The 288358-nt window shown below is 46.0% G+C and overlaps 1 protein-coding gene across 1 annotated transcript; it reads right to left on the bottom strand.

The window, feature by feature from the left end:
• Positions 1-82889: 82889 nt before the first annotated feature.
• Positions 82890-222987, bottom strand: SYDE1 (synapse defective Rho GTPase activating protein 1). The gene is made up of 8 exons (XM_078682195.1): positions 222730-222987; positions 135460-136479; positions 132224-132997; positions 129870-130093; positions 125197-125323; positions 124168-124343; positions 113048-113279; positions 82890-88635 (listed from the first exon to the last, which is right to left on the bottom strand). Exons 1-8 carry the CDS (start codon positions 222815-222817, stop codon positions 88169-88171), a joined length of 3108 nt encoding a protein of 1035 aa, XP_078538321.1. The 5' UTR covers positions 222818-222987; the 3' UTR covers positions 82890-88168.
• Positions 222988-288358: the final 65371 nt, after the last annotated feature.

Raw genomic sequence — 288358 nt, 5'->3', positions numbered from 1 at the left:
CACTAGCAGCATTTGATTTACAGGCCCTGGGCACCATGGTGCACTGTAATAGGGTCTGACAAGTAAATCATGGAGTCACTAATCAATACATCAATTTATCATAGAGAGCATATGCACTTTAGCACTGATCAGCAGTGGTAAAATGCCCAGAGTCATAAAACAGCTAACAACAGCTCAGGAAAAAATACAGGAGGAAGGCAAAAAAGTTCAGGGATGACCCAGCAAAAAGGGCCAAGTCCAAAAAGACTGAATGGCAACTTTATACGCTTTAGAAAACAATTGAAAACAAATCTCTTTCCCTAAATTTCCAAGTCTATTCTAACTCCAGCTAGGACTGTCCGCATTGGGAAGCTCACTTGAGTAGCAATGTGCTATACAAAACAGGTGAATAGAATAGAAAGTCTTACTGCTACAGAAGCAGCAGTCTCCACTTCATTTGCTTTCGAGAACGTTGCAAGTCTGCAGGATTCACACTTTGAAGACCAGATTACTGCAACAGCTAGAAAGACAACCATGTTGTCATTGCAGAGTCTGCTCTAATCAAAGAAAGAGGCAGGAGACTCATTACTGTCCCCAGTGCCCATCTCAGCAAGGTCTATGTTTTCCAACTTGCTTTATATTGCACCTTTCAACTAAGGGTGGACGGCAAACTCTGCTCCGCCGGCGGAGTTTGCTGTGTTTTTGCTACTCAGCACTTCGCTCAAAGTGTGAATTTAGGCAGAAACTCCGCCTTTCGCTGTGTAGCAGAGCTTTACCGCCCACCAAGCCTCAAGGCACCTGAATTGTCCCATTTTGTGAAGCTCTAAAAGGCGGGCAGTTACACCGGGGCCCGCCCTGGCTCCCGGCTGCCAGGAGCAGCCTCGAAGCTCCCCCCCTGGCGTTAAACTAGGAGTTTTCACTTTCACAAGAAAGCGCCAGCAAAAGAAGAGAAGACAAGACTAGAGTAGTAGAGATCGGCCAGATCGCCTTCCCAATGCTACCCCATGGCGAATCGATTCAATCAAGATTCGACAAAAAGTGAAGCAGGGCTGCCCCTCCTATGTGCTGAAGAGAGCTGGACAGATCCACTCTCTCACCCTTATGCTGCTGATGAAGCAAACAACGATAAAGCCAAGGCACATCAGGAGAAGAGCAGCCGAAGGACCTGTGGGAACGGACTACGTGATCATCCACTGGTCGATGTTTTGGTCCTCACAGCTGCTCAGTGCCGAAAAGACAATCTAGAAAGTGAGTGTATTTTTGGTAATTATTAATTTATTGAGGCTGCGTGTGAGCAAGCGAGCACGCTTGCCAAGGAGCGAGGAGAGATAGAATTGTTCTGGCACATTTTGTTGCATTGCCTTTTTGAACAAGACACTTGAAATCCCTAACTTTCCAAAGCTGCTCAGTGGCAGATCAATCAGGGGAAGCCAGACACTAGCCGTTCACTTAGGAATCTGTGGTGTTGAAGTCAGGGACACAGGAGACGTGGTAGCTGAATTTGTCGTTTATTGCAGTCATAGGCTAATACAGCGACACAAGAGAGCACCAGGTTTCAACTGGCGAATATACCAACATTCTAAAACAGTCCTAGAACCCTCATGACAGAAAGTTCTATCTACAGGTGCCAGAGAGGCACAGCACAGAACATTACATTATCCTCTTTTCTATAAACAGAAGAGGAAGAATTCAGGGAAGAAAAGAAAAGAGAGAAAATCGAGAAAGAGGGAGCAAAGGAAGAAGAAGAAAAGAACAGGAAAAGAAAAGAAAGAAACGAAGACAGCAAAGAGAGTAAAGGAACAACTGGAACAAGCAGCTAGAGTTGAGTGAAGAGTGAAACAACTACCTAAATCTGGCAGGAACTCTTGGAACTCTTGAGCTCCTGCGAAGTGCAGAACTTCCACCATCTTCATTATTAACATCGTTAGAACACATGGCATCATGGCGAGAATCAGGTTCACTGACATTGACTTTCACAACTTTACTGACATTCCACCAGTGATTGTTGTTAACACGAACAGCATTGCCGCAAACCTTATCGACAACTAAGGACTCAGAAAATGTACTCCTACCCTTGGTGACGTGAACAGGGCTCTTGATACGCACAATATCTCCAGCACAGATACTATGTGGCACAGTCCTATTCCTTTCATCAAAATAGGCTTTCTGTTTTGCTTGAACCTTCATAACATTGTCCCTTACAAACCCATCTATCCCGTCCATGACATTCAACTTAACCCATTTCGATATCCACCCTGGACAAATTTTTGTGGAGGGTTTTCTCCCTCTTAGAAGTTCGAAAGGAGACACACCAGTGGACGAATGAGCAGTAGTGCGATAAAACCATAACATGGAGCGAACGGCATTTTCAAGCACACACTTGCAGGCGATGGCCCATTGCACACAATTGTTCAACACACGATTCATTCTCTCCACAAGCCCATTGGCCTGAGGATGATAAAGGGAACTCTTCTTATGTGAGACGCCACCTTGTACAAGAAAAGACTCAAATTCAGAACTCACAAACTGCACCCCATTATCCGTCATGACGACAGAAGGAAACCCTTCCCTAAGGAAAACATCTTTAAGAAAAGAAATGACATTGGCTGAGGAAGGCTCACTGATAAAACGAATCTCTGGCCATTTAGAATAGTAGTCAATGGCAACAATGGCAAAACGCGAAGAAGAGGGTAAAAGATTGAAAGGACCAACTAAGTCAACACCAATCTTTTCCCATGCTCTCTCGGGAAGCATAATAGGTTCCAAAGGGGGTATTCTGGGTTTGTAACCCTTGTCAGACGATCTACAGATAACACAACCATCCACTAGAGCATCCACAGACACATCCATAAGTGGCCACCAAAACACATCTCGTAGTCTCCGTTTGGTGAATGTTTTTCCCAGATGGCCTTCATGCACCCCATCAACAAGACGTCTCCTTAAACTCTCGGGAGGAATGAGCCTGCCACCCCGCATAAGGATCCCATCTTCAACCGTGAGCTCATCAGCCACCTTAACAAAAGTCTGGAATTGCCCAGAGACATTTTTCTCTTTAGGCCAACCTTTTTTTAAGAAACTTAGGACCTGAACAAGTACCTCGTCCTTCAACAACTCCCTTCTCCATTCTGCCTCATTGACAGCACACATCCCCTCAAGATCCAGAGCAGCAACAAAGCAGTCTTCTTGATCATCATCCCTTTCATCATCGGAATCATGAACAGAAATAGGGAATCGTGAAAAATAGTCCGCCCTGACATTCTTCGAACCTGGCAAATAGACCACATCAAAATTGTACTGGAGTAGCTTGGTTGACAACCTCGCAATGCGCGGGGTATGCTCTTTGATCTTTTCGCCAGACAAAATAGAAACTAAGGGATTATGATCAGTGCGTATAACAAAGTGACTACCCCAAAGAAAAGAGTTGAATTTCCTAACCGCCCACCAACAGGCTAAAAGCTCTTTCTCTATCACAGAAAAATTCACTTCAGCACCACGCAACACCCTTGAAGCATACGCAATAGTGTTGTCAACCTGACCACTCTTCTGAGTGAGCACGGCTCCAAGACCAAATCCACTAGCATCTACAGTTACCACACACTCCTTATTTGGATCAAACGCTTTGAGAACACTGTCACTCACCAATTGAGACTTGATCCACATGAAGATTTCTTGGCAGTTCTTATCCCAAACAAAAGGTACATTTTTTTTAGCATACTGGTAAGTGGGTGAACTTTTGACGCATAATCCTTGATAAACCTGGAATAGAACTCACTGAGCCCTATGAAGGACTTCAAACCTGCCTTGTCGACTGGAGGAGATGCATCCACAATTGCCTTTACCAAACCTGGACGTGGCTCTACCCCATTGTGTGAAACAACATGGCCAAGAAATTCCATCTTTTCTCTAAGGAAAACACACTTTTCTCGCTTGAGAACAATGCCCTTGTTTTGCATTATTTCCAAAACTTGATTCAAAGAACCATTATGATCCTCAATGTTTTGGCCAAAAATCAAGACATCATCCTGGAAAACAATTACTCCAGGAGTATCTTTAAACATTTGACTCATCAGCCTTTGGAAGACAGCTGCCGCCGACGCAAGGCCGATCGGCATTCTGCAATACTGGAAACTGCCAAATGGAGAGACAAATGCAGTCAAATGTTTAGAGGACTCACTCAACACAACCTGATGGTACGTGGAAGCTAGGTCTAGCTTAGTGAACCATTTTGCACCTCTGGTGAGGGATAGCAAATCTGTAATTTTTGGCAAAGGGTGTGAGTCAATCCAGATGTTTTTGTTTAAACTGCGCAAATCCACACAGACGCGCAAATCACCATTCCTTTTCCTGGCGACAACAAGAGGGGACAACCACAAGGATGACTCAATCGGTTCAATGATCCCCTTCTTGCATAGCTCAATAAGTTCGGTCTCAAGACTATCCCTTACACTAAAAGGGACGCTTCTGACTTTATGTTTGATGGGGATAGCCTCATCTTTAACCTTGATCTCATGACTAAAGTCCTTAATCCTCACCAGTCCCTTTCCAAAAACAGTGGGAAATTTGCGAGACAGACTCTTAACATAGTCATCAACAGCAAGACTCGCAATAAAATTGTCGGGTTCAGCTAATCCAACTTGCTCTTTTGCCCCAGGTCTCAGGATTAATCCGAACAAACCTCCATGAAACCACCCCAAGATGTTCAACCCTTTGATTGCGACATAAATTTTCCCAAAAATTCTCCTGCCCCTGAACTGTAAAACATCCTCAAAATAACCAAGCAGAGCTATTCTACGTCCTTCAAAAGAAACAGGAGCTCTATCAGGAGGTTCAAGTTTCTTTCCAGGCCATGTTTCCTCAAACAATTCCTGGGTGATCATGGTTACTCTTGCCCCTGAATCTACCAGCAGGGAAACTACTTTCTCACCTACACCAAATTTTTCGTAGGGATCAACACAATCAGAAGGGTCACCAACAATGACTCCATCTTCACGCACAGCTACAACCATCACCTTTGTTTCACTTTTGTCAATATCACCCAAGTCTGGATTTTCACGTACCACTACAACCATATCTCTGAGATCGTCTTGGATGCTGTTAACTGGACTTGTACCCATACTTGTATTGTCCAGCATATCCGAAACATTTCCTACTCCATTTACATTGCCTAGACCTTGTGGCTTACTGACAACAATGGAATTACCCTGTCTAGTATTCTGACAAATTTTGGCAAAATGACCATATTTTCCACAATTACGACAAACAGAACTCCTAGCAGGACAAAATTTGTTATTCTTGTTGTGTGAGGGATTCCCACATCTATAACAAATGTCATTTCTAGGAAACAGATTTCTTTCAGAACGTTGAAAATTGGGAACATTGCTCCTCTCGAAGCGTTGTTGTCCAGGAGCTGATCTGTTGTCTCTGTTCTCCTTAGTCCTCACCACGGAAACCCCTTCATCATTCTTCTTCTCGAGTTCCTTAACTTCTTTTTTAGATAACTCGATACTTTTAGCAGTGCGGATAGTCTCTTCGAGAGTAGGATTTCCTAAGGTAAGCAACTTCTGCTGTATCGACTTGTCAGTACATTTGCATATGTATTGGTCTCTGATTAGTTGCTCTCTGAAGCCCTCAAATTCGCATTCCGCGCTCACATAGGTCTCAACGTCTTCCCCAGGCAGCTGTTCTCTTTTGAAGAATTTATGTCTGATTACAACAAGACTTGGTTTGATGTCAAATCTTAACTCCAGTCTCATCCTCGTTTCGACATATTCATCCACATCTTCTTCTGCGTTATTCCTTACTAAAGGGGGTAAATGTTTAAAAAATCTCTCGGCCTTCGAAACCCAATGAATGTAATAATAAAAATGTCTTCCTTTCTGCGCGATATCTTGACGCGCCAATCGCCCCTAAATAGGTTTCAAATGCGTCAAACCACTTCCTCCAAGCAATGGGTGGATTACCCGGTGTCTCAAGAAAAGGTGGAGGAGGAGAAACTGATTGCATGGTGTACTAGAGACTTGTACCAAATTGCGTGAATTTATCCCAAATAAACGTTGTGTCGCTGTGTTGAATAAAGATTTGGGATTAACACAAAGTTTGTCACTGCATAAACAAGGAAGAAATGTGTTAGTTTATCACTGTATGTAGAAGGAAGAATTGTTCTCTCTTTCTAAAGGTGCTTGGACTTTAAACCCTTCCTTAATTCCTTTAGATTGACGTGTTCTTCCCTTGTGATTACATACCACCCTCTTGAAAATGGCTTCTAAGGAAAAGGAAAACGTTGCTGTGGTAACGTTGTCAATGACGTGCTAGTCGTTGCTGTGGTAACGTTAACTTTACAACGCGCTGCCAGCTAATGCGTGCACACAACAGAGAGTCTTTTTTTTTTCTTTAATGCGATACACACAAAATGGCCGACTCTGACGTCACAGGCGTGTAGCAGCGTTGCCAACCATACGCGAGTCCGTGACTGCCAACCACGCGGCTAATTCCCATTCATTGCGCAGTACCGGAACAGACAGAAAGTCGCTTTTAGAAAATAAACTTCGCGTTATGCGCGCAGCGGACTTATCTCGATAGAAGCGCTCCTCATCCCACGCGAAGAAAAGGATCTGCGCAGCTCCGATGGGGAATCAGCTGTTCGGCACCTTCCTTGTTATATTCAGCTGACAGGTACGAGGCGATTTATGTGGTTTCTCGTCCGCAGATCGTCGCCATGAATTTTGTGGTGTTGAAGTCAGGGACACAGGAGACGTGGTAGCTGAATTTGTCGTTTATTGCAGTCATAGGCTAATACAGCGACACAAGAGAGCACCAGGTTTCAACTGGCGAAAATACCAACATTCTAAAACAGTCCTAGAACCCTCATGACAGAAAGTTCTATCTACAGGTGCCAGAGAGGCACAGCACAGAACATTACAGAATCACTTTGAGCTTGTTGCCTTTTTTTCTTTGTTCAATCAATCACCACTTACTTTAGCATGTTTAGTAAGGGGCCGATTCTGATTTCGGCAGGAAGGGCTCCGAACCATGTTCGGAGCCCTTCCGACCGAATCGCTCACTGCCGGCTGGATTCCTTTCGACTGAGCCCATCGGAATGGCACGGTCGGAAAGGAATCCGGCTCGGATTTCCAGATTTCAGACGACAGGTAGCCTGTCCGCAGTCCGGAAATCCTCCAGTACTCCCCCGGTCGCCTCTTTACGACCGAGGGAGTACGATGGCAATTTTTCACTGCCTTTTCATTGAATTAGAATAAAGTAGATCTTTTTTTAGAGTAACGCAATGTTGTATCGAGAACATTTCTCCAATCGACCTCCCCATTTGTATCAGTTTTTTTCAGAAGTACTAATCTGTCAGAAATGCATGTATGCCTGCTCCCCCTTGCCTCTGTTAGTGTTAACTCGGAAAACAAACCAAACACCTATGCTTAGCATTTGCCACGCCTATCAGGCAGGCTCCCGTGACGTGCTCAACAACAAGATGCAGCAGAAACTCATTCGCTCTCCTTCTTCGCACCTTCGCACCTTCTCACCTCGTCACGAGCACAGGAGAGAAGTGGGCAGGCCCAGGCTCATCCATCACAGGGGCGCTCTCTGTGGAGGGTGCAGGTTACTTTGGAGCCACCAAATCGCAGATATTTTAAGCTCTTGATTGCGGTACTGATTGCATGTCATCTTCCAGAGTGCAAACCACAGGCATCAGTTCATTACATTCCAGGACCCCATTTATTCACGCTAGGTTCGCTTGACAGGAGGTACTGCCCTTTTGTAAAGCATGTACCTTTCTGTTGTGCGTGCAAAGCATATGGTGAGCCGAACTCCGTGGAATCTCACAGAGTTTTTATGTAACTCCGTGGAATTCCATGTGGTAAAACTCCGCGAGCTACGCCCACCCCTACTTTCAACAGTGAGGTATTGGAAAATTGACTGAGGTGGAGCTGTCGTAGCACACAGCTTAGAATTGCTGCGCATAGATACATACCTTCTATGGGCCACTACTTCACTATGCAAGCAGTCGTACAAATTGTTTTCCTCTACTTGAGAAAATCATTGCCTTGCTTATGGGCTGCTTCACACCTTTATCTGCTGTCAGAATGTGGTAGGTGTTCTGTTCACCGTATGACACATGCATTACAGTGACCACACTGTACATAACGGTGGATGGAACATAAGCCAAGTTGTCATGGACTACCCTGTGTGGCAAAACACAAACTCTTTAGTAGTGTTTGAAGTGCTCTTTAGGGAACGTAGGCAGTCTTCCCCAGCATGTTTGCCTTAGCTTCAAAGATAGATATGCTCACTCAGTTTGAGGAAATGGGGCCTTGAAAGACAGTCTCAATACCCTCAACTTGCATCCACAAAGTGGAAGGAGTTTGATTTAGCACAGTGAGTGTGCTAAAGGCACATGAAAGGCATATTTTCTTGGGTTTTCTTGGCAAGCATACAGGATTAGGCATGACTTTGAAGGGGACAGAGACAAGAACAGGTAAGAAAAGCTTAGGCTTGGTGTGCTTTCACAGGAAGATTGCATATTTCGAAGGCATAAAGTCAAGGTAGTAGAGATACACATGCCATCACTTCATCTTCACCAAATGACTCAGTCCCATTGGTGCTGCACTCACCTGATACTCAGTTAGCCCCTCACTCAACTAAGTAGAGAACGCAGCAGCCAGTCTCCTCCTCAACCTCCCACTAGGCACACACTCTGCACCTAAAAGAACTTCACCATCCACAGCCCTCTTCAAACTCCTTACCCACACATTTAAAGCAATACACAACACCGGCCCAGCATACCTCAAAACGGCCTCAGATTTCAAAAATCTTCCAGACAACTTTGCTCAGCGGGACTCATACTTGCATACATTGCATGCATGCGTAGCACCAAAACAGGCAGTGGCGACTTCTTCTACCTTGCCCTGAAAGGCTGGAATAACCTGCCCCTACACATCTGCGCCACCTCTAAAAGTATTGCAATCTGCACAAAGCTGAAGACTCGGCTCTGTAAACTAGGTGAATCCTTAGATAATCTCTCACTGCACCTGCATCAGCAGCAGGATATCCTTCCAGGCCATAGTGCACGTTACACAAGATCGTAACATTACAGAGAACTCATTACAGAGAAGTCTGCGCCCAACGCTGTACATATGGGTCAAATATTTGTCCTGCTTGCCATGTTCATCCTTCATCAGAACATAGTAGATGTTCACTTTGCCGAATAACAAGTTCATTACAGTCACAGCACTGCATTTAACAGTTGACAGGACATATGTCACATCCTACCCTGTGAGACAAAAATTTACATTCTTCTTAGTTTAAAATGTACTCTTTAGGGAACTTAGGATGGTCTTTCCCATCATGTTTACCTTAGATATGTTCACTCAGTTTGAGGAATGTGGGCTTTGAAAGGCAATCCTGGACAACCCCAAATTGCAATAACAAACTGGAAGGAGCTGGATTTAGCTCAGTGAGCGCGCTAAAGGTGCAAGAAGACCCGTCTTCCTCATCCTCATGTGATGTCATGGGAGTCATTAGTAAAGGTTCACTGGGCACGCATTCTGTAATGCTCAGTAAGTCAATGGAGGTTCGTACTTGACAGCTAGTAAAATCGTAGTTGGACTTTCTTTTCATTTGTGAACATTATGGAAGCACCAACCGCCGACATGTCTGGACATATGTGTTTATGGAGCATTGCTTGTGGTGTGCTTGTATGCATACTGTTGGATGACTGGGTGAGAGGTTGCTTTGATTGCCTATTCCGACCTGTGGCCTATGAATGTGATTTGCCCTTAAAAGGTGGAGGTATGTTGAAGTGAGTGCACTGATGTATTGGACTGGGCTCAGGGCTGGCAGCATGAAAGTCTTTTGTGCAGACTTGAATGGCGTGCAAATGGACCATAAAGCAGTCGGTGCCTAGACGTGGCTTAATGGCTTACATTTAGTAGCCTTGGTTTCAATATTCAGATACTGTGATTAGTATTTTTTCTTTGAAGCTGGAATTTCTGGAGGTGCCAAAACCAGCCAGTATAAGTGGTGGATTGACTCCAAAAACTTTGCGCCAGATTTAAATCTGTGGTGGTAGGGATAATCCATCGCAAAAGTGACAGAGTATCCTTACTGCCAAAATAAATGGTCCTCCCGCTCGATTTTCATGTGGGCAATATATCATTTTGAATAAAGTATTTGTAGCGTTTATCCTCATAGAGAAGGGCAGCTGTATTATGATGTTCTGAACATCATAATCCAGTTGCCCTACTCTATGAGGATAAATGCTACAAATACTTTATTCGAAATGGTTCCTTAACAAATAAGATCGAACACTATTGTTTAGATATATTGTAAGTACCTAAACCTGGTGAGTTCTGAATGATTATCCAGAGCAGTATCCTTTTCCCTAGGTAAATAATATTCAGCAATAGAAATAAGTAATGTCTGCTTAGTTATAGCTTGACTTTTATTACCTCAGAGACTGAGTAGTCTTCGGGAAGCACTGACCATATCCATATCAATCTTGTGATATTCAAAAGTCCTCCAGAATCAGGTATTTAGCAGGAAGCCATTGATATTTAACTTCAGAATATGCCGACTTTTGCAAGCTAATAAGGGATAGATATAATTATTATTTTCTATCATTGTCTTGCCATATGCCATTACAGATATCATAGAACCTGTTTGACGCCTTCTGTAACGAAGAAGTATCAGCTACTTCCGGTCCTAATTACAGACCACGATTCTGTTCTAAGAATATAGGTATATAACGTGAGGTCATCATTTAGATTACGACTAACAATCTAATGGGGATATAAATGGTTATCAAGAATGGTAAGATATATATTGCACAATAGATCTGCCTCTTATCGATTTCCTGAATATACTAATAGTCTTTGGAGCAAGTTTACTCTTTTTGGACTATTTCTTGTGCACAGGTAATTGAATTTAACTTTTTATCTTTTTCTTCAAGGAGTTATAAAGGTGTATTTACTCCCTTGTTCTTTCTTCCCTTCTTTTCCCTACAAATACTCTTAGGGTGTTAGCTTCAGAGTATAAACAAAATGTGCTCTTATATGTAACATTGTTATGAATCTCCCAAAAAGAATACATGTTTCTATGTTAATAAAGGCACAGATATTAAAGTGATAGAAGCATTTAGTGCTGATTTGTATATCAGGATCGAATGATCAGGCCTCTGGTGCTGTTTAGCTTCTTATTTTGTTTATTCTGCACTTCATTATAGAGAAATTTGAGACGCTTCTCCCTGACGAAGGCTTAAACGCCGAAATGTGCGTAGTGATTCTTTAACGACCGCTAGCCTTTGAATTGTTTGACAACATAACAACTCCTTCTCTTGGTTTGAAAATGGAATATATATATTTTTTTATGTATAGCACTGTAATGTTTTGTCTGTGAAAAACAATTTGAGTATTTTGTACATATGTGTTTGTATTTATAAAATACAGTATTCTATCATTTGTGTATAAAAATAATTATCAAAATGTTTTAAAAGATATATATAAATAAAAAAACATGAACTGAAAAATATTGACTTACAAAAATAAAGAAATACAATTTTGCATCAAAAAGGAATTGTTTCTATTCATATGTACATGGTTATTTGATGTGTATTGTTTTCACATAGATCCAGGCCTGGTACACTGTATTAATTTGTTATTATATATCTTGCGGATAGCTCTTTGTCTTGCGCCTTATGATATTTTTCCCTACAGCTAGCAAGATACATTGTTTTCAGTAGGGCTCCCTTTTTTTAAAATTGGGAAACAAGGGAGAGCCAGGGCAAATAGAATGGGACATGGGTCCCATCTGGCTTCCCTCTAGCAACACTACTAATGTGGCACCAGGTGCTGCCACAAGTGGGTGTGTCAGCGCTACAACAGAAGTTCACATCAGACACCCTAGACACCCTACAGACAAAGGCATACTCAACGGACACTAACACAATAATGAATTAAAGCTGCTGCTTCACACCCATTCAGTTAACTCAAAGGGCTATAGATCACTGACCAAAAGAGGCAAAAGAGAATTCTGGTGCGTAGGAGTGCGGGAGAGTAGTGCCGCTGTGGTAGTGTGAGTAAATTTGAAAAACAAAAAACTGTGACAGTTCTCAAACATAGAAGTAAGACTACAAATTCACATTGACCAATGGCTCAGATTACTTCAAACATTCCATCCATCACTTTTTTGTATACTTGAGTGGGACACCGTAATTCCCATGGGTATACCAAGACGTAGGTCCCATGCTCCCTGTGCTATTGGAACCAAGCTTTACCTGACTGATGAGACCCAACTAGGGCAAAACAGGTCTTGTGTTTCTTGTGCTCTGGCTCAGGGAGGACTTGGCCAGAGAGTTCAGTCTGGACTCTTCCAATTGGAGCAGGGTCAAGACTGATTATGACTGGATGTATGACATCACAACGCAACTTTCACTCCGCACTACCATTACAAGGCAGATTTTACAACGCAAGTCGTTAACGACTTGCGTTGGGGGGGCGCTGGATAGTGGAATCGTTTAATTGATTGAATTATCTATTCCAACTCCAGTCCCCGTGGATAGTAGGGAAGGTGTTGGATAGAAAATTAAACTATTCCCTATCTTACAGCACCCTCCAGCGCAAGTCGTTGTAACGACTTGCGTTGTAATAGCTGCGTCATAATGGTAGTGCGGAGTGAAAGTTGCGTTGTAAAGGATGTTCCTCATTATGACTTGGGTCAATCTGTGGTGGCATGGTGTGCAAAATAACGATGGACAAGGATGTGGCCCTAAGTAATTACCAGTGACTCAGATTAATTCAAACATTCATGCATCACTTTGTTGTGCACTCCAATTTAGGGAAGAGCTGAAGACTGACCTCTCTACACCATGATGCAGTAACAGTCCACAAACCAGCTATCCTTCCTATCACAGGATCACTGTGTATTTGCCTTTGACCCTGTACAGCACTACCCTACCTTTCAGCTAGGTTTGTGCTCTTATAAGTACCACATAAATAGTTTTAGCCAGAACTGGGCCAAACTTTTCTACCCATTGTGACTAACCTAACAAATTTAAATTCATGTTTGTAGATTTACTCGCATGTAAATTTACTCTTACACTTTGTATTAACTCTATTACTTTTGACTAATATTTATTTTTGTTTATTCATCATTAAACACTGCTAAAATTAACTATCTAATTAATTTTAATTAATTTAATTTGCTTACAAAAAATAAATGACATTTATTGTTAAATTATAAAAAAAAGTGTATTAAAGCAATTGTAATAAAATATTTTTTATTATTTATATATATCTTTTAAAAGTTAAAATAAGTTAAGTTCTTTTAAGATTATTCACTACACGATTTCACTTTAAGTTCCTGTCTATATTACTTCTATTAAAGGGTGTTGCATTTCCAGTGGTAGAACCTGTGTGGTTCTGGGCTAACTCTGGGTCTGAGCTAGAATACATTTACGTTTGTGACGCTTCCGGCTATAGTAACTACAGAAGTGCATTTTGTGACTGACAGTGGCTTAGCCATTTGTAGGTGGGTGATTGTCCCTCCTTAAACCTCTCCCTAACACTCCTGCAACCACTCCTACTCCTCTGTATACCACTCCCATTTTGTAATGAGTATTCCCATTTTCAGCTGCTGCCCTGTCCCTCTCACATTTACTACAAAAGATATAGGCTAATGTGGGCAGAGAAAAAATAGGAGAGAAGGAGGTTTCAGCACGTAGGTTTGTGAATAGCATTTTGCAGTACAGGAGTAGTACTACTAAACGTACTACGAAGTTCAGTTTGTGAAAAGCTCCTATGATTTGATTTTCTTGCTAATATCAGCACCATGAAAGTTGTTTACGGCAAAGTTACTTCAACAAAGTCAGAAGATTAATGCTCAATGGAAGTTGCTTCCTGTGATTTCATTATCTATTATGTCACATCATATGAAAATTAGAGGGACCTCTAATGTTCCACTTCTACTCTAGCCTCATAATTCCTAGAACTTGCCATGAGCACTAACAGAGCGTGCCCCTCTCCGTACAGGCTATCTTATGGGTCTTCAGCATTCACATCTTCCATCCATAGGGGTATTCTTAATAATGCAGCTCTCCTCTCAGCCTGGCATGGCAGCCTACCCCCTAAAGACATTCCTAGTAACTGCAGGTTTCTTTCCCTTAATCGTCCACAAACTTCTCTAAAATGCAGGACAGGTCAATCAATCAATCAATCAATCACTACATTTCTAAAGCGCGCTACATACCCGTGAGGGTCTCACGGTGCTGGGGAGGGGGGGGGGGGTATTACTGATCGAAGAGCCAGGTCTTGAGAAGTCTTCTGAAGGCCAGCAGGTCCTAAGTCTGTCGTAGGCTGGTGGGAAGAGTGTTCCATGTCTTGGCGGCGAGGTAGGAGAAGGATCTGCCGCCGGAGGTGGATTTCCGGATACGAGGAACTGTGGCAAGGGCGAGGTTGGCTGAGCGGAGGCTTCGGGTGGGGGTGTGGAAGCTGAGTCGGTTGTTGAGGTATGTAGGTCCGGTGTTGTGTAGGGCTTTGTGTGCGTGGATGAGGAGTTTGAAGGTGATCCTCTTGTTGACGGGGAGCCAGTGCAGGCTTCTCAGGTGGGGTGTGATGTGGCTGAGTCGGGGGACGTTGAGGATCAGTCGTGTCGAGGCGTTCTGGATTCGTTGTAGTCATCTCAGGAGCTTGGTTGTTGCTCCTGAGTAGAGGGTGTTCCCGTAGTCGAGTCTGCTGTTGACGAGGGCCTGGGTGACGGGTTTTTTTTGTGTCGGGGGGGATCCATTTGAAGATCCTGCGGAGCATTCGAGGGTGTTGAAGCAGGACGCGGAGACGGCGCTGACTTGCCTGGTCATGGAGAGGGTGGAGTCGAGGATGACCCCCAGGTTGCGTGCGTGGTCTGTGGGTTCCGGGGCTGTGCCTAGCGATGTGGGCCACCAAGAGTCGTCCCAGGGCGATGGGGTGGGTCAGAGATTGAGGACCTCCATTTTGTCTGAATTCAGCTTCAGTCTACTGTCCTTCATCCAGTCGGCTACGGCCTTCATTCCTCTGTGGTGGTTGGCTTTGGGAATGTAGGGGTTTTCGGTGAGGGATATGATCAGCTGGGTGTCTTCGGCGTAGGAGATGATGTTGAGGTTGTGTTGTCGTGCGACGTGGGCGAGCGGTGCCATGTAGATATTGAATAGAGTCGGGCTGAGGGAGGATCCCTGTGGGACGCCGCAGATGATCTCAGTGGTTTTTGAGCAGAAGGGTGGGAGGCGGATGCTCTGGGTCCTGCCGGAGAGGAAGGATGTGGTCCAGGCCAGGGCCTTCTCTTGGATTTCGGCGTCATGGAGGTGTGCTGATAGGGTTTGGTGGCAGACTGTGTCAAAGGCTGCTGATAGGTCCAGGAGGATGAGGGCGGCTGTTTCTCCTTTGTCCATCAGGATCCTGATGTCGTCAGTGGCGGCGATGAGGGCGGTCTCGGTGCTGTGGTTGCTGCGAAAACCGGATTGGGTAGGGTCCAGGATGTTGTTGTCTTCAAGGTAGCGAGTTAGCTGTTTGTTGACAATCTTCTCTGTCACTTTTGCCGGGAACGGGAGCAGGGAGATGGGCTGGATGTTCTTGAGGTCTTTGGGGTCCACCTTGGGCTTCTTCAGGAGGGCGATGATCTCGGCGTGCTTCCAGCTTTCCGGAAAGGTTGCTGTCTCGAAGGAGCTGTTGATTGTTTTCCGGAGGTGGGGTGCGATGGTTGTGCTGGCTTTGTTGAAGACGTGGTGAGGGCAGGGGTCGGATGGGGATCCGGAGTGGATGGAGTTCATGGTTTTGATGGTGTCTTCGTCGCTGACGTGGGACCAGGCAGTCAAGATGGTGGCCAGGGAGTCGCACAGGTCCTGTGATGGTGGGATGTCGTTGGTGTTGAAGCTGGGGTTGGAGAGTTCCTTCACGATGCTGAAGAGCTCTTTGGTGTTGTGTGCGTTGTTGTCTAAGTGGTCCTTGAAGGCGGTCCTGATGAGTTGGTGGTGTCTGCGGGTGGCGCTTTTGTGGGTTGTGTGGCTGTCTGGTGTGCGGTCGTGGAGCCATTTCTTCTCTAGCTTCCGACAGGTGCGCTTGCCCATATTTGCCATTGGCTTGTGTCATTGTCTGCCCTAAAGGCTGGCTTCTGATTCGTCAATAGGCTTGTTAGCCCCTTCTTATAACCCCTCCTCTTCAGTTGTCACCTCCCATGGCGACTGGCCCCATTACTTCCGTTGTTACATGGTACGTGTTATTTAGACTGAGAACTATTTTCTTTAATGAGGTTCTCCTACTGCTGGCACAACATGCTTTGGAGCCTTCTTTACTCCCCCACCCTCTGTTGTCATACCTTCTTTAACCCCCGCCCTCCCTCCGGTTGTCCATGCCTTCTACTGCCGCCCGCCGGCCCTCCCGTTGTTCGTGCCTTCTCCCCCGTCCACCCTCCCGTTGTCTGTGCCTTCTCCCTCCCGCCTGCCCGCCCTCCCATTGTCCCTACTTTCTGTTGTCATGCCTTCTTTACCCCCCCGCCCTCCCTCCCGTTGTCCATTTCTTCTACCCCCGCCCGCTGGCCCTCCCGTTGTTCGTGCCTTCTCCCCCGTCCGCCCTCCTGTTGTCTGTGCCTTCTCCCTCCCGCCTGCCCACCCTCCCATTGTCCGTGCCTTCTCCCCGCCCACCCGCCCACCCATTATCCGTGCCTTCAACGCCCCCACCCGCCATCCCGTTGTCCGTGCCTTCTCCCCCGCCCGCCCTCCCTCCCCTTGTCCATAATGCCTACCATTTGCAATGTAATAGGTCTTGCATAAATGCGAGTTATTTGCATTGCAAATGCTCATTTCTCTAGCCTCCTCTCTCTCCAGTAGTTCCTGCTTTCCCTGCATTTTCTCTTGTCTGCTCCATTTCCTCAGCAGTTCCTTCTCCTTCGTTTGGGCCTGCTTTTGCTTCTTTTGCTATTCATGCTTTCCCTCTTTCCCTGAGCTTGCATCTCTTTACCTAAGTCATATTGCTCTCCCTGCTTCTCTCGTATCTATCTCTCTTTCATAAGTAAATCACTTTCTTCCAGCTACTTATCACATGCCGCTCTTTCCTCAACGGCCTCTCCTTCCATGTGTTCTTGTGTTCCTTCAGAAGCTCATCTTCTCTCCACTTCTCCTGCGTTTGCTTCATTTTCCTTTCAGTCTCTGCTCTCCCCTTTTTTCTCTTTGTCTGCTTTTCTTCCTTCACCGGTCCATGTTCTCCTGCTCACCTGTCTCTAATTCTATTTTTATGTATTCTCGCCCCACTGCCTTGTCTGCTCTTCTTCCTCAACAATTTTTCTTCTCTCTGCTTCTCCTCTATCATGCACTCTCTTTAGTTGATGTTCCTGCTCCTCCAGCACATTGTGGCCCAGATTACTATGATTTTGCATCAGTATTGTGTGATTTTTGTGGCACAGCCCCACGCAAAAACATTCTTGGCATTTACTAAGCCGCACAAAGCCACTTTGAGTGGTTTAGTAAATACAAAGCAACCTTGAGCTATTTTACATCGGCCAGGCGTTACATCGGTGGAGCATAGGCGTTCTGATGCATCCACTCATGTATTTTGACACAAAACCAGATTTATATAGACTTGTAGACTTCTAACCTAGCTCTGCCCCAGAATGGTACTCCTTCCCGATAGAGGCATAACAACATAGACATCTTCCTTTCTGCTCATTACTTCCTCTTTCCATATGTGTTGCATTCTGCAGCACACATGAAAAGAAGAATATGCCTCTAAGGACTGATTCTCTGCTGGATGGTGTCCCTTCTTGCATAAAAAAAATCCCGCCTGTAACACAGGCATTCTTACACTGTGGGGCAAGAGTGCCTGCATTGGTGCTAGGAAGCACACAGTACACCAGCGCAAGGAGAGAGCAGAAATTTTGTAAATATAGAGCCTTTCTACTCTCTCCTTTTCATGCAGCAGAGCAAGTTCCCCTGCTGCACCGCGTTGCGTGAAATAATAGTAAATGTGCCACAGTGTGTCTGTGGGATGATTGTCAAACATTTTGCTCTCGGCTTGCATCACAAAAGTGATTATGTTTTTTTCCTGATTCAAGTTCCAGTTCAAAACTTTTTTTGCACTGGAAAATACCCAAAAGTAAGGCAAAGCAGCGCGGAACACTGCTTTGCATTACTTTGCATCAAGAGGGGGTTACATGGGTGCTACATACGCGTTGCCATGCACCCACCCATGCTTTTTGACGTTAAACCTATATACTAACATTAGTAGATAGGGTTTAGTGCCAAAAATTCACTCAGCTGAAAAGCAGGCGTTAAAAGGAGAAATGTTTTCATTTCTCCTTTCTTTTCGACTTTACATGTGTGCTGCACTGAACAGCACACTTACAACGCAGGAAAATCTTTTTCACTTGTCTAGTCATGAGTCTACCTGAGTCTATGGTAGACTCAGGCTCACACCTAGCACTATGGTGCTCAGGTGCGCACCTGTCGCACAGCAGCTGAAATCAGCGCCAGCACCGGGGCAGGAGAGGAGAGAGCCATATCGCTGTGAATATGGTTCTCTTCTGCTCTCTTCCTGTCATGCAACGCAGCACTGCATTTTTGGCTGCTGCACTGGGTTCTGTAACACCTTTGAGAATCTTGGCCTACATCTCTTACTCACCAGTGACCAGCCCCCTCTATCTCACCTTCTTCTTCATCTGTCCCTCTCTTTTCTCACCGCACACCGCTCTCCCAGCTTGCCTTCCTTCATCATTTTATGTTCTGAGCAGTTCCTTTTACCTCTACACTCGTCTGCTCTCCTTTCTTCAGCAATTCACCGGTGCTCTCTGAGCTTAACGTGCACTGTCCCTCACTTCCTTCCACAGTTCATGTCCTCCCACCTCCCCTTATGCCTGCTAGTCTTCCCTCAGCAGCTAGTGATCTCCCTTCATATCCTGTCTCTCTACCTTCCCTCTACGTTCCTACAGTCCACATTTCTTTGTCTACTCCCCCTTCGTACTTCAACATTCTCTCTCCTTCTTCATCAGCCCAACCTTTTCCTGAACATTCCCTGCTATCCTTTCTTTTCACTGTCCACCCCATACCCCTCAGCGTTCACTGCACCTCCAGCCCCACCTGTGTCTGCTCTTCCCTAAAATTAGCCGCCCCACTTCTCCTGCAACTCCTTCTTTTCTCGCAGTGGTCCCTGCTCCCTCTGTTACTCGCTCCCCTCTGTCATTAGCAGCCCTTCCCCGCCATGCATTGGTTCTGGCTGCGTTTCTCTCTCCAGGTTGTATTCTGCCCTTCTACAGGACAGGGCAATGACGCCATCGCGCAATTTCTACCGCATTCGGAGGGAGGCGCTAGTGGGGCTCACCTGGTTTCCGGTGAGGTTTTTTCTTCTTCTTGGGCCTCTTTAACTCGAACCCATGGCAGTTGATGTAAAGCTTTACGGGCTCCATGGGCGCCATGCAGACAGCCTCTCGACTTCCAGCCCCGAGTTCTCTCAGCAGACACCGCGCCGTTCACGGAATATAAAGTTTCCCTCTTCTGCTTTCTCCGAGTTTAACCTCATCTTCTTTCTATGCTGCCGGGGTTTCGCAAAAATTAACCACAGTCCGGGGGTGGAATTGCTGCGCGGGATTTTAGGTGTTAATATTGTTTTCTTAAGCATATGTTACAAAAATTCGTTTCCAAAACATGTCTTAATATACCTTCATTTTTCTATTTAATCTATTACCGTTCATCTTTTGTTTTAATTTTCAGTAAATTCAATTTTATAGTTTTATGCCTTGCTTTATGTACCGCTTTTGGCCGCCATAAGTGTGGCAGGGTATGCTCAGACTTTGCCACTGGATTAAAGCAAGCCGGGCTGAAGACGGCTGGAATGCCAGAAACCGGTCCTCGGAAGCTTGTTTCCGGTCCAGGGAAGACATGGCTTGGCAGTTCGGGCTGGACTGTTCCCATGAGGCACAGGGTCAGACTGATTTGCATATAGCCATGTCTGAACTGGGGTGGCAGAGTGGGCTAAAGAACGGTGATGGATTAAACCCAGATCAATTGACTGGGTGCGAGTGTTTGATTGATTCAGATGCTCCGTCCATCACCACCCCCTTTTGTATTGCATTATGGTTAGGTATAATTTAATTCGATTTTATTGTAGTATGTCTTGGTTATATATGTATTTATATATATTCACTGAAAAAACAAAGGTTAAAGTGACATTATAGGTAGGTGAAAAGGTCAGTTGCAAAAAACATTTGAACCTAAAAAAAAAACAGAATGTTCGCCAGTGACAGTTAATTGTTAACAATAACTTGTGCTGTCACTTTGCACAGTGTTGTCATCAATGAAGTAATTTCAGATGTCGTCAGTGAAATGATCAATGATGTCTTAGACTTTGTCATGAGTGATGTAATATGTGAGGGGATAAGCTGTGCATGGTGAGGACACAAGTTGCAGTTACTTGAAATAATTATAACTGGTGAATTTCAGTTTTTTTGTAGTTTCAAACATTATCTTGTAACTGACATTTTCACGTAATTTCATGTAACTATAACATCACTTTAATCTTAGTCTTTTTTCAGTGAATTTCTAAGCTTTTTAATATAAAGTGAGATCATATTACCATGGCTAATTATAACTTCACTATTAAACATTGTTTTTTTCAGTGAATTTCTAGAGGTTTTATTTTAACATAAAGTTAAATTCCCTCCATCAGTCCGAACACTGAAGTGCACTTGTTTTAGGCAAATGTGTGTGTGATCTGGCAAAATGCTATTACTCACAATACAAGTTAGCTAATGATTAAAGTGGGCTGGTCCATTGCACCATATTGTAAGTTGTGGTGGGCAGAAGGAAAATGTGAATGATAGTTGAACAGACAAATGGATAAAGAGGGGTGACACAAAGCTCCTCTATCTATGCATGTGTGTATGCATTTTTTATTAATGATTTTTTTTTATTACATGAGTCTTCCAAGTCAGCTATATCTGTCTCTCAGCAAAGCTAATGAAGGTAAATAGGACTTCTGGGCGCACTTTAGAAAATGAGTTATTTATGTGTTACAAGTGTGTAATTAAAGAGGCCATCAAATGTAGAGAAAACAATAAAGTTCTGTTTATCCAGTCATGCATCGTTATTGATCACCACAGCATTGCAGAGCATTTCTTTGATGATGTTTGTTTGGGTTTTGAGACCTATTGTGATATAATTCACCAGATAGCCCCTTTAACTTGCCATTCCCAGTACCGGTGAATTGATTAAATCCACTTCTAATAATATAGTGAGATGCTAAGTAGTATCCTCTAAGTGTTCAGCTGTTTACAACATCTTAGTATTTTATGACAGCTAGTGTGTACTTTACTTGTGAAATACACTGGGGTCCAGATCACAAAATACTTCTTGGTGGTATCTTACTTAGTACTTAGTGCAAACACATTTTACCACCCTAGCTTGTAACTTGGATTGGTGGTGATTTTATTGTGTGACAAGAGTGCTTGAACTTGTTTAAACAGACAGACTGCAGCTGAGGTACATCAGCAGCAAATCCTCAACACACACCTCATTACAACACCACAATAGCACACATCAATACAAGATTAGCACAGGCCAAGAAAACTCAACAACCCACCATAATAAAAAAAAAGGCACAGCATACCAACAAAACTAAGCTATAACCCGCAAAATCTACAACACAAAACTCAACAATAAAACAACACAATGCCAATTTGAGAACACAAAAAAATGACTCATTACAGCAGCACAACACAACAAATAACAGAGTATTGCCATAACAATACAACAAAACCATTATTTTTATTTTTTGTTTATTGTGTTAGCTTGTGATGTTATGTTTTTGTTGTATATTTCAGTTTGGGTTGGGATCCCTTGGATACTTGGTTGGGACTTTAACAATGTGTTGGATACCACATTGGACATGTCCGTTCCTCCTCTTCCACAGGCTACAACTGCGCTCAACAGTAATAAACCATCTAGTTGGCTGCATCAGTGGTCCTTGGAAGATCTATGGCAAACTTGCTACAGGGGTATACGAGTATAATTCTTTTTCTCCCCCCTACAATCTGCATACTCGCCTTTTGCACTGATTCTATAGGTTCTATTTTTACGCACACAAAGTACCGGTGCAGGGCCATCTCCAATCATAATCCCCTGGTCGCAGAACTTCGATCGAGCACGCCACGTCCCCCCCATTCCCTCATGGGGGTTTCAACCTTCACTGCTGGAGGATCAGGTGCTCCGCACAATGGTCCACAACACCATAACCAATTATTTTCATCATAATACTAACACACCCTACATCTGAGCAATTGAGTTGGGTGGATTTAAAGTCACAATTAGAGGGCAGTGTGTCTCAGTGGTTGTGGGTGTTCGGGGGAGCTGGAATTGGAGCTACGCATGACTGAAGGGTCCATGATAGGGTTAGAAAATAGAGCAGTTCAGCAGGCGAACCAGCAATAGTCTCTTTTTGCAGGTTACGCAAAACAGGCTGACATGTCTGACAGACTGTGTACTTTAATTTTGCTGCGCACTCAGTAAAAACGCACAAAGAGGTGGACAACCTGGGGCCCTCCTCGCATGGATAATTAAGTAGAAAATGCCTCGCGATCTCATTTCATCAATCCGACTTCCCCAAGATAGATACGTGCACACTCAGGTTGAAATTCATAATGTGTTTGCCAAACACTACTCTGCCCTATGTGCCGCACAGCCACCCCCACTGGTTCTAAAGGACGCTAGCCTTCTTGTCTGATAACCCCTTGATCAAATTAGCTGGGAAAAGAACTGCAACCTGGGTCTTCCTATTACCACTACAAAAATAATAGAAGCTATTCTGTCATTGGCAACCAAAAAAACTCCAGGCCCTGATGGGTTCCTACTGCTGTTCTATAGTACCTTCTCAGCACTTTTTGTCCCATTGTTGGTACAAGTAAAGGAGCCAGCGCTGGAGGGGGGTAGCCTCCCTGTATCTCTGTGTGAGGCAATGCTCATTTCAATCCCAAAGTTAGGCAGAGACAATTCGGGTCTCTCCTCCTACTGACCCATGACTATCCTGAACACAGACTATGAGATCCTTAGTAAGATCTTGGTAGAAGGTTTGCTGCCACTTATTCTGCAACTAGTCCATTCAGACCAAAATGGCTTTGTAGTAGGAGCACATCACTTAACATAAGAAGGCTTTTTCAAATCATGGAGGCTAGCGTAGTGCCATGGCTGTTAGCAGCCTGCAGGATCCTTGGTCTTGAAAAGGCCTTGTATTCCCTGAGCTGGGCCTACCTGTTTCAACTGTTGGAGCGCTATGGTCTGAACAAGTGATTTATCAACATGGTGAGCCTTCTATACACAGACCGTCGATGCGAGTTCTCACTGGCAAATTAGTATCAGAGGCATTAGGAGTACACAGGGGTACTTATCAGGGCTGCCCAGTGCTCTTCTTTCTAGTTCTCGCGGTGATGGAGCCACTAGCTATTAACCTACAGCAAGATGACTCTTGTTGGGGCATACCACGTGGCGACAGGATTCACTCCATCTCTCTATACACAGTCGACATCTTGCTTTACATCTGAGGTGTATCGGAGGAGCATCAATCAATCAGGGAATTGTGAAGCGTGCTACTCGCCCGTGAGGGCCTCAAGGCGTGGGGGTGCAGCTCCGGGCCAGCCTGACAGCATTACGGATGTGCTCAGTACCTTTGTTGAAATCTCGGGCATTAGAGTCAACTGGCGTAAATCTACCCTTTTCCCCCTTAGGCAAGATGCAGAGGAAGCCAAGATTGATATGTGTGGCAGCAAGCTTTAATGGCAATACAATGCATATATCATTGTGAGAGTGACATGCTGGATCAGATCAGGGGCATCGATCCGCAGCTAGACTGCATTCTGGAAAACACATTTCCCTCGCTGTTACAGGCAGAATAGCCTTTGCGTGGTGCTCCCATGTTTATTCTAATAATTGTTAAAACCTACCCGTGAAGCACACTGTTACTTTCGCCCATGAATTACACTACTTGCTGGGAGATCTGATCTGGGGTAATGGCAGACGCAAGGTGGTGCTATCCAACCAAATGGCGCTTGCCTATGGATGAGGGTGTGCTGAGAGGTCCTAATTTCAATCATTACTACCTAGAGATGCAGCTGCAGTTGGTTAGCCACTGGTTCATGATCGCCATTTTGAAGACATTGCTTCAGTGCAGCCCCCATTTAGCCTGGAACATCACCTGCTTTTCTTTCACCCGTTGAGCACCCTGCCCTGCCCATCTCTTCACCTTCTTGAAGTCAGTGGTGTAACAATCGCCCCCCCAGCCCCTGCGGTGCGGGGGCTGTGGTCCCTGACTTCAGAGAGCCCCCTCAGTAAATTTAGCTGCCTAGTGCCAATGCAGGCATCCTTGCACCATAGTGCAAGGTTGTCTGCGTTCCAGGGGAAGATTGTTTATGTGCAGGAAGGTGTCCCTTCCTGCACATAAACAATCTTTGAATGGCGTTTTGCAACTTCTATGTGTGCTGCTTAATGCAGCACACATAGACGTACCAAAATGTAATTTTGTAGGAAGGGGACATCTTCCTCCACATAAACAATCAATGGTGTTTTGCTGTTTCCTTGTGTGCTGCACACTACAGCACACATGGAAACAGCAAAAACGAGGAGGAATTAAGCATTTCTCCTCATTGCGCAAGGGTAAGACAAGGTTTTCCCTATTCTTAATTTTGGCGCTGCTCCATATTTACGCCACCCTTGTAAATATGGGGCAGCGTCAAAATCAATGGGTGTTTGACATCACTCACCTAAGAAAAGGTTCAGGACTTTCCTTCCCATAAAATAATAGGCAGTTTGCAAAGTATTATCACAAAGTTTGTTACAGACATCTCGTGTGTAGCTTCTTGATTTATAAGCCTCCAGTCTGATAGTCATCGAACACAGTTTAACCGTCTAAAGTTAAATGTTTCATTGCATAAATAACTATGCTAAAGTAGAGAAACATCAACTTGCTAAATCTATGTTCAATAATATACTTCATCAACAGGAACAAGTATTACTGTTTTAAAATGTACAACTATTGTATTCAAGCATTATGTGAACCATGGTGAGAAAATAGGAAGTGACAGGAAGTGAAAACAGGAAGTGAAATAATACCCATTGCCCTCCTCTTCACTCTTAAGTATAGCATGAAAGGGTGCCTTATTTACAAGGCAGCGTTAAGCCACCTTAAGGCAAAGCCCCTATCGCCACCACAACATCCAAAAACGTGACGTGGCAGCGACAGGGGCTTGTATATATGCCCCCGAGTTCCAACTCATTGCCCAGACGTGTAAATATGCTAGCACCTCTGACCTCTCTCACAGACTGCCCCTTTCCCCCGGCCATGGCTAGTGCAGCGCAAATCAGGGTCAAATTTTAAATAATATGGTTCAAGCTTTTCTCCTGACCACCACTTACAGGGTCAAGCCCGTTCCAGCACTGGCTTCTTCAGGTAAATCGCCTAAAGTGACGTATCTTTGCCACCATATTTTGAGTCAGGAGCGATTTCATCATTACAAGTCAAATGCTATTAATAGTTTTAAGTTCAGACAGTGATGGGAGTTTGAAATAGTTTAAAAGTTTTATTTCTCATAAAGAGATTTATAAGTATCTTTATTCTGTTTATTCAAATTAGTCAATAAAATCAAGTCCGTTTACAGAGAGCTCATCAAAAAGAATGGTTAGAACAAATAATGTTTTAAGCACGTTCCATTAAGGACCAATATCCCTATTCTAAATAACCGCATCAGAATTTAAAGTTAGAAGTACTCTTGAAGAGTTCAAGTTGAAATGGAAAAGAGTGAGGTTTGAGAGAGCATAAAGCTCAAAATCTAATTAAAGCAGCAGAACTTCCCACGAAATGTAGTTTATGAAACTCAGCCAATGTCAGCAATACGAACAACAGTTGCAGGAGTAATCTGTAAAAATCAAGCACCAAAAGTAAAGTAAGGAATATACAGAAGCAGCAGTAGCCACAGCTGTCAGCAAGGATCGAGTGGAAATGGGTCTGGATCTCGGCTTCTAAAGTGAAGAGTGTAAAAGTGTGGACAAGCTAAGAACATGCACTAGTATAAAAAGGTAAAAAAAAAAAATTGTAGACGTTGTAGCAGGCTTTTCCTTCTTTGTATCAAATCCGGTGACATCACTCACCTAAGAACAGGTTCAGGACTTTCCTTCCCATGAAATAACAGGCAGCTTGCAAAGTATTATCACAAAGTTTGTTACAGACATCTCGTGTGTAGCTTCTTGATTTATAAGCCTCCAGTCTGATAGTAATCGAACACAGTTTAACCGTCTAAAGTTAAATGTTTCATTGCATAAATAACTATGCTAAAGTAGAGAAACATCAACTTGCTAAATCTTATGTTCAATAATGTACTTCATCAACAGGAACAAGTATTACTGTTTTAAAATGTACAACTATTGTATTCAAGCATTATGTGAACCATGGTGAGAAAATAGGAAGTGACAGGAAGTGAAATAATATGTTGCTTAGTAAAATAATACATTTGTTTAAACAGAACATTTTGCAGTTATGATGAACATTTCTAAGCATGTCACATAAGGTTCAAGTTTCTAAATTGTAGTGTGCATATTTCAGTAATATTGAGCTCTCTTTTAGTTAAAAAACCTTGGGGCAAATTTACAAGCCCATAGCGACAACTTTACACCGCCATTGTGTCACTTCTGTGACGCAGCAGCGTCGTAAACAATGCGCCACGATGCGACATCTATACAACCTGACGCATCTAGGGAGACGTGTCACGTTGTAAAGCCTTGCGCTACATTATACCTGCGTCAGGTATAATGTATGCAGTGTGGGTGTTCTGCGCAAGGGAGCCTCGTAAAAGTGACACATTTCACGGAGTCACTTTTACGACGCTACTTCGTCAAAATGTTGCGCCTGCTGGAAGCAAGCATAAGGAGTGATGCGGCATGATGGGAATAGGCATTCCTGACCATTGCTGGAGTTGTGTCGTGCTTACAACCTGGCTCCAGCAATGCGCTGCCTTTCCGCCAAAAGATGCGTCACGCATCTGACTATCCTTGCGCCACAGTGCACCGCATTGTAAATGCGACGCATCCATGGTGGCACAAGACTTATTTTCCATCACACAATTTAGATGATGCATCTCTGCTAATATGCAGAGATGCACCAGTTCTTTTAAATCTGCCCCCTTGTATTTAAGCATTTCTGCAGCCTATACTAACAACTATGGCTGCCTGCCTAGTGCAGCTTGCACATTTCAAATGTGTGTCATTTCCATCTCACTTTTAAGTACTAAGTTACTCATTTCACATTTTAGCAGTCATTTTAAATAATTTTCATCTTAATTTAATTATCCTTTTGACCATCCTCTACTGGTAGGGTAATACAATGTGGAGATCCTTACTTCCACCTTCTCCCTATCACTACCATCTTGCATGATTTCGTACATCTAACTATTAGAGTCGGCATCCATTCCTTTGTACGCCCCAATGCCTGGAATATCACTGATACGCTTCTATACACTACGATGTGGAAATCTACTTGTATCTGCATCTGGGCCCCATGGTAATTTTGTTGTGTAACCTGCTTTTCATGTTCTAAGATAGTTGCTAAGTTCTCACAATTGTATTATCGTTCCTGCTTTTCCACTGAGCAAAACAACGGACCTGTGGTACTTAGCCGACATACTTGTCTGATGACGTATTTAAAAAATCATTGTTTCTGTAAAGTGGCAATGATGCAATCACACTGACACTAGCCAAATGTAGGTGATATGCTATACATTGGATGGAAACTTGTCGAAAACCAAATAAAGAAATGTTTAAAAAAAAGTACATCATATCTTTGTGCCTTTTTCGGCGCTAACCATATATAAAATCATTCCCAAACCTGAGTAGATTTTGGGACCAACCCTAGAGCTATTCATACTCTCAATTGCAAAAACTCATCACTGTCCACAGCAGTCTTGATAGTGCATGTTATTGTTCCTCATCACTATCATCATTGCAGGGAATCTTGCCCCCAACCGTCTCCCAGCTCCCCCACCAGGGCTTCACAGAAGATCTGAAAAGGTGAGAAATTGAACCACGGTATCTGGATATCCTTGGAATCCAATAAGCGACTTAAGGTTTTTTCTTTAGTCCTACTGTGATAGGCTAGAAATGTTCTTAAGTAAACCTTTGTAGTTCTAACTCTTTCTCACTGACTACTTCAAGAGGCCTGCCCCTCATCTGCTTCCAAGCTTGCAAGCTTTTTCCCACCTGCGCCCACCTCATTCAACCTCTAGCTCAGTCAATCCCTTTGCTGACTGACAATCCTGAAACTCTAAAGGAGATAGAGACTGGATTTAAAAATTCGGTACTAGGCCATATAGCCAACTTAATCCCCCTTGCATCACCCTCACTTTAGTTTGGATTACTCCAGTATCTTGATTTGAGGATATTATTATTTATATGGTATGAGGAACTCAGGGCAGTTTATTCATCCTGTAGATGTGCCCCTGGGCCTAATTCAAACATTACTTCCCTATATGCCCCCTTCCCCCAGGCTAGAAGGAGCCTATTTACTACATCTCCTTGTGTGGAAGGAGCATCTACACTGCTTGGAAACCTGTTGATGATCAATTGCAACTCTTCGCCAATCTGCTCTCACTTTTCAAACTGGATGTTTCTTCAGATCCTCTGCCTATGACAATCACCAACAAAGGACTTTTGGGGTTGAGATAAGAGATTTATTGAGCCTCTAATCTGTCTTTCACTAATTAAAAAAAAAAAGGCTCACTGGACAGGTAGTTTCATAACTCATCTTGATTTTAGGCGGCTTAGTCAGCCATCTTTATCCACAGGTTCCAACTCAAGGTTGCCCCTACCATTGGCGGAACTCCTCTTTCCACCCTGTGGGTCACCCTTGTGGAAGAAGGCCTTATTAGATTTGTATGCGTGCCCTTCAAAATGAAGGCAGAGCTCTTAACCATCTGTACAGACACACAACTGCCTTTACCTCCATGATGATGGGGACCCTTATTTACTCTGGGAACCTTTCTAAGATTATATCGGTTTCTCATGAGCAGTGTCCAGTAAGGCACCATGATGTTATTCTAATAATGTGCCTTCCCATTTATTTCTTCTGCTTCTACTTATCCCCACAGTGCAAAGTCCATTTCCTCAATTCCTACCTGCTACTGGAGTCCACATGGCAGGTCCACTTGGCTTCCCTAATTCCTGCTAAATGGGCAGCAGATGCTGTCCCTATCTTAGTCTTGCTGTGCATTTGAGCGAGTGAACACACTACAGATCAGACCCCCAGAATTATAAATACTCTGCTGAAGCTGTCACAGTTGGCAGGCAGACTCTTTCAGAATAATTCTTCAGCAGACAGTCTATTCTAATGCCCGGCGGAATGTCAAGGAGTGTAACACAGACCACTGCTGCCCAGTAGCACAAGGGAGCCCCACCCTTCAGAGAGCACCGTAGTCAGATCAAGGTCAATAAATATCTCTACGATATGGGAGTTTCAGGGCCCCCTCAATGCATTTTGTGTTTGCTCACTGGGAATCTCGCTACGCCTTCGCAGCTGAAGTGCCAGACACAAATTACTATTCCTGCTCCAGACTTTGGTGAGCCACTCTTGGCAGCCAGAAAACCCATGAGGGCCAGGGTGGAAAGATATATCAGATATAAGAATAAGGGAGGGACCTATATCAAGCCTTGGGATGGTTGGGATGAGCTCATTGATGCTCTGATAAGTTAGACACCCAGGGAAGGGCCTCCAGATGGGTAAGAGGAATAGTAATCATTGAGGAGTCACACTGTTCAACGAGACAACCACCACAGTGCTTGCTACCAGCCCTCAAGTTCTTCCCTAGAGAAACAAAGGAGGGACCACAGTTTGATCAAAACAGCTGTCAGGGACAATATGGGCAAATTCATTGTGCAGCTGGACCTAAATTTAGAATCCTTTACCTTCTTTTCCCAAACCATTTACAGAAAGGAGTTAAAGCCAGAGATGGTTGTTGTGGAAGGGTGGTTGAAAGAGCGAGAACTCCCAACGTTAACAGTGATTGATCAGGTGCACTGGAGCAGCACATCACCAACCAAGAAAATTAATTAAAGGCTGAAGATAGCTAAATCTGTGTGCTGGGTGAATTGCCGCCAACGATATATAATTTGATATTTGATCAGCATCACATTTAGCTGCTTTGCTATACTTTATCTGGAGGTACCATCTCTTCCTTAGATCCCGATAGGAGGCAATTCTATATTTGTTATAGACACTCATGGAAAATGCAATAAAGTGCTAAATATATAAGCATGTTTCACCCCATAGCTCTGACCATGAGATTGTTTATGAGAGTGTTGGCAGTTAATTTAAGTGAGTTAACTTTTATGCTTGTCCACGTAGATCTGAAGGTTTTAGCCTCCAATGGCGCCTAACTGACTTGTCATTGATAGCCACAATAGCTAGTGCCAATAATGTTGCCTTAGCAATATATATGGACAATGTAGCTGAACCATTCCATCAGGTCAATTGAATCGACCTTTGTAAACCGGTTCAGAAATTCGGCTTTGGAGCTAACTTTATAATGGAGATACCAACCTGCTAAGCCAATCCAAAAGGAATAGTACACGTAAATCTGAATCTCTCACAAGAGATCTATATTGAGCAGGGAAGAGGGATACACATTGTCTTCTCTGCTTTTCAATATATATTTGGAAGCACTAGCACCAAAATTAAAAAGACTTGCAAGGGATTGAACCGTTTGAATAAAGAAGATACATCAGGAAGCTCGCCCTGTATGTGGATGACTTGCTAGTTTTCAAGTCACGACCTGAGAAAAGAATCTTCGTTTTGGAACAGATCATCTGTAAATTGGCTGAGACATCTGGTAGAAATTAAACAAAGAAAATCAGAGACAACGCTCAGGAACATAGTATAACAATCGCCTATGATCAAAACTAAGATCATGCATCTTGTCCGGATGAAGGTACCTGAAATACATAAGTTGGCTCAAGAGATTATAAGCAAAGTAGTGTAGAGGTCAAGTCTTTTATGAAGAAATGGGAAGGCCTTCCTCTGACTCAAATTGGCTGTATCAATGTAGTGAAAATGGCCATCCTCCAAAAATATATGTTTTTCAATAGTATACCATTGCAGTCTATGATCAATGGCCTTGTGTGGGGTGGGAAGGGGCACAGACTAACTTGGAAGAAGCTCACTAGATCAAGGATGAAGAGAAGCTGGCCTTCCCTAACTTTCAAATATATTTTTGTGAAGCTCAGATGAAGCAGATCAAGTCATTCTTAGCTTAAAGGGGCAAAGTTAAGCTAGACCATTGGCTCTAAGGAATGGTGACCACTGGGTCATGGAGTAGATAGGTCTATAAATGTTAATTCATACAAATTTATTTGGATTTCTCAATACTGTTTGAGTCCATCAAGGTGGGATTTGCCTACCTTGACGAGGAAAGGACAGCAATGATGAAGCATTCTACGGAAAAGTTTGGGTGAGGTGTCCTCTTCCAATACCTTTTGATTCCTCAGATAGGTGAAGAGACATCCAATCAAGGTCTCTGTTACTTTTGATTTTAGGGAGGCTGTGCATAGGTTTGATTCTTCTCTCTCTCTCTTTCGTGCGAAAGAGCAGATATATTGACTCACACACTATTATAATAAAAAACATCAGCCATAAAAAACCTGTTCACAACTCCACTGCTTAATAGCTGTATCTAATGATACTGGGTCCCTAGTGATGGCAAAGAAACTCCATCTTACTTGTGGTACACAGCAGGTACTGATCAAGTGCTGAGAGCTCGAACCCCAGTACCCTATGACATGCATAGGCATGATAATAGTCCTAGACCATCCTTTGGTCCACCATGGAACTATGAAGGAGCTTGAAGACACCCATAAGTATGAGGCTGGGCTGGATCAAGTCAATGTGCTGGGGATAAATGAGATGTTCACCATCACTAGCTATGTGGAAGTGCATGAGCCTTTGAACAGAGTCCTAGCCCCATAAACACACGTAGTTGGATCCTGACTGACTCCAGCATTGTAGAGTGTACCAAGTCCACCTTTGCACTTAGGGATTGCTCTATAAAGATCAGTCAACAAGATCCTAGCCCTGTTAAAAACTATAGAACACATTCTGGTCCTACAAAGGTTGCACTATGGTCACTGAAGTGCATTCAATAACAAGAGTAGCCTGTGGATTAGACCATTCACTATGTATTTATTTATGGTGTTTACAGAATTCAAGTTAATGATTTCAAGGATCTGGTTCCAAACTCTGGGAGATAAACAAGAGAATGTCTGGTTTTTGATGTTTGGATCTCCGGAAGACAGGCTTTGCCTCTTGTAGTTTATCCTTCCAGTAGGGAGGAAGTCTGGAGTGCAGAGTCTTGTGTGCTGTACAGGCTAATTTAAAGTTGTGTGTTTCCAGCAGTAATTAGTGACATTATTTTAGTTTTGGGGTTATGGGAATAGATTTATTTTTTTTACATTGGAAACTAGCTGTGCTGTGATGTGCAGGGTGCCTTTATGTAGCACAGCTGTGCTTTGCGGATGCCAGATCCTAAAGCGTTTACACCATTGAGTTAGAAAAGCACCAAGGCTTGGACTGCTGACATTAAGTCTGTACAAGGGTTGGTGGGCTTTATTTTCTTAAAAAGGTTCTGCTGAGGTGATGTGTTTTCACCATTACCTGGACACACTCATTCAGGTTGAGGTTTGGATCAATGGTGAAGGAAAGACATTTGCCAAAAGGAGTGGAGGAGAGACATGCCAAGTGGTGAGAGGATCTTGAGGCATTTTGCACTTTTTGGGAGAATATGAGTAAATAGGGAAAATTCCTGTCTTGCTGGAGTTCAGTTTCGGAGCGAAGACAGAAATCTACTCAATTGTCTAAACAACAACAATTAGAACCACAGCTCCATTAAGCTGCCTCCCCTAAGGTATTAACTGGACCACTGTCCCACAAAGTCCAGTGGATCCTACACTAACTGTGTAAAGACCTGTGGAAGACAATGAGGCCCCGTACAAGCCACTCTGCTAACCTGAGGGATGCGTCCCCAAGTCAGTAATGCTTATTTTAAGGGGTCCAGAAGGAAGAACTAACACACACTTTTTTACTTACAAAAGCTATGTGCTGCAGATTTCAAATTCCCAAAAATGTTCTCAATCAATAAAATAGGTAAAAACAATAGAAAAGTAGTAATTTCTAAGTTGTGCATGAGACTTTGCATGCATTGTTGCTTTCAAGACATTTGGTCAGCTTACAGGGCTTAGAGACCTCCCGGTGGTTACCATTGGTTAGCTTCATCATCATTCATTTCCCTGCTTCTCATTGGTCTGTATGTGCCAACTTAGCTTCCTCTTTGTGGGTTTGTCCCTCCCCTGCAGCTTGGCCGATGTCCTTCTTCCTTGTTCAATGGTGTGTCCTTCTTTGGTTTCCGTTTTGGAGGTACTTTTTAAAAATAAAATGCGTTGCTTGCCCCGTCATGCTAACGTGCCCCATTGTCATTGCGTACCCCCTGTTATTGCTTTCCCTGCCCTACTTTCATTTTGTTTCTGTTGCCCAGTCCTTCACACGCCTCCAACGCATTGTGTTGCTTCTCCCATCTCTCCCACCCTATGCTGCTTCTCCCCTCCCTCGGTCTGTGGTGTTCATTGCTCCCTCCCGCCCTCCTCCAACTTCCCTTCGTGTTGCTTGCCCCTCTATCTCACCTCTTGCTGTCTGTCGTCTTGATGCATTATAATATAAATCTGAAAAAAGTCCCTGTTTTGCCGTGAAATTAAGAGAACCTGCATCCACAAATTAATGCGGAAGGACTCACAAACCCTTCAATGCCATAACCACACATGTAATAACTCACAATAATAGAAGACATGAAATCAAATAACAGTTGAAACGATATTTAGAATATTGTACAATTTATTATACATTCATAAAAACATTCCTTTTTGTGTCATGTAAAACAATTAAATATGTGCAAATACACATGAGTTGTAAAAAAGTTGTTGACGCAGCGTTTCGGTGTTATGCTACGACCTTCATCAGGACAATATTCTTGTATGGAGAGAGAGTTAATACTCGAATCCTAGTATTCAATTTAGGAATTCTTCTTGAGTATTTTGTGTCACCTTCTTAAAAAATTGCGCAGTGTCCCTGGATAGAGTAAAACATCTTAGAGAATCTGTATCTTGTGGTTAGTCCAGGGGTTACCCTCTCTTTAATTAATGCTGGACCCGAACCCCTTCTTAATTGGTAGTATACTTTTTTGTTTCCTGGGTAATGAAAGAACCTTATTTGTTCAAAAAAATCTTCTAGAATCAAGGGAGCCACCGATTATTTGTAGATAGTCTGAAGGTATCCCGCTATATTGAAAAAAATGTGGCCAAGAAACAGCGCATGGCTGGATGCTTTGACGCCTGTTTATTCCGTCACGCGCTATGGGTGGTTGGCGCAACCTTTTTTCAATTTCTTCAAGAACTGATTTCATTAATTATCAAGCTCTTTTATGTATATAACGGCCACCCTGCTCCTCTTGTATCTCCTTGTTTCGGAATATATTGGCTCCCTTGATTCTAGAACATTTTTTTGAACAAATAAGGTACTTTCATTACCCAGGAAACAAAAAATTATACTACCAATTAAGAAGGGGTTCGGGTCCAGCATTAATTAAAGAGAGGGTAACCCCTGGACTAACCACAAGATACAGATTCTCTAAGATGTTTTACTCTATCCAGGGACACTGTGCCATTTTTAGGTCGAGCTCTAGCGCATGTGTAGCATGCGTGTCTAGCTCGGTACCTGTTGTATTCAGTTTCTTGGGAATCTGAGACAGCGTTCGGCTACGCGCCTCTGCTGTCTCAGATTTGTCCTCGTGAACGCGCTTTTGTACCTGGCTGCTGGCAGCTTGCTGGAGACAGCTTGAGTGCTTTCGGTTTCGGAGTGCGTGTCTGCTGAAAACTTAAGGCATGTTTAAAAGACACAGCACACATACACGCAGGCAGGCACACACAGGCACAACACACGCAGGCACATACAAGCGCACCCCCCCCCGCAGGGCTTACATACACACACAAACGCGCACACACACACTCCCAACCCCACTCACCGGGCACACACAGGGCTTCCATCACTGGGGGGGCGGGCACCGTCAATGTGCCCCGACGCCCCCCCCCACCGGCTCCTCTTGTCCTGTTCCTCCGTGTCCAGACTCCGCAGCCCGCTCCGTTGTTTCTCCGCCCCTTCAGGACAGTTTGTGCGTGTCACACCTCTCCTTTCTCCCGACCGGAAATCCTATTTGCGTGTCAGGCCTCGTTTTCACCACGCATTTTTTTTTTTTGTTGCTGGCTTGTTTAAAACTGCGCTTTGTCTTTAATATGACGCACTTGCGCCTTTTCTTTCTTTTCTTGTGCACTCTCAAGTTCGTAATGGTACTATACTGACTGCGTCGGGTTTGAGGCTCGGAAATTAGATTGTGAAATCCTTTTATTCACGTTTTCCCTTCCTACTCAGATTTTCATTTCCAATCTCTGGGTCCTGCTTTCCGTTTCCTTTCTGCTCCTAGATATGCAGAGACAGGGTTTGCCTCGAGGGCTGATGTCACCGCCGTCTCCGGAAACGAAACTGAACTGTCCCGCAACAGTGTATATAATATCAGCAGTCGTTCTGCGCACTTGGTATTGCGGTCCTCGGCATGGGTAAGAAGAGACCTTCGGGGAGCGGTGCGCTGGCAGCGGGCGCGCTTTCCAATCTGCCCTCCTCATCTCTGTGGTTCTATTCGGCTGGGGAATGCCAGCTGAGCCGGTGTCCCCTGGAGTTCAGTGGTATTCGTCAGGTGAGCTGCAGCCTGCGCCATGTGGCTGTGGTGCTGAGCGATGGCAGAGTGGCCCTGTGCGCCACACAAAAGGCTGGAGCACTTCTGACTGGAAAACGGAGTGAGTGGCTGATGGCTAACAATATATGTATTTTTTATATGAAACGAAAACTTAAAACATCTTCTGTCTGGGAGTTCCATACACTTTGGCGATTTTAGAACGTTGAATTTTTAGAGGGGCTTGCCATATCTTTACATTCACTAAAAGTGTTTTTTTTTACTTCTGGCGTTAGCCAATATCTTCTGATGTTACTAAAATTATATACGTAATATACTTACAGGAGTTTCCGGCCAGCTCTCTCCATTCAACGGTCTGTTGTTGTGTCATTCACATATTTTTTTTGCTTGGTTTTGGAAACGCAGTTTAATCCATTTGAGCCATATGTATGTTGTCACTGGTTAGGGAATGAACTGCTTTTTGGTGAGACATGTGCGATGTTTGTGCTATTCACATCAAACGTGTTCTATACTTGCTTTAGGCGATCGGCCTTAACCTGTTGGTTTCTTTTGCTCTGTAGCCTTCATCCATTGATGTGCGATATTGTCAAACTCCTCTTGTGTTGATTGGCTGGAGTATTTAATTATCCGTTTTGTGCCTTGTTTTTCTTATGCCCCCTGCCCCCTCTATTCCCTCCCTATTGCCGTCATCTCTTCCCCTCCGTGCTTTTCGCTACCCAACCTGCAAAAGCCCCTCATTCCTCCTTCCCTGGCGCTTTTTCCCATGTACCTTGCTCTTTCTCCAGCCAGTCACAGCCCTTATTCCTTCCCTCCATCACTCCTTATTTCCCCTTGTTTCCTCCTTATTCTACCTCCCTTCTCTCCCACAAGCTTCTCATTAGTGCCTCTGAGCCATGGTATATACTTTTCGACTTACAAATACAAGGCTGTGTATACTGAAGGCTCCCTTGCTTCAACGCACACCTCTTTGTTTCTATATCTTATGAAAGACACCCTCACACACCCCCTCACACACCCTCTCACCCCCTCACCCCCTCACACCGTCACCCTCACACACCCTCAACCTCACCCCCCTCACCCCTCACAACCCCACACCCTCACACCCTCACCCTCACACCCCCCTCCCCCTCCCCCTCATCCACCCCCTCACACACCCCCTCACCCTCACACACACCCTCACCCTCACACACACCCTCACCCACACACACCCTCACCCTCACACACAGCCTCACACACACCCTCGCCCTCACACACCCTCTCACCCTCACACAGCCCCTCACCCTCACACACCCCCTCACCCTCACACACACCCTCACCCTCACACACCCTCACACCCCCTCACCCTCACACCCCCTCACCCTCACACCTACTCACCCTCAATCCCCCTCACCCGCTCACCCACCCTCACCCTCACATCCCCTCACCCCCACACCCTCACCCCTGTTGCCCTCAACCCTGTCACCCTCACCCTCCCTCACATACCCCCCTCACCCCACCCCCCCTCACCCCCACCCCCCTCACCCTCACACCCCCTCACCCTCACCCACGTTCACACACCCTCCTTCACGTTCACACACCCTCCCTCACCCTCACACACCCTTACACCCTTACCCTCACATCCCCTCACCCTCACACCCCCTCACCCTCACATCCCCTCGCCATCACACCCCCTCACCATCACACCATCACACCCCCTCACCATCACACCCCCTCACCATCACACACCCTCACCATCACACACCCTCACCATCACACCCACTCCCTCACGCCCCCTCACCCTCACACCCCCTCACCCTCACAACCCCCTCACCCTCACAACCCCCTCACCCTCACAACCCCCTCACCCTCACACACCCTCACAACCCCTCACCCTCACCCTCACACACCCTCACCCCCCCACACCCTCACTCACCCTCAACAGCATAGCATAACAAAACATAGCATAGCATAACAAAACACAGCATAGCATAACAAAAAAGCATAGGATAGCAAAAAATAGCATAGCATAATAAAACAAAGCATAGGATAGCAAAACAAAACATAACATAGCATAACAAAACACAGCATAGCATAGCATAACAAATCAAAACAGGATAGCAAAACATAGCATAGCATAACAAAACATAGGATTGCAAAACAAAACATAGCATAGCATACAGCATCAATCAACACACCACAGCATCACTCAGGGGCACTCCAACATCACTATGCGCTACCACAGCATCACTGAACGCCACAGCATCACTCGTTCGCCATCACATCACTCAGCGCCACCAAAGCATCAATCTGTGCAACCATTCAACAAAAACTGGTTCAAATATGTTCTCTCAATGTTTGAAGCTTTATTACAAATGTAACAAAAAGATGTTAATATTTCACTTCAGTTCTTGGATTTTCGTCACAATAAAATACACTGAACATAATCTTCACAAAGGTTATTTACAAAAGTTTAAGCTATTGCCATTATAAATTGCAATAACTTTTATTTAAGTCTTAATTATTTAAAAAAAGTAAAAGACATTGTTATTTGTAATACTAATACATCTAAGTCACGTAAATACAACACATATTGCATTACAAATGCTATAGGTGTCATATTTGCAAAAGTTATAACTATTGGTATTGTAAATGACGAAACTATTAATTTCGCTATTTAAAAAAAAACATAAATAAAAAATGTGTCAATTACAATACCAATAGCTCAAACCTTTCTAATGCGAGACCTATTGTATTGCAAATGCTTGTTTAAAAAGGTGACACAAAATACTCAAGAAGAATTCCTAAATTGAATACTAGGATTCGAGTATTAACTCTCTCTCCATACAAGAATCTTGTCCTGATGAAGGTCGTATCATAACACCGAAACGCTGCGTCGACAACTTTTTTACAACTCATGTGTATTTGCACATTTTTAATTGTTTTACATGACACAAAAAGGATTGTTTTTATGAATGTATAATAAATTGTACAATTTTCTAAATATCGTTTCAACTGTTATTTGATTTCATTTCCTCTATTATTGTGAGTTATTACATGTGTGGTTATGGCATTGAAGGGTTTGTGAGTCCTTCCGCATTAATTTGTGGATGCAGGTTCTCTTAATTTCACGGCAAAACAGGGACTTTTTTCAGATTTATATTTCATTACTCCTTGTCCCTTATTGGATTTGTAAGGAGACCTCCCTATTCTTTTAACATTTGTCGTCTTGATGCCCCATCGCCCTGAGGTCCGTCTTCCTAGACCCCTTCTGAAATTCCTCGGGTTGCTTGCCTTCTCCCGCTCTCCATCTGCTATCTCTGTTGCGCCAGTCGTGTAATAGAACTTTTTTTCATAACTTTATTTGATTCTTTTCTATTTTATTTAACCAGAGGCACCCTGCCGTGTTGTGGCTTGCACCCTACTGCCCCAAGGTGCTTGTCCCGCCTGTCAAAAAACATTGACAAAGCCAAATAGCTCCACTTATGTGAGAGCTATTTGACTCCGTCCACGTAGCCATGTTGTACAGCAGCATGGCTGCTGTGCTGCATGATTGAATGTAAAAAAATATAGCTATGACATGGCCAGCACAGACTACTTTTAACTTTCAGCCATGCTGCATAAAAGTCAATAGATCTGGCAAAGGCACGACGTTTTAGCCATGCCAATGCTTGTTAGATGTGTACCCACACTCTATAAACAGATTGTTGTGCCCAGAGTTGACATGTTATAATGAAGGAGAAGGTAAAAAAATGTTTCCCTACAAGGATACAATTCCATTCTGGCACAGTACACAACTTGAATGCAAGGACAAGCCATGTTTATACAATTTATAAGATGTCTGAATGAAACATGAGTGGGGTCTAGGAGCTTAGCTGAGCCACTCAAACCTTTTAGTGTGTATAACTCCTTTAAGCATCAACCAGCGAAACAGACAAATCAAAAACAAGGTACCCACACCTGGTCAGGAGAGAGAGAGAAGCAGGAGCTGATGTTTAGAGAAAGGAGCAGAAAGAGGATAACAATGCTTAATGTGAGCTAGTAATTGTTGGTGGTGAGCACCAGCACTAATATGTGGGGGCAGGACATTAAACTTTGACCCAAAGGAAGAGAGAGAAGGGAAGGGAAATTAGAAGGTAGTGAAAGTTAGGAAATTAGTGACAAATGGAGAAAGCAGAGATGAAAATGGATCTGCAATCAGTAGATAAAAAACAGGAAGAGCAGGGTGGAAGAGGAAAGGATCATTAGGTGGAATCAAGACTAAGGGCCTCATTTACAAAGAATTTGTGTAGGGTAGCGCACAAGTCAATTTGCTGTGCTGCCCTACAGCAATTCGAAAGGGTATGAATGCACCGTATTAACAAGATACGGTTGTTAGACCTGTCTGGATTTTTTGCGTAGTCCCTCCTCATTATTATTTATTTTGTCCCCTTTTTGCCCCTCATACCCTTAATAATTTTTGTGTCTACTACTTTTTATAGGTATTGGTCAAGGGGATAGGTGTTCTTTTTCCCCTCATAATCTTTCACCTCGGGCCCAGAGGCCTGTTCTGACAGGGAAAGTTGGAACCACAAAATGGTGGCTACCAACTGCCCTAACTGCCAAGCCCAGAACTTGCCCATAGACCAGTATAGGGCATTCCAGAACCTTCTGGTCCATTCTGGACCACTGAGGGGCAGCCTATATAAGGCGGAATGCGGGGCAGCCATTTTGTCTACCTGTGAGAGTCAGCTGGAGGACAGGCTGTAGCTAAGGGTGGGAAAAGGTTAGACATAGGGTTGACCTCCTGGACTGGGAAGCTGCCTTACTGATCCACCACACTACTCCCCTTTTGGTTACTTGTCCTGACCCCGCTGTTGAGGGATACTGGAGACCCTGGGCGCCTAGCTTGCCCCTTGTCTAAATTATACAGGGGAAGTCTTAAGGAGAAGGAGACTGCAGTGCTGCGGTGTGCAGTCCTCTGCCCAGCATAAAGATTCCAGTGAGACTGTTGCAGTAAAGAATCTCCAACGGAAAGGGGCTTATCCTGGTGCCCCCCCCTTGTTCAGCTTGTTATTCAAGTTCTGCCCGACTGCTGGAATCGCGCCCCCCTGGTGCCATAACCCCCCGTGTCCCTCCTCCTACCTGTGACACCGAGGGCTGGGGGAGCGGAGGCAGCGGGACAACGAGCTCTTCTGCTTCTGGATCGGCGTGATAGTGCTGAGGGAGCAGAGGCGGTGAGACAACTAGCCGTTCTGTTCCTGAGTCGGTGCGAGGCGAGCGGCGCCGATTTGGAACTGCAGTTGGAAGCCCTGAGGTGAGGAGCGGGCCAGGAGAAACCCCTGTCGACTTCCAAGTGGGCGGAGAAGGAGGGCAGCGCCGTTCAAACAGCGCGGTCTCAGGCGGTGAGACACTCGCTTTCCGCGCATGCCCAGTTGAGCCGCCGGGCTCTGTGAGGCGGAGCCGGATCGACGGAGGAAAAGGTAGTGGCGCTCATCTGCGCCAGTCCGTCCCCACAGCGCTAACCCCAGGAAGTGTGGAAGCGAGTCTTAAGGCTCTGACAGCGGGTTCCGGGTGAAAGAGATCCCGTCCTCGAACCTCCCTGCGCTAGCCTCGAGAACAGAAAGCCGATTGGGCGGGAGAGGAACACTTCGGTATCTGCCAGCCTGGACTGCTTTGGAGCCGCCTGATTGTGCCCAACACGTGGAGACTTGGGGAGTAACGCCTCCCTGGCACAGTAAGGAGTGTATGGGGCAGGTGGGAAGAGTGAGCCGTTAGGGCCTAATCTCCTCCAGTCATTTCAATGGAGAAGGGTCCTTGAGAGATCTGTCTGTGAGGGAGAGGAGGGGCGCTAGAGCCGGTGTAAGCAGATCAAACACCCTGACTGTCTTCCTCACCTGTGATTTAGGAAGTGGGAAGGAAATTGAGGAAGCTACCCCTAGTAAGTGCTGGCTCAGGGAAAAGAAAGCTATTGTAATAGGACCTGAGAGAAGGAGCACGTGCCAAAGTGGTGCTGAGAGTTCTGGTCAATTAAAAAGAGGTATAAGCCCCTCATTAAGGCGGCTGAGTCATTTGTAAACATCTGGTTTAACTGAAACCTCTCATTGAATGTGCACCTTGTTGATGGGTAGTGGTGTTGAGGAGTAAAGTCTAGAGCACCTCACTAAGGTATAATCTAATTAATACTGGAGTCTGATTAAATGTTCTATGGATGTTGAAAATTAATGCAAGTTAACAGTGCTGAAAATATTGTTGTTGCTGATTTCATGACAACTGCATGTATTGAGTTGTGATTTTTCTAAGCACATATGAGTAATACTATTTCTCCTGACAAAATGTATAATACTAAATTGTGAGTACAAAGAGAACAAAGAATATTTTTATAAACCAGCTCATATTTTTACATACATTGGTGTAGTGTCATTTTTGTGTGCTATTGCGTGGTTTTACTATTGGGTGGTTTGCAACCTTCACACTCGTGCCTCTAGAATTGCATGTCTTACCCCTAGGCCAGGCTACCCTAGGTGACCTGGCATCTCAGGTTCTAACAACGGTGCATTCCTGTCCTGTCAGCCGGCGCACAATTTGCAGCCGAGCGCCAACGCAGGCCCCCTTTCATCATGGTGCAGAGGTCTCTGTGTTGTTGGCATGATTGTTTTTGGGAAGGAAGGGCTACCTTCCAGCACAAAAACAATCACGAGGCATTTTCCTCGTTCTGTGTGTGCTGCAGCATGCATTTCTCCTCGTTACGCCTGCTCTGGGGAGGCGTAAGTTTTTGGCGAGGCCCCAGGTTTATGTGATGTTGTAAATCTGGGGCAGTGTCAAATTTCATGGGTGTTGAGTGGGAACACCCATGGCAACACCCATGGAGCGCCTCCTTGACCTAGAGTAAGGCAAGGCAGAGCTTTACGCTGCCTTGCCTTACTCCATTACTATGAGGCCATGCAAAACCATGCAGGGTGGCTTTGCATCGCTTCATAGACATGATTGCAACGCCTGCGTCACCGATAAGTCATGGAAAGTGACGCTCCAGTGGCGCAGGCCTCTTGTAAAGAAGGCCTAGGTATTCTACAACTCCAGCACTCGCAATGTTGAATGCAGGCTCTTAGCAAAAGCTTTGAGTCTCTGTACTTATGTTTTTACCGATTAGGCACTAGGAAAGAAGGGGAGCTATCTTAGATTATTTAGTAGTAGCACCAAAAAAAGCAGCCAAGGAGATAAGAATCTGCTGAGGAAATAAAGGGGCAAGGACAGAAGCAAACACTGCGAGGAAACAGTCAGTTGGAAATCTTAGCAGTGCCGTACTGGCCTTTTTTCCCCAGCAGGCATTTCTCCATTGGGGGAGAGTATTGGCTGGTTTGGAGGAGGAGTAGTGATGGAGGTGTTTTGAAGTTATTGGGGGCTGATTTTTAAAAGTCACTACCTCAGGTTTCCAACCCCCCAGGGCTTTTATCAGCGGGCACGGTGGGTTAAAGAGGGAGCAAGAGAATGAATAGATAGAGAATTGATGGAAAGGAGGAGGAAGAGAGTGGTGATGGTTTGAACAATTTTTAGGTCTCGCCTACGGAACGCAGCACATGCGCTGCATCGCCTTGGTGAGACGTTATTGTTATGGCTTTTGGTAGCGAAGGGAGACAAACCATGTGCGCGCGCGGTTATCCGATAGGCACGCGCATGGCGTCTCCTCTCCGGGCTCACACGCTCTCGCCGTGCGCTTGTTCTGCTGAGGCAGCACTTTCAGCACAATGTGTGCCTGCCGGGACAGGACATGTACACGCACGTCCGCTTTGGCCGTGCTTGTTATAAACCTACATTAAGATACTTCACTATAGCATCTGTCTGTAGTTAAAATATCATGTGATCATTGTTCGTGTCTTCAAGCAGCAAGTCTCTACATTTAGTTTGGTCATTCCAAATCGTAACGCTTGTTGGAAATCTCTGACCGCACCTGCTTTCAGCTCTCATAGGTGAAACCTGTCCTTGACCACTGCGAGTGATGTCAAAATCTTTCACCATGCTTGTACGGTAAATATAGGGCTATAGGCCATAATCCCTAATTTATATTGAAATAAGGGGTTCGATATAGTATGCACGATTTAACAGATCCAGCATAAAAGCACACACACCGATTAGCCATATTTCCTAGTTAGGCGACTATCATGTTAGATTGAAAATGCCAGTGAGGAATATTGGTAGTACACCGATGACTTCATGAGGCGAGTGAATGCTGGAGGTGGCCAAAATACAAAATTTAAACCAATTTATGTACACATTGGCACTTTAAGTAAATACTACTTATATGTAACAATGTTGATTAATTGGTGTTGGGGTGTGTGTGTGTGTGTGTATGTGGTCAGAAAACAATTAAGATGGATGTGCCCTAGGAGCCTAGCCAGCGAGCGTGATGGTTGCCTTTTAGCTCGGCTCCGTCGGCCCTCCGGCTAACCCCGACTATCCTGCATCTTATCCTGTGCTGAGACGATACATCATTACAGAAATTGAAATATTGCGATTTGTTTCAACTCACCGTTCTGTCCGGAAACCTCTGTGTGCTGTGGATCCGCGGCTGTACCCTCGAGAAGATTGAGGCCTCCGGGAGATCGAGACCGGGACCTCGCCTGCGGGATCCGACCGGCGCTGCTGAGATTGCAGGCCCCGGTCGAGAGAGTGAACCGCCGGTGAGAGCCGTTGTGCGTGTGCCCCGGTGATCCTGTACCGGCCCCGCTTTGCAGACCGTGCGGCTGGAGGGGAGCGAGGTGTGTTGGGGGCTGACTGTGTGAAGGGGTCCCTTCGCCTTGTCCTGCCTGGCGGCCCCGGGCCTCCGCGCTCGGCTCTCGCTCGTGGGACCTGTCGCGGATGGCAGGAGGCCCCCCCACTGCCGAACATCTACCCTTTCTGTGCCAGTGAGGCCATTGTTGGGATCCCTCCGGAGATCTGTAAAGCCCTACATTTGTGGACTGCTTTGGGGGCCGCGGTGGAGTGCGGGGCGGCGAAACTCACAAGATGGCTACCGATATCGTAGGGAGTGTTTCGCCTTGCACCGACGACCTTTGCTGGCCGTGCTGCACGGGGGCCTGGGCATGTGCTCGCGAGCCCTCGCTCGGTAATATCCTGGATGCCTTGAGGTCTTTGTATGCCGTCTTGGCCCCCGGTGCCTCTACTGACTCACTGCGGTCCGCCGCCATTTTGGGCCGACGCTCCTTCATGCACCCTTCCCGTCAGGCTGCCCCCATTGCTCTTCCCCCTCCGGCTGCTCCGAGGGTTGGTACCGCTGCTCTGCGGTTGCTGTGTGTACCGGTGGCTCTTGATTCTCCTGTTTTTCAATATCCGGAACTCGAGGACTTAAAAGTGACGAGGAGGCCTGCTTCTTCCTGGGGGACTGGCAACAGTGGTGAACGGTGGTTTGCCTCCACAACGATAACTTCGCGCTTCAATCCTGGAGGGGTACTTTCGCATTGTCAAATTGCGAGACTGAACTCCTGCTCATCTTTGCCTGCGCTGCTGTCGCTGCTGCAATTGACTTGTCTCATTGATCTCCTGTATTCCATTAGTTTGTTTAATGTCTCTCGACTACGCCATTGTTGTGCTGCTCGTTGGCACTATGATCAAACTGTACTGGGTGGCCCGCTCCAAACAGTCCTTTATTGGGTTGGTTCTGTGGTTCGGAAAGGCTGGGGGTGAGATACACAATATTGACAGTCTGATGGTCTACACTTCCGTGGCGCTTGGATTGCGTTCTTGATATTGTGAGACGTATACACTGTTTCCCCCCCGTTTCCCCCCCCGTGGATACCTGACATATGTGATGGTGTTGCATTGACCTTATCGTTTAATATTTGCTGGTTGGGGGAGGGTCGCAGCCGGGCGTGTTTGTTCGTATCTCTTGGCTCCTCCCTCTCACTCTCATTTTACTTTATCTTTCGTTATATTTCTTATTCTTCTCTTTTTCTCTCTCTTCTATATTTCGGGTTTAGATACTGGGCGACAGGCACGCTGCTAGGGGGGTAGGCCGTAGCCAACTGCAGGGGTGCGGGGTGGGGAGGGGGGATTATTTTTCCTCTTTTGTTTCTATGGCCCTTTTTCTTCGCTCTATTGGTTTTCCTTTTGCTTTTTCTTTTTCCGCGTCTGGGATCAGTTCATTGTGTTGATCTTTGAGCTCTCATTGCTTTGTCGTACGTTATGCCTGAGCTGTTGTTGCACTGTAGATAAGACCTGGGCGGGCTTCTAATTAGTATTCATAGTGATTGTATGCATGTATATCCTGACTCTTTGATAATGTACTCATGCTTTAATTGTGGTTCTCTTACATTTTGTAAGAATTCTTGTCTGGCCCGCCCGTTCTATGGCTATCTTTTACGGCTCAGCACCTGGTCCCCACCTTTCTTTAGATTATATTGCAGCTTTTTATGTTTTTGATTTCATCCTGCTTACGATAAAATTAAACCTTATTTATCCTGTAATGTACTCGTTATATGCCATGATGTCCTGACTTTGATTTGCTGCCGTGCCCCTGGGATGTTCGGCTGAATAGCAGTGTTCACTTTTACGTCAATAAAGGTTTTAAAAAAAAAAAAAAAAAAAGATGGATGTGCCGCACCTTCCTGAAGTAGTACTTATTTATATATTCAAAGATTGCCTTTTACATAAGTCTGCATGCTCCACCCAAGTTAATAACTGGCCTTTCATCAGGACATTAGTAAAATACAACATAGAACTGGTGCCTAAACACCATTCCTTTTTCAATGCATAAACAGATGATGGCTCTGAGGAAAATACAAGTGGTCCATGGATCTATAATTTGTAAGAGTGGTGCCACACCCCAGGTAATTTGTTTCATTCATGTCTCGTGGTAATTCCCATGATTATTAACAAGTGTCACTTTGGCTTGAATCCAGTGTATTTCTCAGATGGAGGGCTTACTCAGGCCTAGTAATAGATTTGGCGCTTGTTCTGTCCAATACATTCACAGCTAATGTCTGCTACATAAGAACTAGAAAAGTCCTTATGCCACCTTATATGTAATATCCTCCCATGTTGCCACAAGCAATGCAACCTTGTTCCCCACTCTGCATTGGAGCCTGCCACTCTGCATTGATTCCTGCAACTGGCTGTGTGCCCCATCCAATATTTTTTCAGCATGTTTCTCAGGAAAAAGTAGCTCTCCGGATTTAACGTGCTCTCCAAAGAGGACGCGTTTCAGCTTCACTGAAGCTTTTCTAAAGAGGAGTGTGCCCAGCGTCATTAGAAATTAAATTAAATCAAATCGTAAGCAATAAAAACCGACTACCCATGGCGTGAGTAGTATTGTTAGTATCAAATTCCAGACGAGCATAATTACATAATTCATAACTCCGTTAATAAAATATATTCGCACATTCAAAATGGTTCACAATATCCCAAAGTCACTCGCTCATAGACATGGAAAAAAGATTGACAAAAACTGCTGATGTACGTCAATAAGTAAAACTGTATTAGGGCTAATAGTTTAACTGTATGAGAACACTAAAATAGAAATCAGAATCCTTTCAGTGCGATTTCAAAGTAGTCAAACAGTTCGTTGTGTTACAAACTGCAGTTCGTGAACCCAGTGAGATCCCGGGATATGGTGTTAACTAAATCTTCCATAATGTCGTTTTGGTAGAACAAGTACCTGTAAAACCTGTGTGGCAAATTCCATGTATGCCATTTATTAGTTGTTGAGGGAGGGGTGGGGCAAGTCGTTATCCTATTGGCTATTAAAATCTATATTCATATTGTATGTGTTTTTTGGTCCTCACCAGAACACCTCATTTTTTTTTTTTTTTTGATTTCTGTAATTTTTTATTGTATATAAAAAAATATATATTTTTGTTTAAAGTCTCTTGCACAAAAATCCTCTTGGAATTTCAAGGTAAAATAATGATGGGTTGTTCTCATTATAACCCAATTATCTCCTGATTAAAACAAATTTGGTCATTGCATTTTGGTAGCCTGTATATTCTAGGTTTGCTTCTGCAGTTTTCCATCAACAATTTTGATATCGACATATCTTTTTTTGTATCTTATTAAATTCATCTTGTTCAATCACGCTGGGCTGTTTTTTAAAAGCTATTTCTTCCCAGCTGTCCCATGATAAAATGGACGAGTTCTAACTTCTTTAGTGTATGTTGTGAGGAATACAGCAGAAGCAGTCCTAGAGCTATTATTATTTTGCTGGATCTGTATGCCAAGACCGTAAGTTGTTGAGGGTGATCCATGTAGTTGAAAAGGCTGGGACACCCGTTCAGAGATACCAGCATGCACTTCACCGTGCAACTTAAGCATAGCAATGTAGAAAAAAGAATTGGCTTTCCTTTATCGTTCCGTGACTTAATAAAAAGAGTTTTTCTGAAAGACTGAAAGAAATAGTCAGTCTTTTAAGATTAATGTCTGGTCTTTGTAAATCGCAGGAGTCCAGGCTTCTGTGAGCTAACCAAAAAAGCTAAGGAGTGCAGGATAGAGCCCCCTGCCCCCCATCCCGCTTCTTCTTGTCTTTTAGATTTTGGTTTAGGGTGCTCGACCATTTTTACCTTGGTTGTTTTAAATGGGTACTTATGTGTTTTAAAGGACAGAGTAGATTGATTCCAGGAGACTTTTTTAGAAGCCAAATGAACAAGCATTTGTAATGCAATAGGTCTCGCATTTGCGAGAGTTTGAGCTATTGGCATTGTAAATGACAATGCCTTTTATTTATGCGCTTGAAAAGCTGCAAGCTGTGCGTGAACAAGCAATTTGTACTTATAGTCCTTGCTTGTGAGACGCAAAGCTGGCAGTCTCTTTTACTGACAGCCTTGCTTCTCGTAAGCAAGGACTATACGTACAAAGTGCGTGTTTATGCACCGCTTGGAGGTTTTCAAAACAAATGAATAAAAGGCATTGTCATTTGTAATGCGAATAGCTCTAACTCTCGCAAATGCGAGACCTATTGCATTGCAAATGCTTGTTGCAAGGCATTTCCTTGACTCCAAAACCAGCCCCTGAATCTGTGTAAGAACAGTTCCTGGGAGCAATTCCTCGTGCCATCTCCCCTGTGACACTTCTCCTGTCCAGCTTGCCCACAGACCACTACCCTCTGCTGCCTGTCTATCTGCTGCCCTCTGTTAGTGCATCCTCTGCTAGTTCCTTGCTCTGTTTTGCCTTTTCTGCTTGTTTTTGTGCCCTCTGTTTTGCCCTACTCTGCTCTGCTTATTTTTCTGCCCTCTGTTTTGCCTTTGCTGCTCATTTTCTGCCCTCTGTCTGGCCTTTCTGCTCATTTTTCTGCCCTGTTTTACCCTCTTCTTCCATTTTGCCTTTCTGCTTGTTTTTCTGCCTTTTTTCTTCTAGTTTTTCTGCCCTCTGTTTGACCTTTTCAGCTCGCTCATTTTTCTGCCCAATGTTTTGCCTTTTTCTGCTCGTTCCTTCCCTCTTCCCGCTGTTTCCTCAAGACCTGGCTTTTTAATGGAGACCTCATACCCCAGCGCCCAGATACGCCCAAGGGTGACAGTACCGTGCACTACAAATTGTAAACTGGGTAATGTCCGTTGGTCAGGCTTGCATTTTGAGTCTTGTCTAAAATTAGCCTTCAGAGTACTTTCAAAATGTAGAATTTGTGCATGCATTGCAGTACAAGCACTCAATAGAAGGTGGAATGATGCACCAAACAGCCAATAGCAGTAGAGGGAAAAAGTCTTCTGGACGGAGTCAAAGCCCACTCTAAGTATTGGTAACAATAAGCCTATCTATTTATTTTAAAGAAATGGTAACAATATGGCATCCTACAAATGTAATTTGAAGCCAGACCTAAAAAGAAAAAAAAAATGAGGGGAAAGAATTGCTGAAGGGGTCAATAGGGCACAGAGATTGGCGAAGGATGGAGCTGATGCAAAAAAAAAAAAAGATGATTTCAAAGTATTTGGCAGACTGATAAAAAAAATAGTCATTCCCTTGGCAGGAAAAGTCAGGAAGTTAAGTATGCAGATAAATCTAAACTGAAACCTCGAACTCTCTCAAAGGAGAACTGCTATTGTATTTTTGAGTCAGCATGATAGAGCATCCTTGACAACCACAGGAAGATTGCAACATCCCAAATGCTACCACCTCCCCCACCAGCCCCAGAGACAGAAGGTTCTGTTTTTAGAATCTGGGACCTTGGTTGGTCTTGACATTATACTTTTGCACTTCTTCAAAACATGGAAATATTTTAAATAAACCTGTGAAATAAAGAGCTACAATTTCACGAGTTAAGAATGTTCTGCCTATTCATGAAGGCATTTTGAAGTACGCAAAGTTGTATTACAGCTATGGGACTCTTTGACGTACTCTTAGATCACTTCGTGAATAGGTCTCAAAACCTTTAAAATGGGAATATTCAGGAAATTATAATTTACAATTAATACAAATAGGAAGCACTGTGCCCTTTTTGGCCTTTTTCTAATAGGTAGTTGGAAATTTGTAGGCAGTCACAAAGACATGTAAGAGCACTTAAAAGGGTACTCCTATGGTACTAGTTCCCGTAATCATAAATTCTTTTGTGAGCCAGCCCGTGGTGTATGTTGGCTGCTAAGAGTGGAGAGGTTTGTGTGTGCATGAGTAAAAGCAGGTGTGGATTTTTCTTGGTATGTGATGATTAATCAAAAGTCTATTCATTCAACATAGGTGTGTGTTAAGGGCACAGGGACAAATGGATAAGCAAAGTCAGACCAGCAAACATGTTTAAACCCCATATTGCAGAAACTTGCAACTAGAATGGGGCCGTGTTGGCTTTCATTGTCTGTTCATGGTTGCCCATCCAACTCTGAATGCAGCTTGACAGAACTCTTTAAATGCATATTTTTTCCACAAAACCTACACTCAGACTTTTTGTCCTGCTTCCTGTTTTTTGCGTGAAATTCCTAAAGAGTAGATAAAACACATTCAGTTGGTGAGAAAAAACATTCAAGCTCTCACAACCGTAATATCACAGATCATGAAGCCAGATACAGTAACAATAGCTAAATAAAACTGATTAATGATTATAGATTATATGCATGCACACCAATGTGTACTTTATATGACTAAAAGCGACTTGGTCGTGAGTCAATATAATAGTTAAAAAGTAAAAGCAATAACGTGAAATGAAATGAAAATAGATTTGTAGAGCGCAACTAAACCCGAAGGCATCAAGGCGCTTAAGATGGAAAACTGTTTGTTCAGAAGAGGAGTGGGAGCGGGTTATTGGTAAGCTTCCTGAAAGAGCCAGGTCTTAAGTGCTTTGCGAAAAAGGGCATGGGAAGCAAGCCCCTTGAGGTCATCAGGGAGGGTGTTCCAGAGTCTGGGGGCGAGAGCTCGGAAGGCCCTTTCGCCCCATCTGGCCTTGGAGACTCGAGGAACAACGAGCAGATTTTTGCTGGAAGAGCGAAGTGCTCTGCCCGGGACATAAGGGGACACAAGTGACCGAATGTCTTCGGGCCCAGTGCCATTCAAGGCACAGTGCGTAAGGCAGAGGGCCTTAAAGTTTATCCTAGCCTGCATGGGGAGCCAGTGCAGGTTCTTCCTAATGGCCGAACCCGAAGAGTGTTTCGGGGCATCCATAACAAACCGGGCCGCTGTGTTTTGCACAATCTGAAGGCGTTGGACCAAGCCGATGTTGATGCCTAGATAGAGTGCATTGCATTAGTCCCGCCTGGAGGCTATAAGAGCCACTGGGACCTGTTTGCGGGCTTCAAAGGAGAGGTAGTGGGTGATTTTTCTTAAAATCCTCAGAGCACCACAGCAGGTGGAGACTGTCCTGCTCACCTGTTTCTCGAGGGAAAGAGTGGTGTCCAGGATAACACCCAAATTACGGGCGGAGGAAGAAGGCGTGGGGCAGATGCCAAGGGCAGGGGGCCACCAGTCCATTGACCAGGTCTCATGTTTGGCTCCAAAGATGCGGACCTCGGTTTTTTCCCCATTTAATTTAAGGAAGTTCTTGACCATCCAGTCAGCGACCGCCTCCATAGAGTTTTTAAAGTTAAGAGCTGTAATATCCACAGATTGTGTTATGGAGACCATGATCTGTGTGTCGTCGGCATAGGAAAGAACTTCAAGGCCAAAGGACCTTACAAACCTGGCGAGTGGGCCCACATAAATGTTAGAAAGCGTAGGGCTCAAAGAGGAGTCCTGGGGGATCCCACACTTCACAGGCTTGATTGGTGAGATGAAGTCGCCAAGCTTTACCCTTTGCTGCCGTTGGTCAAGGAAGGATGTGAGGAGGCTGAGTGCGGGGCCATCTACACCCATCCTGCTAAGGCGGCTAGCAAGGATAGATGGAGAAAGGGCATCAAAAGCCGCCGTTAAGTCAAGCAGCACCAGTAGAGTCGTTTGGCCCCTATCAACCTTGGCCCGAATGCTGTCGACAACAACAGTGAGTGCTGACTCGGTGCTGTGTGCCCTTCGGAGGCCATGCTGAGAGGGGTCTAAAGAACTGGAACTGTCGAGGAAGGCACTCAAGTGGTGGTTAAGGTGTGCCTCCAGGAGCTTAGCGGGGGCAGGGAGAAGGGAGATTTTTTTAAAGTCCCCGGATCCAGTGTGGACCCTTGAAGTACACTTTTGCCAAAGGTAGTGGAATCAAGGGATCAGTGTGTGTGTGTGTGTGTGTGTGTGTGTATATATATATATATATTCACTGAAAAAACCATAGGTTATAGACCATATATAGTTAGGAATTAGCATTTAAAAAACCTTATTTTACTCACACAAAACCATTGAAATTCCATATATAGTTAGTAGTACTAACTATATATCGCGCACCCGCAATCCACTGCTGATGATGTCACATATTACATCATTCATGACATGGTCAGTGACATCACTGATGACATCACTGATGACATCTCAAATGACATCACTGATGACATCACTGATTACATCTCATTTGACATCAATGACCACATCACTGATGATATCATTCATGTGACAATACAATGCATCTCCTCACATTTTAATATAACCTCTGTTACACCCAGTGTTAAATACAGAGTATAATTTTTGAAACCATTGACACACCAATACTAGTTACTACATACGCACTCACTGATTCCTACGTCTACACACACATTCACTCATTCACCCATACAATCATTCATACATACAATCACTCATCTTTACAACACTATCATATGCACTCATACACCTATACAGACACTCACACTCTGCCACTCATCCATGGAGTTACTCACACACCTAGTCAGTCCTGTAAAGAATCAATCACACTTCCATTTTCTAATCTATACAGTTAAACATAGAGCACCTTACGTTTTCAACCATATACTAACACATACTTACTCTCTTATACAATCATTGATACAAGTACACATTGATCTGCACAGAGTCACACACCTCCCAGCCAGCCACACACACACTCAGTCTCCCATGCAAATACTTGGGCAATCAATCAATAACCCATATAGTTACTCATATAGCTACTGATCAACACATGTAGCAGTTTACAGAACAACAGACATAATGATGCACAAATTAAGACAGTTTAGTCACTAACCCATGCACTCAGTGAGACACATTTAATCACTCACTCATACATTCAGTCATGCACCTACTAAATCCTTCGTCCAGACACTTATACATCTACTCATTCTTCAATATGTAAAACATATTTAAACTTTACAGAAACACACAGTCACTGGATGATGTCATCAGTGATGTCATCAGTGATGTCATTTGAGATGTCATCAGTGATGTCACTGACCATGTCATGAATGATGTAATATGTGACATGATCAGCAGTGGATTGCGGGTGCGCGATATATAGTTAGTACTACTAACTATATATGGAATTTCAATGGTTTTGTGTGAGTAAAATAAGGTTTTTTAAATGCTAATTCCTAACTATATATGGTCTATAACCTATGTTTTTTTCAGTGAATATATATATATATATATATATATATATATATATATATATATATATATATATATATAACATTTCTATGGCAAAATGAAACCCCTTATTTTGTTCCTTTTCAAATTAAATGTATTAAGTGTTACCACTTTATTCCAATCAAGATGACTTCAGGTGTGCCATACTTTTGTCATAAGTAAGACTGTTAGCGTTCTAGTTGTTCTTTAAAACACTCTGGGACATTCTGTCACTGGGCTATAGTTGGGCTACATCTGGCTGATATTTGGGCTACATTTGTTTTTTTTTGTCTCTGGCGGCCATCTTTGGGCTACATTGGGCTTCATTGGGCTTCATTGGGCTTCATTGGGCTTCATTGGGCTACATTGGGCTACATTTGGGCTCCAACATATATATAGCCCAATGTAGCCCAATATATATTTTTCAAAGTTAATTTTCGTGCAAACCACTGGAGCATATATCTTGAGACATAGCAAAGGCACATCGAGCTACCAGTCCCTACAATTTTGCCAAGTTTCGTGGAAATCCATTCAGCCGTTCGAGCTAAAAGTGAGTCCAACCGCCCTATGGAAAACTCAATGTTAAAAACACGTTTTGGGACCCCCCTTTTTTCTCTGCCCCCGCTTGACGAAACCCCCCCAAATTTTCAGGGGCTGCTCAGAAACAAAATGTTCAATTTTCCAGAAAATTTCAGCCAATTCCGTCCTCAAACGCCAAAGTTATTCAACATAGAATTTTCAAAAATCCCATAGGAAAAAAATCCTAACTATATATACCTACTGGCGACCGCCAGTAGGTAATATATATATATATATATACAATGATTAATTCAATCTACCAGTGTATGTGTCTAGAAGTTAACATGTATATGTGTATGTTGATGTGTGTGTGCCGGTTTAAGGTTAAACTCAGCTGGGGTGGCTATAAACCGGCAGCAACAAATCACAGAAATCAAGATTACTCCAAAAATTATTTTACAGGTGTAGACAGCGGCTCTATCCTTACTATCAAAGTTTGATGCCTGTATTCTACCCACACCTCTATTAGGGATTTGTGTATTATTATTTTTTTTAGCAACAATGAGAGGACTGCTTTTCCAGAAGCTGCATGGGACACCTTCAAGGCATATTATCGGAGTGTTTCTATCCCTCATTCTGTTCGGGAAATAAAATCTCAAGAAGGGTAAGTACTAAACACATGTCCAAAACTTTAGGCATTGGTCAAGGTTGTTAACCAGGGATCTGTCAGAGAATATTATGAGAGAGTTAAATAGATTATAGGTAATATCCAGTTTACTATGATTGCACAAGGAAACAGTGAGTAAAAACACAAAAGGTTCAAAAGTTATTGGAGAAAGAAAAGAAAATTGTCAAGTTGTTGGCATTGAAAACCAAATATAGAAATTCGTAGAACCAAATTAATAATATACTCAACATGGAGACAGGGATGGTGGTAGAAGAATAATTCAAGATAAACACAGCATTGTATCAATGTTATCAAAAACAATACACTGAAACATTAACCCCCCCTCCAAAACCCCTAAATGTTAGTCTGTTATTAGCAGCAAGTATGCATAAAAATTATCAGATTATCAATTATCTTTAGTTGCAGCTATCACCGAAGATGAAGTCAGGAGAGTTATTTCACAGCTGCCCAGCTCCAGGGTTCCCTTACACAATGGTATCCCTACTGAAGTTTGTAGGTTCTTTAAAGATTAGCTAGATTTGAAGGTGACCAATTTGTATAACCATATTTCATAGTCCGGTAACCCGCTCAAAACTTTCCAGTCATGGAGCCTTGTTTTGCTCGCACACCAAATAAATATTCAGAACTTTTGTGGTTCAGACCACCCAATTACACTATTAAATATGGATTATAAAATTCTAATCAAAGTCTGCCCTTTAAGATTGGCTGACGTTATCCCTGATCTTCGACACCGCTAACCCTCCAGGGATAAAGCCTGTCTGATTGGGATGTATAACACAAACTACCTTATGGAAACTATAGATTACTACAATGTTGATTCTGTTCTACTACTATCCTCCTCCGTGCTGAAAATGTGTTCCAAATTGTGAACTGGGAATTCCTAAGAGTTTTCTTGGAGGGAAATAAACAGCTCACCAGGTTTATAATGTGTTTTGAGGCAGCAACCACCAGAGTATATGTTAATGGTAATAGAATGGGAACAGTGATGCCAAGGATGTCTCATGTCACCTCTTCTTTACTATCTTTTTCGAACCATTGGACTCCAATGTACCCGCCCAAGAGAATATTCATGCAAGTCTCAATGTTTTAGTCCAACTAAGATATGTTTATATGAGGTTAATATTGCACCCGTTATCAATAAAAGATACATTCCTGAGTCTCCAAGGTTACTGTTTAAACAAGAAGACTGAAACAATTATGATTCATACAAATGGGGAGGTATCACCATTGAACTAAGATGCCACGAGCACTAAATATGTTAGATATTTGGGGGTGATGGTTACTTCAAAGATAAATACAATTAATCAAATTGTTGGATAGAAAATAAATAAGCTTTTCAGAGGTGGGGTTTACTCTATCAATAGCTGGGCATATTACCATTATCAAAATGATTCCCCAGTTCTAGTGTTTATGCCTGTTCCAAGCACTCCATGCCTTCAGAATCAGAGATTCTTTTTAAAAACCTAATGAATTGATAGATTCATTTGGGTGGGCCAAACTCCTTCGATTTCTAGACTGAAATTATGTACTAAAACATGACTACATTGTCACAGTTTTACAGGTATTGCGCAGGATGGTAATCCTAGAATTAAATCAACAGTTCTCTAACATTTGTAGCACAATTGGTCAGTGACCAAGGAATTTCTGGATATGCACCTAGATTTTAAAACTCAAAATACTGAAAATAGAATACATTTTCTATACTATGAATAATATGTCAGAATTATTATTTGTGGCTCTGGAAACTCAACCCTAATAGAGAACTAAGAGGCCTTGTTTCATAGTGAAATTTTAATTATCGCAGAAATCTCACCATGCATTCTCAACACTTGGAGATGAAGGGGATTAAAAATGTTGGTCAGCTAGATCATTTACATATGATGAAGCCATTTCAGAGATCGAATTTGGGCTAAGTTTTAGAAGTAATTTTTCACTGACTTCATGGGTGAGAAGGTATAAAAAAAGGTATAAAGGTAGATCACCCTGGAAATATGAGAATGTATTTCTTCAATGGAACAGTAAAGTTCATTATGTTTGAAAATAATAAGAGTATGTATAAAAATTCATCAAGACCATTCCTTGAAAGATCTGAACCAGATGTGACTCTCACTTGTAAGAAGACATCTTATTACGAATGGGCACAAATTAACCAACTAATACACACTGTCAGTTCCAACTAATGTAGGGTTCTATATATCTCTGTATAACAAATAGATGATGTACCCACATGACTGCATACATTTTCTAGCAAATACTAAAATGGTAGAAGTTGCCGCTGTATTACAGAGTTAGGGAATTAGGGACATATATGTTTCTGTTATGGAGATCTATTATATTAAAAAATAGCTAAGTGTGGCTGGAGTATTCAACCTAACCCTTGCATCTCTATGCTTGGTCAGTAACTTAGAGCGTTCTTCCTAGACCAATAAAAAAAGTCTTATAGCTCGCTCTTTGATCGCACAAAACTAGTGGTCTATGGAAACTTCATCACTAGCTGCCAGGCATAACAAATTGAAATAATAAATATCACGAGGAAAGAGCAGCTATTTTACAAGCGCAGAAGACAACGTTGACGTAGATTCGAGGATTATTAGACCTTAACATATCAGAATAAAGTTTAATGGAAAAATAATTTATTGTTAATAGACCTGTAAAATGAGAATGCAACTGATGTATGACTTGTTGAATCAAAATGATTAGCCACTTTAGCACACTGCCATCTTTGTGCTGTGCTTAAATAACGTATGTTATTAATATCTCAATAAAAATTAAAAACAATCGCAGACCCAGACTGAGCAAGGCAAATTGAACAATATTTTCTCAGAACGAACCACAGAAAAATACATTTTTTCTGTGTAGGCAGACTAAGCTGCTCTAAATTTTGGTGTGCACCGTGCACAATACATTTTAAAACTGTACACAATATTCAGTTTGCCAGAAAAAGTTAGGGCATGTGTAGCCACCCTTCCCCCGTTTGTTGCAATAGTTACAGCTCCCAGCAGCAGATTTCCAAGATGGTGCCTGCTCCCCCGTTAGCTATTGTCTCATCATTTCAGCTTTCTTGATTTTGCAGCTCATACATGCAGATTTACCCTGTCAGTTTGGATCCAACAGAGATGCTACTTGTGCACGCACTTCACCCTAAAGAGTGTGCCCTTGTTTGTTGCAGTTGTTCGAACCCCCAGCCATGGATTTCCAAGGAGGCACCCTCTCACAAGCGTGCTTCTGCTTATTTCTGTGTCCCAGATGTTTCAGCTCATGACCATGGATGTCTACAATCGGTTATAACCCCAATGAGATGCCACTTGTGTGAGTGCTACACACCCAACACACATCAATTATTGACAATTCACAGGTATGCTGGCATTCATGTCCCTCTTTAACTAATATGGGTTATCTTTAATTCCTTGTGGCCCACATGGAGAATTGGTTTACTGTTGGCTACTGGCCTGGGTTGTATTCTGTCACTTCAGGACCCGCTCATTTTTGTACTTTTGATCCATCTAGGCACCATACCTTGTCATTATTATAAGGATTTCTTTTAGTATTTATAAAGTCCACTTTTCTATTTATTTTATCTCCGCATACAGGTCATTATTTAGTGGCATACGCATTGAAAATTGTGCATTTCGTTTGATTCTTGTATGACTTCGATTAGGTTATCATAAAGCCGACGTTTCCATGGCTTTGATGCCCATTGTGAATGTTATGTTTCAGACTCTTGTATATTTGATAGCAGCTGCTCTCCTGGGCTGCATCTTTTAATTATTGTTAATAATGATGCACTAAGAACATAGAGATCTAAGATTACTAGATTACATCATTTAAGGTAAACTACTACTGGAAGATACTTGGTACCCGATTGGTAACTCAGATTTGATTTGGTATACGGTTTTATGCAGGAGTGTGTTCTGTTTTTGTAGATGAGTATAGTGTTGCTCTTTTCCGTTTGTGTTTCATGGTCATGTCAGTCCCAGATTAAATATGGTCCCTGATGACAAGCATTTCCTTTGTGCAATTAGGACTAGCATGAAGGTAATGGCTGAAACAAAGGAATTTGTCATATAATTACTGCTAATCTATATATTGTGTTAAGTTAGCGTGGGCTTATTAAATGTTTAAACGCCATTTTTCCTTTTGCTGCGTCTGCACACGACACTTACTTGTTGATTTAGCTTTCAACCTACAAGAGCGTTGTGATTTACATGAGAATAATATGTTATTGCTCTGATATCAGCTTTGCTTAGTAAACTATGTCTGTACAGTGAGTGCTGAAGCCTAAAAGATAACTCGACACAATTGTTGTGAAGTCTGATCTCCGCACCTTCATAGACATAACATAAGTGCAGCTCCTGCCAAATCCTGGCTTTAGGCGGGTTTTATATTGCTTTGCATATTGAGAGATTAGAGTCCTTGTCTTTTTCTGTGGCAGAGGCCACCGCTGCAACGTGGCTTATCCACGGTTTGATAACATTACCTTTTGCTTTGTATAAATTTACAAATTGTATGCGATATGTTGCCATAGGTCGATATGAACCATTAGGTAGTGCGTTTCTCCATGAAGTCTGGTCCCTTCCTTTTACTTATAGATGTTTGAAAGACGGCCAGGAGGTTTATCTGAATGGGGAGGAGTGTACAGAAACACCAGATCACTCATTAATGTGTAGGCACATACAATTGCACGGTTCTTGTAACCAGGACCGGCCGAACTTAGCCTGTGTTTTAAAAGGGACTCCAGTTCCTGCAATCACCCCGACTTTTACCTTGCTGGGAAACGGAAGTTATTTACTTTTAAATAATGAAGATTGTTGCGGGTTAATTAAAGGTGTTGCTTATGTGGTAACGGTAACTGAGCGTGTCGTTTGCTGCAAAAATGTGCTGTACCCACCCACGCATGGGAACGGGGATGTTTCCATCTGGCCGCGCATCCCAACCTTGAAAGCGGAGTTCAATGGCATGAGCAGAATAAGAGCTCTATTGTCCCAAAAAGAAGTGGCCTTGAGTTCGGCTCGAGAATCATTGGTGCTTCACATAGCTAACACCCGTACAGAGGTTCAAGTCCTTTTAAATACTGATTTACCGTTGCATTTCAGCGAACTGGTTCATTCTATCTTTAACGCTTCCTCAACGACGGGGCTGGCGTACTTTTTTAAAATAGTTAGCAGTGGTCTCGTGACTTCATTTGAGAAAATATTTGGAGTCATTCCTGCTTTCTTCCATTCCATTTTTTCAAGTCTGTTTGGTGGATTCCCGGTTTTACTGGCATTAGCGGCAGGCGTCCTGGTAATTACTTGTTTCCTTAAATATGGATGCCCTTCGTGTGCTAGAAGCCGCGCAACCCCTCCAGGCACTGTTTCGCAACAGGATGCTTGAATATTATGGCACACTGCCGCTTGCGACTTTAAGCACGGCGTTTGGATTATCGTTTCGATTTTCCTATTTCACCTGTGTCCAGCCTGTATTTCATTGCCTGAGCTGTGACTTTGACTGGGCCATTGATTTGTGTCTCTGCAGGACGGTTTCTCCTGACGTCGATTTTAATCAGCTGATGTGTCCCGTCGTGGCTCACGAGTTGGTTTGTTCTGGCAATAGGATTATGGCCTTGGCATTGATGGATGGACTAATGGGTCCTTGGAACATACTCGCAGCAGCGCAAGATTTCTTGGCACAGAGCTTTCTTGAAAACCCACCGAGTTGTCCTCTGATGGTGATACAGGCTCCGGTCCTGGACGAGCACGTATGTTCTTTCCCACTTTTGAATTGGATGGCTGAACTGTTTTCGGATGAAGACGGTGATTTCATGTTGGAGGCTGTTGCTGCATATTTTGCATATTCGGTCTTACCATAAAAACTTTCTTGGTTTCTGATCATGACACCTTTTTCTTTGCATTTTTTCACCTCCCAGACCTATTGACTTGAGTGCTGATGAACACAGTATTGACATTTTGAATTAGTTCATGGAATTTTTTTCCATCACTTTTTAAATTATAACATTGCTCATCGTTCTTGAACTCTGTTTTCATGAAGAGGCCCTTATCTTATCTTATCTTATCTTATCTTATCTTATCCGTGCTCAGATCATGGGGGGGTGTCATATAGTTACTGCTTATCTATATATTGTGTTAAGTTAGCGTGGGCTTATTAAATGTTTAAACGCCATTTTTCCTTTTGCTGCTTCTGCACACGACACTTACTTGTTGATTTAGCTTTCAACCTACAAGAGCGTTGTGATTTACATGAGAATAATATGTTATTGCTCTGATATCAGCTTTGCTTAGTAAACTATGTCTGTACAGTGAGTGCTAAAGCCTAAAAGATAACTCGACACAATTGTTGTGAAGTCTGATCTCCGCACCTTCATAGACATAACATAAGTGCAGCTCCTGCCAAATCCTGGCTTTAGGCGGGTTTTATATTGCTTTGCTTAGAGCACACATACACACTTGATGCGGTTCGCATGCAGAGAGAGCTGGTGGAAGCAGATGTGATCTCTTCATACTAGGATCTTGAGGTATGGGCCGCCCTGCTAAAACCCAAAGAGACCTTCTTAGATATTAATATAATATGCTAGTTAGGGAGGGTGAGAAATAGGTGTTGTTAACCCTTATTCGTTACAGCATGTTAACATGCTGTCACCTTTTGCTTTCTATGGACTAGTAACTATGCTGATAACTTTGCTTCTGATAATATGTTTCCTTGTATTATCTAAGATACTGCGTTTGAGAAAACGGCATTAGTAAATAAATATTTAAAATGTGCACGTGTCCTCATTTACTCCACGTTCTGGTTTGAAATGATTGTATAACGAAAGAGTGTTCATGTGTTCCACGTGACCTGAGGTATTGTAAGTTCATGTTCTGGTTTGTCTAAACATTGGGAGTTTGTTACGACCAATGAGACACTGTAGCTAGCCTGGTAAGGGGTTTTGGGTACTGAGGTGAGTTTTGGGTCACCCTAATTCACCGAGGTTCCAAATCTCTATGCACAGTTCTGTGGGAGAACAGAACCCCTGCGACATGGCGCCCAACCGTTGGTGGTCTTATATCATGACACTCAAGTAGTATATCATCAAACCCTAACCCCTTCACTTTCGTTTCCGGAAACGGTGGTGTCGGAGAAACCTACCTATTTTTGAAATAGGTCTTTTCAAGCTTGAATCTTTCTAAAACGGTTTCCTTGAATTACTACCCAGTTGTGCTACAAAGTTTACTTTGTTTTTCTACGTTCCTGTGTAATCATGGCCCAGCCTGTGGACATCCCGCAGCATAGTCGCATTGCGGTGCGCAACCATTTACGGAATTTCCTGGTCCCATTGGAAGGCTTGGCTGTGGTTTTGGTAGTGAGTGCGGATGCAGCTTACCCATACAAACTGTTTTATTCGTGGGTGACGTTTCCGGCTGTGGACGCTAATTCTGGTGTGTTCCACAACTACACTGCCTCACCTGTACCGAATGAATATACTCCGTACAGGGCACTGGAAATACCTATTGATCATTGGCAGCATCGAGTTTGGTTTGGTGGCGCCCTACCCCATTCGTTAACCGCTCTGAGGTTAGGTCCTTTGTCCATTCCAGGCGCAAATTGGCCTGTTTTGGCTGGATTTACTCCTCATCCTCAATGCGGCAATTGTACCCTAGCGGAGGTACGTCGGCTACATGAAGTTTCCGTTGCCGTGATTCGTGCATTAGTGCAATACATAGGTCGTCATCTCCCGGGTGGACCCCCGGGGGGGCCGGCTCTTCCAGCTGAACATGGCGGATTGAAGCTCAATCCGGTTATGGTCAATGCAGTGTTTGGTAAGCGACCAGATGATAAGGATGACTTTCCTTTTTGGCTTGCCGAGAAATTTGACCAACTGGAAGCAGTATTTCCTAACACGACTCCTGGTGAAAAACATAGAATCTTGACGATTAGTTTACCTAAAGATTTAGCTCCCGAACTTGTTGACTGTGAGAGCTGGGGGAGGACTTTTGCGGCTGTTTATACGAGGTGTTTCGGCACCCCGTCTATGGCTGTACTGCCTATGATCATTAAACATGTTCAGGACGATCACGGACCGGAAGCAGCGGTTGAATTGGGTATGCGCCTGTGTGGCTCCTTTGAAATAGTTTGCGATCTCGTACTTGCTAATGTCAAGGGGGAAGCTGTGAACTTTCAGGTGTTTAACGCGTTGGCAGCTCTTCCCGATGCCGAAAAGCCCCGCCAGTTAGCGAGAATTGTAGTGGCTGCTTATAAAACAGTGGGTCGCACAAGTAAGGGTCTAAAATATTTTTCTGACAAAGAGAAAAAACAACCGCAGGGGCAGTCTGCTCAGGCAGATGTCCAGCCCAAGTCCAAAAAACAAAATTGGCCAAAGAAACAGAATCAGGGGAAGCAGAGACAGCAGACCCAAGAATCTTATCCTGCGGCTCAAGTGCCTGCGCCGACTGAGAGAGTTTATGTCTTGCGCGACCGCGCGACGATTAAATCACCTGATCGATTTCAGGTTTCTGATCAACGCTCTCCTCGTTCCTTTCAGGACTCATCGGCTCCGAAGACCGGTGGTGGAGGAGGCGGAAGAGGAAGGGGTGGTCAGCAAGGACGCGGCCAACCCCACCAGACAGACGGCACAGGGAAGCAGGAGGACTCTACGCCGAAGAGACCACAGTTTGCGAAAAAGAAAGTCGCAGCATTAAAAGCGCATCGATATGCCACAGATAGTGAGAACACGGCTTCGGAATCTGACGTGGGCTCTGACCTTGCTGGACAGCGCGGCGGAGATTACCATAGTGAGAGAGGCCCTGCGTCCACTACTGAGGGTGACAGCGACTGATGTGTACGTTGTGGTAGAAACCGCCGATACACGACTTGCTCCCCCGATAGACTTTATGAAATTGTCCTGTTAATAGAAGGTGACATACAACGTATCATCAAAGGGGTATTTTGGGAAAATCTTTCATCTACGTATGACATTTTGCTTTCGGAGGCTGACTGGCCCCCACCTTTTGTGCTCGCGGCGCCGCGAGGGGAGGAGGTAATCCTCCCGAGTTTCGCGAACACTGTCTCGAAAGAGCATGCGCAGCATTTTGCAGAAGAGTGGACTAGGGCTCTAGCACCGGCTCTGTACCGCAACCAATGTGGTTGGGATAAATTGTCCCCATGCCACGAGATTCCATTGCGGTCTCAGCCGCAGCCTCAACCTCAATATCCCATTCGACGTGAAGCCAAGGCTTTCGTCGCGGAAATCCTTGAACAATTGGAATATCAGGGAGTTATTGAAACATGTGTGTCACCGATGAATAATCCTCTTTTTACTGTGACCAAGCCTGACGGATCGTATCGTTTGGTATTGGATTACCGGCATTTGAACTCGCATTGCCGTAACTGTGCAGTACAGAATACTCACGGCTCTGCCCTAGTGGATAGTCTAGTGCGTAAGCGTTTTAAAACGACGCTTGACATTTCCAACGGTTTCTATGCCCACAGATTGGATAGCTTTAGCTCCCAATGGACCAGTTTTACATGCGCTGGGGTCCAAAAACAATTCCGGCGTCTCCCAATGGGCTATAAGAATAGTCCTGGTATTTTTGCCGCCCGCATAGTCTCTCTTTTGGAGAGGATCGACCCAGATGCTTGCTCGTATGTGGATGACATCTATCTCACAGACGACGAAATTTGGGAGCATCTGTGTCATGTAAATTCGATTATTTGTAACTTTGCAGACATGGGTTACAAATTTAACTTTGCAAAATCGCACATTGCTGAGTACACAGTGTTGTCCTGGGCTATGAGCTCAACAATGAAGGTAGAGGTTTGGCTCCTCACTTCTTGGAGAAATGCGCTCATTTGCGCTCTCCTACAACCCTGAAAAAATTAGTCTTTACTGGGCTTTTTGAATTTCGGGAGGACATACATTCCGGAATACGCCCAGCGTATCAAGCCTTTGTATGCTTTGATACAACCATCTTTTTCCAAATCATGCTGGGTGCCTGAGCACTCAGCCATCTTGCAATCCTTGCAGGCTGATCTGCTCGCTTCTAAATTCTTACTGACTCGTGATAACCACACCAACCTGGTGATAAGAATAATTCCAGGGACAGTGGGTTTCACGTACCTCACTTTTAATGAAGGAGACACAGTACCTATTGCTTACAAGTCACACTTGTACACTTCGGCTGAAATGCGGTTTCCCACTGTGAAAAAGGTTTTAACAGCTGTGCAGATGGCGATTCTTAAGGAACGAGCTCTGTCATAGGGGAAACGCATGTTGGTTGTTACACCCTGTCCTCATTTAGAGGCAGTCACGAAAGCCAGTGTACCAAATTCAAAAGCTTTGCACCCTCGGTGGATTCAATGGGCTGCGTCCTTGACGTCCACGGATGTCACGTTTATTTTTGACGCCTCGTTACAGTCGCAAGAGTACTTGCAGTATGAATTCTTTCATCCTGCTCCTCTAGCTATGCAACCTTTGGAGGACTTCCATTGCATCATTTACACTGATCTTTTCGGCGCAGGTTGCGCATGGCTCTAAACACGCCTACGTTTCCGCATGCGCCATTGTGGTCGGTGCCATGGTGAACAATGAGTTCCAGTCCAATGCAGTACACACGCAGCCTCTAGGGGACTGCACCGCACAATTGGCAGAGCTTCGTGCTCTCTTTCTAGCGTTGGAGTACGCTGATCCTAGTGTGACTACTCTTATTGTGAGTGATTCTTACTACTGTGTACAGTCTTACAATGAAAACTTGTTCTTTTGCATTCAGAATGATTTTCGTGATTCCAAGGGTAGCACAATAAAACACAAGATGATCTGGGTTCGAGTGGCAGAGCTAAAAGCTACATTACCACTCGTTTTTGTAATTCATACTCTTGGCCATCAGCGTGTAGGAGTCCACGCTGTCGGTAACTCGCTTGCTGATGAAGCGGCGAAATCAGCGGTGTCTACATACTTAGTTGCAGCAGTTACTCGGTCCAAAAGTAAGATTGATGATGACATCTTGGCGGCTGTTGCTGCCACTGAGAAGGGAGGTAAACATCCTACGGGGTTCCCTTCAAAGTACACATACCACTTAAGTCCCGAAAAGGTTCCTTTTGTGAAAATTCCTGATGTTGGAGAACGTTTGATTCCCAACTCGGATCGCAGGGCTGACTTGATTACAGCGGCGCATGAAGGTGTGGCGCCTGCGCATGCGGGCGTCTCGGCCAATGTAACTCAATTACAACAACGTTTCTGGTGGCGGGGACTGTACAAACAGACGCGAGATTATGTCCTTCAATGTGACATTTGCCAGCAGATTAAACCTTCGACTGCTGCGCGTCCGCCACAGACACAGTTGTACATTTCTAATAAACCGCTAGGTTGTGTTTATTTAGATCACTGCGGTCCTTTTTCCTCTGATACTGCGTATAAGTACATCTTAGTCGCAGTGGATTCATGCACACGCTTTGTATGGGTCTGGCCCCATCGCAGCGCTGATTCACGGACTGTCATTAGAGATTTGCGTGTCTTTGTAAGGATTTTTGCCTGTGGTACCTTCCATTCGGATCAGGGTCCGGCTTTCGCCTCTAAGGCGTATAAGGATGCCATGACTTCGATGGGGGTCCAAGTCAAGTTTTCGTCTCCCTACAGACCTGAGGGTAATAGTGTAGTGGAGCAAATGAACCGTGATTTAAAGCAATCTTTGACAGCTCGAGTTATAGGCACTGGCAGAAACTGGCTGGCCCACCTCAATGGCATGCAGCGTGCTCTTAATAATCTCCCTAGAAGGTCTCTGGGTGGGTGGACCCCGTACGAAATGCTCTTTGGCATCAAGATGTACGTCCCTGACCTTGACGGTCTAGACTGCGTGGCTCGTGCCACAACCTTTGACGTAGATGAACATTGCAATGTTTTACAGGATCTACAAAAGACCAGAGACAGTCTTGCGAAGGAACATTTGCCCTCCACATCGGCTGGCTATCCCAAGTTGGAGAACTGGTTCGAGACAAGATCGATAACAAGAAAGAATTTGGTCCTTCCTATCGAGCTCCGGTTCCAGTCCTTGGAGTGAAGGGCACAAGAACAGTCATTTTACCACCACTTCCTGGTCGTAAGGAAAACAGGTTTATCTCAATTGACAATGTCAAGATACACAGAGTGGCCGATTCTTCTTAGCATGACACCGGCAGTCTCCTGTCCTTCCATTGTGAGAAATTCAGTTTTGGCCACTGCTTCCAATCCGGAAACTGAGGTGGCCATCGAATTGCCTGCTATTTCCAGTCCTTTATTAAGTACTTTGCCAGGTGCTGACCAAGATGAAATTGACTACACTTACCCCACTAACTTATCCATGCCTGACCTGCAAGCACGTTTGGCCACAGAATCCAGATTTTCATTTGACACTGTTTCCAATGCCTCGAAAAGACCCTCACGTTTTGCAGTTTATGCCAGCTTATTTAAAAAACATTTTTTGATTCCCCCTTGGACATATATTTGTTTGGTGCTTTTTTCAATTTACCTTTTTATGTCAATTGGGTTTGTGTTTTATTTTTTCCGGATTATAAATGGACACTATGTCGAGGAAAGAACATGCATTCGACATCTCAATGAAACTTTGGACCCCCTTTCCACATCGCATTCTGCACACAGACTGAAAAGAGACTTGACATTTGTTAACATCACTGCTTGGCCTGTCCTTGATGGGATAGTGTGGGATGCCGTTAGATTTCAAATTCATGGCCCTACTGAGGTTGTTAATGTCCCTAATGTACTCAGGGTAAACATGGGGGATGTAGTGAAACAAAACATACGTTCTGATGATTGGGATGTTCAGGCCGTAGAATCTTTGTTTTCTGATTTGAAATACTATGCTGCCTTTGATGCTGAGGATTTGTACTTAGAATCTGCTAATTATGGTGATTTGTTTTGCTTTCAACATTTTGGCAATCACTTCTTACATAAAACGACTTCCAGAAGGAATACTGTAAATTATACGCAATGGGAGCATTGCCCCGCTCCTAAACAAGGCAGTTCAAGTACTTTTTTGAAAAAGTACACTTATTTTACTGACTTCAATCAGTCTAATCCCGAGTCCTTTTATTTCAAAATGACACAGAAGCCTATGTCCAATGTTAGACTTACCGATACCAAATTATTGTACTCGAAGTCCTTTCTTGATCAGCTGGCTATTGGTGGCTATGAATTGTGGAAGGAAACTATTGACCTAAAATCTGTTTGGGGTTCTAAAAGCTGGCAGGTAAAAGGCACTGAGGCTTTGCACCGTGCTTGTCTCATCCCGAATCAAATGTTTTTGAATTCCTCTATTTCACAGACAACATGCTTTGGATTGGCTACTTCTAACAAATTAAATTCTCCAACCATCCCAGAGTTAGAAGAATATTCTGGCTGGAGTAATTATACTCAGTTTTCGATTAGGGACTTACAGACCCTATTGCTGAATTCATCCTTTAACATATCCAGTATGGATCCAAAAGGTTGGCTGATGTGGCACAGAAGTGCTGATTCATGCCAGCACCGTTTTCTGGGTTTGTCTGATGGCTTTACACAGGTCAGACCTGATCCACGTTTTGAATCTGAACATTCTGTCACGACTTACTCAGTGGGCAAATTATGTCAAAATTGGCTGAAACATTCTAAATTGTCTGCAGTAAAATTACATCTTGCAAAGCTAACTGATGATGTAGATTTAAATGATTTCATAAAAGGCCCGGCTAGTGGTAGATCAAAGAGGTGGATATATGCTGTTTACAATGAAATCTGGGAAACATCACAGATTGAGGCGGCGACACGCCTTAGAGCTATAGATCAAGCTAATCTGGAAAAAGTGCTTGCAGTAGTAGACAATAGTATTAACATGCTTTCTTCCCGCATTTACACGTTAGATATTATTGTGTTTTCTGTAGTGGATATTGTGCAGGATGAAGTGTCTGTATTGTACCATGGTCAAAATCAATTGCGTTCCATCATGCAATTTGCATGGACCCTTCAAACACTTAAATCTGGCAAGGTGCCATGGACCTACATGAATGTCTCCTCTCTCTTTGCCCCCTTTAATTTAACTGACAAGCAGCGCTTGCTTTCCATGCGAGATGCTTCCTTTTCTATGTTACATATTGAGAGATTAGAGTCCTTGTCTTTTTCTGTGGCAGAGGCCACCGCTGCAACGTGGCTTATCCACGGTTTGATAACATTACCTTTTGCTTTGTATAAATTTACAAATTGTATGCGATATGTTGCCATAGGTCGATATGAACCATTAGGTAGTGCGTTTCTCCATGAAGTCTGGTCCCTTCCTTTTACTTATAGATGTTTGAAAGACGGCCAGGAGGTTTATCTGAATGGGGAGGAGTGTACAGAAACACCAGATCACTCATTAATGTGTAGGCACATACAATTGCACGGTTCTTGTAACCAGGACCGGCCGAACTTAGCCTGTGTTTTAAAAGGGACTCCAGTTCCTGCAATCACCCCGACTTTTACCTTGCTGGGAAACGGAAGTTATTTACTTTTAAATAATGAAGATTGTTGCGGGTTAATTAAAGGTGTTGCTTATGTGGTAACGGTAACTGAGCGTGTCGTTTGCTGCAAAAATGTGCTGTACCCACCCACGCATGGGAACGGGGATGTTTCCATCTGGCCGCGCATCCCAACCTTGAAAGCGGAGTTCAATGGCATGAGCAGAATAAGAGCTCTATTGTCCCAAAAAGAAGTGGCCTTGAGTTCGGCTCGAGAATCATTGGTGCTTCACATAGCTAACACCCGTACAGAGGTTCAAGTCCTTTTAAATACTGATTTACCGTTGCATTTCAGCGAACTGGTTCATTCTATCTTTAACGCTTCCTCGACGACGGGGCTGGCGTACTTTTTTAAAATAGTTAGCAGTGGTCTCGTGACTTCATTTGAGAAAATATTTGGAGTCATTCCTGCTTTCTTCCATTCCATTTTTTCAAGTCTGTTTGGTGGATTCCCGGTTTTACTGGCATTAGCGGCAGGCGTCCTGGTAATTTCTTGTTTCCTTAAATATGGATGCCCTTCGTGTGCTAGAAGCCGCGCAACCCCTCCAGGCACTGTTTCGCAACAGGATGCTTGAATATTATGGCACACTGCCGCTTGCGACTTTAAGCACGGCGTTTGGATTATCGTTTCGATTTTCCTATTTCACCTGTGTCCAGCCTGTATTTCATTGCCTGAGCTGTGACTTTGACTAGGCCATTGATTTGTGTCTCTGCAGGACGGTTTCTCCTGACGTCGATTTTAATCAGCTGATGTGTCCCGTCGTGGCTCACGAGTTGGTTTGTTCTGGCGATAGGATTATGGCCTTGGCATTGATGGATGGACTAATGGGTCCTTGGAACATACTCGCAGCAGCGCAAGATTTCTTGGCACAGAGCTTTCTTGAAAACCCACCGAGTTGTCCTCTGATGGTGATACAGGCTCCGGTCCTGGACGAGCACGTATGTTCTTTCCCACTTTTGAATTGGATGGCTGAACTGTTTTCGGATGAAGACGGTGATTTCATGTTGGAGGCTGTTGCTGCATATTTTGCATATTCGGTCTTACCATAAAAACTTTCTTGGTTTCTGATCATGACACCTTTTTCTTTGCATTTTTTCACCTCCCAGACCTATTGACTTGAGTGCTGATGAACACAGTATTGACATTTTGAATTAGTTCATGGAATTTTTTTCCATCACTTTTTAAATTATAACATTGCTCATCGTTCTTGAACTCTGTTTTCATGAAGAGGCCCTTATCTTATCTTATCTTATCTTATCCGTGCTCAGATCATGGGGGGGTGTCATATAGTTACTGCTTATCTATATATTGTGTTAAGTTAGCGTGGGCTTATTAAATGTTTAAACGCCATTTTTCCTTTTGCTGCTTCTGCACACGACACTTACTTGTTGATTTAGCTTTCAACCTACAAGAGCGTTGTGATTTACATGAGAATAATATGTTATTGCTCTGATATCAGCTTTGCTTAGTAAACTATGTCTGTACAGTGAGTGCTAAAGCCTAAAAGATAACTCGACACAATTGTTGTGAAGTCTGATCTCCGCACCTTCATAGACATAACATAAGTGCAGCTCCTGCCAAATCCTGGCTTTAGGCGGGTTTTATATTGCTTTGCTTAGAGCACACATACACACTTGATGCGGTTCGCATGCAGAGAGAGCTGGTGGAAGCAGATGTGATCTCTTCATACTAGGATCTTGAGGTATGGGCCCGCCCTGCTAAAACCCAAAGAGACCTTCTTAGATATTAATATAATATGCTAGTTAGGGAGGGTGAGAAATAGGTGTTGTTAACCCTTATTCGTTACAGCATGTTAACATGCTGTCACCTTTTGCTTTCTATGGACTAGTAACTATGCTGATAACTTTGCTTCTGATAATATGTTTCCTTGTATTATCTAAGATACTGCGTTTGAGAAAACGGCATTAGTAAATAAATATTTAAAATGTGCACGTGTCCTCATTTACTCCACGTTCTGGTTTGAAATGATTGTATAACGAAAGAGTGTTCATGTGTTCCACGTGACCTGAGGTATTGTAAGTTCATGTTCTGGTTTGTCTAAACATTGGGAGTTTGTTATGACCAATGAGACACTGTAGCTAGCCTGGTAAGGGGTTTTGGGTACTGAGGTGAGTTTTGGGTCACCCTAATTCACCGAGGTTCCAAATCTCTATGCACAGTTCTGTGGGAGAACGGAAACCCTGCGACAAATTAAAGTAGAAATCCCAAGAAATAAAGGACTGCTTTTTAAACAGGCTATTGGATAGAATAAAAGAAAGACAAAAATATTAGTAAAATGCACGATAAAACATTTAGGCCAATGCATTGGGCTCTTCACAAGCAGCAAGCCTAATTAATCTGCATGGAACTTCTGATACCAGGTCTGGGCTTAACGTGCTGACCGGCAAATATTGTGTATATTTATCAATTGGTATCAAAGTTATTAAATGGAAACTCTTCTTTCCCACCCCCAATAGATCGACACAAAACTTTATGTACAAACAGTTAGATAAAGGTATTCAATGTCCATCAGATTTTTTGCCTATCTGTAAAATGATGCAACATTTATAAGAACATTTAAAAAAGTTTCGATTTAACAACATCTATATATTTACATAGATGCTTTAAATTCACAAGCATCATTTTTAGGCTGTTGCCCTCACTATTGTCTTGAACAATATTCATATTGCATTATCTATTTCCTATCTTTATTTCTTCCAGGAAAAAAATTGCAAATTTCATTGTGGTGGTAAAAATGTAGGTTGTTCTCCAACTAATCACATCTCTCTAAAAATTCAAATTTGATTGACCAAATTAATGTTGTAACAGAGTAGATAGTTCTATAATTTATTATTTTGAAGATCACACATCTTTTGCAATGCTACTATTGTAAAAGATACTGAAGTATCTTATACCAGGCGACAAAAGGGTCTAGTCTAAGTAAGGTTCTAGTTTCAGGAGAGGTTTGTTATAGGAGCTAGGATGGAAAACACATCTTTTTTGACTCCCTGTTTAGCTCCCCTGGATGTATCTGCAAGAAACCGAATACGCCAAAACCGTGGTGAAGTGCGTTTTGTGTGCACCAAATTTCATTCAGATCTGTCAAATGATGCCAAAGCGAGTAGTAAAGCCAAAAAAGTGTTTTTAACGCAAAGTGAAACTAAATTATAATAACATTAAAAACAATCAGTCAAAAGTGTGTTATGGTTATAATTTACAACTGAAATTCAAAAGTTATGTAAGCAATGCAATCATAAGTCAATGCACTGCTCAGGAGTGTCTTCACAAATGCCACTTTGGCTACAATGATTCTGGGAGCATGTGCCAGATTGGAGCATCAGAGCCAGATCAGAGTGTGGATGCAGGTACATTATTTATTTATTTTGTAGTCTGTCCCTGGTTCCACACACCCCACCCCGTCACTTTGTGCATATACACGCTGCCACTGACTGTCATAGTTCTGAAGAGCTACAGGTGGGTGGGTATGTTTTTTTTTTTTTGTCCTCATCCCACCTTGGCACGTACAAATGAACACTCGCAACCCCTATCCATCCTGGGCGCCCAGGGTTGAAGTTCTTGCTGTACCCAGAGCCGACCCGGCTACCCCTTTATACTGGGGCCAGGTGTAATCATTAGACATATTCAGGATTTGTTACCAGCCTCATTTCCATAGCCCACTCCATCAGAGGTTGCCATACCATGCTATTCCTATTGTGTGGTGCACCCGGTTGTAAACGTGCACTTCTGAGTACGGATTGAAGCCAATTTTCATGCAAGGGAGGGGTAGCATCCTTCCAAACCTTACATATTTCCCTGCATGCAATAAGAATTAGAGTGAAAAATAAAGCCACCTGTGTCCCCCTTAGCCCATCAATAAGATCAGTGTGCAAACCATAAAAAACCCTTACAACATTGAGACTAAGTTTCATCTTAAAAACGCTCTCCAATGTCCTCTCAATAATGGCCCAGAAGGGGCCAATCATAGGGCAGTCATAAAACACATGGATATCGTCAGCCTCTGGCATATCACATCTGGGGCACACAGGAGGTGGACTGACAAATTTTGCAATTTTTTGGGGAGTGTAATAGAGCCTATTTATAACATAATAGTGGTTCTTTTTGAGGGAAGCAGATTTGACAAATCTATATAAATATTGAAGAGATAAATTGTACAGGTCAGCAGAGGGGGCCTCCAGGACAGAGAGTCTCCAAACAAGATATGACGATGGAGCTAGCATTTCATCCGCCTCAATCAGTTCCCTATACAAAAGTCCCACTTCCTTCTTCCTGTGACTCGGGGCCTGGAGCGCCAACTCAATGTTCCAATTTCCACCAATGTTGTCTTTCTCAGCGGAATACCACGAACAGAGTTGGATATATTTAAATCTTGAGAGAGAATCCCCAATCCTAGACCGCAAGATCTCCCAAGGAAGTACCCCCTCAGATGATACTAGATCTGACCAGACTGCTATTCCCGCTCTCCTAACTGATAGAGACAGGCTATCCTGGAGACATAGCGGTGTACCTGGGGAATCCCATATAGGGGCAAGACCCGAATAATATTTTATACCCCAGCATCCCTTAACTCTGTTCCAAAGTATCAAGGCAGATTTTAATACCTTTAGGCGAACCATTTTGTAAAATCTTGGTGCACCAAATGTATACAAAAATCCAGGGCCGCCCCCTTCCTGATCTAACATCGTATTCAAAATCTGCCCCCAGTGAGAATTGTCCGGGCTAGTTAAAAGGGTTCGGACATTTTTTAGCTGAAAGGCAAAGGCATACCACACAACATCCGGGAGTGCCACCCCCCCTTTATCAGTCTTCTTTTCAGTTTTTTCCAAGACATCCGGGCGTTCTTATTTGCCCAGATAAAACTGCCTATCATCCCCTGGATCTTTCTTAAGATTTTATTATGGAATGTTAAGGGTATTGTGTTGAATAGATAGGTCAGTTTGGGCAAGATGACCATTTTGACCAGGTTGACGCGACCATATATTGTTAACGGAAGATTTTGCCATCTCGAAAATAGGTGATCAATATCTTTAGCCACCTTTTTCAGATCTACTTTCGCTATGTTGTTACGGTCTGGTGTAATTAATATGCCTAAGTACCTAAACTGGCTACTTTGGGCTCTCTCCCCCTGGTCCACTCCCCAGCACATTATTTCTGTTTTTGTGCTGTTTATCAAATAACCAGAATATCGACCATAATCTGCCATAATCTCCTCGACTCTGGGGAAGACCTCTGCCGGGTTGCTGGTATAAACCAATTGGTCATCTAGCAACAGTAGTCCTTTATTCTGAAAGGTGTGATTTGATCATCTAACCTCAATGCTTGTGCCAGAGGCTCGATATAGAGATCGAACAAGAGGGGCGAGAGGGGACACCCCTGCCTTGTTCCCCTCTTGATACTAAAGCGTGGTGACAGAGAGCCGTTCAATAAAATCGCCGCCGAAGCACCCTAATAGCATCCTCTTATGGTTTGAATAAAGGTCGCTCCGAACCCCATAGTGGTGAGAACATCTGAGAGAAATCCCCAGTTGCCACGGTCGAAAGCCTTCGCCGCGTCATAAGCTGCCACCGCTAATGGCTCCGACCGTGCCACCGCAAGATCGATGTTTCCGATCAGCTGTAAAGTTAGCTCGTGGATATATCTCCCGGGGATGAAACCCTTCTGGTCCGGGTTAATCAGGAGCGGGACCAGCTTGGCCAATCTCCCTGCCAAAACACTAGTGAAGATCTTATAGTCTGCGTTCAGCAGGGAGATTGGTCTATAAGAGTATGCCCTAAGGGGGTCCTTCCCCGGTTTTAAGATTAACACGATAGTAGATTCTTTCCAAGACGGTGGAATTCTGCCTTGAGGACTATAGATGTAATTAAATAGCTCACATAGTTTTGGTAACATAAGGTCCTGGAGTGTTTTATAGACTTCGCCTGGGAGAGCATCAGGCCCTGCTGCTTTATTATTTTTGATTTTTTTATATGTAGTTTTATTTCTTCTTCTGTAAAGCGGCTACTAAGCATATTGCAACCGCCCTCTGCTAGGCCTGGGAGAGCCTTACTTTCCAGCCACCGTAGAGTGGTAACGGAACCTGGAGAGGCCTCTTCTTGATATAATTCCGAGAAGAGGGAGAAAAACATTTTTCCATATCTTCCTGATGGCAAGCTATAGTTCCCTGCTCATCGATTATTAACCTATTGACATTGTTCCTAACCCGATCTGCTCTTATCTTTCCTGCCAATACTGCCCCGGCCCTCTCACCAAACTCGTAGTTTTCCATTGAATATTCAGCCCACTGAGCCTTAACTTTCTGGTCTAGTAAACCTCGATATTCTAGGCGTAGACATTCTATTTCAGCCAAGACTTGTAACAAGACATCCTCTTGGGCGTCTAATCTCCGAGTTTCCAAGGATGAGATTTTCTCTTCTATCGTCCTAAATTTAGCCGCCTCTTTCCTATTACTGAGGCTAGTTAGGCTAAGAAACTGACCTCGGATGTGAGCCTTATAGGCGTCCCAAACAAATTCAAGCGGGGCTGAGCCTATATTACCCAAAAAAAAGTTAGTGGAAGAAACGCCAACCGCTGTGACAGTGGCCTGATCGATCAAAACTGCCCTTTTTAAGGTCCATCTTTGAGTTGTTGAGATCCTAGCCCTTCCTATGTTGATTGAAAAGGAAATGGGGGCATGATCGGACAAAATGCTAGGTAGAATTTTAATATCTAGCAAGGCCTCTAAACATACTCTATCCATCAAGATGTAATCCAGTCTTGAAGCATGCCCATGTTTTTTACTAAAGTATGTAAAACCTGGCACTGAGCCATTCTTAGCTCTCCAGGTATCGATTAAGCCAAGTTCGTGTATCATATTAGTCATGGCACGGCGAGATCTCGGAGTGGTGACTGCCCGATGGTAATTAGAACGGTCTTGCCGTGGATCAAGAAGTATATTGAAGTCACCCCCAATAATCATTGGGGAGCGCACTTCAGCCAGGTTGAACTGTACCTTCTGCAGGCAGGCTGGATCGTCTATATTTGGCCCATAATAAGAGACAACAGCCATGACGTTTCCACTAAAATCAGCCTGTGCTTGAACCCATCTTCCTGACTAGTCTGATGCAAATGACCTTATAGAGCCTCCAAAACCAGCCTTAATTAGAATTCCTACACCCTTATTTGCCGTCGACTGCTCAGAGCAGCAGAAGGCTCCAATCTATCTGAGTTTTCCAAAGACCTCTTTACTCTGGCAAGAGCTCAAGTGAGTTTCCTGAAGTAGAACTACTTTTGCCGTAGATTGCTCTAGATATTTAAAAATCATCCTGCGTCTCCTTATACAGCGAAGGCCATTAACACTCCATGATATAAAATCCAAACTATTGTGGGTCATAAAGTAATCTACAACTCCTCCCTCCTGCCTCAATGCAGATATGGCCTTCTACACAATGCTGTTTAATTTGGGGTTCTTGTGAGTGTCTAAAAGATGAGAACATGTTTTTTTTCTTTTTCCCCCCTGCACCCTTCCCCCCCCCCCCCTTTGCAACCCCCAACCCTCTCCACCTCCCTGGGGAACCCTCCTTTCCTTCCTGAGCATTCCGCTCTTAGACGGATCCCCCCCATCCCGTGCATGTTTTGTGAAATAATGTGTAAAAACTAAAATATGTATATTCCAGTTATCCGTAGCGGTTGTTACCTAGTCAGTATGTAGCACACTTTGTATCTGACTGTTAGTTGCCCTGCTAAATTCTCCACATGATTCTGTAACTATATCTCTCAACCCTTTCCTGTGGCCCAGACTACCTGCATCCCTTCTCTGTTCGCCCCTTTATTATCTGCTCCTATTTTTTCGATCAAGCTGTCTGCTTCCTCCACATGTCGGATGATATGCATGTGGTTGTTCCACATCACCCGGAGTGAAGCAGGAAATTTCAGCTGAGCACGCGCCCCCAGAGTATTAAAAATTGCCAGTCTCTTACCCATTTCCCATTGCCTTAATGCTGTAATATGTGAGACATCAGAACGAATTGTAAAGGAAAATGGCGTGGAAAAGGACACTGATTTTATGGAACCTGCTTTAAGTGCCAGCGACAAAATCCTTTCCTTAATGGCGTAGGTGAGAAAGTTGACCAAGATTTTTCTTGGACGTTCTTTCCCTGTATTTCGCCTATAGGGATCACGATGAACTCTCTGGATGTCGGCCAGTAGTTCTTGGTCTGAATCGGGGGAATCTTTCAAGACTGTCGTTTTGAGCACTGCGACAATAAATGCCTTAATGTCATTCCCTTCAAGGTCCTCGGGGACATTCAGGATTCTTAAATTATTTTTCCTCGAATGGTTTTCGAGTCTTTCAAGATCATCTCTCATCTCCCGGTTCTGCTGGACCAGTTTATCGATGTTAACTACAGATGTAGTAAGGGCTTCTTTGATCTTAGGCATTTCCGCTTCTAGGGCATCCGTCCTTATTGAAACTTCTTCCACTTTTTGAGCCAGTGCCTCACAGGAGGCCTGGATGGCCGTCTGATTAGCCTCTGATGTAGTGAACCGTCTCCCTATGTCATCTCTTAGTCCCAACAGAATATCTGCCAGAGTTTGTGGGATGGATGGTGTAGATATTATAATGTCCTGGGAGGCACTATTAGGGACTTCCTCTTTTTGTCTAGATATTTCCTCCACTTGCTCTGTATCTTGGATATCCAAAGCCGAGAAGCTATTGGAGAGTTCCACTGCCGTATGCACCATTTCCAGCATATTGATTGTGGGGGGTGGGGACGACTGTGGAGATGGACAAGACTGAGTTGGTGTAGGTGTAGATGAAGAATTTACATTAGCTATCTCCTCTGTAGGAACCCCCCCAGGTAGCTTCTGTATCTTCAATTATTGGACTCGTTGTAGCCTTCACCGCAGCCATCTCTTTTGTTCTACTTGATTCACTGGCAGAGAGAACCTTGTAATAGGATTTCAGTGATGGAGTTACTCTCAATACAGCTGGTGGCCCGCCTTTTGTCTTTTTCTTGCTCTTCCCTTTCCCTGGCGGTGTGTCTGATCCGCTGTGATCTCCTTTCCCCTTCACCTTCCTTTTCAGTGGTATAGCTTTGATAAGGGTCACCGGGGGGGAAATTGATGGTTTGCAGAGACCTGGCACTATATTAGAGGCCCGGTTGCGGAGAGTATACCTGCCGACCGGGGGGAGAATCTTGGATACCACTGGCCCTGGCTTATCTAAATTATCTGGAGGGGGGCCAGGATATAGGCAGGCAGTATCTTGATTGTTTATCTCCATTCAATGCTCCCACACCCCACCTCTGTTGGAGATTACTGAATGATAGGTGAACACTGTGGGGATGTAGGACGCAGTATCTGAAACGCCACTACAAACATCTCCTACTGCTGCTCTGCCCTCCTGGCCAAGATCTGTATCGCTAAACAGTGCAGAGATCTCCAAGATAAAGGTAACAGAATCGTGGTAGCACCCCCCGCTTCTTAAGAGGCACCTAGCAACATGTACTTTGCCAGGGGGTGGGCTTGCTGTGCCCAATGAGTAAGTTATCCTCCGGCCTATTTTTTGATACGGCCTCCCCAGATTACTCCTCCAGGATTTAACAGCGCCCAGTTCCCGGAACCAGGCAGGCTCTAAGGGCGTGCTGCCCCCTCTCGTCACCATCCGCCTATAGTAGCTTCCACTAACCAATGTGAATGTCGACCTGTTTCGCCTTACACGAGCCCTCTGCTCGTGGACACTGCGTGAGAAAAAAAACAAAAACGGCGTTCGAACTCAGAAATGTTACTAGAGGCTCCAGGCACCGCACTTCCCGGCCCCCCTGACTATAACTATAGAGTCAGCTCCGCTGCCGATTATCGACTACCAGCTAGAGGCTGTCAGGAGGCTGCATAGAGTTAGGGTCCAGGTCCGGGAGGGGCAGAGAAAGGAAGAGAGAAGAAGCCCCCGTACACACACACCCCCGATCCTCTGGTGTTGAGCAAACTTCTAAAGGCGTCCAAATATCTCGGGCAGATGAGCCTCCCTTAAAAGCTCGACCCCTCGATTAAAGGGTTGATAAGCTGCCGCTGCAGCCGCAACAGCGCTTCCTACCTCGAGGCGCCGATCGATAACGGGGTGAAGAATTACCCGCTCCTGTTTAGTGTGTCCACATATCAGCTCCGGATTCCAGGTGACTGTCTGGCCGATATAGTGTCTCCGCTACGGAAAAAGCATCAGAAACCGCTAGCCCGCGAGCGAGCTGGCAGAGTGAAGCACCATACAAAGAATGGGAGGAGCCCCGTCACGGCCGTTAGCTTCCGGCCGTCATGTCCCCCCCAAAGGCTGCTTCCGGTGGGTGGGTATGTTAAGAAGATTGTGGTTCACTATCAAGACACTTTAGAAAACGTAAGCTGTGTCTCTCTTTAGACATGATGAAACGTGGATAATTGTTTTATCTTATTCTCATACTCGGACATCCAAAATATTGTAGCTGGACTATATTTGGGGCTATTATTTTATAAACAAACGTGGTGGGACTGGTCATAGACTGTCATTAGGTCTGATCAATGTATTTACACTTCAGCAGGCATAGTCTTACTTCTTTCAGTTGTTCTAGAATGGATGTAATAAAAGAGGCGCTCTTGTGATTTGGCACCCTATGATGACCCCTGACTACAATCATTTTAACTGACTTTAGTGTGTTATTTTAGCCTAGCCTTAATGTAGGATGGTCCTGCATATGTCTGCTTCTCTTCTGTCTTATAATCTTGCTGTCTTTTAGTGAGAGCTGTCATGGAGTAGAACAGTGCATTTATATTATAAGTGCTTACTATTGACTTTGACATGGTCTCATGTCTGACTTTGCCTTGCTCCTGCCTACACAGCAGTGCTTGCGATTCATATTCAAGGTCTTTTCTGCTCCTCACTTGTTTTTCGCACCTCACTGACCAGAGTGAACTGGATATTATCTGTGGAATGTACAAACTCTGTCTCAGAGTCAAAATACAGAGGCTTGGCCGGCCACTGTTTTGGCCTTGACGCAGACTGGTACAGCCTGCTTGTTTTTTTCCAATGAGAAAGGGGCAGGGTCTTCTATAAACTTTCCCTCATGTTGAATAATGATACTTAAGCTAGAAGCTTTCGTAGGTCAGGTGGAAGTTCATCACAGAATAGATGTATTGCTGTGGATTGGTGATCGAATTTTTAATCCTGACTCATACTCCTACCTGGGCTGTGAAAGGGCTTCCCCAGCTTAAGAGCAGACAAGGATGTTTCAGAATCAGTCAGTGAGGTGTTCCTAACCACTCTCTCCCGCTCTCTCATATATATATTTTCTACTCTCTGCTACCTGTACATATTGCATTTTATTCCAATTGCTTATTGTAGGTAATTGGCATTAGAGAATATGCAATTACAAATATATTTGGCTTACCGTTTTGAACCTTGCATTAATAAACTTAACGTGTGTTATATTCCATACATTTGGATTGGTTTATTTACCTCGCCTTAAGTGAGTGTTGTGACTTACCTCTGTCTTAAGGGAGTGTTGGGGTTTTGGGTGTGGCTTGATGGTGAGCAGCCACATTCATTACAATGGAATATGGGTAATTAATTGAGTCGGTGGCAGAATAAATTGAGGAACAAGAGAATATAAGGAAAAATTGTTCCACATGAAAATTCCAAATGAATAAGATACCAAGTTGACTATTTTATAGTATTTAAACGCTCTAGGTGAACAGTGACCAAAGTTCAGCTGAGATGGCTCTATAATGACATGCAAGTAATCATATGGGAGAAACTGGTCTTTTTTCTTTTTTTTTACAAGTTGGCTGCTTAATCAGGGCTGTAAGAGTTGCAGAAAAGATTGGGAAATTGGCTAAATAATAAGAATTACAGAAATATTGATATTTTAGATAATGATCTAATATGGAATTGCAGAAAGATGTCTTTTTTAGATAATGATCTAATATTTCCAATAGTGATGTCATAATGGCACCTAGCACACAGAGGATAGGCTAACATGTACCTTTTAGGTGTACCAGAATCAACAGAGCACTTTATATCATAGCATTTGGCCACGTTTAAACTAGCTTCAGTAGGAAAAGTCTAAAGCAGTTTATGACATTTCTAAGAGTATGCCTATTGCCCCATCTGATTTAGTTTCCTGTTCGCATTTGTAAAACAGGGATTAAAAGCTAATAAATGACTAGGTGAAGGGAATTCTGTTCATGTTTAATGTGTTAATAGTATTTCATATTATGAATCTATAATTCATATTCTGCAACTTTCCATGTAGTATGCTATGTATTGTGAGGGTGAGCAGTGGCTCAAATGCAATTGAGAATTGCATTATTAAATTAATCTTAAAATGTCTTGCATCTAGGAATAAAACTTGAATGATAGTGTGACTGGAGGCCAAAGATATTTTTGATTTTGATTCGTGTTTTCTTCTTCTATTCATCTCTGTTTTAATCTGAATAGCTCTTTGAGGTCTGTAAATAAATATTGATTTCTCAATAATCTCCAGTAGATCTAATCTGTTTGGGAGTTTAGGTACGCTAGATTTTCAGCTATGCCAATACAAGGAGATGATGGACAGAGAGCTGAAACTTTTCAAACACTCACCCCCCCCCCCCAATCACAGATCTCAGTTCAATCCATCATCGTTCTTACGCTCACTTCACAACCCCAGGTCAAACCCAGCCATATACAAATCCGTCTTGACCCTGTTCCTCATGGGAACAGTCCAGACCCAACTGCCAAGCCAAGTCTTCCCTGGACCGGAAACAAGCATCCTGGGACCCGTTTAAGGGTAACACCCCTCATCAGCCAGGCTAGTACCAGGGTGAATGTATGACATTGTTCAGCATTCTGTCCATCAATTGTTTTTTTACATTTGTCACCACAAGTGGGACGGATATGCCCAGACGTGGGTCCCGTGGTCTCCATGCCACTGGAGTCAATCTAGCCTGGCTGATGAGGGCTGTAACCCCGAAACCGGTCCTAGGATGCTTTTTTCAAGTACAAGGAGGACCTGGCTTGGCAGTTCGGGCTGGACTTTTCCCATGGGGAACAAGGTCAAGACTGATTTGCATATGGCTGGGTCTAAACTGGAATGGCATGGGGAGCAAAAAAACAATGGATTTAGGCCCAGGTCTCTGTACTGGGGTTAATGTATGACATTGTTCAGTATTCTGTCCATCAATTGTTCTTTTTACAGATTTCCAGCTATGGCGTGCTTAGCAGGAGTGAAAAGTGTGGCCTGGAAGACCTGTGCAATATGACCCTGCCACTCTTGAGGCTTCGAGAGGCAAGTCACAAGCACCCTAGAGCACCCAGTTCCCAAAGATTTGAGAGTGAAGTGAGAGCTCATATACGACAAGAACAATGAAGATTCACCAGCTAATGCCATCTAAAGGAGCACACGGTTTGTTGTTTTCATTACACTATACGTGTACAAGTACCACATGTCGCACAGGTAGAAATTATACTGTCCTAGGAAACATCAGGACTATGCACTGTGAGGTGGAACATTAAACCTAGGAACAAGACACAGTCACTTTTTCGGATATCTTATTTCTCTTTATTGCTCATGGTGTAAAATACTGAGAATATTATGGTGAGTGGTGAAAGGGTGACTACAATGAAGCCACCGCGCTCCAAATCTGTACCTTATAGACTTTCACTTTAGAAATTCACAAATCCCCAAAAATAAGGTATCTTCATAGCATCTTAAATACACAAAAATGAGCACAATTACATAATGACCATGTGCTTTGTATACTGAACACTGTGCATTTTTAAAGGGTGAATATGCAAAAATAAACCTATGAACTTCGGGTGGCCCGATTTATGTTATGGGCCACGAGTTATTGAACATATATGCATAACAGTACAAAGAAATATAACTGAACAAAATATTAAAACATATAACTTAAAAATACTTTAAGGTATGGCCATAATACTTTTCAGGTCACCTTTTCAAATGCAGCCAACAAAGTGTCCCCTTGCTGCAGGAAAATGGCAGGTGAACTCTATCGCCGAACTGTGCACAAAGCAAGAGTGATTCACATTTTAAACAGTCCCAACATGTTGTTGGAAATCTGTGATCCCATAGTACCAAAAATAGGCTTAAACTGCTCCTATTAAAAGTTGTGGTGGGTGACAATGTCATCTGAGGGCAGGTAGGCAGACGTGGAGTACAAATAAAGAGAAGGTTAGAAGTTGGTTCTTCCCTGACATTAGATGGGATATTGGGAGACCCAGGTGTAGAAAAGGAACAGGGGTGTGACACACAGTGGGGGTTACACACAGGTACCAGGGCTGCAGATCAGGAACATGTGTGTCAGGTTCCAATGGCCTCACTTTTATATATATAGATTAACACACAGTTTCCAGAATATGCTACTGGGATGCAGCACGTTCTGGTAGATCTGAATGTATAGAGGCCAGAGGAGGTCACATTTTCAATAAATGCAATGACACAAAAGAAAAGTATGTTCCTCAAATTGCAAAAATTCTTCGAAAAGCCATGCCTGTGGGTTTCCAGAATTTTGCATGGCTACATGTCCACTGGAATTATGGGAAGTTAGAGGAATACATTATGAAGCAGAGATGACCAAGTCATGCGGCAGGAAAAGGCAAATTATGTGTCCTAATGAGGTGCCATGTGGCAATATTATTTTGTCATTTCCACACATGTTAATACCGTTTGGACACAGGTTGCACTTCAATGGTAGTGGGTGGACACTGGAATACATTAATCAGCAAATAAAAGGTAACCAGTCTACTTCTGCAAAGGATCTGCCTCTGTGCAGCACCATGTAGTTCTTTTTTAACATAACTTTTGATCCATTTCAGCTAGAAAGTCATTGTTTTGTTTATATATGCAAATTATGCAGTAGATTGTTCATTATGTGGTGAGGGTGTGAATCTATCATTATGTGTAAAACCCTGGCCAGCAGAATCATAATTTCAGTGGCACTAGGCATGAGAATATGTAACAGATATTCTTTCCTACCATTAAACAGTTATTTTGTGGCAGATGTAATAATACCCGAGTTTTGCAATCTACTCCGCTTTTAATTGTTGCAAGTATTGCAAGCTATCCTCCACTTTCAGTATTCCTTGTTGTTTTTTTACCTTGAGCCTGCTTGCGTTGCACATTAAATTTGAAACGTGTTTTGAAGTATTTGGAGGATTTGTAATTTCTGGTCTTGGTGCATTGCATCGTCGCTATTGCAATGATTTACAGGCTACACTTCATGTTTCCAACTGATGTCACTTCCTGTTTCCAGAGTTGAACTTGCTTCACAAAACAAGACCTACATGATTACAAAAGAGTCAGAACACATAGCTTTTGTGATGTGGAACTTAAGGCAGAAGCTAAACATTAATAGAAACTATACATAGTTTTTAAAGGGGTACAGCCCCTTTATAGCAGAGTGCCCCAACCGAGTGGCCTCTGAGCAATAAATAGCCACCGTCTATGCCAGTTGTGTGTTATATACTGGAGTTAGTTTGAATTTTACCCATCACTGGGCCCAAACTATTCTGATTAATGGAAACATACCAGAGAGGTCAATATCACCCAAAGAAGGTAGAAACCGGTGCAACTTAAATTATCAAAGCTAGCCGTGGATATCGATTTGGCAAAGGCATGGCACTGGTTCACGCAGCTCACAACATCCCAATTAGAAAGCTCAACTATCAGCATAAAAGCCGTCAAGATTCAGTTTTTTTTTCTTCAACCTGAAGAAATCCTAGCCAGAAAATAAATTCCAGTTGTCTAGAATATAGAGGACTAGAATCCCAGAGCCACAAGTAAAGCTGGAGCTTCCGAAGACCGCGAGATGCGATGACTTGGGTGTGCTTGATAGTCTCACAGTGCTGTTCAGAATGGCTGCATTCTGCACGTCCTAGCATATAGACCCAGCTGACAACTGTTAGGAGCTATTTTCAGAAATCCTGAAGATGTTGTCTGCCACCAATGCCACAGACTGGGGAGATAGGAGCTCTAATCAAGACTTCAACCCTTGACCACAAATAGCAATCCTGTGGAAATCACAATCTGCTCGTGTTTCAAGTCCTGCTGTTGCCTAACCCGCAAGTGCTTAAAGACTATGCGACCTGCAGGTATAAAGCACTAATAAAGACCTAGAGAACGCCAGCCTAACAACGACAAGAAGTAAAATCACCAAGAGATGCTCTCCTATAACCCTTTTGTGATGGATCAAAAAAGAACATTTCGGCTCTTAGCGTCAAAGTACTCAGTTGCCTTGGTGTGTCAACTCGCATGTGTAGAATCCCCTCTATCACCATAGAAGTACTATGCACCACACTGACGAAATTAGTCATTGCGGCAACAGCAGATTGCGGTCGCGATGGTGAAAACAAGAAGTACATGCACGGCGGGGCAGTAAGGAATTCGGGACTTATAACACTGTTTGGTATACTAAGCTTGTTAGGGGGACCCTGCATGAAAGAACCACAGCTACAATGGGTAGCACTGCCCCTAAAGGTGCAATATTTATAATACTGTGACGGTATATTTACTTGCTTAAAGTTCAAGTGCTCTGCTTCCTCTGGCAGAGGACATTCTGTATATTTACAATGCGGTCATTTTTCTTAGTATATACATTTTATATAGGTGGGGGTATGTGCGTATATGTGTGTATAATACAAGCCATCTGTCGTCTCATAGATAGTGGGACAGCACCACTGATGTGGTTACGTGTTGCCCAGTCTAAAAATACGCAGGTGCTTTGTGACTTTTATGGGACACTGAGAACAATAGAAAGGGAGCAGCATTAGTTCTGTAAAACTTCTTTAGGGTGAGAGAATGCATCACAGTCCTCCCACAATCTATGGTTGCCCGGTACAGAGCTGTGTACGCAGCAGCGCCTTGGATTAACATTACGGTACTAAGAAATTGTCAAACATGAGTAAGGGAAACAGTTTCCCACAGTTTAAGCAACATCTGTGGTGTAGGCGTAGTTCCCCTCATGACTCCAGGATGAAATACAAGCTAAAGAGTTAATGCCTCTGAAAGGTTCCTCATGAGAGTAAGATGAAATGGGGTGTGGTGGGGTCAGGTGGGTAGGTCTTTGATTGTTTTGCTCTGTGAGAGGATACTTCCTACCACAGTGGCCCCCACTGAATAAGAAGCATCAACTTTAAACAAATGTGTGGATGATTTTCCATCAGGGAGTCTTCTGGAGCTGGCACTTATGCCCACCCCAACCTTCTACTTAAACACACCTGTGCTGACGACACAAGGACCCATCGGACAGGTTAGAAAGCGATTCTAAATGGGTATCTTAAACAATCCTTCAGACACCACAACTAAATTGCTACTGAGCCTACCCGAGGTTAAAATGAGAAAAGGTATTTGGTCAACTTTCATAGGGCATCAGATATCCTTCTAGGTGTAGCCCTGATCCTGACTTTAGAGAAGGGTTCTACATACTCTCTAACGTGTGGAAATGGCCTTGCTTGACATATGCCTATCCAAACTAGTGTACTTAGATCGAGGTACAACCAACATGGCATTGCAGAACACTTGCCTACCCAAGATTTTTACAACGAAGACTTCACTCCTTGCTGGTCAGGTTTGGAACCTTTTTCATCCCAATTCACATTTTAGGTGCATAACCGGTGTACGCCAAGCCACATTAGCAGAGAAAGGAAGAGGCCCTTCCTGTGGGATTGTTCACATCATGTGAAAGATTATGCTTGTAGCAAAATGTCCCCAAAGCCTCAATCTGTTCCAACCATTGGAAGAAAACTTGGTCCATTTTTTCTTACCTTCAAATTTCGGAGCTCCAGCCCATTCCATTCTTTGTAAATATATCTCACTATTATTCGGCTTAAGTCACGGCAGAAGAGAAAAACATTATGCTAAGAAAGAGATGTCCATCGGCAGGTTATCAGGATACTACTGACTATATAAATTATTGTAATTTACATTGACTATATGCAAAGGTAACTTTTATAGATGTACTCAAAATATCACAGGACTATTACCCAAGGCCCAACAGGCACTCATGAGCAGAGGTCTTGATATTACAAGCCACCAATCACACAAACAAAATTTGAAAGTGCTTTGTTATTATAGGAATACAGAAGAATGCATGTAGCAACCCCGGTCATGGGTTATCAAGCATGGTGATTCCTACTACTGTCTTGTGAGCCTTTGTGGGGGCGTGAGGTCTGATAACATACAGACAGATACAAAGGAAGTAAAGTGCCTTTTCCTAACAAAGAACGGAGACTCCAACTTATGGGATAGACTCCAAATTTTGCATTGCGGCTCCCAGAACTACTCCTCCAACTACAATGACGTGGTCCCAAACACCACAATTTGCCTGTTACATTCAAGCTCCAATCCAAGAACTCTAACACCAAACCGAGGGTAAGGATTGGCTCCCCTACATTAAGGGGATGTTTCCTACTTTGGTCTTGAGGGTCATTTGCATAGTTTTAATCCATCCCTTTCCTTGCCAGCAACCTGGGTATGGATACCACGACAGCGCATAGTCTCTATCGACTAACTCATGCCTTGAACCACAACTTTAGCAAATCAGAAAACCACAGGTAGATGCTGGCATCATGTCACAAACTTGGGTTGATTCAGACATTTACTCGTCGTCAACAGAAACAAGCAGTTGCAGTAAGACCTTGAAGGCATCAACCAAATATCTCTCAGAGAGCGTACAACAGGACGTTTTCAATGCCCTAGGAGGGCAATACTCCATGTTTGTACAAGGACCTCTATGGAGGCTCTCATGTGAATCCCAGGTTCTTTAGTAAGCAAATATTTTTGGACAGTCATCTGGGCTCACAGGCAGATGTTAATCTGTTTGGAAAGTTCCCGTTCCAGGTCTAAAATCAAAGCGTCGAAATCCTTCAGATTCAGCCGAGGGCTAAAGGGAGTCTCCAAATCGATCTCTGCAGGGTCATCCACCAGTGCAAAGTCCCTAACAAAGACTGACCCAGTCTGAGTCAGAAAGCCCTCCCTCAGATCAAGGACTGCATTCTCCTCTTCGTTCTCACTGTCCGTTCCAGCCACTTCGTCGTAGTCCGCATCCACCAGGTTCCCACTTGGAACCAAAAGGAAGTCCTGCCCACAGATACTCCAATCCCCAGCATAGCGATTACTGGGTGGACTCTCGAGCCCCCGGCAGCGATTTCTGGACACCACCTCACTTGGAAAGAGGTCCAGCTTCAGCTGGGTTTTCTGTCTCAGGCAGTCTGTGGGTTTTGCAAATGACTTATCCCGAAAGTCTTCAACTTTTCTTCTTGGATCTGTAAAAAAAAACATTTGTGAGGTTTGCGGATGACAAATTTCCGAAATTCGGTTTTAAAACAACAGACAGGTAAAGACTGCATACAAGCCAGAGTTGAAAACACCTAGTAATTATTTGGACACTAACTCTGGTCTGAAATGAGGCAAAGTCTATACCTTGGCTTGCTGGATGACTACCAGAAAACCTCAATGTTCCCCAATTCATACTGCATTCGTTTCTTAAGCCAATAAATGAAATCAACCTTAATACCTTTATCCCACCTCTTAGGATTACCAATGCTGCCAAACTAGTGTTATTGGTAATCTACACTTTTTTCAGCAAGAATTGGCTCAGTGAATGCCTCAATTCTTTTTGCCAGACCTAGTTAACAGGTTTACTTTTCGTCACATTGCCAAATAAAATAAATGCATTGGGTTGCAGGTGTTTCAAAGTTTGCACCACTTCCTCCTTGTGCATGCAATATTATTTTTTACTTGTGCCCTCTACACAAGTGTGCAAACTTTTTATACTATATAGATATATATATATGAGTACTACAGCCGCTTTTGGGGGTTTTATATTATTCGATTATATAAAGGCCCCTGTCTCTGCTTTGAGCTGTAGTTGCTGACACGATTAGAAGCAGACCTAAAAAAAAACTCATTCAAACACCAAAGATAGGAAAGACTCAAAAACTGCTTGAAGGCAGAGGAGGGCTCTAGTTTGGACTGCTGACAAGCAACCCTAGAAGAATAGAATACATTTGAGTCCCCTCGGGAAGTGCGAGCAGGCAATTCTGAACGCCCCCCTGATATGTTAGTGTATACTGTAACATCTGACCCAGCAATGGAAGTCACAAACACATTTGTTTTTCTGTAGAAAGGAAACACACACAATCTTCATGCAATAGCAGGATCCACATTTCCTTCCTGTACTTGTGATATGCTCTCTAGGAAATGTGGGCTGGAACCAAATTTCTTTCAAGTGACTTCAGTCACAAAGGGTTTTGTGAATGAGTGGCAATGAATGTGGACAAGCCCAGCTGGTCCTCGACACCTTGTTGTCGGACTCAGTACTTCGCATGTCTGATTGACTAAGGCAACTGTTTCTTGTCCTTTCTAGCAACTGCTTACGAGTTAGATGAAGTTGGAGGAGACTTCTGTGTGTGTAGGTTTTATAAACATGCTGTTGTATGTTTATGACTTTAATGGAAGATCATTACAATTTGACCACTTTCCTGTCATCATCATACATTTGGATAACATCAGGTAACAATGTGGGTGTACACCCTTGTACACTTCACTGTACCCACTTTGTGCTTAGTTTCTTCCTTTCTTTAGGACCTTGTCCACAGCTGTTCCTTCTACTGAGTGTTGTCCAGTCATGTATGTCCTCTACTACTAATTGTGCCTTTGATTGGATATCATACTACTGAGATCTTTAGTCTCCCAGAATCCCCTCTGCCTAGTTTTCCCTTATTTTCTGATATTGTTGTGGGCATCCACTCACCTTTTTTGGCAGCCATGCACCAGTCCATATTATTTCCCCCTATCTAAAATTGTTGGTGGTTCTGCTTTTACCTATTTTTTGCAAAATATATTTTAACTATTGCATATTCCTGAATTACTACTTATTGTTAATAATTTGTAGGTCTAAGGTTCTCCCTGACTCCCAGCAGTGCATCCAATGCCTCAGTCAGTATCATTGTGTCTAAACAAGTTTCTTTCTGTTCCCAGGATTTTTTCATCTGGGGATATGCCCAGATAATATGTAAAAATGTTCCCTTCTGTCGACATCTACGTAATCACGCCAACTTTATGTGGTTGTATTCTCATGTAGTATGTTCTATATCGCACTTTTAATTCTATCAGATTAAAGTTCACTCTATTTCAGATTTATTTTTGGACTCTTTGTAGTGTTTACACACATATACTCCTCCATTTCAACAATATATTACTGCCATCTCATCCTCATGGTGTTTAGTTTTTTGCTTTTGGGAATTTAATATAGTGTACTATATATTAGAGATATAGCTTTGCTCAGTAGCTGTGGATACAACAATCACCTTGCTAGGCTGGAGTATTCTTTAGTTACTTTGTCCGTGTCAATTTCATTGATTAGTTTATGTTTGAGTTGTACATCCCTAAGCATTTTTGTCTTGTTCTTTTCATATTTAGTTTGTACAATAGTCGAATGATACCATTCAAATTTGGTTCCACACTTTGTTCAGAGTTGAGATGCCGGTGTCATCCCATTTCCCGAACCCCTGCAGTTTCCCCATTGCGTTTAGTCGTGTACCTCGGCATTATGGGGTACTGGGGAGGTCAAACTGCCCTCCCACCCCATCTGTTTGATCAAGTTGTTCCAAGATTTGACTACTGTGCTGGTAATGAGTGTAGTTTTACGAGTGCGTGTGTATCCTTTCAGTCCAATTAGATGGTGATCCATTTTAAATGCTGGCACATCTAGTTCACTCCTAGGCCTATTCATTTATTCATGATCATTGTGGTGGTTCATAATTCAGAATGTTTGAAAGCACAATTCCCCCTTCAAATGTCAATCTCTGTATTGTCCGTAGTGCTATGTGGGGGGAACATCCTGCCTAGATCAATGATATTGTTATATGGTCTAGTTTCCTAACTAAGCTCTTATGGATTCCATATGGAGTGTTCAGTAATACATACAAAGATCTCGTGAGAGCTATCACTTTGTAAATTGCTGCTCTTCTGGGCATTGGAAGATTGTGCCAGTGAGAGCCATTAGCCTTTAATTTACTTTTCAATAGTTGCAGGTTATCTTTCCAGTATGTGAGTTCTTATTCAAAAGTATTTACATGATTTTGTTTAATTCTGAGGGGTAGGAGAACGTAACCCCTGCGGTCTATTATCCGAGAAAGAATACTAATTATTTATCCCAGTTGATACTTAGGCCAGAATATTTTCTTGTATATGTCAAATATTATTTTGAGTGTTTCTGAGAAGGACTCTGTCTGCTTTATATAGGAGGATATTGCCTGCATGTAGTGAAATTCTTTCACCCAGGCTCCACCCCAGACTCCTCCACAAGCGACTGTACGTACACTTTCAGCAAAAGGCAATACAGCTAGTCCAAATTACAGCGGCATAGAGGACATCCCTGCAGTGTTTCCCTTGGTATTGGGAAATTCCTATATAGAGTCAAGTTCACCCTCACTCTGGCAAATACGTCTTGGTATAATAACTTAATCCTGGTCAAATATATGGGTACAACCCCAATTCTTTGTAATGTAGACGATAGGAAAGGTCATTCTTTTGAGTCAAATGCTTTATTAGCATCTAAAGAGACTGTTAGAATTGGTTCACTTCATCTGTTCATGGTTGCATTATTATGAAGTCCTCTTAAAGTTAGTTAGGTAGATCTTTGGAGCACAAATCCTCCTTGGTCCAGATGTATAATTTCTGTGAATACCCCTTTTAATCTATTGGCAAATAAACTAGCCAGACTGCTGGTGTTGCAGTTGAGTAGGAAGATCGGAAGATACGATATGCATGTAGCTCTAATTTTGCCTTCCTTGTGTAGCAGAACTGTTCTTTAGTCTGATCACATTTTGCCTTTCTCATAGACCTTCAGGAATAGAACAGACATAGGTTTAATTATTAATCTGGCCATTTGTTTTATTAAATTTCACTGGAAGCTTATCTGGGCGTGGGGCTTCACACTACTGTTGTTGTGTTAGTGCCATTCTTATTTCTGTTTAGTTGTCTCCTCTTCTAACCTCATTTTGCATTTATTAGTCAAACTTCTAGTAGGGCAGTCTAAGATGAATTTTGTCAAAACGGACTGGCGCACCATAGTTTGGAGTTAATAAAGTTCTTCTAAATAATCTGGAATTGTTTCTGCCATTTCCTTGTCTCCAACGACCCTGTGACCATCTGGCGCTAATATCTCTCACGTATTGCTGCCCCATCTTGCTGATATTTAGCCATGCTAGGAGTTCCCCTGCCTGTTCCCAGTTCATATAATGGTCTTTGTTAGGTACTATGTCTCGACTGTATCAGTAGCTACAGTTTAATATTCATTTTTCCTACTCTGTAAGTGCACGATTACTGGTTTAATTGAATAAACATACAGAGTATGAATTTGTTCATGAAAGTATGTAGAACCTGTAGAAAGCGGACCTGAGCTTACTGCTTCTAGAAAGCAGCTTCTCAAGTCCAGTGCAATGAAACACTTTCAGCTCATGCTTTCTAAAACACAATAAGGACTGGATAAGGAAACTGCATTGGTGCAAACCTATACTTTTTTATGCTCCATAGAAGGAATTTTATTAAAGGTAATTGTTCTTTCATGCTATGGTGGTACAGCCTACAGCAAAATAAAGGAGTAATTGATTACTTGATTGACTGATTAATTAGGGAACTGCCAGTTGCAAGAGTGGTCTATCACTTCTACCGTCAGGGGTACTGGCAACATGACAATCTTGGGCCAATACTACAAAAATAAGATGAATGTATTTCACATGGAAAGAATGATGAATGCCCTTATACTTGTTCATCTAATAACAAGTTCTACTACCTCCTTTTTTGCAGCCTCCTTTCCTGATTGGAAAGTGTTGCAACTTGCTGTACATCTGTGTGTGCCATGTGCAGCTTCCCACAATGACCTGAATATTAGAGTGGTGAGGTACAACTGCTAAAATTTATGTATGGCAACAATTTCGGTCCTGAAAACTGGAACAAGTTGTTTTTTTCCTGCAAGAATGAGACTGTGTATTAAGCCATATTTAGTCTGTGCCAGAGCATCTTGCAGCCAGTGCTTAATTTGAGCCAGTGGTTTCCGATGCTCAGCACTTCATTGACAACACCGGCACTTATGACAGCTGCCACGTGGTGGTGCGGTTTGTGTAATTTAGACATGAGCAGAACAACAGTTGTTTATTCCAATATAAAATAAAAATTACAAAATACCTGCCGGCCAAGCCATTCTTATAGCTCTGGGGGCCACGTACCGCCTGAATTATCACACTTGCAGGAGTGCGATGCTTAGTAGTCGAGTAGGTACTGTCTTTGCCATAATGGGTGCTGCAAGCTGCGGTGGCCTCCTGACGAGGTCTCCTGGCGCTTATTTTATATATTTGTTTTTACAAATTAAGCACTGCAGAGTCAAGAAGAGCCAAAAAAAGTCCTATTCTAGAGTAATTTTGTAATAAGTTACACATGTAAGTTTCAGACAACAGAATCAGTTATGGGGGCCGAGGAGGATAACAAAATAGATTACTGTAAAAGATAATTTATTTTACAATTGACTGTAGATATATATTTTCTGGTTCATATTAAGGCACAATTAGCTACAGGATTTTTTGAGTTTGAGGGTGATTTTTACTTGCAAGTGCATAGTACATCAATGGGGAGCATGTTTGCTCCCAGTCTTTCCTGCCTCTATGTACACTCCTTTGAGTGTGAGGTAATCCAAAATTTGAACAACCCCTTCGTTGAAAAGATCATACTATGGAAGCTTTATAAAGATGACATCCTACTGGTCTGGACAGGAACCATGGACAAGGTACATGAGTTTGGGAGATGGTTAAATGCACAGAACCCCTACCTTGCGTTCAGTCTAATGATAGGTATAAGGAATTGGCGTTTTTAGACCTGGCCACAAGAGAGAGGGATGGGGTACTAACCAGCGAGATAATCTACAAACCAACTGACTGCAATAGTCTATTGAGGTTTGAAAACGATCACCCACGGAGCATCCGTGAGAACCTGCCAGTGGGCCAATTTCTACGACTTAGACGTAATTGCACACAGAAGGGTGATTACCGGGCACATGCTCAGAAACTAACACAGAAATTAGTTGCTAAAAACGACCCCATAGGACTGATAAAAAGAGCTAATAGGCGGGCACTGAACAATATTGGAGAACAACTGCTCATTCCCAAAACAAAGAAGTCATGTGTCAAACTTATTTGTGTGTCTATTTTCAGCACCATGTCAAACAGGTTCAAAACTAGGATCAACAAAAACTGGAGTATCCTTCTTTCTGGAGGTATGCACCTAGAAAGACCAATCTATTCCTTTAGGAGAGCAAGGAATACAAGAGACATAGTGGTGCACATGAGACCTAAAACAAAGGTTCCAGTGACTCGCCAAACAATATTGTGGAATCTTCAACCCCCCTCGGGTAACTCACCTTGTAACTCCTTTAGTGTGTGTCCTTTTATAAGAAAGAAGAAAGAATTGGACTTGGGCATCCGAACACCATGGAGGCAAAAAACTCTAACCAACTGTAATACATGATGTGAGACACTGCATGAACTAAATGGAGGTCCGGAGCCCGTACGTCCTCGGGGACCGACCGCTCACTGCGCAATACAAAGGAGGGCAGAGGCTTGGTCTCGGAGCTGCCCCGACGCCCTGCAGAACAAATCGGCAAGACCCCCCTACCGTGAGGTGCTCTCCGGGCACAGCAAGCCCTGGCTCCGGATACCCGATGTCCGATCTCTGAGGCTGGATCCCTGAGGCTGGCTGCTGGGACTTAACTGTCCACACGGGAGCTCCCACCCCCCCCCCACTGATCCTGGCTTTGGTGAGGTGGTGCACACGAGGGCATTCTTGCAGTCGGTGAGCCTGTGCTTCAGGACGTGTGCTGTGCCTGGGAGGTTGAGGACCCACCAGAAGGGATAAGAGCCCGATCCACCAGCAAATATATAACACATCGCCTACCGAGACGGAAGGGGCTGCAGCTCAGCTGCTCTGGCCGCGCAAGAAGAAGAAGAACAGACTTCAACCTGCCAGAAGTCGATGAACAACCGCAGCTGTGCACATTTCTGGCCAGACCATTGACAACTGCAAAACTCTGCTGGCAAAATCAACATGCTTTGTGAGCAGAAAATACAAAAGGTATTTATTTCACCCCACCCCACTCGCTGGTTCACATTTTTAAACCACATCCTTTGTTCAAAATGGCTGGGGCCATAAAACTGTAGCTATAAATCCCCTCCGGTACCTCTGTTGCCCACGAGGCTCCTCAACTTAACTCCTCCACACAAGACCTCTAAAAATAGAGATAAGACTCTGGCCCAGCAAGCTAGGAGCTGGGCTTGCTCAAATAGAAAGTGAAATTGCCCTTCCCTGTTCTCAAAGTAATAACAACAGACAGAGGACTAATGTCTCTATCTCCCCTTTTTGTTCGGCCATATTAGATTGGCTCTTTGGCGACCATCATGGACTAGTCATTTCTCACCATCTGACCTAAGAACTGGACTCTTTAGACTATTTCTAATTGTATTTTGCACATTTTATGTAACTTGCACCCATTTCGGTTGGCCTAACGGCTAAGACGCTCGACCTCGGACCTGGGGATCTGGGTTCGAGTCTCGGTAACGACGCCAAAAACCCCCTGTGATTCTGGGCAAATCACTTAATCTCCCCGTGCCTAAAAAAAAATGAAAGTGTGTCCTCATGTAAGGTAACTGGTGCTATGTAAAGCGCTCTGATAACTGATTCGGTTCGGTTCTAGTTCGCGCTATATAAAACTCTGCAAATAAATAAATAAATACAAAATTTCACTTTTCCTTCACCTGTAATGCACCGATCGCTACCTCATATATTTCTGGCTGCTCACTAGTGTCACTTTTGACTCATGTAACTTCCTGTTTGCAGTTGTATTTTGCTCCAGACTCTTGTAACTTCTTGTTTGCAGATGTAGCTTGCTCCAGGCTGTATCTTGCTCCAGTATATCATCAGTACTATACTTCTACATGTATTCTGTACATTGTTGTAAGCTGCTCCCATTCACTTTTTTTTATTCCTGTAATGCACCGATTGCTACCTCTTATATTTTGGTTATTTAGGATACTCACTAGTGTCACTTTTGTTCCATGTAAATTATTGTTTGCATTTGCACCCACCTATACCGGATTTTTATTCCTTTAATGCACTGATTGCTACCTCATATTTTTTGGTTATTCTGGTTATTCACTAGTGTCATTTTTGCTCCATGTAAATTATTGTTTGCATTTGCTTTTTTTGCTCTTGTATATCATTTTTGCTCACCCTCCCCACCCACCTACACATGTAAATTATTGTTTGCATTTGCTTTTCTGCTCTTGTATATCATTTTTGCTCACCCTCCCGCACCCACCTACACCGCCATCCCATCATGGATCCCATCGGGAAGCACACATATAAAATCAACTACCCACCACACTCACCAAAAAAGCTGCGAAACGCTTTAAACACAATTTCCTGAGGTCCAACCCTGAAACCCCCTTTGCCGACACCTACTTCTCACCGGTCAATGGATCCTTGAACACCGACATTATCTTCCATACCACACGCAGAGCGCCTTGGAGAAAAGCGTTCCTCACCTTACTCAACGTCTCCACCACCAGGAAATTCGCTCATGGCCTAACACTCTCCATCACACCATCCCAACTCTTCCTAGGCAGAACCACCATTACTATCTACAATAACGGGATTGTCCTAATTCAAGCCACAGACAGGAACCTGGAACTTCTAGACAACCTGTTCCCCACTTTCAAAGAGCACCTCTCCAATCCTCGGACATCCACTCATATCACTTCCAGTACTATCACCCCCGTCTTCACAGCCCCCACCCACAACCTTTCTAACCTAGCTCAGCACAAGAACGACACGCACCTCACCTCTACCCCCAGCACCCCAGTCAATCACCCACCTGCTGTAACCACCCCACACTCCGCAATCACAGACACAGATCTCTCCCCCTCATACACCAGCCGACCCCCCCTACCAACCCTCAGACTCCCACTCATACCACTCCCATTCCTTTCACTCCTTTCACCCCCTGCAACACAGCCCCCTCCCACAACCCGTCTAACCTAGTTCAACACCAGAACGACACGCACAACGACAAATCCCACCCTTTATCCCCCCCCACTCTCAGTCCCCTAGTTCAACACCAGAACGACACGAACAACGACAAATCACACCCTTTATCCCCCCCATTCTCAGTCCCCAATACCACCTTCTAACTAATCACGCAGAGGACACCACATCTATCAATTTAACTACCCCTCCCCACAACAGGAACATCTCCAATCCCATCTCCCCCCCACTCTCAGCCCCCATTACCCTACCTGCTCCCCATCACCACTAAAATAAACTCAACCTCCACCCGGCCCTCTCCGCCTACCACCAATGCCCTCACCCACACTACCAACCTCCGCTCTACTTCATCCACACCCACCATCCCCAACACCAACACCCATCCCACCCTGGACAAGATTATGGCCACCCTCCTCCAGCTCAAAGAAGACATTCACACCATCAAAGAACTACTCTGCACACACCCCAGACACTCCTCACTCACCACAACCCCCCTCCCAGCATGTTCCCCACCCTTCCGGATGACGCTCCCACTCTACACCCCCCACACTGGACCAAGATCCCTGTCTACAATCGCAACAATCGCCCCCGTCGCCCATGCAACCCTCTCTCGCACTCTCCCACTCTACACCCCCCACACTGGACCAAGATCCCTGTCTACAATCGCAACACTCGCCCCCGTCGCCCATGCAACCCTCTCTCGGACCTAGACATACTCACCCTCCTCCGCTCCTACGACCCAGCTCCCCTAATCCACACATCCACCACACACCTCTTCATTCCCACGATACACTCAAACCCCCGCAGACCCCCCACACTAAACAACAGAATCTCAATCCCTAATAACCTTAGAAAAGTCCCCCTCTCCCTAGAACCCTCTACCTCCCTCGACACACCCAGTCTCAAATGCACTCTCCTCAACTGCAGATCGGCCTCTAGACACTCCTCCGCCATCGCTGATCTCATCTTGACATTGGACCTTGACCTAATCATCATGACTGAAACCTGGCTAAAAGAGTCCTCTAAACCTATAATGGACATTCTGGTTCCCCCCAACTACCACATCATTAGACTTGACAGGTCTGGCAAAATAGGTGGTGGAATTGCATGCATATACAGGAACAACCTCTCTGTTCTGAAAGTCACCTCCCCTTCCTTACCCTCTCCAACTTCCTTTGAATACATCTGCCTCGATATTATCAGTGAGGGCAAACCGATATGCTCTCTTCACGGCATTTACCACCCACCTGGGGACAATCTCACCTTCGCCCAGCAAATCATGGATATGATCTCAACCAATTCCGGACGACAGCTCACCCAAATATACCTTGGTGACTTCAATCTCCACTAGAATGATTACAATGACGCGGTGGTAAATAGTCTTAAAAACTTCCTCAACGCCCTTGACCTCACTCAAATATGCAACAGCCCGACCCACGAGAAAGGCTCTATCCTCGACCTTATCATCTCCAAAGAGGACTCTATCCAACTCGAGTCTATCCAACCCTGTGACTGGTCAGATCATCATATTGTCACATTCTTCATTAATGAAAAACTCAAACTCAACCCGGTCCAATCCTCCAAGCCTAAAATCTGGAAAAGAGACCTGAAAAAACTCAACCCAGGCTCCCTACCCCCTGGCAGCTGCAACCTCCTACTTCCTCATACCGGCGTTACGGACGTCCAATCCTTGACTGACCACTATCTCAACGCCATGACCTCGATAATTAATGAGGCTGCACCCATGCAGCTAAAAAGAATCCCCGCTAAAATCTCCAATCCATGGTACGACGGGAGTCTCAATGAGGATAGACGAGCCATGCGAATGGCAGAGCGCACCTGGAGATCAGCTCCCTCTGCACTACACCTAAAAATCCTGAAGAATAAGAGAAAAGCCTACTTCAGGAAAATAAAATGCTCAAAATCAGTCTTCTTTAGCCTCCAGCTCGACCAAGCAAAAAACCGTCCGAGAAAACTGTTTGAGCTAATCAGAACACAATCCAAGGAACAACCCCAACCACTCAGCATTATGCGCGAAGCACCCTCCTGTGAAGACTTCGCCGCTTTCTTTATTAAAAAAACTGACAACATAAAGAGCGATCTCCTCATTGACGCAAGCCTTTACGCTAAACCCCACTGCATAGCACACACTGAACCAAAAAACAATGCTACTTGGTCATCCTTTGGCACCTACACTGAAGAAGAAATTGGCAAACTGCTCAGCACATTGAAACCATCAAATCACCTCACGGACCCCCTCCCTGCTAACGCCGTCAAAGTCTTCACACCTCTGCTCCTTCCACTCTGGACTAAAATTATCAACAGCTCACTTCAACAAGGAACCATCCCTGACTCCCTCAAAGTAGGACAAGTCACGCCCTTACTAAAGAAACCTACAGCCGACCCCTCTGATCTAAACAATTATCGTCCCATTACCAATATTCCCACTCTCGCCAAACTGTTGGAAAAATGCGCACAACTACAATTGACTAAACACATTGATCAGTTTGATCTCCTCAACCCTCATCAATCAGGCTTCCGAGCAGGACACAGTACAGAAACTGCTATGACTCACATAATTGACGACGCCCTTCAAATCCTAGATCAAAACGATACCTGCCTCCTCATCCTTCTTGTCCTCTCTTCAGCATTCGACACCGTCAAACATGATAATTTACTCGAACTATTAAACACAAGAATGGGTCTATCTGGGACTGTTCTCAAATGGTTCACTTCCTTTCTACACAACAGGTCGCAGAAATTCAAGAGCAACAACTTGATGTCCTCGCCAATACCTGTTTCGCTAGGCGTCCCCCAAGGATCCTCCCTATCCCCTACTTTGTTCAACCTAGTTATGGAACCTCTCACCACCTTGCTACAAGCATCCAATGTACACTTTCACATGTACGACGATGACACCCAACTATATCTCAAATTACAATCCCCCAAAGACATTTTGCTCCTGAACTCAACGATCAGAAGCACCCAATCCTGGCTTGCCGATAATTATCTCAAACTCAATGCTTTGAAAACAGAGTTCCTTCTGATCTCACCTCCCGCGAAGATCGCTACCACTCAAATTTGGCTTAAACACCTAACTGCACTCAATGTCCAACCCACCATCGTGGACTCAGCAAAATCTGTAGGCATAACACTCGACACCAATCTCAACATGCAGCAACATATCAGCAAGGCAACTAAGGGAGCGAACTACCAAATCAATACCCTGAGGAAACTTAAACCCTTCCTCCCAGCCAAAGACTTCCAAACTGCAGTACAAGCACTAGTCATCCCGCGAATAGAATACGCCAGCACCGCCCTCTGCGGTCTCCCCCTAACTACTACTGCACCCCTAAGAGCTTCTCTAAACGCTGCAGCGAGACTCATCACTGGGTCAAAAAAACACTTGCATATTTCCCCTGACCTGAAATCCCTGAATTGGCTGCCTTTTGAAGCCAGAATACATCTGAAAATCGCCTGCATGACACACAAGGCTGTACACTTGAGCTCACCCGGATACCTCAACCAGAAGCTGACAATTTCTGGCGGCTCTAGAAACACTAGAGGCACAAATAATCTTTTGCTAAAACCTCGAAGATTCAGGAAGGAAAAAACTTATAAACGCTCCTTCTCAGGAATGGCACCCAGGATTTGGAACTCACTCCCTCCTGAAACCAGGCTCATCTCCTCCACTACACTTTTTAAGAAAGAAGTAAAGGCTATCCTCATGGCTAAATACACTTGAACTATTACTGTGGATTTGTTAAAGACTCTGCACCGACCTGTACTATCCGCTCGATCCCTGTGATTGTTTTATTACTTGTACTATTGTCTTACCTGACTGTCTTTGCTCCCACTTATTTGTACTATTAGCATTATTGATGTACCTGTTTTACTATGCTCCCCCATGTACCTACCTCACCCCACTTATTACCTGCAACCACGCTATGCCCAATGGACTGTTATCTACTCTCCTGTTGGTATCCATGCTTTGTAAAGCGCTCTGATATCTGCAAAGATCTTGTTCGCGCTATATAAAACTTTCAAAATAAATAAATAAAATAAAATACCACAAATGTTGTGTACATGATCAAGTGTCCATGTGGGTTGCCGTACATTGGGATGACAAGGCCCAAGGTGCGTGTCCGCATCTCAGAACACCGTAGCACAATCAGGTGCAAGAGGGACGCCACCAAGCTGACTGCCCACTACATCAAGAAGGGCCATAATGTCGACAAGTTAGAGTGGTCTATTGTGGAACAATTGTCACCAATCCATTCGGACATGACAAACGCCCTCCTCTTTTTCAAACAAAGATGGGTGCATAAGCTCCACACAGACAGTTTTGAAATCAAATATGATATCCCATGGGGAAGTTTAGTGGCGGGTTGAGAATAAAGTCCCACTGCTGAATAATGATAAGCACCCCAGAGTGTACAAATAGGTGTAAACACACTATTCTACTAGGGGGGTCATGCAGAGTCCATCTGTGGTCACAGCACCATTACAGATGTTGACACACATTGTTGAGAGATACACACATATGATAATATAGTTTGGTCCTAGTAGCTACTTGGGGCCATGTAAACATATCGATTTCGATAACAAGATCTCTCACCAAATGACCACTGTAGACAAGACCACCTACCAGCATATGTCCGATATTTTGGTTGCAGGCAAGTTACACTTCGTAACTCCTTGAAACACTGGCAGTGGTGTTGTTTCATCAAGACACATGGTCGCCTCCTTTCCACGCCCCTATAAATTGATAATGATGTAAGGGGGCGGCACACACATAGTTTATTTGATGATTTAACAGAGATTAATGTTTGATAACTCACACGCCTACATCATCCTGACCCCCCCTGTTGGGACTTGTTAGCGTTTTTCGTGAAGTCCATTTTAGGGTCTAGTATCTTGAGGAGGTGACCGGTGCGAGGGTGCCACATTAAGTTGACAACTAACCAGTTAGAGGTTGATAACATATAACAGTTGCTTGTGTGATTTTTAACAGTTCAGGAGAGAGGATGAGTGCATAACTTGCACTAGATTACCCAGATACCCGCGCTAACAGACAGTAGCATTTCCGGCGACGTCCACATTTGGGCTACGCACTCACGTGGACACCGGCAAGTTACAATCAGTAAGCTTATTAGCCGCGCCATGCTGGCAATGCGGCATACCAAGCAGCAGGGTGAGGAGCGCTGTAGGTGGCAAAGAGTGGCGTGCCTTCTGATGAACTAAGGAGCCGGGAGCTGGGTATGGGCCCTGGGTCGGGGCTCTGTATGTTGACAAGCAGCCTTGGTTGTGCCATACATTAGCAAGTGGTTAATGGGGCCGTTAGCCGCTCCGGTTTGGGCTCCGACCGTGGGCGATTGCAGAACTATTTACTATAATCCTCCTAAAAAAATCAGGCATGTAAAACATATTGGGTGTGAGATCCTTGACATTATCTCTAATGCTTTGAAACGATACAGAACTGTTGTTGACGGCGCCGGATTACTTGCAGAATTTCCTCCCAAATGACCGGGTGTGTTAGTATGCATTACATGTGGTACCCATGGACCCAGTCTCTCTATAACCTACTTACCACAATACAGATGGATTATTTCTGGTAACTATGGTCAATAGTTGATCCACAACCGAAAGAACGTTTTTAAATATATATATATATTTTTTTCAAACTTCGTGCTTCCAAAACTGCATTGCTTCTGATATACCAAGGTTTATGAATTGTGAGCACTGATTTTCGGTAGATACGATTCACTATTGGCCTTGCCAAGACCATACTTCAACTACAACCAAGTGACTGTTGGAGTGTCGTTACTATAGGCAGTCCATTTTTATCTGCTCCCTTTGGTCCTCAGAACAAGCACTATATTTGTAACCAGTACTTAGCTTGTATTCCTATGAATACTTAAACATGCTATGTGAATTCTTACTATGGATGTTCTTCATTACAATTGCCATCGTTTACTCCAGGGGTGAACACAACTATCCTCCTCAGCCTTTTGTTCATTGTTTAATTTTTAATGTAGCTTATGTTTTCCTTCCTTGTTTTTGTACCCTGATCTTCATTAGTGTGTGACTACGAAGGACAACAGCCCTTCCCTGACCGAGTCCCTGGTATCCCCTAAAGCATAGGGTAAAGAGAAGGTCTTTTACTACGAGTTTTACTATCAAGTATAGTTGACATTTTTCATTATGTTGTATATCAACTTTTGAGGTCTAATTGACATGGTTAGTATCAACTACATGTGAATTGTGGAGTCTTACATACTACCGATGTAATGACAACCCCCTTTGACCGTTGCGGGACTTATTGACCTCCGCACTCACGACTTTTGTTGTAATTGACCGCACGTGTTGGGTGTATGAGAATTTGATAGGAAGTCTGTGTACGTACTCAGGTGGTTCACTAGAGAATGGTCTTCGGCATGTGTATGAGCAGCACATTTCGTAATTTTTTCACTTTTTTGGTGTTTCCCTAATGTAGTTGAACGACGATATGTGTATATTAATATCCCAGGTGGGGGCCACTGGGGTTGTGTTTTAGGTGTACTTCCTCACATTAGCACGTAGAAAAGCGGTGGACATCTGTTACTGTTCTGATAGGGATCAGATAGCCCTGACGAATGCCCCAGACCGAATAGGCTTTCAATGTAAGCAGAAACATGTTGGCTAGTTTTATGATGGACTAGAGTCATCATGCTATTTGGTTCCCATCACCTTGATGGATTTTAGTGTACCTCAGGTCCTCAACAATAAAGGTGACAACCGAGGAACCTGAAGGTATATTTAATTCAACTGGATCCAAACTTTGTCCTTTAAGTTTTATGTAAGAACTCCCTCCTACCGTTAAGTCTTCGCTGAGGTGGAGTTCGCCCTGGTAGTACCATCCTACCAGGGTGGGGAGAGGATGCCGATGATGAAGCATGACACAATATTGTGTGTTAGGCATCCTCTTCCATGAAGGATGGCCTCCTTATTCTGAAGCCCTACGTGAACTACAGTAGACAGCATCCGTACCCAACCTTTGGGCTCTCGCTCGTTGTGTTGGTTAAGCAACCCTCTTCTTTTGTGGTTGATACAATTAGCTAAATGAACAGCAGTCTGGCACCATCACCTCAAAAGTGCACGAATTCCCTTCTCTAATGATTATGGATATGAATTAAATACACCCAAGGACATTTTTGCTACTTAACGAGAAAAGAAGTATGTGTCCCATGTCATAACTCCTTCCCCTCTCCCCCTTCACTTTAGCAGTACTGGAGTGAGACTATTGAACCCTACATGTAGCAGAATAATTGGAGAGCCCTGCATGTGTGTCACATAAAGGTCAAATGCCAATATGCTGAGGCATGTGCTGCTAATACCTACAATGTAGCAAACACCATGTGTTTATTTACCCTGCCTCTGCGGTTAAATAGTTGAGTATCACTGCTTGCCTACCGGCACAGTCACCCATATAATTAGAATTATTGGGTGTCTGTTCAGCACTGGAAGCTTAAATGTACCACTTTTTCCCAAACAGCACTCATGTACCCTTTACCCTTCGGTAGAATTGTCCTCTTTCACAAACTGTTTATCTGCCCCAAAGATTCCTAGACTATTAAGTTAGAGAGATCAATAACCAAAAAAAAGTGCTGGTGTAGATTTGAGAACGCTTTCCATTTTCCGTCCTCTGACATGATCGTCTCACCCAGAAGACCTACTCTCTCTTCTCATGTTGGCCTGCATCACCTCTGAGACCTACTGCTGAGGAGAATCACCCACAAAGAGATAACCTCCAAGGATATTGGGTTTCATTCACCCACACCCACCTCCAAAAATGGCTCCTGCTGGCCCGGTGAGAGCCACTTCAGATGAAAACTCCCTCTGACAGCTACCTGACCATGCCTGTCCTGTGAGCTGTGCTCAAGACATACTATTGTGGACTCAAAATAGACGTCAAAGCTGCCTATGACTCCACAATGTGGTCAATTATTGCAATGCTCTTCAGTTAATGCCTAAAACATCTTGTGTTTGCCTTTCTAAAGTTTGCCTGGAATGCTCTTGTGTTTTGAGAAGAACTGAACAGTGCAGCAATCTACTGTAAGCTTCACACCCAACGTAGGGCATGCTCCAGACCTTATCCTCTGAGCCTTCTTTGAGCAGAATGTTTTTTCTGCAGATAGCCTGCATAAGCTCATAGTTTCCATGATCTCAATCTGGGATATATCAGGCTGTGATTCACTCATAATACTCTCAAAAAGACTGGATCAGAGCTTCTTTTTAGGTTTCGCCTGAAATCTATTATTTTTCATATAAATCTAAAAGTGAAGAACCTAGACATTGCTTGTGCTATTGGGAAATTTATGAGTAAGGTCGGGGTGTTCCTCAAGTGTACAGAGTCAAAAACTTTTATTTTATATGAGCACTTGGGGTAAGATAATGCTGTGCATGTAAAAGGTAATGGTACGGCTTGGAATTCCTTGGAAGGATTCTAAGGAAGATGAAAGACATTTGTATCTTACATGAAGGAAAATGAGTATTTTATGATATGTATATATACCATGTTTCTAATATGATTCTGGCTATATTTTAATAACAATTTTATGTATAGGGTACACTTTTATGGTTGTAACCAATCAAATAAAGTTTTCTTACTGACTGAAAAAAACAAAAAACTAAAAGTTGCTTCCATCCCGCCTCTCTTTCCTTGCTTTCTTTCTTAAAGCTTTATTCGACTTCAGTCATAAAAGCATTTCCACCTAACACTATACAATAAATACTAAGTCTAATACACAGAATTTGTAAAATAAGCAGTAAACAAAAAACTTCTGTCTAATGCATTTACTATTAATAACATTTTTAAGAACCGCCCTGACTCGTACTCTCCAGTCAAGGCAATATAAACATAATAACCAGGATACCTCAAGTCGTTTTTCCTAGTAGGGTGCGAGTTCGAATCACCCAGGCCCAGGCTAAGAACTTTGCAACAGCAATTGCATACTGTGGAGAACAGTCGGTTTCCAGAATTCTAAGTGCTGTAGCTTGATTTCGAGTCCCCAGATTAAGGCAAACCGGTCTAATCCATTTGTGGCGCGGCTTGGAATATAAGGGACAGCAAAACAATACGTGGGGAACGTGCTGAACTTTGTCCTTGCAATGGTAGCAATGTTCATCCCAGGCTATAGACCATTTCTTTTTTAACATGTTTACTGGGAGAGTTCCAACTCTGAATTGAAAGTACAGCTTCCTGTCATAGGGCTTCTCAATCAAATCCCAATACGCTTCATACGAGGGAGCCAGTTTTAAGTCCAGGAAGCGCCTCGTCAATGAAGTAATAGATCCGTTAGAAAAAGTTCTTAGGTTCACCATCTCCCAGTACATTTGTTTCAGTCTTGCCTTTGGGGGGAATCTAGAGACATCAGTATTACACCATAAATGATCTAGGTTTAGTTGTTGCAGTACCCCCCTTAGATCTTTCAACCAGGAAATTTTATGAAAACAATCAAGTGATACAATGTCAGAGAATGCTAGAGCATAGTGTGCTAGCTCTGGAGTCACCATTAAACGTCTCCAATATAGTAATGGACGCAACCTCGCTATATCTGCAATATTTTTTCGACCAAGATCTAGTTTTAGAGGGATGGTTGGCGTACTTTGTGGTACCCCTACCAGCCCGCGAAGAAACTTATTCTCTGCGGTAGTCAGGTGAGCCAGGTCACTAAAGACCCATAACTCTGAACCATAAAGGCTGGCACTTAAGACTTTCATATTGTATATCTCCAGGGCACAATTTACTGGCTTGGTGAGAGAAGCTCTGTGTTTTAATGATAGTGCTCCCGCTAATTGTCTGAACTTCAATACAGCTGTGTCTATGTGTGACTTCCATTTCAAGTTTCCCTGTAATGTTATTCCAAGGTAGGTAAAAGCGTCTACCTGCTCAAGGGGGATACCTTTGAAAGTAATAACACCTTTAAACACTGTGTGATGGTTCATACACATGAACTTTGTCTTGCTAGTATTCAGTTCTAGACCACGAGTGTCACAGAACTCACCAAATGCATTTACCGCTTTTTGGAGGCCACTTGGAGTACGCGATAGTATAAGCGTATCGTCCGCAAAAATTAATACGGGGACATGTGCTCCAGCAATTTTTGGGGCGTCGGAGGGGGACCTCTTCAGGAATTCAACTATACCATTTATGTATATCGAGAACAATGTAGGAGCTAGTACGCACCCTTGCCTCACCCCACGCTCAACGGGGAAAGGCTCGGTTACTTCTCCTTGTTGGCCCCATCTAATTTTAGCGTAATTGTTCTCGTGCAGACGCATCAGAAGAGTGAGGAGTTCTTGACTTATTCCTACGTCAGTTAAGACCCTCCATAGCTTGTCCCTGGGAACCAAGTCAAAAGCTGACTTCAGGTCCACAAAGACAGCATATAGGGGGCCATTACTTAAAATGACGTTTCTCCAGTACAGGGCAAGGAAGTAAAAAAACCTGGTCAATGGAACTTGTCAGGGGGCGGAACCCCGCTTGGTATGGTGACAAGATGTTATTTTCCTCAATCCATACTTGAAGCTTATTTTGAACCATACGTCCCATCAGTTTCTGAGCTGAATCAATGAGACTGATGGGTCTATAGTTCATAGGGAGGGATTTGTCACCTTTTTTTATAAACTGGGATAATTTCCGCCCCTTTCCAGGATGAGGGTACTTCGCCACCCATCGCCACTGCATTAGCAAGCCATGCAAAATATACACACCACGTGTTCCGGTCACTTAGGTATACGTCTGCTGGTATTCCGTCCATACCTGGCGCTCTGCCCCTAGTTACACAGTCAAGGGCTACATTTACATCTTTTTCGTTAAACACACTACCCTGATAGAAAACAGCCGGCGGGAGAGTAGCGCAAGCTTGGATCTGATTTCGAGCATATTGCGGTTTAAAAAATTCTATCCAGTTATTAATGGGAACATTGTTTTGGGGGGGTTTAGCTATCCCTCCCCGCTCCCACTTCACTGTAGACCAAAATAACTTTGAATTTTTAACTGCACATGCATTTTTAAGCTCAGCCCAAAGCTCCTCGTCCCATAGCCTCTTTGCCTGTTTTTGGGTGCGTCTATACATGTCCCTTGCTTTCCTAACTGTGTCAGCGTTTCCTAGTTTAAGCTCTGTACTAAGTTTCTGGCGTGCCAGCCTACAACTTTTTCCATACCATCCCTGTTTACTTTGATGTTTTTTCCCTTTGTTGTGGCCTACAGTTTTTAGGAAAAATGTTTGTAGTCTAGAAAAAAATAAATTTGTGAGACTCCATTAAGATGTCTCGGAAGTTAGGATTTTTTGTGAGTAGTTTTAAGTTGTTTACTTCCTCTTTTGCTACTCTCTTAAGTTCGTCTAACGTCCCCTCATCCTCAATAAGTTTCCCCCATTTTAATTGCCGCTGGTTGTTTGTACATACGAGGTCCAGGGTCACCCTTTCTTCCTCCGTACTTATCACCCTTTCCTCTAGGTAAGATTTAAAGACCATACTCAATGGGTTGTGATCACTTTCCATTCTCTTTACCACAATCATATCGATCAGTTTATTCCAAATCCTGGTATCTACCAAAAAATAGTCAATTCTGCTAGATGCCCGGCCATTATCAAATGTACAGTTCCCCTCGCGGTCTGAAAGTGTGCGACCGTTTGCGGCTCTAAGGCCTCTAGCTAAGCAAAGGCTCTTCACTTGAATGGCCACCGCACTCCATTTTTTGACTGCAGCTATCTCAAGTTGAGGGATTCCCCATTTGCTGTCTTCTTCTTCAGCTAAGAATTTATCCTCTTGTCCTAGGGGTTCAAAGGTTGTGTTTAAACTCCCCCTACAATAATAAATTGTTCAAGGGGCAATAATTCTAGCTCTTGCTCAAGGACCGTTATTACATCTGAGGTTTTACCCCCACTGACTCCCCTAGCATATATATTATAGAGGGCTAGATCTTCCCCATTATCCCATCTTATATTAACTGATAATATATCCCTAGTTGGGAGTGGTCTTTGCTGGATTTTACACTTAAGCGCTTGGCGAATCCAAATTAACAGCCCTCCAGATGGGCGGCCTTTACCATGTGATACTGCGGGAATAAAAAAAGTAAGATATCCTACCCGATACACAGGGCTTTGCGACCAGGTCTCTTGAAATAGTATAATATCATAGAGATCAATGAAAGTACACCATTCAGGAGATATTATCTTATTTGCTAACCCGGCCAGATTCCAAGAAATAAGGGATAGCGGTGGGTTAGATACGGCGTGCCCTGTCTGACCTGGACATGGAAGGCTATTTATATTTATATTCTGCTGTATAGGTTGTGCTATTAGAAGTTCAGAGGAAATCCCAATGGGATCAGGCAAATTAGTCTCCAGTAATGTCTCAATGTCATTGCTCTGGGCTAAGCTATTATACCATTCTAGGGTTTCAAGCCCCTCCTCACTATTTTTCCTACTTGGTACTTCCTTGTGATTGACTCTCTGTGGCGACTTTCGCTGCATCAGTCAGTCGCAATCATTTAGATTAGATAGTGCTGCGAACCTATTTTCTAAGTTAACACCCCACTCTCCGCTATGAATACCTCCACCCGCACCCCCACCCCTTCTGTTTGTCACTGTGGTCCATTTAGTTCTCAGGACACTTGGTTTGGCAACGAGGCCTCTTCTGCTATAGAAGAAGTCAAGTGTAAGTGGGACAATTTCTGCTGTTCTACGTTGTGGGGGCAGAAGGTTTGGTAAGATATCAGGTAATACTTCTGGCCCCTTAAAATTAAGCACCACACAGTCACCTTCAAATTTTTTAGGGCTACTGCCTATCCATTTGACTCTTCTGGCAGATGATATTTCCTCTGTGAGTTTGTGTTTTCCCCAGTGGGTGATGTGCATATTGTTAGTTAGCCAGTAAAGAGCTTTACTTAAAAGTGATTGGGAGGACTCTGTCTGGCCAGGTTTTAGGATCGGTACATTTGCCAAAACCAGGATCATTGGGGATGCTTCAACGATTAACTCCACTGGACCGGATTCCGGCAGAGAATCTTCCCCCGACCTACAAAACGCTAGCGGATCTGGTAAACAATGGGCATTTACCGTTGGGCATGTGGTGGGGATAGGTGGATGAGTCGGAACCACCGACTCCCCACCTTCTCCTCTATTGCCAGTCCCATCTTCCCTGTATTTGGTAAGCTCCAGTTTGTCCATCACCTGATTGGGTATTTTTTCCATATTTTCATTTGTATTTGACAGGAGGCCCTCAAGTTTGTGCACTTTATCAGTTAGTTGGTCAATCTTGGATAACAATGGTTTTATTATACCCCTCATTTTTTTATCAAATATTCCCATGAGTTTATTTATATTAGCTTCATCCCATAGCATGTTACCCTCGTCCTCTATTCCTATGTTCTCTACATTGCTTTTCCTAGGTGGGGTCGCTGGTCTTTTTCTGCTGGAACGTAATCCAGTGCGTCTGGGTTGTCCCTTTGAAGCCCCTCTAGTCACTCTAGGCGCAGGAACAGGTGCGGGTTTAGGGGAGCTATTTTCCACAATTTCTAAATCCACAATTGTATCATCATGGTCAACCTCGGATATTTTAGGCAATATAGCCGAGGATGATGCATTATGTACAGGGTTATCAATGATAGTCAGGGAAGACACCCCTATCTCACTATCCATTTCTACTTCCTGCAGGTTAACTAGGGAGTTACTCAATATGAGGGGTGTCGATGTATTAAGAGCGGGACTATCAGTACTACTGTGGGTGAACACCCCTAGTTCACCTTGGGAGGGATCAGTTGTAAATATATCAGGGGTTAAGCTCAATCCCAGGGAGGACCTTCTGTCATTATTAATCTTGGCGACCACTTGGACTAAGTAGTTGTCCATGGTGTTAGAGGGAACAGTGCATTGTTTTAGCTTAGACATACCTTCAAAAGTAAAACAAACCACAGTTATAGTCACTCACAAGGACAGAAAAGGGCAGTATACCTGGCCCAGTCCAGTCGCCGTCAGTCGCGGACCGTCGCGCCCTTGTCCCGGGCTTCTCCCGGCGCCTTCCCGCGCGCTTCCCGCGCAGCGGGGCTAGTCTGTTAAGATTATAGGAGAGGGGAGGAGCCTGCAGGGAGAGCGTCTCAGGTGCTGGTAATCGAGACGGGCGGGCGCTCCTGGGACTTGTAGTCCTGCGCCCACCCTCGCTCGCAGCCCTGCTCCAACAAGCACCCCAAGATGGAGATTGGGCGTTTGGAAGGATCCTCCTCAGTCCAGCGTTGCAGATGGGGCAGTGACACGGACCAACACGCAGCGGGACCCGTGAAGCAGGTTCCGCAAGTGGTGACGGGAAGAGCAAACAGAGATAAAGCAGCTCGCAGTCCCAGTCCTTAGCAGCCAAACAAATAGCAATCCAACGAAGCCCCAGGTACACGGGGTTTTACAGCAATGAAAGCGGGGGAGGAGCCTGCAGGGAGAGCGTCTCAGGTGCTGGTAATCGAGACGGGCGGGCGCTCCTGGGACTTGTAGTCCTGCGCCCACCCTCGCTCGCAGCCCTGCTCCAACAAGCGCCCCAAGATGGAGATTGGGCGTTTGGAAGGATCCTCCTCAGTCCAGCGTTGCAGATGGGGCAGTGACACGGACCAACACGCAGCGGGACCCGCGAAGCGGGTTCCACAAGAGGTGACGGGAAGAGCAAACAGAGATAAAGCAGCTCGCAGTCCCAGTCCTTAGCAGCCAAACAAATAGCAATCCAACGAAGCCCCAGGTACACGGGGTTTTACAGCAATGAAAGCGGGGGAGGAGCCTTTCCTTGCATTTTATTGGTTCCTGTGTGTGCAACTTATGTTTCCTCCATTTCTATTGGCTGTAGCATACTTTCCTGCATTTACCAATGCTTTTTGCTAGTCTGCTTCTCTTATAAGTTTACCGTAGCCGAAAAACTGTTAACGTCCGCTATGGTAGAACTATTTTTTTATAAAGTTTTTCTTCCCTTTGCTTTTCTGTCTTGCAGCAGATTTATAGAGAAACTTAGGGAGAGATTAAGTGATTTGCACAGAGTCACAGGATGTTGCGCTGTAGAGTCTCGAACCGGGATCCCCAGCTCTCGAGTCAGCAGCTCTGACAGCTGGGGCACATCCTCTCCACTCCCGTATTACTTGTCAGGGAGCTCTTTCCTTCAAAACAGCTTTTTATTCATCACATAGTAGAAACCGATGCATTACCAACGCTTGCTTGGTCTTGCTTCCAAAGCTTTCGGGCCAACCTTCTTGCACGCCAGTATCCACTCCATTATATCTTAAATTCACTCTCTCACCCAATGACTATTTAGATATTGTTTACTTTCTTCTCTGTTTGTGCCTATTCTCCCCTAGCTGTCTTCTGTGCCTCACCATGTTTTTATGAATGAACTTCAATCTTCTAGCTGATGAGATCCATCACACTTTTGGAATGCTAACCCTTTGTACTCTAAACATTTCTTCCATATCTTTCATGCACCAGACCAGTCTATACTTCGCATATGCATCAATGTACCCATGCAAGGCACAGCCTTCAAGGCATGCCTCCAGTCCCCTGTACTCACTTGGCCAGACCTGCAGCAGGTAGTGCAGCACCTCGATGTGTCTCTTGAAGTCCACGGCGCTGGCGATCTCCCCACAGTGCGCATAGCTCTGGGAGCCCTGCCTCAGGGGGTCCTGGTTCTGAGTCAGGAGAACCGGCCCAAAACACACAGCAATGTTTTGGGCGTTCATGCGATTGTAGTCGCGGTAAGAGGCCACTATACTCAGGTGGTTGAGAAGCATGGTCAGTGTGGCCTGGGGAAAAAGTAGAGAGTAGTATCAGATTAGGAACACAGAGAGGTGTCCATGTTCCTTCTACAGTCAGAGTCATTATTGCTTCGTTGTAAACTGCAGTGTTGCAATCAATTAGAGCCTCAAGAAGGGTACCCAAGGGAAGATATTTCACCTGGAGAGTGGGGTGGGAGGGGGAGAAAAGCCTTGGGGGCAGCAGGGAGAGATAAAGTGCAAAAAACAAACAAAAAAAAGGATTACACCACATGAGAAACAGAAACTTGCAAAGTCAGTGGTTTTGGCTTTTGTAATAGTGAAAACGTTTGCAAAGCTTCACTGACGCGCACAGTACATAGGTACAGCATAGGCAGCAACAGTGAACGTCACACACATACACAGAAAGGGTACAGCATAGGCAGCAGCAAATCACAGAAATAACGCACAGAAATAACGCAAGCTTCCTAAACGCATAGAGCAGGTAAAGAACAGCCAGCAGCACTGCAAGCTTTCCACAGACACTCAGACCAGGTAGAGCCCCCCCCCCCTCCGGACTCACTCAGGACCTCTTATGCCAGGGTACTATGCTGAGGGGGGCCCCCTGGACCTCGGACCTCCCCGCACTGCAGTATTTTTTACACCACATAGCATAAGCAGTACAAGTATCCCTGATGCAGACAGACCAAGTACAGCGCTATAGCTAAAGTTCAGGCGTCCCTCACTTACACACAATAGTCATAGTATAGCCACACTCAGTACAATCTTCCCTCAAACACACAGAACAGGTAGCATGGGCAGTCCAAGGATTCCTTATGCAGACAGAACTAGTACATCCCTATAGCTGCAGTGCAGGCTTCCCACGCTTACACAGAATAGTTACAGTGGAGGCAGTAGCAGTACAAGCTTCCCTCACACAAATACAGCATTTATACACACTTCCCTCATGCACACAGAGAACAGGTGCAATATTGTAGCAGCAGCACAAGTTTGCTTCACATACCAAGTAAAGCATTACTGCAACAATGCAAGCTTCTCTCGCATACACAGAACAGTGACAATGTAGGCAGAAGCAGTAAAAGATTCCCTCAAACACAGTGAACATAAATAACACAAGATGAAGTCGTGCAGTCTTCCGTACACAGGTACAGCATACACAGAGCAGTAATTGCACAAGCAGCAGCATGGCAAGCGTCACTTGTCCTTGGGTATTGTTGAGCTCTCATATCGGAGGACTTCAAACTTGAAAAACAATATGACAAGGCAGCAGATCAACAGGAATATTGGGGTGTAGCAGGATAGACATAACCTGCAGAAAACGGAGGCTACGTTTCCACAGTATACATCAGCAGTAGGGACTCAGTTCGAGTATGGTTTCTACTTCACAATGCCTTTTTTGGAATTCAGCGCTTAATTTCTGCCAGTGTTTACCGAGGCTCGGCACCGACACTTATTTACACACGGGCATTTTATTATGACAGTCCACCACATGGTGGCGCAGTCTGCCTTTTTATTTTTAAGACCATCAAAATATTTTATAGTTCAATGTACTAAAAACCATGATGAACTAGTGTGTCTAGTCAATTCTTACAATTCAAGGTGTCTTGAAATAGTGCAAAATGTCACACTTGTATCAGTGTGATGGTTACTAGTAAGTGCTAAAAGTGGCATTTGGTAGACCTAGCAGGGGCAGCGGATGGTGTGAGCCCCAGTGGCTATCTGAGAAATAGGTTGGGCCCTGGCATTTGCTTTTTGTTGTTGTTGTTTTTTTTAACACATTAACCACTGTGAACACAACTACAATTATTATTTATTATTATTATTTATTATTTAGCGATTTATAGAGCGCCTGGTGACCCGGAGGCATCCCCGCGCTGTGAAAGTTATTGGAGACCGGAGGGAATGAGGAGGGGTATTATTTGGGGAAGAGGAGAGTTTTCAGTCTTTTACGGAAGAGGGGGTAACAGGATTCCAGACGCAGGCTGCGGGGGAGTAAGTTCCAACCTGAGGACGCTTTGACCGAGAAGCGTCGACCACCGGTGCGTACCTTCCTGAATCTAGGGACAATGGCCAAGCGTTCGTTGTCCGAGCGCAGGAGTCTGGGGGCTTTGTAGGGGGTGACCATATCCTTCAGGGCAGCTGGGCCAACGCCGTTGATGAGTTTGTGGGCAGTGCACAGGGCCTTGAATTCTACCCTCTGCCGCACCGGGAGCCAGTGTAGGACCTTGAGGGCAGGTCTGGCCGATGCTCTGGGGGGGAGGCCCATAATGAGCCGCGCCGCCGCATTTTGGATGCGTTGGAGTTTAGCCAGGGTGGACTCAGGGGCCCCGAGGTAGATGGCGTTGCTGTAGTCGAGCCGGGCAAGAATAAGACCTTGAACCAGTAGTTTCCTTGATAACGGAGGAAGAAGTGGGAGGATCTTGCGGATGGATCGCATGAGCCCAAAACAGATTCCTGCTGTTTTGGCTGCTTGGGTCTTCATGGTCAACTCAGGTTCTAGCCAGACTCCCAGTGTCTTGATTTCCTTTTTCGGGGTTGGCACCTCACCGAGGACGTCTGGCCAGACCGAATGGGGGATGGTTGTCCATTTCTTGCCCATGAGCATGATTTCAGTTTTCGCTCCGTTGAGCTTCAGAGAGGACTCGCTCATCCAGTTGTAAATGTCCTGGAGGCAGTTCAACAGGTTATCTGGGTGGTTGTCAAGGTGGGATAGTGAGACGACCAGTTGCGTGTCATCCGCATAGCTCACTGTTTTTATCCCGTGGGGGGCAACAACATCCTCAAGGGGGGCCATGTAGACATTAAACAGGGTGGGACTAAGCGAAGACCCCTGGGGGACTCCGCTAGAGAGTGGAAGAGGGGCAGAGTGTGAGTTGCCGTCCCAAACCTGAAATGAGCGGCCTGAAAGAAATGAGTCTATCCAAGCGAGCGCAGTACCCACGATTCCTGCCCTGGCCAGCCGATTGAGAAGGACACGGTGGTCTACCGTATCAAAGGCTGCACTGAGGTCCAGGAGGATCACCGCCACTGACCCTCCTGAATCCAAAATGCACCTTGCCTCCTCGATTACAGTGAGGAGCGCGGTGTCCGTGCCATGGCCGGGGCGGAATCCAGTTTGGGACCGACACAGGAGATTGTTGACTTCGAGGTACTGGGAAAGTTGCACATTAACCAATTTCTCAGCCATCTTGCTTATACATGGGAGAAGCGAGATAGGTCTGTAGTTGGCCATGTCCGCGGGGTCCAGTTGAGGTTTTTTGAGAAGAGCCTTGACAACAGCGCTCTTCCAGTTCGGGGGAACAGAGCCTTGCGAAAGAGAGATGTTGATTAGTTCCATGATAGTAGGAGCTATGCTAGGGGACACAGTTTTTAAGAATCTCACAGGGGCCGGGTCAAGAGGAGAGCCGCTTTTCATCTTGGCCAGTGCTGAAGCTACTTCGTCCATAGATATAGCTCTAAAAGTGGACAGCTGGGGATGTAAGCTGTTGCCCAGAGGAATAGTGGCCGCCTCTTTATCTGTGTGATTGGATGGACTAGGAGGTGGAAGGGAGGCAAGTATCCGGGCAATTTTGGAATCGAAGTAGGATGCCAGTTCGTTACTTCTGTCCGGTGGGGGTGGGTGCGAAGAAGATGGCCCTGGTATTTTCAGCAGTTCTTTGGCGATAAGGTAAGATTCTCTAGCCGAGTTGGTAGCATTTTGTATTCTGGCGTCATAGTAGGCGGCTTTAGTAAGCTTCAAGGTGGATTTATAGATTCTCACCGACCTGCGGTAGGCGTCCTTACTGGCATGGAGCCATTCCTTTCTCCACAGTCTCTCTGCTTTTTTGCATTCTTTGCGGAGAGATCTGAGTTCAGGGCTGTACCAAGGGGCAGAGCCGATTTTCCTGTTTTTCTCCTCCCGAGTTTTTATAGGGAGGATGGAGTCGAGGGAGGTGGAAATCCACTCCCTGAACAGTTTGTCGGCAGTGGCCGGATCGTCAGGCAGACTAGGGGTTGTAGAGTTTAGGGCTTTGGTCCAGTCCTCCGCCGAAAGTCTGGCCCATGCCCTGTCCCTGGTATAGGTAGCTGGTTTTGGGGGTTTCCTGAATGACCCTGGTAAGTGGATAGTGACCAAACTTAGACTTAGAGAAGTCATCTGGCTCAATGTACATATTGCCCAATAGCAGATCTGCAGTGTTGTTTACATTTCTGCAAAACACTTTTCCCAAACGTCTGACTTCCTTTGGAGTACTGACTCCTGTTATGGCCACATCTGGAATAATGAGTTCAGGTCTGAAGGTCTGTTCTTGCATATTGTCTGAAGATTTGGGGGCCCCTACAATGTTTGTGCCCAGATCTAGGGGCCCCATCCAACTTATTGTTTCAAATTGTGAACATCACACCCTAAGTACTTTGTGGAAGTTTAGGGTAGCGAGAGAGTGTGTGATTGGATGGGTGGATGGATGAGTATGTTACTGGAAGTCTGAGTGGATTATTGTGTGAAAATATGTGTTTATATTTGGGCGAGTGTGAGGGTGCATGTGTGCAATTACGGTGGATGGGGAACTGGGCATATTGATGGGGAGTGGGTGTATAGATGAACGAGTATGGGTGAGTGGGTGGCACAATGAGTGACTATTGACAGTGATGGATGGGCGAGTGAGAGAATGGATGTGTGACTTACTAGATTGGTGAGTGAGTGAATGAATGGGTGACGTATTGTGGTTGGCTGAAGTGTTGTGTGAAAGGTACTCTTTACAGATGGGTAAATGTGCATGTGGATGGGTAATTTGATGTATGGGTAAAGATTTAAGTGCATATGCATATTTGGACAAATGGGGATTGATGGAAGCAACTGATTAACAAATCTGTCACAACGCCGCAATAACTCAGTTTCTTACTAAATGTCCCTCTTGAGTATGATGCAACTGCTTAACATGTCCTTTATAAAGTTGAGGGGGTGTGGCTTTAACATAAAAATCTTCATATCCACTTTTGCTACTCAAATTGTGCTTGATTTCATTAGGATAACTAAATATGCCAATGCTGGTATATGCTAATAAATCAATATTGCAATATTCAATAAATGTCTTGATTAATATAGCACACCTGTAAAGACAACCTAGTATATATAGGTACTAGCAATCACTGGTTAAGTCGAGTGCCTTCAACCATATTTTTTAGAAACAATTTTTTGTGTGGTTCTATATTTATATCCCAGTAAAAGGGTCGCTGCTGTATGCTATGGGGTGTGATTGGAAGCAAAAGGCAGGCCAAAAGGTAAAGATATCTGGTGAAGAATAAAATATATATATACAAACACACACACTCACACACACATATATATATAAATACATATATATATATATATATATATACACATATATATATATATACACATATATATATATATATACACACACACATTTATATTTCACCTACTGGTAGGCAGTTATAGTTTTAAAAGCATTTTTGACTTGTTTTTGACTTGCCTATATCTTTGACACTGTTTGACGAATATTCCCAAATTTTTCATAAAAAAGTGTCAAGATGGGTCCTGCTGTGCATGAAAAGTTTTTGGGGTGATCCAACAAGTGGGGGGGCTGGGAAAAAAAAGGAGGGGGGGCAGAAAATGTGGGTTCCCCATGTAAATTCCCATAGGAAATATAGACATGACCACAGCCTGAACAGCTGAACAGAATTACGCCAAATTTGACAGAAAGATAGATGTTGGTCCAGAAAGCATATATCCATTCAGTAGTTTTAAAGCTATTAAATGAAAAATAGATTTGCATATCTAGGGGCATGGATCCTCCCGATTTAGTCTATAGATCTGATTGGCTGCCAACACTTAAATCAGGAAGTGTTGGCTGCCATCTTGTGACACGGACTCAGCCGAGTCCCAAACAAAAACCTATATAAGGTGGCAGGTTAAGAAGACCTTGGCCCCCTAGGCCTGGTGCTGGGGTATTGGCCAGAGCCAAAAAGCATTGTTTTTATATTTTTGCAGCGAAAATCACTACGGAATTTATGAATTCAAGGCAAAACTTTTAACCTCCCCTTCCTGGGTCTCATTTTAGCCCAGAGGACCACCACCTCCCCGGGGTTTTATTTAGATATGGGAGGGGGTCCACACAAACCCCCCCTGGAGACCACTACCTCCCCAGGGCCAAATACATATTTGAAACTGGGAGGGGGGCCGCACAGCACCCTCCCTCCTGGACCGTATAAGCCCCGGTAACCACCACCTCCCCGGGGCTGGCCCATTCATACTAAAGTAGTGAGGCCAAACTGCCCTCCTTCTGGAGCCACTAAAAGTCCTGAGGACCACCACCCCATAGGGCCAGCTCCAGCTATCTCCGGAAGTGCCCACTCTCGGGAGACAGCGGTTTGCTTTTACTTGACGGGAGCTGTGACAGCTCTCGCGGAGCGTGAACGAACACAAACTCCTCTCACAGCAAGAGGGAGCTGTCAAACTGCTCCCACTTTCTGGGAGAGGAGTTTTCATCTGTTTCCCCGGCCCAGTGTCATGTGGGCAGGGAAACAGATGAAAGATTGCTCCAGTTCACAGGGACCTGGATGCGGGAGCAATGCCGGCTCCCGCAAGAGGCGGGGAGCCAGCCGGGAGCATGAAGACTCCCCCTGCGGTCCCCATCAAAGCACACTGGGTGCCTTGGGTGGTGTCAGGGCTCCCACGTAGATGTCCACGGGGATGTCCCCGAGGCTGAAATCACCCTGGGGATGTTGACCAGGTGCTGCTTGGGAAGAGGGAAGAAACCAGCGGAAAAAGAGAAAACAGAGGGCAGAAAAATTAACAGACAAGGCAAAACCGAGCTGAAGAGGGCAAAACAAAGCAGAAATGATTTGTTTTTAAGTTTTTGATCACACCCTACAATTTATAGTAACTTTAGTTCACTAGTAATTATAAGTACAATTAGATAGTTTATGTTGGCTGCTTATGCTTTGGTGAGTGCACGCTTTGTCTTTGAGTGGAGTGTTTTCTACATACTGATAGTGCTCTTACAACACTCAAACAGGGAAGATGCAGTACGACAAGTAGATACAAGAGGGCTTTCTCAAGTCAAATACAAATGGTTGAAAAGTCAGTCACAAACCTGTGGTGGGCGTGGCTTCAATCTAAAATCCTGAATATAAACTCCACCTACTTTAATGACTTGTGCTCATTTTCATTAGGATAAATCAATATCTAGTGCATAGTAGGGTATGGGCACTGTAATGTACAATATATGTCTTGAGAGTTATGAAAATAGTTGAAGTAACCCTATAATACGTAGGGTTTTCAGTTATTGAGAAGAGTGAGCGTTTAACAGTTTCTATTTTTGGGGAACTATTTTCAGGTGGTATGTGTACATGTCCAAGGGCAAAATGCAGTCATTCAAAATGAAAGCATCCAATGGCTGGAACAGTCTGATGTTGATTGGGAGCCCCTATATAAGTATGTATTTTTTGCATGATATTTTTGGAAAACATGAGGCTGGCAAAAAACTAAAGAGAAGGAGTAATGAGGGAGGCACACTGCATGCAAAAGTAAGCAGAGCAAGAGTGGCTGATGCCAAGGAGGGAGGCAGGATGAAGGGGGGGGGGGAGAAACTGCTAAGAGAAGAGTTAGATTGGTACGTGGAGGGAACAGCGAGGGGCAAGAGAGAGAAATACTAAGAGTCGGTCAGGCAGAACAAGCATTGGCAAAGTCAATAAGTCTTGCATTTAGCTTTTGCCATTGCTTTTGCCGATATGGTCCAGCATCAGCAGATAAAGTGAAAGTGCAATGATGTGCACATGTTATTATGAGATCGGGAAGTGGAAGAGGGAGCAATACAGAACACACAGTGGGGCATTTCTGAGCGATGGTAGCACACAAGGGAGAAAGCAGTTAAAGACATACCTCCACGGAGGACCTAAGAGCGAGTGATGATGTTACATTAATGACGTATCAGCAATGATGGCACATGAAGTAACTGACAGAGGCGAGATTACGTGATATCACTGATGTCAGATCGACCACGTAAGGAAACTGGCATCAGAGTTACGAAATAACACAGTAGGAAATTCACCCGAGAAATCAACTGTTAATGGTGAGGTCATAAGAGGCAATTACAAAATGTGCAACATCAGGCATGGCAGCTGCCATCAGTGATGTGATGCCAGAAGTCATGTAACAAATGGAAACTGAAAGAGCCAACACCACATGGGGAAACTGACCTTGTGAAATACATGAGGCCTGATAGTGTGATGTCACATAAGGCAACTGGGTGTGACTAAGACCACCAAAAAGAAAAGCATAGCAGTTGTGATCCTAGTGACGTTTTTTACATTGATGTGACACAAAAAACAAAAATAGTAATGGAACATGTAAAATGGCATGAAAACGTGTACAAGGAAACAGATTAATGACGTAACATGAGGTAACTGTCAACTGTGCTGTCACACTGCAGAACTCACAAGTGCAAAACAAAGTCAGGAGGAAAGTGACAATGGTGCTATCATTCTACTGACTGTGCAGTATGGTGTCATGTATGAAAACTGAGAAAAGAAAGGTTACAACTGTGAAACTGCAACTGCAACATACTGAACACTTTAAGTGAAGGAGTTTGAAGAGAAATGCATTATTTTTGTATAAATCAGATGCCTTATGTCTTTAATGACCATGTTTGCAAAACAGACAACATGCTAACAATGAACACACAACAACCAATTCACCTCACCACATTACATGCTGAGACCTGCCATGTATCACCTAGAGACAGGACAATATGTACACAAAGCTGCAAATATACAAGGAATATTAACTGTTTCTTGGGTTAGATGGGATGCCCAGCAGCAAAAATAGACTTGTGTGTTTCTGTATGGCAGGTGGGGGTAATGCTGGTGCTTTCAGATATTGGCTGCCACTATATCTTTACGACAGCCAAGATATCTAGCTAGACCGAAAGAGGTAGCAACAAACCAGCATTTGGCTGCTTACAAGCCCAGTGCATTGCTGTCCCTCACGCACATACAGTGAATTCTACAGGCACTGGGCTGTACCCCACAGCTGCCACCAGAAACCAATTGACAAAAAGAACAGGTGATGGACGGAATGCTGAATTAATCAAACATTCACCCCAGTCACAGATATGGGTTAAATCCATCCTTGTTTTGCACACCACGCCATTCCAGCCATATGCAAATGAGTTTTGATCCGGTTACCCATGGGAAAAGTCCAGCCCGAACTGCCATGCCAGGTCCTCCCTGGGCCAGAAACAAGCATCCTGGGACCGGTTTCGGGGTAACCCCCTCATCAGCCAGACTAGCTTGAATCTGGTGGCGTAGCGAGCACAGGACCCAAACCTGGGCAAACAATTCCCACTTAGAGCGATAAATACAAAAAGAACAAGTAGAACAATTGACAGCAGTGACGAGGAGCTTCAGCGCCCTGTCTTGAGTCAGTCACACGGTCTCTGCTGTTTGAAACTCTACCTCCTAACTGTATTTATTTATCCCTTGCGCACTGTGGGTCAGTTGCCGAACTATCATTCCAAGAAGTTTGTGCTGCCAAAGCACAGCAAGGCAGACATTTAAATTTAAAAAAAGTGCTATCATGCTGCCAGAACTGGCCATGTCCAAGAACTTTCTTTGTTTATTGTGTGAAAGGAGCAGAGTGGAGGAGAGAGGAAGCATCAGAAGGGGGCAGTCACACAGAGAAGAAGTAATAATATATCAATCACAGCGCAAACAGCGGACGGGAGCCAATTAAGTTCAATCAATCAGTGCTTGGTCCATGCTCCACAGAAAGGAACAGAAGGGAGGATTGGCCTGCACTGGCTAGTTTTGAGGTGCGAAGAACAGTAGCACTGAATCTAACCAATGGTAAGCATTTGCTGGCCCCAAGCTCTTAATTGTAAACAATAACTTGAAAGCACATGCGTTGTACGAGGCTCAACCTAAAAAAGGAAGGGTGAAGCATCAACTGATAAGTGGAGACACACATGAAGAGAAAAGGCGTAAAATGAAAGCGACAATGAACACTAATCCAATACACACCAGCATGTGGAACATTGTGTCCTATGCTGCCTCAATCAGGAACTGTCAAGCAACTAACCATAGGCACTGGAAGTATGAGGTTCAAAGAGGAGGCCTTCACGGAGGCTGAGGGACATACTGCATACTGCAGTTCAGAAGGTGAATAAGCAATAAAGATGCATTTAAATGTTGTTTTCATCTTGTCAAATTTGCTGGGCCTACAAAGACAGAGTTTGAATCTAGGCTATGTCTTCTGAGTAACTGCTGCTTATTCTTTTAGAGGTTTCCTTTTCTTTCTCGGACTGCAAAGTGAGAGGATTTAAAAAAGTGAAGTACATGCTGGCGTAAACGGAATGTGAAAAGAAAAGCTGTTGGATGTCTATGTTTTTTCCAACACTCAGCAAAATTTAAATACCTGTCAATGGACTGCGGAAATATTTTAAAAGATTGCACCATTTGGGAAAGCACAAATTAAACACTTTATCAATCTGATGTGCGATGGAAACAAAGGTTTTTATACAATGAAAACAAATCAAGACACTTTACTTGGTGATGCATAATTGATAAATATCAATATGAAATTCCACACCCCATCTATCGCCTGTGTCCTAAATAGTTTTATCAGCAAAATTGAATGTCTGTGCAAACTTTGAGGCAAATTAAATAGAAAATGCTATCACACAATGCTCTAGTAATCTATTTGCAACAGTGTGCTCCAAAATGCACCACGAGCTACATACCGCAACCTTACGACTCTCCTACTGAACAGGAGTGGCTCATTTGCTACATTTGTTCTTTGTATGATGCTCGGATTTTTCAGTGTCTATGACTTCAGTGATGTGACATTGATTCCAGCACCACCAGTCTGAAAATGATTCCTGCACCACAGCAACCAACTCAGCCACAGGCCCAATCTTACCCTCTCAATCTCTGGCAGGCAGTTCAGCAGCCCAACCGTCTCCTCCAGGAACCAGGCCTCCTGATCCTGCCCTCTTCCCTTCGGTGGCCGCCTCGACATGGCTTGCAGCACCACTTCATAAAGGGTCTTCGTGATGAGCGGGGTGGGGAGCTCGCGCAGGTAGTCCTTCAGGATGCCTGTGGGAATCAGACGTCAGTCAGACATATTTTCATTCATTCATTCGTAAGTGTGGTGCCAACTGCTCCAAGACACTGGGCTGGAGAAATATATGTTTTATAGTGACCACTTTCTAAACTGCTCTTTGTAGTAGATTCGGCAATTTACTACTCTGAACTGACAACGTTCAGTCCCAGAAGCCGATGACTAATTACAACATTTAACCCCTGAAGCAAACTTGGTACTTAAATCGTTTCACCTTCTGAACAAGATGGCTGCAGGTCCATTATTTTAGCTCGACATTAATGTAAGTGTTTCAAAGCTGTTAAGGCAATGCCGAGACTCAAACCGGATTCCCCAGTTCCACTAATCCTTTATGGGTTCCGGAGTAGCGTGCTACTCGCCGAAAAAACACTTCGACACCTCATCAGAGGTTTTCCTCCACTATCCTTCTCAATCCAAATAACTGCCTAACATATCCACCACTCAAATTATTTTCAGTATACTAATTCACCACTAATCATTTATGGGTTCTAGAGTAGCGTGCTACTCGCTGAAAAAGCACTTCAACACATTATCAGGGGTAGCTGGCACTAAATACAAGCAAACCTTTTCCGTCTCCTATCCCTCCACTATCCTTCTCAATCCAAATAACTGACTAACATATCCACCACTCATATTACTTTCATATTTCACTATACTAACTCACCACTAATCCTTTATGGGTTCCAGAGTAGCGTGCTATTCGCCAAAAAAGTGCTTCAACGCCTCGTCAGGGGTAATAAGCGCTATATAAATGCAATTACAATACAATGCAGAACCCAGAACAGGATCCGCTCGCACATGTTTTGAGTCTAGCGACAGACTCCTCACCTGTGACAACATTGATGTCCGGGTACAAGTCCTCCGACAACGTCACTGCGCTGCTGTCCTTTTCAAACGCATCACGCAGCTCCTTCTTCACAGCGGCCGAGCCACACAAGCGGTATAAACCGACGACCTAGGGCAAAATGAACCCTGTGAATGAGCTACATACCAACAGATGGCATTAAATTGTAGTAAAGTGCAGGTTTGAGGCCGATTGCCACCAATAAATAATAGGTCACTGACATTGGCAAGCCCGCTAGAGCAGACCAGACAGGTAGCATGTTCCAAACAGATTTCTTCCAGCTTGTTTTTTTACCGGAATCTTACTTCATAGCAGTGTTTCCATTTCTCAATAGTGTGAATTTGTTTTAATTAGAACATTTTCGATTTATAGTCTCATTATTAGTCATAAGACCTAAAGGGTCACCCTCAAATTATAAAGCAGCAAAAGAACCTCAATGGCTAATGTTCATATCACTTTTTAGCATCGAAGTAAGGACTGGTTTACTGGAGAAAAATCTAAATGTACACTTATTTTCCTTGCTTTTTCTCGTTTGTTGAAACATCTTGGAAAGGTCCAATTCAATTTCACTTTCAGACCTGAACTGTGGCTTTTCTGCACATTGCACGTGTCTGGGCTGGATATGCACAGTACTTTTAGATGGGCCAGTATTGTCAGTTACTGGATACCTGCACTTTTTTTTTTACTTTGAGAGGAAGAATACCTGCACTTTTCAGCAGAGGTGCTATACTATTAATTGGAGAGTAAATAAGCTGGTACTCTGGTATAGGGTACCTGCACTTCTATTTTTTTCATTTCAAGCAGAGGAAATGCAGAAATGTGTCCTTGGAAATAAACATTGGCACATGTCCTGTTTCTAACACGAAGTGCCAGAGCAAGGACAACACAAACGAGGGAGGGTCGGGGCAAGCGACACAAGGAAGGGCAGGCGGGGCCAAGAAACGCACGGGGGGGTGGGTGGTGCCAAGCGACAAAGGTGAGGGATGTGGGGTCAAGTGACCTGGGCGTCGAAGGGCGAGTGAAGCCAAGCAACAAGGTGGAGGGCGGGGCCAAGTGACGAGGGCGAGCAGGGTCTAGCGACATGGGCGAGGGAAGGACCAAGCGGCACAGGCAAGGGCAGGGCCAGGCGACACAGACGAGGGTGTGAAGCAGAACCAAGCAACATGGGCGAAGGAGGGCAGGCGGCCCAGGCAGCATGGGCGAGGGAGTGTGGGTGGGGCCAGATGTCACAGGAGAGGGAAGGTGCGCAGGGCCAAGCGGCATGGATGAGGGAGGGTGGGTAGGAAAAGTGGCACGGATGAGGGAGGGTGGGTGGGGCAAGTGGCACGGATGAGGGAGGGTGGGTGGGGCAAGTGGCACGGATGAGGGAGGGTGGGTGGGGCAAGTGGCACGGATGAGGGAGGGTGGGTGGGGCAAGTGGCACGGATGAGGGAGGGTGGGTGGGGCAAGTGGCACGGAGGAGGGAGGGTGGGTGGGGCAAGTGGCACGGATGAGGGAGGGTGGGTGGGGCAAGTGGCACGGATGAGGGAGGGTGGGTGGGGCAAGTGGCACGGATGAGGGAGGGTGGGTGGGGCAAGTGGCACGGATGAGGGAGGGTGGGTGGGGCAAGTGGCACGGATGAGGGAGGGTGGGTGGGTTAAACAACAAAGACGAGGAAGGACAGGACAAGCAACATGGATGAGGGAGGGTGGGGAAAGTGAAAAAAATATGTGATGGCAGGCAGAGGCAAGTGACACGGACTAGAAAAGAGGATGAGGCAAGTGACATGGATGAGGGAGAGCGTACAGGGGCAAACAACACTGAGTGGAAAGTACCACCTGAGGGACCCTGCTGAAAAGACACTCTGCTGGAGTACTTAAACACAAAGTAAAAAGTAGTGGCTAAAAAAACAAGCATTTGCAATGCAATAGGTCTCGCATTAGGAAAGTTTGAGCTATTGGTATTGTAAATGGCAAAGTTGTTATTTATGGGTTTTTTTTTTAAATAGCTAAATTAATAGCTTTGTCATTTACAATGCCAATAGTTATAACTTTCGCAAATGTGATACCTATAGCATTTGTAATGCAATATGTTTTGTATTTACATGACTTAGCTGTATTGATATTACAAATAACAATGGCGTTTAATTTTTTTAAATAACTAATACTTAAATAAAAGTTATTGTCATTTATAATGGCAATAGCTTAAACTTTTCTAAAGAACTTTTGTGAAATTATGTTCAGTGTATTTTATTGTGACGAAAATCCAAGAACAGAAATGAAATATTAACATCTTTTTGTGACATTTGCAATAAAGCTTGAAACATTGATAGCGTATATTTGAACCAGTTGTTGTTGAATGGTTGCACAGATTGATTCTGTGAGGAAAGACAACGTCCTTCCAGAGCAGGACCAGTGTTGCATAATTTTCCATTATTATTCATGCCGCTGTGGCTTGGAATGTGTTTTACCCTGTTTTGCCACACCAGGAGTCTGGATTGCTTTGCAACTGCCTAATTTGTAACATTTTTGCTGCCTTACTCTGTTCTAAATGTGTACTCGTTTCTCGACAGGGGCGTACTTTAAGCTACTTTTCTTTCCGAATGTGCTGCTGTGCCGTTTAATCCTCCTGTAATGACTTCCGTGTTTTTCCCACTAACATTTCTCAAGTCGAGTAGTACCTGAAATTGTTGTAGTTTTGCATCTTTCCAAGGATGACGTATACCCCCTAGAGCGCGAACCATAGGCGGGGATGAATGGAAGGCGCTTGATGTCAAGATGTGTGAACAATTGATTTGGAGGCAACAGGCTAGGTGGTACCTGGTACGGCTTTGTCTAAAGGACGCGTGACTCACTGTGACTGCAGTGCTGCTTTCAGATAGGAGAGGTTTTATTTTAGGAGAAGCATACTGCTGTGCGCAAAAAACACAAAGCTTATTTTTTTATGATGCGTGTTCCAAGGGCTGGCACATTTGAATCGACTACTTAGCGTGGTAACATTCTACTATTAAATATAGAACATACAGAATTCTAGTTGGATAATCGACAATATTGGCTATTGTCAGTAAGAGATTCTGAGTGACAGCAAGGGTGATTACAATGTCACTCACAAACCCGGGATGACCTACATTCTGCTATTCACGGTTACTCATATACAAATGTGTGTTATATGTGGCCCACCCAGGAGTAGAGGGGCCATACTTAACACGGCCTAGCTTGCTTCAATCCATGCCTTTTCTTATTTCTGGGCAACCTCCCACGCCCGACTCTTTTGTCAATACTTCCCACTCTTTTGTCAATACTTCCCACTTCCTCAAAAACATGATTTCTGCCCTTCTTTCGACATTCCACACCATCCTCGGCAACCCTCCCTCCCAAAAACATACAAGTGTCCTATCAGCCACCCCATTCCCACTTTTATTCACAACTTCCTCCAGAAATTGGCGTCCTGCCGTTCTCTAACATCCAAACCGGCTGCTGGAGTCCGTCCAGAGCTCGCGCCGCCGGCCTGCGACCAGGAAGTCAGGCAGGCCGGGCGGGACAACCGGAAACAGGAAGTAGGAGGGCGGGAGCCTACCCCGCCTCCCACGGAAGAGCCGCGATTGTTTGGAGCACCGGAGCAGGCAGGAGCCTACCCTGCGCCCCGGTGCCGAAGAAGGGAGGAAGAGTCCTGCTGCCGGTGAGAGCCGCTGCACCAAGGAAGCCGGTGAGTGGGGCTTGCTGGGCTGCGAGGGCGCATGTGTGTGTGTGTGTGTGCGCGCGCGGCGGCGGGCTGGGTGTGAGCGTGCGTGCGTGTGTGTGTGTGTATGTGTCTTGGAGTCTGTGTGTATGTGTGTGTGTGTGACTGTCTGGGTGCCTGCGTGTCTGTGTAAGTGCGTGTGCGCCGTGTGTGTGTCTGTGTGCATGCGCGCGCGAGAGGCTGACTGCAGTGAAAGTGGGACAGGGGATGTGCACGGCGCCGGCCTGGGCGCGGGGGGGGGGGCTGTGTATGTGTGTGTGTGTGTGTGTGTGTGTGTATGTGTCTTGGAGTGCGTGTGTGTGACTGTGGGGGAGGGGGTGTGTGAGCGAGTGTCTGTCTGTATGCGCGCGCATGTGTACGGCGCGGGACGGGACGTGCGCGTTCGCGCACACAAATCCAGGAAGAAAGCGCGTACCACTTTCTTGTCCGTCCTTCCCCCCAGACTGATCACTATACGTCTCCAGCTGGACACATGCATCCTTGCGGATGCATTACCAGCGAGACCCAATGAGCAGTGAAAGGACACAAGCAATGCAATCATGCTCCTATAGGGGGACAAACACATAGTGAAAGGAAGCTTAAGGCAGCTCATCAAGAAGAAGCAAGCAGATGAGGGACAGTGCAGCAAACCAGTGGTAAGCAATGAGACCTCTAAACCCACTGTTCGAAAACAAAAGGTTTTGAAGAGTCAGCAGAAGCGCTGTCTAGACAGGACCTAACACTAAGGTTAAACACAGAAGAAATATTTCACATTGTTGATAACAGGACCCCTTTATCACTTGATATCCATTAGTAGAGGACTGGCATCCTCAAAGAAAAGCCTAGCTTATTGAAGATGGTGGGCCTCGTCCGTCTCCCCTCAGTAGTCACCTCTTGCCCCACACAGCCACACTCATCTCCCAACAATTCCATATACATCGAAATAGGATATCTCGCCTACCTTCAGCCCACGCTTCTCAATCTCAGCCACACTCTTCTGGATGAGCAATGGTACCCGCACAGTTGCCTGCTCGCGTTCCACCAGCTGCTGAAGCTCAACCCCAAAGACGCGAGGCTCCCGCTGACCCTCACTTGGCACGGCATCCCACTGCTCCACGAGGGTCAGCTTGGAGTACAGGAGCCCACGGGGCTCCAGCTTCACGGCCAACAGTTGCGTCCTGGAGCCTGTGGGGTTAAAGAGACTTAGTCAGCACTTTGGGTGGGTCCATCACTTGTTATGGGGGGGGGGTGATTGAACGATTGCTCATAATAATTTAGTATAACATTATACTGGCATTTCTATTGAAAACACAACAAACCAAAGATGTCTGAGTTCACTGAAGGACACTACGCCTCCGAACAGCATTTTCCATATGTTAGGATTTTAGAAGAAGCGAGTTGGCAAAGTAGCGTGAAAGTGCAACACCGGAGTGACAGTATGCTAGGAAAGGTGTGAGACCAACAGATAATGGTGCCAGTGGCGTAAAGCAAAAAGATAGCCCCACGCAGAATGTGATGGTGGGCTCCAAGACTCCCATATCTACCAGATATCTACTGTATTTAGGCTGAATGGGGACCCTTTAAAGGGTGGGAGCCCTCCTGAGCCTCAGGGTCTTGCCACACCCCTGTGGGAGGCTGCGAGTGGGAGATCAAGAGAGTCTATGGCACAATGGTAGCAGAGACCAAGCCAGAACCCAAGAGATAGACTGGAGCGATGTAGACAGGGACAGCAGGAGAGATGCAGAGAGAGAAAGAGCAGGTTAGACTGAGCGTGCAAGATTAACCATGAGAATTAGACTGCGAAAGAACTCACAAAGAGTGCGAGAGTTCTGAATTTTTTTTTAAATAATAACACACGAGAGAATGCGTGTTCTAGTAAGTAAATGAATTAATGACTGAAGAAGACAGAGAATACGAGTTCCTGTTACAAAGTGTAAAAGTTAAGTGAATATATGATTCGGCAACAGTGAGTTGGTGAGGAATGATGACAGCAAGATTAAATGAGGTTAAGCTGATGAGAGAGTGTCAAAGAGTGATTTGAAATGAGTTTGAGGATGAGAAATTTCAAAGGGCGAGAAAATACATTAAACAGCTAAAGAGTGTATGAAGGAGCAAAAAAGCTAAAGCTGCAGTCAGTGAGTGACTGACTGAATGAGAGGGCAACACAATGTGCAAATGAAAAGTGAGTAAATGTGTGAGGTGTGAGAAAGGATGACAGCGCGGAGGAATGAAAGGGGGTGGGTAACAGAAGGATATGATAAGGGGTGAGGGTAAATGTTTCACAATAAGGGTGTATAAACGTGCCTAGAAGTCGGTGCATAAACAGGTGCAAGAATTAGGTAAGGGTGTGTCAGAGCAAGTGTGAGTGCAAACGAGAGCACCTCAGAATGTGAGCATGAGTGCATAGAAAAAATGGGTCAGTTAGAGAGCGAGGGTGAACGCTCAAAACATTCACCCTGGAACCCATGTGTTTGCGCCAGAAAGTGAATGAGTGAGCGTGAGATGGCAAGTGACAGTATCGACTAGATATTGAAGGAACGAAAATACTGACCTCAGATGGCGAATGAATGAGGAGTCAATGAACTGAACGATGCGTGGATGAATGAGTGTAGGGAATGTGTGGAAGGGTTAGTGAGGTGGTGTATACAAAAGGAAACTGTCACAAGATGTTATTGGTGGGCAGGTGGCTAAATGAGTGAGACGGGGTGAATGAGTGAATAACTGGGTAATGAATGGAGGGGAAACATCCTTTACAACGAAACTTTTACAACGCAGGGCTTTTACAACGCAGGTTTTACAACGAAAACCATTACAACGCATTGCGCTGGGGGGCGCTCTAGGATAGGGAATAGTTTTAATTTACTATCCAACACCTTCCCTACTATCCACGGGACTGGAGTTGGAATAGTAAATTAAACTATTCACTATCCAGCACCCCAAAGCGCTATGCGTTGTAACAGCATGCGTGGTAAAAGCATGCGTTGTAACGTCATACAACCGAAGGGAGTAGCAGGGCCCAAGAGAGTTTAGTCCCTGGGATCTCTCTCCTGTGATCACCTGTGTGTGTATAGGGTGGGGGAAGTGAGCTCAGTGTCTACCACCATTTAATCTACGGTCTCTTATGTCCTTAGGCCTGATAGTGTGCCGTGCACAAAGCAGGTTCATAAGAGTACTGAATATGCCATGTGGTATGAAGGATGTGAAGCTACACCAAGTGTGAACAAGCAGGATGTTGTGTTGAAAGGCTGATACTCCAGACCTCTAGGGCACCCTATCCACTCTATATCCAGATAGCCACCAGCACCCAGGCCTCACCTTTGAAGATGTGCGGCAGGCTGACCGAGCCGTGGCAGCAGACTCTGTTCTTGCCAGCGGCGGGGTCCCAGGAGAAGACGACGAGCTTCAGGAGCTGGGCACCGTCCAGCTCAAGGTTGAAGGTGTGATTCAGGCTCTGGAAGGCCGCCCGGCAGGTCAGCAGGGCAGTGCGGGCCCTGTTCACCCCATCCACCTGGAGCGCGCAAAAGATGTCCTTTGCATCCGTCTTGATGGACTTCACGTCTTGCACCCCATACAGGTGGACACTCACCAGGCCAGACAGGTGCTGGACGGAGCGCGGGTGGTCACTGATACAATAATGACGGAAGGCGTCCACATCCAGCTCACACCCCTTGTCCTCCCGTGAGCCCCCGGAGTTACGCTTGTCTGATTTGGCAATAAGTTCCGGGGAGTCCCCGTCACTCAGGTAACCACCCTTGCTGGCGGCCTTGGAAGCTGGACCCGCCTTGTTGCGCCGCATGGCCTCCCGGGTGGCCACGCTGGTGTCCAGGTGGTAGCGACTGATGACGTTGTTGGACTCCTTGGGGGAGGAGCCATCGGTGTCCGGTCGGCTGTTGCGCGAACTCCGTAGGCTCAGCTTGCGCCTCAGCTCAGGCAGCTTCTTCATCTTCATTGAGAGGCGCCGTACCGTGCCTGGCGACTTCATCTTGTTGATGGCGCTCATTTTTTTGGAGTCCTGGGGGCTGTCCCCGGGGGCAGGACTCTTCACTACCTCAAGGTCCGGGCTGGCAAGAACCGGGCTAGAGGTCTTATCTAAAGAAATAAATGCAAAGAAAAAAGAAAAAGTTAGGAATATAAAATATGTTCTGGCTTAATAGTTATGAAACGTCTCGTGCAGTGGAGAAGTGTGGCTCAATGGTTAGAGCGGCAGACCCTGTTGCAGAGGTCTGGCCCGGGACCAGGGTTCAATTCCCGCCTCGGCGGGTCTTGGGCTCAATTTCCCCGGACCTGATAATTCTCGCCTCGGTGCCTATTCTAATCATGGGTCCCACTCTGAAACTCTGGGCAATAGCTTGCTTAATCTCCACAACGGCCCCAGCGCTGGGATGCCTGGCTTCACCTTGGGAGTGCCCAGGAGTGGACATTTCACAGGGAAAAGCTAGAAAGGGTTCCACAGCGGTATGAGTACAGCGCCAGGACGCCCCGTTGCTGGGGCAGCAGTGCGCTTTACAAGTACAAATTCATTTCATTTCATTTCATGTAACTTTAGTGAGCGACCCCCTCCCCTTTGGTTAATGAAAATTAGGTTTTTTACATTCTCAATTTGAGGGTATGCATTTAGAAAAGTATGGTCAAAACTGCAATCGATATCTGTTCATAAGGTATCCAGGTTTAAATGTCCTTGCTGTGGCTTTAACTGGATTCAAGGGCAATAGTAGTAAGGAAGTTGAATGGCTTGTAAGTTAACAGACCCAGTTAAACACGTCCTACCCAACTACATAACTTGGAAATTAAGAGGACATCAGCAACGAGAATATTGTTTTACATTAGCAAACATTTCTATATTCTTTTTTTCAAATAGGACAGGCAACCGGCCAGGAAATCTGTTCTTCTATCAGGAGACAAGAAAATGAACCAGTAGGGGCCTATTTTGGGAACATAACCACAAAGATACTGGCTTTAAATGGCTGGTCATTGAAAACAAACATCACTGCAACTTACATGGGCAACATTGAAAACGGCTGTTACCTGTTATAAAATGAACAGTGGATTTATACACTAGGAGTTGGAAAAAATAGTCTAAGCGAACACACCGAGCAGACAGCTTGAAACATCTGTGACTACTTCTCAGAGATATCTTCCATTTTAATTGCATTTTGGAATCCCCTTTATTAAATAAATGATGCACTTCCCCATATTCAGGACCAGGGCTCTTACGATAAGCGGGGCTGGGCCAACAGATCTTTCATTTATGGATCAACATTTACCGCTTTACTTTATTGGTTTTCTTTATTGTTGCAAAACTATGCAAATTTGTGATTTTTGCTACTCAGAAAGAATTTGTGACTAGGACACGTCTTTCTCCTTTGTCGCCAGTGTAACAATGCTTTCGGACCCATTTCCTCATTGTTATTTTGTGTGTTTGCTCAATCTAATCTTTTTCGAAATGTAAATTTGATGTTTATTCACAGAATACTCATGAGCGCACCAGTTTGAAAGCTCCACGGGTGTTGGCACTACAACAAATGGTGCTTTTGTGCTGTTGAACCGACAAGTAAGCACCTGTATTGCTGATGCCTTCAGTGTGATGTGGAATATTCACTATGAGGCTGAAAGTTTTGATTCTATTAGTTTACACACAAACAAGCATCTCCCATCAGCAACAAATGTGCTCCTAACTCTCAGATTAATGTGTTAGAGATATGTTATTTATTCTATTCGCCTAACATGTTTTCTGCCCCTACCAGCTCCACCTACACCATTAATTCAGTCTCACTATTCAAACGGTTGCCTATAAGGTGTCCTTTGGATTAATAACCCCCAATATTAACATCCAGGGATTGCTTCTTCTGTACAGGAAAAATAAAATATTCATATCCTTAAAATGGTTTGGTTCTTAATAATGACATCAGCATGAAGCTGACCATTTGTTAGAAAACCATTATGAATATAAAAGGCTTACCTCGCCACCTGCATTAGCCATTTACATCATGAGCATTAATTGTCGAAAGTGTACGACTGGGAGAAACTTTTTAGTAGATTATATGTCGATGTTTTTCTACCAATTTAGCCATGGATGTTTGTACAGTTTTCTCTTAACATTGCGTAACAAATATAAATAAATATAAAAATGAGGTTTCATTTCGTTTTTTTTAACAAGATAAAAGTGTTTAACAAATGTACTGTATTAAAAAGAAAATACAATAAAATGGAAAATGGTCTCCAGGACTACGGTACCAACACTCTCTTGATGATAAATGTGAGTAAATAAGCCTCATGACCAGAGGAAGACAACCTATGTCGAAATGAGCCCTATTGTTTCTTTGTAGAATGATTGTAAAGGCCATGCAGAACACCAAAAGAAATACATTTCCCTTGTGCCAAAATGTGCCTAGGTTGGTAAGCATGAATAAGCCTCATTTCCGTTCATCATTATGATTGGGGGTAACTTTTGGTGAGGAAACAAGTTTACTAACAAGACGCTATATGACCTCACCCAAAACTGTGGAGTTATCAGATGTAAGAATAAAGTACAAAGAAACATATTGACTAACCAGTAATTTCAGCTTTTGATGAGAGATTGTCTTCAGCCAAACTCTGTTGTTGCAATGCTCCAGTCGACACTGCTTGGTCACGGCCAGTCCTAAAGGAGGGACTGTCGGCCAAGCCATTTACGGCTTGAGGAACAATCGCAGGCGCTTGTAATCCTAAACTGCTGGTAGTCACTGTGTCAGTGCTGGACCTCTTTGTGGAGTCATCATAACCCGATGCTGCCTTAGTGCTACTTGTCTGGGCCAGGTTTCCTTCCTTTGCCACCATCCCCCACTTCTTCCAAGGGTCCGTCTTGTCCAACATAGTGGACAGGTCCTCATCTTCTGGGATGGGGTTGTACCAGATGTCTCCTTCATTTGACAGGGTGATAGACTCCCTAAGCTCATCCACAGATGTCATGGTCATCGTTTGACCTTCTTCCAAGCCGGGGCCCTTTCCGGAGGAGAGCACCCATTCCCTGCTGCTGCGCTCCAGACTTTGGAGGTAGGCACCGTGGCCACTGTACTTAATGGTGCTAGAAGAGTTGCAAACTTGCTGGTGGCTGATAGACACCTTGGCTTTGCTGTCCATGCTGCTGTGGTGGTGCCCAGTAAACTTCATAACTAGAGTAGGAGAACAAGTTGCAGACAGGTTCTCCTCAATCCTCAGCACTTCCTGGAGAGGGTTTTGGGTATGGGGACAAGAGAGAAGGTCCGCGTTGGTCTTCAGTGGACATCTTGGGTCCCCGGAGGTGGATACTACCTCCGGGACACTTGAGTTCATGCTGATCTCAGGCGGCTGTCCACACAGCCTGTCCGAGTGGCTTTGAGGATTTGCAGCTGTCTGGTGACCAAAGGGATGTTTCCTGCTAAAGGAAATCCTAGGCTCCCTAGTGCAGGAAGAGAACCTGGCCCAGTTCTGTTTTTTGGCCACAGTGATGCTTGGTCCTCGTGGGCAGACATCCTCTGAGACCACAGGCACGGTTTTGTTGGAATCCTGCCCAGAGGTCACACAGCCCACCTCAGAGGTCTTGGCCGGCCGGTCTGTAAAGCAAAATACAAGAGATTAGCCAAATGAATTGTAACATGTAAACCATTTTCAGAAATGTCTCTGGATAAAGAAAATGCCTTGATCTTCCTTCAACAGCCTACATATTTGGAACCCATAACGCAGGTGTATCAAGTTGCTCCACCTCCCCACCCTCGGTCAAGGGCATGACATAGAGGCCTGTATACTGTGTACTGCTCCATGAGCATGTATTTTATCTAGGAACCTGCAAACTAAAATCTTCTAATTATCAAGGGAGTAACAGTACTTTAGAATGTCTCACAGAAACGGTACCCAGGTGGTTGGCCTCCTCTCCTTTCTGTCCTGGACATGCAGACCAGTGGCGGCGCCTCTACTAAGGCAGATGAGCGTCACCCCACTGCTTTGCAGCAGTGAAATAAAGGAAATATAATAACTCAGGGTTATCATCATTCTTTTCTCCTGCTGCGGTAGCTTTGAGTGCGGGTCTGCTCTGGTGACAGGGGGAGGAGTGGTAGCGCACTGTAAGTGCCCACGACTGTTTGGCCAGCCGTCTGGGGCGAGCCAGTCATGCGCACTTTGCATGTTCTCTACCCAGGCTGTATTACAGCCTGGGTGGAGAACATGCCCAGGCTCCCATTCCCTGACTGAGCGCCGAACCACGGCATTGCAGATTTGTGATTGGCTCAGGGAAGCCTGGGTGCTTCCTGTTCCGTACCGGCCAGGAGAGACTACAGAGGTACGACGTAGGAAAGATGTGGCGAGGAGGTACGTTTTTTTTTCTTTTTACACCCCCTTATACCGCCACCCCAATCCGTGCTGCACTGATGCAGACCCCATCTTGCCCTTAAGGAGCAGTGCTGCTCACGTGGCCTCGGGACCAAACAGGAAACTACCCTCTCTCATCACCTGTAGAATGTATTTTTTGCAGTTTTATAGCACGAATTTGGCTCGAGAGCTTTAAATGAGCACCAGTGATATTACACAAGGACACATTAATGTTTGTAGGCACAATGAGATAAAGTGATTCGCCCAGAATCACAGGACAGTTGAGCCGACACCGAGGCTCGAAACTGGTTGCCCAGTTCCAAAGCCGGCAGCTCTGGCCCTTACGCCACACCCTCTGCTTGTATGATTTCCAATCATTCCCTCCTGCCGTTTTTAACCCACCCACTAAACTCCGACACCCACAACTCACCCTCACTTGGATTATGCCCCCTGCCCCCCCCCCATATTAAAAAATGTATCTCTCATTGTTATCACCGCCCTGAGAACCTCCACAGCGCCCAAACCCCGTGCTCCTTATTGTCGTGTCGTGATGCAGTCTAGTGGTTGGGGGGCGGAGCTAGGAAGGAGGAACAGGAATAGGAGGGACAAGGACTGAAGGGGCAGTTATCAGTAGGGCATGAACGAATAAAGAGGTATTGAATATACTCTCCGGCTCCTGTGGTAATTGAGGGGAAGGCATGACAATGGCGACGAGGGTGGGATGGTAACTGAAGCCCACATTGCCAAGACCCCTGCCGCCCGTGGACCGCCAAGAAAACAGAGAGCCTGCAGCCTGTGTCAGCGCAGCGCGTGAGGAGCGCGAAAACGGAATGCTCCACATGCCGTGCCTGAATGCTGCTCAGAATTCAATAGCCGGTAACTGAAAACAAAGAAAAAAAAATAAAGATAGAGGGAGCTGCCTGCACTGTCAGAGGGCCACCGGAGTGTCCCTAATTCGGGAGAAATAGCCAGCAGACACGGTGAGTCTGCAGCCTGTGTCAGCATAGCCTGCGGGGGTTTGGAATCAGGATCACCCCTCGCAGTGCCTGCGTATGCCGCCCAAAGCGCTGTTTCAAAGACACTGCTGCCCGTGCCCCAGACCCACCGATCAACATAGCGGAGGTATTGCCCACTGACCTGTGTGCCTCCGGAGGGTGGCCCGACACCCGAGAGCCTGCAGGGGTCCCGACGCGACGCTCGGAAAGAGCGCGGAAATAGCAGAGCACCCTGTGAGCCAAAGAAAAGCTGCTGAGAACCGTCACTCACCCCAAGCCCAGCCGCGTGAATGTTGACCCGGCTGGAAACGTGGAAGGCACTGAAAGAGAGAAAGCGAAGACCGGCCTCAAGACCGCCTGCCGATAGCACCAAAGAGGCGTGGGGTGAGTCCTGAGTGATCACGCTCCCAAGTGATGAGTCAGAAAACCAGAGACTTTAAATTTGGCACTCACATGAAGAAAATCTTGAGTAAATATAAGCACAGTCTGTCTCGAGCGGCGGCCATCTTAGAGTCAAGCGCCAGCCATAGGCCCCCATTGAATTGTATGTGTCGGCCATGCTAGAGTCAGGCAGCTGTGGAACCTGCCAACAAGTGTGAGAAAATACAACCCTCTGAAGTCAACAGAAAAACACAAGAAAATGCAAGAGGCTTAACAAAGAAACAAGCACAGGCAAGTGCAAGAAAGAACAATAAGCAAGGTGCAAGAGACGGAATAAGACCGACACACATACGACAAGCAGTGATAAATGCACGACAAACAAGCAATAAAAAAAAAGACTGCGTAAACACAAGAAATAGAATAAAGAAACAAACAGCGGTGAAGACGAGAGGAAACCACAACATGCGCTGGCAAACACAAGAGAACAAGCCTGGTGAGCGCACACAACAAATATAAGCAAACACGAACGACCAAGCGCAACAACTACGCCAACCGCTGAGTGACGACCAAGTTGATCTCAAGAAATCAAGTCCGTCTACCTGAAGCCTGCGTACTACACCATCATGCCTGTGAGGAAAGACGCGCATAAACCCAGCCCCTGCATTGGAGTACCTCCTCCAGTGGCACAGACCAGCGCCCACTGTTTAGGTCCTGAATGGTCAAGGTGGCTGGAGTCTTTGGACGAATTCCTCACAACGACCGGTGAGCAGAGGGATAGCAGACGTCGACTACTACTGCTTCAGCTGGTGGGTCACGAAGGCCGACGTTTAATCAAAACATTTTTAGCAAAAGACGCAGAGACATATAGAGGACTCAGAGAGACGCTGCTCGCTCATTTTTACGCGAAGGAAGACGTGGATCATGAACGCATTGTTTTCAACGCAGCACGGCAGGAACCATTAGAATCCTTACCAAGCTTTATTACCCGGCTGCAACGTCTAGTGAAATGTTGCCACTTCGACACCTTCACAAATGAAGATGCTATCCGACTGCGGGTGATTGAAGGCTTTTCAAAACCCGACACCAAGCGCAAGATCATTCAAGGGCGGTTCTCGCTAAAAGAGATCATCAGGAGAGCCGAAATTGGAGAGCGGGTCACAGCGAGGGAAGCGTCCAAAGAATTCCACCAGGACGCAGGAAACAAAAAGAGAAGAAAGGAGTCATTCCCCATGTCTGCGAGGAAAGCTCAGGAGTCAAACAAAACCCGAGAGAGGGAGGGCGAAAGCGGACTAGAGGCAAGATGTCATGAGAGACAAAGTGACAGGGAAGCAGGAAACAAAAAGAGAAGAAAGGAGACATCCCCCATGTCCGCGAGGAAGGCCCAGGAGACAAACAAAACCCGAGAGAGGGAGGGCGAAGGCGGACCAGAGACAAGATACCATGAATGATGAAGTGACAGGGAACTCCCTGAGTCACCAACACAAAGGACAACGGATAAGGGTGTACGAAAGACTGGGACAGCCAGGAACAACCCGATTGACATAACGCCGAGAAGTCACTCAACACACTACTCTGGAGACATATCAAGCAGTGACAGAGACCACACAGAGGAGGCCGAGACCAGTCTACTCAATGGTCATGATGAAAATACCAAACACCGGCGAGGGGACAAGTCACGTTATATTCGGAAACTAACATACTACTCTGGAGAACCATCAAGCAGAAACACAGATCACACAGAGGAGACCGACGACAGTCGACTCAACGGTTATGAGGAAAGGACCAAACACAGGCGAGGGGACAAGCCACGCCATCCCCAGAAACCGATATACACATACACGCGAATGACTCAAGACGCATACGCTCAAGCCATCTGTGATCAGGAGAAAACAGAGAAGAGTCGAATACTATCCCAAGACCAAACCAAGGAAGTAAATACGTGGCTAGCAAACAAACCCGTCACAGCAATGACACAAAAGACACTTCAAAAGATGCACCCAGAGGAGTGTCTCCTCGATAGCATCGACTCCAAGAGTGTGTCATCGCTTCAAGAGATGCACCCAGAGGAGTGTCTCCTCGACAGCGTCGACTCTAGGAGTGCGTCATCGACCGATTCAGAAAGCATGTCCGGACAATCACTTAAATCAACAGAGTCCTGGTACCGACAACGGTCACGGTGTCCACCACTTGAAAACACAGGGGAAGCAAAGACCGTTGTCCCTGTCCAAAACAACACACCTCAGGCCAACAACCTGCAATGCCTGAACTCTCCACAAGACAACATGCCATGCCAGCCCCAGGAACATCATGACGTGAAGAATATACCGTCACCGCTGAAGGGGTCAGCAAGGCTTACACAAAAGGGACACAGAAGAAGCACAGATGCCGGTGACTGTACCCACTGGGCGGGAAGGGACCACCCAGTCACCCTACCCAGAGGGGCCAACCCGTTGGGAAAGAGAGGTCACTATCATCAGTCAGAAGGGAAACGTGCACCTGCGTTATCTGGTATGCCTGTCCACGGACAGGAGGACAGGGAGGCCCCTGACCGAATAAGACAACGAGAAATAGAAGTGCATGCAGGCGCTCGGAAGAAAACTAAAACAACGGACACACGTGTAAGAGATCAATTGCCACTCAAACAAGAACTACAAAAGAAAACGGACAGCCGACATCTAGCGGAGCCATCAACAGCCACATCACAAGAAGCGACACTCCTGTCAAGACAGACGGAAAGACACAATGAAGTATCTCCAACAGACTGCACCCTGCTGACACCTGAGAAACAGACCGAGTTTGAGTTTGTAATGGAGATGTGTTTCATGACTCAAACAGGCGGGCCGCAGCCCTGTGCAGCTGATCAAGGAACTATAGACGCTTTGAGGATCAACTTTGTTTGTTAAAAAGGGGGGAGATGTCGTGTCGTGATGCAGTCTAGTGGTTGGGGGGCGGAGCTAGGAAGGAGGAACAGGAATAGGAGGGACAAGGACTGAAGGGGCAGTTATGAGTAGGGCATGAACGAATAAAGAGGTATCGAATATACTCTCCGGCTCCTGTGGTAATTGAGGGGAAGGCATGACACTTATATTGTCACTGTTTTCTATGGGATCGTCCCCCAAAAGCCCTCGATCGCACACTAGTTGGAAACTCGAAAGGTTGGCCAGTATGAACCACTTCCCCAGAAATCGGCATCGCCCATCTTGTCCCTAGCTCGGTTTGCACTACGTATATATGAATGCAATACCAAATACTATAGAGTCGGAAGAGAAAGAGTGCCAATGGACTAGAAGCGGAGGAGTACAAAATGGAAAGTCAAACGGCTTGAGCAAGCAGCACGGCAATTGTAAAAGAAAAGAGGTAGGGCGAAGGGGGGTAAAGAGAGAAGCGGAAGTTGTAAGGAGAGTGCAACGGGCGAAGAGAGTGAGGGAGGAGGGATACGCGAAGGCTGGGTGTGGGAAATGAAGCAGCCCCCAGGCCCATGACTGCCAGCCACGCACAAGGCCCGGGTCCCCCCTTCATGAGGAGCTGAGCGAGACATTTCTTCAGGGAAGCACATTCCATGCAAATGGAAGACAGGTGGCTTGCGATTCCTGAATCCCCAGGTGACCCCAGACTCTGCCCTCCTCCCTAACCTTACAGATTCCCCTCAGACTCCTCTCGGGGCTCTGGAATGGCACAAGCAGAGAAACATTTAACATCACGTGCCTGGAAAGGATTCTGGGGCTGTAGCAGTCAGTCGCATGTCAGGTCAGAACTTCCGGCAGATCGATTGGTCGAGTCTCGTGTCAGGCCTACACGTCTGGAAGACCTAGAGGGCTAAGGCAGTCAGACATGTCGAGCACAGACAATTCAGTACTGGTGCTCCTGAAGGGCCAGACGTGCTGGGACAGAGTCAATCCGATGGTTGACACTACTTGAAAGCTGGCAGGGCTCGGGTAGAGTTAGTCAATCATATGTGGCTGGCAATTCTGGAAGACGGGATGGTACAGAGCCAATAACATCCATAATGAAAGATTTATTGTATTTATTTAAAAGTTTTATATAGCGCTAGCTTGACCCGTGGGTATCAGAGCGCTTTACATACACACAGTAAAAACAGAAGAACAATGCATTACATAGTAGAAAGGGGGTAAGGAAGCAAAACAGAGATAAAAATACAACATGATAAATAGGAAAGCAGGGGAGGGAGAGAAAACAAACGAAGGTGGCGAACACAGTCCGATTTAGAGAAAGAACAAACAGAATGCCAAGAGGAGAGGAGATAAGGAGGTAAGAACTGGGGAGGGACGAGGGAAAAAAGGTGATAGATTTAGTCTCAAATCTACCAGCCTTTCAGGCACACTGGTAAATCAGGAAAATCGGTCTATTTCCGTATATTTCCACCAGAAATAAATGTTGCTAAATGGTGCATTTTGAACACACGTTTTTCGTATATATTGAGCAGTATAGTTCAGAACCGTCTAGCCATCATAATTCTTAGAGCATGTCATTTTTCAAGTAACGTAATACATAGCCTAAAGGGGCAGTCCTCGTGCTGCTAGTCCTGACGGTTTAACAGCCTAAATTATTCGATCGCTGTGATAGACACTGCCAAATCCAGTCCTACCCACGGCTGGAACCTACTCGCTCACAGGTGGATGGAGAGATAGGCAGGAGTGTTGATGGCGGAGTAGAAGATGAGGTTGCAGGCACAGTGGAATGGTTGTCTAGATAAATTAGAATTGGTGTATAAAAAGTGGAGGACGTGTGGATTCAGCTGGGTAGGTTTACAAGTGACCCAGACCGCCTAAACACCTTTCATACTTGTCCCGGACACGCGACTCCGCGGTCATAGCATCCATCAAGCTCACCGAGGCCCAAGCGCCTGCTCCGCACAGGCTCATACTCACCCAGCATGAGGCAGACTCCTATTCAATAAATGTTTCTCAGATGAGGCCAGTAAATATATTGAGGTCATGAGGCACACATACCTACCTCTCGTGGGGTTTAGTGAGGGTCGTACCCTCATAATGCCTGCTCCGGTCACATATTACTGCCAAACTTGCCCTGGCCTCCTGGCATTTCATTTAACACACCAGTTCATCCTGGGAGTTGTAGTCTTCATTGCTTCCAATTGAAGCTTCCAATTGAACTAATCGGACAAACAAGCATAATGGCAATGCAGGATGACACGATGGCCCTGGACTGATTAGGAGGTGTCTGCATACATGACGTCAAGCACCGGCATCCCTTCTGGGTGGAAGCCCCCCATCCCTATGGATGTGTGGGAGGCAAAATTCAACAAGCAGGAAAGCTGCCCGTCTTCTATTAGAGAATTACACAGCATCTAAATACAACGCAGTACTTGTTGGTTTCTTTTTATTTTACCATGATCTAACTGGAGCAGCGACCTGAGCTGCGTCACCGTGGTCCTCCGACCTCAACCTTCCTCGACCCTAGCTATCTGTCTACGTTAGCCCTCTTTTTTTTACTCAAATTCACCCACAGGGTGCTTTGAAAAACCCCAAAATAAACTGAAATAGTTGATTCAATTGAAAAGCAAACAATGTCATCGCGTCACGAGGAAGATCTGAGGCATCTGTAGGCTCTCTCTCTCTGGCTCTTTCTCGCGCTCTCCCCTCCCTCTCTTTATCACTCTCTCCACTCCTCTCTCTCTTTCTTTATCGCTCTCTCCCCTCCTTCTCTCTTTCTTTATCGCTCTCTTCCCTCCTTCTCTCTTTCTTTATCACTCTCTCCCCTCCTTCTCTCTCTCTCTTTTTATCGCTCTCTCCCCTCCTTCTCTCTTTCTTTATCGCTCTCTCTTTCTTTATCGCTCTCTTCCCTCCTTCTCTCTCTTTCTTTATCGCTCTCTCCCCTCCTTCTCTCTTTCTTTATCACTCTCTCCCCTCCTTCTCTCTCTCTCTTTTTATCGCTCTCTCCCCTCCTTCTCTCTTTCTTTATCGCTCTCTCTCTTTCTTTATCGCTCTCTCCCCTCCTTCTCTCTTTCTTTATCGCTCTCTTCCCTCCTTCTCTCTCTCTCTTTTTATCACTCTCTCCCCTCCTTCTCTCTTTCTTTATCACTCTCTCCCCTCCTTCTCTCTCTCTCTTTTTATCGCTCTCTCCCCTCCTTCTCTCTCTCTTTATCGCTCTCTCCCCTCCTTCTCTCTCTCTCTCTATCACTCTCTCCCCTCCTTCTCTCTTTCTTTATCACTCTCTCCCCTCCTTCTCTCTCTCTCTTTTTATCGCTCTCTCCCCTCCTTCTCTCTTTCTTTATCGCTCTCTCTCTTTCTTTATCGCTCTCTTCCCTCCTTCTCTCTCTTTCTTTATCGCTCTCTCCCCTCCTTCTCTCTTTATCACTCTCTCCCCTCCTTCTCTCTCTCTCTTTATCACTCTCTCCCCTCCTTCTCTCTTTCTTTATCACTCTCTCCCCTCCTTCTCTCTCTCTCTTTATCACTCTCTCCCCTCCTTCTCTCTTTCTTTATCGCTCTCTCCCCTCCTTCTCTCTTTCTTTATCACTCTCTCCCCTCCTTCTCTCTCTCTCTCTTTTTATCGCTCTCTCCCCTCCTTCTCTCTCTCTCTCTCTCTCTCTCTCTCTCTTTCTTTATCGCTCCCTCCTCTCCTCTCTCTCTCTCTCTCACTCTCTGGGTCTCTATGTGTGTGTGTCTGTCTCTCTCTCTAGGACGCCCATTCAGCCCCTCGCCACCCCAATAAAATGACATTAGGTTGCCCCTCCTCCCCTACGCAGAAAAAGCCTCTGATCCTTAAAGCCGCCCCCCCCCCCGCCCCCGCTCCCACAGAAAAACCAACACAGAGGCAGGCAGTCATTGAATCATTGCGGTTTGGTGTCGGGCGGCCAAAAAATGTGCATGCGCTCGTTGGCCGCCGGCCTGGACAGATCACCATCTGTTCGGCATAAGAGTGGAGAGATTTGGCGGGAGATTGGCTGGGAAAAAACACCCCAGCAGGCCTCGGTTGTGAGAAAACGAGACTATGCAGGGAGGGACCGGCACCTCTGGGAGGGCATGGAATGTGGGGATACTGTGCAGGAAGTACAAGGGCAACAGTAGCGCCATATTAGGAGACCTAGGGTTCATCAACGTTTTCCTGGAAATCCTGGGTCGTCCTGCGTCCTAAGAATAAATGGGTGACTCGCTGGGTACGAGGTTGGGGAGCAAGAGATGACCCTTCTCTAGAGGCTGGGGAAGCAGATGGACAAGGGAGAGTGGCCAGGGGCGCTGGGGAATCCCATCCCCACCTAATGGAGGGCGGGTGGGAATAGGGGAGCCCCAGGACATGGAGAGCAGGTGGGAAGGGATGGGGAAAGCACACAGGCTTGAGAGGATGGGGGAAGCACAAGACAACAAAAGTCATGAGGGGTTGGGGAAGTGAACAGACAATGAAGTGTGGCAGGCCTTGGGAAGCAAGCGGACTGCACTGGGCAAGGAAGCAAGGCGTTGGTAGCAAATAGACATGGGGGTTGCAGTGAAGCAAGAATGACAACTGAGGTAAGGCGAGAGAAGAACACAGAGGAAGGAGATGTACACAAGATAGTCAGCTGGAAAACACAAGCACTCACTTGCAGAGCGCTTCAACAAAAGCAAAAGGTAGCGCCTGAAAAATGAGCAGTGGAAGGATACGAGTAATGTATCCATGCTCCAGGGGAGGAACAAACACAATAAAGAGGAAGGAAAGCCTACGGAGGCTGACAAATAAGAAGCAAGCAAATGAGAGTGACAGCGAAGCCAACCAATAGTAAGCAATGGGTGGGCTCTAAGCACGCAAACCTAAAAATAGACTGATGTACCTCTCACAACTAAATGAACTTGATGAAAAACTAATGTGAGTGGCACATGGTTAAAGAGTGTGTAGTTTACCCTATGGCCGTCACTATGAGGAAGCATTTACCCACTTAGAGGCACGTTTCTGATGATGTTGAAGTTGGGGTGAGTGGTTAGCACAAACAAATCCAGCTGGGACAGCAAAGAGATCAATAACGTATTAAGTTATCACAAGATCACAAGGTTAGTACAATAAATATAACTAGAGGAATAATGCAAAGATATGGGCTTAATTCGTGCTCAAAGAATATGTGGATTGTAAAACTATCTAACAGACAGAAAAGGTGAGGATTGGTCCTGGACCCAAATGTTTCATGTAGATGTAGGAGTAAGCAGTACACCGAGAGGTATGTAATTATGGCATTACAACTGTCTTGTGAAGTGTGCAGGGCCGTTACCTAGTCAAACAAGCACTGGCAAAGACAACAGGTCTGGGTTTAATCTGCCAGCACATGCAGTGTTGGCACATCAAAACAAGACACATGGGAGGGAGCAAGCAGGAGCGGAGAGAAAGAACTACAGATGCAAGTAGTCCCTCGTGCAGTTGAAAGCTATACTGGAGTGGAGGCAAAAGGTTACACCTGAAAAGACAATGGCTTTAGGTGAAAGATGAATCCTCCATTAGCCATAGGTTTGGCTAAACTCATACCTGCTCAGCACCAGGATACCCTCCTCTGTGATAGTGCACATCACATAACATTACATCTGCTCAATGTACATTGTTAGCCATGGGCCTCTAGACAAAAGCATTGTCAAAATCAAGACCTAGAAAGCAATAGAATCATCGAGGGACTGTCAGAACTCAACTACTAGAGACACTTTGTATTGTTTAGAGTAACTTCTCTATGTACTCTGATAGGAAGAATAAAGTGTTCTAAGCGATGAGTGTAAGGACTTCAAAAGGGTTTAGGTGTGAAAAGGTTTATATGGCAAGGCAACAACGTAATGGGATGTGCAGGATAGAGATGCCGGTGAAAGCATGGTCTGATTGGTAAATCCCAACAAGTCGCAGCATTTCCAGGAAACTTTAAATACTATTTACGATAAAGGTCTCTTTTTTACTGAATTGTGGTTCACACACTCTCATGAGTGCCCCAAAAATTCTACAACACAATACAATATTGTATGCCTTGGGGTTTGAAAAGAAGAGGTTTGTGTTGTGAGTAATACAGGCTGCCTGACCATCTGGTAAACATCCATGTAGATAACAGCAGTGATTAATTTGAGCCTGTGGTTTCCGGTGCTCAGCACAGGCACTTAATTGTCAACACCAGCATTTCTGACAGTCTACCACATGGTGGCACTATCTGTCTAATTTAGCAATGAGCACAACAGTCTTATTAATTCTATATACATTAAAAAAGACGAATACCTGCCACCCAAGCCATTCTTATAGTGTGGAGCGCCTGGAATAGTCTGAATTACCACACTTGTGTGAGTGCAATTGTTAGTTGTGTTGGTACTGTCAATGGCACCTATTTTTTGTACAAATTAAGTACTGGATAAGACCCACACGCATATAATATTGGGGTCGGCTTATCAACGGTGTCAATCGGTGGGACTCCAAAAGGAGCCACGTTTACCCAGATTGTCATTCATTACTTTTAAGCCGCTTCCCTTTTATGTGGAAAAGTTCATTTAAGCCTGGCTTTGTGGACAGCCAGCGCTGCTGCCCATTGATACTTCTAGGCACCAGGGGCGGCTGGTGACATTTGAAAGTGGTGGGGCGTAAACTAATTTGCATATTGCACCGCAGCGAGCGAGCGAGCCCGAACCACCTTGCATCCATCCATCCATACATCATTCATCCATCCACCCACCCATCCTGCATCCATACATCATTCATTCATGCATCCACCCATCCACCCTGCATCCATCATTCATCCACCCATCCATCATCCATCCTGCATCCATTCCTGCATCCATTCATCCATTCACCCATCCATCCATCCACCCATCCATCCTGCATCCATCATTCATTCATCCACCCATCCATCCACCCATCCATCCACCCATCCATCATCCATCCATCATCCATCCTGCATCCATTCCTGCATCCATCCATCCTGCATCCATCATTCATTCATGCACCCATCCATCCACCCACCCATCCTGCATCCATACATCATTCATTCATGCATCTACCCATCCATCCACCCATCCATCCTGCATCCATCATTCATCCACCCATCCATCCATCCTCCATCCTGCATCCATTCCTGCATCCATTCCTGCATCCATTCACCCATCCATCTATCCACCCATCCATCCTGCATCCATCATTCATTCATCCACCCATCCACCATCCATCCTGCATCCATTCCTGCATCCATTCATCCATTCACCCATCCATTCATCCATCCATCCATCCATCCTGCATCCATCATTCATTCATGCATCCACCCATCCATCCTGCATCCATCATTGGAACACTCATACCGTGTAGATTTTTCTGCGTGCTGAGCCAGAGCCAATGATAGTGAACCAGACACAAAATATAATTGTTGATCCGTGTTTTTTAAAAATTAGTTTGTATACCCATCTTGATTGAATGTAAAGCGCTCTGATATCTGCAAGATCTTGTTCCCGACTTTTAGTATGCACCTGCACCTCTGCTCTGCGTGGTGCAGCATTAGCCTATTCAACCACCTTGGCCTCGAGCTTGCTTTGTCGCCCCACCTGCTTACCCCTCACTCAGATGTACGATCTCGTTCAGTGTGGAATCGTCTGGCGACAGATGCCTCTCCTCGCGGCCTGCATGACTCGTGGTTACTGGGTTCGCGGGGGGAGGCGGTGTGGGGATAAATTTTATGAATACAACAAAAAAATAAACTTACCAGGCATCTCCATTCTCCTCCAGTCCCGCGTCGCATTAACTTCTGCCCGCTCTTTTCTTTTGCAATGCTAACTGCCAAATCAGGAGACTGGATGCGCAGGGTGTCGGCTAACCCTTGTTTACTTACTCTATACCCGGCCACTTGATAGGGCACGGGGCGACTTTGCAAAAAACGCGTCACCGCCCGAGCAGGATCCTATCTCCAGACGCTTGCACCACATTAGGCATGCGCAGCATGCCTAATGGCTTGTGAATGTGAGTGAGGGGCGACGCTCCTCACTCACATGCGCAGACGGACCATCTTCTGGACTCCTCGCCTGCGTGTGCTGTGCCTTGACACATGCGCAATTTCACCCGTGACTCACAGGCCGGTCGGAAATGTAAACAGACAAATTCGTCTGCTTACATTCCTGTTGCCCAAACTGCAGTGAGCCGTTTCTTTTGTAGGGCGCTGCCCCGTTGCCCCTATGGACCAGCCGCCACTGGCTATTGATACTTCTAGGCACCTACGTAGGTAAACGTTTCCCATACTTGTCCATCTCTATACGTTTATAGGGCTGGGCTTGGAACCAAAAGCAACGCTGGAACACGTACTCTATATAGGGCCACAGACACATTTTTGAACAGAAAAAAACGGAGCCAAACACTGCACTTCTATTTTTGGGTGCGCCACGGTATCCAATGGAATTATCCCTCCGCAGCAGCAAAACCACCGGCGTCGTAGCAGCCCACTTGGAAAAGTCCCACCTTTATGGCGCCTCGGTCCGACCCTGGGCTTGAGTGTCTGCCGCGTGCGCACGCGCGAGTCACAGAAAGGCGGCCAGTCTGCTGGAGTCAAGCGGGTGTCGACCTTCCTGTGGCCGAGGTCGGCTGCACCCCACGACGCTCCCTCACAAAGACGGGTCTGTGACGCAAGAACTAAAGGCCCTCTGTGAAGGCTAATCCGGCGCAGGGCGCCAACACCCAGGGCTGGCAGACCTCAAAGCCAACCGGGCAGCGAGAAGGCTTGGCACACAAGGCCCCACCACAAGACCAGCAGAGCTCGCTGAGCGGGCATGAATCATACACAGGGCCTTGCTCCAAATGTAACACAATTAAGACTTCACTACGACCAAACGATGAGCAAAGCCTCACTTCCACCGCAGCCCATGTCACAAACAGAACGTCATCACCAGCTCAGCAGAGCGTGTGACATGAAAGAGACCTCAGAACCAGGCCAGCTGGGCTCATGTCACGAGCAGGGCAGACACCAGCCCATCTCAGCTCATGTTCTTAATAAAGACTCATAACAGGCCCAGCAGGACCTACATAACCAACACAAACAACAGCAAGCTACAAACAGTGTAAACAAAGGAATACTGCTGTTTTTTACTGAAACTGATAAGAAAATCTTGTACAGGAATTTTATATAGCTAATCGCAAGGTATCACAAATGTTCCATATGTACTGTGAAGCGCTCTGTTACCCAAGGGTCAAGTAAGCGCTATATAAAACTCTATAAATAATGGCTTTTGTCATCAACAAGGCCGTACAGCAGCCTAGGAGGGCTCACGTCACGAACAAAGTATCACTACATCACAACAGGGTTAGCACCACAAAAATGACCTGATCATCAGGAAACAAGGCTCTAGCCATGAGCAGAACCTCAACACCAGCCCATCAGGGCTTGCATCACCAACAGGGTCTCATCACCAGCCACCGAAGCTGTCAATGCACCCTAAGGGCCCATCTTAAAGCGTTTGCAAGAGTCTGTTGGCAAAAACAGCTGCTCTGGAACAAGGTAGGTAGACCACTAGCATCTCGCATCTTGTTATTCCTCAAGTGTAAGACCCAGGCTATGTCAACAATGGGTTAGTGAGACCATGGGCCACAGACCTGGTCTAGGAGACACCGTCTGAGGTTGAGGGGGGAGACAAGTCTCCACGATCATACAATCCTTGACCTTTCTGGTAGAGCTCCCATCTAGACCTGAATGAGAGGCACCATGTTCAAACTATTACTGCCCTAGAATATTTCTCTGTAAGGGATAAGAGCAGGAGTTCTGGTTTCAGACATTTCAGCGGAGGCCTCAAACCACCAAGTAATTATCTCCACAGAGATCTGGAGTCAGTCTCTCAAGTGCCCTCCTGGGGGCAGGGAGTCTTAAGTACAGAGGTAGACTTTACTGCCCGCTCACCTCTGCTGGGCAATAGAGACCGAGAAGGGGAAGTGTCCCTGAAAGTTCCACCAGATCAGTTGGAGTTTTTCTTCCCAAGACTCAGTGGGAGACTTCAAAACCACATCACCACTACCCGAAGGTCTAAAACTGGCTCCAAATGAAAGACAGATCTCAATTTAAGGAACTTTGCCAAGAACGCAAGATATTTTACCAGTGCTCTAATGGCTAATTAACAAAGGCTTCAGCTCCAGCCATGAATGAGAGATCCCTCGCCCTGGACTTTCTCACTGTCCATCCAGCCAAGGGCTAAACATTCAGTGGAAAAACCATGAATCCTTAGGTTTGACACTTGCAGATATAACCAAAGAGATAAACTAGTTCTACCCCGTCTCCCAGCAGCACTCGATAATGTCCACTTTCAACCAAGATATTCAGCACACGTCTATTATCACTAAGCACCATTTGCCTGTGTAAAGTGCTTCAATGTGACCACCCCACCAAGAAAAACTCTAATTAAAATAAAGCAAAAAATATTGTGCATGGAACTTTGCGTGACTGACAGCGGAGACCACCAATGGATGCTAATAAAGGGTACAGACCCCGCCCACACAAGTTAGCACCGCTGGGGGAGCTAGAGTGTACAGACTTCAAAGCTGAAAAGCCCTGCTGAGGCAGTTGATGGGTCCAGGTCTTCCCGCCTGCGATGTCTGCTGGGGCAGCCCAAATGCACAGACACCCCTGGATTCCATAACAGTGAAATCTGCAGTTTTCACCCATGTGGCAAATAGAGAGGGACCACCCAGCCACCAGCTCTATACTTGGGACAGCGAAACCTAAAAACAACAGTACTCCCGAGTTAAAAAAAATCTGTAACAGCTCTTCTTGATGCACACAAGTGAGCATGAAAACCAACGTCCAAAGTCCTTTGATTGGGGCCACTAAATAGTGCATGCTGGTGCACTACTGGCTGCTAAGGGGCTTTCTCTGGAGACTGCAGCCTCTGCTCATGCCTGGGAAAAAGTCTGAAGGCCAAGATATGCAATCCCTGCTGGTGACCTGGGAAGCAAAAGGACCAACATCCCCCTGAGAGCCCCAGGAGAGTCCAGTGAAGCCCACTTCCTTCCATCCTGTTATGGAAGTTGGCCAGAAAACCAACAGACAAATTCCCTGCTGGGACCTGCAAAGGATATGGCCTTGCACGCTTCGCGAGTTGTTGTGACCATTGTATTCTGCATCCTCCACTCTAGGCGTTCGGTCGGATGCAAGTTTGTCGGTGGACAGACACCGAGAACAGCCTCATGGTATACCATCCTCTCTCTCCAAGACCACTTCCTCACTTGGAAGGTGCACAGCGAAGGTGGCTGATGCACCCCACTACCCGTTGAAAGAGAAGAGTCGAACAAGACTAGCAGGAGATGGGGCAGCACTTTTCAAAGCATGGACAGAACTGCAAATGTACATCAAATTAAAAAATAAGGCCTTTTCTTGGGTTCTTCGAGCAGTCAGCTGTTAGTGGGTAGAGTATGTAGTGTATATTATAATTTCCAAGTCCAACACTCTTGCCCTCCAACTGGATAACCAAGTTACTGCCTTCAGGCACTCGAATCTCCAGAGGTAGTAAAATCCAGCAAACAAGTCTTACTCTCGGGGGTAGTAGCAGTTAGAAACTTAGATATGCCATGACACAGTGAGGAACACTGGGGGACGAATTGTTCAGCCATTGCCAGCTCTACATTGAATAGAACCTTTTGTACAGGGAGGAAAACATAACAGATGCTTTTTAAGATTCAGCACTTTTCTAAAAAGATACCAGTAACATAAGTGTTTCTAAGAAAAAAAAGGTAGATCAGGATAATCGCTAATTACATCCATGTATTGATATATACAGAAACAGCCAGACAACTGACGTGTTTCGCTCGGGCTTACAATGTGCCTTAGAGCACACTTGAGGCAGTTGTTAGCATAAGTTGGGAATGTCTGGGACAAGGTACACTGTTCTTAATGCAGGGCCTGTGTCTAGCCCATCATATCTGCCCTCTCCGGCATCTGAAAAGAACCCCTGGGTCCTGAGACAGATCCGCAGGCCTCAGAAGCACCAGCTCAATAGACGTTGCTGAGTCTAGAAGTGCCCCACGGGTAGGCCAAAAGGAGGAACTGACTATAAACCGTCCTCGCTTCTCCCTCAAGTGAAAGATAAGCTTTTAGTATTGTAATGTACATTGAAAATTAGTAGAGTCAGCACCACATTGGCCTGAGATCTGACCCCCAACATTTCTAACAGCGTTTACGTGCTATTAGCTGTAACAGTGTCCCTTTGGCCAAAGATGTCCTATGGTGCTGCACTCAGTTGTACGCGTTAAATTTATTATGCAGTTGATATACAAAGGGCAGGCAGTGGTACAGATGTGCAAGCCAAGAGAATATAATGTAACATGATGCAAACATACCTGTGGCACGGTGTATCGATGGCTCATTGGGCCTGGGTTCAAGACTGGTACTACAGAGGCTTTGAGGTCTTGCAGCTGAGTTTCAACCAAAGCAGTCCAGCACCCCTCAAGTCACCAGAAGGCCCACATTGTAAGGTGGCAGCCAACAACACAAGAAGAGAGGGAAAGGAATGACATTCACTCTAGCAGAGAAGGCTTGCTCTGCAGAGTCAATGGCAACCACACACCACTGGTTTAAGGGAGGGGCTCTCATTGCAGAGACCGAAGGCTGTTTGTCCACCATGGACAAGTGTAGTGATAGCGTAACTACCAGCTCGTGCAGCCACGCTAAACGGACATGTTCCGTTCACCTTAACCATTTGGCACTCCTATATATGTCACACACACTAGCCCCATATGCCCCACATGCGAGTGTAGAGAAGGGACCCTAGCTATAGGGGACAAGGTTGCCTCTTACAGGTGGCTTCTCCACCAGGGTTGCACCTAGAATGTCCTGTACCCCTGAACAACAATCTTTGCCTCCAAAAGTCACATCAGAACCTGGACTGAATGGGCAGTGCTAACATTTGCTTGGGGTGGGGGGGAGAATTGGGTGTTCCCCTCCCAGGTGAACACAGATCATCTGTTGAACATAAAATATAAAAAATGTAATAGAAACTAGCGGCCAGATATCGAACTATGACAGAGGAGCCACGGGCCAAGCATACTTCATCAACCTAGTCTGAGCAGCTGTGCTGACTTCCCGCCAAGGTGGATTTCCTGTTGTTTACAGTAACAGCTGCAGGATCCGGAGAAGCTCCAGTGCTATTTAAGTTCAAAGCTGATGGGGATATCACAAAAGCAGACAGGCAATGAGTGGAAAGATCCCACCAGGCCAATGGAATCTGACGATACAAGTAGTCACAATTGATATTGGGACTTGGGCTTATGAGGGTCAGGTCTGGGCTGGCCTGACTGATCTTTTACAAGAACTGGTTGGTCCAAAAATATTCCACTTCCATGATAGGCTAGTCCACCTCTGGTTTCTCCTCTCCACTGAAAGCTTCTCATAGATTGCATCAAAATAGAACAGCAGACAGGACCCTACAGGAAGTACAAACCAAGCTTCCGCTACCTTTCTACTTTCTGGTAGAAGGTTAAGTCCAGGCTTCTTTGAATCTAGAGTTTAGACTAACCCAAGCCCCATCACCATCACTGTGGCTTCCCACTCACCCATACAAGCACCACTGCTAAGTTAACTCACTCTGCATACTGTGTGAGCCATTGTTCTGCCTAACATCCGACATCACACACAAATCCCGCGACCTGACTGTCTACAGGTTAATGCTCTTCCCAACTGCAGAGGTGTTGACTAAGATGCCCACACGTGTCGCATGTTGCACCAAAGTTGTGAAACCATCGCCCATACTAAAACATGAGACCTGCCATTTCTAAATTGACTTTAAGGATGAACCTAAAGGCTCTTTAGCAAGCAACCTTCCTAAATGGGGCTACATACCTCCTTGGTGGATGTAACAGTTCTGCTTGTGTGGGCAAAGGTTGTCATTCCTTCATCCTCATGGATTCCCCTTGAACCTCACCCACATCACAACAATCCCAACGGCCAATTAGGGACGCACAGGCCGAAGCAGGAATGGTCCAACCTGCACATTTGCTACATGGCCAATCAGGAGGCACCCACAGGATATACACAGACTTGCACAGTGGTCAGAAATGGAAATCCTTGCAAATACACGCCAACTCTAGATTTAAGGGCCACAGGTTGACAACAAAAGACCATCCAACACATATCAGGGCGCTCAAGCAGAATCAGCTGGATATAGTGACAAGGAGGGACGTGGGACCAAGAGCGTCCTCCCTGCATGCTGCCAGCGACATGTACGAAGACTTCTGGATACTAGCTTCACCATAGTCGGCAGAGACAACGCCTGGCGGAAGAATCCCTCTCCCGCATATTTGAGTCCCTGCTGGGAACAGCAGTAAGGGAAGGCCAAAACTTCCTCGGGTGTCCCAAGACGAGATGTGAACACAAAACAACAATAAACACCACAGCCTGGAAGCTGGAATCTCCACAATTGTAATGTCCAAATTATTTTTATTCTCTCTATGTGTTTACTTTGGCAGCGCTAGTAGGGTTTGTCATTCCAGTAAAGTGCTTTGTATAGTTCGAGCTCTGTGCCCATCTGAACTGTTGTCTCTTATTGGGGAAGAAGACAGTGTGGTATTTATGGATGATACTCACTCGACTAGAAGTGGCCACCCTTGTGCAGCCACGATTCTACATTTTTTTTATTTATAAAGTTTTATATAGCGCAAACTTGATCCCGAAGGATATCAGAGCGCTTTACAATTTGAGGCAAAGGTAACAAATCAGAACATTAGTCTAACATGGGGAATCTAATGGGCAGGATTCTCTGACATCCATCTGGAACATCTCTTTTACTTGCAGCTTGTTAATAGTAGGTATTCATTTTTGAAACCGTATATAAGATATTTTAGATGAAAGAAAGCAAAATAAACAACTTGAAGGTAAAAGGGTCATGGCCATCTCGGAGGTTTGCTCTGGGAGTACTTGAAATGCATACAGTAGTTTTAAGGCGTGGTTTTATAGACCATAAAGATATATCGGTTGTGTGAAATCCTCCATATGCCCTTTTTTTTCCTTACTCTGGGTCATTATATGTATACAAGTATGAACATTAAATTATGAACCCCACCAAATAATTCTACTTCTGAAAGAAATATGATGGTATATACAAACAACTCCATGTAAAATAATGGAGTTCTTAAGGCCTAGACTATGAGTAATTATATACATTACCCAAGTAGCAGCCTTCAGGCACTAGCCAGTCCATGACTGAACACTGACAGAGGTACTCAAATCTGTTCTTAATGTCACTCAGGACAGAGTATTGCCGCAATTAATCGTGTTAATTCTGGTTTCTTATCCCAGTGAAGGCCTGAGAGGCAAAAACACTGCATTTCATCACATAGAGAGATCTATTGTAAGAAATTGACATGTCTACATGGTCACCTCGTATTGTTTGCCTTTTTCTGGACCCTATATTTTTGCTGGTTTTAGAATCTGTGCACTTTACCCCTGCTAACCAGTGTGGTAAAGTACCTGTGCTCCCCCTTTAAACATGGTTTGAATTGGCATATTTCTAATTGTTATATTTAACTTACATATACGTCTGTAGTATACGGTACAAAATGCACCCAGGGCCTGTAAGCTTAAAGTTGCTAGTAGAACGTAGCACCTATTGTGCCATCCACTACAATCACTATGTAAACATGGCTTCAGACCTACCGTTAAAACCTGACCGTAGGAGTGTAAAAAATTCAATTCAACCTATCAAAATAAACCTTTTTGACAGGTAAAAACCTCCCTTTAAAATATTAATAATTGACACCTATTAAGGCCTTGTCGCCCAAAAGGCAGGGTGCATGGTTTTTAAAAGTTGGACATGTAAAAAATGTAATGTTAACGTCATAACAGTGACCAGCAAAAAAAAAAAAAAATGCTATTGGCAATGTGGCAGGCTTAGCTGTCCTATAAAGAAAACTAGAGCACAGATAAAAAAAATCCTAATACCGTATAACAAAATAAACAACTATTTTTAATAATTATTCAAAATCCAATTTTAACAGTGAAGTCAGATTTTAATAACTATCATGGAAAAGTAACATTTAGAAAGTTCCCTTTTACCCTCCTGAAGTCCCTTGAGGCTAATTTCCATTTTCTCTCCCGCTTTTGCCAGCCAGTAATTTGCATTTGAATAGGGTGAAAATGGTCAAAGTCAGCAGCGGCTCCTTCATTATGGAGGAGAGTCGCCCCGCTGCTGTCTTAGCAGTGCAAACATGACAATTAAAATGATAATAAATCAATGTTATTATCATTTTATTTTTCATGCTGAAAAGCCGAGTCCAGGGGAGGGCAGGGCCATCCTGACAGACAGCAGCAGTTAGGTGGAGTGGTGGTCACTGTGAGTGCGCATATCGGTTTGGTCAGCGGTCTTCGTGAGTGCCAAACCAATTTAGGCATTTAGATTTCTCCAACCCGAGCTGTGTTGCACAGTCGGGTCGAGAACCGGCACAGGCTCCCAGCCCCTCAGTGAGCACCAAACCAAGTTGCTCAGACCAATCCTGGCGCTTCTCTCATGCTGAGTAATAGTATTACCAGCCAGAGCGCAGCATCTGGATTGAAGCAGGGGAGGCTGGGAGCCAATGCACCCCCATGGACTGCTAGGACAAGAGAAGAGGAGCACAGAGGTGGCATATGCAGCTGGCAAGTAATTTTTACTTTTTACTCTCCCCGCATTGCCCCATAATCATACGTAAGAGGGCACATGCTATAATGGGACTCATCTGGCCAGCCACTATGCTGCAGAGGCTTGTTGAGGGGACTGTGCCGGCATGTAGAAACAGTACTAAGGTTTCATGGCCCCAGGCAAAATCTAATTTTACCTCTTAAGTGCTCCCCATAGCCTACTAATGTCATTTTCTAGCCTTGTGGTGTAATTTGGTGCCACCGACCATAACGCCAGAAGGATGCTGTCTTACCTCAACTTATGGAAGTTCCAGCTGTTCTGCCGCAACCGTCTGACATCCCACCTAAATTACGCGATATAATCATTGTCACTCCAATGTTCATATTGGCGCAAAAGATTAGACAAAGTGAGGCTATGGCAAGCCCTTGAAGGCCGCAACAGTGATGCAGTGCCGACACAATGTTTTCCATAGGGGCAGATGGAATTTCTTTCAATCACATTGACGCAATGGTGCTGGCAGTATATTCTCGGAGGAATGGGTATTGTAAGTTTAGGGCATTGGGGTTTCGGTGCCATCATGAAGGAGAACAATGTACTGAAAAGTAAACGGCATTCTGGGTGTCATTAATATTCAGGTTCTGGCTCATTCAGTAAATTAGAAGAGAGTTGCTTTGTGGGAGTTCTGTAGATGTGTCAGGATTGGCAGAATACCCCTGCAGGCTGTATAGTCCAACTAGGGATGTGATGTAACATGTTAAATGTCATTGTTACATTTAAAGTACACTACCAAAAATTGACATCTTAGTGCTAGTTATGCTGAACTTAGGAATGTGTGAGGTATATGAGTGCAATTATTGGATTGCGCTTGGCAGAGCCAATCAAAGTCCAAAATGCATTAACTACCAATACAAGGTATTAGCAAGCTAGAAAAATTGAATCGCTCTACTGTCAATAATGCTAGAACCCCAGAATTCTGTTTTTACAGATGTTGTGGCTCATGATTCTATACATTTCTTTATAGAGTGCAAAACTTCCATCCAGAGGTTTCATGGCGCTAGAACAAGACACATTGCGGTATGCTAAGCACTCCAGTCTGCTACATTTGGCCCCTTCACTGTGATGAGACTGCATTCTTCCACTCCTCTAGGCATCCTTTCTCCCCGCGCTGCCCACCACTTTTCTTCAACAGCAGCCGCCAATGGTCAAAGTGCCTCCCAGGAGCAAACAATAGGCTGACCTCAATGGGCTGAGATAACTCTGACCTCCCCAAATATGCAGGGTGGAGACTATGAGCATCATTTGTTTTCACATTGCATTGCCATATCCTGTTTCAGTTTTCAATACTGCTTGACAGGTCTTCTGGATTTGCATATAACTTTTTGGGGTGCACTTGAAAGCAAAGAACCAGATGCTAAGATAATTCTTGTGTATGCAATGTCTGGTTGCTGAAGGACCTGCTTTGTTCCTCCAGAGTTCGGTCTCTGGGATTGACATACAACTCTGGGTTCACACTCTAAAGGAAGGGACACAGGATGTTAAAACAATTTGTGTGTATCCACTGTGTGGTTGCCTGCTGGAAACCCTGCTTTGTTCTACCACACTTCGGTCTCTGGGTTTATTGGGTGTACTGTGGCTGCTTCAAACTGGATTTTGATGTTAGATATGGAATGACATTCCCCACACACACACCTCTATTCTCAGAGCCCAAGTTTAGAGTGGTCGAAGACTTTTGCTTTCTTCAAAATGCCCAAAGTGGGTGGGGTTGGCCTCAGGAACTTTTACCCCATTGGTAGAGTCATTCCCACCCACTAGCTCATGCTAGTGTAGTGCTAGAGGCACTCTTATGGTCTGACACCATGTGATGACCTTTGACTACCATCATTTTAATTGACTTTGGTGTGTTATTTATCCTAGCCTGAATGTATGATGTTCTGCATATGCCTTGTTTCTCTTCTCGTAGTTTTGAAGTGGGAGCTGTCACAGTAGAACAGCCTCGCAAAGAACAGAACGTGTGGGATGTGCATTTGAAAGCATGATAGAGAGAGAGATGTGGAATTAACTGTTTGGTCTCGAACTGCAGTGTTATGAGCAGTGGTGCACAATTGTGCACTGTGTTGTACATTGAGAGATGAAGTGTGGATGCTATAAGCAGTGGTGTACAAATGTGCATTGTGTTGTACTTTGGCAAGTATTATTAATTTCTTACTATTGGCTTTGGCATGGCCTCATGTAATTATGAATTCTGACTCTGCCGTGCTTGAGCTTTTCTGCACACAGAAAGGCTTGCAAGTTGTTTGGGTTAATCACGTTCAAGGATTGTTTCGTGAGAGATTGTTTAATGCACCCTGGAAGGCTTTCGTAAGTTTCGTCAAAATAAAGGCTGGAACATGCAAGAATGTAGAGGGGAGTGGGAACTCCTTCTTGCCTGGAATACTTGCCTGGATGCTGTCCAGTTCCAGTAAGTTTCATTGGCGCAGAGGGGAAGACTCTCGAACCTTCTAGTGTGTGTTGTGAGATTATAAAGCTGAGGGTTGTTGACTTAGAAACTGGGATTTTTGAATCTGAATGAGAACGGACGCGTCTACTTCGGTACAGCGGAACCCTGGTTGCTGAGGTTCTTATCCCCGGCTGTTAAATCCCCGGTCCAGATTGGGCTAAGATGCAGTGTTTGCACCAGGTGAAGTGTTGAGTTTTGATAATTGCCATTGTGATATGTGGCCAGTGGCTTTGACCATTTGAGGTGTTTTCTTTGTGATGTTTGAATAAGTCAGAGTGCACATCCAAAGTAATCATCTGATGTATTTAGTGTGTGTGTATATATATATATATATATATATATATATATATATATATATATATATATATATATATATATATATATATATATATATATATAAAAACTTTCTGAGCTCTTGCAGGACGTGCCATATTATTTGCTTGAGTTTTATCTCATATTATTTGCTGCTTGTATTTCATATTATTATCCATGCATTTAACAGTTACATTTACCAAGTGTGTTATTATTGCTTGCATATAAATATGCATCTCTATATACATTTGAATGTGGTTCATTTGACATTCAATAAAACCTTTCTGTTAGAGAGTATTGCATGAATAAAACCTCAAGCCTTATTCTAAAAAGAGTCTTTGCATTTTGTAAAGTAAAACCCTTTTCTAGGTATTGTTGTTCTTTATGTCTCCTGCTCCGCCGTGTTGGAGCCACCATGTGGGAGATTCTGTATTATCTGAAAGGCGGAGCAAGTCAGCTAGCGAAATGTGGCACCCCCAGGCACTCGCGTCCGAACACTCCTGGACCGGAGGATGAACAGAAGTTGATTGGACCAGATGGCTAATCTGTGAAGAATCCTGAAGAGCTGGACCAGTGCGCTCTTGTACCCAGGAATAAGAAGTGGACCCCACTGGTCAATTGGCTGACCTCCTGTGTGGCTGCAAGAAGACGAAAAGCTACAAGAGGCATTTTCTTACAACTGTCCAGCTAACAAGTGGCAAATGGACCTGGACTGGTCCCTGTGGTTGGCCTCTGCGTGACACCCTGTGAGCCAAAAGATTATGTCAGAAGGTAAAACCTTTGACCAGAACCAACCTAGTTGGTGTACCCAATCTGTGCTCCATAGTGGTCAGTATCAAATTGTGCGATGATCCCAGTCTCCCACACCTATTTACTATAATTAGCACTTTATGCTTCTTGGCACTATACCTACTTAAAACTTTTTTTAAATCATATCTCCAGTTTCCCTTATTGGATTTTTGTCATCCTGATATCATTGTGCTTTTTAAAATTGTACTTTGTTTCTAATTCGTTTTGGGATCTTTATTATATTCCATTTCAATGTTCTTACTGTTTCGGTAATGCATACAGAATTTCACATTGCCTTAAGTTAAGCTTGTCTGCTCTGTGCCAAAGCTACCAGGAGGTTGAGTTCACGTTCATTTAGTGACTTTGAGGGTTCACTGTTAAAAGAGTTGTGATTATTCCTTGAGGTGGGTATACAACCCCCCCAATAATAATTTAATTTCTTACAACTGCGACAGGACTTAACATATGATTTTTTTACACAGAAGAACAGGTAAGCACTATATTGCCTCCTACAACTTGTTTATGTATACCAAATTTGGTTCTCACGCTTACGCTTAATAAAGTCAACCACTTGAGCTAAAATGTAAAGTTTATACTAGTATCCGTACAAGTGCAAAAGGATTTAAGATTTCTGACCTGGTCTATAGGAGTGTTCTTGTCCAGTGAGCTCCCTTTAGAAAATAAATGTGTTTCAAGTATTCTTAAAACAACACTCTGTAGCCATCGTTTGACTACCTACCAAGAAGTCTGGTTAGGAGCTCCCACTTGCTCATTCTATTACAAGATTATTTTCTTTTTTGTATTCTTTTTATTAACCATTAAACCCATGCTTCAGTGAAATCATTCCAGTATACATAGTATGTGGTCTGCCATACACAATTACATAGCAGTATTCAAAGTTTAAACCTCCCAGTGGCCCACATTCCCAACCAACACGACGTAGGACACAACCAATCAATATGTTCCCTGTAGTGTCTGATAACCCCTGTTCTATTAACTATCCGTTCCTATAGATCACCCAGGCCCCTCATATCTTTTCCCATTTGCGTGGGCATCCTCTGCTCTGATATACTGCCTGTTCAGCCTGTTGGCACCAGTCCAAATCATTTCTCCAGGACTCCACTGTTGGGACATCACTGGCACCCCATGCTTGGGCGATGTTTAGTTTTGCCACCACTCCTGCCAAGGCAAGCCAGGTTGTGGCCCACTTGGGCCAAACTATCTCGCCTGTCACCCCAAGGATATGCCATCTCGCCTCTACCGGGACCTGATCCCCCACCACAGTTATCATCACACAAGCCAAACCTTCCAGAATCTTTGAATCTTGGGACAGGCCCACAGTATTTGGAAGAATGTTCCCATCTCACCACATCCCCTAGCACACTACGCCGACGCACAGTGGCCCATGCAACTATTACAAGAATTAATCAAATCAATAACATTAATACTGTTCCTTCTGGAACCTATGGAAATAATTTCAAAGAACGGTGCCTCTTCCCGGCCCACTAAGCCTCCATTTATTTCTATAAGCAGTCACATTGGCCTTGGAATTGTATGTGTACAAAGTCCCTGGACTTAGACTCTATTTTTTGCCAGTTGCCATCTGGAATTCTGTCTCCAAAACATACCTAAAGTGTTGTCTCTTTCCTCTAAGGATTTTGAAAATGAATATGTCATACCATTGCCACGTCCCAAATATTCAATTTACAACGTCTGGGCAACACTAGCCCAGATATACCACTTCTGAGGTTAGAAAGGTCACCTGCCCCAAAGTACTGGGATTGTTCCCTTCTTTGGTCCATCTGTACTAGTTTCACTGCAAAATCTCAATTCTCATGATTTAGCCCAGTTGTGCCAGGCACCTTGCACAGAAAGCCTCTCACATTATCAGCCTACATCTCTGTGCATTGGCCTAGTGCCGGCCACATGTCTAAATCCTAACTATAAATAAACATCTATGTTGTGAGTGTGCTGATTCTGCCTCAAGACCAAATGTCTGACGAAATAAAATCACGCCCATTGACATTATAACACTTAGAGGCAGAGTGATTGTAATCTACAATGGAACTGACTTACAACACAACACGCTGAAAGGATTGGGAGAAACTATGAAAAACAATGGTTCCCTCAGATTTATAATCAAAAGTACAATTTGTTTTACTCGAGAGTTAAAACATTATTGAGACGAGCTACTCTGAATAAATCAGAAAGATAGCACCAAAGTTAAATGTAGAGAATAGTTATTCTAATTTTATTTACTTGCGTAGATATTAGAAAAACGTGTAGGTATTGCATGTGATTGTGTAGTGCTAGTGAATGGTGACAAGTGTAAAACGTGCACAACTGAATAGTGAAAGTCAAATGGAATGTTGACTGGTTTGATGCTCTGACTTTAGTATTGAATTTGGGTTCAGCCTTGCAGCATTAAATGTTCAGCCAACAAATTACTGTGTTGACATTTCGATCCCAGTTCAATTATTTACAGGCGGGTTCTTCATCAGGACATACTATGATAGTGTCCGACAATGTAATGAAACACTTGCAACCCATTTGAAATATACTTGGTCATTTCGACTGAAACGACTACTTTGAATGATGACGTTGCAGATTTACCGAGTCAGAAAGGTGATCAATGTAATTCCTTTTGTATATGTAGTTAAAAAAGATTTAGACCATCATTTAGTGTGTCAGCCATATGTAGGTATCATGTCAAGCCAAGCTTGATTCATACTACTGTGATAACTGTGTGAAATCTGGTTCCCAGATATTGACTGGAACATCTGAGTAGTGCTGCTCCTGCACAGTGCATGTAGGAAATGCATTAGTTAAAATATAAAATACAGCAGTATGTAAAAACATTGCTTTACACCTCTTCTGTAAAACAAATTGGTGCTTTTGATTATAAATCCGAGGGAACCACTGCTTTTGCCAGTTACACATTTACCCAGGTTCCCAGGAATATTGGGGCACCCCTTACTTGTGTACTAGTTTATGCTTGGGAGAAAGTCCGTTACGGGCAGTAGTCCGCTATCAAACATGTTGCGGACTCTGTCTATCGCCAATGGCTTTGCAAATGAAAATTCACTCTGATGCCATTGAGGCATGCTTAGAATATATCTGCTGTGATCAAATTAACACTGAATGTTCTAATGATGGATGAGCTTTTAATGGCAATACAGACATACTGTGGAGTCCTTGACAACAGAACACCCACTCCTTGCCTCTGGTCTTTCAAATCTCTTAACCTTAATCAGGTGGTGAGTGGACTTCCCGGTGGAAGGACACTTTGAAGAGACGCAACGCTACCTGAGTGACAGGGCTGGAGCCTGAACAGCATCACTGGCACATCACCATCCAAGCGAGAGGGATGGGACCACTACGCTTTGACCGTCACATCCCTGGCATAGATTGGGGAGCATGGAAAAAGATAATCTGGTGCCCGTCTCAACCCTGAAGGGTTCTGAGAAGCGAGCGCCTACAAGCAGCATTCCGCACCCTGCACGGCCTGAAGGGCTTGAGATAGTCCTCGCTGCTGCCTGCAGATTTCCAAGAACCGCCAGTCTCCGCTGGCCAGCCGCCATATTCCTCTCAGCGGCAGGACTTCGATTCCATGGTTGTCCAGCTTCCAAGGGGCCTACACCAGTGACCCTAAATAGACATACTTGTAGATCTCAGTCATGCATGCATAGTTTGGATTTATAAACTAGAGTAAAGGAGAAGCAAGTAGGAAGCCAGACCATCACCCACAACACTCTTACAAGTTTATGCTGCACACTGGTGGATTTCCTCCTCCATTCGCATCCTGGTTAGCCAACAAACCAGTTAGGGCCATCGGACTCTAGCAACTAACTCCTCCTGGTCCCAGGGCTCTAAGAATCTGATGCACTGCCATGCACCACGTGCCTTATGGACTTCAAAGAACATGCATCTTTCGCCCGTTCCACTGCACTACACATCTTATGCTTACTTCTCCCTTCTCTGGATATAACCAGAACTAGGAGTGTATGCTGTTCTGGAAGTATTCCAGGGGCAAGGGGCATCATCAGAATCTACTCAGAAAGGAGGCCTGTGCCAATGGCCTTGTAGGGCTGCACTCAGCAGGAGGCAGTATTCTTTGCATTTATATAAATAGGTTTAACAACTGTTTCGGGTTATGATCAGCTGGAGATCGTGGCTTCAGTGTGGCCACAATTGCGATAGTCCCAGGCACTCTCGAGTCAAGGGATCGAGGCCAGTTTTGTAATAGTGCTGATCCCAGTCAGTTCTTACGATCTAGATGGCCCAAGTTCTTGCAAGATTATAGGGATAAAGGATGAGTCTGCAGCCTATTATGTAATGGAACATAGGTAAAACCTGGTGTGTGTGAATTAATGGAAAAACGAAAACCGAGAAACCACATTGGAGGAATACAAATCATGGGAAAACTATTTTACGTTTAGACAATTTTAAGGAAATACGAATAAATTGAAAATTAAAGTAAACATTTTAAAGGAAAGATCATTTTAAGGAAAAATCCAATATTCCATTAAACGTGGATGTAGTTTAGGACTAGTGAGGAGTTTTTGAGTTCATGGAAGGGTAATGTTTATGGGCGATAAGGGGTTTTTAGGGTCAGGAATGGGTGGAGTTCAGAAATAGAGGGTGGGTAGGGATTTTTAGGTGTCATAGATTAGTGGTGTTTAAAGGCCGTGAGGGTTTTTAGGGTTCAGGGATGGGTGGTGTTTGCGTATGGCGAGGGGTTTTAAGGGGTCAGGGAAGGTGTGGTTTGGACGTAGAAAATGGTTTTTAAGGTTCAGGAAAGTGTGGAGTATAGTGGTGGTGAGAGGATTTACCATTCAAGGATGGGGATGAGGGCAGGGATAGAAAGGGCTTTAAGGGTTCAGGAGTGGTGCAACCATTGTAGTTCCACTTTAAAAAAAAATAATTAAGCAAAAGCCAATTTCGAGCAAAAATACATTCTATGAATTGTTTTCTTTGAAATGCTGAATGCCAGTCAATCTGAAAATTTCCATTATACAGATTAGGTAAAATGGTTTCTCAGTAATGGTATTCCATTAAATTGATTTCAATGAAGTCAAACCCAACCAGGAAAACCTCTCTGAGCATGGATCTAAACCAGTGGCATAGCTATTAATGGGAAGCATGGGCAGTGGCTCCAGGGGGCCAGATATACGAGGGGGCCACTGATTGCTTTATTTTACTCCCCAACCAGCAGTCAGAAAGCCTGTTGTCCTTGCTTTTCACTTGGGCCCAGGGTACCCTAACGGACGGAATGTTGAACATTATAAAACATTCACCCCCTGTCACAGCTCTGGGTTTAATTCATCGTTATTTTGCTCACCACGCCACCCGAGTTCAGACATAACCATATGCAAATCAGTCTTGACCCTGTGCCTCATGGGAACAGTCCAGACCGAACTGCCAGGTCATGTCTTCCCTGGTCCGGAATCAAGCATCCAGGACCGGTTTCGGGCTTTCAGCCCTCATCAGCCAGGATAGCTGGACTCCAGTGGTGTAGTGAGCAGGCGACCCACGTCTGGCCATACCCTTCCCACTTAGGGTGAAAATGCAACACAAAAAGATGATGGACGGAATGTTGAACATTGTCAAACATTCACCCCCAGTCACAGATCTGGGTTTAATCCATCGTTATTTTGCTCACCACGCCACCTCAGTTCAGACATAGCCATATGCAAATCAGTCTTGACCCTGTGCCTCATGGGAACAGTCCAGGCCTAACTGCCAGGTCATGTCTTCCCTGGACCGGAATCAAGCATCCGAGGACCGGTTTCGGGCTTATAGCCTGGCTGATGAGGGTTATGAACCCGAACCCGAAACCGGTCCCAGGATGCTTGTTTCCAGTCCAGGGAAGACATAGTTTGGCTGTTCGGGCTGGACTGTTCCCATGAGGCACAGGGTCAGACTGATTTGCATATGGTCATGTCTAAACTGGGGTGGTGGAGTGAGCTAAAGAATGGTGATGGATTAAACCCAGATCAGTTGACTGGGGGTGAGTGTTTGATTAGCTCAAGCGCTCCGTCCATCATCCCCTTTGGTATCGCATAGTCTTCTAAAAGCATTGTGGGAATGGTAGTTCCGGTTTATCTTAACATGCTCCCCCTGATAAAATGGAGCCATCCGTTAACATTAGATGAGGGCTAGAGACCCCTCTTCAGGGAGAGGTGTTATGTCACCAGCAGAGACCCTTCTTGAGACATCGGGGAACAAGAAGATCACTGTCTGCGCGTTTGGGTCCTGAAAAAGCGACACTATTAGCAGATGAAGCAGAGGTTTCCAAGGCTTAGAAGTAGGCATAACTTCGATGGTAAAATTCGACAAAGAAAGGCCTCTGGCTGGAACTAATTCCTGCCAGCTGCAGGGCACAGCTGGCGGCTGACCAGGCACACAGAGCCGGCCAGGGAACAGCAGCTTTCTGTCCCCGCCTCGGCTTCCAATAGTGAACCCTTGTGAACTGACATCCAGCTGAGCTGGGGGGTGTGGGGAGGGGGAGCGGGAGGGAGCGCAGGAATTTATTTCCAGATGTTTCTGAGAATGATGGAGGGGGTAGAAATATCAGACCAAGCGACTGAGAGCATTCGATTCAGTTCTGTGCTGGGTAACAGTGTTTTCAATGTGCTAATTTAGCACCAAAAAAAGTATCGGCCTTTCATCAGTGACCACCGAATAATTAACAGACGAGGATGAAAGCGGAGCCTGGAAGCTCGTGACCGGCCCCTCTTACCGCAGGGTATTAAGAAACAGAGGTGAGGGGGGGGACAGCGAGCGGGGGCAGAGTAGAAAAGAAAAAGAAACGAGAAGGAGAGGGGAGTGAGAGGGACAGGAAGAGAAGCGAGTGTGACAGAGAGAGATACACAGAGAAAGAGAGAAAAGGCGACAGCCAGGAAAGGGAAGGGAAGAAGAGACTGCGAAAGAGAGAAAATGTGGGATGGGCAGAGAGGTACACAAGCAAGGAATGAGACAGAGAAAACGAGGGCGAGCACGAAGTGCAGAGGAAGGAGGGAGGGATGGAGCAAGCGGAGCTAAGGGGTGATGAAAATAGCGGAAGGAATAAATGGGAGCCGAGAGGGAGATGGAGAAATGGATGAGCGCGAGAAGTGCGGAGGAGAGGGAGGAGAGGGAGGCAACGGACGCAGGGCCCCGTCAAGGGAGAGCGCCAAGCCCTCCGGGGCAGAACCGCAGACGGAACCGGAGACTCCGAAAAATCGAGGAATATTAAAGCTGCGATACTGGCACGGGGGGTTTCGGAAGGTTTGTGACAAGAGGGCTGCCTTTTGCCGCCTGTTCTCTGCAGCCGGTGAAATCCAGCCCCGAAAAACTACTTAACATGGTGCCCTGATCCTTTCTGGAAGCCTGGACGTGGGGCACTGGCTATCAGAGCATGGGGCCCTGACACTCCATGTAAGGCTGGGACCTGGGGCCCACCCGTACTCTGCGCGTGGGGCCACAGGACAGGGGGCCCGGCCCTTCTCGGGCGCCTGGTCCTCCTTGGAGTGTGGGACGGAATATACTGCGGAGGGCCGGGCCAGCTCCCCGCACCAGGCCTCACATTCCTGCTCAAGAACTATTGCCTATTTTAGTAAAAGAAGGAGGTCTAAGCGGAGAGGGTAAGGGAGAGAGAAATGAGATTAAAGAGACGGAAAAAAACAACAGGGAGCGAGAGAAACCGAATGGGACTCAGAGAAAGGTGCAAAAGGCATAGAAAGAAACAAAATGAGAGGTAGAAAGGACAGGACTGTATAGCGCCACAGAAGGGAGAATATGGTTGAGGGCGGAGGGGGAGAAAACGAAACGCACTTCTCAGAGCTCCATTGGTCTCACATTGTACATCTCCCTCACTAAGACCCCATCAATCACACCACGTACATTCCAGATCTCCAGCCTGTACACGCCCTTGCAGCCCGACAGCATCATGCCCCACACACAGCATGGGGTCACAGACCTGACTCCATCATTCGCGCCGTTTAGCACTGATGCCACCGGTCACATCCTGTACCTCTCTTCAGTGCTTCTCTTGAACAAGAGTACACACCGGGCCAAAGCTTTGCTCACGGAGCCCTCGGCTGGCGTCATTGAAAGTCTGGGTGCGAGAACCAAGGCTTGGGAGGGAGGGGTGGGGGGGAGTGAGCAGACCAAGAGACCAAGTAGAGTGTGAAAAAGGCCGCTTTAATGAAACAGGTGCACATTTACACAACGAATCCTCGGCAAACGCCTAACAATCTAAAACCTTACCAATTGTTTGAATTGTTTTTCCAACCCCCAAAACACCCACCCCCGCCCCTCACCCTCAGTCAAACCCGCCCCCACCCGTACATACCCCATCACATATTAAAACCATATAACAGCCCCATTACAACATTATAACTTCAACAGGCCCCAAAACCATATCTCCAAACCCCACTTACAGCCAAAGCCCGACCAGATCCCCCAGCCTATGCCTCCAAACCCGAATTCCACCTGCACAACTTCCCCTGACAAAATCCACATTCCAAAATCTCAACTCCCCTCGTGCCCAAAATTGGCAAATCAAAATAATCCGCACCGCACCTGTTCCAAGCGACAATGAAAGAACAATAACAAAAAAAAACCATGTCCACCTGTACCAAACAGCTGCGCCCAACAAAAAGAAAAGGGGGGCAAAATAGCAAGCGTCAGAAAAAACCCATGAGATGAAACCAAAGAAAAGGAGGAAAAAAAAAAACCATGAGGGAGGGAGGGAGGGACAAAAAACTCGCTATGCTAACACCCGGCCACCAGGTCACCTAAGCCTAAAATGGTGGCCGGGGGGAGGAGCCCAAGCCCCTTATAGGCTGGGCTCCTCCACAACCAAAAAGTAGCCCAAAACTAGCCCAAACCCCTGGCCTGCTTCAAAATGGCCCCCACCCGACCCTCCCAAACAGCCCGGGGGGGGACCTCCCAGGGGTCGGCTGCCCCCCCCCAAGCCCCCCTTGGGAGGGAGGGGTGGGGGGGAGTGAGCAGACCAAGAGACCAAGTAGAGTGTGAAAAAGGCCGCTTTAATGAAACAGGTGCACATTTACACAACGAATCCTCGGCAAACGCCTAACAATCTAAAACCTTACCAATTGTTTGAATTGTTTTTCCAACCCCCAAAACACCCACCCCCGCCCCTCACCCTCAGTCAAACCCGCCCCCACCCGTACATACCCCATCACATATTAAAACCATATAACAGCCCCATTACAACATTATAACTTCAACAGGCCCCAAAACCATATCTCCAAACCCCACTTACAGCCAAAGCCCGACCAGATCCCCCAGCCTATGCCTCCAAACCCGAATTCCACCTGCACAACTTCCCCTGACAAAATCCACATTCCAAAATCTCAACTCCCCTCGTGCCCAAAATTGGCAAATCAAAATAATCCGCCACCCAGAAAGCAGTGGGAGAGGACAACGAAACCCACCTTTCTGCCCCCCCAAACAGACAACAAAACCTGTGGAAACGAGGGGCAAAAGAGTACACTAAACCAACGCATTTCTGACCGTCAAACAGCGGGACAAAACCTCCCGAATCTCCAAAAGATACAAGTCCATCCCCATCCGGGATAAATGAACCCCGTCACTGTGGAAAAAAGGCACAGCATCATACCGGATGTCACTATGAACAATCCGGCCAAACCCCAAGTCCCGACAAAACCGAGACACCTCAAGATTAACTTTCCTGCTGGACTTGTCAATAGCTTTAGGCTTTACTGCATTGCGCCAGCACCTCTTCGGGATCAATTCAGTCCACAGGACGTGGCACCCAGCCCATTGCTGATGTAACAAAGAAAGATCCTTTTTCATGGTCCGAAGAAGAACAACACCCTTAACTGAACACAGGTCATTCTCTCCAAGATGTAAAACCAAAATATCCGGACAAACCCCTCCCACCAACCACGAGTTAAGAGCTGGAATAAGATCCTTCCACAACATACCCCCCCGTCCCTTCCAAACAACATTAAATAAACGTTCATTAAAGCCAAGCATAGCACCAAAGTAACTCAAACGAGCTTGAAGCTGAGCTCTTTTAACGAAGGAGTACCCCACAATCCATATCGTCAGGACAGCGGAACGAGGACCAGCCACAGAACCTGCAAGAAAAAGAAGTATCAGAAAGGCAAAACAGGAGAAGACGCTGGCGCATCCCCAACCGCACCTCGGACATAGCGCTGAAAGCAGTTTGAAGTCCAGCGCCCCAAATGCATAATGTCCTCCCGTGACCAACCCCTGTGAAAGGCCTCAGTGGCAGCTCCAATTCGAAAAGAATGTGTGCCATAACGAGACTCATCCAAGCCAAGATGACGCAGCGCTTTTCGCAACACCATGCGCAGTTGGTATGTAGTGACCACAGAACCATCCAAGTGTTGAAAAACATTATGTTCTAAAACACCACCCGAAAGCTCCCACCAGCAGCGCGCCCAGCGCAAAGGGCAAGTCTCCACGGAAGAAACAGCTTCCAGCCAAATACCCTTGCCTTTATGTCTCTGATCCGTTTTGGAATGAGAAAGCCAAATATGAACTCCTCTACCAGACAAACGAACATCACCCCACAAAACTCCCTTGGAACACCGATTACCCAACAACTCGGACACCCTAAAGGCGCCAAAAAACATCCAAACCATCAAGGTGGCAAACAGGCAAGCTTCAGCCCTGTCCCTACACACTTCCGGCAAAATCGACACCACACTAGCCAACCTCTGCCATGACAAAGGAGACCTCACCGCCGGAACACCACCCCGCTCCCGAGCCCACCCTTCTAACATTCTCCTGCCCAATTCCCCCGCAGATGGTGAGTAACCCCAGAACAACTTACCCATAAAGGAAACGCCCGCCAACTTCCCAGCAATAGTAACTCTGGATAAACCCCTGTCCATTAAACCCAACATAAACTGAACCACATCCTCTGATCTTTGCCACGACAGGTCCCTTTTGACAGCTCCAGAAGCCAAAAATTCTTTCCACGCCAACTCATACGCTGTTCTTGTGGAATTCGCCAAGGACCCTACCACCAGCTGAAAGACCCTGTGTTGCCTACCGTCCACAGATGTTCCGGCATGGGAGTCGGTGTCTCGTCTGCCTCCAAAGCTAGCCCACGGAATCTCTCCCACTGTGAACGAGACAAAGCATCCGCAATGTCATTGTCCACACCAGGAATGTGTAGGGCCCTAAAGCAAATATCAAATCTAAGGCATCCTAACACAAAGACCCTGAGCAGTTTCAGAACTTGCACGTCCTTGGCAGATTGTCTATTGATCACCTGAACCACAGCCAAATTGTCAATCCTGAAAAGAACCTTCTTGTGAGCCAAATCCTGGCCCCACAACGTTACTGCCACAACAACCGGGAACAGTTCCAAAAAGGCAATGCTCCGGCCACCATTCCTCCAAGCCTCGGGCCACCGCTGAGCACACCATTTCCCTTGCCAATACAGGCCAAAACCATCACTACCAGCCGCATCAGAAAAGATCTGCACATCCCACATCCAATCCACTTCCCTATGTAGAGGAACTCCATTGAAAGAATGCAGAAAGGTGACCCACATACGCAAATCCTCTTTGACACCCGCCGACAGCCGAACCCGATGATGTGGCAAGTAACGACCAGACAGAGCCCTGCCTAGTCGCCTACAGAAAGTCCTGCCCGCCCTGACCACCCGACATGCAAAATTAAGGTGACCCAGTAAGACCTGCACTTCCCGCACCATGACTTTCTTTTTAGGCAACATTTGTTCAACCAACTCCAACATGTTCCTTTTCTTATCAAGGGGTAAACGAGCCTGCATGGACTGAGAGTCAAGTTCAATGCCCAAAAAAGACATGGTCGCGCAAGGACCCATGGTCTTCTCCGGAGCCAAAGGAACACCCAAATGAACCATAAGGGACTGGAACTGAACCAAAGCATTCTGGCAGTCTAAAGAATCAGCAGCACCCACAAAAAAGAAATCGTCCAGATAGTGAGTGACCAAAGTGTGACCAGATTGCTGTGTGAAGAACCATTGTAAGAACGTACTGAACGTTTCAAACAACGCACATGACATGGAACAGCCCATTGGCAGTGCTTTGTCCACGTACCACTTCCCAAGGAATTGGATACCCAGAAGAGGCCAATCTTCAGGATGGACTGGAAGCAGTCGAAATGCGGATTTAATATCGCATTTTGCCATTGGAGCCGAAGGGCCCACAGCCACTACCAAAGACATGGCCACATCGACGGAAGAGTATGAAACAGAAGCTGCTTCATCATCAATAAAGTCATTCACAGAACTACCCTCAGGCCACGACAAGTGTTGGATAAGCCGAAATTGCCCCGGGTCTTTCTTGGGAACCACCCCAATTGGTGAAATAATTAACTCTTCCAGAGGCCAATCATCAAAAGGACCTGCCATTCTGCCTTCACACACCTCCTTGTTCAACTTCTCCTGGACTATATCCTTATGTTCATCCGCTGACTTAAGATTCTTCGACCACCTCCTCACACGAGGCCCCACATAACCCAGATGAAAACCATCTCTGAAACCAGACACCAGAAACTCTCTCAACTCAGCAGACCCATACCCGTGTAGCGCCTCAGACAAATGTAGCACATTAACCGGCGTATGAGCCTTTGGGCCCAACACCTGATGAACCTCTCCCTCCCCTGGAAGCCGGAGGTGTCTGTGAAGTGGCCTGATGTGTTGAACCCTGCTGTGACCACTGTTGCCCACCCGGAGGTCTGAGTCCCCAACATCTAGAAAGCGGGTGGCTCTTTTTCCCACACTGTGAACATTCATGTCGGAACTTACAAAACTCTCTAGTGCATGTCCCTCGATTGAAGTCCCAGCAGGTCCCAACATTAGCCTGTGCTGATGTACCTGACCCCACCCCTCCCCGGGTGGGTCGCGTTTGAAAGGGGCGGTAAAGTAAAGGCAAACCACTGGCCGTAAAGATCGTTTTACCACTAGAAGCCGCTCCCATGGTGTGTTGCCAAAGGTCTGTGTCTAATTCCCCCCACTTCGCCTCAGGGTCCCAAGCCATACGGGCCCTAAACTCCTCATCATACTGCGCCCAAGCAAAGTCATTTCTAGTGATTTGAGCTTTACGAATCACATCCATGTATTTGAACAACGAAACGCAGCGCTCAGGAAACTTCTCACAGTATACACTGGCGTATATTAAAAACGCCGCCGTCCAATTTTCGATGGTCAAGGGTACTTTAGGCCGCTTAGCCAATTCGTATTCCTCTTCCTTGGAACCCTCTTTAGCACGTACTTCCCTATGTAACAACTTTAGGAGTTCCACAAACTCACCATTCCAAATTTTCTCCTTAGTGCTCAACATTAGATTAGCTCCCAACGGCTTAGTGACGCCCATATAGGGCAACTTCTTGATTTTCAACTCCTTACTATGTACAACCTTACCTGTGTCAGTTCCGACAGTAGAAGTCCCACTGTCAACCTTAGCCTCCACCCCCTTGTCAACCCCATCGGTACCAACACCCTGGTCTTTAACATAGCGACCCTTGTGTAACCTACCCCCAGACCCCGTGGAAACTAAATCTTCCCCAGACCCCACAGACACCATTTGAACCTGAGGCTGCACATTCTCACCTGGACGTAACAAAGGAGGCTGACTTGGCTCCGTTCTCCACTCCACATGGGAAACATCATCCGCCGTTCGAGGAGCCCTCACTGAGGGGCCGAGCGCTCGTGGCCTGGACCGTTCAGCTCTCCCACGCACCACCGGTGCCTGTAAAGAACTAAGAGACACATGAGACTGCCCCCCTTAGACACAGTATCCCGCACTTCACCCTCCTCAGGGCTATCCTCATCATAGTCAAGAATTAACGATTCATCCAACTGAGAGGGGGCAGGCAACACCACTTCCTTCCGGACCCCTTCAAGGGTCAGTGAACGATCACGGGCCTTACCAACCCTGACATGAGAGCGAGGCGGGGAGGCAGACTGTACCCGCCTGTATGCCCCACCAACATTACCAATCCCAACACCTGTCACCGGCAAAAAATTTTGAAGACTTTGCGGAGCAAAAGCAGTCGCGCCGGACCTGCTCTTGGAAACTGCGCTGTAATCCCTCGGTGGAGCCAGTGAGATCGCACGTGACCTGCTAAAACCAGCTGCGCCGACATCCCTCGTTGGGGCCACTGAGGTCGCGCTTAACCTGCTTGTAGTGGCCACGACGGGATCCCTCGTTGTGACGGGACGTGCCGCGCAAGGCTCCACCCTCTTTTCACCTTGGCGCAAATGGGCTGCCTTCCGCCCTACCAAGTCCGCTGCTCCTGACTGCTCCCTATCCTGCAAAGAAAAAGGCCGGACTGATGTGCCAGGGTTAAAACCACCTAAATATCCAGCAGCTGGGCGCACGTCGCTCGCCGCCCTGTCAAAAATCCGTCTACCATCCTGAAAATCCACTGAAACAGGCCTCTTATTCTTAAGGACCTCACACAAACGGGGTGGAGGGGGGGAAGGGGACAAAACCTCCTCCTCACTGCTACATTCCAGCATAACCTGAACTATAGCCGACGCTGGACCCTGCACTTGAGCACCCAGAGCCACGCCAACCTGTTGCGTTCCCTCCAAAACAGTCGGCGCCCTATTCTGACCACCAACCTGTAAACCCGAAAATTGCACAACACCAGGCCGCATACCCTCTGCACCCCGAGTCTCAGCCTCGCCAAACTGACCAGCCTCACACAGCCCTTCCGCCCAAGAGGGAAAAATATCCAAACCCCCCCAAGACCGAATCCTAACCCCCTGAGGGGCCTCACACACAGACCCCAACACATAATCAGAAACTACCACCCCCTTATCTGCCACAGAACCAGAAGGAACCTGAGGAAGAACAAATACCTCCCCACCTGAACCTGATTGCAAAAAGGGGGAAACATCCTGCCCACCAATCTGCGCCCACTCTCCTTCACCCACTGAACCACTGCACACAGACACAATTTCCCTCCCCACAGATGGAGAAGGAGAAAACAATAATGGGCTAAAGGGGGCCCCAGAAAAAACCAGCCACACCAGCTCCCTCTAATGAAGAACCAGCCTCCCGGGCAGATGAAAATGAAACTCTCTGTGGATGAGGGGGGGTCAATATAAAACCCCCCCTTGGCAACCCCTGTGTTTGGAACAAATCCTGAGAAGGAACAACCCGCCCAAGGGCCCCTGCACCAAGCCCCTTTTCCAGGGCCAGCGGCCCGCGCTCCAATGAGGCCTCCACTCCTCCCCCCGCAGCAACGTCACTAACCGCCACTGCAGAGGTCGAGGCGGCGCGCCGAGTGCCCCCACGCTGGACAGATGCCCTGCGACCCTGTTGTGAGGGAGCAGAAGCCGCTCGCTCTCTAAAGGAGGACACCGGCAACTGAACCGGCTCCGCCTGTATGCCGTCCCCCACCGCCAACGCACCCGCACCAAAGGCGCCTGACCCGTCGAGCTCTGAGAGCCCCGCGCCCCTCCCACGCTGTGCTTTAACCGCCGGGGCCGCTCTGCGAGTACGCGAGCGGCCCCTTTCACTTACCCCATCATTACGGCGACGTTTGGGCGACAAACACGCCGCTACCACGGCCGACACTCCCGCTGACGCACGTCGCGGAGGCCGCTGCTGTTCCACCTGCCTCTCCCCGATGACTAAATCCAGGCGGCCCGCCTCGCTCAGGAGGCGGATCGCCTCCAAAACACGGTAATCTTCCGCTGCCATACTAAAAGACGACGCTACAAGAAAAAACCTACCCTGACAAAAAACTCGCTATGCTAACACCCGGCCACCAGGTCACCTAAGCCTAAAATGGTGGCCGGGGGGAGGAGCCCAAGCCCCTTATAGGCTGGGCTCCTCCACAACCAAAAAGTAGCCCAAAACTAGCCCAAACCCCTGGCCTGCTTCAAAATGGCCCCCACCCGACCCTCCCAAACAGCCCGGGGGGGGGGACCTCCCAGGGGTCGGCTGCCCCCCCCCCAAGCCCCCCTTCTTAGTCTTGAATTCACCTCAACCCTCTTTCTTAACCAGGCACTCCCGCCTCTTTATCTCACTCTTGACCCCTGCCTTCCACCTTTGTCACTGTTTTCCAAGCTTTCTCTTCTTCCCTCTTCCCCCTTTTGTGTTTTTTTTTCTCTTGCTATTTTTCCTCAACAGACGAAGATAATAAGTCCCTGTCTCCAAATATGAGTGCCAATGGGTACCAAAATGCAACCTCAGACTAAATTAGGCCCTGCATCTCAACCACACACCTTTTTTTTTTCTCTGAGCTGTGCTATATACAAAGCAAGTGAACACCCACCGGGAGAAATTTCTGGAACATTCTGCACTTGAACTAGGGGTGGGCGAACAATTCTGTTCCGCTGGCGGAGTTTGCAGAGTTTTGCGGGTTTTTTTCTCACATGAGAGAGAGAAATTGCACGCTAGTCCACCTCCCGGAGAGATTTCTAAACGCAGGCGGTTGCGGCAGGTTGCTACTGCTCACGTTGAGAAAGCTGCTGCACGTGTTGAGGAAGGTGCGGCTTGTGTAGAAAATATCCTCAAGCAACAGATAGAAGTAGCACCGTCTGGCGCTCCACTTGATGCTGTTCGTGCTAATTTTACAACGCAGGAGAAACTCCTGGTGCTAAAAATCAGCGCAAATAGCGCAACGTACTGGACTCCACTGCTCGCAGAACTCTGCGTAGCGTGGCAGAGATTTTTAACATTTCGCAGAGCTCTGCATAGTGCGACTAAGCAAACTCCGTCCAGGCCTAACTTGAACCTTGACTAGAGGGTTCAAATCCTGCCTTCTTGCACTGAACCGACAGCTATGTATTTGTGGGCAGCTCACTGTATCTACCTGTGCTTCAAATTGGACTAATGTCTGGAATTTCATAAAAAGGAAACAAAATAAAGAAAACTGTACACCTATGCCTCGTAAAAAACTAACAGAACACGGAATTGTCGCAGCACTAGGTAGCACACTGCACTGACTGCTTCAGAATGTCCCTCACACCACATCCTGGTTTATACAATCTATTGTTCTACTGTTGTTGGTACAAGACCTCATGTCTGAGATGCTGTTCCTGCTGCAATAAAAATATACGCTTTAAAGTTCTTGGCTGCATTAAAAATGTACGCTTTAAAGTTCTTGGCTGCTTCTAGGTGCAATGTCTGATCTGCCGCAAATACCTAAAATAAAACTATTGCTGCAGCAGTGTTACAGGGTGTGGCTAAATACCCCAAGGTTGTACTCATCACCACGGTGACACTAGCACTAAGGTGCTGCAAAATTTGCCTGGGGTGCCACTCAAAGATTCCATAGGGCCTGTTAAATGAGCAAGGGGTGGCACTCAACAAGTCATGTTCCATCCAATATTGAAGGGTAAATCCCCTGCCACGTCTCCCAGGTCCATGTATGAGTGCTGCCTTTTGGCTTTGAATTCTGGGACTTGTAGTATTGTTTATTCCGTTATAAAACCAAACTACATGTCCCAGAACAAAAAAGAGAGACAGGTGAATGAGTGTTGATTGCGCTGGAAAGAAACACAGGTAAAAGTCAATATCTTGTTAAGCTCTAAGGATAAGATCCTGGTCACCCTCCACGGACAAATCCCCTGCCACGTCTCACAGGTCCATGTATGAGTGGTGCCTTTTGGCTTTGAATTCTGGGACTTGTAGTATTGTTTATTCCGTTATAAAACCAAACTACATGTCCCAGAACAAAAAAGAGAGACAGGTGAATGAGTGTTGATTGCGCTGGAAAGAAACACAGGTAAAAGTCAATATCGTGTTAAGCTCTAAGGATAAGATCCTGGTCACCCTCCACGGACCAAACAATGTGATTAAAAGACAAATACATAATTGTAAAACAGCAGAACGCTGATACTCGACAGGTTGCAATTTGCTTTTCCTCGTACTCGGAGGACGCTGATAATTTTGGATTTTATCACGGGACGCCTTTACACGACAAGGCTGATTTCTGACACTTAAGAATACCAGAACATTGGAGACCGGCTTCATATATCTATGATCGTCGAACCCTCGTATTAAATTTGGAATATATTTATCAATAATTGCTCTGGTGTTTTTGCCGTGGATTTATGAAGGCCCACCGTACGTGTCTTTGACATTTTGAGTCTAGCCTTAGCCCTGAAGAAGTCGTTTGGTCACCACACCAAGACGAAACACGTGTTGGCGGCTAGTGTGTGTTCTCTTGATGAAGACTGAATAATAAATCAGGATGAAGTGAAGACAAATCGTCTTACTGGATTTAATTGATGGACTATATTATTTGCCTTTAGCTCAGGATATACCCCTTGTTCTTCTACATGTCCCAGAATTCCAAGCCAAAAAACGTGGACTAGTGCAGTACATCGCGCATGGACCTGAGAAACTTGGCAGCCATGATGGTCCTACCCAATGCAATACGGTGCCACATAGTATGCTAGGTGCTAAAGAAAAGCTTACAACGCATTCCTGCACTTTTGACTCCTACAACGGAGTCATTCTGGGGACAAGGAGGTGCATCTCTTGAACAGTCATTGGGGATTACAGGTGAGGCATCTCAATGCCAGACAGCAAAGCACAACATTTGCACAACACCACTCATGGCTAACAATCCCCTCAAAAACATGAAGACCCAACGCACACTCAGCACCCAGCAGCAAACCAGGGGTACAAGAGGCCTCTCACATCACTGGATACTTACATTAACTAGCACAGCCATGATAGCCCTCAACTACAGTTTAGCCACCAAGGGGAGAGGAACACCAGTAGAATGAGAACACATGACCACCGAAAGAAACCTCAATCAAGACGGGCAAAGAATATACAGAAAACTAACACAGACAAGAGCTCTCGGGATCTCCCACCAACAGTGTAATAGGGTTAGCAGCACACATGCACTTAGACATCAAAGGTAAATGCACGAGGCACCCCCCAAAAATCTTTCAAAACACAACTGCTGGTGAGTGGTGGTGTGTGCTTTTTTTTCGTTGCAGGGCTATTTCTTGATTGCAAACTTGTATTATGTGCAAAGAAGTGGGCACAGCACAAACCATAAAACGGGCACATGATAAAACCTAAAACTGATGACCAGTTCCAAAACATAATTGGATATGCACAATAAAGGACACACACCTTTTATTACCTGAAGTGTGTGCCGGTAGGATGCGAACTGAAATACTGTATATCCTGCACAAACTACTCTTGTGCAATCAAGACAAAAAAATCGATAGTTGTAGGTGAATAGCTTCATATAGGTTCTGCTGAATGTGTACATTTTTCCTTTCTCGAGAAACCTTTGTATTTTGTAATAGCCTGGGATATCAATAATGCTAGAATGACAAAACAGCAAGCTCATTCTTTCATAGTGTATCACAACATTTGCCTTTTCCTTCTGCATATTCAACTCTGCAGTGTAAGGCAGTCCTTCATTGCAGCATAACTTCAGCTGCTCCAATCATAGCATAAAAGAGGTTCTACTGAAACGTGCCAATAAGTCTGTTGACTCCAGTGCTGCTCAGATATGCACGGGGCACCACACAATATGCCAGGAGTAATTCTTATTATGCCAAGACTTCTAAAGATGCCAGAAGCACTGTTCACCCAACGAACAAGGGTGATGCTCAGGGCTGGAGAGGCCTTTCATTCCACTGGGCATTTCCCCAGTGGGCTGGAACCTTGGAGGTTGGTTTTTGAAAGCCCAGGGCCACTCCTTGTGCTTCGCTCGCTTTCCCCAGCTCCCCGAGGTTGAGTGCGCAGGCACAAGAGGCTTCAAGACACAGAGCAAGAGCAAGGGAGAAGGAAAGTAAAGAGAAAGAGATCAGAGAGGGAGAGGAGAGAGAAAGATACTGGATGGAAAGAGACAGATTGGGCAAATAGAGGAAGGGCGTGGGGCTGGTTTGATCATTTTTGCCAGGGCTGCTTTTGGTTCACCAGTCCGCCCCTGGTGCTGATGACTATGCTAGAACTCTACTTATGTCCACCTGTACTGCCCAACCTTGTGGATGGAGAGGAGTTCCATGATATTGGTCTCCTCTGCTGTGCGTGCACCACATTACAACCACCTAAATAAACTTCCTCATGCGAAGACAAAAAAACACCAGCCAAAATCAGGGCAGGAGTATCATTTCCTTTTGCAACCATCATAAGTGGAAATAGAAAGGGGACTTCCAATACAAAAAAATAGCTGTTTAGAATTAAATAATTAAGAAGAGAAGTAGCTGTAGTGACCGGCTGGTCACGTTCTAGTGTTTCACAGGAAGGTGTCTCCACAGCCACTCCTAGAGGGCTGGCTTCCACACTTACCCTACACCCATCCATCACAGGAGTCACAGGACTTGTGACTCTGCCAATTAAAGGGGCCGGGCGCACCTGCCCTGGGCCAGTTCCAGATAATAACTCCCTGTGTCTGCGTGGTCATTCTAGGTGTATGGGGGCCTAGGACTGACGGTGCGTGCCAGTGAGTGACACTACAGCAGCTGTCTGCCGTGAGCTGGTGTCGGAACACCAACAAGTGGTGTCCCCTCAAGCAAGGAAGGGAGAGCTGGCTCCAGGTTCCACCTGGTGAGACCCACAAAGGTCGAAAAGAAGTAGATGACGTGCCGTGCCTGTATACCCACATTCTTCGAATTGTGTTTCGAATTTTGATTCATTTTCACCTCAATGATGATTCTATGTATATTGTGTAAATAGGAGTACGAGTGTGATTTCTGAATGGTATGAGTGGAAAGGTGAGAGCTATACAGTGAGTTAATTTGTATTTGTTATGTATTGAATCACTACTGTAATCTGTGTCTTTTGTGTTCATATGTATACAAAAAATGTAAAAAGTGTTTTGATGTTATAAAAAAGAGGATATATAAAGATTAATTTCAGACAGAACAAGTAGTCTGGTCTATATAGTGTTTAAATTCACTACATTGGTAGGACCATTGGAGAATTCATACTGCAGTACTGGTATTTTTGTTTTGTTAATAATTCTAGTGAGGCTTGACCTTACTGCTTCAGAGCCCGAACCCCTTGTCGGTTTTTTGTATACCCACAGGGCATGAGGTGAGCCCATGGGTCCAACTGAGCGAAGCCGGGCGGTGTTTGAAAGATGTGAGGGGGTGGAGTGCAGCAGCAGGCAAAAGAAACTCACAAAGCATGAAGCGCGACACGGTCTAGCCAGCGCTATATAAAACCTTTCAAATAAATAAATTGCCCGCGTGGGTGAAAACACAGCACCATGCCTGGTTGAGTGTGGGGGAAGCACTGCCGGAGTCAAAGCTCGGCATGAGGGAATCACGCAACCCCCTGGTGAAGCCTACAAGCGGGGCAGAAGGGATGGCAAGATAACCCGTACGAAGGCCGGGCGCCGATGAGTTGTGACTAGGAAGGTTAAAGAAAGGAGAGTGCGGCGGGGGAGAAGCGTGACTGATGGTGCCCACAAGTTAAGGCCCTGCAGCCTCTGCTGACCAGCCTGCAAGAGGTGAGAGGCCTCCCCCATACCTGAAGTGCCCACGTCGGTATGTAAAAGGACAGCGACGATCATGAACGGGCGAAGGCCCACTAGTATGGAGAGTGGGTGCGGATAGAAAGTACGTTGCCTGTTAGTCCGTTGTACACCCCGGTGTGGCCCAAAGTACTGTCGATAAAGAGTAGCGCAATTGGGTTGGGAGGAGGTGGAGAGTGGAGACCGGGCTTGTGGAGCCTGGAAATGTAGAGACCCCGGGGCAGCTGTGCCGCCGTAAACACATCCGTGCCCCCATGGTCACTCACCTGCTTGCTCTGGGCTGCGCGGTGCTGGTAAGAGAAGGGGGCGATATGGCGGCTGCCGTTTCGCTGTCCGTGAGCAGGGGCGTAACACAGGCCCCCCGCAGCCCCCACGGTGCGGGGGGCCCCTAGCTCCAAGAGGCCCCCTCAGCACTGCACTGTGGCCGGAGAGCTCCTGATTGAGCCCGGAGGGGGCCCCTCTAAGTACCGTGCAGGGAGGCCCCCTCACTTTCCGTTACGCCAGTGTCCGTGAGTGCTGCAGTCAAACCAGGCCCGGACTGGCCATAGCGGGCACCGGCCAATACCCCGTTGCGCCGCACGGGTGGGGGCCGGTTTTGGGCCCCTGGGGGCCGATTTTGGTACAGGGCCGATTTAGCTGCAAAATCAGCCCTGTACCAAAATCGGCCGAAAACTGGCCCCGGCAAAGTGCTCGGCGGAACCCGCCCCCCCCCCCACCGAGTGTGTGTGTGTGTGTGGGGGGGGGGGGCGAGTACTTTGCCAGGGCCGGTTGTGGTTCCCAGCCTGGCCCTGAGTCAAACTGGCCTGCACCGGCTATGGGTTACTCTAGGCTGCATCTGCACCAAATGCCCCCCAGCAATCTCCATTGCCTGAAAGGTCAGCGGCCTCTGTGAAACGGTTCTCGGCTTGTGTGATAGAATAGTGGCAGCAGCGTGGTAGGAGCTGCCGTGCCAGAAGAGAAAAAGTTGGCTACAGTGCTGCACCTTCCTCTGCAGTGCTGGTGAAAGCAGTGAGGCCCGCAGAGTTCGGAAAGCTGCTGGTACCCAAAATCATTGTCGCACTGCCAACTAGTGGCACTGGTGGATACCACACCGGTATCCTAGCACCATTAGCCAGCGAAACGGCCTGCATTATCGAGACAACTGCTGCCAATGATGGCAGCACTCCTAGTGGCAGGTTGCCACTCCTCACCCTGAGGCGGAAGTTCTGGAGAAAAGTGAAAGACACCCCAACAGGCCAAGTTTGAGGTGCCATGCTGGACTGGCATTAGGAAAGGTTAATATGGCTTGCAGTGCCCCTAAAGTGAACTGAAATGCTCTATGAGGAGGTGAGACTGTCAACCCCTAGTAGTAAACCCAACAAGAAGCCCCAGTTAGTAGAGCATAGGGACAGGCCCGCAACGCTTAGGCTGACTGGTACATGGTTGAAGCTGTGGCAGCACCCAGGAGCATGTATATGAAGGGGTAGGGGACGATGAATCCCAAGGTAGGAAACCCGAAGAAACTCCATGCTGCCAGCAAAGGAAGCTGCTGAGTCCACTGATGGCAAGAACAGCTAAGCAGCAAAGCCCCAGGCAGCAAGTCCACGTAGGACAGAAGAATGCAGGCTACATGCATGCCCCCATGACGAAAGGATGCCACTGCAAGAGAAGAAACCGAGTGAGCAAGGCGCCAGAAGAAGGAGCACCCTCAAGTGAAGGACAGAGTGCGCAAAGTCAGAAGTGTGCCAAAGAAGCTGACTGCACAGGCAGGAGACCGAGAGTGAGCGTCCTGCGAGGAAGAGGGCAGAGGCGGCCTTAGGCATGTGCAAGCTGTGCACCTGCACAGGGCCTCCAAACCCCAGGGGCCGCCACGCCAATATATATCCTTAATATAATAATCCTCTGAGGATGGATACATATTTGCGTGGTGGCCCCTGGCAGGGATTTGGCGGCCTCCAGCTCTGTTCCACTTCCAAACACCCTGACCCCCCCTCTTCACTGGCCTCCGCGCTCCGCCCCGCCCGGACCCCCTCTTCTGGGGCCCCCTACCTACGCTCCCTACCCAGGGCCGCCATGAGCCTAGAGCCGCCCCTGAAGAGGGTCCATGTTGTTACAGGGTGTGACAGACCCTGCGAAGCGTGCCTGAGTGGAGGCAGATAGAGTGCCACAACGCCTAACCTTGAGACGCAAGGAGTGCGTACTCAAGTGAAGAAGAGAGCTGTGAGGGGTCGATGGAGACACCTGTGAGAGGTTGTGAAAAGACGGTCACAATCGGAGGTCGGGTCAGTAGAGAAGGAGAAGGCTCAGTCCTAGGGGTAGGACATGGCCAGGGAGACCCATGTGAAGTGCATGTCACATGGAGAGGTGTGGTCACAAGAAAGAAGAGTAAGGCAAGTTGGTACCAGACAGCGTTGTGAAGAGGAAGAAGATGAAAGAGAAGTGGCATGAGGCCATAAGTTTAATTCAAAAGAAGACGGTGAAAGAGAAAGGTGTGGCATGAGGCCACAGCACCAGAGTGTGAACAAAGATGGAGGGAATGGTGTGTAGTAGTCACCTAGCACACCGCTTTTTTTTTTAAAACTCTTTATTAGCGACTGCAGATCAACATAACATACAATCATGTATTCTATCAGTGTACAGTCTTTTCTTTTAACTCCCTCAACTTGTAACTCCAGGCCACCAAAGTAGCTATAAAGGTTTGTTACTAACATATTAGAGAAGTCATGCTCTTTCTTAACCGTAAAACAGTACAGTCCATTCACCTCCCACATAATTTCTCTTACATTATCGTGCATTCGGCTGATATACGTAACAATAGTCCATGAGCATCTTGGCCTGACCTTTCCACGCCCACCCCTCTCCCTCCACCCCTGTCCGTACGTCTCCTGGTCCATTCAAGTATCCGGCATCCTGTCCAGGCCTTATTCATTAACATCTCTGCTAGTGTAGGTATGCTCAGCTGACCGACCTGCACGCTATCTAGGCTCGGTCGTTACATCTCCATCCCACCTCGCTCTCCGCTCCGTCTCACCTAGGGGCCGCCCGCATGAAGTGGCTCCTGCTCTCCCTCTATTTCCTCCACCTCCAGTAGCATCTGCTCCCACTCCAACGCTATCAGGTATTTTCATTGTCCCCTCTCTTCCTCTCTACGCAAAACCATTCCCTCTGCCCTACCCCATCTGAGTAAGTCAGAACGCCATACCTTTAGGTCTGGAGGTCTGGCAGACTTCCACCTCATAGTCAGGACCCTGATTGCCAACAGCAAGGATAAGTCTAGGAACTTCACCTGGGCCTTGTGGGATTTAGGGCGTTTCCGGTGACCAATCAGGCAAGGAAGTACTTCCTCCGGTACCGGGAGGGCCGTGATTGTACTAAGGACCTGACATATCCCCCCCCAGTAGCACCGCAGACGAGGACACGCCCACAGCATATGGATAAGGCCGGCCTCGTCGGCTCTGCACCGAGGACAGCAGTGGGGGGAGTCCGGAAACATTTTATGTAGTCTGTGGGGGGTAAGATATGCCCTGTGTAACACCATGGCTTGTATGAACTTAAACTTAACATTCCGAGATACCTTCCTAGGGTGTTCTAGGACAACCTTCCAAGCTCCCTCTGTCAGTACCTCGCCGGAGTCTAATGTCCAGGAGTCCCGGAGTGAGTCGAGAGATAGTGTAGCATGTTCCCTAATCCCAGTGTAGAGCCAGTGTACCAGGCGCCCCCCGTTACCCATATAATAAAGAAGGTGTACCAGTTCGTGCTGTGCAGGTTTAACTCGCTGTGGGGCCCAATGAGTTCGCACGTAATGTGACACTGTGGCATGGAGGATGTAGAGCCTCGGGGGTGCCCCCGTGATTTGCAAAAAGGAGTCGTGATCTAACAGTGCGTCGTCCCCAAAAAGATCACCCACTGTGTCTACCCCTGCATCAGTCCAGGGTTGCAATCTGCCTCGTGTCAGTCGCCCATGTGGCGTCGGCACGCCTAGTAGAGGTATGTTATCCGCGTACGGCAAGGCCCCTGACGTGTACGCCAGTGCTTTTCGCCAGCCCAGTAGGGCCGTGCGCAAGAGAGGATGGCATTCCCGAGGGATCCTGGCTCCAGGCAGAAGCAGAGAGTGCAGTTCGCCCCGTGCCAGCCTATCAGGCGTGAGGTCAATCTCGTGGAGATCCCTACCTGCAAGCCATCTCGCCAGCCACTGAAGCTGGCTCGCGTAGTAGTACCCCTGAAAATCCAGTACCCCTAGGCCTCCCCGCCTGGTGCTCAGTTGTAGTTTCCGGAGACTAATTCTTCTCCTTCCGGTTCCCCAGACCAGCGTGGTGAGGAGCGTATTCAGCGTATTAAAATCTTGACGAGGGATAAGGACTGGTAGGTTGACGAAATAGTAAAGTATACGAGGGAGCATCACCATCCTAGAGACGGCAATTCTACCCATGACTGTTAAGGGTAATGACGTCCAGAATCCCACACTACCGCGCAGACCATTAATGGCTCTACGAATGTTGCCCTCTATCTGGTCCTCAGGCAATCTGTAGACATTAATACCCAGGTATTTAAATGTGGACTGCGCAATTGGAATCAGGTGTCCGCCAAAATGAATATGTGGGGGGTGCTGTAGTGCCCTGAAGTAAAACCCTGTAGATTTTGCCGAGTTAACGGTTAGTCCCGACACTGCTCCGAAGCGGTCAATTATGGTCGCTATCGGCGCATGATCCCCTTCCAAGTCTCGGAAGTACAGCAGGATATCGTCCGCATAGATCGAGATCAGGTTGTGGGACCCTCTTATGGAGATGCCCACCCTCTCTGCGCGCGTCCTGAGAGCGATAGCCAAGGGCTCCAGCGTCAACACAAATAAAAGGGGCGACAATGGGCAACCTTGGCGGGTGCCCCTGTGTATGGGGTAGCTGTCCGAGATGTACCTGCCGGTACGTGCCCTGGCAGTGGGATTTGTATATAGCAGTCGTATCAATTTAAGCAGGGAATCCGGGAAGCCGAAGCGCCGCAACACCTCGAACATAAACGGCCATGCCAGGGAATCGAACGCCTGCCGGAGATCCAATGCGACACAACCAGCCCTGGGCATTTCCTGCGGCGTGGCCGCCATTAAAGAATGGAGTCTCCGCGTGTTTTGGGAGGTACTCCTTCCGGGGAGGAAGCCACACTGGTCCGGGTGAATCAGAGCAGGGAGTCGGGCCTGTATTCTTAGAGCAATGGCCTTACTGAGTATCTTATACTCTGTGGATAGCATCGAGAGGGGTCTATAGTTGGTCAGTTCCAAAGCGTCCTTACCAGGTTTAGGGATGGAGGTAACCAGGGCCTGCATCGTCGAGTCAGGTAGATGCCCAGACTCATACGATATCTTGTAGACTGTCTCTAATACAGGTACCAGGGTGTCAGAGTAAGTCTGGTAGAACTCCGCCGGGAGGCCATCCATCCCCGGCGTCTTGCCATGGTTAAGGGAACGGAGTGCTATTCGTATTTCTTGCTGAGTGATGGGTCCGGCCATCCCCTCTCGCTCATCCCCGGTCAGGGTCGGCAGAGGCAGATCTCGCAGGAAGTCGCTGATCTCGTCAGCAGCGGTCTCGGGGAAAGGGGCGTATAGGGCCTGCAGATGATCACGGAATGCCATATTAATCTCCGACTGTGTGTGTACTAGTCTGCCCGACCCGTCTCAAATGTGTGTGATAACCGGGGTATCAGGGCGGTCCCGCACCAGGCGGGCTAGCAGGGCCCCGGATCTGTCCGATTCAGCCTGCTGCCGCCGTAGGTACTCTTTATGGTCCAGGACCCGTAACGTTTCCAATAGCTCCGCGTGTTCAATATTGCTAGTCTGCAGATCCCCCTTACGGGTAGGATCCACGCTCGCCTCCCTCTCAAGGGTTTTCAACCGATCTTCGACCCCGCACAGTTTTTTGTGAATTTCCTGCCGGGCACCCACCAGTTGTCCAATGGCCGCCCCCCGCATTACCGCCTTCATGGCATCCCACACCACCAGGTTGGAAGTCGCCGTGTCCCAGTTCTCCCGGAAGTAGTTATCTAGTGCCTCTGACAGTGTCCTGCGGAAGGGGCCATCCTCCAGGAGCTGCGGGTCGAGCCGCCAGGTCGGCACCGGGGTCGGCACCCTACCCCATTGCAGGTCTAAAGTGTGTGGTCTGTGATCCGAAAAGGTTTTAGCCAGATACTCGGATGAGGAGCATTTGGACAACAGAGAGGCGGAGCATAGGAATCTGTCCAGTCGCGTGTGTAAGTTATGTACTGGTGAGTAGTAAGAGTATTCTTTATGGGTCGGGTGTAATGCACGCCACACGTCTGTCAGTCCCCATCCCGCCAGCCACGTTCGAAACATGTCCGTCGTTCTGTGTATTCCAGTCAGTTGTAGGGGGGGTGTGATCTATCCAGCCCCACATCCAGTACCATATTCCAATCCCCTCCCAGGATCCAGGGGACGCCCACCCAGTCTGCCAATGCCCGACCAACCCCAGCGAGGAATGTGTCCTGATCAAAATTCGGGGCATAAACACTACCCAGGACCACCAGGGTGCCGTCTAGCGTACCCTTCACTAGGACATACCTCCCCTGCTCATCCACCCTCCGTTCTAATTCTACAAAAGGGGTTCCATGGCGTACCCAAATAGTGGCCCCCCTGGAGAAGGCGGAGTAGGAAGTGGAAATTACTGTTCCCCTTCATTTCTTCCGTAAGGTGTTTGCTTCGGACACTGTCAAGTGCGATTCCTGCATGAAGGTAATTTGAGCGTGATTACGTAATAAAAATGCATGGATCCGGTGTCTTTTCTGAATGGCCCCCAGCCCACGCACATTCCAGGTTGTCAGCCTATACCTCGCTAAAGTGTCAGCCATATCCGGACCCGGGTATGATCACTATAGGGCGCCATGCACCTCAAAGCGCACAACGCGATTGCCTGCCAGGAGACGTACATCAACCCTCCCCAGAACAAAACTAACCAGGCACAGCTTGAAAACATTGCTGAGCCGAACAAGATAAACTGCAACAGAACCAACCAGATATGTGTGCATACGCCAGTGGGGGGGTGGCCAAGCACAGACCTGACCCAAGTAGTCATTCAGTTCGGTGCCGCCGGCTCAACGGCGCCGCCAGGGGCGTAAATATCAGGATAACAATTCCAAGTATCCTCCGGGGGATCCCACTCCGGAGTCAAGTTCTCTCAGGACCCCCTCTACCGTGCCCTTGTCCTTACCAGTGTCGCCTTTGCGAGGCACATATACTCTGTCCCGTCCCTCACAGGTGTACAGTACTTAACAGTGTTAACCTCTCACCCAATCCTGCCCTCCCCCCACCCGTGCGTGTGCTACCATCGGCAGGTAACAGAAAAAAGGATATCGGTGATCTTCAGGGTACGCCGTTTCTATCTCCACCAGTGATCACTCGCGGCCATTGTCCAGCAGTTCATCCGCAGCTCTGGGCGTCACCGTCGGGAACAGTACCAAACTGTGTTCAGAGTCCGAGTGAATTGTACTGTCATCCGTGTCCGTATGAATAGTGTCCCGTTCTTCCCTGAATTTGCCCACCAGGGCGATGGCTCCCCGCTGTCCGTCTTCCTGCTGTTCACGTGAGGGCCTCCTGTGTCCCGGACCCATACCCGAGGCTAGGGACGCCGCATCCGCTTGTTCCGAGTCTCGCTGGGGCGCATCCGCCATTGCTCCTGGGGTCATGGTCTGGTCACCCTCAATGTCCATCGCCTCAAGCCATTCCTCCACGTCAGTGGGGCTTTCGAAGAAGTGTGTCTTCTTATCGTACACTATCTTGAGGCGGGCCGGAAATAGTAGAGCATACCGTAGCTTGGCCTTTTGGAGTCTCTGCTTAATCTCGAAGTACGATGATCGCTGCTTCTGTACCATATTAGTATAGTCTGGATACAGGGATATACGCCGATTTTCGAACTCTATGAGGGATTTTTCTCGGGCCTTTTGCAGCAAGGTGTCCCTGTCTCTATAATTGAGTATCCGAACGATCAGTGGGCGCGGCGGCCGGCCAGGTTTGGGCTGCCCAGTGGGGACCCGGTGCGCCCTCTCCACACAGAACAGTGATGACAGTCCCTCAGGGGCCACATAGTCGCGAAACCACTGTTCCATAAATTCAGTCGCGTGGGCCCCCTCACTCCGTTCCGGCAGGCCAATAACGCGAATATTATTCCGCCGAATTCGGCCTTCCGCGTCCTCCACCCGGTCCATCAGGGACACTACCTGTTTCTTCAGCTGTTGGACGGAGGCCGCGTGGTCCGCAACCGTCGGTGTCATATCTGCTATCGCCATTCCTTGGTCTTTCACTTTGTCGGCCAGTTTAGTATGGTCAGCTTTCAGTAAGGAGAGGTTGGAAGTCAGGGTACCTAATTGCGATTCCATCGCCGTCCTAGAGTCTCTGATCTCCTTTAAAATTAGGTCCAGTTTGTCCATTTGTTGGTCCCCTCCGGGGTTTTGGCCAGACGTCCCCGGGATGGTCTCCCCCTCCGCAGCCGCCTGGGTGGTCACATCCATATTCGGGCCTTCTCGGCTGTCCGGTGGTTTGACAGTTTTTCGCCCCATGGCCGTTACAGATCAGATACGTTCAGCCGTGCCGGGAGATTGCCCCACAATCTGCCGCCGGTATCGCCGGGTGTCCCTGCCAATGCTCGTGCCCACCGCCGTTCACCCAGGGGGACCTCCTACAGGGCCTACGCTCCGGGCAGCCCTGCGCTTCGATGTCCGATGTGCTACAGTGCTTAGGGTGCCAGCGCAGTTTAAAGGAAAATGACCTGGTGTCTTTGTGGGTCATACAGAAGACTGGAAGAAAAGGATTGCACACAGTTCTTGGAAGCAGCAGGAGCAAGGAACAAATCTATAGTGTAAGCCACAACATTGAACACAGCTGTGAATCAGCGTCTTCCTGACCAGCTGTTGCTGTGGTGCTGTGTACAGTAAGAGTCCAGAAAACGGCAACTGTTGGCCACTCAGATCCCTTCTAGGCCGCCTCCGTGTCTGCACAGCGTCCCGATCCCTGAGGGTTCCCGTCACTCCATAGCAGGAGACGGACCCAGAAGCACCCAGGTGTCCAGCCCGCCTCGGCAGGCAACCGGGAGAGAAGAACGGGGAGATGAAGGGAGCGGGGGGGGGGGGGGAGGAGGAGAGCGCCACACAAATTCGGTCCAGGTATCGTCACCCCCGCTTCCCTACCTGCAGCGGCGATGCTTCGGGGGTGCCGTCCAGCGCACAGGGTCCGCCAGTCCCGCTCCGCTATGCGTGCAGGTCGCGCCGCTCCCAGGCGCCCTCCGCAGACTGGACGCTTCGGTCCACGGCAATTCTTCCAGCGCTGGGCATCCGGGCAGTCCCGTAGAGGCTCCGGGCGCTCAACTGCTCACCCCGGTCCAGGTGCGGCACTTCCGGTTGGTCGTGCCCGAGGTCTCCCGGGTCCGGTCTGAACTTCAGTCCCCGGCTGCCCACGAGGAGGGAGGCCGCAAACGCCTCAGGCTCAAACTCCGGCCGTTCTCCCTCGGAATTCCTCCAGACTCGGACCAGGGGTTCAGAGTGTCTCCGCGGCTCCCAAGCCGCCTGTTACGATTCGATTGGCCCCCCAGAAGCTCCTGTCAGGATGGATAAGCCCCGGCGGCACCGGAGCTCTAGCCGGTTCCGTCCGCCATCGTAGCTTGCTAGCCACGCCCCCCCCTAGCACACCGCTAAGGACAGAATATGAACTGTGTGTGTTATAACCAACAAGTACATCCCTAAGGAGCATTGAACATCTATAATGGACCAGTGCGCCTATGAACCACCCAGAGGTCAGTGATGCATCTGTGGCATCGTGAGAAACTGGCCGCACAGAAACCTTCAGTTAGACCAAGTGAACCTGAAGCCTGTGGAAGAAGGGAAGCGGAACCATTCGTACTATCAACCTTTGGGGTTGCATGTGAGACTTGGTGGTGGTCCTGTTCGGACGTCCAGAGTGACCTCGTCATGGGGCCTAAAAGATGATCCGGGCAATTCACACCGGCCCGTGGCAACCCAGGGGCAAGGGCGTCAGGGATTTCAGGTGAGAGAGGAATCCCTACACAGGAGATGCGTCTGCAGCAGCTACCCAGCAGGTACAAGGAAGCATGAAGGTCAGAGTCTGCCTATCCCAAAGATGTTCCTGTCAATGCCAATGCACCAGTCAGGATGGCAGGAATATCCCGACCTGGAAACAACTACCCGTGAGGCGGAGTAAGTGACTTGAAGGTGGACTCGTAGCGATCCCTCCATGCGCCTATATTTGGGCATTGGATTGACACAGTGCAGCCCACACAGTCGTGTGGAAGCCCAGTAAAGAGGACATCAGGTGATTCCTGTGAGAAGGAAATCCTAGTAAGAGATGGGAATCCTGGTGAGAGAAGGAAGCCGGAAGTTGCCCCACCATCGGGCATCTGGAAGCACAGCAGCATCAGAGGTGGAACCTTTGACAGTCGTCGGTATGTCATCTGTCATTGAAGGATTGCTAGCCACAGAGCCAGGGCGCCTTTGAAGTTGTCTCAGCAACAGACTTCGCTATTGCTCCAAATGCATCCTCACAGCGAACATTGTCAATAGACTTGCATGCAGTGAGACCAGGTAGAACAGGACCCAGAGTGACCAGTTAGATGCTAACAACTTGGATTGGAAGAATGTAACAACTTGGACTGGCGAGTGAGAAATCCAGACTTCATTTACTTGGTCATTCGTTCCCAGAGTAGCCTGGTTAAAACAACAGAGGCATGCCGTGATACCTGGTGCTCCCAGCTGCACCTGTCCACTTATCCTGTCCTGCCAGCAACTTGAATGGACTCAGTGGAGTTATTGTTTTTGTCATTTTGTTTTCTTCCACAGGTTGGGCTTCTTGTCCTGTTTTTTATAAAGGTTAGGAGGGATGTCGTGACCAGCTGGTCACGTTCTAGTGTTTCACAGTAAGGTATTTCCACCAGCCACTTCTAGAGGGCTGGCTTCCACACTCACCCCACACCCATGTGTCACAGGATATGTGACCATGCCAATAAATGGGGCCGGGCGCACGTGCCCTGGTCAGTTCCAGATAATAACTCCCTGAGTTTGTGTGATCATTCTAGGTGTATCTGGCCTAGGGCCCAACCTTTACAGTAGCCAATAGTCCTGCTTTCGGATGTAATCAAATGTAAACGTAGATGTCCACGATAGTACCAGCAGGGTTGGATTGGGATTAAAAATCGTCCCGGGCACGCAAAAAAAAAAAAAAAAGTGGCCCACATTCACATATTGCCATTGCAAAACACTGCTTCAGCAAAGTTTTATTTAAAAAAAAAACAAGCATTTGCAATGCAATAGGGCTCGCATTAGTAAAGTTAGAGGTATTAGTATTGTAAATGACAAATTTTTTATTTATGTTTTCGTTTTGAAAATAGCTAAATTAATAACTCATTTACAATGCCAATAGTGTTAACTTTTGCAAACGTGACCCTATAGCATTTGTAATGCATTATGTGTTGTATTTACATGACTTAGATGTATTAATATTAAAAATAACAATGGGTTGTATTTTTTTCAATATTTAATACTTAAATAAAAGTTATTGTAATTTATAATGGCAATAGCTTACATTTTTGCAACTAACTTTTTGGAAGATTATGTTTAGTCTATTTTATTGTGATGAAAATACAAGAACAGAAGTGAAATATTAAAAAAAAATTGTGACATTTGTAATAAAGTTTGAAACATTGAGAGAACATATTTGAATCAGTTGTTGTTAAATGGTTGCACAGATTGATGCTGTGGTGGCTCTGAATTATGTTGTGACGGCGACGAGTGATGCTGTGGCGTTCAGTGATGCTGTTGTGGCGCATAGTGATGTTGTGGTGCCCCTGAGTGATGCTGTGGTGATGCGATGGATAGTGAGGGCGATAGATAGAAGGAGGGCGAAAGATATATAGAGGGAGGGCGAGAGATAGAGGCAGGGTGAGAGATAGAGGCAGGGCAAGAGGGCGAGTGATGGAGTGTGGGTGAGGGATGGAGTGTGGGTGAGGGATGGAGTGTGGGTGAGGGATGGAGTGTGGGCGAGGGATGGAGTGTGGGCGAGGGATGGAGTGTGGGCGAGGGATGGAGTGTGGGGTGGGGAGGGATGGATGGAGTCAGGGGAATGGATGGATGGAGTGCGGGGATGGATGGATGGAGTGCGGGGATGGATGGATGGAGTGGGGGGATGGATGGAGTGGGGGGATGGATGGAGTGGGATGATGGATGGATGGAGTGGGGGGATGGATGGATGGGGTCGGGCGGATGGATGGATGGGGTGGGGGGATGGATGGATGGAGTGGGGGGAATGGATGGATGGGGTGGGGGAATGGATGGATGAGTGGGGGGATGGATGGAGTGGGGGGGTGGATGGATGGAGTGGGATGGATGGATGGAGTGGGATGGATGGATGGAGTGGGATGGATGGATGGAGTGGGGGGGTGGATGGATGGAGTGGGGGGATGGATGGATGGAGTGGGATGGATGGATGGATGGAGTGGGGGTGGATGGATGGAGTGGGGGGTGGATGGATGGAGTGGGGGGTGGATGGATGGAGTGGGGGGTGGATGGATGGAGTGGGGGGATGGATGGATGGAGTGGGGGGATGGATGGATGAAGTAGGGGGGATGGATGGATGAATGGAGTGGGGGAGCCGAAGGCAAGAAAAAACGAGTACAATCAGGGAAGCAGAAGGTAAGACAAGAAAACAAGTACAAATCTGTAATACAGCTAATAAAAAACGTATCTGCTTTCAAGAAAAGTGAATGTTAAAACAGAGGCCAAAACGCACAAGTTTACCAATATTAAGCTTCGATATGCATCAATGGAGACCAAAAGAGATCTTCAATATTAATAAAATATGGCCACCACATATAGATTTAAACCTCCATAGTTCAATCACCCTGGTGGCTTAAAAAACATTCACCAACTAGAAACTGAAGAAAAATCAACTGAAAAAAAAAATAGAAAGCAGCAGATGTCTGAAGGCAAAGGATAAAGCGCTGCCTTTGGCAACCATTGAACAGATGGCAAAAACATCCAGCAGGCGCCCTCTATAATTCACTCCTCTTGAAACAACTCTGAGTAATACATCCGAATGTTTCACTGCAGTGTAGGCATAAGACGTTGCCCAATAATGCAGATCAGCTCTGCAAAGTAAATCTATGCAAAATAAACCATTACAAAGCTACTTCACACATGTATTGCTAATACAAAGCAAAAGATGACCGCTTTATATAGTGAAATACTTTGGTGTTGTGCTAGTAATAGCTTAATTTAGGCCCACGGACACTGTAACCATCTTAAAGGGTTATGTGCTTATTGGTTCTTAGCCTGTTGTAGGTGGGAGAGTCCTCTGCCAATAAAACGCTGAAACAACTCAAACTCTCCGTTAAAATGTACTGGCGTGCATGGATGCATTTATTAAGGATGTGGGCGATTTTCTAAGAAGGTGGACACAAATATTGGACCGTAAACAAGTGCAAGCGATGCGCTTAATGACAAATATCAGGGAGCTGGGCAGGTAGGACACGTGGAGTTGGAGCAAACATGAGGGTGACTGCAGGGTTCCCTGCAGCTGGAAACCGTTCGCTGAAGAAGGGAAGAAACAGGAAGCTGGGGTGAAGCAGTAGGCGAAGATGGAACAGACAGGAGGCAGGGATACAGAAATGAAACTAGACGGTTCTAAATGTAAGCAGTGCCGTGTGCTGCGGCGATAAGAGGGCGGAAAGGACGGCCGTGGGAAGAGAAGTAGGAGAGTGGTGCAGGCGGAGGGTGGGGAGCGGAGCCTTTGAAGGGAAGAATGGAGGAGCATGGAGAGGAGACAGGAGAGCTGTGTTTACCCTTCCTTTCTCAGACCTGATGTTTAGGCTCTGTGGTAACTGGGGACAATCTTGCTGGGGTAAATGTGAAAGGAGAAAGCCACAATATTATTTTTAACACAGGTGCACACACATACATAAGACGTGCTTGCTTTACAAAGCAAGTGCAAATACCTAAACATATATCAGCAGTGTGGAAAGTACACTCAAGGCATTTAAGTCAGGTTATATCGAGGGCCATCATCCCCTCTAAAGCCAAACTGCTCCAGTTCCACCTCTCACAAGGCGTGGGCAGCAGGGACATCCTGCTAGGAATGGACTGCTGTTCCTGTGCCTTTGTTTGAAATAAAGTTGCATAGCTGCCAACCGGTCCGAAATCGCCTCAGATAACCTGAGGTGGCTTTTAGGTAACAGAACACTGCATTCTGGGACTTGGCAGTTTAATGCGTTATAATCGTGTTCTCAAAAATCCCATCAGACCAAATACCATTTTTTTTAAACTCAGGACAGCCTGACTGTCACAGCGACACTTGGCAGTTATTAGTAGTGTTTGTGCTGAGTTTAGCTCCCAGATAATCGACCACATACACCAGGTCCATCCGCAGATTTTCCTATTGCTAAAATGAAGGATATTTCTGAGCTGTCAAAAAACTTTTGTTTAAACTTGTTGCCTAAATAGCTCTTGGGTTTTCGCACCAGTGCCTCTTTTTCCCAGATCATGTGGCGCGATGCACTACTTTCAGCACTACTACCTAATGTGACACCTCCAGAGATTCACTGACTTTCGAGATCATGTCCTGCCATTTTATCTGTAGCACCTTATACTGCTTGCTTGTCAGTCCTTTGTTAGCCCTGGCGGCACCTTTCCTGGTCCCGGCGGTCTCCTGCTTTAAGAAGGCAGTGGCATGAACAGAATGTAGCCAGGGTTCAAAAATGTGTGTTTGCATTCTTTAGCTTTGACTGACATAGATGAAAAGTTACCTCAGAGTTCAGCAGGACGAGGAATGTTTAACTCGGGTTAATTTGGGTCTCTCGTTTTATTGGCCTTTAGAAAAGGTTCCGGAAGTAACCGTCTTAAGGCTTGAGAAGCTTACAGTGACAGCCACGAGGCACTCTAAGTGGATTTATGAGTCAGCGTCGTACTCCTACGGTGCTGCCTTTGTCGATTCGCCGGGACTCTTGTAGTGCTTCCTGAATGTAGCGCTTGTGATACCGTCAAACTGATGGGCACCTAAAACTGAAACCCTAAACTGTGGCCAATTAGAGGCGCAGGATGGCAGGCAAAGCGTGCAGCCTCCTGACTACAAAAACACCAATAGGCCCGTGTGCACGACATGACTATAAGGAAAGAGCTAATGTCCAGGAAGTGCCTGCAGCATTCCAAACACGCTGTGCCTCTTTCACATGTGACGCACATAGTTTGCTCAGCCATTAGCACCGCTTTGAATGTGTATTTAGTAATTATTAATTAAGCTGGACGGAGGGCACGGGCTTCCATTAGCATGGCAGAGACTAAATGTCCCTCATCCCTAGATTATGAGTGTCCACCTAGGTAGGGCTGCATCCAAAACCCAAGCAGTTTGGGAGCACTGACCTGTGCCCACGTCACAGGTCAGTGCTCCCGTCAGCCCAAGGTGGCTGCACCGGGAATTAAAGTCACAATTAATGAACACAAACCAAGCACCCTACGGCGGAGAGATCCGCAATGCAACACGTGAGGGGAACTAATTTGAAAGCTATTATTACATTGTTTTGCAACGGACTGAGTCTGTGTAACCGGGACTTTTCATCCTGCCACCTGTGCATTTTATGTAACAGCGTGAACGCTCCCCGTTGATATCAGCGGATGCGGCATCACGCGGCCCTCGCAGCTTCAGGTCCGCACCCACCGTCCCCCCAGAGCAGGGGTGGCGAGGCCGGCCTGCTCTGTCCCTGCTTGTGTATCCGTGCACTTCAAACTGTACGTGCGCCGAACAGAAACAGGGATATTCAGTCCTACAGACTAAATAGCATCGTCACACAACAAACAAGCATGGCAAAGCGAACCGACGCAGAACCGAAGTTTTCCCCCAAAAAAACCTTTGGAAGCCCTTAAAAGGTGGCTGGTGTGGGCGGGATGCCGGCTCGGTGTGACGTGCAGAATCAGGACATACCTGCGGAATGAGGTCAGCGGCGCTGCGTGACAGAAGCTGAGCAGAGCTCAGGCACCTGGAAGCGGCGGACGACGAGCAAGGTCGGGCAGACTTCCTCTAGCGGCGCCATGGGCAGCAAGGATGACGAGTACGACTATCTCTTCAAGAGTGAGTACCGCCCGGGAGCCGTCCATTGTTTCCGGTGAGCAGGCCGTTGGTTGAGACCCTCGTGCACTCGCGCAGCTCCCTCTGCGTGGGGTGCACGCCGTGGAGAAACGGGGGGGGGGGGCTGCCTCGGAAACGGGGGGGGGGGCTGGTTTATTTATTTATTTATCTGTGCCTTTTTATATAGTGCGGACTTTACCCGAAGGTGTCGGAGCCTTCACGCTGGGGGGGGGGCGGTGGCAGCGGCAGCGTGTGTGTGCTCGTGTTCCCGCCTGTGTGTCTGTCTACGTGCGTGCTCCATTGTGACGGGGATCAGCCTGCCGGAATCGGAGCGCGTGTTCATGCGCGCGACCTGATCCGATTCCGGCAGGCTGCGCGTGACAGTCTCTTGTCTCCCCTTGAACTCCTTGAAGGCAAAACTGATCACAATAGGGCTCCACAGCGACAATCGCTTCGCGATTGCGTCGCAGTGCGAGCCCTAAAAAGGGGGGGTTGAAAAAATGCACAATTAGCTTACACCGGTGAAACACACCTGCATACAAGTGAGGCCACTTTTACTCAGGCCCCTTGCCCCCCCCTCCACTCAATATGGATGTGTTAATGGGCCCGCCCCAGCAAGAGAAAGGTAGTGACACCTCTGCCCTTTGATATAAGGGAGGTAATGGAGGCCCATCTGCCTCCAGAAAAGACACTCAGGCACCCACTGGGCCGCTGGTGGCATCTGAACAACGCAGAAACCGCCAAAACGCCCCCCAGAGTGCTAAAAAAAAAGAAAGCAGCCCACAGCTGGAACCGGAAACCGCCAACTCAGGCATTGCCGAGTGCCCGCGTTACCAATCCGACGCTGAGCACCAGCACTCATTTTAGAGGAATGGAAATTATTTTACATCAGACGTTGATCTAGAACAAGATGTAAAGACAGTAAAGTAAGGACAGAAAACAGTGTGGAAGTGGGGAAGAAAACTAACCTACAAAAAGTAAGATAAAGTGAGTAGCAGGGAGAAAAGGGTGGAGGATGAAAGAGCCATGAGGCAAGTTCAAGACTAGACAGCCTTGGAACTAGGAAATATCGACTTTCGGAAGCGGCATAGGAGGGCTTCTGATAAGAGAGAAAAAAAAAAACTTTGGGCCCGCCACTTATTCGTTTGCAAATTAAGCGCCGATGTCAGATCATCCCTACGAGAAGACATCAAGCTAGCCTTATAGGAACGCCTGTGGCCAATCACACGACGAGGCCTCGGGTTAGAATTTGGTGCTATGAGATAGAAATCCTTAAATGTCCCGGATGTGACTCATGCCCTCCGTCAGTCTTTTGCCGGTGACCGCCAACTTGTTCTTATTTCAGAGAATCCCATTCCAAGATGACTCCTGGAGGGAGTGGGTGGCCGGAGAGGCGACAGTGAAGAATAAAGATCTGTATCTTTAACACCACACCGGCATCCCGGAACCCTCGGGCCTCGCGCCACTTCCTAGCGCCTTCCTGCGCCCTGCATCCTGCCAACACTGCTGAACAATTCGGGTTCAATAAATAGGCCTCAAATCTTGGCAGCCGTCTCGATTTCCTCACGAGTCTCCTGGTCTTCTCGGGAGGACCAGTATTTTTACTCAAATCTTACCACTGCCCCGTCATGTCTTTGGTATTTTTACATTTTTCCTCACGAGAGGCCCTGACCCGTCTGCTGACGCAAAACAAGAAGGGGGGTTGCAGCCTGGAACACACTGCGTCATTAACATTCTCAAGAGCAGCTCCGTATTTAGAGGCCCCATACAGCGATTCTGTAGGATTATTTCGGGGATTATGGCAGAAATAACTTGGCCTCTGTGTGAAACATTGCAAGGACACCGCTCCTAGCCCTGGGAGCTTGCACTTCAGGTGTTCATGCATCACCTGAGAGGCCTGCCTGACTCACATGGTACCACCGTGTGTCACACGATATGACAGTCACCACCGAAGAGCTGATTCCACAATCTGGCATGGAAGAAGTCTACCCTTCCAGCATATGCATCTGTGATAGAGGCCCACCGGAAGCTTCTGTGGGGCTTTGTCCCTTTCTGGTGCATGAGCAAGTCGTTAAAAAAAATGCCCTGAACATTTTCATACATCGTGCCACCTAGTAGCGACTGACATTACCTGCCTCATAATGGATGTATATGTTATAGAATTCCATTTATCGGAGGTAGTGTGTACCCTAAAACAAGCATTTGCAATGCAATAGGTCTCGCATTAGGAAAGTTTGAGCTATTGGTATTGTAAATGGCAAAGTTTTTATTTATGTTTCTTTTTTTTTAAATAGCTAAATTAATAGCTTCGTCATTTACAATGCCAATAGTTATAACTTTCGCAAATGTGATACCTATAGCATTTGTAATGCAATATGTTTTGTATTTACAAACCGCGAGAGGACAAAAAAAAGCTCCGGACCACCGCCTCCTCCCAGGCCTTCAAAAGGGACCTCAAAGTTCTCCTCCTCCAGAGACACCTCCAAAAGTAATTCACGTCCTCTTGCTATTTCTGAGGAAGACTTCCCACTACTGATAATTTCTACTTTCCATGACCATGGAAGTGCCTTCCCAGTGTATGCCTGTGATTGGAGGGTCTGCCTTTTTGCAGTATTTTCCATGTACTGATGTTCGGTGCCCTTTTGTAACATGCACACACCACTCTGCCCTTGCAACACACGGCTGCTACCTCTCACATGTCTTTGCCTTTGATACTTGCACAAGTGCCACCTTGCCCATGTAACGCTTGTTCCTGAGCCTGAGTGTCTAGCACTTATTGCAGGACTATACCTCTAATTATACTCTGTTTTCTCTTATAACTGCACACTTGTCACTTTCATTTCCTCTTGTGCACTTTTGACTACCTCATGTATTTTGGTTGCTCACAATTTTTACTCAAGTATTTTGTTTGCTCACGATTGTCACTATTACCTTTACTACCTTATGTATTTTGGTTGCTCACAATTTTTACTCAAGTATTTTATTTGCTCACGATTGTCACTATTACCTTTACTACCTCATGTATTTTTGGTTGCTCATAGTTTTTACTACCTCATGTATTTTGTTTGCTCACAATTGTCACTATTACCTTATGTAAGTAACGTATGTTTTTGCAACCTGTTCTTTTGTAATGTTTCTCATTATGTTTCATTTCTGTTCCTAATGTGAAGCGCTCTGACGCCTTCGGGTAAAGTCCGCGCTATATAAAAATGCATAAATACATAAATAAATAAATACCGCCTTCGGGTAAAGTCCGCGCTATATAAAAATGCATAAATAAATAAATACCGCAAATCAAACATCCTCGTCACTCTGCCGGCCTGCGACCAGGAAGTCAGGCAGGCCGGCACGACAACCGGAAACAGGAAGTAGGAGGGCGGGAGCCTACCCCGCCTCCCACGGAAGAGCCGCGATTGTTTGGAGCACCGGAGCAGGCAGGAGCCTACCCTGCGCCCCGGTGCCGAAGGAGGGAAGAAGAGTCCTGCTGCCGGGCCCTGCAGCTGAGGAGAGCCGCCGCACGAAGGAAGCCGGTGAGTGGGTTGCTGAGCTGCGGGGGGGGGGGGAGCATGTGTGTGCGCGCGCGCGGGGGGGGCGGGCTGTGTATGTGTGTGTGCGTGCGTGCGTGCGTGTGTGTGTGTATGTGTCTTGGAGTGCGTGTGTGTGACTGTGGGGGAGGGGGTGTGTGTGTGAGCGAGTGTCTGTCTGCGCGCGCATGTGTACGGCGCGGGACGTGACGTGCGCGTTCGCGCACACGAATCCAGGAAAAAAAGCTCGTACACCCTCTTGTCCTCCTTCCCCCCAGACTGATCGCTATACGTCTCCAGCTGGACACATGCATCCTTGCGGATGCATTTTGCCAGCGAGACCCAAAAAGGGGCTGAGGCAAACGGCCCTGGATACGGTCCTGCTGTTCTATGTTGTATATTTATACTTTCTTCAATATGGCTACTTGGTGTCTGTAGTCCTTTCTTAGTGTTTCTACCTTCTCACCCTCCCATTGTACCTAAAAGTGTTCTATCTGGTATGTGAAGATTCCAGCCTTGGCAGTTGATGGTCTTACAACATTCTACAACACATTTACCGTTAAGCAAGCACTTCTCTAGCCAGTGGTGTAGTGAACCCCTCTAGTTTAGCAGTTTAAGGCAGGGCTGCCACTGGGTTGGTCAGATGGGTACCACTAAAACATTATTTATGTATTTAGCTATGGGTTGCCTCTGTCTGCAGACAAAAGTCTCTTAAAATAACACTGAGGGAATAGAATGACTAAGAGAAGTAGGACATGAGCTAAACGTGCACATTTACTAAAATAAAGATAAATTATATACATATGAGAAAATAGAATAACAAGTGAAAGAAACATTGGCAAAGCCAATAAGTCTTGCTACTCTAACGTTAGTGCCAAGATGTTGGCTTTGCTAATGTTTGTCTGGAAAGTAGTGCTTACAAATACAATACAAACAAAACAACTTTCAAAATACTAAAATAAAAGCCAACGCATGTTATGGTATCTCAAAACTGTACATTAAATGTAAATGTCCTAACCCTCATGCCAGAAAGTTCCAATTCTGTTAAGGATACCCCGGAGAGGATTATGCATTTAGTTTCCTTTATTCCAACTCCAGCAGCCCGCAAAAGCTTCATCAAATAATGTTCTCATTAATTACACGAAAAGATGAGAAGAAAAAGCTACAACTCTCAGGGCAATTTGCCCTATGTCTCCGCCAATCAGGATCCAGCATTCCCCATAACAACCACAGTTTCTTTAGAGGGGTAGGGAGATTCAACACATTTAAAGTGTTTTCCAATGTACCTCCAAGCGCAAAGGCCTTTGATCCTAACACATCTCCATGCAAATACACCCAGAAAGAGGACGTACCAATGCCCACTCCACACAGGACCCAGGGGAACCATCTTGTAATTGTTGGAGATGGTATTGCTCTAAAAGATTTTTTGATTAAAATCAAAAGATGATTAATCCCTGCTGAGTGGAACTCAGCCATTTTCTCTTCCTAAGCTTTAAGACAGTTTACAACACATACCATAAGAGAGTCGGGAAAAGAAGGGTAAGTTACTATCCTGGTATTAGAATAAGTTCTACTAGCAGTCATGACGGTGACTCCTCACGGTGTGACCATTGTGCCAGATTAAACAAGGGCCTTTACATCAGAAACAGCGCAAGTTTTGCAGAAAGCTCCTTACGAAAAAAGGAACCGATTAGATCACCAGGACAAGAAGAGATTGAGGACTAAATTAACATCCTAGAAAGTTATTTTTACGGTTCTGGGGGTCTGACTAGACAAATGCCCCACAACAACTTACAGACCAAAGGGTGCTCTCTGGCAGGCATAATTGTGCATCTTCTCCCAGTCCTGCAGAAAGGCATTCACAGCCCAGGCTTCCAGGTCTGGAGGCCATCTGAAGGACTACTCCAGCTGGCGGGAAGCAGAGAGATTAAGGTCACGAGGCTACGACCTGTCCATCAGTTCCAAGACGATGAGGCAATGTAACATCCAGTAACTGGAGACCCAAAGGTATCAGGAGTCCCAGGTGCTCTGCTACCATTGAAATATCGCTGGCTAGGCAGAAATGACAAAACGTCTTGGCCAACATTGGCAGCACTTTGGAAATGTTGCCACCTGGGCGTCCCAGGTCGGGGGTATTGTTGGTAATTGCGCTGGCATGCCAGACCTCCACAATGGATCTCAGTGTAGGCCTCCTCCTTAAAGGGAGCCAGATCCGAACACCACAGACTCCTCCAAAGTTTGTCAGCTTGCTGCCTTTCAAATGTCTGTTTATGGACAGTCTCTCTCCCTCTCCCTCCACAGGAGAAAGGGAGGGAGAAGAGAGGTAAAAGAGAAATGGAGGGAGATGAGAAAGGGAGGGAGAGGAGAGAGAGGAGGGAGAAGAGAGAGGGGAGGGAGAAGAGAGATAGGGACAAGAGAAAAGGGAGGGAGGGAGAAGAGAGAGGGAGGGAGAAGCGGGAGGGAGAAGTGGGAGGGAGAAGAGAGAGAGGGAGAAGAGAAAGGGAGGAAGGGAGAAGAGAAAGTAAGGGAGAAGAGAAAGGGAGGGAGAAGAGAGATAGGGACAAGAGAAAAGGGAGGGAGGGAGAAGAGAGAGGGAGGGAGAAGCGGGAGGGAGAAGAGAGAGAGGGAGAAGAGAAAGGGAGGAAGGGAGAAGAGAAAGTAAGGGAGAAGAGAAAGGGAGGGAGGGAGAAGAACGAGAGTGAGAAGAGTGAGAGGGAGAAGAGAAAGGGAGGAAGGGAGAAGAGAAAGTAAGGGAGAAGAGAAAGGGAGGGAGAAGAGAGATAGGGACAAGAGAAAAGGGAGGGAGGGAGAAGAGAGAGGGAGGGAGAAGCGGGAGGGAGAAGAGAGAGAGGGAGAAGAGAAAGGGAGGAAGGGAGAAGAGAAAGTAAGGGAGAAGAGAAAGGGAGGGAGGGAGAAGAACGAGAGTGAGCAGAGTGAGAGGGAGAAGAGAGAGGGAGATGAGAAAGGGAGGGAGATGAGAAAGGGAGGGAGATGAGAAAGGGAGGGAGATGAGAAAGGGAGGGAGATGAGAAAGGGAGGGAGATGAGAAAGGGAGGAGATGAGAAAGGGAGGAGATGAGAAAGGGACGGAGAAGAGAGAGGGGAGGGAGCAGAGAGATAGGGGCAAGAGAAAAGGATGGTAGGGAGAAGAGAGAGAAGGGAGGGAGAAGAGAGAGAGGGAGGGAGAAGAGCGAGAGAGACAGAAGAGAGGAGATGAGAAAGGGAGAAGAGAGAGGTTGGAGGGAGAAGAGAGATAGGCACAAGAGAAAAGGGAGAGAGGGAGGAGGGAGAAGAGAGAGGGAGAAGAGCGAGAGGAAGAAGAGAAAGGGAGGGAGAAGAGGGCGGGAGGGAGAAGCGGGAGGGAGAAGAGCAGGAGGTAGAAGAGAGAGAGGGAGAAGAGAGAGAGGGAGAAGAGAAAGGGAGGGAGAAGAGAGAGGGAGAAGAGAAAGGGAGGGAGAAGAGAGAGAGAGGTAGAAGAGAAAGGGAGAGAGGGAGAAGAGAGGAGAAGAGAAAAGGGAGAAAGGAATAAGAGGGGCAAAGAGAAAGGGAGAGAGGAGAAGAGAAAGGAAGGGAGGGAGAAGAGAGGGAGAAGAGAAAGGGAGGGAGAAGAGAAAGGGAGGGAGAAGAGAGAGGGAGGGAGAAGTGAAGAGAGAGGGAGAAGTGAAGAGAGAGAGGGCGAAGAGTAAGGGAGGGAGGGAGAGGAGAGAGGGAGGGAATAGAGAAAGGGAGGGAGGGAGAAGAGAAAGGGAGGGAGAGGAGAGTGGGAGGGAGTAGAGTGAGTGAGAGGAGAGAAGGAGGGAGGGAAAGAGGGAGGGAGTAGAGAGGGAGGGAGTAGAGAAAGGGAGGGAGAAGAGAGAGGGAGGGAGAGGAGAAAGGGAGCGAGGGAGTAGAGAAAGGGAGCGAGTGAGTAGAGAAAGGGAGCGAGGGAGAAGAGAAAGGGAGGGAGGGAGAAGAGAAACAGAGAGAGAAAGAAAGAAAGAGAGAAAGAGACTCTCGAACTTGCAGCTCCCCCCCCCCCCGTAAGCCAAGATCTTGGATTTTAGAAGATTGAATAGAGGCCGAGATAGACTTGATCAGAATTTGAAACCACAGAAAGGTGATGGATCATAAAGTGTCCGGTCTGACTTCTCCTCTGATTACAAAACCAAGACCCAGCAGAAGAGCAGTTGTGTTCTCCAGACGCGTTCCGGCGACTGATCCATAAGTAGAAGATAGTCTAGATACACAAGCAATCAGACTCCTCTTGCCGGTAGGGTCTCAACCAGTGGCCTCATGAGCTTGGGTAAAAAACAAAACAAGGAGCTGAGGCCAGACCGCAAGGAAGCACAGTGAACTAGAAAACCTGATTTCACCAAGAAACTCTAGGAACTGGCTGACAACTAGGGCAGTAAGGTAGGTTTTCTTAAGTACAGCCTGACCGGCCAATCGTTCTGCTGGAGATTGTCCCAGAGAAGGTGGAACCTTTCACTTTTGAAATGATGATGAGGCAGACAACCATTGAACTCCCTGAGGTTGATCATTAGTCGTCTCCAGTTTCTTTTTTTCTGCACCAGAAAGAGGTTGCCGATGGGTTGCAGAGATTTCACAACAGCCCCTTTGGACTCCAAGACTACAACATTCACTTGCTGATCACCTGAAAAGATCAGAGGACAGGGACCACTTTCCTGCCTCAGAGTACAGAAGAACTCCAAACTGAATCCGGTCACTCCCTGCAGAACCCCGGCATCCTGCAGGAGAGCCTTCCAAGCTGGGAGAGAAGCCTCCAGCCTTCCTCCTATTGGGAGTTCAGATTTAAAACAAGCCTTACGTGTAACCCTACCTGGGATGTTGCTTGCACCGCTGAAGTCTCCATGTACTCTGCCTTGATCACATTTGGAGGGGAAAAATACTTTGAACATGGACTGATCCTGCAGCTGAACTGATCTTCTGGCAGACTGAAATCCTTGGAAGTCTTGTCTTACCTTGTGGCTGACTGAGCACTCCCTAACTCTACCAGCCTAGGCAAAAACCTTTGGCACAAAAGTCTGCTTCATGACAGACTGCCATGTATCCAAGGAAGCAAAGGTAGTGGCACATCTACTCAACTCACTCAGGAAAAGTTCCGAAAGAGGCCCCCTCTGTCAGTAACCGGGGTTCAAGGTATCTCCCACAATCTGGGGTCAATCTTGATCAGGAAACATCGCCTGCGCTCTTCAGAGACAGCACAGTTGTATTGCTTTACAGACAAATGTCCTGCTGTGCCCAACCAGAGAAGACCTACAGGGTGATGGTCTTCCCTATTGCCTTTGCCTCCTCTGTCATGTCTAATATCTTACTGAGGGGCCCTATCTCACCTAACAACTTATCCCGAAAGGAACTCCCAGACCTGTCAATCTCTCAAGAGTCATTTACAACATTAGATATAAAAAGTGGCCATTGTCCTCATCAATCTTTGGGGCAGCAGCTACATTCCCCTACAAATAAGGGCAGGGCAGTCCCCTTTGAGGCAGCCCACGTTCTGGGCGAGTTTCCTCACAGAGGACTACTCCGAGGACCTGAGGTGATTGATGTCTTCGGGTTCAAACATATTCTCGCCCATGGTGGCAACTGGAACCAGGTATGTTAATTTATGTCACAGAGTGGAGAAGACTTAATCAGATACTGGGGCCAGGTTACTCATCTGACCCCCCCCCTTTTGATCCGGAGGCATTCCTAAGGCCATTAATAAAGGGTAAGGTAACCACTGGACAGGAACATTTTAGAAAGGTGTCCATCAGATGCTCAAAGGCATCATAGGATAGTGGTCTTCCCTGGTCAGGATTGGACTTAGCCTTGGGGTTTGTAGGACAATACTGTTCTTCCCATCAATCAAGGAAGGGCATTTTCAGGGAAATAAGAATCAGTATGACCTCATCTTAGAGGTCCTCGTCTAAGAGGTGTGCCATGATAATCAAAGAAGCTTTCACAAATGCCATTTTGATCTATTGCCTTAATCTGCCTAGCAGGCTCACACTAGGGGCTATTTTGCAAGACAGGGACCCAAGAGAGGGATTTCAGGCCTCGATTGAGAGTTAAAAGAGGGCACCGGTATCATATCTTCTGGAATGATTGCATCTCATGATCAAAGAAAGATCAGAGGCCCAATCTTCACACTGCCACAAATTCTTGTGAGAAAGGTGGGAATGAGGAGAACCTGAGCTGGCCACTCCACGTCTGAAAAGGCAAATCTATATCCCATGCACCAGCGCCACTGAGAGGCCGGCATTTCTGCACCCCCAGGCAGCAGAAGGACCGCACCGCCATATGTCCTTGTGGCCTCCCAGTCAAATCCAATAGCCACTCTGACCCACCAAGCACACAAAAGATCCGGATGCTGCCAAGGAAGCCAACAAATCAAGCACAAATATTAAAATATACTGGGGGAGGGGGAAACAGGTACCTAAACCCACAGGATCCCAGAGAGGTATTTATCTTGGTGCCAGAGCAGAAAGAAAAGAAGACCACTCTAAAAGAACTGTGGTTGTTATGGGGAAAGCTGGATCCTGATTCGAGAAGATGTAGCGCAAGTTAGTCAGGGAGTTGCAGTTTTTTCTTCTCACCTTTTCTTTTGATTACTGTGACATGACGTATATGAAGAGGCTTTTGAGTGCTGCTGGAGTTGGAATAAAGGAAATTAAATGCATAATCCTCGCCTCTGGTCCTCCTGACATAGAATTCCATGGTTTTAGTGTTTATAAATGACATTATTTATTTTCTAAATGCTTTTCATTCAGGAAACTCGGAATGAAATTTTAAAATAATACGGTAGTGTCAGGATGTAATGGGGAAGTCTTGCCAATGCCTAATTACTTTCTATAGAAATCCGCAATTTGGTCTTCTGTAGTAGCCAGGGAGCAGACTTATGGCCCTCCAGGAGAAGTGTCATGCTAAGTACCCCTTCAGTCTCAGAGGCCAGAAGAGGAAGTGCAGCAGATGGCCCTTTCCACTGCAACATAAATGCCTTTGTATGCCAAAGCGTGTGCTTCCATGCAATATAATAAAGCAAAACCAACTCTTAAATCCTGCTCTTTTGCCATAATCAGACAAAAATAAAGCTGTTGCTGTGTTTTACAGATAAGCTGGACGGGTGAGGAGCAACACAGTGTAAGGCTGTGGATATTTGAGGGGCAGGGGTTAGCAGCACAAGAGGGAGATAAAAATACATGTACTCTCATGGAGTGCTGAATGAAAAAGATAAAGTAGTTCCCTAAATCTGAGTAATGAAAGGATACAAGTCAGCCAATCAAAATGATCACAAAGACAATGTGCTCCAGGGGAGGGACAATCACAAGACGAGGAAGGCAAGTCATTGAATAAGAGGCAAGCAAATGCGAGTCACAATAAACCAGACTAAAGTAAAGCAATGGGTAGGCTCTTAGACTACTGTAAATTCAGGACAGAGCTAGAATATCAACGTATAAATATCAATATACATAAATATCGAGGTTAAAATATTGTGGGTCATAAATATCGATGGAAAAAATATTGTGGACAAGAATATCGATTGTCAGGTAAGTAATATAGAAAACAAAAATATTGAAGTGTTAAAAATCATTTACAAAAATATAGTTATTACAAAGATCGATTTTTTATAAATGTTATGTATTTTATATGAGAATTGTTTGTATTTTTATTATATGTGTTAACATTTTAGTAGTTAATTTTTTTTTTAATATAATTTTGCGTTTTTTAGTTCCGTAGTGGGTTGTGGGTTTATAGGGGAATAGGGTGGGAAGTAACTTAATTATATAGATTTTATTTATTATGGGGGACAGAATGAGGAAGAGAAAGACAGAAAACAGTGACAAAGGGAGAAAGCAGGAATGAAAAAGAACCAGCAACAGAGAGATAAAGAGCCAAGGAGTGTCTGGTGGTGGATTAAAGAGGCATAAGGTGGAATCAAGGCGATGCAGCCTTGGTAACTGGCACCCTGACCTTTGATAGCGCCTGCTGCAGGCTTGTGAGCAAAACTTTGGGCCAGGCGCTTATTCTTATACAAATTAAGCGGTGGATGGATACATATTGAGCCTTTAGACAGTGGGCAGTATACTGCGGAGCACACATTTACTTTGTACCATGGTGAGTAAGTAATATTGTCAGCATGGTGGATGTAAATTTCCGTCAGAAAATATAGTATGGAAAATGAACGTACACATGAAGTTGGACCAACGCTATCATTTGACATTATGAGAAAAAGGCCAGAGTGTATCGGTGACATCATACGTTTTTGTACACCCCATTTACTGGTGGTATTGTGGGGTGCATTAGGTACTGGGCCGTGGTATCCCAATTACCCTGAATTTTGTATTTTATGTTGGACACAAAGCAAGGGCGTAGCGACCATTGGTGCAGCAGTTGCAGTGCATTGGGGCCCAGAGCCCCTCGGGAGGTGGGGGGCACGAGGGGGGAGGGGGGACATTGAACCTTGGCAATGCTCTATTTTACTACCCCAACAGCAGCCAAAGGGGCGATTTTCCTTGCTTGCACCAGGGGCCATGGCATCCTTGCTACGCTACTGACACAAGGTATATTTTCAAAGCCCTTGATTCGCTCTCCTGACATAGGCTGGAGTCAATGTGCTATGTGCTGATAATAGTATTTGCCAAACCCTCTCCCCGTGCATGCTTTCTTAAAGCGAGCACATCAAAGACAATGCAGCACTTGCCGCGTCTTGGGTCATGTGCGCAGCGCCGCAGTCTGTGCTCTTGTGTAATCTACCACGTTATGTAATTTAACGGTGGAAAACAAAACTCGAATGTTAGCAAAATGGTCTTTATTCTGCAAATTAAATCAGAAACGTAGGTGGGGTAAGAAACTTGTGTGACCCCCCCACTCGAGCCCAGGCCAACAGTCCTAGAATGCCAGGTTGCCAAGAGTGGGGCAGTGCAGACCTGGGCAGTATGCAGGATTATTAAGTGATAGGTGGGTGCAGTGAGAAGAAGAATCAGCAGGCATAAGCCAAGGTGTGCGACCTTATGCATAACATGCACTATACATTTCCAGGTCTGAAGGTCACATCTGTAGTGTGTCCTATTCGAGAGGCCTCATCTGCTCATTTTGTAGCATTAGGTCCAGCTCTAGGCCTCATCTGGAGCATTCTATCCAGTTCTAGAGGGCCAATCAAAGCACTGCATTCAAGACTGCATCTGGAGCATTCTATCCAGTTTCAGAGGGCCCATCAAAGCACTGCATTCAAGACCACATCTGGAGCATTCTATCCGGTTCCAGAGGGCCCATCAAAGCACTGCATTCAAAACCACATCTGGAGCATTCTATACAATTCTAAAGGGTCCATCAAAGCACGGCATTCAAGACTGCATCTGGAGCATTCTATCCGGTTTCAGAGGGCCCATCAAAGCACTGCATTCAAGACCACATCTGGAGCATTCTATCCGGTTCCAGAGGGCCCATCAAAGCACTGCATTCAAAACCACATCTGGAGCATTCTATACAATTCTAGAGGGTCCATCAAAGCACGGCATTCAAGACCACATCTGGAGCATTCTATCCGGTTTCAGAGGGCCCAAAGTACTGCATTCAAGACCACATCTGGAGCATTCTATCCAGTTCTAGATGGCCCATCAAAGCACTGCATTCAAGACTGCATATGGAGCATTCTATCCGGTTCCAGAGGGCCCATCAAAGCACTGCATTCAAGACCGCATCTGGAGCATACTATCCTGTTCTAGGGTCATCAAAGCACTGCATTTAAGACCACATCTGGAGCATTCTATCCGGTTTCAGAGGGCCAATCAGACCACTGCATTCAAGACTGCATCTGGAGCATTCTATCCGGTTTCAGAGGGCCCATCAAAGCACTGCATTCAAGACCACATCTGGAGCATTCTATCCGGTTCCAGAGGGCCCATCAAAGCACTGCATTCAAAACCACATCTGGAGTATTCTATCCAGTTCTAGAGGGTCCATCAAAGCACGGCATTCAAGACCACATCTGGAGCATTCTATCCAGTTCTAGAGGGCCCATCAAAGCACTGCATTCAAGACTGCATCTGGAGCATTCTATCCGGTTCCAGAGGGCCCATCAAAGCACTGTATTCAAGACCGCATCTGGAGCATACTATCCTGTTCTAGGGCCATCAAAGCACTGCATTCAAGACCGCATCTGGAGCATTCTATCCGGTTCCAGAGGGCCCATCAAAGCACTGCATTCAAGACCGCATCTGGAGCATTCTATCCTGTTCTAGGGCCATCAAAGCACTGCATTCAAGACCGCATCTAGAGCATTCTATCCTGTTCTAGGGCCATCAAAGCACTGCATTCAAGACTGCATATGGAGCATTCTATCCGGTTCCAGAGGGCCCATCAAAGCACTGCATTCAAGACTGCATCTGGAGCATTCTATCCTGTTCTAAGGCCATCAAAGCACTGCATTCAAGACCGCATCTGGAGCATTCTATCCGGTTCCAGAGGGCCCATCAAAGCACTGCATTCAAGACCGCATCTGGAGCATTCTATCCTGTTCTAGGGCCCATCAAATGCAAAAACAACAATTGATGGACGGAATGTTGCACAATGGCAAAACATTCACCCCCATGTCACAGATCTGGGTTTAATCCATCGTTATTTTGCTCACCACACCACCCCAGTTCAGAGTTCAGATATACAAATCAGTCTTGACCCTGTGCCTCATAGGAACAGTCCAAACCGAACTGCCAAGCCATGTCTTCCCTGTACCGGAATCAAGCATCCTAGGACCGGTTCCTGGCTATCTGCCGTCATCAGCCAGGATAGCTTGATTTCAGTGGCATGGAGAGCACGGGACTCACGTCTGAGCATACCCGTCCCACTCGGGGTGACAAATGCAAAAACAACAATTGATAAACGGAATGTTGCGCAATGGCAAAACATTCACCCCCATGTCACAGATCTGGGTTTAATCCATCGTTATTTTGCTCACCACATCACCCCAGTTCAGACATGGCCATATGCAAATCAGTCTTGACCCTGTGCCTCATGGGAACAGTCCAGACCGAACTGCCAAGCCATGTCTTCCCTGGACCGACAAGCATCCTAGGACCGATGGATTTAGGCCCAGATCTCTGTACTGGGTTGAATGTAAGACATTGTTCTGCATTCTGTCAATCAACTGTTGTTTTTGCATTTGTCACCCCGAGTGGGACGTGTATGCTCAGACGCGAGTCCCATTCTCTCCATGCCACTGGAATCAAGCTATCCTGGCTGAAGAGGGCTGAAAGCCTGAAGCCGGTCCTAGGATGCTTGTTTCCAGTCCAGGGAGGACCTGGCTTGGCAGTTTGGGCTGGACATTTCCCATGGGGCACAGGGTCAAGACTGATTTGCATATGGCTGGGTTCAAACTGGAATGGCATGGTGAGCCAAAAAACGATGGATTTAGGCCAGATCTCTGTACTGGGGTGAATGTAAGACATTGTTCTGCATTCTGTCCATCAACTGTTGTTTTTGCGCTAGGGCCCATCAAAGCACTGCATTCAAGACCGCATCTGGAGCATTCTATCCCGTTCTAGGGACCCTTCAAAGCACTGCATTCAAGACTGCATCTGGAGCAGTCTATCCCGTTCCAGAGGGCCCATTACTCGGAACAGGAGACGGAGAGATCCCAGTTCAAGACCTGCATTTACGGTCCACCCATAGGAGGACTCCCACGGCCGTCTACTCCTTGGAGCATTTGGGGAGAGTGAGGGACCTGTCCCCCCCCCCCACCCTCCCCCCCCCCCCATTTCTGTGGTGTCTTTTTCCATGGACCACGCTCAAGTTTTTACTCTGTTATAGTGGCGGGGTTGGAAATATCACCGGTAAAACAAATTTTTGTACAGCCGTGGGTACTACGCCTACAGCCCTGAAGAGTCACTGGACAAGTCCCGATTGACGAAACATGAGTCGGCTGGTTTTCTTTCTGTATTGACCCACAAGACTTAATATAAAGGAATCTTTATGTCGACCTTCATAATTATTGAACGTAATGTACTCTGAAATGGTTTTACACTAAAACCTATACTCTGAAACGTGTGCACAGGACTTTGTTCTATATTCAGAGTGTGGATTCATACCCAGACGCTAGCAGGGGTTGTTTTGCTAGGGTTTGTTTTCCTCTGACCTTGTGACACCGTATTCTTTCATCACAATTTTTTGACTCCATTGCGTACTTGCTTGAGCGCCACTTCTTCCTGTCCCAATTCTAAACCCTCCACCGAGCAATTATACTAAATCTAAAGGGAGAAGAGGTCCTTAGGGTCCCCGATTGTCATCTGGCAGTACAGTCAAAGTCGTTCATGGAATTAAACAAAGAATCCAATTCCCACAATGCAGCAGGATTTGAAGTGACTGTAAACAGGACATTCTCTGTGATATGAAGTCATGTGGTCAGCATGCCTGCCCTGCTCGGTGAACAGCTCATGTTTGAATGGGCGTCTATTTGCCATTCAATCTGGGGATATGGCTTCCTCCCCTAGGTCCATGCCAGCATCCCCGCCCCCAATCTCATCAAATCCCAGACTTCTGCTTCGCAAAGTGGTGCATTCTGAGTATGTCCATACCAAGCCTATCTGTGACGTCATAGCTACAGACAGCTTTGGCTGCCTGCTGTAGAAGGCCTATTGTCTACGAAACGATATACTTGGAGTGGGCTGTGGACCAGCCTATTGTTTATCATTGGTGGGCTTGCTTGACGCTCATTTGCTCGCTTCTTATTCCCTCCCTTACAGCAAGAACTGTTTACCACCCTTTTTGAATGCATGAACTATACACTTCCACGACTCACATCAGGAATCGAACAGCAACAGCATCAGCAAAAGCATAGACAAAGCAAAAAAGTGAGACCCATTGGCTTTGCCAGTGCTTGCTGTATGTACCAATCAATACTAGGTCTGCGCGCTTCCCTAGATCTCCCACCTTTTTGCAGTTAAGTACACTAGGCGAACAGAGACGGATGCATTTGTCCAGGAGCACACGGTGCACTACAATTCCCACGGCGCACTGGAGAGCCTGGAAGCTGACGTGTGTCGACCCCGGAAAGCAGGTTCACCCATGTCACTGAAGGTCACGCTAAGTAGCGGGCCTCGGACGGGCACACCCATGTGTCGGGTGTCTCAGAGTTCAGCTGGTGCAGTTACGAACATGCAACACCCGGGCTGAGGGTGGAGGCAGCTGCCACCCCCCCCCTCCCCTCCCCCCTCCCGCGTGATCGCCCTATGACCCGTCACGCCGATTAGTGGCAATCATGAACAACTCCGTTTAATAACATGGACGCACGAACATGTGATCTCGAGTACACAGAGTGAGGGAATTATGTCTCGTTGGCAACCCTGGAGGCTAAGAAGGGCACACTGTGCCAGAAACTTCAAAGCGTGCGACTGACTCTGCTCGGGCCCCATGACACCGACCTCAGGTACCACTGTGCATCACCTCTGCAAGGGGAACCAGATTCGAATAAACACACTGGATGCTTCGGATAATACGGAGGCAGATTGCCTGACATGACGTGTTTTACTAAAAGTGCCTCTGCGTGAGAACTGTCCAAGCCACAAAGAAGAAGCACACGAACCATCACATCCGCACACAGCTCTACAAGCAAACAACGCAATGAAACACTTGGTGAAGAAAAGACACACCACTCGAGACATACCACAGTGACATACATCCTAAAAATCACGCCAAGCACACAAACACAGCACACAAGCTGAGACGCCCCGCCCCTTTCGGGAACACCGCCCCACCCCCTCCCCGTGTTGTACGGCTCCCAGAGAACCATCACCAACAGCACATTGCCCTAAAACATGAAGAAATCGCATTATTTAATTCTACGCCCCAGATTTTATCATTTGTCTCCTGATTTTAACACAAGCCGTCGTGAACTTTTAAAGTCAATGGTGGGTGGATGCGCTTCCGGAAATGACCCCCACCCCCCCTTTCCCTCCAACGCTTTTTGGGAACAGAAAACAGGCAGTCTGTGGCCAGCGCTGTTTTTGCAATTTCAACATAGAATGGAACGCATTTTACGTTTCCAAAAATAGCTTGTGCTTCAAACAGCCAACCCTTGGAATTTTTTTTCTGGCAGTCATTTCTCATAATTTCTTTCACAGCCATGTAGGCGGTACGCATGTTGGTGACGTACCGCCGTGACATGTTGCAAAGAGAGAAAGGGCCTCTTCTGAGAAAATAGATTATGACCGAACAGTACAAACGCCAAAAGGCAGGCAAAGACGAAAGACTGGCTCAATTTAACTGAGTATTATATTAATGGCCAGCAGGTTACACAGACAGCTGCAGCATGAGCTCAACCTACGGCACTAGGTTTTCAGCTACAGATCCCCAAATAGCAGCGCACTTCAAAAAACAGGAAAAATAAAATGTAACATTTTCAACAGTGAAACTGTTCTTCGGGAGGACAGTTGGAAGTGAATGGGTGCTGCGGGTTAATACTCACTGTAGCCCTCCAACGCCCCCCGTTCCCCACAAAAAAAAACCTGAAAGCAGGCCTGTGTCCCGGGAAGGACCACTAGCTCCCAAGAATTCCTTAAGAGGGAGAAAGAAAGGCCTTGTGTGTGCGCCAGACTTGTGTTTTTCCCCTTCCCCGTCGGCTAGTTACATTCCCTGCACATAACGGTCTGGGCTTTGTGGGCAGAAGTCTGGAGCAGCCCCGGGCCGTGGTGTCCTCGTTCCTGCGAACCACCTAACCACGTGCCCCCCACCCCAACTGTCAATTTATGCTACCCCCCCCCACCCCCCCTTATCAAGAAACAAAATCCCGCATTCTACAGAGTCTGAACCCTCTGCTGCCCAAGAGCAAAACCATCTGTAGCAAGGTCGGACATCTCGGTGCAGTGAGAATCTTCCCGCCAAACACGCATCACCTGTCTACACACAAACGCCTAACCAGGGTGCGTGAAAAGAGGAACACGCACAGTGCAGGCAACTGCGGCAAAACAGGAGCACCCTTCGCCACTCGGTGCAAAGACAGGAGCAGTGGGGCAGCAGGAGACCACTGCCCCATGGATCTTAAAATAATAAAATAAAACAGTTGCTCCATGCTCAGACCCGGACTTAGCCTTAACAAATGCTGGCTTAATGCAAAGGCGCGCGCCTGTTTTTTTTTGCAGTATCTAAAGGACAGACGTTTTACTCTGAATTTCTCACAGTTAGTGCGAGTTAAATCTATAGTACACACTTTAGAGTCGACACTGCAAACGCACAACAGGCCCTCTGCTCGGAACCAGCGCAACTGTAAACTTCCCTGAACCACCGCCAGTGGAAGCCACGGCAAACCCTCCACCCAAAGATCCGTCAGCCCCCCCCCCCCCCCCCCCCCGCGAGCACAGAACCGCCCCGTGCACGGCTCATGGGGCCCGGGCACGAACAGCTGCACCGTCTGGATAGAGCCGAGATCCTGCATTCAGCATTTCTCAGAGTTATTGCATGAAACAAAATCTCAGAAAGTCACCCCTGCAGTTCGTGTACTAACTCAGAGAAAGTCCGAGTGAAATATATGAGCTTTAGCAAAGATCGAAGTGGGCAGGGGAACGAGGATCGCCGTTCCCAAACTTTATTCATGTCATCAAAACAGTTCCAAGTACTTTTAATTGCAAAAAAAGTCTTGAAAGGTTCAGATGCAGAATGTTGAAAGGAGAGTTCTAGTTTCTCCTGCATTGTGAGTGAATGGATATGTTGTAATCCGTGGTGCATTCTGTGCACACCTCCAATGTTCAGTGCCCTGGGTAGATAAAGAAGAAGCAAGCCTTCTCTCAGGGTGCCTGCTGCCTGAATAACAAGTAAATGTGTGCATTAGATGAATCAACAACTCTAAAGGCTGCTTGGAAGTCAGGTATATGCTTTAATTAGAAAAATCTGTCCTTTAAACAGAAACCTGTAAAAAGGTTTGTAAAAGGTACAATTGTCTCCTCCATTATGGCAGAGGAGCGTCGCCCCACTGCTGAGAGGCCGCAAAGGTGAAAAATAAAATCATAATAAAACCATTTTGTTATAATTTTATTTTTTCTTACCTTGCCATTCCCAGCCGAGTCTTGGGGCAGGGCCATCCTGGGAACGTCACTGCGTCAGCAGGAGAGAGGAGGAGTGGTGGGGGCACTGTAAGTGCGCATGTTGGTTTGGCCCTTCTAAGACGGCCGAACAAACCAACATGCGCACTTACATCTCGCCAACCAGTTGTGTTGCATAGCGGGGTGGAGAAATAGCGCAGACTCCCTGTGCCTCAGCGAGCATCAAGTCAGCACACTGAGGCCAATCAGGGCGCTGCTCTCATGCTGGCAGTGCCGTGATTGGACCATGGGAGCCTGTGCAGTGCACTAGCGTCAGGAGAGAAGCACCAAGGCATTGGCCACAGTGGCAGGTAATTGAGTTAGTTTATTTTTTACCCCTCTCCCAACCACCCCGCACGTTTGCGTTGCCCTCCACTTTGCACAGTCGCCACTGCATATTACTTAAAACCATAACTTTGGAAAGCACTGTAAACATTTAAGCACAATCTTTTTGCACTTTTTTGCAACAAACTGTGTGAAATATATCATATACTGTGTGCACTACATTTTATTAAACTAATGCCTTGTGTATTGGCAGTGCTTTCGGTCATGGGTTTGGAACTCTAAGCACTATAAATACAGCTCACTAGTTCCCTGGTGCACCAACCAGGATTCAAAATCAGTGACCGTCCAGTTACACTTACAGACATATGAAGTGATTGCATTAACCAGCCAAGCTTTTCAACCAGAAAATGCATTTCCCACTGGTAAATGCAAGTTGAATTTTACTTTCATTTAAGATGTCTGCATTTTATTTTATATACAGTTGCCACAAGGTGAAAGGCCAACAAAATAGTTACAGAATATTTTCTTCTCTTTAGCCATGTCTCAGACCCGCCCCATTGCACCCAGGATTACAGTTCCCATACTTTTCTTTATGCACTCGGACCGCTGAGCTGTAGAGAGTGTAAATGCACAACAGAGGCGCCCATTTCTGCTCTGAGCCAGCACCGCTGTTCATGATACTGTCCAAGATCACACTGCGCAGACACAAAGGGGCAGATCAGGCTGCAAAATCTCTGGACCACTGTGTCCATGGACCCACGAGAACCTGCAAAAAGCCACACCATTCTGCAAACAACAATGCTCAAAGGCAGATCCACTCTGCTTGCACTGCAGTGTTTTCACTCTGTAAACCCACCCCTCCCTCGCCCCACACTCAAGCTCACCAGCGCAATTCACAAGCAAACTTGACATCGCCCTGTGCCAGGGTCGCCTCTTGCCACACTTCCCTGAATGCTCTCTTAAGGAGAGCCTATATTTTGGCGACTGAACGTGCCCTTTGACCTCTCTTTTCGCTCTCATTCAGTGTCCTGTCGAAATCCAATTATAACGCCTGAGTGGTGGGACTTGGAGAGCTTCCATTGGTCACTAAACACGTATTTCACCACCCTTGCTTCTTTAAAATGGACAGGACATCGTGTGCCTCGTTAGTGTGTTCACCAAAACCTTCATCTGTCTTGACACCCCCAGTGGATAACCCCCCATGCCCCCGAAAACCTTGCAGCTCCTTACCTCATCTGCCCCCAGCAGCCTTGTAGCATCTACCACCTTTCCTAAGGTATTCCAGGCGCCTTGCAACGCTTCCCATGCCTTCTGGCCATTTTACATCACTCTTAACTGCTCTGGCCTCCTCGCCTCCCATCTGCACTCCCATGAGGCGTCATGCAAGGCTCCTGACATTGGGACACCCTAACCCACTCTTGTTTCTATGGAGCTTAGATCACTGACCACTTACTCAAGGGTTTTAGGCGCTTTACATCACTTAATGGTTTTGAGTCACTGATCTCACTGAACAGCTTAAGGGACTACTTGAAAGTTTCTAGCCTCCCTCCCCCCTTAATTCATCTACAGTTTCCAAGTCCTACGTTTCAATGAATGTTTCTTACCACCATGGGCGTTTCTGGAGTGCGTTATTTAAATATACAGGGGTCTCTGTTCTCCTCAGCTCACTCAGTTACGATTTCAGTGTGATGTAAGCCTTGCACACCCCCTGAGGCCTGCAGACCCCATACCTCATTCCATGAGGGTTTTGTGGGCCTTTGCCTCGCTCCTTTGAAGTCTCTGGATGCCTTACCTCACTTGTGGTACAAAAGGGGGTGGTGATGGACGGAGCATCTGAACCAATCAAACACTCACACCCAGTCAAAAGATCTGGGTTTGATCCATCACCGTTCTTTAGTCCACTCTGCCACCCCAAGTCAAGCAAGCCGGGCTGAAGACGGCTGCAATGCCAGAAACCGGTCCTCGGAAGCTTGTTTCCGGTCCAGGGAAGGCATGGCTTGGCAGTTCGGGCTGGATTGTTCCCATGAGGCACAGGGTCAGACTGATTTGCATATAGCCATGTCTGAACTGGGGTGGCAGAGTGGGCTAAAGAACGGTGATGGATTAAACCCAGATCTGTTGACTGGGTGTGAGTGTTTGATTGGTTCAGATGCTCCGTCCATCACCACCCCCTTTTGTACCCCTTACCTCACTTGTAGCAGCAAAACAGACCTGTGACCAGGGGTGTAGCTTCAGGGGTGTTTGGGGTGTTACACCACACCCTATTAAATGGATTCTCTAGCAAATAGTTGGATACAGCTGCTTTCCGTCGGGTATAGTTCAGTGCAAGTTCTTAAAACTGTTGGTTATTTTTACAACAATTTGCGTTTTTAGTAACCCATATAACATAACCTGTATTTGTAAACTGCAAATTCACCACAAAGGGTATCTTGGCATGGATAACAGATGTTTAGTGTTACCCAACTCAATAGTACTCATTTTATCGACCTCAGAAGGATGAAAGGCTAAGTGGACCTGCTGGGATTTGAACCTGTGACCATGACGTCCAACACAGGCCCCAGCAGGGGACATTAGTCCACTAAGCCACCAGACCCTACTAATCCGCACTGTTCTCCCTCTCCACTGCCCCTTAAGCCTCATCATTCCCTCTTAAATAATATATTTTGCCATTATATGCCAGCCTGATTATTGGGAAATCCTTACTGACCAAGCTACACCCCAGCCTATGTCATGTGTGACACCTACAGCCAGTTCAAACCTTTCAATAAACAATAAAGTGCTTTAATGGACTTGTAGTTTAAATGTTAACCGTATATGAATGGCATTTAGTAAAATCACACGCAGAGTGCTGCTGTATACTAAAAAGTCAGGAAAACCCAAAGTTATAAATGACATGGGCTACTTGACATCTATGCCCACCCTTTAAAAAGTCAGTGTTATGTCCCACAGTTACAGTATGAAGCCGCTCGGGCGCTTTAGCAAACCCATTGGGTGTTTCTAGCCTCTATCACATTTCTGAAGGCGTCTGTACTCCTGTCTCAATCTCTGGAAGTCTCTGGACATCTTGCCTCACTCTCTGAAAATCTTTGCGTGCCAGGCGCCTTGGCAGTGCATCCCGAGGTTTCAGGGCACTTTACCTCACTCTTTGCAAATCTTAAAGTGCCATTCCAAGCGCCTTCCCTCAACCCATCGTTGGAGATTTCAGAAGCTTTCTCTCACTCTGTCAACCTCTCTGGTTTCGAGAACCTTACGTCACACATTGGACGCGTCTGGGCGCTTTATCTTGGTCCTTGAAAGATTCTTAATGCGTTACCTTGCTCTCTGAAAGTCTCTTGGTGCCAGGCGCGTTGCCTTGCTCCCTGGAGGTTTCGGGGCACTTTTATCTACCCCTGTAAACGTTTCTGAGCGCTTTCCCTCTCCCTCTGAAAGTGTTCGGACGCCTAACCTTGCTCCCTAGAGTTTTCAGCGCGCTTCGCACCGCTCGCTGTGAGTTTATGGGAGCTGAGCGCCTTAACTCCCTACCTGGGACTTATAGGCACGTTACCTCCCTCTATGAAAGTTTCTGAGCGCCTTACCCCGCTCCTTGGCATCGGACTTCTTGCGTTTGAGCCGGTCCTTGACCCGCAGCCTGGAGAAGGTCTTCTTCAGCAGAGGCTCCGCCATGGTGCAAGCTGCTGGGGGCACTCTAGGACGGACAGGGGGGTCCCCGAGGCCCCCCTGGAGGGCAGCCCCCCAACTCTAGCGGCCGCTCTTCCATCCTCAGCTCCTCCTCTTGTCCAGCTCCTCTGGAAGGAAAGTCGCAGGAAGCGAATTCCAGGCGTGCTTTCAGCCACTGTTTTCCCTTTTGGGTCTTAGGCTGAGTAGGGCGGGGGCGCGAGGTGGGGGCGACTGTGGGAGTCTGGGTGTTGTAGTCTCTCTCTCTACCGCTCCCTCTCATCTCTCTCTCTCGTTTTATTTTATTTGCCTGCCTCTTTCACAAGCGGATACTGCGTGGTCACAGAGCAGACGAGAGATGGCATTCTGTGCACCTTTTGATGAATTTGACTCACTCCTCGAACAATCTGAATACTTCTTTAGATTACTGTGAGAAATTTTGCATAATTCTCTATAGTCGTTAAAGATTTCTCTGCACGTTTCGAACAATTCTGAGCAAATTTCGAACAATTATGTGCTATTTTGAGCAACTGTGCAACTTTTGGATGAATTTTTCAAACCTTTTGAACAATTCTGTTTATTTTCTGGAGCATTCTTTGCCCCCTTCAAGCAAATGCCTGCACATTTTGGACATTCATATGCACTTTATGAATTTATTCTCACACACATCCCTTAATTTACGTCACGCGTTATGTTTTGCTGTTGGTGGCCAGTCTGTTTTTTGTTGTCCCATTTTGACACGGGTGTTTTATTTTCTACATGGCGCCGTCTGGTAGGGTGTGCACTGTATACCATAACTGGGGAATTTCAGTGATTTTTCCTATTGGAGTCACAGCCATTGCTCTGTTTTTAACTGTGTTTTTTCAGTGAATTTTAGGGGTGTTATTATGAGGCAATCAATTGGGTTGACCCCCCCAAAGCTTGGCCTTTCGCCAGGTCCATTTTTTTTGTTGATTAATGGACCCTGATTTGATAGCTCAAACTTAAGGAAAGCTTCATACCCAGGGCAAGTTTCTCTGACCCCATGATTGTCCCCCACTATAACCTGGGGATCAGGGTGTGCTCACCATGCCCCTTTATTTGGCCTTTGAAATTAGATTTAGGGCGTAGGGACTGTGCCCTGTTTCCTGAAATGGTGACCACAAGAGAAATTATTTTCTTGTTGCCAGCCAGTCAGCGCACTCTGACCTACACCTCCTTCATCCAATAGGGTTCCTTTAGTTTTTAATTTTTATAGTTGTGGATATGCGGGAATCAGATCCAAAAATCTATGGAGATTACAATGGCCACTATCTAAAAAAATGATAACTCCTTAAGGTCAGCTCAAGAACTTTCTGAAATGCTTAATTTATAAAAAAATAAAATAAAAAAAAAGGGCCAGGCCCTCGTCAGAAGGCCACCACAGCTTACACCACCCACTGCTACAAGTGTGACATTTCAGACTGTTCGAGGCCCCCAAAGCTATAAGAATGGCTTGGGTGGCTGGTATTTGCAGAGCCACTGGAATTATGCAATTGTGCGGCGATTTTCCTATTAGTATAGATTTGCCGCATTCACCACATAATCCATCATCTGCCACATAATCTGCAGATTTTATCCCCAAAAATGTTTCTAGCTTAAGTGGTTCAAAAGTTAATTCAAATGTAGCGGCACATGTTGCCACACAATGGAAGGCTGTTGGAAATGGCTCTTTCTAAGGTGGTTTCTCTCCACGTTTTGCTTTTTTCCTTCCCAGTTTTCTTCTGCTCTGGATGTTAGCCTTAGGACGCGAGTGCATCTAGCACTGCAGTGCAGTATCAAAGCACTATGCTCATTATATACATACTGTGGAGTGCTGTATATATGATGGGCTGCTTTGAGTTAGCTGTAAGTCCCTTGTCATGGTATAAACCCTCTACCAGGAGCATGTATCTCAAATGGGCCTCCGTGGGCCTGCTGGACTGGTTGAGCCATCCACACAGGTAGCGCATCGATTGTGCCACAGGTTTGCCCTGATGGAGCCTGTGTGCATGGGTTACTATTTCTCGGTATGGCGTTTAGAATGCTAAGTGTCAAGTTTCTGCATGTCTCCTGCTATATCCCAGTTCTCCCTGGGGACAGTGTACTGTGTTTGGAAGAGGTTGAGCGTGTGCGTTTGTGTGTTGCATGCAAGAGTCATGAATGGCCTCAGGTGGTATGTTGGGTTTGACAGGGCATGCTTCTTAAATTGGAATAGCATGATGGGGGTAGGGAAAGGTTGTTGAGCATTATTGCTTTCGGGCGGAATGGTAACTGTAGGAGAGTAGGATCTGCTTACTACGGTTACCCCCACTTTTTGCTGTGTTTCACTGATTTATCGACTTTAGTCTGGCTTGGGCCCTGCTAACCAGGACCCTAGCCTAGCTACTTCCTCTCTAAATTGATTGAATGTACATTAGGTACACTCCAGATTGGTTACTGGGTTACCCTTGTTAGTCCCTAGTATATGGTACCTCAGGTACCAAGGGCATAGATACACCAGAGACCTACCAGGTGCTGAAGCATGTATTATGACACCCCTGGGAAGCCTTCCAAAATGGCACCACAGGCATGCTACTGCAGCCTGGGTAAGGTGGTGCTTGCACCCCTTACTTAGATATAGTATACCTATATCTACCTATACATACAGACACATCTAAATCTATAAATCACTCCTATGGCAGGCCTTGACAATCCTGAAGGCAGAGTGCTTAGTTTTGTGTGAGAGGGTGCCCAAGTATGAGCTGAGCACCCTTTGCAGCTTTCAGAATCCCTTCTTTATAGCTGTTCTGTGATACAGCCATACCATATACTCTTAAGTGCATTATAACCTCGCGGTAAATGCTAACTTTGGAATGGCTGCATCAGAACATGTTGTGTTTGGTGTCAAAACTTTGGAATTCTACCCCCCCCCACCAGTCCTGGTGGCGGGGGTAGAATTCCACCCTTCTAGAGGGAGAAGGCATGTACACCTTTACATTACCGGTAATAGTTTAAAAGAGCCCCAGAATCATAAAATGGATGCTGCTGCCACAGACACGAGTCTGACCTCCCGCTACTGGATGAAACTCCGGCAGGCGAGGCCTGGACAATAGGTTTCCTGTCCAGGGAGGGGTAACCACCTCCCCAGGCAGGCTTTAGTGTATGGGGGCAGGGTGGGTGCACTGAATGCTTTTCAGACAGTGCCTGGGGCACACAAGGTGTCCCTGTGCATACCCCAATTCAAACCGGTTGCTGGGGCACTCAGCCCCAGCTCTGGCGTGAAACTGGACCAAGGGGAAGGGATGTAACCACCCCCTCCCCAGGTCCTCCTATAGGTGGGACCTTAGAGTTGGTCCATCCCCTAAACTTAGTATAAGTAAAGGAACCCAGTCCCTAGGACTTTAGATTACCCTGGACGAAACTCTGCAACATATATCCTGGATCTTCAACATTCTATTTCGACTAGAAGATGGAAGGACCTCCCTTGGGGTCAAGGAGTGACCCCCCTGTTCAAACAGGCACCACAGAAACATCTTGCTGGTCTGAATTTTCGAGGCTCCCGCCAGATCCCAAAGAATCTGCAACACAGGACACAGACTTCTAGACATCCCTGAGGCCGACACGAGATCACAGCAAAGCTGAGACCCGCAGCCATCACGAGAGACGTGAGACCAAAACTCCTGGACACCGTGCATATTTGCAAGTGTATCTACTTCCCGAGCTTTCCCGTAGTTGTGCTTTAGGCTACTTGTAGTCCAAGCCCTGAGCACCATCTGCACTGAAGCTTGTGGGCCTACAATCCACGAGTGTTCCGTGGGACTGCTTCTAGCACTTCTACTCAAGGCCCCTTTGCGATCCCTGGTCCGTCGACTGGTGGGTTTCCACAAAGGCAACTCTTTTGTTTCTTGGGCTTTCCTGGTTGCTCCAGATGTGCCCTGACTTCCCTCCAAAGGGTGAGTCCCTCAGACCTTGCTGGTCTGCACCGAAGCCAATCTTTGCATTCTGCATTGGTTGCTGTTGCCTAGGCTTGTTGGGTCCAATCCGGATACCGACACTGCAGCACTCGACATCCAACATGGGACAGCTTGAATCCAGCTCCTGGTTGTCGTCGACGCCTCCTGGTCCTCGTGGCTGAAGAGTCAAGCTTCACCTCTTGCTCCTGAAATCACCCAACATCGGTGGGCATCTTCTTATTGCCTCCCTGGTCACTGGCAAGTGACCCAGACTCTGTCCCCTTTGACTTCAGGTTCTTCAGATCTTCGATCCACCCTTGGATCCATTCAGACACTTGTCATCTTGTCGCCTGCAGCACTTCTTTGCAGCTCTCCATAGGAAAAGACGACGAAACCCGACACGAAAAGACACCTATGCACCCGGCTTCCCTGGGTGAGGTAACACGAGTACTTCGGTGCTCCCATGGGTCTTGACTCTTGACCTGTCCAGTACTGAAGGGGTTTGTTCCTAGTCCATTCCTAAGTGTCCTTATTCTTTAAAAATCGAATCGCAACTTTCTCAATAGAAGTTAACAGTGATTCGCTGCTGTGTTTAGACACTGCACGCGTCCCCCGTGGGTCTTCTGTGTCCCTACCTTGGGTGGTTCCTGGTTGCCCCAGCGGTTCTACAGGCCCTAGGCCTTGTCTCTATGTTCACAGCAGTACGTATACCACTTTCTTAGTATATGGTTTGTGAGGCCCCTAGGGCAAAACGTATACTGTGCTGATTTACTGTGTGCTACTTAAGTTTAACTTGTGTACTTTTACCTCTAGCCTCATAAAGAGACTCGAGGGGTGTGTTTAGACTAAATACATATATATTTTATATATTCCTGATGTGGTTCTCCTTTCATTTGGTCATTCATGAGATTATAGACTGGTAAAACAAGCTGCTTTACATTCCTTCAAGACTTAGCCTGAAGGTTGCTCTCCACAGCTACCACTAGGATAGCTTTCTATAAAGGTTGTCTTTAAACCTACCATCAATAAGGATCATTTGGACTGGTGCAATATGCCCTCTAGAATAGTGGACAGCATATGCCAGGCCAACTTCTCACAGTAACAGTATAGTTTTTTGTATTGATGAGTTCATAATGGCGAATCCTCTCTGGTAGTACAAGTGGGTTCGACATTACGGTGATGGGAATGTCACCTTGGGAAAGTGGACATTTCCATGTGTGTGGCTCTGTGTGCCTCGCGGCATGTCTCCTAATCGACAACTGGGTGCTAGGGGAACCACTACATCATTGCATTCCTAATAGAGGGCCATAAACTAGGGGTTCACGGTAACTGTGAACCTCTGACTCTGAGAGGCCTTTCTGGAATGGTTACGTGGGGATGGAATTGGCACCTGCATTCGTAGGGGCAGGATCTTGGCCCCACCAAAGATTGTGATCAAACCTCCCGGGGTAGGATGGCAGATAGGACAAAATTTAGAGAGTGCCTGTGCATTTCAAAGGTGGCCTTTTGAACTGATCGTATCTTCAAAGTCCCTGGTGGGAATAACTACTGACGCTTCGTCGTCTGAAAGTAGAGGTTCTTTTGAATTTGGAACCATACTACGCTGGTTCGATGGTGGGACATTGACATGAGGAATCATTAGGACAGGAGGGACTGCTACTGGACTATCCGCAGACTTGTGTTGGCTTGGAACCTGTCATGCTCCAGGAAGGGGACTGTCACTTGATGGATTTTGCCTGGACTTTGTTGGCCTGCAGCTTGTGCCAACCGTTGTGGCTTGGGTCTTGAAGTACTCGCCAAGGGCCGGTGAGCTGGCCTCCTGTCCACGAGATCTTAGGGATGCAAAGGCTCACACTATCTTCACGAGATGATAAGGACCGTACTGGATGCAGTGGAGACAGGTGGAAGTGATTGGGACAAGGACAGTCCAGATGTTCACCATCATCCTGCTGTGCAATAGGAGTGTGTGGATCAAAGATCAACAGCCACCTGAGGTGCTGGGACATGAGGAGTTTGAGGAGTTTGAGGAGTACAGGGGAAGCTTGCAGAGTCTGAGTGACCAGTGCTTGTAACCAGAGCGTGTGGTGTCCAAGGGGTGTTGGGCAAACCTGAGCCGGGAGCCTGGACTGTCCTATTTGGAACTGTGGAATCTGACTGGCTTTGAAGCGTCTTTGTCAGCCCCATACCACTGGGTCTAACAAAGGCCCTTTGCAGATCTGGACTCATCAACTTTCTGTTACTTAAAGCTATATTTTGGTGTTAAACTGGTACTAATGAGGTGCAACCAATGCCCATACAGTGTTACCAAGTTTAACAAGCATTGGCATAGCAAATAGGTCTTGCCTTTGGGATCTTATAAGTGTGTACCCATGCAACAGTTGATGTTGTTGCACCAAGGATATTGTGCTGCATAACTAAACACTTATAAGGTCCCAAAGGCGAGAACTATTGGCTATGCCAATGCTTGTTTTTTTTTACTTTAAGCCATGTAGCAAAACAGCTCATGCTTTCTGAGGCAGAAGCAGCCAATCTTTTCAATGAATTTTCAAATTGGATGAGGAGCAGTTGGGTGGATTATAAAGTAAAAGATTTCAAGAGCATCTAGGGAATTACCTGAACGGAAGAGGCTCGCGTAAATGTAAATGTCCAGTATTTGTAAAGCGCAAACAATTACCCAAAGGTGTCAAGGCGCTGGGGGTCGTCAGGAAGATTAAGCAAGCTATTGCCCAGAGTCACATGGTGCTGGGCAGACCCCTGCCACCCGAGCCGGGAATCAAACCGTGACCCCCAGCGTCCAGCGTCAGTCGCCCTGGCCGCTGCGCCACACATGAAGGCAACTGGTTGGTCGAAGTGCTGGATAGAGCCTTCTGAATCTATGTCACATAGGGGCAGTATCTTGTAATCTTACAACGGAAATATTTCCTGAATCAGAGTATGCACTTCGAGGCAGAACGAACATATTTGATAGGATAGACCTATTTGCAATTTAGAACTTGGTCGGTTAATCTTCTGATTATGCAGATGGATAAGGTAACACTGTGAGGGCATATATAGAGGTGCAGTCTTAGCAAAAGACCATTTTGTATTGGGGACGCTCAGCAACTTTGGAAGGTACCACCACACTTATATTAGCAAGGAGCCGTGTACGCTTTAGAAATGCTTGGGTGGCCATTAGAACTTATTATTTATTTATTTATTTATTTTAGTGTTTTATAGAGGGCAAACTTGACCCGTTAGGTATCAGAGCGCTTTACAGAGTCACAGAGTCAAACTCTAGGAAGGATAACACAAGAGTACTGTAAATTAGGGGGGAGGGGGTGCTGGATACAAGAGGGATGGGGGTATACAAGGATAGTCAATATTACAATTGTTGAGGACAGACTTGTGGAACGGGTTTAGTCAAGGAATTTACCCACGAGGAAGGATTTGGCCTCCTTTTTGAAGCGTGCCAGAGAGGGGATTCTTCTGATGGCGGGTGGGAAGGAGTTCCATATTCGTGGTGCAGCCCCAGCGAAAGCCCGATTATAAGTTGCTTTTTTTCAAAAGCGTGCAGGCTGGAGTAGGAGGGCACTGGCCGATCATGAGTTTCTGCTTCCTCCGGATATCACAAGTTTCTGTGCAAGATACGCAGGAGAGTTTGAGTGTCGGGCCTTGTGCGTGATGCATGCCAGCTTGAGATGAATCCTAGCCTCGAGAGGAAGCCAGTTCAACGATTTCAGATGAGGGGTGATGTGATCAAATTTCCTTGTGCTGGTAAGTAGTCTGGCAGCTGCATTGAGGGAGGCTTTTAAGGGTGCTAGGGAGATCTTGGGTAAACCAGAAAGGGTGGAGCAGCCATATTCCAGCCTAGAAATAACTAGTGATTGGACTGCAAGTTTTAGGTCGGGAGTGTCAAGAAATGGTTTCAATTTTCATAGGTAGCTCAGGTGGAATCTGGCAGATTTGGCCATTGAGTTGATGTGGTCTTGCATGTTTAGGTTATAGTCCAAGGTGATACCCAGAGATTTGGCAGAGTCCACAATGGTCGGGGGCAGTTTAAGGCTGTGATAGCTTTAATCCATGTCTGGATCTCCGAGTTGCTTTTAGGTGGGGAAATTAGGAGGAACTCAGTTTTCTTTGGATTGAGTTTTAGTTGGTTGGAGGAGAGCCATTGGACGGTCAGCCTCAGGGCCTTATTCAAGGTGAGCATCTCCTCAAGAGATGAGATTTTTATGTAGATCTGAGTGTCGTCTGCGTACATATGGTAAGAGATATTTGCAGTGCGAAGGACCTCGGCAAGGGGTTCTAAATAGAGGTTGAAAAGAGTGGGGGACAAGGTTGATCCTTGAGGGACTCCCACCGTGACCAAGGAGGGAGCGGACAGGTTGCCGTTGATCAGGAATCTCTGAGATCGGTTTTGGAGGTAGGAACTAAACCAGTCGAGGACAGTGCCATCTAATCCCATCCTAAGTTTGAGGCGTTTGAGTAGCATCTCATGGTTGACCGTGTCGAAGGCCGAGGATAGATCTAGGAGGATTAAGGTTTTGTCTTGGTCAAGGGCTAGTAGGGCATCATCGACGATGTGGAGCATGGTGGTTTCTGTGCTGTGTCCAGGTTGGAAACCAGATTGGCAGTCATTGAGTAGATGGAAGTTGTTGATGTGGTGACTTAGCTGCAGCTGCACACACATCTCCAGCACTTTAGCCAAGAGAGGAATGTTGGAAATTGGTCTGATATTGTCTGGGGAGGCTGGATCGAGCGACGGCTTTTTCAGAATGGGGAGGACTTGGCCCGCTTTCAGAGAGTCCGGGATTGATCCCTGCCGGAGAGAGGCGTTGATTATCGCATTCCAGCTAGGAATAATGGATTGGGCAGCGGTCGCAAGACAGTTAGAAGGGAGCAGGTCGTTGAAATGGTTGTTCGGGTTTAAGGTGGAAAGGATTTTGGCGACAGAGTCTTCCTCCTAGAGTGAGAAGTTGGGCCAATGTGCTAGATTCTTAGGTGAGGACTGTGAAGGCAGGGGTAAGGAGGGGGAAGGTCAGGGGTCGGTAGAGATTGTGAGGCAGCACTAAGTTCGTTACCTAGGGTTTTGATTTTGTTTGCGAAAAACGAGGAGAATTCCTCGGATGAGATGAGAGACTTCGGGTTTTCTTTCACTGTTTTGGTCAGTTTGTTCGATTAAAGTTTGACCAGCTCAAAGAGTTTGCGTGGTCTGTTCTGGGCATTTCCTAGTTCCGCTCTGAAGAACTATTTTTTTGAGTTGAGGATGTTTTTGTTGTATGTATTTCTGGCCTGGCGGAGAAGTTTTAGGGGAGCGGCAGAGGGGTGCTGTCTCCATATTCTTTCGGCTTGTCGGAGGGATCTCCTCTCGTTATTGAGGGAACCCGTGAAGCAAGGGTTTCTATCTTTGACCCGAGTTCTTTTTAGTTTAAGAGGGGCTAGGTCGTCCAGAATGTTCGACATCGTTGTGGAGTAGTGATCATTGAGGTCACTGACCGATGTGATATGTGTGTGGGGGGGGGGGGGGGGGGGGGGAGGTCGAACTTGCAGCGGATCTCAAGTTCCTTGTGGTCCAGGTTCTTGGTGTCTCTGACCCAGCGTTTAGGATGCACCGGTTGTGGTGTTCTTATCTTGTAGGTGCCAGGTAGAAGGAAGGTGATGGTGTGGTGGTCAAACCAGTCTCAGGGGTCTATAGAGATAAGCTTTACGGTTGCCTCCTTGGAAATGATCCAGTCAAGAGTGGCCCCTTTCGAGTGTATTGGGAGTGAGCAAGCTTGAGTCAGGGTTTGATCGGCCAGGAGGTCTTTAATGGCGTTGACATGAGGATCCTTGAGATCATTCCAGTGCAGGTTGAAATCTCTGAGGAAAATGTATTTGGTGTTGAGGGAGCTCTTAGCTGTGATAATTTCCATGAGGTGGTCAGTGAAGGGGTCGTTCATGCCTGGGGGGTGGTAAAAGATGTGCAGGTTGCATAGATGGGTGGTGTTACTGCAGATTGAGAGGGCTAGATATTCGCAGGCATCGGTAGTATCCACCAGAAGCTCAGTGACAAGGAGGTTAGAGTGATAGATGCAGGTGATGCCACCACCTTTCTTGTTATGTGGTCGGTCTAGCCTAGTAATGTTAAAGTTGGGGGGGACTAAGAGGTCAAGGCATGAGGATGAGGAATCATTGAGCCATGATTCTGTTAGAATAGCTAAGTCGGAGTTGTAGTTCAGAATGAGGGCAGCGACATCGGTGGCATGCTTTACTGCCGATCGGCAGTTAATTAAGAGACCAGTCAGGGAGGGGAGGGAGGTGGTGTCGGTGAGGTTCCCTGATTTTCGAACCAGACTCCATTTTGTTTACGTTGTCCAAAGACGCCATTTTGTGTTGCCCTCACGTAGGCCATGGAGGTAACCGAACGAACAAAGCTGCATGGGCTTCGTTGTTCATGTACATATTAACTAGGCCTTTTCTGACTTGCGAGTGAACTGCAAAGAAGCTGACCTCGTTACCTGAAACTGACCCTACGTGAGGCCAATTTCCCTGGCTGATCGTTGTCTGAAATTGGCAATCACTGTTCAGGATATCGTTAACTTTTAGTTCACTTGCACATATCTTATCCTACTCAACATCTGAATTGCTTCTTTCCTTATGTCTTTTCATTACATGGGTAGTGCTTTCAATTATGGGTTTGTCCGGCTTGTGGAAATTGAATTTGGGACAGTCCTAATAATTAACTTGTGGGTTGATACGATGTAAAGTGAGCTTCTTGGAATGTAATAATGTGTGTAAAATGTACTTGATTCGTCAGAATTTGCCGCAGTGGGTGTGCATTTGTAATGGGCTGAAATTGTGAATATAAGGTGATGTCATGCTCTACAAAAATTGAGCAGTTTCCTGAGTTGTACACCGTGTTGTATTGCTGGGTTTACTGTTACTAGCTGCAGCTAATAAATTTGATCTCTGACACCACCTAGAAGTATTCCGTGTCTCTGTTTGCCAAGACAGGAGAACCCGAAGACTTTGGGTGTGTCCCTGGCGCCGCTGGGTTCTAAAAACCTGGTTCTTCAGTTGGCGCCCAACGGTGGGGCGACTTCAGCGGTACCGGTCCAAGCCCGAGGATCGCGAGGAGCCACGTGAGAAAATTCTGGAGGAAGGCCGCCACTTCATCGACCCCTGTATGTCGACGTGGACCGAAAGTCTTTGCTGCGAGGCTTCCCGCTTTCCGACGGCTACGAAGGACTGCTGCCCTGACTGTCGCCCTGTCTTGGACCCTTGATTGATCCTTTGTAGAGCGAGACGATAGACGGTCTTCTGGTGGCGTGACAGATACTTTGGTTAAGTATAAGTGGGTCGCTCCCACGATCTTTGTTTTGGTCCTTGGTTTTGATTCACATATTGCAATAGCTGAAGCCGAGGGGCTCGCATATTTACGAGTGTATCAATAGTTGATAACCCCTTGAAGTTTGAAGCTAGATTAGTGAGCTATAAGATGCCTGGTCTTAGCAAATTTGGGAAATGGTTTGGTTGTGGTTGCAACAAGGATTCCCGATTGGAGGATTCGTGTTCGATACCTCCGGTTGGAACTCCAACTTATGAGCTCTATTCAAAACACGGAGTGGGTCCCATTACTTATAATGAAGTGTGGGTTCGCTATACTAGAAAAGATGGTGTTTTACGATGGCCCCAACATGGTAGTTTCGAATCAGAGATTTTAGATAATCTGGAAGTTGCCCTATTTAAGAAGACAGCCCGGCCGGCGAAGTTTGACTCTTTCCGCCTTTGGCGTAAGGAAGCCAAACAGCGAGAAATTAAGCAAGCAAAGAGACATAGGAAAGATAAGAATATGTCAGTACTACAAGCTGCTAGGCAGTTTAGGGGAGATGGAGAAGAGCGTGCGAGTGAAGTCTTGGATAAACAGCGTTGCATGGCTATCGATAAATGTTATCCGGCCTTGCCGCCTTCCCTTTCAAAAGTGAATGAAGACCTTGAAAAAGATCCTTTGATCTCTCATTTGCTGAGATTACCACCTCCTTATGTGCAGGGTGCTACTGCGCCTCCATTACCCCCGGTTGTTGCACCTCTTGTTGTTCAACCTCCTGCTGTTGTTCAGCCACCCGTTGCTGCACAGATGGTTCTTCCTCCTACGGTGCAACACCCTCTAGGCTCCCCAACTTTGTTATCTGCTTTGCCTCAAACTCCTTTGCCTTCTACTCCTGTATCTCCGACTCCTGCTACTCTTGTCCCTACACCTCTTTTGCCTCAGAATACTTATTCTCCTGTTCTTATGGCTACTTCTTCTCCTTCTGCTCGAAAACGAATGACTGAGACTGTTGCTAATTTCTTGTCTCCGCTCTTTGGGTCATTGAATATGACCCCTGTTTTGGAGCGTAGACAGAGTCGTAGTCAGCTTCCTAGTCCCGAAGAGCGGGCAGTGTTGGATCTTTTGGCTCGAAGATGGGTCGTGAGTGCTTCGAGATATAATTTACAAGCAATTATGGATATTTTCTTTCAGTGGGAACCGCCGAAGCAAAGGTATTTGTTTGATATGATGTGTACTTTTCTTCGTCGGGAATGGGAGAATAATGAGTTGGGTCCGATTCCGCAAGAAGTGCTTGATGTCCAGTCAGATTTTGCTCAAGGGACGATAGTGGAGTCCGATGTTACAGATGCCGTAGAGACGATACTTGTCTTCAGGTCTAGGCTACCGCCTCAGACATTGTACGAACCTGATTCCTTCGTTAGGAGGAAAGTGAAGCAGTATCCCATGAGAGAAGTTCCCCCTGTATGGAGAGAGGCAGTTCAGGCGGATGCCGCTCATGGTATTGTGGCTGCACCAGCTCATTTTCAGCGAGTATGGGTACATGTTCCTTGGAAAAGAGCAGAGGTCTTGGCTCTTAAGCAGACCTTACCTGACCCCCGTAAAAATCCTGCTGGTTATTACAAAGAGTTGTCTCAGACAGTTGAATGGTGTATTATGAATTTAGCTGACATAGATATGTTGATGGGCAATGTAGTCCCTCAATCTTTGTGGGCGAAGATTCGTCATGAGAATCATGCGCAAGAATTAGGAGATACGTGGGCTAATATTGTTGCTGCAGATGGTCGGCAGGTAGGAGGTGCCAAACCTGAACCTTTAGTTGCGGAATTACCTGGTAGAATTATTAATTTCATGAAAACTATGATGCCTGCTTTACGAGTGAATGGGGATAAGTTGGCAGCATGCAAACAAAAGAAAGATGAGAGTGTGTCTGATTTCTTCACTAGGTTTGAAGAAACGTTTATCGATCATAGTGGTCAGGATATGAGCACCAAAGGTGGTCAAAGGTTATTTGTGGACAAATTTGTCTTTAATTTGCTTCCCGAACTTTCCAATAAGTTAAAAGATTCTGAGAGTTCATGGGCTGTTTCTTCGTTGGCCCAGATATTGGCTACTGCACAATATTACGAGAATAGGGATAAAGTAGAGAAGAAGACTAAAGAGTTAAAGACGAAAGTTCTTTTGCAGCAAGCTTATCCGCCTCGTCCGAATCAGCCTCAGTACCAGCAACCCCCACAATTTCAGAGATTGTTACAGAAGCCCGAGTATTTTGCTCCGCGATTTTTGCCAGGTCCTAATCAGTGTGCTTACTGCAGGGAAGAAGGTCACTTTAAGCATAGTTGTCCAGTTCTGTTACAGCGTGCGAATGGTGTATCTGATCAGAGAGGTCGTGGTGGTTTCCAGCAAGCTCCTAGGGGTAGGGGACATGGTGTGTTTCCCCGGAATGAGCGTTCCCTTCCCCCTCAGAATTCTGCGAATTGTTTTGATAGACAGAATGCTTCGAATGTTCAGTCTGCCCAGTACTATGTTGAGGATTATTGTGTCGAGAGTGAGAGTGTTGGTTATAATGATTGCTAGGACAGCCATGGGCAAAGAGAGGGAGTAGTGTCAGTTCCAGTAGACCAGAGTGGACCTTATGTTGAAGTGGTTACATTTGGTGTGGCAGAACCTTTTCTTTTGGATACTGGTGCGACAAAGAGTTCTATTATGCACTCTAAACTTCCTGGCGCACCTTTGTCTGGCTTGACCAATGTTTCAGTAGGATTTTCTGGCGCCCCAGTTCGTAATCCGGTTTCTAGTCCTTTGCCTCTTTCTATTGGTCCTTGTGAATTAGAAGCGCCCCTTATTCTAACGACTGGTTGTGGTGAGAATCTGTTGGGTTTGGACTTGCTGAAAAGATTGTATGCGACATTGCATTGCTCTCCTGAAGGAGTACATCTTACGGTGGGTAAGAAAGTGATTTCTCCAATGTATTTGTCTAAAGATTGTCTTCCACTGGAATTGCGTTCTCTTCCTGATACACTTTGGGCTACAGGCCCCAATGATGTTGGTCTCTTGCAGATTCCACCCTACGTTGTTACTCTCAAATCGAATGCTAGGCTACTTCGTATTCCCCAATATAAGATATCGAGTGATGGCGAGAGAGCTCTTTTGGCGATCATCTATGATTTGGTTGAGAAGGGTGTACTCGAAGAAACAAGAGGTAACGTGTGTAACAGTCCTGTTTTGCCTGTCCTTAAGCGTACTGATGCTTCTCAGCCACATGTGTACCGGTTTGTGATCGACCTTCGAGAGGTCAACAAGATTGTCGTACCACAGTTTCCTGTTGTTCCAGATATTACTGCTTTGTTGACTTTGATTCCTGCGTCAGCTGCCTGGTTTTCGGTTATTGACTTGAAGAATGCTTTCTTCAGTATTCCGATTGCTGAGGAGAGCAGAGATATTTTTGGCTTCTCTTTAGGACGCCGAAGCTTCCGGTTTAAGAGAGCTCCTCAAGGTTATTGTGAAAGTCCCTCAATCTATAGTCAGGCGTTGAAAACTCAGCTTGACAATTTTATGTTGCCATCTGGTGCTACTCTTATCCAGTATGTTGACGATCTGTTGATTGCTGCCGATGATGAAAAGATTTGTAAATAAGCTACTCTTTCTTTGTTATGACATTTGTCTGACCTTCACCATAAAGTGTTGCCTTCTAAGCTACAGTATTGCCGCCAAGAAGTGACCTACTTAGGTCATCTCTTGTCGAAGGAGGGACGGCGATTGACCCCAGAACGAATTCAAGCGATTGCACAAATGAGTGTGCCATCCACGCAGAGAGAAGTGCGTGCCTTTTTAGGTATTACTTTGTATTGTAGGCAATGGATCCCCAATTTTTCTTTGTTAGCGAAACCACTGTTGGCATTGACTCTTAAAGATACTCCACATCCTCTCCCTTGGTCTGACGAATGTCAGAAGAGTTTTTCTGAATTACGTGATGCATTGTGTTCTGCCCCGGTGTTGGGTACTCCGGATTACAGTAAACCTTTTACATTGTATGTCCACGAGAGAGAAGGTTGTGCGTTGTCAGTTCTGACACAGCAATTTGGCGACAAGCAGCGTCCATGTGCGTATTTTTTATCGACGTTAGATCCGGTAGCTAGAGCGTTGCCGAGTTGTCTGAGAGCGGCAGCGGCTGTTTCTATCCGACAGTCTGCTGGTTTGGTATTGGATAATACGTTGATTGTGGTGGTCCCACATGCAGTGGATACCTTATTGAATAGGACCAAGACACAGCACCTTACTAGTGCTCGTTTGTCAGGTTACGAGTTGACGCTTTTGGCTAGCCATGTACACATCAAAAGATGCAATGTGTTGAATCCAGCTACATTGTTGCCAATTTCTGTAGAGACAGATGTTCAGGAACAGCATGATTGTTTTCTTCGGACAGAGGAAGAAACAAAGGCTAGGGTCGATTTAAAAGATACTCCTCTTTCGGATGTTGATGGTACCCTATGGGTAGATGGTTCATGCTTTAAGCTTCCGAATGGAGAAACGACTGCAGCATATGCTGTCACAACTTTACATACAGTTGTTGAAACAGCACGTATTGCACAGAATTCAGCTCAAGCAGCAGAGCTAATAGCATTGACGAGAGCGTGTGTGTTGTCAGAAGGAAAGCGAGTGAATGTTTACACTGATAGCCAGTATGCGTTTGGTGTTGCCCATAGTTTCGGACGCCTGTGGAGAGAGAGATGATTTTTGACTTCGCATGGTACGAAAATACAGCATGGGCAATTGGTGAATGAACTTCTTGAGTCACTTACGTTGCCAAAGCAGATTGCAATCGTGAAATGCAGTGCGCATAAAAAGGTTGTGGACGATGTGGGTCAAGGAAATGCGTTTGCAGATGAGGTTGCGAAAGAAACGGCGAGAGATATGATGAGTCGAATGTATGTTGCAGGTCCAGCAAGATGGGTTGTGGAAAGTGGAATGTGTGAAGACACAATAGAAAGTGTGAAGTTGATTCAGGCAGAAGGTACTGAGAAGGAAGTGAGTACGTGGAGAGAAAGTACGGGTATGTTGGATTCGACAGGTTGTTGGGTTGAGTTGTCGGAGCACCAGCGATGGCTGTTGCCTGATGCCTATGTGCTCCCAGTGGTTACAATGGCACATGGAATGGCTCATATAAGTTCGAAAGGAATATGCAAGTTGTTGGCTCCAGTATGGCAGAATGCTGAAATTCCTAAATGTGCTGAGAATGTGGTGAAGCATTGTATGATTTGTCTGATGTACAATCCTGGAAAGGGAACTCCAACTCCAGCTGGTCATTTTGCTCCTCTGATGTATCCGTTTGAGGTGATACAGTTAGATTACATTCACATGGAGAGATGCAACAATTTAAAGTATGTCCTTGTGGTTGTTTGCGCCTTTTCCAGATGGATAGAGGCTTACCCCCTAAAGGATAATACTGCCTTGTCTACAGCCAAGGTTTTGCTCACGGAGTATTTCCCTAGATTCGGTTTGCCGAGAATTGTGTCGAGTGATAATGGGAGTGAATTTGTGGGCCAGGGCATGAAGAAAGTGTGTGCGGGATTGGGTATCCATCAGAAGTTCCATGCTGCGAATCACCCCCAGTCCGCTGGTCTTGTCGAGTGTTACAATGGCACGTTAAAGCTGAAACTGGCTAAGATACAAGCGAGCACTGGTCTTACATGGCCAGATGCCTTGCCATTGGCTCTTTTGTCAACAAGGACGACAGTACATTCTCGTGTGGGACTTAGCCCATATGAGATTGTGTTTGGTCGTCCGGCCAATGTTTGGGGTGTCCCCCGGCCCAAGAAGTACAGTGACCTTGAGTACCCTATGTTGGTGGATTACTTACATGACTTGACTGCTAAATTACGTGTTCTCCACCAACAGGTCTATGACAGTTTGCCGGCAGCGTCTGTGGATCCAGGTCACAAGATCCAACCCGGCCACTATGTTCTGCTAAAGAATTTCCAGCGATCAAAGAATTTGGAGCCGAGGTGGAGTGGTCCGCACCTAGTTTTACTTGTAACTCGGACTGCTGTTAGAGTAGCTGGTAAAAAGAATTGGGTGCATGCCACCCACTGTAAAGTAGTCCCGTTACCCTTACCGTACGATAAGTGGGTGAGGGGAGGTATTGGCGATTCTGAATGCGAAAGAACTCCTAGATTCGTGCCTTTTAGTGATGCACATTTGGAATGGACTCAATCAGAACGTGCAGATGACGACATTTTGCAAGCTGCTGTGCCTCCTGAACTGAGACTTAATACGACGGATCCAGAAACCCTTTTTCAAGACCAGACTGTGCCTGGCAAAGAACGTTACAATTTGAGACCAAGAAAAGATAAAAAGGACTAATAAAGCAAAATTTCTTTTTTTAATGCGAGTTACACCTTTTCAGACCAAGAGACTTTTTTACTTTTTTCCTTTTCCGAGTCACCATCCGGACTCAGCTGCAGGGTCGCGGTACAGTTCTTAAGGGGTGAACCGCGTATTGACGAAAGGTCTGCGGTGCATGGGCGTTAGTACGATCGTGGCACACACTTAAGTGAAGAAGGTAATAGCCGTGAGCAGCACGATAGAGGATGGAGTCTTTTGGGTCTGATAAGAGTGTTGAGGAAAATGGTTTCAAAATGAAAATGTATATATTGGTCCGTAGCAAATGTTTTTTAATATTGCGTTTCTTAATGCTTCTGAATATTATGCTGGGTTGTGTGGGTTGGATTTTCTATGCCATACAACATACGCCTACGTCTACGTCCCAACCTACTCTTTCTTCTTTTACGGATTCTCCACTTGAGTTTCATACTTTGCCTGAACATGAACAGACACGAAGATCAGAATTTGTTAACAACTCGTTTATACAGTTGTTGCATCAGCATCAGCTAGTTGTAAATACCACGAACTGCTGGGTATGTGGTCTTATGCCACATACGACAGATAAAGGAATGCCTTATTTGGTTTTGCCTTTTTCGCCTAATGGGTCAGTATGGGCGCTCCAGTCGATGTTTATCTATGCGAATGAAGCATCTCCTGTACGTTCCGTCAAAGATAATGCGAGTAATAATGCCTTGATACGGGGAATAGTAGATATGATCAGAGATATTGATGCATATAATGCTATCCCTAAGGATGAAGTACGAGCATATGTTGGTTGGAACAAGACAGAGTATAGCATTAGTCTGACAGAGAAGGAGAGACGAAAAAGGTCTCCTCCTATTTGGATCGTACCCCACCGAGGTCAACTATGTCTGCAAGGTAATGGTCAGAATCCGAGAGTTCAGCTTGGTAAGAGTGTGTGTGTCCACACTTATGTCTATACGTCCAAGAATTCTCCACCATTCGTGCCAGCAAAGGGCACGTATTTTGTTTGACACGATAGAGCATATACATGGTTGCCATCTGATTTTTCTGGCACATGTTACGTGGCATTTTTGCTTCCTCTACATACACTGCTGTTTTCGATTACCACAAGACAAGATTTGGTAGAGGTGTTATTGATGCGGAAGATACTGTCGCACAAGAAGCTGGAGACTTCTTTAAGGGTTTCGTGCCCTTTTGGGGTCCTATGGCCAATAGTAGGAATATTCGACAGCTTACGAGAGTGGTCGAGGCCACTATTAATGAAACTGCTGGTGCCCTAAGCAATATTACAGCCGAGCTTCAGGCTGATCGTCTTATGACGTTACAAAATCGTATGGTTTTAGACATCATACTTGCAGATAGAGGTGGGGTATGTAAATTGATCGGATCTAGTTGCTGCGTTTTCATACCAGATAATGCCCCAACAGTGTACCAAGCCATCTTTAGGTTACGTAAGTCCGCTGAGTCTATACATGTAGACGAAGGGGACTGGTCATTGACAGGATGGATTTGGGAATTATTGTCCAAATGGGGATGGAAGGTTCTGATGTTCCTTGGTATGGCGTTAGCGATCCTTTTCTCGTGTTGCTTATGCATCCAGTGTGGTCCCGCCATTTGTAGTCTTTGTGCTACGATCTGTGTGAGAAGACCTGTCCCGAGAGAAGTGAAGGATCATAAGATGATGTTACAGCAACACCTTGATGACCTGATGAGAATAGATATAGACCTGGATTCAGATTGAAATGAGTTTAGGTTATTGCCTACCTAATGGCAAAAGGAGGGATTGAGGTTCCGTGATTTTTGAACCAGACTCCATTTTGTTTACGTTGTCCAAAGACGCCATTTTGTGTTGCCCTCGTGTAAGCAGTGGAGGTAACCGAACGAACAAAGCTGCATGGGCTTCGTTGTTCATGTACATATTAACTAGGCCTTTTCTGACTTGCGAGTGAACTGCAAAGAAGCTGACCTCGTTACCTGAAACTGACCCTACGTGAGGCCAATTTCCTCACTGTTCAGTTCACTGTTCAGGATATCGTTAACTTTTAGTTCGCTTCCACATATCTTATCCTACTCAACATCTGAATTGCTTCTTTCCTTATGTCTTTTCATTACATGGGTAGTGCTTTCAATTATGGGTTTGTCCGGCTCGTGGAAATTGAATTTGGGACAGTCCTAATAATTAACTTGTGGGTTGGTACGATGTAAAGTGAGCTTCTTGGAATGTAATAATGTGTGTAAAATGTACTTGATTCGTCAGAATTTGCCGCAGTGGGTGTGCATTTGTAATGGGCTGAAATTGTGAATATAAGGTGATGTCTTGCTCTACAAAAATTGAGCAGTTTCCTGAGTTGTACACCGTGTTGTATTGCTGGGTTTACTGTTACTAGCTGCAGCTAATAAATTTGATCTCTGACGCCACCTAGAAGTATTCCGTGTCTCTGTTTGCCAAGACAGGAGAACCCGAAGACTTTGGGTGTGTCCCTGGTGCCACTGGGTTCTAAAAACCCGGTTCTTCATCGGGAGTCGGGGCAGACAGGTGTACAGGTGCTAGATTGCTTCTGATCACCCTTCTGTTGCAGAGGGGAGCTGATCTGCAGGGGTTGATAGCGACCGTGCAGATGGGGTGTTGAGCACTCACGTCCGATAGACAAGGAGTGAATGAGGCTGCATTATGGTCCTGGAGAATGTCATGGATTTCCTTTTCAGTGAGGTCTAACGGCATTGTTGTGCTGAGGGAAAAGTTGTAGGAGAGGGCGAGGTCAAGGGCTTCCTCCTCTGATAGGCTTCCTCCTCTGATTCGCTCCTCTGAGGGCGAAAGTGCCTCAAGGATGTCGGTAGTGGGTGTTTGGGGTGCTCTGGGGTAGGAGGGGAAGAGGAATTCAGCTGAGGCTTGAGGCTGATGAGGGAGAGTTTGGCGAGGTGAAGGAGGTTCGTTATATCCCGGATGGAGAAGTGGATGCTCTGAATTATTTGTGTGGCTCTGGAGTGCAGAGTGTGGATATCTGTGGAGGCGGGGTGGGAGGGTTAGGATGGACTGTGTTAGGGGTCTTAGAAGGGGTGGACTGAGTGTTAGCGGAGCTGAAGTGGTTGTTCACTTTTATTGGGTGATACGTTTTGATGACTTACCGGAAACATCTCTTCTGTTTCCAGGTACACCATGCATGCTGTGATGGGAGGTGGGGGCCCCAAAAGCGCTGGGATGCCTGGCTGCACCTGGGGGGTGCCCAGGAGTGGACATTTCCCAGGAAAGCCAGGAAGGGTTCCTAAGCGGTATACGGACAGCGCCGGGACACCTCCGGTGGAGGTAGCTGTGCGCTTTACAAATTCCGACATTTACATTTACATTTTACCGCTGTCTCTTCGTTTCCATGGTAACGGTGCGCAGCATTCTCCTCGCTACTTCAGTGCAGGCAAGTACAGGGAGCCATGGGAGGTGTAGTCTTCACAGACCATGGAGCAGCTGAATCGCGCCTGCGCAGTACTGGATGTTCGGTGGCGGCTATAGACGGTTTTACTCTGGCTTTATTGTTCTGAGAGGCAGGAGCGGGGACCCTGCCGTACCACCCCCCTTCTTCAGTCCCATCGGACCAGGGCCAGTCACCACGGCCCGGCCCGGGCCCAGCACCGATGCCGAAAATTGCTCTCCAGGGGTGCGAGGCCACGGGTAAGGGTAATGGAAGGGGAAAAGTAAATAGGAGAGGGGCTCTGAGTTGATGTCCAAAAACAAAGGGTGCAACGCTAATCCTGAAATACAAGGGATGTGGCACCGAGCTGTAAAATGGGGGAGTAGACTGACCCCACAAATGGAATAGGAGAGAGTCTCCCTCGTTCCCCCAAAATGGCAATTGCATTGTAGGTTGGAGGGGTTCGCTGACTTAAAACATGCACCTCACCCCTAATGTATGTTCAGTCTGATTTGAGAGGGGGTCTGATCAGGAGGTATGTAGTTTTCTTCTGATAATCGGTGAATGGGTCCTGATGCTATGTGAGCAAATAATTTAGCTTAAACTCAGATGTTCAAATAGTTTGGCACAAAGGCTCGAAAGCATTTTCCCATGCAAGAGCTGACTAAATTCCCATGCTTGAAAAAAAACAGAGGCTTGTGCTCCAGGACACTTTTTGCATGAAGAACGAGGCTGCAGGTGAACTGTTTATCTTCCCATACTGGATAAATCTTGAGGCGTGTGTTTACAAAGCCACCAACAAGATAAACGGAATCTCAAAACATATTTAATGAAAATGCCTTAAATGCCTTGAATATAGTGTGCCGTGAGTTTTAGCTTGTTCCTGAAAACCTGCTATTTCGAGAGCAAGCCCTGGGCTTGATTAACAAGCAAAGGGGTCGGGGTGGGGATGGCGGCAACGGATAAAGAAAGCCCGCGAGTGGTGAGCGCGCACTTGGTAGAGCGAGCGGCCCATCTGTTTTCCATTATCTCGCACGCGTCTGGGCACGATAATTGAAAACAGATGTGGCCTGTGCGCGTAACCCCAAGCCTTAGGCCGTGGGCGGTTACATTGGCTGGGAAAGGCAGGGCATGCACCCGCCGTTACCCACTTGCGTGCTGTCTTTTATGTAATTTATGTAATTTATGATGTCTTTTAAGGAAGAACCACGCAAACACCAATCGAAATATTGGTGGAAAAAATGCCACAAGCACGAGCTTGTGAAAAGTCCTGGTCAGCTGCAAGAGGTCGTTTTCCTACTGCATCGCATGTTTGCTGCTATAGGCTTGACCTAAAAATGACAAAATAATGAAATATGATTACTACAAAGCATGCAGCGTTATGCCGCATAATTAGCCTTTTCATGCAACATAATGCATTCAACAGTGCAGCATGATTTAGGCCTCTCCTGCCACATAATTTCAATGGCTCTTGGTATTACTTGTCTTAATGTATTTTGAATTACTAAAAACTGCTGTTCTTCTCAACTATTAATTGCACAAACAGCGCCACAAGGTGGCAGCTGTATTTAGTGCCGGTGTTGACAATTCAGTGTCAGTGCGGAGCACCGGAAACCACCGACTAAAATTTAGCACTGCTAATACCTCGAAATATACTCAACAGACTTATACCCAACAAACAAAAGCACATTTTATGAGTAAAGTTCTACATTCATGAGAAGTCTGATGCAAATCTGTTTACCCGTTTGGCTTGTAGGCGCGAGCAAAACTTTCTATGGGAATTAATTTCATCCCTTTACCTGTTTCCGCTGCAAACTCTCCATGCAGATTGGCAAGTCGGACCTCAACTATCTACGGTACTGATTTGCCAAATGTCTTAGAAGTCTGTATACAAGATCAAACATTGTAGGTAATAAAAAATGCCTTTTCAATGGAAAGTACGTCTGAACCATAACTACACAGTGAGTAAAATAATTTTTGGTGACTTCATGCTCTTTTAAATAATGCATGGGCATGTGGCACCAATAGCATTATAAGCAGTTCACATAACCACAAGGAGCGACAGGTGACTTTGTCCCTTAGGGGAGGCAGTCACACCTTAAGATGCTGCACTATGGGTCACACTTACCTAAGTGAATTGATTGACTTCTTTCTGTATCTACTGCATCATTTTTTTAAAGTCTGGGTTGGCCTTTAGTTCGGCCCCTTTCAAACATTGGCTTTCTTCGACCATCTCTTTCAGCCCTTGCTTGAGACTTTACCAACCAGAGCTTATCTAAGTCCAATGGAGTATTTAGCTCTCACCTAATGCAATTGGCTATTTGAATGTATCCTTCCACCCAGTGGTTAATTAATAAAAGTAAATGCTGGGGCTCTTCTCAGGAGGCAGCTTACACAATCTCTTTTCTCCTGTTAGAGCCACCTAAAACAGAACCAACTACCAGCCATGAAAGTGGGAGGAGGATGTGGCATAATGGCAAGACCTGACGACTTTGGCGCTGGGGAAACTGGTTAGAGTCTCAGCGTTGGCTCAACATCCTGTGATTCTGGGCAAATCACTTAATCTCCCACTGCCATAAATGAACGTGTCCTTAATTGGTGCCCATGCAAAGGCTGGTGTCGATGGTTATGTGCCAGTGCTGAGCACTGGAAACCACTGGCTCAAATTAAGAACTGCTTTCAACTCCACTGAACTGCATGAGAAACTATTTTGCATCTGTCAGCTCCTCCCACACCCACTCACGTGTCGCACTCTAATCATGTGTGATCAGAGACGTTTTAAAGCATGGGCAAAGTAGGCTCTGACCTAGGGCCCCAACCTATCAGCAGGGCCCTCTGATAGAGCCAGTGCTGTTCTCCACACAGTCCTGCCCTCATGACCTTGAATGATTCGCAAAGATAGATTGTTTTAAATACCATTTTCCTTTAATTTATTTCTAATACAAGCGATATGTGGCAGTCTATTACCGACATTGTGCAGACAAATGTTGTTTGTTTTTCAGCACCATGCAACATCCATATAAAAAGTTCAATTTAGATCAAAACTGGACCTCACATATGAGAAATGGCAACAGGTCACAGAGATTATTTGCAATAATATTAGTGACCTACCCCTATATTACAATATTGAAAACACACATCACTATCCCTGAATATTAGATGGAAACACATTTAGAATTTGGGCCAGTTTGCCCATGCAGTGTCGGTGACCTGGCCAAAGAGGGCATGAAAGAGCTGAAATTGAATTATAAAGTCCAAGCTTTTCCAAACAGGGGCCCCTAAAACCCTTAAAATGTCCCTATCCAATAACAGATTAATCCAGACCTATCGACTTTGTCAATGCCTATATTCTTTAGCTGGCCCCATGTGCAGCACCAAAGGCTTTTCAAGCACTTAAAAATGTTTCAAATTGTTTGTTCATTTTTTCCTTAAATGGTTCAGGAAGCGCCTGTTGTCAATTCAATAGGAGCGAAAGGCTGTATAATATAGGCTCCTGCAAGCCCCTAGGACGCAGGTGCGCCACCATCTGAAATCCCGGATAGTGTCCCATAAAATAAATGGTGCGTCATGGGCGCGTGGCCTAGTGTGGGGTAATTCGTGTATGGCTTCATAGCCCCCGTGCAGACCCGCAGCGCTGTGCTCAGACGTCACGTGACCACAAAGGAGCACATAAGGACCACCCCAGAGGTAAGACTCGTGATCCTTGCACAATGTGGACCTCTGACCTCATAAGACGTATGAGCACGCGAGGGGGCTATCAACGTCCGTCTCTGTGCCAAAGAGAGAACATAAAGATGGGGGGTATGTGGGCAAGAGGGCACTTCCTGACCTCAAGAAAACTAGAACTGATAGTTTACAGCTCCGTGTCGCTGACTGAGACCTGGAGGGGGTATTTTCCATGTCAACCAACGGGAGAAAGGTGGGGGCTGACGTGGGTGGGGCACCCACCGTGCGCGTTTTGGCCCGTGCGGAGAGGGGGTCTGGTTGCAGTTATGCCATTAGGAATTAGCATTTACGCAAATGAAGGAGGCTGTGGCAGGAAGGGTGGGGGGCGCCTGGTCATTTGGAATAACAAGAGCGTTCAGCACTGAGGATCCAATGTTACATCCTGCGGCGGGCGGGGGGTGGAAGGAGAGGGGAGGGTGCGCCAACAAAGTCCCTGATTGTTCTATGTGAGAAAGCCGTGAATGAGAAGCCTCACTGGAGGCCTTATGTGCCAGGGAACCCCTCCCCCTAACACCACTACACCCCAGCCCATTGCTACAACCCTAGTCCGTCTTATGCGAAGAATGTTTATTTCACTCACTTCTACGGTCGCGAGAACTGGGGGTTGCTCTCTCGGTTCTGCCATTCTGCAGAAAGGAAAAAGATTCATCTTCTGACCGCGTAAGGGGCCTCTTCCAGAACAGCATGAATTGCCCAGAGGCATAGGGAGGATCGCCTCCTATAGAAAGGGATTCATCTTCCAGATGTGCACTGGGTTCAATCAATCAATCAATCAATCAATCAGGTCATTTATAGAGCGCACTACTCACCCGTAGGGTCTCAAGGCGCTGGGGGGGGGGGGGGGGGGGGGGGTGCCGCTACTGCTCGAACAGCCAGGTCTTGAGCTTCTTCCTGAAGGAGAGGTGGTCCTGGGTCAGGCGCAGGTTGGTCGGGAGTGAGTTCCAGGTCTTGGCGGCCAGGTAGGAGAAGGATCTTCCTCCTGTTGTCGCTCTTCGGATGCGGGGCACGGCGGCGAGGGCGTGGTTGGTTGATCTGAGGAGGCGCTTGGGAGTGTAGAAGTTGATCCGGTTGTTGAGGTAGCTCGGGCCTTGGTCGTGTAGGGCTTTGTGCGCGTGGGTGAGGAGACGGAAGGTGATTCTCTTGTTGACCGGGAGCCAGTGCAGATCTCTCAGGTGTCCGGAGATGTGGCTGCGTCGGGGGATGTCGAGGATGAGTCTGGCCGAGGCGTTCTGGATCCGCTGGAGTCTCTTCTGGAGCTTGGCGGTGGTTCCGGCGTAGAGGGCGTTGCCGTAGTCCAGACGGCTGGTGACGAGGGCCTGGGTGACCGTCTGCCGCGTCTCGGTGGGGATCCATCGGAAGATCTTGCGTAGCATGCGCAGGATGTTGAAGCAAGATGAGGAGACGGCGTTTACTTGTCTGGTCATGGAGAGGGAGGAGTCCAGGATGAAGCCCAGGTTGCGTGCGTGGTCCGTCGGTTTGGGTGCGGTGCCCAGGGCGGGGGGCCACCAGGAGTCGTCCCAGGCGGAGGGCGAGGAGCCCAGGATGAGGACTTCCGTCTTGTCCGAGTTCAGTTTCAGGCGGCTGGTCGTCATCCATTCGGCTACATCTCTCATCCCTTCGTGCAGGTTGGCTCTGGCGGCGGCGGGGTCGTTGGTCAGGGAGAGGATCAGCTGGGTGTCGTCGGCGTAGGAGATTATGTTGAGGTTGTGTTGGCGTGCGATGGCCGCGAGGGGGCTCATGTAGACGTTGAAGAGGGTGGGGCTCAGTGAGGATCCTTGAGGGACGCCGCAGATGACTTTGGTGGCCTCTGACTTGTACGGTGGTAGGCGGACTCTCTGTGTTCTTCCGTCGAGGAAGGAGGTGATCCATTCCAGAGCCTTGTCCTGGATTCCGATGTTGCCGAGGCGCTGTACTAGGGTGCGGTGGCAGACAGTGTCGAAAGCCGCGGAGAGGTCCAGGAGGATGAGGGCCGCTGTTTCTCCGTTGTCCATCAGAGTTCGAAGGTCATCGGTGGCAGCGATGAGGGCGGTCTCGGTGCTGTGGTTCGCTCGGAAGCCCGACTGTGAGGGGTCGAGGGATCCATTCGTCTCGAGGAAGGCGGCCAGCTGTTTGTTGACGGTCTTCTCGATGACTTTGGCCGGGAACGGGAGGAGCGAGATGGGACGGTAGTTCTTGAGGTCGGTGGGGTCTGCTGTGGGTTTCTTGAGAAGAGCGCTGAGTTCGGCGTGTTTCCAGTTCTCAGGGAAGGTGGCGGTGTCGAAGGAGGTGTTGATGATGTCCCGCAGGTGGGGTGCGATGACAGCGTCGGCCTTGTTGAAGACGTGGTGAGGGCAGGGGTCAGTCGGAGATCCGGAGTGGATGGAGTTCATGGTGCGGATGGTGTCTTCGGTGCTGATCGGGGTCCAGGTGCGGAGGGTCGTGGTGGGTGGCGTTGTTGCGGTTGTGGCTTGCGTAGGTTGGTTGTTGAAGCTGTTGTGAATGTCCGTGATCTTGTTGTGGAAGTAGGCCGCGAGGGAGTTGCAGAGGTTTTGCGACGGGGTGATGTCATTGTTTCCGGCATTGGGGTTGGAGAGCTCTTTCACGATGTTGAAGAGCTCCTTGCAATTGTGTGCGTTGTTGTCCAGTCGCTCCTTGTATGTATTTTTCTTGGTGGCGCGGATCAGTTGGTGGTGTTTCCGGGTGGCGAGCTTCAGGGTGGTCATGTTGTCCGTGGTTGGTTCCCTTCGCCAGACTTTCTCGAGGACTCGACAGTTCTTCTTGGAGCTCTTGAGTTCGTCGGTGAACCATGGTGTTTTTCTGCTGCAGGGTCTGCTGGGTGGTGTTCTCAGAGGGGCGAGTTCGTCCGCGCATTTGTTGATCCACTTCGTGAGGTTGTCGGCGGCCTGGCTGGGGTTCGCTGAGCTGGCGGGAGGGCGCTGGCTCAGGGAGGCGGTGAGTTGGTCGGCTGTGATCTTGTTCCAGCTTCTTCGGGCAACCTGTTGCTGGTGGTGGTGGATCGTCGTTTTTCGGAAGGTGAAGTGGACGCAGCTGTGGTCCGTCCAGTGGAGTCCTGTTGCGTGGCTGAAGGTGACGTCTTTGCTGGATGAGAAGACGGCGTCGAGTGTGTGTCCGGCGAGGTGGGTGGGGGTGGACACCAGCTGCTTGAGTCCGAGGTTGGCGAGGTTGTCGAGCAGGCTGATGGTGTTGCGGTCGCTGTTGTTCTCCAGGTGGAAGTTGAGGTCCCCCAGGAGGATGTAGTCGGCGGAGGGGAGGGCATGCGGGCTGACGAAGTCGGCGATGTCCTCGCTGAATCGTGTGCGTGGTCCCGGGGGTCGGTAGATCAGGGTGCCTCTGAGGGTGGTGTTCGGGTTGGTGTGGATCTGGAAGTGCAGGTGTTCAGCGGTGGTTAGGGTGTCGTCGGTGTTGGTCGTGATGCGGATGGTGTCTCTGTGGATGATGGCGATGCCTCCTCCGGTCTTGTTGGCGGTGCGGTCCCTCCGGGTGATCTTGTAGCCCTCCGGGATGGCGATGGCGATGTCTGGGGCTGAGGAGGCGTTCATCCAGGTCTCGGTGAGGAAGGCTACGTCAGGGGCGGTGGTGTCGAGGGTTGCGTTTAGAAAGGGATCCCCCCGCCCCCAGGGGTTTGGAGATGGTCTCGAAGGAAAGGAATCATCTTTCGGTCGGTGGTTTAGAAAGGTATACTTCTCCAAGAAGTTTACCAGTTCGCCTAAAATAGGGATTCACCTCCGAGGGTTCGGAGAGTATCTCCTCCCAGAAGTTAGACAGAGTAACCAACAGATATGGATTCATCTCCTAGAGGCACCGGTCTCCTTAGAAAAGAAATGCATCTCCTTGAAGTTCAAAAGAAGCATCGTGCAGTTAGGGATTCGTCGGCCTGCATTTCATATGTAAAGGCCTGCAGCGCTACTCAGTCGGCCCTGTGAGCACAACCTTACAACCTTGCAACAAATAACTTTTCAGGGTTGTAACCTGAAAAGAGGGGGTTCTCAGGCAGTAGTTTTCCACCTTCTATAAATGCTGGTATTTCAAAGAGGGGTGCGAGTTTGGTGGTTAAAACAAGCAGCCCTCTTGTTTCTTTTAAAGTTTGAATTAATCTGTGCATTATACTAAAGTTACACGTACCCCAAATATGTACCTTCATTGTAAGAGCATAGACATCGCTGGAGAATCAGACAGAGCTGGGGACTTAGCAGAGACAAAGACAGTGCTGGAGAGTGGAGACTCAGTGAAGACAAGTCAGAGCTGGAGACTGGGCAGAGCTACAAAGAGAGAGCTGGAGACTCAATGGATACAGAGACAAGGCTGGAGACTGAGCAGAACTACAAAGAGAGAGAGATGGAGACTGAGCAGATCTACAAAGAGAGAGAGCTGAAGACTCAATGGATACAGAGACAGGGCTGGAGACTGAGCAGATCTACAAAGAGAGAGAGCTGAAGACTCAATGGATACAGAGACAGGGCTGGAGACTGAGCAGAACTACAAAGAGAGAGAGATGGAGACTGAGCAGATCTACAAAGAGAGAGAGCTGAAGACTCAATGGATACAGAGACAAGGCTGGAGACTGAGCAGAACTACAAAGAGAGAGAGATGGAGACTGAGCAGATCTACAAAGAGAGAGCGCTGAAGACTCAATGGATACAGAGACAAGGCTGGAGACTGAGCAGAACTACAAAGAGAGAGAGATGGAGACTGAGCAGATCTACAAAGAGAGAGAGCTGAAGACTCAATGGATACAGAGACAAGGCTGGAGACTGAGCAAAACTACAAAGAGAGAGAGATGGAGACTGAGCAGATCTACAAAGAGAGAGAGCTGAAGACTCAATGGATACAGAGACAAGGCTGGAGACTGAGCAGAACTACAAAGAGAGAGAGATGGAGACTGAGCAGATCTACAAAGAGAGAGCGCTGAAGACTCAATGGATACAAAGACAAGGCTGGAGACTGAGCAGAACTACAAAGAGAGAGAGATGGAGACTGAGCAGATCTACAAAGAGAGAGCGCTGAAGACTCAATGGATACAGAGACAAGGCTGGAGACTGAGCAGAACTACAAAGAGAGAGAGATGGAGACTGAGCAGATCTACAAAGAGAGAGAGCTGAAGACTCAATGGATACAGAGACAGGGCTGGAGACTGAGCAGAACTACAAAGAGAGAGAGATGGAGACTGAGCAGATCTACAAAGAGAGAGAGCTGAAGACTCAATGGATACAGAGACAGGGCTGGAGACTGAGCAGAACTACAAAGAGAGAGAGATGGAGACTGAGCAGATCTACAAAGAGAGAGAGCTGAAGACTCAATATATACAGAGACAGGGCTGGAGACTGAGCAGAACTACAAAGAGAGAGAGATGGAGACTGAGCAGATCTACAAAGAGAGAGAGCTGAAGACTCAATGGATACAGAGACAGGGCTGGAGACTGAGCAGAACTACAAAGAGAGAGAGATGGAGACTGAGCAGATCTACAAAGAGAGAGAGCTGAAGACTCAATGGATACAGAGACAGGGCTGGAGACTGAGCAGAACTACAAAGAGAGAGAGCTGAAGACTCAATGGATACAGAGACAAGGCTGGAGACTGAGCAGAACTACAAAGAGAGAGAGATGGAGACTGAGCAGATCTACAAAGAGAGAGAGCTGAAGACTCAATGGATACAGAGACAGGGATGGAGACTGAGCAGAACTACAAAGAGAGAGAGATGGAGACTGAGCAGATCTACAAAGAGAGAGAGCTGAAGACTCAATGGATACAGAGACAGGGCTGGAGACTGAGCAGAACTACAAAGAGAGAGAGATGGAGACTGAGCAGATCTACAAAGAGAGAGAGCTGAAGACTCAATGGATACAGAGACAGGGCTGGAGACTGAGCAGAACTACAAAGAGAGAGAGATGGAGACTGAGCAGATCTACAAAGAGAGAGAGCTGAAGACTCAATGGATACAGAGACAGGGCTGGAGACTGAGCAGAACTACAAAGAGAGAGATATGGAGACTGAGCAGATCTACAAAGAGAGAGAGCTGAAGACTCAATGGATACAGAGACAGAGCTGGAGACTGAGCAGAACTACAAAGAGAGAGAGATGGAGACTGAGCAGATCTACAAAGAGAGAGCGCTGAAGACTCAATGGATACAGAGACAGAGCTGGAGACTGAGCAGAACTACAAAGAGAGAGAGATGGAGACTGAGCAGATCTACAAAGAGAGAGAGCTGAAGACTCAATGGATACAGAGACAAGGCTGGAGACTAGGCAGAACTACAAAGAGAGAGAGATGGAGACTGAGCAGATCTACAAAGAGAGAGAACTGAAGACTCAATGGATACAGAGACAGAGCTGGAGACTGAGCAGAACTACAAAGAGAGAGAGATGGAGACTGAGCAGATCTACAAAGAGAGAGAGATGGAGACTGAGCAGATCTACAAAGAGAGAGAACTGAAGACTCAATGGATACAGAGACCGAGCTGGAGACTGAGCAGAACTACAAAGAGAGAGAGATGGAGACTGAGCAGATCTACAAAGAGAGAGAGCTGAAGACTCAATGGATACAGAGACAGAGCTGGAGACTGAGCAGAACTACAAAGAGAGAGAGATGGAGACTGAGCAGATCTACACAGAGAGAGAGCTGAAGACTCAATGGATACAGAGACAGAGCTGGAGACTGAGCAGAACTACAAAGAGAGAGAGAGATGGAGACTGAGCAGATCTACAAAGAGAGAGAGCTGAAGACTCAATGGATACAGAGACAGAGCTGGAGACTGAGCAGAACTACAAAGAGAGAGATATGGAGACTGAGCAGATCTACAAAGAGAGAGAGCTGGAGACTCAATGGATACAGAGACAGAGCTGGAGACTAGGCAGAACTACAAAGAGAGAGAGATGGAGACTGAGCAGATCTACAAAGAGAGAGAGATGGAGACTCAATGGATACAGAGACAGAGCTGGAGACTGAGCAGAACTACAAAGAGAGAGAGATGGAGACTGAGCAGATCTACAAAGAGAGAGAGCTGGAGACTCAATGGATACAGAGACAGAGCTGGAGACTAGGCAGAACTAGAAAGAGAGAGGGAGCTGAAGACTCAATGGATACAGAGACAAGGCTGGAGACTAGGCAGAACTACAAAGAGAGAGAGATGGAGACTGAGCAGATCTACAAAGAGAGAGAGATGGAGACTGAGCAGATCTACAAAGAGAGAGAGCTGAAGACTCAATGGATACAGAGACAGGGCTGGAGACTGAGCAGAACTACAAAGAGAGAGAGATGGAGACTGAGCAGATCTACAAAGAGAGAGAGCTGAAGACTCAATGGATACAGAGACAGGGCTGGAGACTGAGCAGAACTACAAAGAGAGAGAGATGGAGACTGAGCAGATCTACAAAGAGAGAGAGCTGGAGACTCAATGGATACAGAGACAGAGCTGGAGACTAGGCAGAACTACAAAGAGAGAGAGCTGAAGACTCAATGGATACAGAGACAAGGCTGGAGACTGAGCAGAACTACAAAGAGAGAGAGATGGAGACTCAATGGATACAGAGACAGAGCTGGAGACTAGGCAGAACTACAAAGAGAGAGAGCTGAAGACTCAATGGATACAGAGACAAGGCTGGAGACTGAGCAGAACTACAAAGAGAGAGAGATGGAGACTGAGCAGATCTACAAAGAGAGAGAGCTGGAGACTCAATGGATACAGAGACAGAGCTGGAGACTGGGCCGAACTACAAAGAGAGAGAGGTGGAGACTCAATGGAGACAAAGACAGAGATGGAGACTAGGCAGAACTACAAAGAGAGAGAGATGGAGACTCAATGGAGACAAAGACAGAGATGGAGACTAGGCAGAACTACAAAGAGAGAGAGATGGAGACTCAATGGAGACAAAGACAGAGATGCAGGCTCAGTGGCGCCAGCATGGGAAGTGGGTAGATTTAAAGTGCCTGGAGGGTTTTGTCTGCCCCTGATTTCTCTAAATCCGCATTGAATCTCTCTCTGTCCCCACCCAGAATGCACTTGGGGCGCTGGCAGGGATCCCCCACACTTGCTTTCAATCAAAACAATATTCAATACGATTTCACATCTAGGAGCAGGCACACGCCTGGGTGAACCATCAAAACATTCCACATGCATTTTCTTCCACGAGTAGGTGTGAGTTACTCCAGGAAACTCGGGAGTAAATCAGACGTATATGCAAAGTAAATCTGTTCATACCCATAGATCATCCTTATGGAACTCATTCTCATCACATCTGGGACTGGAAATGACTTTCTGAGATCCAGGACACTTTTAAAGACTCATATTTTCTGCCAAGCCTTGTGGCTAGCCTCCTGGCTGCTGGCCATCTGACAGCCTGTGAAGTGGGCAGGCCTGCTGACCAGATGCCTAGCACCAGCCACCTCCCGAGGACCATATTCTGATTCTTCAGATGGCCTTTACATCTTCATCTCAGATCATTTGCTAAGTTCATGTATTTATCAACTTGATGCATTCTTATTTATTCCTGTACAATGTGATCTGATATATAGCGCTCTAAAGATATCTCATGTGGGTTGTAGTACTAAAAACCTTAAATAAATAAATACATTTGTCAATAGTAAGTCATACATACAAACAATTTTTGGTGAATCGGGTCCATGATGTCCAGATTAGACAACAGCAACACACCAATGGCGGTTACAGCAAACGCTGAAGCTCTGCCCTAGAGGCCATGCAACTGGCAGTAGTCCACCTGATGACAATAACCCACTGCTGAAACCACAAACCATATCTCGAGATCTCCCTCCACTATCCCCCCATTGAACCATATTCCAACCCAGACAGGTTTATGGACCCCTTGGTAGAGAGGGCCTCCACTCTCTGGGTCCAGAAACAAAGCCGATCCTAGGGAGAGGTGTCAGGTCTCCTCCTCCAGGATGGGCTGGATCCATGAAGGGGAAGCTTGAAAGGCCTACCACCTTTGTCAGCTGTCCATGCCTTTTGCTGCCCCCCACACCTGGCTCCCACCGGTTCTGTCCCCCCACTTTGGGCAGGAGAATCAGCAGGCAAACCAAGCTAGGAGGAGAGGTGTGCCCACCTTTGGCAACCTCACCTCTCAGGTGCAGGAGGCAAGGTGCAGCACACATCTCAGTCTCCTTCATCGTGAAGATGAGGGGATTCAGCCGACTAGGAAAAGGCTCATGATCCCTCCCACTGGACGGTGGCATATTAGGGGTGTATCCACCAAGTGCTTAATTGGAGCCATTGGTTTCCGGTGCTCGGCACCTGCACTTAATTGTCATCACCACTCTTATGACACTCTGCCACATTGTGACGCTGCTCATCTAATTTATAGATAAGTAGAACAACGGTTGTTTATGAATACAATATACATTAAAAAAATCAATACCTGCCTTCCCAGCCATTCCTTTAGCTTTGGGGACCTGGAATAATCTGAACTGTCGCACTTGCAGGCGAGAGAGATGGTGAATAGTTGTTTTGGTACCGTCATTGGTAGCAATGATGGGGCAATGGGTGGTGCAGGGCCCTGGCACTTATTATTTTACAAATTAAGCACTGTACCCACCCAATGGAAGGGACCCATTTGTCTCAAACTGCACACCCCTTTTAATGCTGTTAAATTTAGTATATAGGGACGACCCTGAACCTTGCCTCCTCAGATTCGAGGAAGAAAGAAGAATGGCTGCAAAGCCGTGCTGACTCAGGAAGAAGTGGACACCTACTGCTTTGACTCCAGCCCTACCGGCCTGTCCTGACTCCGACCTGACTAGAGCAAAACGCCAGCGTGTCCAGCAACCCCCCAGAGAACCTTCCCTACAACCCTCTTCAAGACTATGGGCCATATGTATCAAGATACCCATTTGCGATTCCCAAATAGCGATTTTTAAGAAATCGCTATTTGAGAATCGGCAATGGGTATGTATGTACAAAATCGCATTTTTTTGCAATTTCTTAATATTCCTTAATTGCGATTAGCAAATTGCAAATTGCAATTAAGGAATACTTTCCTATTAATTTCTATGGGCCAGGATGCCCATAGGAATGAATGGGAAGTTATTCTCAATTTGCGATTCGCAATTTGCTAATCGCAAATTGAGAATAATTTCAAGGGTGCAGTGGTGTCCAAAGGACACCCTATTGCACCCCTGAAATATGCATGGGTGCAACATGTGGTGCACATACATGTCCTAAGGGCATGTATGTGCGTCACATGGCACTTTGAAAAATGCAAAAATTTGCATTTTTCAAGGAATTCGCAACTTACCACCAACTAGAAGTTGGTGGTAATTTGCGATTCCTTAAGGGCATTTTGCCGATGCCCCACGGCCTTGGGTGGCTCAACCAACAGTTCCCAGGCATCCCCCTAGATCCCAACTTACCTCTCCAGCCAATGGTCGCTTCCAGGAAGCCTCCCTGCCCGAGCCTGCAACAGCTTTACCGAATCCAAGATTCTTATTGAAATCCACGGGGCCCCCGCCACCTTGGCACACTTCACCCGACCACCCCTGTGCCTCTGGTGGTGGAACCCCTGTGCTGAATGTTGGCCCATGCAGTGCTGTTCTCTACCCCAGGTGCATTGCTTCCACAGCCAAGTGGCCTGCTCGTAAGCAGTCCCTGACCGAAGGCCCCCATAGCCCTATTGGCTACCATTGGTCCCCTACACGCTTCACCCAGCCGCACCAGTGCCACTGGTGGTGCAAATTGAGTGCCTACTTGGAACTTGGGAAACCTTGGTCCTATGCCCCAAAAGTCACATGGAATAGAATGGAGGGTGCAGGGTGAAGTAGTGTGACTTAAAGTGCTTTGGCATAGATTGAAGTGGCGTAAAGTTGAGTGGTGCAGGTAGAGTGGAGTGTTATAGGGTAGTGATGCAGAGTGCATTGGCATAGAGTGCAATGTTGTAGAGTGGAGTAGTGCAGAGTGGAGTGGCCTAAACTAGAGTGATGTAGAGTGCAGTGGTGCATTATAGATTGGAGTAGAGTGCACTGGCATAGAGTGGTGCAGAGTAGAGAGGCATAGAGAGAGAGTGGCATAGAGTGCAGTGGTGCCCAGTTGATTAGAGTAACATAGAGTGCATTGGCGAAGAGTGGTATAGAGTGGTGTAGAGTGGTGCAGAGTAGAGTGCAGAGGCATAGAGTGAAGTGATGCAGAGATGAGTGGCATAAGGTTCAGTGGCAGAGACTGCAGTGCTGTAGTGTAGAGTGTCAAGGAGTGCAGTGATGTAGAGTAGAGTGGCATAAAATGCTGTGGCATACTGTGGTGCAGAGTAAAGTGAGATAGAGTGCAATGGTCTAGAGTGTGCAAATGAGTAGAGTGGTGCTGAGTATAGTGGCAGACAGTTCAGTGGCGGAGAATGCAGTGCTGTAGAGTAGAGTGGTGTAGAGTGCAATGGCATAGAGTAGAGTATAGTGGTGTACAGTGCAGTGGTGCAGAATGGATTGACATAGCGTGCAGTGGCTTAGAGTGTATTGGTTTTGAGTAAAGTGGTGTAGAGTGCATTGGTGTAGAGTGCAGTTGCGTATAATGCAGGGGGTTATAGTGGCATGGTTTGGCGTGGAATAGAGTGGCGTAGACTGCAGTGGCATAGAGTAGATTGTTTCAGAGTAGAGTGAAGGTGCTTAGAGTGATGTGGTATAGAGTGGAGTGTGTGGAGTGCAGAGTAGATTAGAGTGGCATAGAGTGGATTGCTGTAAAGTGCAGTGGTGTAGAGTGGAGTGATGCAGAGTACAGCAGCATAGAGGTTAGTGATACAGAATTCAGTGGCGTAGAGTGGCATTAAGTAGAGAGGTAGAGAGTGCAGTGTTGCAGAGTATACTGTCATTGAATGCAGTGGTGTATAGTAGAGTGAAGTGGAGTGCATTGGCGTAGTGTGCAGTGGTGCAGTTGAGGTGCACAGAGTGCAGTGGCACAGAGTAGAGTGAGGTAGAGTGCACTGGTGCAGAGTAGACTGGCGTAGAGTACAGTGGTGCAGAGTGGAATAGAGTGGCATAGAGTCCAGTGATGCTGTCGGGTCGTCAGGTAGTGGAGGCGGACTGTGACATACCACCTGAAGGATTTTCCTGGGTCTTGTACCCCGACTCTCCTGTACTAGAGCCAAACAAGTTCCCTTTAATTTGTCAGGGCTTCCACGATCAAGGCGAAAAAAAAAGACATCCAACGTCAGGCTAGTGGAAACGAGAGAACCGGAAATGTCTCCTTCATTGGCTGGCCAAATAGGAACAGCTTCTTTTGTCTGAGTCAGAGAGCCCTTTTAAATCGACAGCGGGACACAGAGAAAACACAACGATCATCTCCATATCTGCTTGTGAAGACGAACCAGGAGGTGACACCACAGAGGCAACATCAGCCCCAGAGGGAGCCCAAAGGTCCAAGGGGGGAGCCGCCGGTCAAACCAGTGACGGCTGGCATCTACAGGGAGGGGAGGCGGGCGCGTGCGCTTAAAATAATATATGTATACATTAAAAAAAAACATACCTGAACTCGCCGACGTCCTCACTCCGGACCTTTTATTTCAACATACGAACCGGATGCAGCAACTCCCTTTCCCAATCCTAAGGCTGCTCTCACCAGCATGAGAGCAGCCCTAGGATTGGTGGGAGCGGCCTCACTCGACACTCTACAGTGCCCTGGAGGCTTTGGCTTGCTGTAACCTAGCTGTCTTAAGATAGCTGGGTAAGAGCTGTTTAAAGTGTGCATGTGTGGCTGGCCGTCACAATGTAAATGTAAATGTATAGGCATTTATATAGCGCACTACTTACCCGTAGGGTCCCAAGGCGCTTCGACCACTGCGAAACCCTTCCTGGCTTCCCTGAGAGATGGTCCCTTAATGGGTATCTCCAGGGTGAGACCAGGCATCCCCGGCGGTCTGGTGGGGCCGTTAGTGAAGATGAGGCAAGCTAATGCCCAGAGTTGCCGAGTGTGATCGCTGATCAGAGTGGGCACCGAGGCGAGAGAATTATCGAGTCCGCTGACCCTGGTCCAGAAACCTGCCGCGCCGGGAATCGAACCCTGGTCCCGGGCCGTCCTCTGCTCTCGGGTCTGCCGCCTCTAACCAGTGAGCCACACTACTTCACAAGACGGCCAGCCAAAAAGACATGCACACTTTAAACAGTGCCATACCAGCCCCACCCACCTTCCTGCGCTGTCACTTAGCAGCAGTCCCATCCCCATCCTGATGCTTGGCTCGGGAAGGGGAATGAAAAATAAAATGGTAATTAATTGCCATTTTACTTTTCATCTCTAGGGATTTTTAAGTGGGGCGACGCTTCTCTGCTCACACAGAGGAGCCGCCCCTGGGTCAAACGCTGCATCCAGACACGCTCCCATCCCCTTTTTTTGCCGGTACAAGACACATTCGCCTCTACTTTCTACAATTTCAGTGCAGTGTATTTAGGCTTAACATTGCTCCTCTAACAACAAGGATATGTACAAGGGAAGGTGTGGGAGGGTTAGATTAGAGGTGGAAGGTGAAGCTATGCAGTGATTGAGGTGTGTTTAGAAAAAGTTTTTGTTAACGGAGGGGAAGAGGAGCAATGTTAAGCCTAAATACACTGCACTGAAATTGTAGAAAGTAGAGGCGAATGTGTCTTGTACCGGCAAAAAAGGGGATGAGAGGCACAGGATCAGGAGGGAGAGAGGGTCGAGATATTGGTATGTTTTGAGCGCAAGAAGGAAGCTGTTGTTGGTTGGGCAGAAGGGAGGGATATGGTTTACGTTTTAATAACAGTAAAAAACTATTTGGTTATAAAATATTGAAAGACTTCAGTATAAAGCAAAATATGTGTGCAGCAAATGTTAATGTATTAATGACTGGTTGTTCTCTATTGATTGTAGTGACCCCTGAAGAAGTGCTTTTAAGCACGAAATGCATTGGGTTTTTAGAAAATAAACGCTGCCCTGAATGAAATATGCCTTAGTCGTGGTCTTTCTCAGAGGTCCGGATGGACACAGTGAGAACACAAGAAACTTGGGAAATAGCATGTTCACTTCGCGTGTGGAATTTCAGCAATGTTAAGAATAAGAATAATGAGTAAAAGAAGAAGGATAAACATTGAAATAAGAAGGAGTACGTTTATAAAGGAGTACGTTTATAAAGATGTTGCCTAGGATGGCACAATATCGCAAAAGTGCGACTGGTTGGGGCGAGATGTTGCCCCATAACAAAGATGTTTCATTCCAGAGTGCTTTTTGGGCATTGCACTGCACCAGTCTGCACGCACAGACAGCAAACATTGAAAAAGTTCTGGTGAATTTGAAGGAAAAGTGTGCATCCTGTCCCTACACGTGGGGCGTTAAAAATGTGCCACTCTCCGCAATATTTACAAAATGACGCAACTGGGCAGATGCGTCACTTTGTAAACTCCTGCGCTACATTATACCTGCGTCAGGTATAATGTATGCAGGGTGGGCGTTCCAACGCAGAAAAGCCTTGTAGAAGTGGCTCAGTAAAATCTATGATATTTCACTGCTCCACTTCTAAGGTGTCAGTGCTTGCCCCATGTGATATGACACATTGCTGGAGTTGCATCTCTTTTCCGACACACTCCAGTAATGCACCATTTTTACGCCTAAGAATACTTTGGGATTACTGGCGTAACTGTAAATCCTTGCGGCATGGAGCTCCGTAGTGTAATTACGGCGCATCCATGATGTCGCAAGGATGGCGCACTGAAAAGTGTTGCATATCTATTTTCCCCCAGCGATGAGACACGCTTCATAAATAAGGCGGCATGTTTCCTGGAAGACACTGCCTGACAGTTGACCACTGTCTTTGAATGCACAGCAATTATGACAAGATAAGAACAAGCTTTAGAGGCCTATTTACAGAAAGTGAGTTTGTGGGAGAATACAATAAATAAGGGTTGGGCAACGGGAGGGACAAACTCGAGCTGGACAGCCTAAAACCAATAATGGCAGCAAATAGAAAAACAAAAAATTTGAGTTATAAACCACAAAGCCAATGGATGAATGCATTCCTTGGTCAACTTTCTGAATGCCCCTAAGATGTTTTTAGCTGTCAGGTAGGCCAAAAAACATTACATTCGATGTTATGTGCATGCTTTGCAGAAGGAAATTCACTGTTTGTTGGTACAATTGTAATGTGTGAGGGAGTGGAGTAATCTCTTCAAGCCAATGATCTAACACAATCAAACCGTCCACATAGGCCAGCATGGAAGTGGTGCATTGTCCTAGACAAGAGGGAAGCAGTGGCAATTGGCCAAAAGCTCTGCAAATTCTGTCACTTACAAAGTAAATTTGCGGTGTGCAAGCATGCAACCCTACTGGTCACTGGAGACCATTAGATGTCATTATTTTCTGAGTGAGGGTACCTGTTATGTTAGTCTGGACCATGATGCAGGATTCAGTGCGCAAAGTTCTAATAAACTCTAATAATGCTGGACAAATACCCAATTTTGTGAGTTTACTACAGAGCAGTGGTCCATCCAGCTATTTGAATGAAGCACTGTAGTCAATGAAACTACGATACAAGTTTCACCTTTCTTTTACTAGTAGAGCAGCAGTGTTAAGAGTATATAGCATCATAACATTATCTGCTGTGGAGGCACCACTCCCAAATGGAGCTTGAACTCAAAGTATTAAGTGGTTTGAGTCTATTCAATCTTCCTAATCTAGCAGGTGTGCTTTGGCAAAGATGTTGCTGTTTGCATCCAAATGGCAATTAATCTATAATAATTTCTGATACTTCTATCAACTTTCTTATGGATAGGAACCATTAAAATTTCCTTTTGTGATGGTGGAACTGTCAATGTAGCAGATCACATCTTAAATTCCCCAACACGTTGTTTTGCCCCAAGATTTGAGCTTAGTTTAAACAGGGTGTTTTGGTAAACCACTGAGATGGCCTTAGATGTCTTAAAACACTGTAGTAGATACTCAATCTTTTCTATGAACCATCCTCTATTTAGGTAGCTGTGAGGAAACAGGCTTTTTACAGGTTTCCCCCTCTTTTTGTCACCATTTGGACTGCTAGCTGCTGGTTTTTCGACTCTGAGAGTGCACTGAGGCATACTAACCAGACATAAGTGCCAGTGTTCTTACCCATTACAAAGTGTATATCGAATTGCCAATCACCAATACTGACTTTCTTACAAGTGTCTAGTATATGTTACCCAGGTTACCAAGGGCATGTAAGGCAGAGGACCCACCAGAGATGCAGCATTATTTGTGTCACCCTGGGTGTGACAAGGTACTAAATGGCTCCCAGTCTGCCACTGCAGACTCGAAGGGCAGCTGTCACACTGCCAGTTTGACTTTTCCATTACTATTGATGGCGAAGCCACCACTTCTCTTAATGCTATATGTAAGTCTCCCCTAAGGAAGGCCTGGACAGCCCTAAGGCAGGGAGCTGTATATCATTAAGTGTGACATGTAGATTTTATGTTTCTTAGCAGCAAAACGCCAACAGTTGTCATTTGCTGTGGAAAAGTTAGTAGCCCTATTGGCTAACACAGGTTTACAGGCTGGCACCCCAGCCTCACTAACTTCTCAATGGGACTACCTAAATGGGTACTGTAAGGTATCAAATTAATTATGGCATTAAACCTGACCTGGTGCCCAGATCACATTTAATGTCACAATTAAAGTAAAGTCACTTTTAGAAAGTTGCCACTCTGTGTCCTAGCTGGTCCAGTGGCCTAACATGAGCATTGGCCCACAGACAGCTTTCAGCCCACATTGGGAAGTGGTGCAAATGACTCCCTGACTTTGCAACAATAGCAGCCCACTGCAGGGAGAGGTGACACCTCAACCTTGCAGGAAACCACTCAGGGTGTTAGCCCAAAAGGTGAGCTTCAATGAGGATGCTGCCTTTGATGGGCAAATGGCGATAACACTCCCCTGCCCTTTGTTCATGTAGACGAGCTGGAGACAGGGCCAGAGAGGTAACACATATCCCCAAACCAGTCTTCCTGTGGGCGTGTAGCCCTCAGATAGCCACCCCCCCCCCCCCAGGGTGGGCTACCTAGTTCCTCACAGTCGAGGGAAGGTTCAGACATCTTGAGAGTGGCAAGAATATTGCACTCTGGGATTGCCACATGCCACACATCACTGGAAATGTATCACCTAGTAGGGGGGATCTGTTAGCCCATTGGCTAGTGACAGCATTGTCCCTCAGGGCACCTTCCCATGCTAAATATGGCACCTCTAGCACTCTGAACTTTAGATCATGCTGGATTTGGAAAGAGGCCTGAAGACGGACTGCTCTGCTTCCCCTGAACTGCACAATGAGAGGCTGCACCATCTTCTGGACTGCACTTGCTGCACCTTTGAGCTAGCAAAGTTAGGGCTGTGCCTGTGGCTCCCAGATCAGGGAAAAGTTGTTTCCCAGACCGAAACAGTGACTCCAAGGGTTAGTTGTCTGGCCCGCTGAAACCAGCTCTAGGGACAAAAGTGCTAAAGAAGCCCAAATCAGCAAGTTGCTAGCCACCGGAGAAGATTCACTGCTCGATTCCGCTGGAAGCCCCAAGAGACTGATTCTCTGTGGCCAAAACTGCACCTGAGTGAGCCGGGCCCGGGAGTGCTATCAGAGTCCAGATTGGACACCCAAGAGGTAGACTAGCTCCCACTAAAAGAGTATGCTCTAACCGCTGTGCTCGGAGACCGTGAGCCCAGCAACAGCAGACCTATTATTGCCTTGAAGAGGACTTTGTGGGACTCCAACCTCTGCGGTCAAAGGTGCCCTCACATGACCCGTGGACCGATGAATCATCACAGAGCACCCCCATCAACCACACAGCAACCAGAGCATCAGCATCACTCCAATATGGGAGACAACCTTTACAACGAACTTTTACTACGCAGTGCCATTACGACGCAACTTTTACAACGCAAACCATTACAACGCATTGCACTGGGGGGCGCTCTAGGATAGGGAATAGGTTTAATATACTATGCAACACCTTCCCTACTATCCACGGGGACTGGAGTTGGAATAGTAAATTAAACAATTCACTATCCAGCGCCCCAAAGCACTATCCGTTGTAAAGGCATGCATTGTGAAAACCGCGTTGTAAAGGCATGCGTTGTGAAAGCATGCGTTGTGATGTCATACATCCCTCCAATATAGTCTATAGTGGTCATGCTGTAAAGGCTGGAACTGGACTGGGAAACACTCTAGTGGCCAGGTAAGTGTGCAAAGTATCCTTACTGGCCCTTAGACCTTCTCCCTGTTGGATTTGGTCACCCAAGCCAGGCCAGAGTGCGTTAACTAACTGTTTCAAACTTTTTTTAAATTTGCAAAGTTTTTATTGATTAATGCTTGTTTGTAGTTGGAATCAACAGTGACAACATCTTTAAAAATCTGTATCTCCGGAACCCTATGATGGATTTTGCTCATCAAGGACTGTGTCCTAATTGGCTGAGTGTTCTTAACTTACTGTGGCATCTGATTTTATGGTGTGTTGGGAATAAGCACCCCTCCAGCCAAATGTGTTGTTTTGGGGCCAGTCTCCTAGGTGTCAACGCCTATCTGTGGGATCGATCTGGGTTTTTTCTGTTCACGAGTTTGTCTAAGAGTTACTAGTCATCCCACCTGTAATCTGTCAATCAGTTGCTTCAGGTCTAAGTTGCAGGGCCTGCCTGACCACATATGTACGACTCAGGGCTGATAAGGAGGTCATATCAAGTGGATTTGACCCAATATTGATTCAAGTTCATTATTATACGTCCATATATCATGGTGTACATCAACATCGTATTTATCAATATTAACACAAATTTCCTCATGTTTGGATACTTACAAATTCATTTGAAGAGTCCTATAAATTAGGCCAATCTCTTGGCACTATACGAGCACCAACTTTGCTGCCTCAATAGAGGTAGCATGGGACACTGTGGAAGAATCAAAACTACGCTGTATGTTTGGTGACTGCTTTAAAATGAGATGTGTAAAATGTTTTCAATATGAAAATATGCTTATTTATTTTTTCAAAAAACAAATGAACTTTGTGAAAGTTTCATAAGATAAAGTTGTTGATCTTGTACAAGGGAGTAACATAAGTTATCAATGTTTTACTTTCTTTGCAACTGTTCATAGTCTGCTGCTTCAGCATATATCTCACATACATCACCTAACATGTAACAGATAGGTCAAACTAAAGACAACACCCTTTGAACCATGCTCTCCGAAGGGCGCTCAAGAATTTAATTTGTAAACTGAATGACTTCAAATATTGCCAGGTTTTGGAAGCATTACATAAATAATGCAAATGGACCACCTGAAAGCACTTTGGGTTTCACATGTGGTAAGAAAGAGCTAAACAAATACCAATACAATACAATATATGTTTTTAGATCTCGCCTGTATCTTTAAGCTGCCTTTTGTCAAAGAACTATTGTGGACAATCCCAATACTTTCAGTGGCATTTAGACCAGCCTATTGCTTACCATTGGTTGGCTTTCTTGAAAATCCCACCTGCTTGCTTCTTATTTAATGGCTTACCTTCCTCTTCTTATGTTTGTCCCTCAGCTGGAACATGGCTTCTTCACCATCCTTTTGGATTACATCTATCCTTCTGCTCAAATTCTGGAAAAAATATATATTTTTCTGTCAGCAACCTAAGGGTGAGCATGTGCTTTCGTAATCTATCCCCTGTGCTGCTTCTACCCTTAAAATATATATACCCACTAATGAGCTCTTTGATGCTCTGTCCTGATCCTCCTTGTCCTCCTCTATTTCTCATCTGTTGCTTTCCCAATACTGCTCAGCTCTTTTGCTTTAGAATTTGCCCAACCCACTCCCCATTGCTTTCACCTTGATCTTCTGCCACTCCGGTCGCGGTTTCCTTAAAAAAAAATGGTTGAAGTTTTTGGAAGGCTAAGCAGCGCTAACTTGCTGCCATGCAGTTCCCTTTGAAAGTGAGCTTTTGCATACATTTAAAGTATTTTTTTAATTTACCGCTGAAAGATAGCCATCTGCCACCATCTGGGAACAATAAATAAACATTTTTAAATGGTAATCACGTAATTCCGTATGCATGCACACGCACAGTAATGCATGTGCGTATATGTCATCACCCGGGACCGCCATTGCGTTTTGTGAGCATTTGTAATGACGCATGTGCTTGTGCACCTAACCACGCTTTTTTCATTAGTTTTTGCCAATGTTGCATAAGATTGGCAAAAACATTGGCAAAGCCAGTAGGTCTGCATTGGCATCCAAAAGGCAAGACCTATTGGCTTTACCACTACTTGGTTAAACACTTTATGAAGCCAGCATTGAGGGCACTGCTCTCGATTGGATCACATCCTACCTCCAAAACAGAACAAATGTCATACATACTCTCCCCGTCTCGTCCAAACTGTACTTCACAAAGCAAGGGTCCCCCAAGGCTCTATGGGCTCACCTATGCTTTTGAACAGCTACATGAATTCATTACTGGCAATGATCAATGAATTTCACCTCACATGCTATAACTATGCCGATGACATGGAAATACTCCTTAAACTGGAAAGCCCCAAAGACATTTGAAACTCCAAAATATTCTGTTGCCTCAGAGTCGTTTGATCATTGGATGGCATGGAGCCTACTTAAATTGAATACGTCCAGAACTGAAATACTTATGTGTGGCGATTAGACAAATTATGGCCCACTCTGTACCTGGCCTGACAATCTGGTAATGCCTCCTAAAGTATCTAAGAAAGTAAGAAACCTTTGAATTACCATGGACTCCAAGTTAACAATGAATGCCCAAGAGGACAAATTAGCAAGATCAAGCTTCATTACCATGAAAACTCTGCTGCGCATCTTCCCCCACCTGGGATTTCCACATAAGGTCCAGGCTACTATCTCTCTTGCATTGTCTAAACTTGAACACGTCAATGGTCTCTACCACCGATCATCTTTATCAACTATGAAAAGACTACAATGGATTCAGAACTTTGCTGCCAGATTACTCCTACATGTAAAGCTACAAGCCCACATTTCCCCTGCCTTTTAAAAATAGTTATACAAATGCACAAATAAATTAGCTTTGAGTACAGCAACATTTGAAAGTCTGAGTTTATACAATGTCAAATCTCTATATATTATCTTCCATATACATATACCCTTTCTTTATAGTTATGTATCTATATAAGTATTTCTTTACTCTTACTGTAGAAGAAGAAAAAAGATGTTGACTCTTTCCGATGCACTACTCTGTCTCACACTGTTCCTCTCTCAATACATCCTCTACCTCCACTCTCTGACTCATCCCAAACCTCATTCTACTACTATGGTATCCAAAATAACCAGGGCTGGACTGGGAACCAATACGGCCCAGGCAAAGTGCTCGGCCGGCCCCTACCCCCCTGGGGAGGGGGTTGGGAGTGCGACCGCGCTCTTTGCCAGGGCCGTTTTTCGGCGATTTTGTTACAGGGACGTTTTTGCAGAAACGCTGCAAAAACGGCCCCGTAACAAAAACGGCCCCCAGGGGCCCAAAACCGGCCCCCTCCCTTGCGGCGCACCAGGGGATTGCCCGGTGCCCGCAACGGCCAGTCCGGGCCTGAAAATAACCCTTTCCAAACTCTTCCCTCCTTGGCTCACCCCAAACCTTATTTTACTACTATGATTTCCCAAACAACCCTTTCTAAATTCTTCCCTTGTGTATCCCTTCTTTGACTAATCCCAAACCTCATTTTACTACTGTGAACTCCCTAATACCTTTCTTCCGTCAGTCATCTCTCCTTTTACTCATCTCATATCTCGCCGTACTACTATGATCTAAAAAATAACACTTTCTAGACTCTTCCCTCTTCTACCCCTCTCTTATCTGATTCAATTCAACTAACAGGCTTGCATGTCCACGCTCACATTAATTTATATTTCCCTATACTAATTCACCACTAATCCTTTTTGGGTTCCAGAGTAGCATGCTATCTGCCGAAAAGCGCTTCGACACCCCGTCAGGGGTAGTAATTACTGTATAAATACAATTGCAATTGTCTGCCTTAGTTTGAGTATATCTAGATTTCTTTCCTAACTCTGCAGCCTTTAAGGGCGGACCATCACTCTATATACAGCTCTTAATATATAGCGCCTTTGTACAGTTTAAGCGCTACACATAATCTAGTTATCCTTGTGTCCGTTCTGCCCTTCTGTTTCTCGGGAGAAGCATCAGTGTGTGGTCTGTGAAGCCCAGACCTCTCACAAGCCCGACATCTGACGTAGATTTTGTTTAAAATGAATGCTCCTGCCTGGAGGCCGAGCTGTGCTGTTCCCAGGCCTGGCCTCCAGACAGAGAGCTCCTTCCCCTGGAGCCATTTATCCCCTTTCTGCAGCAGATATGACAAGGAGAGAGGCCGGGGTCAGATGTTTCTAATTCCTGGGCTGCCCCCATTTCCTGCAGAAGGGTGAGACCACCAGAACACGCCAATAGTATGAGAGGGAGGCGAAGAAAGGCAAACGCTGCGGATTTTAATGTGCAGTAATAGAAATGATTAAACATACAAATTCCCAGTCTGCATTTAAGGTGCGTGTCTGCTGGGAAGGAGGAAGGGGGGGGGTTTGGCCAGACTTGGAGGTTGGAGAACTAAGACTGCGTGTGCTTTGAAGGGTTAGAGGGCTGCAGGTCCCCACAGATTCCAAAGTGTGGGAAGGGCGAAGCAAATGTATTTTTTTTTCTTGTTCTCTAAGGAAAAAGAAACTTAGATGGGCCCCCATTTCAGACCTCCCGGGCAAAAAGGAAAAATCAACGGATCCTTGAGATTGTCCCACTGTTTATTTGTGCAATTCTGTAGCGCTATATGGCACTGTGGGAAGCCTCAGCGCTGTGAGACATTTTACAAATCCCCAATAAATGGAAAGAAGGTGCCCCTGAGATGTCCAGGGGACAACATCCTTTCCCTTCCGAAATGAACATACTTTCAATGCTCTTTAAAAAAATTGTAATCACAGAGTTTCAAGTCTGGTATAACTTTACTTGGTTTGAAGTAGGTGGTGATTGCGAGTGTTTTGCTACTGCAATTGCGGTTGCAAAACATTAGTACATTGTTTTAAGACTCGCTTTTTGGAAGGGAACGCCCCTTCCAAATAGAGAGTTGCAAAACCTATTTAGCGAATCGCAAATAAATTGCAACTCGCTAAATAGGCTAGGTATATGGCCCAATATGTTTTTGAATGCGCAAATGGGTTCGCAAACCCGTATGCGCATGCAAAAACAGGTTGTAGATCTGGCCCTTAGTGATTTGTACATTGCTCTTCTTGATATGGAAAATACTGGGCCTAACCCTTATTTGGCCATATTCATTTTCAAATCTCTGTGTTCCCTAAAGTCATAAAAGCAATGAATTAAACTCTGCAGGTTTCTTGGGGTTAGGTCCAACATGGCTGCATCGTTGGCGTAAAGAAGTATAGGTATTTTCCGCCACCCAACTCTAGGGGTGTCTGCCCCGGTTGCCCGCAGTGCTTCCTCCACTCTGTTTATATATAGGGAGAAGAGGAAAGGAGCAAGTACGCACCCCTGCCGAACCCCTCTCCTAATGTCAAACGGTGGGGTCAGCTCTCCCTTTGTCTCATAGCAGACTTTAGCTAAAAGATTGGCGTACAAGTGTGCTGAGAGTGAAATTATCTCCTTTGGGGCCCCCAATTTGTCCATGCAGACTCATTAACTTTGCTGTGGTTGACCAGGCCAAAGGCGCAGCTTAGGTCAATAAAGCCGTCCCAAGCCCTTTCCTAAACCCATATTGGGCGTTTTACAAAATTGAGTTCTTCTCTGTTCAGGTTGCCAATCTCTTAACAGGACCCTACCCACAAGCTTGGAGGAGGAGTTGAGTAGGGAGATTGGGAGATAAAATGTTGGGTCATTCCTTGATCCCTTCTTGAAAATAGGAATGATGAGTGAATGCGACCAGGATGGGGGAACATAACCTGCTCCGGCCACATTTAGGACCTTAGTCTTTAGTGGAGCCCACAAGGCTGGGGGTCTTTCCCTTGGGGCTTTTGTTTATTGCCCTTATCGCCTCTTCTAAAGTAAAGACCATTAGCGGTTGGTAAGTGGACCACTGGATACTGCTGAATTCCCTCTTCTCTTGTGCATGAGAATATTGAGCCAAAAAGGGTAATCCATTGAGCAGGGGTAATTGAGGCTTCCAGGTTGGGACCTATCCTCTTGGCGAACAACGGGGCATTAATTGTGCGCCAGAACATGGTACTGTTCTTGCTTTCTGCGGCCTGTAATACATTCTTCCAGGCTTCCCCTTGCAATTCTTTCTTTCTATTTTTAAATGCGATGTTAGTGATCCCTTGGCTGCTGATGTATTGTTTTGAAGAGATTGCTCAGTGCCCCTCAGCATTGCTGATTAAACCACCCCCTTAAATCACTCTTTTGTGACTTTGACATCCCAGTTAACAATTGTTTTAATCAATTTGAGATTTGCATATGCACTTCCTGGGTCTCTTCATGGTTTGTTTCTGGGGCCGCCCGGCCTATTATATGGAGGTCCAGGTTTTTAGCCACTAAATATTTTTTTAACTAGAGGGATCGACACCCACCCACTTTATTCTAGTGCCATTCATGCCTGAGGGTGTGATATTCTCAATTTTCCATGTGTGGTGATTTACAGAACTGTGGAAAAGTAAATTTTGCCATGTTCTGTGTCCCTACGTGTTCCCCATGTTATGTTATATGTGCACGATTAATATGCATATGTATTCCCCATGATCGATTAAAGACACAATTACAGCTGTGTCCATCTCTAGTATGCCAGTTCCTAGTTTTCGTGAATACAACGAGCATCAGGCCTATGTAAAGTTATGTTGCCACGTTTTACAGTGTGCACGTTAAATTCATTGAAAAGTCTCCGTTTCTAGGCCTCAAAAGGGCCCGGACTCAGATTCAGCTCCTGTCTCCTGAACCCTCTCCGAGGAGCGATACAGCCCCCACCTGTATCCCTGACCCTTCACTTACTTCCTGCCTCACAGTGCCCGGCTCGGCCTGGCTCTGCCTGCCAGTCTGCCAAGAGTATGTTATGATTCTAGTTATCAGTCCAGCTCTCCTTCTCTGCATTCCTAAGCTACTGAATCGCATCAATAGTTTCAGTCATCGTCTAGCCTTTACGTCTCCATGTAAGAGAAATACTGTATTTATGGTCATTTAATATTCCTCAACACACACTACATGTAGAATAATGCATGCACCAGTCTTAGTGTCTGTTAGCCTTTGCCCTGATAACTTTTGGATTCCATCAACATGTTCTCTAAACATCAGATACTAGATAGTGTTTAGGTACATGTCGCTCTGACTCTCCAGACTTTCGTCTCTCCTTCTAGCTCAGAAGTCATAGCCCCCAGCTTCTCCCTAGTTACACGTCATTGCCAGCTTGCGCGCACCACTAGGTTAGAGGTCCCGGCTCCTTAGGTAGCCCCCTCCATGTTTCCGCCCCATTTGTGACATATTCCGTTACGTTTACATCACATGTCTATGTATACGCCCTGTTCACGCCTCTTGTTACACCTACTTTCCGCCTTATCTTTCGCGACTGCTACAGGCCCCGCCCACTGCTACGCCTATTGTATTGAACATCATGTATTTTGTTTAACTATATATGCTTGTGCACGGTTATTAAAAGTTGCTAGCCATCCCAGATCTTGCCCGTGCAGGTTGTCCTGTTCCTGTCCTTTATGCTGTATTAAAACCTGCAAACTCCTACTACCTCGAATCTTGACTCTTATTTATTGAGCTATCTGTTATTGTTATGTCCAGTCAAAAATAGAGGTATTATTTATTTATTTACCACAGAACGATTAAGCTTTCATTTGAAAAAGACTGGGTTCATGGTCCCTTATGCAGTTGGGTCTCACCTGCAAATCTTGCACACTAACTCTGTCACTATCTGATGTGAAAATGTGGTCAAAGTTACTGTTAGAGCCTCTCCCTATGAAAGTTGAAGGCTAAATAAAATTGCTATAGCTACCGTGCTTGCTAGTTTCAAGTTATGTTTCATTATAAGGTTACTAGCAGCCCGTCCAGATGTTGTCCGGGAGCAATTTTGGCTCAGGGCCCCCGCCCGCCCTGACGTTGTGTAACCTGCCCACCTCACTGGTCATGTCACTTTTTCCTGCTGTAATGCCCCGTTTGGTACCTGCCCACGTCACTTGCCACGTCACTTTTTCGTCCTGTAATGCCCCGTTTGCTACCCGCTCCACTTTGTATGCTTTTGTCCCCCGCGCATGTTTGTTTTTCCTCCTGTTAACCTGCCCACGCCACTGCCCACGTCACTTTTTCCTCCTGTAATGCCCAGTTTCACTTTTTCGTCCTGTAATGGCCCGTTTGCTCCCCGCTCCACTTTGTACGCTTTTGTCACCTGCACATGTTTGTTTTTCCTCCTGTTAACCTGCCCACGTAACTTTTTCCTGCACACGTTTGTTTTTCCTCCGGTACCTGTGGCTCGCTCACCGCTCCTCCCGTATCTTTTTCCTCCTGTTAACCTGCCCACGTTACTTTTTCCTGCACACGTTTGTTTTTCCTCCTTTACCTGTGGCTCGCTCACCGCTCCTCCCCGCCGCCGCTCCTCCCTCACGTTGCTGACTGGTAACTTGGCGCCCTACTTCATCCGCCGCTGACCGCTCCTCCCCGCCGCCGCTCCTCACTGTCTGCCCGCCAATCCTCTCCGCCTGTCCGCCGGTCATGTCCGCTGCTCACCTGATCTCTGCCGCTCCTCGTCACTGCTCCTCCCCGCGCTGATCTCCGCCGCTCCTCCCCGCGCTGATCTCCGCCGCTCCTGTACGCCGCTCCTCGCGTGTAAGCCGCTCCTGATGTCAGCACGCACGTCGCGGCCGGCACTACTTCAGAAGGGACTACTTTTTTTTTAACTTATATTTTTTAATAACGTATTTATTTTTAAGTTATATAGCCTATGTCCATCTGCACACCCTGAGGATTACAACGATGTATCGGGTGTGTGGATTGGCGCTGTGGTTCCCGAGTTCACCTGGCTCAAAGGTTTGTGTTCTCTCTTTATAATAGTAGTATAGATTGAGAGCTGCTTCATATGGGTTGTGTGTTAAATGGGCCATGGTGTTTCCCCTGGTGTCATTAAATCCACAAACCTGTTTGGGACATGCCGTGATGTTAAAATCCCCAGCCCAAATAGTATTCCTTACTAAACTGTTGGATCAGTTTCAAGGCTTTAAGAACATCAGTCGTGGTTGAATCACAGACATTGTTATAAATATTGATACTAATATGTCTGGGTTGCCTTCTAATGAGAACAGGATACATTTTTTAGGGAGTTACCCCTTACAATTGGTAAAAGACTGGTAGACATAAGTGTTACCAGGCCTCCATTGGCCCTTCCATATTAGCAGCGGTGGCTGCAGTGCAAAATGGCACAAATACGTCAAGATCAATTGGGTTGGTCATCCAGGTTTCTTGTATGCATTTTATATGAGCATTCTTAACGTTTTTCAACCTGTCCTCCGAGTCAGTTTTTATTGGCACAGCAAGTAATGTTTCATGAGATAACAGTTTTCACCTGGTCTTCATCGGTTGGGAGGGGGTAGGGCCTTTCCAACTTAAGGGCATATTCTTTAGGGGTGGAGTTGGCCAAGAGGAGAACGCATTCCGTCAGGGCATCACTCCAATTGGTCAGCTCTGCAAGGGGTGAAAAACTATTAGTGGGGGGCACCAAATGAGAGGTGAGCACAGGGGCTGAAGACATTCGCCTCTACGGTCTGCAAAAAAAGGCCCAAAGGGAGTGTCTCAATTGCGTGGGTGGTCACCAAGAAAAAATGATCCTTGTCAGGGTGTCCTTTGTGGCTGCCTTATCTTTAAAGTTGACAACAATGCAATCATAGTTGTCTGGATTCGTGGTGTGGTCCACGCAAGCCACACTTTGAACGAGGTTGACCCGATTATGCAGCAGCCGTGGGCCCTCTATCCTACCGTTTATCCAGTGCAATGCCTTGTCCAACAGCCGACCATGGTCTTCCCTTATTTCATACCTCAACGGGGGGACACCTTTGACAACCCTCAAGTAGAGGGTTGTTTGGGGTGGAAGTTGCAATGTTGGAAATCTTGGGGGTTCTGAGGGGCAATTTGCTGGACTGCTTAACAGACCATTCCTTGACAATGTACCCGCAAGGGCGACGTCGCACTCATTAGATGGTCTTTGAGATCTGTGGTTCCTTTCCCTTAGAAAATTCTTCCCCCAACAACTGAATAAATAGACCTCCTCGAAGTCGATTTATCTGGCTTCCCATAAGGAAGTATCCCCCTTAGTGGCAGTAGTAACCCTCCTGGAGGCAAAGTGATTAAGGAATTGTCCACCAGGCCAGTTTGCAGCAGGCCAGTATGCCTGCCTTCCCTAAAATCCAAATTCAAATTAGATAGCTTTTCTTACATTTTTTCCAGACGTGTCAATATGGGACTCAGTGAGGCTGAGAAAGATGAGAGAACTTGGTTGTAAGTGGTGGGACGTGCACAGCCTGAGTTGTAACTGATTTAGTCCGTGCTCCAGGGTATCTCCCTCCTCCTAGGGAGTATCAAACGAATCCAAATGTAGTAGGACTATTGAACCATAATCCTATCACCCCGGGCACAAGAGGGGGCTGAAAATTCAGTACGTGTTCAAACTCATAAGGTGAAACATAAATTTCAGTGTATCCGCTTTCTTTGGTTCCAAATTGAGTTTTATTCCATTATTTTGACAACTGTTTCAGAAAATAGTTTTTCATAGTATTTTCATAAGTTCATATAGAAACTTTTTCACCAGATTCAACGTTCATTTCCAATGCATTTCGGTGCCAGTTGCACCTTCATCAGGGAAATCTAAAAATCATACAATTAAAGCATCATTGATACTATTCAGTTCATAATGGTGAATCATAAAACAACCTTAACACACTCTGCGTGCTTAACAATAACTAATGCATTAGTAACGATCAAAGCGCTAATTTCATTGTGAGGTTACATGTCAAAAGGCAGTTATTATCAGCGGTTCTCTCCACTCTCTAACTATGGGCTCTTAAGGCGTATCAGATAAATGTGTTGGCGCCGATTAGTGCATGTACCTATTCCCCTAAAAAAGGGGATGGTCAGCGTGTTCAATTATCGTGACTGACAGCGTGTTCAGAAATAATAACGTGCTACTTTATGCCCAATGCCTTTCAAAGCCGCTGATTCGCATGCTACTAACTAGCGTCTAAAAACGATTCCACACGCACGTAACTACTGTTAGATTATTAATTGGCGGCTTCTTACCTCTGATATAGTGATCCTTCACCTACGTGTTTTCGCGGGTTTTTGGGTACGGAAGCCTATGCTGGTCAAAAATAAACGGGATGCCTAATTTAGCGCAAGCGCGTTCCCTCACCTGATCAGCGCATGCGTGTATCCTCCACATAGCGTTTTTTTTAAACAAAACGTTTAAAGAAACTTTATAACTGTTTTACACGCGCTGTGTTACTAAATAGCATTCACCCTATACTAAGAATGAATAAATCATGGTCAGTGTGGTGTCTACCCCATATTAGTGCGCCAGTATCATAATAACTCTTCATAGAACTTATCTATATGCATATAAAGATCCAGAGTATTACTCATTCGTTATACAGTTCAAGCACAGGAAAGCTTCAAAGGTAACAAAGGAATTCAGTCCTATCATTTAACCCATGAGGTTTTAAACTATTTAGATGAAAAATCCAATAGTTCTCTCGTTTCAATAAATTCTTTTTGTTGATAGGACCTTCTTTATAGACCACAGTCTCAAGTATACATGCACGTAATTGACTTATGTGATGGTGTTTCTCTTTAAAATGGGTAGCCACAGACGATTTCACACTTTCCAATCTGATGTTACTCTTATGTTCTGTTAATCGTTTTTTCAACTTCCTTTCAGTGTGGCCAACATACACTGACCCACATGGGCATTTTAACAGATATATCACGTTCGTGTCGCATGTTCCATTGACTCTTAGTGGGATTGTGTGCCCTTTCATAGGATGGGTAATAGAGTTCCCCTTCATTATATTATGGCAGCTACTGCAATTCATACACGGTACTGTACCTCGATACCTTGTCCTAGGTTCACTTTCAGTAGGATGTGTCAACATTTCGCCCAAGTTTCTGCCTCTGGTAAAAGCAAACAAAGGTTTGTGTATGAAAATGCCTTTGAAGTCCTCTTCTAATTTGAGTATCTTCCAATGACGTCTTATGGTTGCTTTAAATTGGTTACTCACAGTTGAGAACTTACTAACACATGTAATCCTTTCCGTGGTTCTTCTGTCTTTGATACTTAATAGGTCTTCTCGTGTGTGCTTCTGAGCCAATGGTATGTGTAGGGTATCCCCTGTCACTAAATCTTTGAGCCATGTCTTCTAGCTGTTCTTTACATTTTTGAGAATCAGAGACCACTCTCTTCACCCTTAAGAATTGTGTGTAAGGTAGATGTGTTTTCAATGATTGGGGGTGGTGGCTGTCATATTTCAAAAGGTTGTTTCTATCCGTTGTTTTACGGTATAGGCTTGTACTGAAATGGTTTTAATTCGGTGAATTTCAACGTCTAGGAATTGGATCAAATCCATGCTGATTTGCCAGGTAAACTTAATTCGTTCATTCCTAGTGTTTAATAGTTCCAGCTCATTGATCAATGATTGTTTGTCGTTTCTCCACACCAAAAAAATTTCATCGATGAATCGTACATACATCAAAAGTTGTGTCGCCCATTCATGTCGATCAAAGATATATTGGTGTTCAAATGAGGACATAAATAGGTTCGCATACGCCGGAGCGGCGCAATTGCCCATAGATGTTCCGTTTAGTTGCATAAACCAGCGATTTCCATGTTCAAAATAACTGTTCAGTAATGTGAATTCCATCAGTTCCATAATGAAAATTTGTAGCTCCTGTTCATATGTGCTGTTCAACAACGCCACTTCAATGGCTTCAAGCCCTTCCTTATGGGGGATGGATGTAAATAATGACTTGACGTCAATGGTAGCCATAATGATGTTTTCCTGTGTGACCAGGTCCTTCAATTTCAATAAAAAGTCAGTAGTGTCTCTGATGCATGATTTAGTTTTTACTACCAGGGGCTGTAAATAGCGGTCAATAAATTTTCCTACTGGCTCATGGAGACTGCCTTTAGTGGATACGATGGGACGGCACGGTGGCTTATGCTGGTCCTTATGCACTTTGGGTACCATATATATGGTTGGACTCCTAGGGCTATCTTGGGTAAGATATTTCCTCGTTTTTTCGGTGATAGTTCCTTTGTCTTCCGCTCTTTTTAGGATGATGTTCAATGTCCTGCGAATTTCTTCAGTGGGATTCATTTCCATTTCCATGTACAATAATGAGTCCTCTATATGTGACTTGATTTCTGTTTCATAATATGACCTGTTCAAAATCACCAACGCCCCTCCTTTGTCTGCCTTCTGGCAAACTACTTTTTCATTCTTAGCAACCGCTTTTATTATGCCAAATTCTTTGTTGGTCATATTTTTCTTACAGCTCTTTTTGTTCGTGTTGATTTTTGCTATGTCTTGTTTACATAAACTTTCAAATAGGTCGATGGTTTTGTGACTCACTGGAGGCATGAATGTACTGGTGGTCTTTAAGCCTTTTAACTGATCTGTAGATTGTTGTGTGGGTTCTGTTATAACATTATCAAAAAAATGGCGTAATCTGATTTTCCGAGTGAGTTTAAACAAACTTATTTCCAACTCCAGCTTGTTGGTTCGTGTGGTGGGTACAAAAGACATGCCTTTCTGAAGTGTTTCTATTTGGATTGTGGTAAATAAATAAATAATACCTCTCTTTTTGACTAGACATATATCATAACAGATAGCTCAATAAATAAGAGTCAAGATTCGAGGTAGTAGGAGTTTTTGCAGGTTTAATACAACATAAGGACAGGAACAGGACAACCTGCATAGGAATAGGATGGCAGGGCCCAGCAGCTGCTGGGGCTGGATCTGGGATGAGCGCGCTGACTTTCAATAACAATACATGAGCATATATACATAACGCAAACACATAGCATTACATTGCAGTGGGCGTAGCAGTGGGTGGAGCAGAAGGCGTGACGCGTAGCAGTCGCGAAAGATAAGGGGGGAAAAGAGGTGTAACTGGGCGTATACATAGACATGTGATGCAAACGTAACAGAATATGTCATAAATGGGGCGGAAACCATGGAGGGGGCTACCTGAGGAGCCGGGACCTCTAACCTAGTGGTGCGCGCAAACTGGCAATGACGTATCACTAGGAGAAGCTGGGGGCTATGAACTCTGTGCTAGGAGCAGAGACTGAAATCTGGAGAGTCAGGGCGACATGTACCTAAACAGTATCTAGTATCTGATGTTTAGAGAACATGTTGATATAAACTAGAAGTTAGGAGGGGAAAGGCTAACTTGATTCTAAGACTGGACCATGCATTATTCTACATGTAGTGCGTGATGAAGAATATTAAATGACCATTAAATGCAGTATTTCTCTAACGTGGAGACGTGAAGGCTAGACAATGACGGAAACTATTGATGCAGTTCAGTAGCTTAGGAATGCAGAGAAGGAGGGCTGAACTGATAACTGGACTCATAACATATTCTTGGCAGACTCAGAGGCAGAGCCAGGCTGGACCGGGCACTGCGAGGCAGGAAGTAAGTGAAGGGTCGAGGATACAGGTGGGGGCTGTATCCCTCCTCAGCGAGGTTTCAGGAGACAGGAGCTGAATCTGATGTCCAGGCCCTTTTGAGGCCTAGAAACGGGGACTTTATAATGGAATAACGTGCACACTGAGAAACGTGGCAACGTAGCTTTACATAGGCCTGATGATCGTATTATTCACGAGGACTGGAAACTGGCATACTAGAGGTGGACACAACTGTAATTGCGTCATTAATCGGACATGGGGAGTACATATGCATATTTAATCATGCACACATAACATATGATGGATGACACGTAGGGACACAGAACATGGCAAAATTTACTTTTCCACATTCCCTCCTTGTCACTACGTTTCCATCAGGAAACATCAATATTCATGATACCATCTATCATTTCATACAGTATCATTTGCTCGTCTCGAATTATCCTGGAACGGGATTTAGAACGGGGCTTGAGACTAGGAATACAAGAGGTAGCACAAATGCCGCAAATCGCAGGGCCACATTGTATACAGAGACAGCAGCTGAATATGATCGCTACTGCAATACCTAGGAAGGACAATATTTTCCATCCCCATGCGGAAATTATATTCCAGAACCAACCGGACCATGTCCAGGTGCCTGGGTCTTGGTGTATCAGATGGGCAATTTTATGGAGTCTGGTTATAGCTGAATAAACAGACGGCGCGTTATTTGGAATGAAAATGCAGCAACTAGATCCGATGACTCTACAGGCCCCGCCCCTATCGGCCAGTATGACGTCAAGGACGAGACGATTTTGTAAAACGACAAATCTCATAGCAGATTGCTCTTCGGTTAAGTTACCTAGAGCAGAGGCAGTCTCATTTACTACAGCTTCAAGGGTTCTGGTTAACCTACGGATTAACTTACTATTCTGGACAGGTCCTATAAAGAAGAAGAAACCTTTATTGAAATCTGTATATTGTTCTAGAGTAGTTTCAGTATAATCGACAATCGGGGACTCCCTTCTATGTCTAGTGTGTACTAGATGTGTGTTTCTATGATAATCAGGTGGGGCTAGGAAAACCGGTGGCAGTAGGAAGGCAATGTAACAGGTTCCCTCCCAATCGAGGGGCAGACGAATATATGCGGTTTGACCACAAATAAAATATGAATGACGTGAAGCTTTAAAAATAGATTTCCCACTGTCACTATACTTGACAACAGTAGTACAATCGCTATGTCCTACATGTACGGAACCATTATTTTGGACACATAATTCGCCTTTGACTGGTAGTACTGAAATAGCGGGTAAGTCTGGAGTAGTATCAGACTGAACATTCAGGACCATGAAATTCGACGAATAATTACCTAAATTATACACTTCATTTTCTAGATCTAACCCGGTTCTGTGGGGGAGACCTTGCTTGTCTGGGAAACATGTACTGTTAAGAAAAGACATATCTGTTGAGGATGACGTTAACGTAGACCATGCTCCACACGGACCGTTATGTGAAAATGGATAAGGAAAAAGTGGCAGAACTCCCTTCGGTGTCTGGAAAGGGGGGAGTCGACCACATACCCAACAATTAGTGGCATTGCTGGTCTGGTGTGAGTAATGTAACATACGGATAAATGAGTTATTACGCATAGCGAGGCGGTAGGACAGTTCATGAGGGGGCAGATCACTAAACGTGTGCTCTACTGTAGCATTAGCAGACTTATTTACATGTGAAACTGGGAAACATAGGTAAAATGCATAACTGGTGCAGGAAATCATAAGGCTGGAAAATAATATGAAACATAGAAAAACGATACATCGGATTGAGTTTGGACTAACTCTCTCACTATGGGGGTCTATTTTATACATGTCAGAAACAGTCTAACCGTTTCACCTAGGGGAGGACTTAGACAATCAAACTGGCTGACTTATTTTACTAGACCGTAGTTTTTGTTTATACTCCTGCTGCGGAGTTTTCTCTAACAGGGGAGGGGTTGTAGCAATGTCTTTTGCGGGACAGTCCTTGAGAACAATATTCTGGCAATCCTTTGAATCCTGGGAAATGTTCTTAAAGACGGGTTTCAGTCCTTTAAAAAGTTTAACATGAGAAAGGTGCACCCAGCCCTTGCGTCCTTCCAACTTCACGGCTGTACGGGTGGTGAGGAGGACCTGTCGGGGCTCTTTCCAACGAGGCTCCAGCGGACTTGATCTGTCAAAGTTGCGGACCATCACCATGGATCCTGGAACGATTTCATGCGGTGCCACCTCGGTATTGTCTGGAAATGCGGCAGCAACCTGTGAACGACATGAGTTGAGGGCAGACATCAAGGAAGCTAGGTAATCTGTCAGCATATTACTTGAAACATCGGTAATACTTCGGGGTCTAGGAGTACCCCACATATTAGGGGGGCGGCCGAATACGACCTCATACGGGGACAGACCTGATCTGGAATGTGCAACCATGCGCATATAAAATAAAGCGACTGGCAGAGCTACTAGCCAGTCCACACCTTTTTCTTTGCATACTTTGGCGATACGGATTTTCAGAGTCTGATTATGTCTCTCAACGAGACCGGCTGCTTCAGGATGGCGTACACAATGGAACTTCCACTGGTACCCTAACAAAAGGGAAACATGCTTCATTAACTCTGAGGAGAATGGCTGGCCGTTATCAGAATATACGACTCTAGGGAGTCCATAACGAGGGAAGAATTCACGAACCAACTGCTTGGCAGTGGTCGCGGCTGTGTAATCTGGGACTGGATATGCTTCTGTCCACCTGGACAAAGCGCATACAACTACAAGGACATACTTGAAACCTCGACATCGCTCCATCTGAATATAATCCATCTGGAGGACTTCAAAAGGGTGGTCAGGAGGCTGGAAACCACCTTGTTCCACCGGGACACTTTTACCTGGATTAAACTGACAACATATCATACAGGTACGGACTTTCTGTTTAGCTGCAGCTCGTAAATGCTTGTTGAACCAGATGTTCTGGATACTGTCTAACATAGCTTTTTCTCCTAAATGTGCTGGACTATGTGCGGTATTAATAATGACTTGAACCATAGAGTCGGGGAGAAACCATGTGGCTCTACCCTTCGTTAACCATCCTTGATCTGTCTGGACCCCTCCTTGTTCGGACCATTTCTTGATTTCATCGGGAGTAGCATGTAACTGGATATCTATGACATCTTGTGTAGGGTCCTTAACTGTCATGCATGTAGTCGGATCTGGAGTATGTGTCATGTTAACTGGAATGTCTGGAGTCTGTGCTGTAAGCTTGGCTGTGCGATCTGCTAGATCGTTACCTTGGGAAATAGTGTCAGTGACTTTCGTATGTGCTTTGCATTTCATGATAGCAATGGATGTCGGTAAGTGTATTGCATCTAATAGAGCTTGGATAAGGAGACCATGCTGAATCTTGGTTCCATGAGAAGTCATGAAACCTCTCTCCTGCCAGAGCACTCCAAAGTCGTGTACAACTCCAAATGCGTAGCGTGAATCTGTGTAAACATTAACTTTTAGGTTCTTGGCGTGTATGCAGGCTTGTGTCAGAGCAACTAGCTCTGCTGCTTGAGCGGACAGAGTGTCAATACGGTGTGTCTCAATAACTTCAGTGTCAGTAGTCACTGCATACGCGGCGACTAGTTCTCCTGTACTTGTTCTCATACATGAACCATCCACATAAAGTGTCAGGTCGGGATCTGATAACGGAATATCTGTCAGATCTTGTCTTGGCTTTGTCGTAATGTTAACTACTTCCACACAGTCATGTGGGTCAGGATTTGAATTAACTGATGGTAACAGTGTAGCAGGATTTAAAACGTTGCAGCGTCTGATTTCTATGTGTGGCTGGAACAGTGTCAATTCATAACCTGTTAAACGTGCAATTGTCAAGTGCTGAGTTTGTGTTCGGTTTAAAAGAACTTCCACGGAGTGTGGGACTTGTACCGTCAAGGTATGTCCTAAGACTATGGAATCACTTTGTCTGATAGCTAGTGCTGTGGCTGCAACTGACTTGAGGCACGCAGGCAGAGCCTGGGCTACAGGATCTAATGTGCTCGAAAAATAAGCACAGGGCTTGTATTGTCCTGCTTGATCTTGTGTGAGAACAGATAATGCTGTACCTTCACGTTCTGTGACGAAAAGTGTAAAAGGCTTACTGTAGTGCTAGAACTGGAGCTTGGCATAGGGCTTTCTTTAATTCATTGAAACTAAGTGTATGTTCAGATGTCCAAGGGAGAACAGTCGGTACGGCTGCCTCCTGTGTCGTTAACTGTATCAGTGGTTTGGCTAGAAATGCATACTGAGGAATCCATTGTCTACAATAAGAAGTAAGGCCGATAAAAGCACGTACCTCCTTCTGGGTCTTGGGCTGAGGAAGACTCGCTATTAACTGGATACGGTCTGGTGTCAACTGCCTACCCCTCTTGGACAGTAAGTGTCCTAAGTATACCACTTGCTGGACACAGAATTGAAGCTTCGAAGGGGACACCTTGTGCCCCATCTCGGCTAGGAAATACAGAACCGTTAGTGACGCTCGTTCGCAATCACGTTCAGAACGGGCTGTGATCAGTAGATCATCGACATACTGGAGCAGGGCAGTGTCAGTTGGCATGTGAATGTTGTCTAGTTGTCTCTTAAGTGCTTGACTGTAAATACTAGGACTTTCTGTGAAACCTTGAGGAGCTCGTGTAAACATATAGCTCCTTCCATTTAAACAGAATCCGAAAAGAAACTGGCTGTCTGGATGAATTGGAACACTGAAAAATGCGTTCTTGAGGTCTATGACAGTGAAGAACGTGGCTTCGGAATCAATGGCTGTCAATAGGGAAGAGATGTCTGGGACAACTGGGTACTGCGGAATAATACATTTATTAAGCTCTCGTAGGTCGATCACTAATCGATATACTGGGGGTGCATTTGGATCAGTACGTTTCATGACTGGAATGATCGGAGAGTTACATACGTTGGAGTCAGTTTCTACAACTACTCCTTGAGCGATGAGCTCGTCAATAATTTTGGATAAGGCTGCTACAGCCTCAGATGGCAATCTGTACTGTCTGATTCGTGGTAACACTACACCTGGTTTGAGAGTCACACGATAGGGTGTGATTTGCATATAACCTACATCAGTTGGACCTTGCGCCCATAAATGCTGTGGAACATTAGACAGTCTTGAATCAAAATCTCGTAATACATAGTGACCCTTAAAGTCACGTAGGAACAATCGTATTCCCTCTGGGGAACAGCATATAACTGCACCTAACTCTTTCAGTGTCTTAATGCCTAATAGATTTTCTGGACATGATTTAGTAAGTAACAGATCAGTAGTACGGGACAATGGACCTACTTCTAGAGTAACTGGCTTTGAAATCTCATTTACGATAGGTTTTCCTGAAAATCCAAGGGAAACATTTCTTGAGCCTGAGAGCGGAGCCCCTGGAACTTCGGCGTGACTAATTGTGGTCCTACTTGCCCCTGTATCAATCAAAAACTTTCTGTCTTTCCCTAATACTTGACTGTGAACATAGGGACCTTCTTGATCTACAGGTATCTCGATGAGAGGCAAGCCTACCTCCCTCTCTAGGCTGTTTCATGAATACTGCTGGTACTCTGGATACTCAGACTGTGCATACTGGTACATCTGCGATGTAACGTGCTGTGTTGCAGCAATAGGCTGCGGTGCGGTAACTGTCTGTGGTGCATTCTGTGACTGAGGAATCTGGGAAACTTGTTCTTGTCTAGGCGGACGTGGTCTTTCTTTAGTCTTACCAGTAGCTATGTTGTGTTTCAGAACTGCACACTCATTTATAAAATGACCGGGCTGTTTACAATAATTGCAATTCCCTTTAACGGGAGCTGCAGGATGACTGGCTTGATTCGGACCCCTCTTCTGACTGTCTTGAGGAACAGATTGGGCAACTAGTACTTTCATTTTCGTGTCTTTCATACGTTTTCTTTCGTGTTCTTGCTCTTCCCTGATTCTATTCTGGTGGTACTGGAGCATCTGCAACATCTGGGACGGAGTATTAGCTTGCCAGGTACTTTCGACTTTTAAAACTCGATTTTTAACTTGTGGACTTGAATTCTCGACTAATTTAGTAACAAAAAGGTGAGGATATGACTCACTACTTGTCTTGAGGCCACTGTTGATACTGAAACATTTTTCAAACCTAGAATAAAAATCACTAATATCTTCATCTTGTTTCTGTTTACAGGCTGAGATTGCATCCCAGTCTTCTTTTCTAGTTGTCAATAATCTGGGTAAAACTTGAATCAATAATTCTGGTAATTCTTTACATTTCTCTCCTAGACCAGTACCTGGTACTCGTGACTTGTCTTCAGCTTCTAGAACTGTCCAATCGATCTTTTTCTCTCCCACCTCCCATTCTTTTTCCTTTAGCTTTTCATACACCCCTGCGGGCAACAGGACCTTTAACATTTTAATAATATCTGGGTAAGTGTATTCTCCCATACGGAGCATGTCTTTTAATTCTCTATGGAACCCTGCTGGATCTTTGTCATGACAGGGAATTAATTTCTTCATTTCGAGGAGTTCCATCTTTGTAATCGGGGTGTAAACAAACACTCGTTGCATTTCACCGTCCTCTGACTTAACTGGATGCACTTCTCGTAACGGGTTCTGTCTTTCCATGTAAAATGGTTTACTTTCTGGGGGTGAGACATGAACAAAATGCGGGTTCAGAAACGTTCTATATTTGTGGCGCTGTTCTAGAATGACACTAATTAAATCGGTACCTAGACCTCTCCATCTATACTGGAGTAACTCGTTCAGGATATCGTGTAACGGACCTGGATCAGAGTGCTGACCCTCATACAAAGTAATGAGGTGCTGGATCATATACATACCCACCAGTCGCTGCTCGGCTGGGGGCAATTTCAGAAACATTTGTGCCACTATTTCGTCTGGAAAAGTGGTAGAATCAGTAATCCATCGGACTGCTGATCGGGCTAGTTCTTGTTCATGCATAGTACTTAACTCACTGTAACCGATTCGTGATTGTAGAATGTGATCGGTAGCTTGGAACACTTGTTCTAGGGAACCTTGTTCTGGTGCTGAATGATGGAAAATTGACTTGTGTTCTAGGCGTAAATGGCGATCTGGAAATCTAGATTTTCCTACATACGCTATTCTGGCGGTATTCTCGTCGTCTTCCTCTTCAGGATCAGAGTTACTTTCTTTCTCGCTTACTTGTGCTGCTTTACGTTGTTCGTGTATCTTTATTATTTCTCTACGGATTTTCTTGTACATACTCTCCATGGCACTAATGGTATTGTGCTTACCCTCGGCTATATTATCACTCCACTTTGTCAGGGTTTTCATTTCGGCCGGATCTTTAGACGGGTAATCTTGTTCTCTTATTAGACAGTTAATTAAAAACTTTAATATCATACGCTGGATCTCAGCTTTCCTTTGAGACATGGCATCACTAATACTTTCTGGATCATCCCCTGTACGGATGAAACGATATATTCTGTCTAGATCTTCTTTCATATTGGGTAGGGTGACTAGATACTCGGTCACCCTCCTTACGCATACTGAATATAAAACCATATTATTCTCGCCTGGGACTGGGTCATAGGCACATTCGCCAAGGGCTTGCCTGATTTCTGCGACAGACTTATTACTCTTGGGAGTACGCTGTGATGCTTGAGCATGTAATTCGAGTGCTGATAAACGCTTGCGTGGCGGCGGGGTTTGAGGAGGACCTCCTCCTGCGGCCCCTAGACTAGAATCGTCGACTGATATTCTTCGTGACGGAGCGGGAAATTGAAATGCTGGCTGGACCGGGGGTACCGTAGCAGGTACTGCATGGGGTGCCCCGGTGTCTGGAGGAGCAGGATATGCCTGATTTACTGGGACTGGCGGAGCGCGAACAGGATTTGCATATTCAGGGACTGTGTCGTCCAGATAGGACGAAATGAAAATATCAGCTGCGGTCTGTTTGTGACGTAGCTTGGTCGGAACTAGTGGTGGCGGGAAATTACTGGATGCCTCCGGGGTCGCTTTTGGCAAGCCCTCGGCAAGAAGAGGGTACATACCCTTAATAAGGGCATTCCTCTGTCTGTCGGACTGTTCGGCTTTGACTTGTTCACCTATCTCGATTAATTCTTTTTCTTGTGCTCGTTCTAAGGATTCTCTACTTAATTCTGATTTTCTGATTTCTTTTTCAGTTCTTTTATGAGCTTCTTTGCGCCATAACTCGATGGCATCTTTCTGTGACTGTCTGGCTTTCTTTTTCCATAATGCCTCTTCTA

This window comes from Lissotriton helveticus, chromosome 1_1 (assembly GCF_964261635.1).
Source record: "Lissotriton helveticus chromosome 1_1, aLisHel1.1, whole genome shotgun sequence".
Classification (NCBI taxonomy): Eukaryota; Metazoa; Chordata; class Amphibia; order Caudata; family Salamandridae; genus Lissotriton; species Lissotriton helveticus.
This window is presented reverse-complemented; position numbering and strand designations above follow the sequence as displayed.

Coding starts and splice junctions, on each gene's coding strand:
- SYDE1 (XM_078682195.1), bottom strand. CDS start 222,817: ATGGCGGAGCCTCTGCTGAAGAAGACCTTCTCCAGGCTGCGGGTCAAG. Junction 132,998..135,459: donor ATCAAAAGCTGAAATTACTG/GTTAGTCAATAT, acceptor TTATTTCTTTAG/ATAAGACCTCTAGCCCGGTT. Junction 125,324..129,869: donor TTGAGAAGCGTGGGCTGAAG/GTAGGCGAGATA, acceptor ATTTTGCCCTAG/GTCGTCGGTTTATACCGCTT.